At 37.7% G+C, this 288,358-nt stretch overlaps 11 protein-coding genes across 29 annotated transcripts; 6 read left to right on the top strand and 5 right to left on the bottom strand.

The window, feature by feature from the left end:
• The first annotated feature begins 1,509 nt into the window (after positions 1-1,509).
• On the top strand, positions 1,510-11,854 carry LOC127797602 (double-stranded RNA-binding protein 2-like). Of its 3 annotated transcripts, none has more exons than XR_008022253.1 (5): positions 1,510-1,970; positions 7,853-8,072; positions 8,904-9,665; positions 10,271-10,390; positions 11,020-11,854. XR_008022253.1 is itself a non-coding variant. In XM_052330641.1 (4 exons), the coding sequence occupies exons 1-3, from the start codon at positions 1,725-1,727 to the stop codon at positions 9,632-9,634; spliced, it is 1,197 nt and encodes a 398-aa protein (XP_052186601.1). In that variant the 5' UTR covers positions 1,510-1,724; the 3' UTR covers positions 9,635-9,665; positions 11,020-11,854. The 3 variants fall into 3 exon arrangements, 1 of the variants encoding a protein (XP_052186601.1); XR_008022252.1 differs by lacking the exon at positions 10,271-10,390 and adding an exon at positions 10,073-10,249; XM_052330641.1 differs by lacking the exon at positions 10,271-10,390.
• Positions 11,855-16,188: 4,334 nt separating this feature from the next.
• On the top strand, positions 16,189-24,811 carry LOC127797815 (homeobox-leucine zipper protein REVOLUTA-like). The gene is made up of 18 exons (XM_052330973.1): positions 16,189-17,248; positions 17,788-17,947; positions 18,478-18,563; positions 18,664-18,754; positions 18,890-18,985; positions 19,116-19,229; positions 19,313-19,396; positions 19,945-20,100; positions 20,170-20,244; positions 20,596-20,702; positions 20,853-21,036; positions 21,543-21,731; positions 21,973-22,053; positions 22,145-22,279; positions 23,015-23,349; positions 23,666-23,771; positions 24,178-24,327; positions 24,495-24,811. Exons 1-18 carry the CDS (start codon positions 17,016-17,018, stop codon positions 24,642-24,644), a joined length of 2,532 nt encoding a protein of 843 aa, XP_052186933.1. The 5' UTR covers positions 16,189-17,015; the 3' UTR covers positions 24,645-24,811.
• A 1,570-nt stretch (positions 24,812-26,381) lies between these two features.
• Positions 26,382-59,521, top strand: LOC127796751 (uncharacterized). Its single transcript, XM_052329113.1, has 19 exons — positions 26,382-26,728; positions 28,355-28,458; positions 28,592-28,678; positions 28,793-28,868; positions 28,972-29,046; positions 29,158-29,211; positions 49,776-49,835; positions 49,969-50,085; positions 50,738-50,832; positions 50,941-51,143; positions 55,183-55,280; positions 55,515-55,618; positions 55,763-55,931; positions 56,353-56,475; positions 56,859-56,941; positions 57,313-57,454; positions 57,539-57,568; positions 57,774-57,844; positions 58,460-59,521. The coding sequence occupies exons 1-19, from the start codon at positions 26,690-26,692 to the stop codon at positions 59,298-59,300; spliced, it is 2,571 nt and encodes an 856-aa protein (XP_052185073.1). The 5' UTR covers positions 26,382-26,689; the 3' UTR covers positions 59,301-59,521.
• Positions 59,522-61,394: 1,873 nt separating this feature from the next.
• Positions 61,395-64,049, top strand: LOC127796750 (uncharacterized). Of its 3 annotated transcripts, XR_008022076.1 has the most exons (5): positions 61,395-61,486; positions 61,857-62,179; positions 63,248-63,361; positions 63,438-63,667; positions 63,751-64,049. XR_008022076.1 is itself a non-coding variant. In XM_052329112.1 (3 exons), the coding sequence occupies exons 2-3, from the start codon at positions 61,859-61,861 to the stop codon at positions 63,572-63,574; spliced, it is 648 nt and encodes a 215-aa protein (XP_052185072.1). In that variant the 5' UTR covers positions 61,395-61,486; positions 61,857-61,858; the 3' UTR covers positions 63,575-64,049. The 3 variants fall into 3 exon arrangements, 1 of the variants encoding a protein (XP_052185072.1); XR_008022075.1 differs by having other exon boundaries at positions 63,248-63,667; XM_052329112.1 differs by having other exon boundaries at positions 63,248-64,049.
• Positions 64,050-70,823: 6,774 nt separating this feature from the next.
• Positions 70,824-72,512, bottom strand: LOC127797711 (probable protein phosphatase 2C 78). Of its 3 annotated transcripts, none has more exons than XR_008022268.1 (2): positions 71,362-72,512; positions 70,824-71,209 (listed from the first exon to the last, which is right to left on the bottom strand). XR_008022268.1 is itself a non-coding variant. In XM_052330831.1 (2 exons), the coding sequence occupies exons 1-2, from the start codon at positions 72,194-72,196 to the stop codon at positions 71,205-71,207; spliced, it is 273 nt and encodes a 90-aa protein (XP_052186791.1). In that variant the 5' UTR covers positions 72,197-72,512; the 3' UTR covers positions 70,824-71,204. The 3 variants fall into 3 exon arrangements, 2 of the variants coding, with proteins under 2 accessions (XP_052186791.1, XP_052186792.1); XM_052330831.1 differs by having other exon boundaries at positions 71,929-72,512; XM_052330832.1 differs by having other exon boundaries at positions 71,972-72,512.
• Positions 72,513-74,455: 1,943 nt separating this feature from the next.
• LOC127798362 (uncharacterized) lies at positions 74,456-83,779 on the bottom strand. Of its 4 annotated transcripts, none has more exons than XM_052331880.1 (17): positions 83,598-83,779; positions 83,240-83,323; positions 82,635-82,782; positions 82,406-82,517; positions 82,211-82,327; positions 81,427-81,531; positions 80,073-80,156; positions 79,868-79,983; positions 79,510-79,611; positions 79,307-79,420; positions 79,122-79,157; positions 78,627-78,683; positions 77,376-77,442; positions 77,140-77,193; positions 76,601-76,675; positions 75,017-75,052; positions 74,456-74,767 (listed from the first exon to the last, which is right to left on the bottom strand). In XM_052331880.1, the coding sequence occupies exons 3-17, from the start codon at positions 82,652-82,654 to the stop codon at positions 74,681-74,683; spliced, it is 1,182 nt and encodes a 393-aa protein (XP_052187840.1). In that variant the 5' UTR covers positions 82,655-82,782; positions 83,240-83,323; positions 83,598-83,779; the 3' UTR covers positions 74,456-74,680. The 4 variants fall into 4 exon arrangements, with proteins under 4 accessions (XP_052187840.1, XP_052187841.1, XP_052187842.1 ...); XM_052331881.1 differs by having other exon boundaries at positions 83,240-83,286; XM_052331882.1 differs by lacking the exon at positions 83,240-83,323.
• A 3,462-nt stretch (positions 83,780-87,241) lies between these two features.
• Positions 87,242-91,781, bottom strand: LOC127796278 (protein CNGC15b-like). The gene is made up of 7 exons (XM_052328345.1): positions 91,482-91,781; positions 90,807-91,353; positions 90,164-90,376; positions 89,642-89,937; positions 89,350-89,461; positions 88,550-88,786; positions 87,242-88,462 (listed from the first exon to the last, which is right to left on the bottom strand). The coding sequence occupies exons 1-7, from the start codon at positions 91,508-91,510 to the stop codon at positions 87,785-87,787; spliced, it is 2,112 nt and encodes a 703-aa protein (XP_052184305.1). The 5' UTR covers positions 91,511-91,781; the 3' UTR covers positions 87,242-87,784.
• Positions 91,782-94,340: 2,559 nt separating this feature from the next.
• Positions 94,341-102,446, bottom strand: LOC127797576 (E3 ubiquitin-protein ligase WAV3-like). 5 transcript variants are annotated; one of them, XM_052330596.1, is made up of 4 exons: positions 102,369-102,446; positions 101,826-102,074; positions 94,702-99,525; positions 94,341-94,602 (listed from the first exon to the last, which is right to left on the bottom strand). In XM_052330596.1, exons 1-3 carry the CDS (start codon positions 102,369-102,371, stop codon positions 97,597-97,599), a joined length of 2,181 nt encoding a protein of 726 aa, XP_052186556.1. In that variant the 5' UTR covers positions 102,372-102,446; the 3' UTR covers positions 94,341-94,602; positions 94,702-97,596. The 5 variants fall into 5 exon arrangements, with proteins under 5 accessions (XP_052186556.1, XP_052186557.1, XP_052186558.1 ...); XM_052330597.1 differs by having other exon boundaries at positions 102,306-102,438; XM_052330598.1 differs by lacking the exons at positions 101,826-102,074; positions 102,369-102,446 and adding an exon at positions 101,324-101,812.
• A 10,267-nt stretch (positions 102,447-112,713) lies between these two features.
• Positions 112,714-116,476, top strand: LOC127797946 (phenylalanine ammonia-lyase). The gene is made up of 2 exons (XM_052331184.1): positions 112,714-113,306; positions 114,518-116,476. Exons 1-2 carry the CDS (start codon positions 112,921-112,923, stop codon positions 116,271-116,273), a joined length of 2,142 nt encoding a protein of 713 aa, XP_052187144.1. The 5' UTR covers positions 112,714-112,920; the 3' UTR covers positions 116,274-116,476.
• Positions 116,477-124,868: 8,392 nt separating this feature from the next.
• Positions 124,869-246,468, bottom strand: LOC127797958 (helicase protein MOM1). 6 transcript variants are annotated; one of them, XM_052331201.1, is made up of 21 exons: positions 246,232-246,468; positions 244,925-245,475; positions 244,071-244,529; positions 243,893-243,998; positions 224,012-224,096; positions 215,141-215,283; positions 194,847-195,040; positions 194,526-194,656; positions 194,091-194,381; positions 179,482-179,580; positions 174,340-174,594; positions 173,937-174,077; positions 173,568-173,867; positions 173,006-173,173; positions 168,234-169,149; positions 167,384-167,541; positions 159,599-159,703; positions 142,266-143,522; positions 141,176-141,907; positions 140,865-141,087; positions 124,869-126,507 (listed from the first exon to the last, which is right to left on the bottom strand). In XM_052331201.1, the coding sequence occupies exons 1-21, from the start codon at positions 246,258-246,260 to the stop codon at positions 125,810-125,812; spliced, it is 7,041 nt and encodes a 2,346-aa protein (XP_052187161.1). In that variant the 5' UTR covers positions 246,261-246,468; the 3' UTR covers positions 124,869-125,809. The 6 variants fall into 6 exon arrangements, with proteins under 6 accessions (XP_052187161.1, XP_052187162.1, XP_052187156.1 ...); XM_052331202.1 differs by having other exon boundaries at positions 244,077-244,529; XM_052331196.1 differs by having other exon boundaries at positions 243,893-244,529.
• Positions 246,469-273,931: 27,463 nt separating this feature from the next.
• LOC127797824 (lysM domain receptor-like kinase 4) lies at positions 273,932-276,780 on the top strand. The gene is made up of 2 exons (XM_052330981.1): positions 273,932-274,521; positions 274,979-276,780. The coding sequence occupies exons 1-2, from the start codon at positions 274,214-274,216 to the stop codon at positions 276,543-276,545; spliced, it is 1,875 nt and encodes a 624-aa protein (XP_052186941.1). The 5' UTR covers positions 273,932-274,213; the 3' UTR covers positions 276,546-276,780.
• Positions 276,781-288,358: the final 11,578 nt, after the last annotated feature.

Raw genomic sequence — 288,358 nt, 5'->3', positions numbered from 1 at the left:
CTGAGCCGCCCCAATGCGCCATCACCGATCCTTCTTCCATATCCAGATCCGTCGCCCAGCACCTTCGACTCTCCATCGTTGTCGTCTTCTCCTCCCCAATCGACTACAGCAGGTGAGTGTATATATATTGTAGTAATATATTTTTTAATAAATATGTATAATTTATCTAACATTTAGAAATTAATTTATAAACATTTTTATAAAAAAAAATTATAAATTTTATTTATATTATTTAACATTATGTATATTTTAGTCTTTTTTTCAAGTTTTAATGACTTATCAATTTTTACAAACCAAATATATAACTATTAATTATTAATTTAAAAACACATTTTTTCAAACACATTCTCAATTTAAACATTAAATAACTTTTATACTAACAACTACCTGTTTAAAACTCTACTTAAAAAGGGGTAAGTCAAACAGCCCCTCAATGGATGCCCGTAGCCTGCTTATTCAAGTATACTGGAAGGACAGTTTTGTAATTTCATTCGGCGATGTTGGAGATTCCGCAAACCCCGATGCCGATTCCGATGCCGGCCAAACGAGGGTAACTCCGGCGTGCGGCCCCAGCGCACCCTCCACTATCCCGTTCTCCAACGAAGGATCTCCACGTGGCCGACTCTGGGACCAGATCCTTTAATGTCGTCATAATTGCCGTCACGTGATTGCTTCTAATGATCAACTTAATGGATGCACTCATTATACAAAGGACTACTTCACTCGCTCCTCTTCTCTTCTCTTCTCTTCTCTTCCGAAACATCATGTGGTTTCAGGGTTCAGGTTCACACTAACCATTGTTTTCGCTTTCTATTTTATTTTTATTTTTAATATTAACTAATTAAACAATTATTTTAAAATGTACTATATTTATTATTAATTAAATTATTTAAAATACGTAGTAAAATGAACTTATTAGTTAAGTATTATTTCAATTTAATGACAATGATTAACTTTACTCGTGTTTTAATTTTATGATGATTTTGTTGAAATTTGAATAACAATTTTAGACAAAAATCAAAGAATTCTCCTTTAACTCTACTTTTTCTGAAAATACAGAAAATAGAAACGTATAAATTGTGAAGGAAATAAAAGATAAAGCAAATTTTAAAACTAAACAAGTGAATGTGATATTAATTATTGTTTTATAATGAATGTATTTTATATTTAGGTAAGAATAATAATAATTAGTTTTTAAGTGTATTTATGGCACATAACTTATCATGTGAATAATAAATTATAAATTATAAAAAAAACAAAAAAAAAAAATCTCACGCGGCAGCATGCAGTGCACATTTCAAACCCATCGGAACTCATAATTATTGATATATTTATTGTATTTTATTTTTAATTGTAAAATATTTTATTAATTAATATAAATAATATATATCCTATCTAAAAAAATAAAGATATAGTTTGAATCAAGTACATAAATAGAGATGGATGCAGGCCAGGCCAGGAGGACGTTCGGTTGACTCCCTATAAAATTTAAATAAATAAATAAAAATTTAATAAACCCCCAACTTCGATTCCACCACCGCTACTGCCACCATTTTCCCTCTCTCTCTCTCTCTCTCTCTCTGCAAAACCCTAAAAACCCATACTCTCCCGGACTCCAATCTCCGGCAATAGGCTTGCGATCTTTCTCTCACAGCGTATTCATGGAAAATTAGGTAGAAATCATACATGCACTAAAAAGGGAGGAGAGAGGGGCAAGGGTGGAGATGTATAAGAACCAGCTGCAAGAGCTGGCGCAGAGGAGCTGCTTCAACCTCCCCTCCTACACCTGCGTCCGGGAAGGCCCCGACCACGCGCCCCGCTTCAAGGCCACCGTCAACTTCAACGGCGAGACCTTCGAGAGCCCCCACTACTTCTCCACGCTCCGCCTCGCAGAGCACGCCGCCGCCGAGGTCGCCCTCGCCGCCCTCTCCACCCGCGGCCCTTCTCACTCCCTCGCCGCCCGCATCCTCGTGAGTATCCTTCCCTTTCAATCTCTGTTTTCGGTGATTATTTTCTAGAAAAGACTGTCACTGTGAAATTAAGAGCTTCGAACTCTGCTAGTTTCCTTGTTTGATTGATTGATTGATTGCCGACGAAGGAGGACGCGCTGTTAGCCTGTTGCACTCCTGGTAGGATTCGCGGTTTCGACCTTTGAAATTTACGGTCATCTTGAGCTCCGTGTAAGGTTCATAACTTCGTTCTTGTCCTGGTTTTCTTTGCGGCGACCGACTGCCGGCGGTGGACAATGCGCTATTTTGCGCCGCTTTGGTGGAGTTTTTATCGTGCACCCACCGATGCGACGAGTCGGGTGGGCTAAGGAGGGAATGCGCTATCGTGCGCTACGCATGCCAACCGCTTATCATGTGCTGCGGTTAACTGCTTAGGTCGTCTTCTGTTTACTGCTTGTTTACAGTCACATGGAAGAAGCCGGAAAGTAGGTATCCTACTTTGGAGGCGATTAATTTCGGAGGATGGCTAACGTGCGCCACGAGTGGGCAACTTATCGTGCGCCCACGTGGTTAACGTTAATCGCCGGTTGGGATATCAGTCTTGAACTGTGGTTGGATATGAAATGACCCAAAATGCCCCCACACCTGAGTGTTTGGTCTCAAAGCAATGGGGTTATCTCAAAAGGCTGACAAAAGTACAACTTTAATTTAGGGCTTATAATAGGTGGGAAATTTCTGAGAGGGGCCGGAATTAAGAGTCAAGACCCATCTAGGCTTTGTCTTTATTGTCTCTGCAACTGGGTCTATTGTCACTATATCACAATTAATTCATTAAATGAGCGGTATTTCAGCCATAAATATTTGTGGATTTCAAATTCTTCTGGTTTGGACTATCCTGGACCTCTTCTTTTTGTTAGTGTCAGTTTTTTTTTTTTCTGTGCAACTATAAAACAAATCTGAATAACATTCAATTTTAGGTTAACCATTTTTAAATTTTATAAGAATATAAATATGATCTGAAGTCAATTTTGGTGTTTTGATTTGCATCTTATTTAGTTACAACTTGCTTAATATGTATAATGCATGGGGCCCATATGATATAAGATTGTGTGAAATTGCTGACTTTCAAAACTGAACCATGAAATAGAAGTGTGTGGAATAAGGATGAATATGGTGGAATACTAATCAAATGAAGTAAAAGGCTGAATGCGTTGAAATTGCTGACTTTCAATACTCCATAAAATAGAAGAGTGTGGAATGAGAATGAATATGGTGGAATACTAATGAAATAAAGAAAAAAGATGAATACCCCGAAATGTTGGTTATTGCTACTTTAAATAGTTAAATTACTGTTCTGTTTCAAAATGGGCCAAGTTCATTAGGGCACTTGGGTTAGCATGTATCATCTCGTCTGTCTGAGTTTAATATGCTTAAGCTACCTAGCTCCAGCATGCTTATGATTTTGTCTAACCAGTTAATCACCTTTTGATTTGCTGACTAATATAGATTGATTAGAAGGTCAATACTCACTTGTGATGACCAAATCATTGCAACATGAAGGTTGCCTTCTTTTGACATGCATAAACTTATATTCGACTGTCCAATCCTTGCAATCATGCTTACTGGTCCTCTGGTTTGATAACAATTAGGAGCTGATACTAGCATGACATTTCTGAAGTGAAGTTCATGTTAATATGCAATCCTCAAATGTGCAACCAGCGTAGCATAAAATTTGTGTGGATTGAAGAATACATTAAATTTTCAATAAAGATGAAAGAAAAATATAAATGAATAATTGCACAAACACCAGATTTACACGAGAAATTCTCTTGTAAGTAAGAGGAAAAAACTGTAGGGTAAATACAAACTCTCCACTACTAATAAAATAATGGGTATAAACTCTCTACATAGGGTGAATAAAAAAAAATCACTTCTATAATATACTTGAGGACTTGTGGAATACAAAAATATTATCACTCTCTTTCACACTAGAATAAAATGTACAAAAATACAAGAAGACTTTTTTTAGCATGAGGAATTCTTTTTCAATTGAGATATTTTACTCTCTTGTTTTAACTTCCTATTTATAGGTAAAAAAATTCATTTCATGGTAAATAAAAATTCATTTCAAGAGAATTTCCCGCAGATCTTTGAATTTCTTCAAAAAAAATGTTGGGAAGGTAAGAGGGTTGCCAACAAAAAAATTATCAGCACGTGTGCTTTACAGAAGAAGGTTACCTGTTTAATCAAAAAGCGTGGTGAATTTTATTAGCCCCTTGATGGAGACATTTATAGTTGTTTCCCATGCACCAAAAAACAAAGAAGCGTGGTGAATCTTATTAGCAAGAGAAATACAACACTGCCAGATCAGCATATGTGTAACCTTCCAAAACTAACCAAAACTTTCAAATCACAAGCACAAATTAGTAATCCCTTAAGCCCAGATGGTTCATCAACAACTTGAACGTGTGCCTGCCTTGCAACTGGACTTGAAGTTCTGCTGGATCTTTGTCATTTGTGAGCTTTCATAAGATATTACTTGAAAGATACAGTTGGATCATACTCTTATCTTCAGGCTCTTATATGTCTTGCCTACTTTCATTCATCATTTTGACTTTTTGGCCTCTTTTTCTGAGACTCTTCACCAGTCTTTTTCATGTCAATTTTGTTTTCACCTTTTTCTGCCATAAGGTGGAGTCATTGTTGCCACTCAAAGGTTCAATCACGAAACATTAACTCTTTCTGGTCCTCTTATGTGATAATTGTGCACTGTTTGAACTTTTGATCAAGGACCTGATCGCTTTTGATCACCATTAATCTAATTTGATTGCACTTGATCAATCTGAATCTCTCTTGCTCTATTCAATCTCATTAGTCCGTATGAAAAAATTGCACCTGCTTGAGAATCCGTAGTAATTGAAAACCTTTCTTATGTTCCAATTTACCAGAAAAGTCTTAAAACATCATTGCACCACACTAGAAAATTTCTCTTTTCAAGTTACTCTTGTGGAAAGGCTTCTCCAGACATTATTTTTTCGTTTCTTCATTCAAAGAGATGGCCGCCTTCTACCAGAGCACGTATTTTTTTGACAATTTTTTGTTGGCAACCCCCAAAATTTATTTTGAAGAAGTCTCTAAATCTGCATCGTGGAATCTTATGCGGCATTTTGGTGTGTAGGATTGGAATTGTGGTTTTTGTCATGTCTTGAACTTAATATGCTCATCTTGCTTGATGTTTGCTTTTTCATGAAGTGCCAATTTTTCCCTATAAATAGGGAGAATGAAGAGAATTTCCTTCATACTTTCAATATTTTTAAATTCCTATATCAGTTTGTAAGAGTGTGATAAATATATTTGGTATTTCTTTGGTCTTCAAACTTTATGGAAAGATTATTTGTCTATCCAACTTTATCGAAAGTTTCTGTACCCATTTTTTATCAATAATGGAGAATTTATATATATTATATGGTTTGCCCTCTTTAAGTACTGGGAGGTTTTCTTCATAAGTTTGATGTCTGTCTAATTATTCATTTTTGTTTCATCTTTATTAGCAATTTAACCTGTTCTTTAATCCACAGAATATTTGTGTACCAAAAAATGGTATCAAAGCCATGTAATTAGATCTAGTTGGTTGTACTAGCACAGACATACATCCACAAGCAAAGAGGAAAAATTTGTCATAATAATAATAATAATAAACGGCATTAATGGAATTTAAAGGCCATTGGATGGCATTAAAAAATTAGATCTAGTTGGGGATTGGAATCAATGATGTTACTAGAATTTAAACGCTGTTGGTTGGCATTAAGACAACATCTACTATAAGGGCTAATGTTGCCCCAAGTCTAAAAGTACGAGAGCTTATTCGGCTCTTTTTAAGTACATGGGTTAATTTGGCAGTTTTCTCCAAAAGAAAAAAGAAAAGAAAAGAACACTACTGGGCAAGGCCACCCATTATACGGCCAAACATGCCCAACTAATTTACAGCAGGGCCAAAGCAAGAAGTAGCTAAATATTAAGAATAATAATGGCCAAGGTCCTAGCTACTGGCTAGACATGACAAAAGGGTCATGCCAGGCTGCCTGCACTGTGCAGGCCAAACATGACATAGTACAATTGGAAGTCAAGCTGTTTTGGTGTCCAACCCAGCATGACCCATTTGGGACATGTCAGGTTGGCCTGATTTAGCCTTCTTTTTAAATTTTTAAAAAATTAAAAAGTAGGCTGCAGCCCTTTTTTGAGCCTTGCTGGCGGCTGTTTTGCAGCCCGCACTGCGGGCTGCATGTGTGCCAATAAGGCACTCAAGCTGTTCCAGGTGCAGCTCAGCACTGTTCACGCTGTGCCATGGTGCGACCGATTGGCCAGGTGTTGACTGAATTGATGGCCAGGCAAGGATTCGCCAATTTGTGGCTGAACAGGCCGCTTAGTAGCTAGATGAAGCAGAGAGTTCTAGAAAAATAAAAATAAAATGTCAGGCAAGTAAGGGTTAGGTGGAAATTTAATGGTCAGGCAGAGCTGAGTCATGCATAGTCTGGGGGAGGGTGAGGAGAATTAGAAAAAAAAGAAAAGAAAAGAAAAAAAGGAGAAGCAGAGAACCAAAAATAAAATGGACAGGAACAAATAGAAATATCTCATTAAGACTTAGTACCACCTAGTGTCCGCCTGAGAGGAAAGATAGGCCATCCTTACCCCTGGTACACACTGAAGGTCAAATGGGGAGGACTGTATGCTCCCAGCTTTGTTATCTGTTGTGCAATCATCAATGGAATGCTATCTGACTAACCAAGATGCTAAGGTGCAGAGGCTATGGAGTTGTTGGAGTCAGGAAATTATATATAAAAAAAGGAAAAAAAAAAAGCCATATTTTTGGCAGAATATTGATTAATTAATGGTAATTAGGAAGAGGTCTCTTCACCTCTTAATATGTTAATTTGGGAAGACAAAACAACCTGTCTTTCTTACTAAGTATGACTAGCAAATACATATCACAGACCACACAGCCAAGTGGTATTTTCTTGGGTTCCCAACTTAGTTGTGTGCTCAATTGCCATTGCATTCTTATCTATTCACTCAACCAAAGAAAATATAAATGATCTAGGGATGTTAAAAGTCTTCACGATCATCATTATTATGTTTGCAAGTGTGTGCATAATGGATTGTATGCCATGTGTCTACCAATACCATGAAATGAATGGATAGTTTTCTCTACTGTGGGTGCTAGTCTTTTTTTATTCTTTTGCTTTGGGGCCTTCTCGTAAGGGAGTGGGGAAGAATTCTTGACATATGATCTCCATTTTAAGATGTGAGGACCTTTCTGTTGTCATCTCGATTCCTTATGATCTTTCTCCTCTTTTTTTTTTCTCTTATCAAATTGTACAACAATGATTATATGCAAAGTAAAAGGATGAGTTTTTTTCTGCAAATGCATATGTGACAGGTAAGCCCTTGTGAAAACAGCTCTTACAGTATTTGGTAATAAAACAGCTAAGCAAGATCCTATTTTTAACTTAAAAGTATATGTCTTCAATACTATTCATTTGGTTGCGTTAATGTCATTTTAGAAATTGACTTGTTTGAAGATGCGTATATGCCTTACAGCATTCTCAGTTTTGTCAAGCTATGCATGTTGAGTAACCTCTTGATTGTCAGTAATTAACCTCAATAGAGAAAAAAATATGAATCCCTAAAAATTTTCACTTTTTGGAGATTACATTTTTATGTCTACATCTGGAATATGTCCTTAAAATCTAAATAATGCCTACCCCAGTACGTCCACATCCATTTGAGAAGTTATATTGTCCATTCTAGTAAATCATATTCGTTAATATAGAGGCTTAACAGCTATTAATAGATTATGATTAATTGATTCTGTGTTGATTAATTGGCTGTTATCGTGGCTGTAGGATGAGACAGGTGTTTACAAGAACCTGCTACAGGAGATTGCACAGAGAGTTGGAGCGCCGTTGCCGCGATACACAACTTTCAGGTCAGGGCTTGGGCACCAACCCATCTTCACTGGGATGGTAGAACTGGCTGGAATTACTTTCACAGGGGAACCTGCCAAGAACAAAAAACAAGCTGAAAAGAATGCCGCTCTGGCATCTTGGACATCTCTGAAACAATGTAAGTTTCCCTCCTTCGATTTTTGAGATGATTAATCTGTAGAATTTGGTGATGTTATTGTAAAATGCGTTCTGTGATTAAAATTTTGATTACTTGACTGACAAGCATAGTCTGTGCACTTGCAAGAGTATTGTGCTTAAACCTTGGGTATTATGTGTCAGTCTATTTGCATAGTACTCATATTCTTTACTGCATGACTAAATCACACATTTACATTGATTTAGAATTTCATAGATGCAAGGCTTCTCTAAAATGCAGAGGGGAATAAGGAAATAGATAAATTTCCAACTTTAATGTTTCAAGTTTAAGATAGTCGATCATGTTTGTTGAGCTTCTGTTGATTTAGATTTATTTCCATCTTGCTTGTGTAATTAATGTCTAGTTTGGGATTTTCCTACTGTGATCATAGAAACTATTCAGGATGCGACTTTACCCACTTTTTTTTGTTCTAATCAAAATTGAAAAACTGTTAAAAGTGTACAAAGCTGGATGCTGTGTGTTATGGCCAATGTTCTTACTCTCTATTTTTGTTGTATGGCCTTCAGTACTATGGGTGTGAAACATCTTATTCTGCAAAACAAATCTCAGCAGTTTTTTGTTTTTACTACTGTTCATGAACAATTTATCTGGATAAAATTTCTTTTGAAGTCAGTAATGTCATCTTCAAAAGTAGTGGGACAGTTGTACCTTAACCAAGATTCAACCTCCTTTGATGGAACCCCAAATGACATGGTACTGATAACAACATTTTTTACTTTTTACTAATGCATCTGTTTGAACTATGCAGCATCTATTTAATTGTTCTTATTGTTTCCTTTTTTTCCTGGCCAGTGGCACAACAAGATGCAACTTCATCATCTGAAACAGAGAACAATGATGAGCTAGAACAAATTAAAATTGCACGAGCATTATTAAATTACCGTTTGAAGGAAAAGATGAGAATTGCTAACTCCTCCAATGCTACAATTCCATTTGAAAAGAGATTTCCAATTCAGAACCTAAGACCATCAAGTCCACAGCCTCGTGCATCAACCACTTCAAAAATCCTTCCCTTAATCTGCCAAAAAGCATCCCCTCGTCACAGACCCACAACCATGCTTGTGAGTGATGGCCTCACACAATCACCAAAACTAGGACCACCATCACAGCCTCCAGCCCCAGAAGGCATGGTGATCCATCCTCAGAGGTTTCCTGCAGCAGGGGCAGCTCCTTATGTTCCCATAAGGCATTGCAGGTCGCCTTACAATGGGATTGCTCCTCCGGTTACAGTGAGGACTGCAATGCCTGTTTTCTCTGCACCACCACTCCCACCACCTTCTGTTCGCCCATCACCTTTGATGCAACCCAAACCTCTGCAAACTGCCCCTCCTGTCTCTATAAGACAGGCTGTGCCAGTATTTGCCTCTTCATCTGGTTATAAGGAAGAACCACTAATAACAGTTATAGCTCCTACTCCATCATACAAATCACCACCTCAAGTGGGAGAAACTGGGAACAGAAGTGGCAATGACAACCCTCAAGCACTAGAGGCAGCAAAGCTCTTTGAACAACTCAAAATCTGACGGTGGTGGGAAGGATTGCAAGAACCAATATGTATGGTTTCTATCGATTTTGTGTTTGCTTTTATCTTCTTTTTCTCATCTTATGCTACGAGTGTTCTTTTATCCTTTTGTTCATTAATGTATCATCTTTTGTTACAACAAGAGCTACATACTGCAGGCTATTTTAGCATTATCAATATTAAATCTTTGAAGCTGAAAAGTAGTTTGTGATCGGTTTATGGTCAATAGCTTATTATGAGTGATACAACTATCAATATTTTGATCCTATTTAGTAGGCGTGGTGCATGAGTTCTGCAAGTAGCAATATTCACTTGCAAAACTCAGAACATTTGACAACTTTATCATTAAGGTTGAAATACAGCGGGGGAATCTTGGGCCTGCAAATCTGTTTTATTTTGGTTTTGACATGACTTAAAATTGGAGTTGTCATCTTTTTAGGCGGACTGGACATAGTGGGAGACTAGTACAAGCACTTGATATATCAGTAGGTAAAATGGAAGGAAGAAATTTATGACAAAAGAGGCCAAGAAAACCGAAGTGAAGAGATTATGTTAGCTGCTCAAAAATGGTGAAAACTCAAACCAAGTGCATAGTGTTCCTAAATCCTGATGCAAGGTATGTATGTTCTGCATGCAGGGATGACACTTGATTCAATGATTTTGAAGCCAGTCACCATCCTGTGATCTATTTTAGATAATAGATTCATCTTGTGCTCTCTTCTGACATCATTGAATACTTGTGAGATTTTAGAGCAAGGTAAGTTGTGGTGTTAACGTAGCTTTGCAGAAATCTGTATGGACCAGCTCTTCCAAATGGAAAAGGCAAATGGTCTCCATCTCCATAACCATATATATGTATTAAGTATAAAAGGTGTAGCCAACATCAGATGGGATACCCATCAGATCTTACCAAATATTTGTTTCCACTTCTTTTCCATCTTTTGCAGGAGGGCCCACCCACCCCTCCTAAAGCAAAATGGTCCCCTAGCCTCATCACCTGCTTCTCCATTTCTCTTTTCTTTTCTGTTTTTTATTTTTGGCAAATTATATTTTATCTCTCATGTTTAGTGGTTTAGAATAAGTTAACAGATAACTTTATATAATTTAGATCTGTAATAGTAGTGCCAGTGCTTTGCCCTGGAGGTTATCTGAATCTTTTAAAAACTATAATTTTTTCATCAAATTTGTTTAAGAATAGTTTATTTACAATCATTCAAGTCAAGACTGTACAAGGGTTATGTGTCACTTTGAACCATAAGGGCTGGCATATTTGTAATGCAAATCATATGGAATTATATGCAACTTTTCCCTTTGCTTTTGATGTTGGAAATGGCCAAGACTTGAATGCATTTAATGATCCCATTTCCTTTCTTTCTGTGAATTCAGGAACAATAAAATGTGGGAGAATCCCATCATTGAGTCCTGAGAATGCTGAAAATGTGGAAATACTTGTCTCTTCAGTCAAGACCATTTAAACCAAGCCCGATGACCTTCATATTTTCCCTATTGATCATACCAGAGAAGTCAACTAAGCTTATATAAATAACTAGCTGGATGGAGAAACAGCATCTGAATCCGCTATGGATCACTGTTGTCACTTCCAACCAAACTCTCAATAACTTGAGCTTTGGGCTAATGATTCTGATCTTTTATGATGGATAGATGATGGGTTACATCAGGTAGTTAGTTATATATGCTACTAAGAAGAAGAGAATGAAGAACTCGAGAATATATAATGGATACGGCTGCACATGCTCCTCTCTTGTTGTGGGCTTGTTTTGGTCAGCAAAGGGGTGACCCCCCCCCCCCCCCCCCCCCCGCCCAACCCACACACACAGTGTGAAGAGTGGATTTTGCTTCAACCACACCCCTACTAGCCAGCCGGCCAAAGGCACAGGAGCAGCTCTGGCAGCGTGTTTTGTCCATTTGTGGGTTAAAAGCTTTTTGTGGTGAAAGTAACAAGAGCATGGAAATGGAGTGGAGGGGGCAGTGAAATGATGTCAAAAAAAAGAAAAGCAGGGTGGGTAATTCAAAGTGTGATCAACAAGCAAAGCCATTTTTTTTGGTTGTGCACAGTATACATTTCACAGCACAGATGTCACTTCCATGTGGGCATTTGGCTGAGGTGGTTGTTGGCAGGAATTATCCGAGTCTCTTCATCAAAATAGACAAATAAATATATTTTTTATATTCTATTTGCTTATATAATAATAATTTCCCTTTTGGTTGAGTCACAATTATTAAAACTACATCGAACTTTTGTATTGGATTGGTTAGGCCCTTAATGTCACCACCACCAAGCCAATTAGATTTTAAGAAAATATTAAAAGATATGTCTTAAGTCAAAATTAAGTAATTTTTGCAGTTCCTTTGGTTTTACTAATTCTACTGATTCACAACAAAAAGGTAAATCATATTAAATTTTATCTAAAATACTAAATGGTTCAGAATTTGTAAATATTTCTTTTTATGAACAAATTACTGTTTGTGGGAAAAAAAAATACAGAAAGGGAAGATTTGAACAGTTACTCCTTTCTTAAACTCTCCAATTTTAGTGAATTGTGTTTTTATGTTATTCTAATGAATTTTAATATTAATAAAATTATCTACTAATGGAATTGGGTCTGACAAGTATTCTGGGTGGTTCGATGATTAATTTAGTTTTAATATTTAAATAAATGGAAAATAAAAAGGAACTGCAGTGTTTCTGAGTTTGAAAACGACAAAAAGAAAAAAGAAGAGCAGAAGCAATACCACATTCCATATATATGTGTACTCTCTGTGTGTGTGTGTGTGGAGACTAGGGGCGAGAGCGAGAGGTATGATTAGGGATTTCTAAACCTGCAAGAATGGGATAATTTGACAGTGGGTGGGGCCGGGCTTCCACTTCAACGACACCAAGCCCAGCCAAGCCACCAAAGGAAGGAAGAAAGAAAGTAAGGAAGAAAATGTCCATGTCAGGAGTCTATTGATTTACGCAACAAATCTTTTAGAGTGATGTATGGAGCCACCCAGGCCCACACCAGACAGACCCTGGCCCACTCCCTGAACCACACTGGACTGGGCCCCAATGGCTTAAAAGAAAAGAAATAAAAAAATAAAAGAAAAGAAAGCCCACCCTCCCCCCTCTCTCTCTCTCTCTCTCTGCCATTTATTCCTTTCCTATGACAAAATACAACAACAATGCCTAAAAGCAGATGGCAACCCTCCACCCATTCCCATTCCAGAGCACCCCAACAAAGGAGAGAAACAGAGAGGGCGACAAAGTGGAAGGATGTTCATCCCCATCCCCATCCCCATCCCCCGGCTCTTATAACTCTTTTTAAGAGTGTAACTAATCTTTTCTTATTTTCATACATAAAATAAATAATATATATTTATATATATAATCTATCTATCTATCTATCTATGACCCATTTGACTTTGTTTTTCTTCCTCTCCTCATCATGCTCCATTCATTGTACTGCATTTTTTTTTTTTTGGGGGGGGGGGGCAACCTTGTTTCTTCTTCTTTAATATCTTCTCTTCTCTTTTACCATTACTAACTAACTAGCTTAAAATCATTAAAATGATAAGTCTGTACAAGTGATGGAAAGGAAGGCGTTTGATGTCCTTAGAGAAATCTCTTGAGTTTTATGGCTTCATTCTCTTTAAATTTTTTATTTTTTATTTTGATAGTCTATTTTTCAAAAATTAAAAATATGTTCTTTTTGTTATTTTAAAAAATTATTTTTTAAAATACAAAATTAGAAAATATGTTTATTTTATAATTTTGAGACAAATTATTTTATGATATTTTATTCAATAATTTTGATTATTAAATGATGAAATTAATTATTTTTAATTAAATTTTAATATTAAAATAAAACAATAAATCTAATTAATGAATTGTTGACATTTAATGATAATTTATATTAAATATTATTAACATAATATGTGTAATATTAATATACATATACTATATTTTTAAAAAATTAAATAAATATATAATTTTATTTTCAAAATTTAAGAATAGTTTTTTCTTCTTTTATTTTTTTCTCATTTCTTTTTCTATTATCTTCGACGCCTTGCATCTTCTCCGTCATTGGCAACCACCACCAACCGAAAATTCATATGATCAAAATCTACCATTGGAAATGCTAAGTCAAGGGGATTAACATACACAAAAATAGGCTAAATTTAATGATTAAATTTTCATAAATTTGATTTTTAATTTTTGATCAAAATTTAAAAATATACTGGTAGTTGCCACTAGCCATTATGACCGGTGGTTTTCAATAATTAAATGTGACCACTCGACACCTCTAACATAGCAAAAAACGAGTAACATCCAACAATCGAATCTCTATAAATTTAAGTTCAAACTTCCGACCATATACAAATCACGCATACATACATATATATCATGGATTGAAGGGGATAATGATTGTTGCAACAATGGTGGTAGTCGACGATGGTTGTGGCAATAATGGCCTTGAAGGGAGAAGAAATATAAGGTAGTGAATTTGGTATATTATTTGCTGGTTGTTGGTCGGAGGTGACGAATCTGAGAGATGATGGTCGTGGTGGTAATAGTGGTGGCGAGGTGATGGCTTTGAAGGGAAGGGAGAATGGATAAGTAAAAAATGGAAGAGAGTTGAAACATGTAAAATGGATTGTATTTTTCGTGTTTTGGACTTGTAGATTGTTTTGGCTTACAATAGTATTGGATTTTTTTTATTTTTATAAATGCATTTTTAAAAATAACAAAATAAACATATTTTTATTATTTAAAAAAATTAAAAATTTAAAAATAATCTGAAAATAACAAAAGAAACGTAACATATATATTTTTTATAAACTTTACTGTCTTTATTGTTTTTTTAACTATATAAATAACATGTTTAACAAAGATAAAACCCATAATGTCAATATTAAGATTTTACTTAATGAATGTATATTAAGAACTAATATAATAAGAGTTGAATTACCACTAAAATAAAAAAGAAAAAGGTTTGATTACTTGAATCATGCAAGCAAGCAAGCAAGAAAATGAAGGAGAGGATTAGGATAGCATCTACAACGTAGGATTGTAATGATCATGTGAAGGAGAGAGACCCACAATGTTTGCTTGTGTACCAAAGAATATACTCTTTGACAGAGGAAGGGGACAGATTGAAGAAAAAGGGAAAAGAGAGATAGATAATTGTCAAATCCGATTTACCCAATATTACCGACAAGCCCATATATGGAGCACCGAGGGCTTTTCAAGCTCGGAAAGTCAATTTCTTTTTTACTCGAAAGTAATTCCACGCGTTCCACCACTATTGGCCTCCCCCTTTTGAATTCTTCTCTTCCTTTCCTTCCTCCAAGCAAACCCATCCACGAAATATATATGCAATTTCAAGCATAGCCATATAATTTAAATTTCTCAAAAATTAAATAACAAAAAGATAGATCCCTTACAATTCAAACCACCCTATTCTATTTTTACCAAAAAGTCCTCTTGATTACAGCCAATTCAGCCCCTTAATTATTTTAATGGAACAGGATAGCACAATTCTCCATCGTAACCCCCCCATATTTTTAATGCACAATCATTGAACCAAAAAGATTAATTTTAACCCCACCCACAAAGGAAAAAAAAAAACATTTTTTTCCCTCTCCTCTCCTCTCCTCTTTGCTTGAAATGCAATATAACACCCAGCCCCCCCCCCCCCCCCCAAAAAAAAAAAAAAAAAAAAGATTCCCAAATTAAATAAACAAACAAAAAATAAACAACTACCCTTTCATTTTTAATTGAATCTAAATTTTGTACAGAGCTGCGGTGGTGGAAAGCACGTGAGGCCTCTTTTCACGCATGCGAAAAGCAGGTGAAAAAAATATAATCCCCATAAATAAATTGAATATGTGTGTTTGTGTGTACAGAGGGTCACCGACCGGCGCTAATGTGCGCCGACGGGGGGAAAGGAAGATGGAGGTGCACCATCCACCCAGTAGTAGTAAGGTCCACCTTCATGCGCATTTCGCTTTTTATAATGTTGTTTGGTCTGGAATTAAGAAACCGCCCGCCCCTTCAAATCATTCATATATGTATTTCAAAGGGACAGACAGGTCTTTCCACTTTCGCTCCGCAGCTTTATTCTCCGTTTTGCCATTCCGGCCGATCCCTCCTTTGTCGTTTTCTGTTTACTGTAATTCCAATAATTCTAATTCTAATTCTAATTCTATTAATTAATTTCTTAGATTAATTGCCTCCGTATGTATCCAAGGCGGAGGGCTGCTATTTGAGTAGGCCATAAAGGCTACTCCAACAGAAGAAGATTTTGTTCTTCGGATTTTGTTAGAACAAACAAACAGAGCCTATTTATTTATTTATTTAAAGGGGCTGGGCCTACGACGTCATTTCAAGCCACCAACAGGGGCCTCCACGTAAATGCGCCGAATACGTGATTAAATTAATTATTACTTTATTTTTTGTATTTTTTTAAAAATTTTTTTGACTATCGAGGCAGCACAGCGACAGTGAGTATCGGCAACAGCATATAACTGGCATTTTTGATTTGCGAGCAAATGAACATCAAAATACCAAACCCTCTCTCTCTCTCTCTCCACTTTCTTTCTTCTCTCCCTTAAGTTGCCTCCATAAGTCGACATTTTCGTCTTCTTCTTCTTCTCCTTCTTCTTCTTCCGCATGCCTAGGGTTTCTTCGGTCTCCATTGTCGCTCTGAGATCGTTCGCATCTCTCTAATGTCGCGGGGGAACCGGAGAGAGTTAGTGAGCTTTCGTGACCTTTGGATGTTCGGCGTAAATATGGTGAACTGCTTGTGCGATTTTCGTGTTCCGAAGTAGGTTCGGTTTCGGCTTAGAATCGGCAACGTATTTTGGTCGGGAGCAACACGTGATGCCTATGAACTTCGGGGTGTGATTTTCGGCTTTTGGAGGAGGTTCGCCGGTTTTGTTTCTTCAGCTTGTGAAATTCCTTTCTGCCGGTTCTAGAGGGATTCTGTTGGTTCCTGGAAGGTTGAAAGAGGAATTTCAGTGTTTTAGTTCAGAAAGGACAAAAAATATTTCGGCCTAGTAAATGAAGGTCTGGACCTTTGGGAATTAATGGAGCTTCTCTAGACAGTGTTTCTGCTAATAGGGACGGAGGTTTCGTAAAATACATAATTTTTGTTTGTCAGTATATTGCATAACTTTTTATTGTGCGATTTGGCTTTACCTTCGTAAGTCGTAAGAATAGGCCTCAAAAAGCAAAAGACCCCGGAATCTTCTTGTTCAATCAAAGTCATCCGTTTTGATCTTCTGATATCTCGAGGCTGCTCACGGATTCTACATCCCTAGGACTACCCTTTTCACTCTCTGGTTTTTCAATTGTGGTGGTTTGAGTTTGAGTGCCGGAAATGGCGATGGCAGTGGCGCAGCAGCACAGAGAGAGTAGCACTGGGAGTATCAACAAGCATCTCGATGCCGGAAAATATGTACGGTACACTACCGAGCAGGTCGAAGCTCTCGAACGTGTTTACGCGGAGTGTCCCAAACCCAGCTCGCTGCGGCGGCAGCAATTGATCCGCGAGTGTCCCATTTTATCTAACATCGAACCCAAGCAGATCAAAGTATGGTTTCAGAATCGCAGGTAAAGGAAATATAGATATCTTCATTTTTGGGGTTTATCTCTGCGAGAGTTGCCTGCCTTCTCATTGTCTTCAACTTGGAAATAACTGAATTTTTAATAGTATTTTCGGAATTGTCAATTTTTTGTAGAAGTTGTTTAACTCTAGGATTAGATGCAAGTTAGGTTCTTGGGCCAAGTCTCTGAATCCCCAAAACTAACCCTATCTCTGGAACTATTATGGCTTCTAGTGGAAAGGAAATTAGCAAAAAGAAGGTAGGAAAACTAATTTATGGGACTGAAGCTATATCTCTGCAAAATATGGATGGCTTAAGAAATGAGAAGAAAACAAATGGACGATTCTGAAAGAAAATCATCTTTTGGTTTGCGAAATTCGTTAGTAATTGATGTTCCTTTCATCTTCCTTTATTTTTTTTCTTATTGTTTATTCTCAAGATAGCCCCATTGTAAAGCTGCCATGAATGAACTAAGCTTGATTTATTTAGATTCGTGATTGAAGTTTCTCATCAGGGCAAAACTGAACTATATTTTTGCCTCTCTAGGTGTCGAGAGAAGCAACGAAAAGAGGCTTCCCGGCTTCAGGCCGTGAACAGGAAATTGACTGCCATGAACAAGCTTTTGATGGAGGAGAATGATCGGTTGCAGAAACAGGTCTCGCAGTTGGTATGCGAGAATGGCTATATGCGGCAACAATTGCAAAGTGTATGTTAATTTTTTGTTGCTTTTTTATTGCTGTTGCTTCATATGTGTGAACTTGTTTATTAGTATCTGTCTTAACCAGATGGTAAAGATCTTGGAACCTGTACCTTCTTTCTGATAGGGTCAAGGTGTTTTTGACATAAATGATATTTGCTGAATCATGATCAAATTACTCAGTTTTCTGAACCTTCATTAGGGACTCATCAGAAACCTTTGTACACTTAACTATTGACGTTTGAGAACTGGGACATTTGCTCGGGCATGTTTTGTTTGTTTTACAATATTATTCTCTGTGCTCCCGATTTGCCTCATTTGCCTGTTACATACATTCTGTCTTGAATAGGACATCTTAGTTTGGTGTAAAAATTGAATATGTTTGCTTGTGTATTTGTTTGTAGATATATTTGCCTAATGCTGCATAGAGTCAGCAAATATGCAATTTTCCAATTTGAGGGTGGACTATATGTGTTGTGGTTTCCTTGTGGCACTATGATGTTTTGGCATTCATATATATTCTAATGAATATGCTGCAGGCATCAGCAGCTGCTACTGATGCGAGCTGTGAGTCTGTGGTAACCACTCCTCAACATTCCCTGAGAGATGCTAATAACCCCGCTGGGTAATCTCCTAATAAATGTCATGTTCTCCTTCCCTCCATCTCCCTATCACATATTATGTCGTATTGCAATTTCTCACTTAATTTTTTATGCTTTTGGTAGACTCCTTTCAATTGCAGAGGAGACATTGACAGAGTTCCTTTCAAAGGCTACGGGAACTGCTGTCGATTGGGTCCCGATGCCTGGGATGAAGGTGTGACTTCTCTTGGATTATTTTGTTATTTTTTACAAAAGTTTTGTTGGTTCATTTGAAGCCTATAAAAGAATGATGATTTACTGATCTATGAGCTGAAATATTTCTGAATTGTTATTCCAAATTTATTGTCAGCCTGGTCCGGATTCGGTTGGGATCTTTGCCATTTCACATCGATGCAGTGGAGTGGCAGCTCGTGCCTGCGGTCTAGTAAGTTTGGAACCTACAAAGGTAAGCTTTGGCGAATTCATACAGTTTTGCTGGGAAGAAAAGGTGGGGGGGGGGGGGGGGTGGTGTTCCCATGTTGATTGTAATAAGTAGTTCCAAAGTCAAATATTTTTGTTTCACAACTTTTGGACAGATTGCTGAGATCCTTAAAGATCGTCCATCTTGGTTCCGTGAATGTCGGAGCCTTGAAGTTTTTACAATGTTTCCTGCTGGAAATGGAGGAACAATTGAATTGGTGTACACGCAGGTGGATGATAATGGTTGAAGATTTGTTTAGTTTATGAAAATCCATTTTATTGGTCAATTAACTAGATGTTGGAAATCTTTCAGATGTATGCTCCAACAACTCTGGCTCCTGCACGGGATTTCTGGACTCTACGATACACTACAACTCTAGAAAATGGCAGTCTTGTGGTACGTGTGTCTTGTAATCTTAGTAGTTCAATATATTTCTATGGTGGAATCATTACTTACATTGATGTGTTTATACACTTGAGTGCAGCATCCTGAATTAATTGCTTAAACTATCTTGTAATGAATCCTGCCTTGAGAACATTCCAAATGAATCAAGTTTAAACTAATGATTTGGATCATATGTGATTTAATGATGAATTCACACTTTAAATTGTGTATTTAGTGCTTCCATTTTTTCCATCACTCTTTAACTCTAATGAAGAAATGGAGCCCCCTCCCCGCACAGAAAGGGGGAAGAGGGGAAAAAATGAAGACCCACCCTTTTCAAGGAAATTAAGAGTTTGCCCTGTTGAGCAATTTGAATCAGCAAAGCTTTCTCAGCCAATTACTTCCATTTATCAATATTTGGTTCCTTTATTTTGTATTATTTAGTTGAGTAATTATCATTGAAGGAAGTAATGTAGGTATAAGCTTCCTATGAGCTCTACTGTATTTATTCACCGAGCTGTGGATTGATATTAACTCCTTTTCGTCATGAATCTGTCAAGGTGTGTGAGAGATCTTTGTCAGGTTCTGGTGCTGGTCCAAATCCAGCTGCTGCTTCTCAGTTTGTGAGAGCTGAAATGCTTCCAAGTGGCTATTTGATTCGGCCATGTGAGGGTGGAGGGTCAATTATCCATGTAGTTGATCATCTGAATCTCGAGGTTTGTATCTGTGACAGGCTTGTTTGTTCTTAGCTGCACGGCAGCAACTTACGTGTTCTAATCTTTCAGGCCTGGAGTGTGCCAGAGGTGCTGCGGCCCCTTTATGAATCATCAAAAGTTGTTGCTCAGAAAATGACTATTGCGGTAAGGATTTTTGAAATGTGTTAATGGAGTTAGGCATTTTTAAATTTGGCCTCACTAAGATTTTTCAAACATTTTTTTGAATCTTGTGTTCATCTTAATTACCTTTATGGTTGTTGCCTTCTCTTTTTGTTATTGTTCTCAGTATGAGGAAATCTAGCTTTTATAGCTTCATGATATTTATCAGATGAAAAAAAAAAAAGTGATCAATATTCTCATGTGTATCTATTGGAGTTCATTATTGAGCCAATACATATATTAGTGTAAAAACTTTGTGGCCTCATTTTCAAGCGAGCTTGTTAAAATGATGATGGTAAAAAGTACATGTGAAGTAACTCAGCATTGTTCTTGAAGGCTTTGCGCTATATAAGGCAAATAGCTCAAGAGACAAGTGGGGAGGTTGTGTATGGCCTGGGCAGACAACCAGCTGTTCTGCGAACTTTCAGCCAAAGATTGAGCAGGTAGCTTTTGTTATCATTTCCTAGTTCCTCTTGAGTTATGGGGAGAAAATTTATTGATTTCATATTGGATTGTAATCAGGATTGTGTGCATGTTATAATTGCATATATTATTTACCTTTTGTGTGTGATTCACCCCTCCCTCCCTGGCAGAGGCTTTAATGACGCCGTCAATGGATTTAATGATGATGGCTGGTCAATAATGAACTGCGATGGTGGGGAAGATGTCATAGTTTCATTTAATTCAACCAAAGGTTTGGGTTTCACTTCCACCCATTCAAACTCCTTTCCACCAACTGGAGGCATTCTCTGTGCAAAGGCATCCATGCTACTGCAAGTGAGTTCTGAAACTGTTGTTATATGCACAATTCTCTCTATGAATTTGACTGGTAAGATGTAACATTTTGTACCGTGCATTAGTAGTTGGCCTTGATTCTAGCAATATCTTTTTGCATTTTTCCCACCCTAAGTACCAGAGTATCATCCTTCAGATATTAATTAAATTAACTCTGCAATCAGAAAGTACCAATCCTCCTAACAATGGACTAATTTATTGTGAAATTGCAATGTGTTTTGCACAAAATTATTCATGCGTGCTCCCTTTGTTTGCAAATTTTTCAATATTTTTATAGGATTCCAATTTGACGGCTAGAGGTTTTTTTATTTCAAATATATCCAAGTTTTCTGTATCTATATTATAATCATTGAATTTATTGAGTATGAAATTGTTGGTTGCAACTTGCAAGTGTTGCATCATAAATCCTAAATAAATGCATGGTATCCTTGCTTGGATTTAGCTGTATAACTACTGAGGTCATGCATTGTTTTCCTTTACCCTGCCAGAACGTTCCTCCTGCAGTGCTGGTTCGCTTTCTTAGGGAACATCGCTCTGAGTGGGCCGACTTCAATGTTGATGCATATTCTGCTGCGGCACTGAAAGCTAGCTCATTTGCATATCCAGGCGTGAGGCCCACAAGGTTTACTGGCGGCCAAATCATAATGCCACTTGGCCACACAATTGAACATGAAGAGGTGTGTTTTTAATTCTAGGGTCTTGTACCCTGCTCTGTGTGCTACAATTTTCAAAGTAAAGAATGTTTTCTTTAATAATTTATTGCCTCTTCTTGAAGAAGAAAGCCAAAAATTGTCTCTTTTGTTGTTTATTTTAATATACAAATTTCCCAATTTGAGCAGTTCATTGGTAGTTCTGTTGCTTCTTTCTGTTGAGAACTTTTAGAAATGTCTTCCACTTACCTCTCTCTTTTTATCCCAGATGCTAGAAGTAATCCGGCTTGAAGGCCATTCTCTTGCTCAAGAAGATGCTTTTATGTCAAGGGACATCCATCTCCTGCAGGTGTTCTTTTCAGTATCTGAGTAAATTACACAATGAATGAGAACACAATTATATTTAAGATATTTAGTGAAATGTTCTCTTTTTATTGCAGATATGCAGTGGAATTGATGAGAATGCTGTGGGAACCTGCTCTGAACTTGTTTTTGCTCCAATTGATGAAATGTTTCCTGATGATGCCCCACTGTTACCTTCTGGCTTTCGCATTATCCCATTGGATTCAAAATCAGTTGAGTTAAATACTTCTCTTGAAACTCTCACCTTTTTAGTGGTGAGGATCTTCATAATTAGATATGCTGCATCTGAAAACAAATTCTGAAGTCTTATAAAGTGCAATTAAAGTGAGATAAAAGTCACACAGAAATCGTCTTCTGCACTCATTTAAGAGATTCCCAATCCACGGGCTGACAGTTTGAATGCCAAGATTAGTAGGGTCCCGCGACCTGTGTACCATCTCAGCTAAGAAGTGAGATGGCCTGTAAAAGCCCTGTTAGTGTGATCTTTTTTTTCTTGTCATGAGGTTGAACCTTGTGTTCAAGTTGTTTAAACAATCCTTTTGGACTGAGTTTTCAGTAAAAATTGTTAAAAGAAGTTTTCATTTATTTGTTGGATCAAAGTTTGGCATGTCCAAGTATATTGTTGGACAAATAAATCCTCTGCTTAAGAGGAACCCTACTGCCTAAGGATTAGATTACTGAATAACCCAGAACTACCAATGTGTTGCATGGGGGGGGTCACATATCTGTACTGTGAATCCAAGTATGATTCTTAATATGGGTTCTTCAAATGCTAGGGTGATGGCGGCTTTTGCCTAAATTGAAGATAGAATGAGTAGCATGAGCATAGAATGTGTTGAAACACCGAATTAAATCTAAATGCTTGAACTGCATTTGGCTTTTACAGTATGAAATTTTGTTGTTCAGTCCTTGTTTCAGCTGGATAATTTATGGGTTATATTGTTCAGGGTGATTCACAGGATAATTTGATTGCTCATCGGACCCTGGATCTGACATCCAGTCTTGAAGTGGGGGCAGCAGCAAACCATGGTTCTGGTGATTCATCCTCATCTTATAATGCACGATCTGTGTTAACTATTGCTTTTCAGTTCCCGTTTGAGAACAGTCTACAGGACAATATTGCTGCAATGGCTCGCCAATATGTCCGAAGTGTGATTTCCTCCGTGCAGCGAGTTGCAATGGCAATATCTCCTTCGGGGTTGAGCCCTGCCATGGGTCCAAAACTGTCAGCAGGCTCTCCAGAAGCTCTTACATTGGCTAACTGGATCTGCCAGAGCTATAGGTAACTGTTCATTTTTTTCATTCAATATGTTCCCTATGCGCTGAGGTTGTTGGGTGTCAAATGCCCTGGGAGCAGTAGATTGGGGGTCAGTCCAGCCTTGTGAACTTGTGCTTAAAGAACCTTGGATTTTCGATAGAGAAGTGAATGGGCTACTTTCAACTTCTATTATATTTAGTTTCTTGTGGACTGCAATAACATTAGGTCCTACTATTCTAGTAAAACCAACTTGCCCTTTTTGCTGGGCTGCCTAAGTTGCTGATCTGATTTTCTGTAGTATGGGTTCTAAATTGCTTTTTTTTTTTTTACCCTGCCTCAGTTTTCATTTGGGGACAGAATTGCTGAGATCCGATGCTGTGGGTGGTGACTCAGTGTTGAAGAATCTCTGGCATCATCCAGATGCAATACTGTGCTGCTCCGTGAAGGTAAATGATCCAGTTTGGGCTTTTGTTATGCAATCAGTTATATGATAAAAGTTGTGTGCTCGACAATTGTTGATGTTTCCTTCATATTTGTTTTGCTTTTGGTGTGTACAATATCGGAATTAAAGATTTATCTCAACAGTGTAGCACACGTTTAGATGAAAACCATAGTATATGTATGATAGCATAACATATTCAGTATGTAGTTCAATCCTCGTGCTTGGGTTGAGTAGATGCAGTCATTTTATATAGCTGTCTATGCCTTTGAGAATAAGGAGTATGGGCCTGGAAATTGTCTGTTTGTCCAACTTCTGATTTTGACCTGTTTTTTCTGCTGTAATTGTTAGATGGTGTGAGTTTTAGTAAATTAAAGTTCCGTATAATAATGGGGGCCTTTTTTGCATTTCAGTCGCTGCCGGTCTTTATCTTTGCAAACCAGGCCGGGCTTGACATGCTAGAAACTACTTTGGTAGCTTTACAAGACATTACATTGGACAAGATATTCGATGAATCTGGCAGGAAAATGCTGTTTTCTGACTTTGCCAAGATAATGCAGCAGGTACGTCCACCTGCCGGCGGGAAAATTTTCTTCTACGTATTTCTTTCATGTACCCGTCGTTCACGGAATAAAATGACACGAACCTATCAAGTGAAAAACCATAACTCACTCTTGAAATTTTGTGATTCTGGATGATGAAATCTTCCGTCGTTTGGTCAACATTGCAGGGGTTTGCATGCTTGCCAGCCGGAATCTGCTTGTCGACAATGGGGCGCCATGTCACATTTGAACAAGCCATCGCGTGGAAAGTCATTGCTGCCGAAGAGAATTCTGTCCATTGCCTTGCCTTCTCTTTTGTTAACTGGTCATTTGTGTGAATCTTATTATTTATTCATCAGCCACCTTCCTCTTCTCGGAGGGGATGAGAGGAAAAAAAAAAAAAAAAGGAAAGAATATTTTTGTAGTGTATAAATCACAGCAGGAGATTTGTGTCTTGGTAATTTAATTAATTAAATATGCCCATGTTTTGGTTGGTTAAAGCAAATTTCTGATGGCTCAACTTCACTTATTTAGGTTTTTGATTCTCTGCTGAATTCATGAAAATATAGATTATCATAATAATAATACAAAGAACTACATTAATTATAACTATAAATCTATGGATAAAAATCTAACGCACTATTGTGTTGATGGGGTTTCGCAATTTTGCAGCATCTTGACATTAACAACATAGATGTGGCAGTGTTTAGCTCAGTTGGAGCTGGGTTACCCCCCCTAGGCCCCGTCTATGGAGCCACCATAGAAAAACTTGCAGCAATGTCAGGATTGTATAGTGCTAAAGCCGAAAGCACTGGCGGAAAGCCAACGATGAAAAGGCTGACGGCGCGGATCGCACTGTTCTATCCACCTTGTTTATTCCGGATACAAGGAAACCACCAGTTGAGCACGTGAGCAGATGGGACTTGGGCCCGTTTAGCTTAGCGTACAAGGTGAGACAGCACAATGTTTGAAGTAGCGCGTGGTGCGATCGCAAGACCAAACGCACCTTGAAGTTTTAAGAACCTTTTCCCTACAAAACAGAAACGATACAAAACTGATCGTCTCTAATCTTTTAATTTTTTTAATAAAATGATGATAGAATTATTGAAGATTTCAGTTGACTAATTAAAATGAGCAGTCTGTCCCATATCGATTTCAATGCATTTTCCCTTGCAGTTTGCCCAAAATTCTATATTCATATTCTTATTCTTTTCAAAAACTATTGAAAAAAAAGAAAACTGAATTTATACTAAAATTTTAATTTTACTCCTAAAGCAAAAAAAAAAAAAAATATTTATTAACCTTTTTCTAGGTAAATTATTTTTTATGTTCTTATACATAATACTGACTCAAGCTTTAAAATATTTTACTTATTTTTTTATATTTAAGTACCTTCGCGGGGGGGGGGGGGGGGGGGGGGGGGGGCATTTTAGTAATCTATTACCCAACAATTCAAAAGTTTTGAAGGAGCATTATATGTCGCCTCCAAATTTTATTTTTTTTAAAAAAAATAAACACAATGCCAGATCAGGTAAGCAAATATTGACGAGACTTAAAAGAGATCCACATGCTTACAACAAATATTAATTAATTTTAGTAAGACCCGTTGATAGAAGTGAATCTTGTAAAGCCCTACCCCCCCCCTTTTTGAGTAATAACTTTTTAACAATATTTTATTTTTCCTGAAAAGAAAATGGGGGAACTGGAAGCCCCTCAAATCAAATCATCAACTTCAACTTCATCCAAAATTAAATGTGAATGTCACGCCACATACCTCATATTTTTAGTTTTATGAAAAAACTATTAAAACAAAGTGATAAAGCGAACAAGAAAATAAAATAAAAAAGGAAACAGGAAATGGGCAGAAAATAAATACCAAATATGAAATATCCATCCGCCAAATTGATTTTTTTTTTTTTTAAAATGCTAGGAAATGAGACAAAAAAATATCAGTCAAACCAAATTCATCATTCACCATCGAACAGTACCCACACATCATCACCGTTGACGTACAAGACGCGAAAGCACTAGCATGCGTACAGGCAACACCATGGTAGTACCTTTCATTGTGCTGTGAAATGTGAAATCCCCCCGACTTTCATTTTGTACTTTCTCGCTGCCCTTTTCCCAGTTGCCCGTTGCCATTTCCATTTCCATTATTCCACCCCTCCCCCCTTCCCCCTCTGTTCTTCTCTCGGCGTTCTCTTCTCGCCTTTGATCTATCCGGAAACTAGGGTTTCTGGTTCAAAAATCTCAACAACACTTCTAGCTGCTGAATCGCGTCTCCCCTATCCAGCTCTGTTCTTCTTCCATACTCATTCGACCTAGGGTTTACAGATCTGAAGAACTCTTCTCTCTTGCTCGAACCTCGCTCATAGTCGATATGTTCTGGAAACTCACAGCTCTGTCTGCCGCCTCACCTGTAAGTGATTCCCTAGTTCAGCACGCTGATCACGCAGCGGCTTTCTTTTGTACTGTTTTGTTAGACGTGAGATCGGAAACTTCAATTGGATTGACAACTTCGAGGTTTTTATTCATTTGAATGTATCATTGTTTCTCTTTGAATGACAATTGTGATCTAGTTTGGTATTTGTGTGGTTGTTGTTCGTGAACTACATTACTTTATTGGTGTTTGTCTGTAACGGATCGAGCTGAGCTAGTTGCCTCGTTGAGGAGAATTGCGATAATCGATTTACTGACGTAACGAGTTTACCTTTGTCACAATTATTACAAAAGAAATGCACCTTTTTAGCTTTCTCTCTTCTCTTTTTCTCCCCTGCTGGAGATGCGTGTTTTTTGCGATTGTGTTTATGAAAAATCTTGCTACTGTCCTTCCCTGTTATGCTTAAATACATAGGTGTAAGTTGATGAGAATTCACTTAATGAGGCGTTAACTTGAAATACTTTTTCAGATTGTGCTCCTTCGCTTGGTTGAGCCCAAACTTGTTTTATTTTGGAGCTTGTTATCCTTAATTTTCTTTTGTTTGAGTAAAACCTGAATGTTCATAGAAGAAGTTTTGAACTACTTGATATGACTACATGAAGCTATTTGTCAAATACCAAAACAAATATCTTTAAAGAACAACATCCCATGTTTACCATCACGGTATGGCAGCCTGAAACAAAACCAACAGAATTGTCTATTCGAAACAGAAGCTAACAAGAGAGATGAGGTGGTCATGGGGCTTGACCATTAAATTACTATGTGGTACGTGTCAATGAATTATTTCACCCAATATCTTGTTAAGGATTTAATACCTGAAAGATTTTTCCGAATTAATATCTCAACATAAAACGTCACAAAAATTTCCAGTGAAGTAAAAAAAAAAAAAAAAGAAAAACAAAAAAAAACTGAGCCCTAATTAAATTCAGAAGCCTATATTTTCTCAATAAGAAAACAGAGGTAGTAGAATATAGATGTGTTGAATCACCCTACTGTAGTCACATTTCTTTTTTCTCATCCCACTGCAGCAGCCCCAGGAGAATGTTGGTACTTTATCTTGGAGACCGCAGCTTGACCAAGTTGAATAATTTTCTAAGTACCTGTTTTCACAATTCTTAGATTTCAGATTTGAAGATTTGAAAGAGATTATATATCTGTGTACATCTTCATGCTTTTCTTGACAGACAACAAAGCTTTCAAATTCCTGGCTTTTATTTGCTATAGGTATTAAGCTTTTTACCTCTGACGTACAGCACATAATTACCAATTTTTGCTACATTGACATTTTTTCTAGAAAGAGTTCTGATTAGGTTTTTTAATTTAATTGGAATTTTTGCATCTGCTTGTTTTAGCCTTCAACCTGTCACATATTTACTTTATAGATGTATTTTTCACCATATGATTTGTGGGCAAGCTCTCTAATTGTCACTTTTGACCATGATATTTTATTTTATTTCTTCTCTTTTAGTTTTTAGCTACAGCATGATGCTTGCTATGTTCTAAGCTCACCTTCTTGATATGTTGACCTCCTTTTTTACTTTTTTTTTTTCCCTTTCATACCTGACTGCTTGTTTTTGTCATGTTTTCTTGCTGGTTTCTGTTCAGGTTGAATCAGTACTGGATAAGGAGAATTTTACATTGGAAGAGCTTCTGGATGAAGAAGAGATAATACAAGAATGCAAAGCCTTAAACAGCCGCCTCATTAATTTGTAATTATTTACTTTGTATTCAACTTACTAATTGTCATATTCCATCTCTGAAAAAGTCAGTATTCATGATTTAAAGTTAGATTTTCTCACTAATGATTCTTTGAGATACGTAAGAAGTGAATTTTTTTCTCAGTTTGCGTGTCAGGGACCAGGTGGAGCAATTATTGCGGTATATTGTTGAAGAGCCTCCAGAGGATGCTGAAAGCAAACGTACCTTCAAGTATGTTACTTTGATATGATGGAATAGTAGTGTTTCTCTGTTTCTCCTTTTTTTATCCTGTACTTTTTTCTACTTAAATAAATTATTGTTTTTGGGATTGATTCTGTTGTATAGGTTCCCATTCATAGCCTGTGAAATATTTACATGTGAGATTGATGTTATTCTGAAGACCTTGGTTGAGGAAGAGGAGGTTTGAGCTTACTTTATACAAACAAGTGAACTTCATAGCTTTTTCCAAAGTTTTTATCCCTACAAGTTTATTATTCTAATATCATATGTTGGTATACTTGCAGCTAATGAATTTGCTTTTCTCATTCTTGGAACCAAACCGTCCACATAGTCCCTTACTGGCTGGGTGTTTCAGCAAGGTATAACTTAGTCACCTGACAAGCTCCCACTTATCATGATTCTTGGTCAGTGTTTGTTCAATTTTTGAATTGGTTAAAGCCATTAATTTGATTTATTTTGTCTCATTATAGGTTGTCATATGCCTGATGTTGCGCAGGACAGTCCCACTTATGAATTATGTGCAAGTGAGTAAACCTTTCAAATTAGTTTTTGCACTATATTTTTTGGGTTGCAAATCTTCATATTGTATGTTAACATTATTCATTTTGTTGGTTTTTAGTGATTATCGCTCAATATTGTGATGCAATTTTTAATTTTGGCTTCATCATATTGCTGCTAAGTTAATATGTTTTTTTTTCCCCATTATTGGTTATCCATGTTCACCCCTGTCAGACCTCTAAATGTGACAAGGAATTATCATTGGTTCGGTGAGAATTGGGCAAGAAATTGGGGGAGAAATTGAGGAGAATTATAGGAGGGAGATAGAAGAAACAACGAAGATTGAGAGAGAGAGAGAGAGAGAGAGAGAAGGAAATATGGAATTCTTTGATAATATTCAATGCCTTGGATAAGGCTGAATCCAGCCGTATATACTAATTACAGCACAACTGTAACTAATTGATTCCCTTAGTACAATGACCTGGCATCTTCTAGAACAATTTTGTTATAACCACCAAGGTACAACCCCTCACTTCCCTAACAACCACAGTACAACCCTTCTTAGCCCTAGGTACATGACAATTCCTCCTCCCTTAAAAGCTTTCTTATCCTCAAGAAATGCTGAGAAGCTGGGCTGCCCGAGGAAACTATTTGAGAAGGTTTGGTAAGTACTCCCAAGTGTTGTTATCTCGGTAGAGGTGGGACCCTCTCACCAACACTTGAGTTAGGGGGGGCCCTTGCTTGTAGATAATCCTCTGGTTGACTATAGCCACTGGTTCCTCAATAAGATTGGTGTCTTTAATAAAGGAAGGTAAGGATGGGCTGGCTTGTTGTATGCCTACTGACATCTTGAGCATGGACACATGAAAAACTGGATGAATTTGGCAATCAACCGGTAATTGAAGTTGGTAGGCAATCGTCCCAAATCTGGCTGTAATGGGGAGTGGGCCATAAAACTTGGGCCTGACTTGCCCTTGGGAAAGGGCCTTTGATGAGCGTGCCTTAGCTTTAAATAGACTAGAACTCCCTTTTAGTCCTCCTCCTATCTGCAAATTGCTTCATGCGATTTTGGACAGTAGACAACTCCTCCTTCGGTGACTGTAAGACCTGTTGTCTCTGCTGCAGGTAAGTATCAACTGCTGCTATCGTGGTTGGGCCAATGATGTCTGGTAGGAGTGGGGGTTTGTATCCATATATTGCCTCGAAGGGTGACATTTTTATAGAACTATGGTGGCAGGAGTTGTACCACCATTGAGCCAATGAGAGCCACTTGTGCCTACCCTTGGGTTGTAGGAAACAGAGGCAGCGTAGATAGGTCTGAAGGCATTTGTTAACTCTCTCCATTTGTCCATCTATTTGGGGGTGATAAGCAGTGAACATGTGAAGCTTGACCCCCAAAGATCTCAACAGTTCTCTCCATAGCAGGCTAGTAAACAGCTTGTCCCTATCAGATATTATATTCTGCGATACCCCATGTAATTTTACCACTTGGTCTAGGAAAATTCGAGCCACCTCTTGAGTTGTGAAGGGGTGGGAGAGACCAAGGAAGTGGGCAAACTTTGTGAACTGATCAACTACCACCAGTATGCAGTCCTTCCCTTCACACCTAGGTAACCATTCGATAAAATCCATTGATATGCTACTCCATGCTTGGTCATGGGTGGCCAATGGTTGTTACCGTCTCATGCTTTCATCTCTTACGCACATCACAAGTCTTCACAAATTCCATCACAAATTGCTTTATCCTAGGCCAATAGAAAATTTGTTTTACCTTGTGGTAGGTGCTCTGCATGCCTGAATGTCCTCCCAAAGGGGATCCATGCAAGGATTACAAGATCCTGCTTTTTGAGTTGATCGCACCCTCCAATTACCAGCTTGCCACGGTACCTTAGTAGCCCATTAGTTAGTGTGAATCCTTGTCTGCTAGAAGGGTCAATAATCAATTGCTCTAACAGCCCCTTAGCCCACTCATCCGTTTCATAACTTGCTGATATTTCCTAATACCAATTAGGAATAACCGAAGTAATGGTGGTAGATTCTCTCTCTTCAAAACAACAGGACAAGGCATCAGCTGCAATATTCTCCTTCCCCGTCTTGTATTGTATGATATAATCTAACCCCATGAGCTTGGTCATCCCTTTCCTTGGCAATTGTGTGTGTAGCTTTTATTGTAGTAAAAATTTTAAGCTCTCGTGATCAATCTTTATTATAAACTGATTCCCCTCTAGGTAATACCTCCATTTCTCCACAGCAGTCAACACTGCCAGCAGCTCTTTATCATAAGTACTCAAACCTTGGTGCCTAGGGGCTGATGCTTGACTAATGAATGCCAATGGTCTGCCCTCTTGCATTAAGACAACCCCTATCCCCATGTCACTAGCATTAGTTTCCAGCACAAATGGTTTATTGAAGTTTGGCAGGGCCAATTTAGGAACCCCTTCCATTGCTCTTTTTAACTGTATAAAGGCTTCTTCGGCCTTGGGATTCCAATGAACACTCTCCTTTAACAGCTTAGTGAGTGGCTTACTAATTATCCCATAATCCTTCACAAATCTTTTATAGTAGCTTGTGAGTCCAAGGAATCCCCTTAGGGCTTTGATAGTGGTAGGTCCTGGCCAAGAAGTCATGGCAACCACCTTCTTTGGATCTGTGCTAACCCCTGAACTGGAGATGATGTGCCCTAGGTATTCAACTTGCCCTTGGGCAAGGAACACTATGACCTTCTAACATATAATCGGTTGAGTTTAAGGACTTCAAATGTAACTCTTAGGTGATCAATATATTTGGAAAAAGAAGGGCTATATACTAGGATATTGTAAAAAAAAAAAGACTAGGATGAATTCTCAAAGATAAGGAGCAAATATTTGGTTCATTAGGGCTTGGAACGTGGCTGGGCCATTAGTGAGGCCAAAGGGCATCACAGTGAATTCAAAATGCCCATGGTGTGTTCTAAATGCAGTTTTGGGTATATCTTTAGCCTTGGGTCTCATTCTAATCTAATGGTAACCCAATTGAAGGTCTAATTTGGTGATTATCTTGGCATTCCTTAATTCGTCCAATAGATCATCTATGTTGGGAATAGGGAAGTTGTTCTTGACTATCATGCGTTGAGTTGACGATTATCAACATAGAATCACTAGGAACCGTCCTTTTTAACAAGCAACATAGGTGATGCAAAAGGGCTGAGGCTAGGTCTGATGATGGATTTTTGGAGCATTTCCTTGACCATTTTCTCAATTTCAGTCTTTTTAATTGGGGGATATTGGTGGGATCTTATGTTGACAGGTTCATTGTTGGGTTTGAGTGGAATGGAATGGTCAAGAGATCTTTGAGGTGGTAGGGAATCGGGCTCTATAAATAAGTCCCCAAACTCAACTAACATCATGTTTAGAGAATCAAGCTCTTGTACCTTTAAGATGGGTTGAAGTGGGCTATTGACTGGCAGCATGAGTTCTCCTCCTTGTTCCTCGTTCTCCTTTGAATACTCCATGGCCTGAGGAGAGAACAGCTATGCCACTTGGGACAACTTGTTCTTGAGCATCTTTTGTAACCTCTTTCTCATGATCATCTTGCATGTACCCGTTTCCAAGCTGCTGGTAAGGGTCATCTTCTTGCCATCCTTCTCAAAAGTCACCTCCATCTTGTTGAAATCAAAGATTATGGGGCTCACATTTTTTATCCAGTCCACCCCCAATACGATGCCACATTCCTAACTTTAACATTCTCAAGTCAGCCTCAAACTCCTCTCCTTTTATCTCCCAATAAAACCCAACACATGCAGATTTGCTCATCACCTTGTTACCATTGGCCACGGTTATTGATAGGGGCTGAGTGCTGGTTAGTTAACAGCCTGCTCTCTTAGTTGTGGCCTCATCCAAAAAACTGTGGGTACTTCCACTATCAATTAAGACCATCAATTTGTAGTCACGTATCCTCCCTTTCACCTTGATTATCTTACTATTAGTCAGCCCCTTAAGTGCCTGAAGGGAGATTTCTCCATTATCCTCAGCTTCCAAGTCACTTTGAAACACTGGCACCTCCTACCTTACTTCCATTTCTTCTTCTTCCCCTTCCAACAAAAGTAGCTGTCTCTTGCATTGATGACCAGGGGAATATTTTTCCCCGAACCGGAAGCATAATTCGGTTTGCCTACTCTGTTCCATAAGTTTTCTTCCCTGTGACTGCATAGGAGTGATGGTGGTCAGAACTGTCAGGCCCCTAGAACCTTGGTTGAATTTAATGACCTCCTTGCCATACCCTTTTCCTCCTTGCTGTAGGGCACTAGAACTTATCCCCCTTGCCTACAGCCTCTGCTTTTTCATTAGGGCCTCCTTTATGTTGATGACATGCTGATTGCAAGTCAATCAGATGGAGAAATTCAAAGTTTAAAGCTGAAGCTAAAATCAGCCTTTGAAATGAAGGAGTTAGGAGAGGCTAAGAAGATTTTACGAATAGAAATATCAAGGAATAGACATCAAAGATTGGTCCAGCTATCTCAAAAGTCCTATCTTGAGAAGCTAATTAGGAAATTCCATATGCTTGATGCAAAGTAAATGTTTCTTTTGCTCAGCATTTCAAGTTATCTTGTTAGAAATTAGGAGCACAAAAGGATCGGTTCTTGCCAATTCTCACACCCTCACCCGAGAAAACATCCACAACAGAAAATGTAAACTGGAAATGCAAGAACAGTAAAAGAGATTAAGTAAGAAACATCAAACCAAACAACAGGTGCAAGAAGTTATCCTGGTTCGGACTGATTTACATCAGTCCTACATCCAGCCTTTAAAAGAGAGCAATCCACTATAATCTTGATGAAGAATAGTACAATCTATCACTTGCACATCCCCACAACCCTCACTGATACACTCGAGAACCCTCACTGCAGATTACAAAGCTTTCTCTCAAACTTTTCTCTAACAGTACAGTACTTGACTCAATGAGAATGATCCGATTTTCAGTCATTCGACAGTCTACCTATCGCCTTCTATTTATAGACATAGGAGGCGGTAGTTACAAGAGAGAGAGAGAACCCGGAATAAAATGGATCTACCCCTCACTTAAATACATGCAAATTAGACTTTTATTCCTAATTGGCTATTGCCGAAAAATAATCTAACATGACCGAGATCTTCTAGATTATTCAGCCACTCAAATGCAAAACTCAAATAACAATTCTCCACCATTTTGCTTTGAGTGTCTGCCTGTAATCTGCCTTCATCAAGCTGCTCATCATCTGGACTGCTACAACCTGATCACTTCAAAACAAACGACAAACATTAAGAATAAAACCCTGCTGTAAATTTCAACAATGGAACCCCTTGGATAATACTTCTAGTTGCATTACTACTCCTTGCAACTCTTATTAGGATTGATCCTCCTTCGCAAGGATTTCCCTAATGAATACATTCCTAACACCAATATGATTGGTCTCTCCATGGTGTCTACGAACACTCCACCATAAACCAAATTCATAGTTAGTGTTATTCATTTAATCCCAAAGTGTCCAAACTTTTCACACAGCATTTCAACACCAGTGAACCTCTCCTGGAATTGAACTTAACATTGCTAGACTTCCTCCTAGCTCCCAAAATCGGTCTTTAGGCTTTACCACTGTTCTTCTTCTAATGTTTGCTTTAAAAAAAAGCTCAAAGGACTGCTCGACCTCTTTTCTTAACTCTCCTCTATTTCCAGCTTAACAAAGGTATGCTTAAGATTTGGGTACTCCTAGGCTGCCATGAGCTGTCCTATTCCTATTCCAACCTCTATGCCTTATCTTTCCAGCTTCTCCTCTTTCCAACAATCTCAAACACTGAACTACCACCTCAGCTACACCTTGAGATTCCCATTGGATAACTATCAATGAAGCTGCCTTACTTTTCCTAGGTATATCATTGAAATTGACACAGCTTCCCCATGCGCTTAATTTACCCCTTGGACTATCACAATCTTATATCTTACCTAGGGGATTATAATCACACCTAGAGAGACCTTCTAAGCAACCAATCCTTGCTTACCTTTCCCTCTAGCCTATTATCCCTTGGCTACACTATAAGATTACTTTTCCCTTAGTTTCCTCATGGATAATTAGCTGGTTGAGGCACCTATTTGATCCAAAGTTAAGCCTTTATGAGATGATATACCTGATGGCCATTTTCCTAGCCTTTTTCCCTAGGCTTTCCCATCCCCAGCATTTCCTTAACTTACAAATAGACACTTACACAGCACTTCACCCATTTAACCTAAGGGATCTTCCACCTAAGTCCAAGACTCTCCCCAAATTTACATGGCTCCATGCCATTCATTTGGACATGAGTGCAACCCTCTTTCTTATACAAGGGGCTCTATATCCCAGCCTATCCTTAGCACTCAAGACAGTGCATAAGCATCTTATAAACCCAAATTTCCATACCTTACTGGAACCTAACTTAAGACCTATCACTACCCATCCTAGGCAGCACTCTAAACCTTTTGTTCCCTGCTCATTTCCTACAAGATGATTCTCCTTCCCTTTTCCTTGCTTAATCTGGACTTTTGATCAATAATGGCTACAACATACAAGGACACACTTGCACACACCATTTCCCCTTCACTGATCACAAGGACCCTCACTGCAAGAGCCAAGGCTATCTTAAACACTAACTTCCTCCCTCTCACAATCCAGCCCAAGCTTACACAATGAATATGACCAAAACATTTTCCAGATTTCCCTATTGCTATACTCTGGTTCATGGGTTAGTTTGGGACATTCCCAAAGGATTCTCCTTGCTGTTTTTCTTTACACAGCATTCCAGATTCCATCCCTTGCCCTTAGCATCGGCTAATTTTATGTCCTATTGGTAGAGTTTTTCTACATAGGTAAGAACCCTAGCTTTAGAAGACCTAGGCATACCTATTCCATAACTCTACTCCACCTAACTTTTCATACCAAAAGCAATTACCAGCAAGCTTATTTTTAATTTCAGCAAGCTCATATACACTTGGGGGAATTTCTTAGGGACACACCATCTCCACTAGGTTCACCTCACCTACATCCACCACGAGACAAGGCCTAGATAGGTCCCCCTAGATCCTAGAGACTGATCTCTAATGGGCTTTACTGATTTTGGAGACTTCTACATCTGGAGACCTGGTCAAACTACATGGTTTTTATTCCTATACACCTGCAAATTTTCCCCTCCCCTAATATCCCTAGCCTTAGATACCTTTCCTAGTCCTTGCTCACCATTGTGAGCCATCCTCAAGAAATGCCCTAACCTAACTTATCACAGGCTATCCTTAGTGGCTGCAGCTTATCCACAGAACCTGCAAGCATGCACCATATAACCTCTATTCTTGAGGGTTGCTACCATCTCTCTAAGAGATCCTTGCAACTTCTTAGGATTCCAATTCTCATTTATAGGAGAAACCCTTTCTATCTAATTCTTCCTAAGGACATTAGACTTTCTTTTTAAATAGGGACATATTTTTACAGCTTCTAATAATCTGGAACAGCTCCACCATGCTTCCTATTCTCTACCATGTCCAATTCCCTTGACCTTAATTGTTGCCTAGACAAACCATTTCCCCCTCCACCATGTCTATATGGGTAAATACCCATTTCCTATGAGAAGTACACCCTAAACCTAGGACCTATGCTACTTTACCTGCATACCTAGAAAAACTATAGGACATCCGCACTCTCATAGCCAAAGCCACGCATGGTGTTTGAACATTCGGGGTTGGTTTTCTCTTGGGTTTCTTTATTTCTATTTGGGCAATCCTTCTTCATATGCCCTTCTTCATGGCAATGAAAACATTTAAACTGTTTCTTATCATTCTTAGACTTGGATCTAAACTTCCCTTTTAATTTAAATTCTCTTTTCTCAGGTCTGCTCCTTGCTGTCAAAACATCACCATCAGCCTTTCCATCAATTTTCTGCTGTAACTCCTTAGAGTTTAGGGTTCCTATAACATCCTCTAAGGTTAATGTATCCCTACCATGTTTTAGGATATCCACAAAAGTTTCATATGACTTAAATAAGGAATGAAATAACACAAGGGCTTTATCCTCATCATCATAGTTTACTTATATATTTTCTAAGTCAGGGCACAACTTATTAAACTCATCTATGTGATGTGACTATGCAAATTCTGCCCTTCTTGCATCTAAAAGGTAAAGAATTTTGCCTTCAAGAACAACCTACTTGATAGGTTTTTTGTCATATACAAACTCTCTAACCTAAGCCATATCTCAGTTGCAGATTTCAATTTTGACACTTCCCTAAGGACCTTGTCTCCTAGGCTTAAAATCAGTGTATTGTAAGCCCTCTTCAAGATATCCTTTTTCTTGTCATCCGGGTATTCCTTAGGCATTTTAGACTCCCCATCAAGAGCCTCTTCTAACCCTAAGTTACCCAACAAGGCTCACATTTTTAACCTCCAAAGCCCAAAGTCATTTGTGCTATCAAATCTTTCAACCTCATACCTAGCGGCACTAAATGTGGAAGCCATGGCAGGAAAGATTCCTAAAGAAAACTAGGTTCTTGACAGTTTCTTGAACTGTCCTTGGCTCTGATACCAATATGTTAGAAATTAGGAGCACAAAAGGATCGGTTCTTGTCAATTCTCACACCCTCCCTTGAGAAAACATCCACAACAGAAAATGTAAACTAGAAATGTAAGAACATCAAAAGAGATTAAGAAACATCAAACCAAACAACAGGTGCAAAAAGTTATCCTGGTTCGGACTGATTTACATCAGTCCTACAACCAGCCTTTAAAAGAGAGCAATCCACTATAATCTTGATGAAGAATAGTACAATCTATCACTTGCACATCCCCACAACCCTCACTGATACATTCGAGAACCCTCACTGCAGATTACAAAGCTTTCTCTCAAACTTTTCTCTATGTTGTACATTACTCGACTCAATGAGAATGATCAGATTTTCAATCATTTGACAGTCTACCTATCGCCTTCTATTTATAGACATAAGAGGCAGTAGTTACAAGAGAGAGAGAACCCGAAATAAAATACCCTATCTACCCCTCACTTAAATACATGCAAATTAGACTTTTATTCCCAATTGGCTATTGCCGAAAAATAATCTAACATGACCGAGATCTTCTAGATTATTTAGCCACTTAAATGCAAAACTCAAATAACATATCTCATATGCAATCCCCAAGTGATGAAGATAGCATTAGAGAAATGAACCAGATCCTTTATTCAAGTGCTGTAGGAAGTCTTATGTATTGTATGGTATGCAGTATGCCAGATTTAGCTCATGCTATGAGTGTAACAAGTACTTTCATGGCTAATCTGGGAAAGGATCATTGGGTTGTTGTTAACTGGATTTTTAGATATGTTAAAGAATCAATCAATATGACTTTAGTTTATGGTGGAGCTAGTGTAGAAGAAGAGTCACATTCTAGGGGTTTATTGATGCTGATTATGTAGCAAATTTGGACAAAAGAAGATCATCTACAAGGTATGTTTTAAAGCTATGGAACTCAACCATTAGCTGGAAATCTAATCTACAATCTATGGTGACTTTTTCAACCACCGAGGTTGAGTGTATAGCTGTTACTGAAGCTATAAAAGAGGCCTTATGGTTGAAATGATTAGTGAGTGAATTACTAGGGAAAAATGTTAAGGCTACCCTAAAGTGTGATAGCCAAAGTGCTATACACTTAGCTAAGAATCAAGCTCACCATGAGAGAACAAAACATATTGATGTAAGGTACCATTTTATCAAATAAGTACCTAAGAGAGGAAATAAATCTGATTAAGGTTGCATGGGAAGAAAATGCAGCTGATATGTTCACTAAGGCAGTCCCTATATCTAAATTGCACCATTGTTAAGGCTTTTGCAGGTTCTTGTTTGTGAATGATTAGTTTTCTTATGCAAATCCTAAAGAAGAGCAGGTTGATGGAATCGGTTTCAAGCATCACTCATGCAAAATGGTGGAGAATTGTTATGCTTTGCATCTAGTCGCCTTGGAGTAGTTGAAGAAATCAGGAGAATTAAAGAATAATCCTAGCGGCAGACATAAACTAAGTTAGATAGAGTCTAACTTATGTTGTATGTATGAGGGGTATATTAAACTTTGTGTAGTCTAGTTTAAACCTTGTAATACCCGCCCTGGTTGTCTATAAATAAGAGGCATAGTGGGGGGCAGTCACGATCGATCATTCATGTTCTTCTATGCGAGCGGGTGTTGTAAAGTGAGAGAAAAGCTAGATTTCAAGATAGTCTTTGTAATCTCATAAAGCGATTGTACTCGTGTGAGGGTTCTCGTACTGGTTCTTAAAAGACTTTTGGTGGATTTGCTCTCGGGACTAAGACTGGATGTAGGATCGCGATTGTGATCTGAACTAGGATAAAAATGCTGTGTTCATCGTGTGATTTGTATGTTCGTACTCTATCTTTCATTTCTGTTCCTATTAATTTTTTGTTGTGGGATAAACTCTATGTGCGTGTGGCTATGTATTGGCAAGATTGAGTATTTCCAGTGCTCCCAATTCAACACAACTAATTTCAGTGTGCATCTGGTTGATCGCACCATCCACCTTCCTCTCCAATCCTTCCATCTAGTTCTCCATCCTGTCTAAGGAAATGATCACTTCATGATTTCGATTGGACCCAACCCCTAACTGTTCCACTCTACTTTGTAGGTCGTAAATAGTAGAGCTAAACTACTGTAGTTGGGCCTCAAAGTTCTTCATCCTTGTTCTGTCTGCCACTGGGGTCCTGGAAGCTTTGTCGGCCAAGGAGGAGCTTTGATACCAAATTGTCAGACCTCTAAATCTAAAGAGGAATTCTCATTGGTTTGGTGAGAATTGGGCAAGAAATTGAGGAGAATTATAGGGGGGAGAGAGAGAGAGAGAGAGAGAGAGAGAGAGAGAGATATGGAATTCTTTGATAATATTCTATCTTGGATAAGGCTGAATCCAGCCTTGTATATTGATTACAACACAGCAGAAACTAATTGATTCCCTTAGTACAATGACCTGGCATCTTCTAGAGCAATTTTGTTATAACTGTTGAATTGGGAGCACTAGAATTCTCAATCCTTACCAATACACAACCACGCACACTTGATTTGATCCCCAATAGCAAGAACATAAAATAAGAACATACACAAAATTCAAATAATAAAGAAAGTACATGCAAACCACAAAGAAGGCAACCAATTTTATTTTGGTTTAGACCACCAATAGCGATCCTACATCCAACCTCTTGTCCCAAGAGTAATTCACAATCGATGAATTGATGAAATCAGTACAAGAACCTTTCCTCACGAGTATAGTACACAACCGAGATTACAAACTCTTATCTTGTCTAGATTTTTCTCTCAATTTCACTACACTCGTACACATAGAATGAATGATAATTAACGACTACCCTCTATGCCTCTTATTTATAGACAAATGGGGCGGACATTCAAGGTTTAATTTAAAGAGTACACGACCTCTAAAATGCCCCTTATAATTCAATTACTGTTAGATGGAAAAAAACCAACTAATCATTGCTGCTTGATCGACTTGCTTGTACTAATTTCTTCTAAGTCTTGTAAGCTATACTCGGTGCAAAACCATAACAATTCTCCACCATTTTGCATGAGTAATGTCTGAAACTGATTCCATCAACCCGCTCTTCCTTAGGACCTACATAGAAACTGATCATTCACAAATAAGGACCTGTAAAAGCCTTAAACAATGGTGCAAATATAGGGATTGCCTTGGTGAATATATCAACTGCATTTTCTTCACCTGCAACCTTAATCAGATCTATTTCCTTTCTCTCAAGTACTTCTCTGATAAAATGGTACCTTACATCACTATGTTTTGTTTTCTCATGGTGGGCTTGATTCTTGGCCAAGTGTATAGCATTTTGGCTATCGTATATTAAGGCAACCTTAACATTTTTTTTCTAGTAATTCATTTACTAATAATTTCAACCATAAGGACTCTTTTATAACTTCAGTAACAACTATAGACTCGGCCTCAGTGGTTGAAAGAGCCACCACAAATTGTAGATTAGTTTTCCTGCTAATGGTTGAGTTCCATAGTTTGAAAACATATCTTGTAGATGGCCTTCTTTTGTCTAAATTTGCTGCATAATCAGCATTAGTGAACCCTAGAATGTTAGGCTCTTCTTCTACACTAACTCCACCATAAACTAAAGCCATATTAATTGATCCTTTAAGGTATCTGAAAATTCATTTAACAGTAGCCCAATGATCATTTCCCGGATTAGCCATGAGCCTACTTATAACACTCATGACATGGGCTAAATTCGGCCTAATGCACACTATATAATACATAAGACTTCCTATAACACTTGAATTATGGTATCTTGTTCATTTATTTAAAACTCTCTTCATCACTTGGGGATTGCATATGAGATAACTTGAAATGCTGAGCAAAAGGAACATTTATTTCCTTTGCATCAAGCATATGGAATTTCCTAATTAGCTTCTCAAGATAGGACTTTTGAGATAGCTGGAGCAATATTTGCTGTCCATTCCTTGATATTTCTATCCCTAAAATCTTCTCAGCGGCTCCTAACTCATTCATTTCAAAGGCTAATTTTAGCTTCAACTTTAAACTTTGAATTTCTCCATCTGATTGACTTGCAATTAGCATGTCATCAACATGAAGGAGGAGATAGAAATATGTTTTACGTAGACACAACAATCAAAATCACTTCTCTTGAACCCTTGGTTAATCATGAATGTGTGAAATTTTTTATACCTGCCTATGGGACTGTTTAAGCCCATATAAGGACTTTTTTAGCAAGCACACATGCTCTCTCTTACCCATAATTTCAAATCCTTTAGCCTGCTCCATTAGAATATCCTCTTCTAATTCACCATGAAGGAATGTAGTGGCCACATCCATCTGCTCTAGACTTAAGTTTAAATGGGCAGTCATAGCAAGCAAAACTCTAATTGAAGTGTGTCTCACAACTGGTGAGAAGACTTGGGTAAAACCTTTTGCTACTAACATAGTTTTATACCTAGGTTTTTGATCACTTCATGCCTCTTCTTTGATTTTAAACACCCACTTATAGCCTACCACCCTTTTATCTAAGGGTCTATCTATGAAGATCCAAGTATTATTTTTTCTAAGAGATTCCATAGCAACAAGCCATTTCTTGGAATCTTTTGATCTAACAGCTTCTTCATAAGAAAGAGGCTCTTCTCCAGCTACTTCCATAGCACTTAACCGTGCATAGGAACACTAAATCAGAAAATTCATGCCTCACAGGAGGTCTAGTCACACTTCTTTGCCAATCTTTAGCTACATTATATCTCCCTAGGGCTAGGTCACTGTCTAAACTAGATGAACCAGTACTAACATCTTACTGGTCTGCTGCTTGGTCAATTTGACTGTCAATATCAGCCTCAGGAATTTCATCTTGCTGTTCTACCTCAACAGCCTTGGATTTTCCCTTTGCATCATCTATCTTATCATCTCTTATGAAGGAATTTTCATCAAATGTTACATTCCTACTCACTATAGTTCTTGGCTATCCTTCTTCCAAATTCCATATTTTGTATCCCTTAACCCCTGCTGGATAACCAATAAATAAGCATCTTTTGGCTCTAGGCTCTAATTTGCCTTGCTTTACATGGGTATATGCTATACACCCAAATACCCTTAGGTGATCCAGGCTTGGCTTATGGCCATTCCACATTTCATAGGGTGTTTTAAACCCTATAGCTGCTGATGGAGACCTATTTATTACATATGCAACTGTAGATACAGGTTCACCTCAAAAGGACTTAGGCAACCTAGCATGGAACAACATGCATCTCACCCTCTCAAGTAGAGTCCTATTCATTCTCTCAGCTAGGCCATTTTGTTCAGGGTTTCCAGGGGCTGTTAGGTGCCTAAGGATGCCATTCTCACTACACATTTGAGTAAAATCTTTATTACAAAATTCCAGACCATTATCAGTCTTAATGATCTTAATTTTCATACCCTTTTGATTCTCTATCTTGATTTTCCAGATTCTAAATGCCTCAAAAGCGTGGTCTTTTAATTTCAAAACATAAACCCAAACCATCCTAGAGTAATCATCTATAATAGATAGAAAATACCTTGCCCCTCCATGAGTTAAAGACTGATTAGGGCCCCACAGATCTGAATGAATGTATTCTAAGGAGGCTTTTGAGTGGATGGCATTCTTAGTGAATTTTACTTTTGTAGACTTACCAAAAATGCAAGATTCACATTTGTCTAACTCAGAAATGTTTCCAACACCTAGAATTCCTTGATTGGACAGTTCTCTAAGGCCTTGCTCACCGATATGGGCCATCCTAAAATGCCACAACTTAGTATGCTCATAGGTCTTGTTTTCACCTATAGCTGCATCACCACATATGTGGATGCCTGCAGCATATATATTCCATTTTGAAGGATAGCTTTCATTCAAATAAGTGAGCCCCTAGTTACCTTTAGTACTACACCCCCCCACCCAAATAGGAATAGCCATTTTTATCCAAATCCCCAAGGGAAATCTTGTACCTTCTTAAATCTGGAACATACCTCACTGCTGTTAGAGTTCTAACTTTTCCATCATGCATCTTAAGTTTTATGTCTCCAATTCCGCTAATGTTACACTTATGGTTGTTTCCCCAAATTACCTTACCACCACCTATATCTCTATTGTTCAAGAACCACTCTCTATGGGGTGTCATATGGAATGAGCAACCTGAGTCAAGCACGCACCCAAACCTCCCTATCTTCCTTGCTAGATACAATTAATGCATCAGCACTATCATAGTCAAATTCACAATTGGAGGATGAAATTTCAGGATTTAATTTTTCTTGGAATTCCTTCTTTCTTTTAGGGCAATGCTTCTTAATATGCCCTTCTTCTTGGCAATGATAACACTTAAATCACTTTTCTGCCATTTCTAGATTTAGATCGTGACCTGCCCCTACTCCTAGGGTCTCTTCTTTCTGCCCCAATCTTGACTGCAAGAACATCCCCTGTTGTGTTCTTGCCCTCAACTTTCTGTTGTAATTCTTTGGAGTTCAAGGCTCCAATTACATCATCCAAAGTCTAGCGTGTCTCTACCATGTTTTAGAATATCTACAAAGGTTTCATAGGATTTCAGCAATGAATGCAATAAAACTAGGGCTTTGTCTTTGTCATCATATTTCACCTCCATGTTTTCTAAGTCAAGACATAGCTTATTAAAATCATCAACATGATCCTGAGGTTTCTGCCCTTCTAGTATCTTAAAAGTGAAAAACTTTACTTTCAAATACGGCCTACTAGAAAGAGATTTTGTCATATATAAACTTTCTAATTTTAACCAAATTTTTGCAGTAGTTTTCATTTTTGAAACCTCTCGCAAAACTTTGTCTCCAAGACTCAAAATCAATGTATTGAAAGCCTTCTTTCCTATCTCCTTTTTCTTCTCTATGGTATAAGTTGCTGACATTTTAGACTCTCCTTCGAGAGCCTCTTCCAATCCTAGGTTTTCTAACATGGCCCTCATCTTCATCTTCCAAAGACCAAAATCATTTTGACCATCAAACTTTTCAATATCATATCAGGTAGCAGAGGCTGTAGAAGCCATTCCTACGACTATTTCTATCGATTTCTAATGGTTTTTGGCTTTCTTGATGAGTTAACCTTGCTTTGATACTAATTTGTTGAATTGAGAGCACTGGAATTCTCAATCTTTGCCAATATACAACCACACACACACACAATTTGATCCCTAATAGCATAAATAGAAAATAAGAACATACACAAAATTCAAAGAATAAAGAAAGAACATGCAAACCAGAAAGAAGGCAACCAATTATCCTGGTTCAGACTGCCAATAGTGATCCTATATCCAGTCTCTTGTCCCGTGAGCAATTCACTAAGAAACTTGATGAAATCAGTACAAGAACTTTCCCTCATGAGTACAATACACAACCTAGATTACAAACTCTTGTCTAGACTTTTCTCTCAATTTTACTGCACTCGTACGCATAGAATGAATGATAATCAACGGCTTCCCTCTATGCCTTTTATTTATAGACAAATGGGGTGAACATTACAAGGTCTAATTTAAAGAGTACACAATCTCTAAAATGCTCCTTATAATTCAATTACTGTTAGACGGGAAAAACCTAACTAATCACTGCCGCTTGATCGACTTGCTTGTACTGATTTCTTCCAAGTCTTCTAGGCTATACTCAGTGCAAAACTATAACAATTCTACAAAAATAAGTTCCCCATCACATTTGATAGATTTGAATGATAGGGATTATGCAAATAGAAGTATAGGGTACTAAAAATCATGTCTTTAGAGCAAATCAAGGAACACAAGTGGTTCATCCATGTGTTGGTGGCCATCTATGCTTCTGTCCCAGATAGAGTTATGGTATTGTTTTGACTCTTTGGATGAGAGGTCTACTTAGTGGAGGAGAATGATGTAGATCAAGAGTTCTAATTTTGTGAGAACTTTATAATTCTAGTTATGCTAAGATTTTATACATTTAGAAACTTAATAAGTGAACAAATTTAGAGAATTTGGGAATTAATACCCTCTAAGTAATAGGGTTGTAAAATACCAACTACTACACTCCTATTCTTGGTGATGAGATTGCTTTATATACACAACAATTCTACTTATCTTCTATCTAAATTTTAGGAGATTTAAAATACAAAAACAACAGATAAGGAGAGAATTTTTCTCGTGATTTTTCTCCTAATTATTAGCTGTGATCTTTATCTTCTTTCATTTAGCATCTTCTTCTTCCTTCTTTTTCGGATATCTTCAAGCTGATATGCGTCCTCTTCTTCGGTTTTATCTCCTTCCCACCGAGACTTCTTCCTTGACACTCCCCCTAAAGCTGGAGAATAAATATCTTTCATTCCCAGTTTACCTCTAATTAGCTCAAAACCTTGTTTGTTCATTGCCTTGGTGAGAATATTGATGCTTCTTGTAAACATGTAGAGATATACACCAGATTCTACCATCTTCAATCTCTTGCTTAATGAATTGTCTATCAATTCTCTCATGCTTTAGCCGATTATGTTGGACTAGATTGTTTACTATACTAATGGTAGATTTGCTATCATAGTATAGTCTTATAGGGTTAGTATTAGGCACCTTCAAGTCTTCCATGAGCTTCCCTAGCCAAACATGGCCTTACATGGGAAGGATCTTGAAACAAGATATTCTAGAAGATGGTGGGCTTTTGTGTAAATATTTGTATGGAGGATTCTAGGGAAAGCTAGATTAGATTAAAGAATTGCTTATTGTAAATATTTTACTGGCAAGTTGTAGGAATTCTCTAGAACCATGAGGTGGACCGTTGGATCAAAATGACCATAGCCATCCATTGTACTAGGCAACCACTATAAATAGGTGGTGCTTTCATTTGTATTCTTAGTGAACACCTAAGCTTTCTCCCAATATCTCTCTTGTGTTCTTATTTCCTTTTTGCCTAGGTGTGATCCTTCTTGTGCCGAAGTCCTATCTTCAAGGCCAAGTTGAAGGCTAACTTAGTGTGAAGACAACTGCAAGGGGCGGAAGTTTAGAGATGCTAAGGCTGCACGGTGCTTGTGAATCTCCAAGTCCGTGACATATAACTTGGTATTTTGCCTCAACACTATTTCTAGCTACTACACTTTGTTTCTTGCTCCTTCATATCACAAGGTTACCCCATAATTTTGTGCAATAACCAGAGGTTGATTTGCTGTTTTCTAAGGAACCTGCCCAATCAACATCCACATACTCTTGAATTCTTCGGTCTTCATTCTTTTCGAATAAAATACCCTTACTAGGAGTTCCTTTAAGGTATCATAGAATATGATAAGCAGCATTAAAATGTTTGCTAGTGGGTGAATGCATATATTGACTCACTTTACTCACTGCATATGTAATATCTAGCCGTGTAAGAGACAAATAAATCAGCCTTCCCACTAGCCTTTGGTATCTACCTTTATCAACTGCCTTTTCTATCCCATTTTCATTAGCTTTCTGGTTGGGTTCCAATAGTGTGCTGGCTAGTCTACAACTAAGCTTACCTATCTCCTTTAGTAGATCCAATGTATACTTTCTTTGAAAGATAAAAATTCCCTCTTTACTTCTTGCTACCTCCATCCCTAGAAAATACCTCAGTTGTCCAAGGTCTTTAACTTCAAATGCTTCCTGCCCCTTTAGTGCCTTAATTTCCTGCTGATTGTCAACTATAACAATAATATTGTCTACATAGACAATTAAGATAGTTTTCAGACTATTAGCAGCATGTTTGGTGAACAAAGTGTGATCATACTGTCCTTGTTGATACCCTAGCTGATGTAATGTGGTGCTAAACCTTTTAAACCAAGCCCTAGGGGATTGTTTCAGCCCATACAAAGATTTCTTTAGTCTGCAAACTTTCCCTTTTTCTTCAAAACCAGGAGGGATTCTCATATATATCTCCTCTTCTAGATCCCCATTAAGAAATGCATTCTTTATATCAAGTCTTTAGTAATTTTGCTAATGGACAAAAGATTACATCTCAATGTAGGCACGTATAGGACAGATTTCAACCACAAATCATCTAAATATACCGAGCCTTCCCCTTTAGCATAGGATATTGTATCATTTGCCATAGTTACATTTATATTTTTCTTACACTGTTTGTAATCAGCCATTCCATGTAAGGATCCAGTCATATGGTCGGACGCCCCAGTTTCCACAATCCAATAATTCATATTCAACAATTTAGAAAGGTAGCATTTATGAAAATTACCTTGTTTCACATGGGAAGCTGTTGGATTGGGTACTTCTACAGAATCTGATGGTTTTGTAACCCTTGTTTGGTTCAAAACCTATTGCAAAACCTTCAATTGTTCTGGGGTTCAGGTAAAATTAGTACCTTTACCTTCTTCCGCATCAATTGCATAGGCTGTTTGTTGCTTCCTCTGATTTCTCCCTTTCCAGTTTGCTGGCTTCCCATGTATTTTCCAGCAGGTTTCTTTAGTGTGGTAGGGTTTGTGGCAATGGTCACACCATTGTTTGTCTTTTGGAGGGTCTCCATGAGTTGGTGCTGCCCTTTGTTTAGAAGCAGCAAGAGCTGTTCCGTTTTGATTGTTAACTCCAGTTGATGTATTCAACCTTACCTTCTTGCGACTTTCTTCCCTCCTAACTTAAGCAAAAGTCTCCTTGATAGATGGAAAGGGTTTGATTCCTAATAGCCTTCCTCTGACTTCATCTAAGTCAGAATTCAGTCCATGTAGGAAGTCAAATACCCTCTATTTCTTTATCATTTTAGAATGCTTCACCCCATCCTTTCTACACTCTCAATTGATATCATAAAACAAATCCATCTTCTGCCATAATTCACATAATATATCATAGTAATCAGTCACCGAATAGTTACCTTGGTGAGTGGTTCGTAGGACTGATCGAACTTCAAAACACTGTATTGCATTTTCCATGTCTGAGTAAAGACTTTGGACGTCATCCCATACTTCTTTTGTTGTTTTACAAAACAGATAGGTCCTTTCTATCTTTGGCTTCATGGAATCCCACTTTCCCTTTGCCTTTCATAACCAACATGACCAATTGGGACCATTCTTGAAAATTGGTTCCATTGAGTTTATGTTGAGTGATTCGAAGGGTGTGGTGATCTAACGAAATAGGGGCAGAAGTTGGGAGTATAGATCGAGAGGTTGTAGGGCAAATAGTTGAGGATGCACTAGTTGGTGAAGAACTAGCCATCTTGAAGCAGTTTGGTGTGTGAAAAAGAGTATGCAGATTACCGAAAACTGGGCTCTGATACTAACAACAACAACAACAACAACAACAACAACATATCCAGCCTTTATCCCACTATGTGGGGTCGGCTACATAAATTCTAGACTTCCATGATACTATGAGCGAATTTAGAGAATTTGGGCATTAATACCCTCTAAGTAATAGGGTTGTAAAATACCAACTGCTACACTCCTATTCTCAGTTACAAGGTTGCTTTATATACAGCAATTCTACTTATCTTTTATCTAAATTTTAGGAGATTTAAAATACAAAAACAACAGATAAGGAGAGAATTTTTCTCCTACTTATTAGGCTTAGCTGTTATCTTTATCTTCTTTCATTTAGCCTCATCTTCTTCCTTCTTTTTCGGATATCTTCAACCTGATCTGCTTCCTCTTCTTCGGTTTTATCTCCTTCCCACTGAGACTTCTTCCTCAACAATAAGAATTAGGATTCTGATGTAGAATAGAGGAAGGAAAAGAAGTTGAAGTAAAAGGAGATGAGGAGGAGAAGAAAGAAGCACAAAGAATAAGGAAGTTCCAGCTGGATAAGAAAGATACATGGAATTAGAAGAATGAAGGAACAATGGAGAAAGAAAAAAAGGAAGAAGATGAAGGTAAGAGGAAGAGAGAACTAAAAACTCTTCAAAATTTTAACTTTTAGCTGTGAGGCTTTACAGGTAAAAACCTCTCTCACTTGCATTGAGTGCAACCGTTTTATGCCTACAACAGATATCTGGGTTACAGATACAGAAAGTACTGGCCTTTTTAACTGTTTGTGGTCATCGTTTCCTCTACTACTTGTAGTTCTTCTGATTCATATCTTTGTTGGTTTTCTGTAGGCACATCAGAATGTTTTCTGCCAATTGGTTGATTTGATTGGTATCACTTCCATCATGGAGGTTAGAAACAAAGAGTTCAAATTTTGTTTTACCTTGTTTCTCTAACATTTTGCATGAAATTTGTGTATTTAACATAAATATTGGATTTTGATTTGCTGTTGTGATCCTGGTTACTGATGAACGCTTTACACAGGTTCTGATTCGACTTCTAGGCCCTGACGATCATATTTATCCCAATTCGATGGATGTGATGCAGTGGTTGGCTGATAGCAATTTACTAGAAATGATTGTAGATAAACTCACTCCATCTGTAAGTGGAAAAATTGAAATAGAAGTTTTCATTTTTTGTTAATATTATTCTTTTTAGCTAATGGATTTTGTTAACCTGGAATGCATTGTTAAAATTAGTATTAGTTTCATGTTATGTTTCTGGCTAATTTAACATCTGTTTCCTACATCTATGTTTTGATGCCTCACTATTCATTGCCTTATCAGTGTCTTTATCAAGTAATAGATTTCTTGGCATTTTCTGGTTTGAATGTTCTTTGCCCCACCCTTGGGAAAGAACCTTTATGCATATATAGAAAATTGAGCCTTTGTAAAGCTTAATCCCCTTCAGATTGAGTCAAACAAGGAGATGCTGCTCTAGTAGTGTTGGTAAAATTGGCATGGCTCAATGAGGGTTCAGACACTTTGTGGTTTTTTCAAGTTGATTATTGTGCTACTTAGTTTACTCATTTTGTGATATCTCATAAGTCATTTATCCACAATTATGATTTTGACATTGCGGCCATGTTTTGGCATGAAGATGAAGTTTCAAGTACTGTCACCTTTATGGTTCACAATTGATGTTTATGTTTGAGTGGTTGCTCGGTATAGTTTGTCCATTAATGGTGTCTTTTGGTCCATTAGGTTTACATATTTTCGACAATTCATCTGATTACTTTCTTAAAATGGAACAGAATCCTTCGGAAGTCCATGCTAATGCATCAGAAACTTTGTGTGCTATAACTCGTAATGCATCGTCGCCTCTTGCTGCTAAACTTTCTAGCCCAAGGTTTGTAACCTCTTGGTTTTCTATCTCCTTTTATCTTGTTTCACATCTCTTGTTTGGCTTCTTTTAATAGAAACCTGCCAAATGATTTTGATATTTTTGTCTTTGCAGTTTCGTGGAAAGGATATTTGATAATGCACTTAAAGACTCCAATTCAAAATCAGGACTTGTACACTCATTATCATTGTGTATTTCGTTGCTGGATCCAAAGAGATCAAGTCTTCCTTTAATTCAAACCATCCAAGGTCAACACATCCATGAATCTCATACTCCTGCTAATCCTGATACTGTCAGTGCAATGCTGCCCAAACTCGGTATGTTTGTAATACGTGTATTACTTTATATGTCTCTTATAATGTTGATATTTGTGCAACCATATTCCCATAGATTTGTTTCCTCGACATACGTCCATGCCTAGAAAATGAAGGTCCCAGTTGTAGCTTGATCACAGATGGGATGCTTATTCCTTTGTCATAAATACCAATATTTTTTGTCTTTCTTTGTTCTTTTCTTTGGTCTTTTCTGACCTGAAACCAAGTCTTTTGAGATTGGCTTTTGCTTTTGTTCAATGTCGTCGTATCATGAGCTTGTATATTTTGATGGAACATCTGCTTTTTATTGATGTGAACTGGAAGTGAAAACTGCAGAATGTTATACTAAGTTGTTTCTATTTGCTTGCTATTCATTCTGATGTGACTACAACGATATGCTTGTTGGGGACATTGGTGGCATTCTCCTGTTCTGTTAATGGTTTTTGGATGTTGGATAAAACGTTGTTACCCAGCCATTTTTGTGAGAAGAAATTAGAATATATAAAAGACCCCTCAATAATGATTTCTGTACTTCTGTGTTGATTGTTTCTTTAGCTGTATTATGTGTTTCTTCTTGTACTTTACCCATATGTGATTCTTTTTACCTTGGCTTTATGGTTCATCGCACATTTTCACAATGCAATATTCTGTTTTCTTTGTATACACTTACCCTCTATTCTCATTCTATTCTCTTGGCCTCTCTTTGACTTATTTCCTGACTTATGCCCACTGTTAAAGAAAGGAAACCACGGGAGACTATACAACAACAATCACATGTACTAATCCCAGCCATATGAATTCTTAACCATGGGAAACTATATTTATGGTACTAGATCTTGGTGTAAGACATTTAAAGAGATCCTCTATTCCCCTCAAGTGTAGCATTTGACAACAAAAGGATCCTCATTGTGCAATATGTATCTTGGATGAAGATGTGTGTAGCTGATCGAGCGAGCACAACCATTCTTGTCATCAGTGAGATATGGCTCAGCTAGGGGTATGCGACATGCCATCATAGACCTCCCTGCATATCTCCTCCATCGATTGGTAAAGCATGTCAACAGTATTACTAAACAATCAGAACTTGCACACCACAAGAAAAACCTGCCCAGCCTGAGAGTTGATAACCTTCCCAAAGACGCTTGTATATGGCCTATGCCCTATGCTATGATTGATGGTCCTCCTGCTATAAACTATTCAATGATGATGCTGTTTTGCTGTATTTTCCTGTAACCTCTCTTTCTTGTTATTCAAATTCTATGATATATAAAGGAAAATGATCTATTCTTGCTGATGAATTGAGTTTGGGTAATTTACTGGTGGAATCATTAGTAAGGTAATTTATTACAGATTTGCTGGAGTGTGGGGGAACTGAGTCTCCTTCTTGGATGGGGCAGTTTCAGGAATGGACTGACTGCTGTGTTATTTTCTATTGAAATGACTTTGCTTGGCAAGCAATTTGGTTAAAGAATATGTCAATTACAAGCCCTAATCTCAGCTATATGTATTCCTAACCATGGTAGACTTGTATTTGTGGTATTAAGTTTTGGTATAAGACACATTTAAAGAGATCCTCTATTCTCTACAAGAGTAGCACTTGGCAACAAAGAGAGCCTCATTGTGTGTTGTGTATCTTGGACAGGGATGGGATGGTATGAACTCAGCAATCTGTAGCAATTATGAGATGGTGCTGAAAGCCCTTGCCTTATAGTTTTATTTAGTTTTTACATGAACCCTATTAGCTTTCATCTACATTAAGCAAGGAAAAAGACCACGTGCGCTCAAAGCTTTGACTTGAGTCCTTACTTCTCCAAATGATACCCAACACAAAATGCTACCCTTGTGGAAAAACCCATAAGATTTGGTTTCAGGAATTTGAAAACAAGGTAATAAGAACCCAGTACAGATATAGAAATGCATATGGCAATTGTCATGGATATGGACATGGTTTATGGAAATTTGGAAAAAAAAGAGTGGAAAATCCAATAAGATTTGGTTTCGAGAATATGAAAAGAAAGTAATAAGAGCTGATACAGATATAGAAATGCATGTGGCAATTGTCATGGATATGGACATGGTTTATGGAAATTTGGAAAAAATGAGGATACAGATATTGTTGAGACATGGTAAAAGGAGAATGTGTATGTATATATATTTGTATTTTTAAACACGTAATGTTTATGAAGAGGGTGAGCATTGGTAACAACGGGAAGTCTATTCTTTTGTGACTAGGTCACAATTTCAAGTTGTAGAAACAACCTCATTGCAAAACAAGTGTAAGACCATGTATAAAAATGACCTCAACACTCGTAAAGTAGGAAACCTGATGCATTGCAGTGTTATTAAAGGCTTGCTTAGGCACAAGGTGCACCTTTGGAGCCTGGAATGCTCCCAGGCAGGCGCAGACCAGCCAGGCCTGCCTAGGCCCACCAGTCCCTTAGGCGCAACCTTGGGCTTAGGCACGCTTGGCTTTTTTTTAAAACATTTTTTAGGGTTTATATTTACTGTTTATTACTTTATTTAATTTTTTATTGTTTAGAGTTTATATTTATTGCTGTAACTTTTTAAAAAATTAACCATATCTGACAGAATCTTAATGGGAAAATGAAACTTTTGAGATTCCAATTGAATTTGAACTTGATGAAGATGGAGAGGGATATGATGTGAAAGAAAAGGATCTAACGATGAAAATATGGAAATGTTTGATCTTGATGATGATGATGATTTTTATATTATTTAAAATGCATAATTAGTTAATCTTAAGTAGGATTTAAGACTTATAAATTGTTTAAGATTTAATTTAAGTTGAGTTAAAGACTTCTAAATTGTATCTTTTGGCCTTTTTTATTGTTCTTTTCATTATATGTATATATATGCCAACAATATATTTTAAAATTTCTTATTAAGTTAACTTTTGTGATGCTTATATGCGAGTCGCTGAAATATGATGAGATGTGCTTTGCTGAAATTTATAGATACATAACTTGTTTTAATATTTTTTTTAATCAGTATATGTTAAATTTTTTAATTTTCTTGATAACATGCTTGTGAATATGTTATTGGGAGTTAGGACTTATGTTATGCCTTATTCTTCAACTAGAAAATATATATATATATATATATATTTCCGTCAACATGCGGCTAGTATCCACCAGGTGTGCGTTTGCAGTCTTTAATATCACTGATGCATTGAGGATGCCTTTTTAATACCGAAAAACACTAAAAATAATGAAAATGACCATTAATAAGAAATGATTATCATTCAATCTATAATACTGGTGATATATAAAAAAATAAAAAAATAAAATTTATTAAGGTGAAATTATCATTAAATCTTTGATGGTGATATAATAAATATTATTTAATTCAACACTACCAAGTCTCAATTCCATTAGGTGGTCTCAGCTTCTAACTTTCGGATCATCTCTAACTACAACTTCTGCAAGGCTATTATATCTCTTGTCATGACTTGAGGGTTTTCCACCAAGTGTTTTTTCCCCAATATCTTTCCCCCTGAGCTTTTTTACAGATTCATCAATTAGTTTGTCTTGCATTAACTATCTTAAATTTATCTTGCCCAGGTGATTTTTAATGGATGTTATTTTAATTTCATTATGGATAATTTTATTTCTACCTTTGTTTTTTAGACAGTTGCACGACTGATATAACATTCTTAGTGTATTACTGTCATATTTTGTGCATATTGGTACTTAATTGCCAACTTTTTGTGTTGTAGAATAGAGGTACCCGCATAGCCATTTAATGTTACTTTTAGCATTAAATGTATTTTATAATTGCATAAAATATTAGAAACATTTATCCACTTTCACCATCATGCTTTAATTCTATAAGTAACATTCTTATTTTTCTTGTTACCTGTCAAGTTGTGAACCACTGATGAAAATTGATACCACTGTCTTATAAGTGATATGATTTTGAATCCCCAATGATGTATTCATTATCTGCTAGTTTGGCATTTTTGGGTAAATTATTTGTTTTGTTATGCCTCATTTGTCTCCATACGATTGCATCTCACATGCAGGTGACTTGCTGATGCTGCTGAGTGTCTCATCTGATGAGAAGATTTTGCCTACTACATATGGTGAACTAAGGCCTCCTCTTGGGAAGCACCGCCTCAAGGTTGGTGTCCCAATTCCAATTTTATGTCTATTTTCTTTCCTTATAGAAGTATGTCCATCCTGTATGCTAAACTTGATGAGAGTTGACTAGTTTACCTTACTATGGGTGTGATCCCTTCTTGTATGGCTGGCCTAAGTTATTGGACTTCTTGTCACCATGCTGAACCTTTTGTTTTTATTTTTACTTTTCTCTTTCCATGGACTTATTCTGAACTTTTGCATGGACTACATGTAGATTGTTGAATTCATCGCTGTGCTACTCAAAACTGGCAATGAACTTGCTGAGCAGGAATTAGTTAGCTCAGGGACAATTCAAAGAACTCTTGATCTATTCTTTGAGTAAGTTGTTATGGGTTTGCAATATGTACGGTTAAAGAATCAGAAATGGCTTGCTTTTTATCTTGGATCCCATATAATTTTTTTTAGCTTTTGCTAAACATGCATTTTATTTACATCATTGTTATTTATTTATTTTTTATGCAGGTACCCATTTAACAACATGTTGCATCATCATGTGGAGAGCATTATATTTTCATGCTTAGAGAGCAAGAATAATACAAAAATTGTCGATCATCTCTTCCAAGAATGTGATTTAATAGGAAAAATTCTACAAACAGATAAACACCCCATTCTTTCCAGGGACCTAAATCAGGTATTTGCTAATGCTATTTGTATACAGTTAGTACACAAGAAATTAGTAGTACATTTACAAGGGATTAGTGACATTTCTTCACAAAAATATGAACACTTATTCACAAGTGTTCATAATTTGAAAATTTTAGCTGATAATTTTGTGAAGACAATAACTTTGTAAAGAAATGCCACTAATCCCCTGCAAATGTACTACTAATTTCTTGAGTGTACAAAATGGCATTTCTGATGAAAGAATTCTTTGTATAGAATTTCCATGCCTTGTTAGTATATTCCTGGAGAGTTGCATGATTCTTGCATTCTCAATTTCCACTGGTGATTAGAGTTAACTTGATGCAAACTAGTACTAGATTCAGCTTAAATTGTCTATAATAATTTTTCTTGAGATTGCACGTGATCTTGTTTATGCCTCAATTATGCAGCCAACTTTACCTGCTGATGGGAAATGGACACCACGAGCAGGAAACCTGGGGCACATTACAAGAATTTCTAATAAGCTTGCTCAACTGGAGACCAGTGATAACTGCATTCAGGCATTTCTTCAGGTGGGTTATGGGCTAGACCAGTTTTGTTTTATGTACCTGTTATTTTGATTTTTGTTTGCATTTTACGTGTGATAGTACAATAAGTAACCATTTAATAATTGATTGTTATTAAGACAATTTTCCAGACAATCATTTTTGGTTAACAGATCGAGGAACAAAAGTTCTGCATATTCATAGCTCTTAGAAATGCAGTTTAAGAGTTAATGAAGCAATGTCATTTAATTTCTTCAAGACACATTCATGTCTTGGTGGTGCCTGATGGGGAAGGAAAGGAGCTGAATTTTCTTGTGTTGGCTGAACAATGCAATTAAACTTCAGTTTGGTTTGTTGAATGGATGACATTTCTTTTGACAAGGCATGCAATCTCACTGGTGCTTTTTCAGGAAAATAGCGAATGGTATAATTGGCAAACCACTGTTTTACAAGAGCGTAACATATTGGAAAATGTCTACCGATGGGTTTGTGGGTATGTTTCTTGCTAATATGCTTGTCTTTGTATCATTGTGCTTCAATACAGAGTGTGATTAGTATTATGTGCCAATGGTAAAAGATGATGCTTCTTGCTCTGGCAAAACTAAACTTGGTACTATTATTTTCTCCAAATTAGTTGGTGTTTATTACCCACTTGTATCATAAAATGGACCAAGAGGATGGGGAGGATATGGCAAGGTTCACTATTAAAATTCTGATATTCACATATAATTGATCCAGATAAATCCACGGGGACAACAGGAGTGCTTATTCTTGTTTTGCTGCCCCCAGGACTATTGGCTTGTTTGATAGTAATTATATTTCTTTCTTTTTCTGAGTTTTTTTTTTTTTTTTAAATATATGCAGACGCCCAACAACATTTCAAGACAGGACAAGGGATAGTGATGAGGATGATCTTCATGACAGGGATTACGATGTAGCAGCTTTAGCAAACAATCTAAGCCAAGCATTTAGATATAATATATATGATAACAACAATGCAGAAGTGGTATTAGTTGATGCACACTACATGTTAATTCTTAAAATGCCCCTTTTATTTATTTTTGCTGATGGGCTCTTTCATTTGTTACAGAGCAATGGGGGTCTTGGTAGAGATGATGAGGTAATAGTTCTAGAGTTGTCTGTCTGTTTTCACCCATTCAAACAAGTGATGATCTTCTTTCTGATTTGATGTAAAATGGAGTGTGGTAACATGAGTTGGAATTATTTAATTAGGGTCCAGACACTTCTCATGTGAACTATTTCCCTGCCCATCAGTATATTTGTTATTACCATTTTATTTGTTTTTTTAATATATGAAAATGCAGGACGTCTACTTTGATGATGAATCTGCCGAAGTTGTGATATCATCCCTCAGGCTGGGTGATGACCAAGTTAGGTTAGTTTTCTGGCATTTTCTTGTATGGTTGGGTCCAGGAATGGAGTCTTAATTGGCTGACAAGTAGCTTGTGTGCAACAATATTATTTGCATATGACTATCCCCTGGAAAGTAGTTTCCTTCACCAGACATCTTGATTTCTTAAGAGGATACACCACGTGCAATATTTGGTGGGAAATTTGTCATAGTTTAATCTGCAGTCCTTGTATGGATTTCTCATGTGTCCTTGTACTTTGGGCATAGACTGAATTTGAGCTGAAACCAAGTCCCATCAAGCCCATCCGTTTGTTTTAAGTGTCTAAGCTAATCAACATTCTGGGGATTTATCTTTTTGTTTCCTTTTCCCTCCATAATATCACAGTGGTTACTGAAATATGAAGTGAATATTTTTGGAATATTCGTGCTGCACAGTTTTGCAGGATTTTGCTTAACCTACATGTCAATATTGGGATAAAAACAGGTTTAGTTAATACAACATTTGGCATTTGTGCTATTTGAGAGACTACCACCTCTATATTATTGGCTTTGAATTAGATCTTGAAATTGGGCTTTGCTTGGTGTTATGTGCAATTATTCATACTTTTAGACTAAATTTTCTCTCCTATGTTGCTGCAGTTTATTCACAAATTCCAACTGGTTTGCTTTCCAAGAGGACAGAAATGGTAGTGATGCTCCTGTGAGCACATCCCCCACTGAGATGATGGATGAGATCAGCTTGAATGGAACCTCTGGCCGTGGTAATAGCAGTGATGATGAGGTGGTGGTTGGTGAAGATGAGGAGTTATCTGAAAGCAGGAGGTCTATGAATGGTACACTGGGATCCAATACAAGCGTCTTGAATGGATTTGGTGGAAACAATTCCTTGAGTGGTGGACAGATGGTCCCAGACAATGAGAGAGCAAGTGGTTCTGGTGATATGGGATTCTTCCAATTTGAGACACCATACGAGGACCCATTTGGAGATAGGCCTTTGCCTGAGTGGGTGGGATGGGGGGAGCCGTCAGATCTTCAAGTCAGTGGATCAACTGTGAATCCGTTTGAAGATCCTGTTGACTCCAGTGTTGATCTTGCAGATCCAGCTGAGGCGGAGGCAAAGGAAAAAGCAGAGGCTTCTACTGTCACTTCTCCAAGTGGAGAAGCCATGAAAAATGGGGCCCCAGTTGTGGCAGACTCGAGTAATGGATCATTAGGATCTGATCCTAGTCCGAGAACTGCTGCAGTTCCGTCTTTGTTCGAAGATGATGTTGAATTTGTTGGAGTGGAGATGGAAGGCACTGAAAAGGCAATGGAACAGGCTCTCAAGGAGGGCATTGTTGGGGAAGCAGGACCTTTGAAGAGGAACATTGCCTCCAAGATGGCTGAGAAGGAAAATGCAGAGGAGAGTGGATCAGGAGTAAAGGAGTTCAATGATGCTAACTATTGGAGGGTTGATCACGAGGTTACTGTTCTGGAGTAATGATCTGTATTTGCAGTATTTGGATGAAACGAGCAGGGAAGAATGCCATCTTTCTGTTGGCCGAGGTAGTCTTGCTGCAGTAGATATGTACAGGTATATTTTGGTTTCGAGTTGGGAATAGGTGGTAATGGCAGGTTATGTTCTCTTATTACTCTTTTACTCTTAATTGTTATGCTAGATTGTTTATTATTCAAGCTCATGGCTTCTTACTGTTGCTGATCTTTATGGACTTCTCAAATCCCTACCTCTTTCAAGTAGAGATGCGGGCGTTCAGTGCGCGCGGGAGCCATGATGGTCCTTCAGTTTTCTTTTTGACCTTACCAATTCTTTTTCGCCCTCTCTTACTCGTGCAATAAGTACATTAGAAGTTTACAACTTATATATGTAGAGTAAGAATGGCCAGAAAGTGTATGAACATGGAACTGCCCAGAAATTGTGCTGTATAACTTGGCAGACTGTATTTTTGTATGATATATTGCTAGGCAGGAGACGCGGGACACACTGGTGCAATGGAGGCCTGAAACAGGACCGGTGCACGATGTATTATCCCAGCCCCATAACATTGCCTCAAGCTGGGCTGACAATGTCCCCTACTATATATTCATTAGGCCCTACTCACCTGACAAGGCATACACAAGCCCAACACTGGCCCATTGTTGGCCTAACATCAGCCCATCAACTCAGTCGCCCAAGCCAACCCAAATTGTGAGACGAAATCCCAGGAATCTGATACGGGCTTCAAATCCCGTCAAGCAGCCCGGGCTGAATCAAGCCCACCACACGTCACCCCGTTATAGCCCAGTACAGTGCTTTGAGTTTCAAATCATGGCCAGCAGCCCATTGTCAGCCCAACTTGGGCCCAAAACCATGTCAAGATTCTAGTAGGCCAGACAAAGGGCTCCACATGTCGGCCCACTGTGGCACAGTGCAGGCATGTTAGAAGTCTGGGCTGCAGCCTAATTTTGGCCCAATGTCAAATAAACCTCGTTATAGGTGGGACACTGCAGCCTAGTATTGGGCCTCTGAACTTTGGCCCAATAACAAGTCGAACCCCTAATAGGCCAGACACTGCCCATCCGTAGCCGAGAGGAACCGTTCAAACAGTAATTCACGCCATGATTGAATGTATCAGTCATGTTTAGTGAGAGAATAGAGATTTAAGACAGTTGAGAGACAATGCGGCTCAACTATTCGCCCCACAGTTTCGTAAACAAAAAGCCCTAACATTGCGGCAAAATTCAGCATAGATTAACACTTATTTAAGATGTGACCAATCTTGCTTGCAACTTATTTTCTAAGAAAATGCAATATTAAGTCCCCGATCCGCAGACAAAGCAAGAAAAGCACCAAGAGGAAAGGAACTAAAACTCTAAAAGAAAGAAAAGGTAAATCACGCAGAAACCTTGCAAAGGGTAACTCCAACTGGAAATGCATCAGCGCCAGAACATAAATGGACAGCCATAATCCTTATATTTTCTGTCCCTTTCATGTAAATACCTGATTTTATCTCCCGCTTGGAGAAAACCGAAAGGTACAAGACGCTGCTAACGAGGAGTATATACGGGGGATGGTCCCTGCCTGTCCTGCAATCATGAATCATCACAAGAAGTCACCAAGAAAGTACATGCCATTTGTACAAGACAGCTTAAGTGTGGGCCAAAGAGTGGAAATTTTGACCTCCACAGACGCAGTGCAAGAGGAGTAACGTGAGGGTAGAAATTCGAATCTCATTGGCATCCTAAAAAGAATGTCAGAGAAAAACAACATGAAAACGCTGAAATGGTTGATGTTAAAATAAGGCTAATTCTATTTGCAACTACAGAATTTGCTTTTCGTAATCATTCTAATTAAAATATTTAATTTTACTATTTATAACCATATTTATTTCTTTTTACAGCCATTTACATGTCAAATATACTTTTCACACACTCAACTCTCAAAAATTACGCTCGCGTATCAAACCCTATTCTTCTTCTCCTCCTCCTCCTCCTTCTCCTTCTTCTTCTTCTTCTTCTTCTTCTTCTTCTGTGACAGCGCCGCCGACTTAGTCTCCTCTTCTTCTTTTGTGACAGCGTCGCCGACTTAGTCTCTTCTTCTTCTTCTTTTGTGACAGTGCCACCGACTTAGCCTTGCCCATTTTACCTGCCTCATCCAACCTGTTGGAGTCCCCCAAATCACATAAACAGGTAAACATTTTGCCTTTTACTTTGAATTCATACTGTTCGGCCGACAGGGTTACCGTCCGAACTTGAGCGTTCAGGGATTGGGTTCCCCCGAACCTTGAGATTCGGGGGAACCTGCACCCCCGAATCTCAGTGTTCGGGGGAAGCCCCACCCCCCGAACAACGAGTTTCGGGGGGTTGGGGCTCCCCCGAACCCCGTTGTTCGGGGGGGGGGGGGGAACTGAGATTCGGGGGGTTGGGGGTTCCCCGAACCTCGTTGTTTGGGGAACCCCAACCCCCCGAAACTTGCCTAATTAATTTTTTAATTAATGTTAATTTTTAATTAATCTTGTATTTTAGAAAATATTAATAATTTGTCTGTTATATTGTATAGATATGGTACGCGGCAAAAGAAATGAAGCAGAACGAGCTCTTCCTTCTTTCTCTCGACAGCATCCCACTGCATCAAGGAGAAGGAGAAGAGTGGAGGGTACTAGTGAGCCACTAGATGTATCAAAGGCAGTAGATCCATCTCTTTCAGAGCCATATGCCTCACCATCTGTTGCCGTTGTTGCTGATGCTACTGAGGCTAGTCAGCAAGAGCAACCATCCGATCATGATGATATTTCTGTTGGACCATTACCTGGAGGCCTTGAGGATCCATCCATTCTGAAAAGCTTTAAAAATCACGTTGCGTTTGCAATATGGTTAGGAGAGGTAAGTTATATTTATTTTTTTGTTACATCAATGTTATTATTATAATTGAAATAATTAAATATTTTATTATTTTAATAGGAAAGAGGTGTATTAAAATGTAGAAGTCATGGATTAAAAATTCCCGAATGCCCATTAAATAATCAACGTGTTCGTGATATCGTTATGGCCTCTAGTTTATCACCTTTGATAGATTGCACGTATCGTTTTATAAATCCTACGATTGTGTCAGCATTTATAGAAAGATGGCAGCCAGAGACGAATACATTTCATTTACCATTTGGAGAGCTGAGTATAACATTATATGATGTGTCGTCTATTTTGAAGATTCCAGTCACTGAAAGGCCTGTATCTATCCCTTATCATTTGAGTGGTAATGAAGCTCGTGATTTATTATCTAGTTTACTTGGGATTTCAATAGATATAGCAGCCCAACAGATAGCAGAAAATAGAGGACCATTTCTAAAGTTAGATTGGTTGAGAAAAACATTCATGCATGTACCAGATTCAGTTTCCAACGAAGAAATCCAATATGTCAGTAGAGCATATTTGTTATTTTTATTAGGCTATAGCTTATTTGTAGATAAGAGCGGTACATTAATTTCAGTGGTCTATTTGACATTGTTGGATGATTTGAGTATGATTGGTAGTTATGCATGGAGAGCTGCATGCCTAACATATTTATATAGACAGCTCGGCATTGCGAGTAGACGAGAGGTGAAGAGCATCAGTAGATATCTTACGTTATTTGAGGTAATTATTTTAATTTCATAACTCTATGTTCTGTATGTACATATATTTAACATATATTAATAATTATTTATATGAAATTTACAGGCATTGGTATATGAACATTTTCAATTTAGTAGAAATAAATACAATTTGTTATATAATAAGGAACAACCACGGGCTCTTCGTTGGTTACCTGTTTGTGATAATGATACTTTACAATCTGTGAAGGAGCAGATTGATGATTTATCATCAGACGAGATATTTTATTTTCGTGTTATGATTTTATAAATTAATTAATATATTTTAAAATTAATGTTTACATTAAAAAAACACTTGTAGGTAATTTGGATGCCGTATTGGAGGGCTCGTGCACATCACCCATTACCAGAGATTACATTTTTCTCGGGTTGTTTGAAATGTGAAAGTATTATCGAACCATATCATCCTGAGAAGGTATTACGACAGTTTGGATATGTACAAACTATTCCTCCACCTCCATTATCACCTATTGAAGCTAAGCAGGGTGCAGGTACGGCATCATATCGAGTAATATATGAATTTATTGACGATAGTTGGAATCGGTGGGAAATTCATTTATTACCACCATATCGACGCGGTAGACCTTGTGAATTTCCATGGCACTTTACATATGAATACTTACCGTAGTATGGATCTATTACTCATGCATTGATACAAAATCCTGAACGTAGATCAGGGTTCGATAGAGGTGGCAAAGATCTAATTAGTCTTGTTGAAGCAGTAAGATTTTAAGTTTATGTTTAAGTTATTATTGAATATAGTTTATTTAAATCAAAAAAAATAATATATATATTTTTTTTCAGCGTAATCGTGTTGCATTACGTGCTCTCCATCTTACCATGTCAAGTGTAGAACCCGTATCCTCAGATGCATGGAGAGAGACGTGTATCCACGTAAACCGTATTCTATCATCTTCTACAAGCTTCAATCCATCGCCCTCGTGTGATGCTGCCGAACCCTCCACATCTCGTACTTCTCAACCCCCAATCAAGATGAACAAGACTAATTCAAGCACGATGAGTAAGTCTAATTCAAGCAGGAGCAGGATGTAACATTGAATCAATTAATTATTTTTATTAGTACTTTTATTGGCTGTATTTTTAAAATGGATCAAGTTATTTAAGTGATTTGTAATAATATTTTATTGTTAGTTTTAATTTAATGTAATTTTATTTAATTTTTCTTTCTCTTTTATATTTAACTAAAAAAGTTAAATTTTAAGCAATTGAAGACAAAAAACAAAAGAAAATATGAATTTTGATGTAACTTTTAAAAAAATTTAAGAAAACTAAAATTAAAACAACTCAAAAAAATTATAAATATAAATGTTGATTTAACTTTTAAAATTACTAAAATTAAAGCAACTAAACAAATTAAAAGTAAAGAAATATAAATTTAATATAATGTAACTTAAAAAATATAAATTTAATATACTTAAAAATGCTGGCAAAGAGGTACCGAAGCGCAGAGTTCGGGAATCACTCAAATTTCAGAATCTCTGGGTTCGGTGATTGGGGATGGCCCCGAATCCTTAACTTCGAGATTTTCAAATACTTTCAAATTTATGAGTTCGGTGATTGAGAATTTTCTCGAACCCTCAAGTTCGGAATTTACAAATTCTCCCGAATCTCTAGATTCGATGATTGAGGATGACCCCGAACCTCTAAGTTCGGGAATGCTGGGGGTTCCCGAATCACAAGATTCGGATATATTGACTCCCCCGAATATTGAGGTTCGGGAGAGTTTTAATTTAATTTTATGTTGAAATTAAAGCAATTGAAAAGAAATTAAAACAAAAGGAATATAAATTTTGATGTAATTTCAAAAAAATTAAATAAACTAAATTAAAGCAACTGAAAAAAAAATTATAACTAAACAAATATTAATTTTGATATAACTTTAAAAAAAACTTAACAAACTAAAATTAAAATATTAAAATTAAAGAAATATAAATAAAATATGAATTTTGATGTAACTTAAAACAACTCATGTTACATTATTTTGTTAAAGAAAATAATGTATTTTTATTTTTTACTATTAAAAAATAAAAAGATATTTACATGACGGACTCAGATTAGGGATGGCCTCTCCCGAATCTCTGGATTCGGTCATTTGAGATGTTCCCGAATCCTCAAGTTCGGAAAATATAAATCTTCTCGAATTTCTGGGTTCGGTGATTTGGAATTTTCCCGAACCCCTAAGTTCAGAAAATATAAATCTCCCCGAATCTCTAGATTCGGTGATTGGGGATGTCCCTGAACCCCCAAGTTCAGGATATATAAATCATCCCGAATCTCTAGCTTCGGTGATTAGAGATAGCCCCGAACTCTGAGTTTAGAAAATCCTCCCGAATTTCTGCCTTCGGTGATTGGAGATATCCCCGAACCCCTAAGTTCGGAGATTCTGAGCGTCCCCGAATCCCAGGGTTCGGACGTCACAAATCTCCCAATTTTTTGTACTAAAAAAACTAAAATTTAAATAATTGGAGAATAATTAAAACAAAATAAATATAAATTTTGCTGTAACTTTAAATAATATTTAAAAAACCTAAATTAAAGTAACTGAAAACATATCAATGGTGCTTGCATACAAATCACATTTTATAAAAACATCACATATTTAATACACAATAACAACTATAACTAATACAATTATAATTTTATAAAAATAAAACTTGATAAAAAAATTACCACACAATTTTCTTATCCATCACTTAAATCAATAACATTACATTCATATTTTTATCATCTATCACTTAAATCAATAATATCTTTAATTGCCACATTTTTGTCAATCATAGACAAAAATGCTTCAATTCTAGCTATATATGGTGTTTCCCATTCTCGTGCACTATCAGCTCGATATGTATGCCACTTGAGTGCAACTGGAGGTATTGACGAGTTTGGTTTAAGAAACATCTGAAAAATAATAATAACATGTATTGTTAATAACAATCTAATAACTATATAATAATCCAAATACATAACATAATAACAAATAAGAATATCTAAACAAAATGACAATCATTCACAAAACCAATACTAATAATTCTGTGTTGTAGTGATGGAGGAGGTACTGATCTCAACGGAAGATGGGTAGGACATTGAAGTCTAGACAAATGGATCAAGACCACATTATACTTTGAAGCGATCAAATGTCCCATGTCAGGTAATGTCATCGCTAGGAGGTGCAACAGACTCAAAGCAAGAGGGTGCATGCATTAACTCATCTACACGCATATTAGTTCCATATAATTGTGAATACTCAGCACGAAAAACATATAACTCTTCAATCAGGTTAAGACGAATATCTCCCTAATTTTGCTCACTCATGCCAAGTAATGCCGCAATGGCACGAAACCCACAATGTCCATCAGAATCTACATTTACAATATTGTGTATGAAATATTATACGTTTGGTGGGAAAGAATCATCATAACCTCGCAATCTATATTTCACATTCACACGAGATTTTGAAAGTTTACATTCCTTCCCTATCTTACTTGAACTCTATATTACTGGGGTTGTATTATCATGAGAAGACTGTACTATTTCAAAATAAGATGGATCACGCCTAGTAGAACTATCAAAATGATATTTTTTCTTTGAGGATGACTTATCTTTTGTTTTAACTTTAACACTTGGCGCCATCAATGAAGTTGTAGCAGGATCAAGTAATTCTTTCAACTTTTGTTTCAATACCAATTTACCTGCCTTTGATTTTAACTGAAACTTCTTATATATGGTCTTTATCTCTGGCTCAATCATCAATAGAGATGAGATATCTTCATCACAAGTAGTCTGCATCAAATGTAACTTTCTCCAATGAGAATGCACAACTGATAAAGGAATTGGTCGTCCTTGAATGATGAACTCTGCAATTTCATGTGCACAAGGCAAACCATGTGTACTTCTTATCACACATCCACATGAAATCTTATCCACCCCAATTTTCTGAGTTACCTGTGTTTCCTTTAACACCATATTCATTGCATTTCTAGAGATAATACCTCATAATTCTCTGAAAATTTCTAGTTTGAAATTATGTTGCACCAATGTTAAGTTCTTCTCAAACGATCCTTTGATCTCAGTATGCTGTAACTCAATAAGAGAGTTGATGATTGTCCATGATGACTCAAAATCACCTTGAGATGATTCGAGATGTCTTTTCAGCTTCGCATGCGCACTCTCAGCTCTTGAACAAAATCATATTGATATATTAGATATTGTAATTTTTGAGTATATTATAATATAAATAATAAGAAAAGATATATAAGATCTGAGTTTTATAAATAGTACCTGTTAGTAGTAACATTCCCAAAATGCATTATCTTATTTGTTCACGTTGCAACAAATTTTTCCTTATAATTATTCAACCATACATTTCTCACATAATTAAGTGCATTGTCATATACATGATACTCAACTGTTAAGTCATGAAACCGACGTTCATATTCATTCTCAGTTGAGGCAAACATAACAAGCTGTCAACCTAATATAAACTTCTCCCATGTCTCTTTTCTATCGAAGAGCTTCTTACAATTAGCGAGTACATTTTTTGATATATGCCACCTACATAATAAGGTGGTAGCATTTGGAAACACTTTATGTATTGCATTTATCAATACTAATTCTCTGTCCGTAACAACTACTCTCGGAAATATATTAGATCCCATCAAACTCTGTAATCTTTCCATTGTCCATGTGTAGTTATCATCGTATTCATGATCCATGAATGCAAATGCAACAGGAAAAGTCAATTCAGTGGATGTTACACCAACAATCTGAAGCAGTGGATATCTGTATCTATTAGTTTTGTATGTACAATCCATTATTAAAACATGGGGGAATACCTTTAATAACTCTATAGCCATCGGATGAGCCCAAAATAAATCTGTAATATAATCTGTTGATCTCTCACATCTATGCCACTCCACATAATTACATTCTCCTAATTTCTTCATCAACTGTTGCATTTGTGATCGATCACCTTTCTCTATAAGTCTATATCTTTAACGTGCATTATATATAGTTTTGATAGTAGTTACGTTTCTATCGTCCTGTGCCTTTATAGCCATCAAAATATTTCTAGGCTTAACAAGATTATTAGACATTGTATTCAATATTTTTTTCTCTTCTTCTGTAAGCCGCCTTACATATGAATGACCCTCAAGTTGAGTTGATGGTGCATGATTGTGAAATCCACATGTAATCTTCAACTTCCATTTTTCGTCTAAAACTTTGAGGCCAACTAATTGAAATGGACAATCACATTTCTTTGAATCTGTACACTTATGTTTTAATTCTTCCCCTGATTCTTCTCTCTTTTTTGATGGTTTATATTTTCCACCTCTTTCGCAAGCAAAACGAACTCTAAATGGCCATCCAGGACCTCCACATTCAGAACCCTTTATCACGATAACAATTTCATTTTCTTTTCCAACTTGTCTAACCCATCCAATAAGTTTTTCTTTATTGCTAAACAACTGATAAAAAAAATAGAATTCAAATATTGTTCAAATAATAATGAAATAAAAGTTTAATAAAAATGTATGATACCTCATTGGTAGTAAATGGTTCAATAGCATCAAATGATTGTTCAAATGAAAAAAAATTATGTAAATAGAAAACATAAATAATTTAAAAACATTGTTCACATAATAATTAAATGAAAGTTTAATAATGTATGATACCTGATTGTTAGTAAACGGTTCAACAGCTGATTGATGAAATGAACAAAAAATAAAAATTATGTAAATAAAAAATATAAATAATTTAAAGTAATGAAATATCCCGAATCATTGGATTCGGGGTTACTTGACTCCTCCAAATCGAAGGATTCGGGGCACATTGATTCCCCCGAATTCGAGGATTTGGGGTATCCTTCAGAGTTTCCCAACTCTTGCTTATAAATAAATTTAGAAATACAACAAATTTTCAAATACCTCATGTATTTCATCATCTTCTTTCTCGCCAGAACATGAATAGTTATTATCTTCTTTGTAAAACTCCGTAAACATTTGTTTATGATAATCTTCTATGCTTAACTTGCCTATCACGAGCAAAACTGTGCTTAGCAATCTTTCGTGTTGAGTGAGTAATAGTTGTTCTGTAATGCTTGTTGTATGTTGAATAATAATGGCTGCGCGGCGTGGGTGAGTAAAAGTGTTCAGATATGGTGAATAAAGTGGTTGTAGCGATGGTGGGTGAAAAATTGCGTACACGCACACTTGAAAGAGTAAATGTTGAATGGTTGAGCATACATCATTTATTAAGGGTAAATATGAGATTTTATTTGAGGATTTTTTAAGAATATTAAAAATAGGTTGTGGAGAGTAAAATTGATGGTTGTAAATAGAATTTCCCTTAAAATAATCTATATTACATATATATCCTTATCCTAAATTACAGATTTATCCTTAATTTTTCAAATCAAATTGAATACCCCACCCGCCCAAAAGCATCATCTTCCTCACCTACTCTCTCTCTCTCTCCCCACTACCTGCCCAGCTTCCTTACCTACTCTCTCTTTCTCCCCACTGCATCCATCTCCGGCCGCCCAACTTTTTCCTCTCTCTCTCTCTCCTTCCCTCACTCTCTCTCGTCTGCTATGCTCTTTCTGGTCACCGTTTGCCGTCGTTGCATCCGCCTCCAACGCAGTCGCCTCCATCGCTGTTCAACACCCTTAAAGTCGTCGCCATCAACGTTTCTGGTTGTCGTTCGCCTCTGTTGCCTCCATCGTCGTTCGCCTCTGCCGTTCTCGCCGACGTCTCCATCTCCCCTCTCTCTCTCTGGGTCTTCTCTATCTCACCCGCGGCTTCTCCTCTCCTATGGCCGTTCGTCGCTGTCGAGCTGTCGCCGACGCCTCAATCGCTTTTCCCCATTCCAGTGTCGCCACTGCCATCAAATAATCTATATTACACACACATATATATACATACTACATATATATATATAAAATGCTGTGAAGAAATATTATTTTTGCTTGTATATATTTTAGTGTTAATATTTTATTTATGAAAGCTGCAAATTTGAGAATTGATTGAATTTCATTTGTGCCTATTGTTGCTTTAATTGTGAAAATTAGGAAGCCTGAGGCATTATTTGGTTAATCAGAGTTTTGTGTTTCAGGTTGGCACAATTACGTATCTTCCTACAATGGATGATCTGGTTTTGGATTTTTGTTATTTATGGTGTTCTTTAATTTGTTCTCAACAGGATGCCATCATTATAATTTTGATTTGCTATGTTATCATTTGTTCTCAACGTTTAACATAGCAAATCATTATAATTTTGATTTGCCATGTTATCACCACAATGGATGATCTGGTTTGTCCACTACATTACCTCCATGTTCACTTCCCCAATCTTCTACTCTTCTGCCTTTCAAATTGAATTTGAATCCTAAATCATACCATTGACTGGTGATTCTTAGTTCTATTATTTTCATATTATAAAAATAAGATCAATTAATGATTATATACAAATTAAAAATTATAATAGATTACCTATCAATAATAAAGTACATTTAATATTTTCTCAAACTAGACGGGTGATTCCAAGGAAGGAGAGGCAAGGAATATGCATGGCAACTAATGAACTAAACCACTTACATTGCTTTCAAAATATCACAAAGTTTCTCCAAGCTTATTAGACAGCAACGGATTTGCTCTAAATTGATTTATGTGTTAAACATGTTTGAAGTGCCATGAAAATCTTGTGGGTAAAATCCAATACCATGCAGTTGACAGTATGAGGATTTTGTATCCCTTATAAATATTTTTTTTGCATGCCAATGAATCAACATGCATGCATATAAGGAAGAACATTCAAGTGGGAGATTCAACAGAAAATTTCAGCACAATGGATTTGGACGCATAAGACATTAACACCAAAAAAGCAAGACTGTATCAAGGTATATAATCCTGTGTACACAATCCAAAACCATTGCACCAAACTTTTAGTTTCCACAGGGAAGGACAACATAACTATATGGTTTTAACAAAGAAAACACAGCTAGAAAGGTTCCCATTAGCATCAATAAGAACAATTAACTTTGCCTCACATAGCCTCACCACCTACACGCTACTAAGCCCACCCCCCCTCCCCCCTAATTCTCCTTGCAAGCTGAACGTCTTTAGGCATAATGGTGATGCTTTGCATGAATTGTATAGAGATTGGTATCTTCAAACAACCCAACAAGGTATGTCTCTGTTGCCTCCTGCAATGCCAAGACTGCATGGCTCTAGAACCTCAGGTCAATCTGCATCCAAACAACATTATTTTATGATGAGATCTATAAATACATTATTTAAAAAAAGAATAAAGCAAACAAAAATCTATCAAGAGATGCACATATTTTATTCCACCAAAGAGAAATTTGATAACCCCCACAATCATCCACGATTCACATACCAAGGGTATTATCAATGGTCCATGGTCCTCCAGGTTGCTCACACTTGTTTTCAATCCATAAAATGTGAAAACTGGAGTCAAGGCTGTAGTATATTGCAGTTGCAACAATAAAAGAATACTCTATACAATGGAAAATTAAAAGCATCCAAAGGATGTTTGTGGCCGAGCCATCCATGACCGCTTCACCAAGCGAATAAACTCATCTTCAGTGGCATCAAATGCCCTCTTTATCACCTCCGCAGACAATCCCTCCTCCTTCCAAAGCAAATTATGGGAAGCAAATTAGGGATTTAGATTGTCTAATTTTGATTAGGAATTACCATTAATTATCCCCATAAGTAGCTGCCCTTGTTTCTTCTAACAAAGTTCATAAATTCAATTTCTTCTTATCTTCCAACCTAACTGAAAATGAATGAACAATTAACCAATTTTGCAACAATCATACTGAAGAGAGCAGCAATGTGTTTCGCTACCGAGAAAGTATAGAACGAACAAGCACCGAAACACAAATCCACACAAAAATGTAACGGAAAAGAGGAATCTGAAACTAGGGATGTGGAACAGTACTGTGGACGACAGGAAAGAGGTGATGGGTGATGAAGCGAGAGACTTCGGGGCTTCCGTGGCCGTCGTAGACGCCAACGAAGGTGGCGGAAGGCGACTTAAAAACCTGGCCTTGGTCTTCCAACGCAGAATTCGCTTGAACCACCGCAATCGAGTAGTCTCCGGAAGCGTGGGGCTTCAAGCCCATGTCCCACAGAAGCCTGCCGCCTCTGCCGCCGCCGCCATCACAACCGAAGCACCGCTCCAGTGGCCTGTAACAGGACTCCAACATCTTCCTCTCCCTCTCTCAGTCTCTCTCTAGAAATGGTAGTTTCTTGCCCGCTCTCTCCCCTAAAAAAATCAACTTTAGTTGTTGGATTCTGGTGAAGCGATTTGCTGATTTGCAAAACCAGACGATGAATCCCAGTCGTGGGAGAAAGAGAGCGGCGGAGGCGAGACGGATCCGACGGTTGCTGGAGGTGCGACGGCGAAGGTGAAGAGACAGAGAGAGAGGGAGGTTGAGAGAGAGAGAAGGGAAGGTTGACGGCGAAGGTGAAGAGACAGAGAGAAGGGGAGGTCGGGAGAGAGAAACAGAGGGGGAGGGAATATGTGGGTCTCCCAATTTGGGCGGGAATTTAAAAAAAATTGGGCAAATAATTGGGCCTTCAATTTATCGCGATAATTTGGTTAAAATCTCGTGATTATATGAGATTGTCAAGTAAGTTGTCGGCCAAATTGGCCGCGTAGCATTATCCATCCGTGGGAGTATTATAAACTGTATCTGTTGTTGAAGTGATGAATAAAAATAGGAATACCAAAACACTCAACAGCCAACATAAGACATGAGAAAGCAGCAAGAAATAAATAAATAGTTGCTCATTGGCAAAATACCATATAGTACGGTCAGCAAACTGTTAAAAAAGAATATATAATAATGACAAAGAGCAAGGAATCTTTTGGTGGTTGGCTGCTCTGCTTTAGCGCTTGGCTAAAGCTAAACATCCTCGTTTAGTTTTTTCAGGGACAAAATTAGGCACGTCTTACAATAACAAATACCAGGACTCTTCAAAAAGATAATCAATTAATATACCAAGAGATCTTCTCTCTTATATTAAATAAGAACCAAAAAATTGAGGACAGTTACCCTATGCGTAGACTCACTCTGTTGCTCTTCAAAAATATTGATACAGAATGGGATGAAGGGTGAAAGAAAATATAATTAGAAGCAAGTCTTGAGGGAGTGTTACCGATTGTCCTCCTTTTATGGATTGAACTACCGTTTAAGTCCACTCAACCAACACAGTCAATTCTATATTCAAAGTTGAGTTATTGTATAAACTCAATATCTACATGAAAGAGAACTCCACAAATAGTTCTTGTGACGGCAGTGAAAGCAGGTTCTAGATAATTCATTCAATCTTATTTTGAATTTTTCCGACATCTGAGCCCCCCCCCCCCACTGTTGAACAAGGCTAGAAGGAATTGGCAGAATTTTAGAGATGATGAGTTCAACCTTTAACGTGAGGTTCATGGTGTTAATTAATATATAGTGGTATCAATGAAAAAAATAATTATTTTAAAATAAGATTAAAATTAAATATTATTATTGTTAAAATTAGAACTTCAATTTAAAATTAAAAAGATTAAAAGTTCAATTTTTTTTAACGTTTATCCCATGATCTTCACATTTTTAATATAATATATGTTAAATAATATTCAAAAAAATAAAAATAAAAATAAAATGTGTACATAAAGCAAATATATAAATACAAACTTTTTATCATAATTGTTGTTCTTAATAATAATAATAATAATAATGACGACGAAGACGACCATGATTTAGAAACCCACCTTGCTAAAGCCAACTGATAAGTAAAAAGTTAAATATTCTGTCTTTGTATTGATTTTCATAATTATTGTATTTATAAAAATCAATTTAAGGGCAAATTTGACTTTTTAAGAGCCGGCTTCTCACTTCGCTCTACCATGTCTATCATTGTCCAAAAATATATTTGCACGAAATCTAGTTTGTATAAATATTTTAAAATTAGACACTAATAAACATCAAATTTTCAAATTGAATTCTAATTTAATTTTGATGTTCTAAAATAAAATTATGATTATATAGCCAGCTTGATGATCGTTTAAGTTTTCAAAATGCAAATGTTTGTTTTTTTATTTAAATTTATTATAATATCTAATAAATAACTGATAAGAATATTTTTATAATAAAAAAATTAAAAATTAAAAATGTTATTTTATCATTATTTTTTTTTAAATTTTTCCACGAGTATCTGTAATATTTAGCTAAACACAAAAAATAATCCTTAATTATGACCAAACACTTAAAACATTTTGTCTTGACAAAATTCTCATAAATGACTCGCCATTTCGAAGACTTAATCAGACCCAGCCCTGGGAATCCTCACATGCCTCTAAGAAATATCAAACACAGCAGACAACACGAGAACCTTCCAAAACTGAACATTTGATTTGGGAAAGTGAAAACCAGATTAGACAAAAGAAAGGGAGAAAAATGTTTACTCTACTCTTCTGATTGAAAATGTCAGGCTATATATATTAAGGGTTAGTTATTAGAATGCCTATAATTACAAAACACCATGTAAAAGAAACTGGGGCTCAGGCCTGATATTGATACATGAGAGAGAGAGAGAGAGAGAGAGAGAGAGAGAAGAGAACAAACGCAATGTACAAGAAAGACGGGGGCACGGCCCCCATGGGGACCTCATCTCTCAGGCCATTTTCAAAGTTTATCCTAGGCGATATGCGCAAAATATGCCTTGTCCGCATTGGCAAGCCGTTCCTGGAACTCAGCCCACTCATTTCTCTCCCTTCGCCGCACCTGCACTCGAATTAGAAATAAATCAAACTCAATCCTGACAATCTTGTTGATTATACTCTTTCTTCTTTAAAATGCAACAAGATGTTACAGATTAATCACTTTAGCACTATTATATCTAAAAGAAAAAAAAAAAAATAGAGCTTAAAGAACAGAACCAACAGGTGATAGCTGAGAGACAATAATAAGGAAAAGACAGCAAATTGCTGCAAACAGACACGGTATATCCGAGTATGGGGCATGTATGCGTACCACTTGCCATGGAGCTTTATCCTTCTCAGGCTTGACCTAAATTCCAGTTAAAAAAAAAAAAATATATTACTATGAGAGTGGTAATCAGAAAACAGTTTCGCCAGACAACAGTGTAATTATCTTCAACATAATGTAACAAAACAAGCCCTGATGCTATGTTTGGGACCAGGACTTGTGAAATGAAAAGAAAATGGAAGGAAATAGATCTACTTATGTGCATGTGCATAAATAAGTTTACCATAATGCTGTGTTTGGGGCTAGGATTTGTGAAAGGAAAAGAAAATGGAAACAGTAAATATGTTTAAAAGGTAAAGATGAGTGTATATAAACAATTTTATTTTCCTTTCTGCTGAAAAATCTTAGATCAATATAGCCAAAAATTAATAATCTTCAGATGTAAAAAGAAATGAAAAAGAGTTTAGTCAAAAAAAGAAAAAAAGAGATAAAGAAAGAAGATCAGAAAAAACATATGTTTCTACAGGGAGAGTTCCATCTGTATCTTCTCTCTTCAAATAATGTAATGATACAGCAATGTGTGTGTGTGTGTGTGTAGATATAAACACAGAAACAGCAGAAGATGATTATTACCTAGGAAGAAAAAGGAATGTATAATTCTCTTGAACTGGAAAATTTTGGAAACTGTTCTGAGAAGATAACTAAAGAACTTGGAGTCAAAATCTTCAAAATTATATCCACACTCATAAAAAACATCCCAAAGATGTTTTCCAAAAATTTAAAAAATGGAAAAATTGGGAAAACAGATTTATTTTTCTATTTGGAAAATTCTCATTTGAACATGATTTCCTGTTTTCCATTTTCCTTGGAATTTTTTTTTTAGGAAAGAAGGGCTATTTTTCACAACTGAATAGGCCCATAATGTTTAATCTCAATGCATGGAGAGGCCAGCCATGGCAATGCGGAAAGTGAAAGAAAAGGAAGTGGATCAAACATATTCTACAAGGATGGAGATCTACAGCTAATAAACATGACAACTGGGTTGTAATGTTTAATAGCAATGATTTTATTCATGTGAAGGTAAAATGTAGATATGCGTGCTTACCATTTCCTTGGAGATAAAAAAGAGCTAAATTAGCGTAGAACTATTGACATATTCACTATAACATCAGGAACAGAGAGATGCTCATCTGAGCTTCAAACAACTAAGGCATATTAGCTGCCATGTGAAACTCAAGTTGAGCAGGAGAAGTTAAAAGCCCGTCCCTAGTGCACAAGGCTCCCCACTTTGCAAGGGTTAGGAGAGGGTTTGTTTTTATACATAGCCTTACCCTTCCTTTGAGAAGTAACATTAGAAAAGGGTAACAGCACTATGGTATTAACTTTTATAATTAGTAATGACTTAACAGCAAAATTCATACTATTGGTCTAGCTCTTTCTTCACCTACCATGATTTATAGTCTTCTCTTTCTATCCTCTCTTTTCAGGTGTCAGCAGTTTGTGAAACAGCATGCATTCACAAAAAGGAAAATTTTCTATTCTTCTACATGCTATTTTATATGTCAGGTAGCTCAGGGCACAATCACTAGAAGGCTTTTCTTGAAAAATCCAGCAAAGATGATGACTCACCTGTTTTGCCAATGATGGAATCAATTGATGAATGAGCCACTGTGAATCAACTACACCAATTTTTTCATGTGGATGCTGCAAGGTTAAAACAGAAGTGATTATGAAATGTTGCTTAACACATGTAGATTTCTTCATGTTCATGAGGATGTGTCAACAGAAGCTACCACATCATATAGCATTCAAGGAGGTCCCCACAGAGAGAGAGAGAGAGAGAGAGAGAGAGAGAGAGAGAGAGGGTCCACTTTTTTATGACATGCACAAATTGTTAAAAAAACATACACAGGAGCCCCCAAAAATGATTGTGATCTCAATTAGATGACAATTGCCAACTAAGAAGCAGCAGTTTTGTTTTTTTGGATGGACCCAAGTTACAAGCCAATGATGTTAGTTTTTTGCTTGACAGTAATATGACATGATATCTTTTGCTGTGTAGAAGAATATCCTTTTTAACATTACCAAACAAATCCAAGAAAGTACGAAGTTCCAAAGAATTTAGAGAAACAATAGCAATTATTAGCAACAGAAAGTGGAAAAGTTACCTCCACACATCTCCTAAGGGCAAAGTCCAATCCCCAGCCATGCACCAAATCATTCTATAAAGTTATTACACAAAAAGGTCAGTGTAGCTAAAATTTGCGAGGGAAAACCATTCCGGAAACTCTCAGAATGGCACTACCAATAGATACCCCTATATATATATATATATATACACACACACACATATGTAGACATAAACACATAATCACATTTGCAATCCCAAGTACTAAAAGACAACCTGAATCATGTGCCAAACACAACGCCATGCCTTCCGAGAAAAAACAGGAGCCATTATCTCCACAAATCTGGACAAATTCAGAAAATAGAAACAAATTATACAGTGACACAAAGTGCAGTTGTACAATTTAGGTATTAAGAAATTACAGTTTGGTTGCAGAAATCAACGTCTTGCTATGTCATCTAGCTAGCTAATTAACAATTCTTCAGTCTAATTGACTTGCAGTATTTTGTAAAAAAAAAAAAAGGGGGGGGAGAAAAGGAAGCTGGTTAATCTATCACTAGTCTTATATAGATACTGCCTGGGTGGTGCAGTCCCTACCCTTTCCTTGCTTTCTTTCTTTTTGGTTCTAAACTTCCACATTCAACTAATTAGCATAAAAGTAATTTACAGTTTCAACCCTAACTTTTAATGAACTACAATAAAATTCCCAACAATTATGGGGTTTTATATAAGCAACTCTGGAAAAAGTTCTCCACTTCCACATCCTTTAGATGCACACAGTTGATGGATATTGACATTTATGAAGTCCAACAAAACAGTCAAGAAAAAATGGATTTGAAATCAGAGCATGCACACTAATTATGTGATACCTGTGAATACAGTAGAAAATTCAAAAACAGAAAAAGAACAAAAAAATAATAAATAAGAAGCAATATCAATATTATAATAGAGTTGAACATAATTCAAAGTGAACCAGCAATCCACCAAAATTTTTCATTAACTTCTACTAGGCAATATTCATCAGAAAAAGGAAGGAAAAAAAAAAAACCAAAGGCACAAAGGAGAAACTTATGAAGAAAACAAAAACCAATTAAGAGCACAGGGCTATATATGACTCAAGCTTTGCTCCATGTCCATGGCTTGCCTAACTGTAACCTTTAACATATCAGCAACTGCTAAGCTACTCAGTGTTAAATCGAATATACTGCAAATACAACAGAAAAATTAACTTGAATCCACATCTCTGAGTCTCATACGAATGGATGATTTGAGAACAAGTTAGACATTAAACTTATCCTAGTTATCATTTTCTCAAAGAAGCTAGAAAAAATCAGAGCATAAACATATATTCTTAGATGGATATCATGGAAAGTTGCACAAGTAGATACGATAACCAAATTTTTCTAGAGATAGCAGGGCAAAAATTAATTTACCAAAACCAATTCAGAAAACCATCAGCATTTGGATTTGTATGTGTGTGTGAGAGAGAGAGAGAGAGAAAGAGAGAGAGAGAGAGAGAGAGGCTACGCAGCACAAGGAGGTGAATTTGGGCTACTGCACCAGCTTGATTTCTCTTCTGTACTCCTGTTGACAAATCCAGATAAAAAGTAAGAATTTCAGCCACATTCAGTATACAAGAAGTGCCACAATGGTACATGTGTAACATCATCTGTTACAAGGATTCGAGCATAGATATGTGTTAGATGTTCAATGCATTCTTATCTAATTCCCAAATTAAAAAAAGAAAAGAAAAGAAAAGAAAATTGCAACAGTACAAATGTTAAAAGTTGAACATTGAGTTAACAGATGGGAATGCAACTAATTAATGTTAATGAATACGTGGTGAAGTCTTCAGTGACTCTTAGCTTCATCCATTTCCCATTAAGTACCTATTTTTCCCCTAAGCTATTCCATGAACATCATTCACTCAGGCAACCATGCCACTTAAAAAGTAACATAAGAAGGGAACTTTATGTGCAATTGTACATGACATTAATCACCAAAGATGATAGCAGGGTTCACCTTATGCCTGTAGGATGCATATCCATCCAAACACATCTGGATTAATACATATTTCATGCTTTCAGAAGGGTCAAAGTAACATAAAAAATTCCCAATTTTTGTTATCTATTTTTTTTTTTTTTTTTTTGTGGGGGGGGGGAGGGGGGGGGGGGAGTGTGTCTCAGAGTGAAAACAGCAAGGCCTACTTGTGAACTTCTCTGTCACCTCTCCTTTCTGTCAACTGCCATTGTAGTCTGTCATTGGGCTCGATACCCGGTTGAGAAATCTCCAAACCATATTTCTTAACCAGTTTCATATACCTGGTAGATTGCATAGAGGAAAGAACATGTAATCGTTCCAGTATGTTTGCTTAAATGAGAAAAGAATGAATGAAGGAAAGAAAACTTACTTATCACCATTGAAGTGTTCAACACCAAGATCTTCATCCCAGATGAAAATGTAGTCATAAACTGCCACAATATCAGGATGCAAAAACCTCTTTGCATACCACCTGCAAAAAATAAAAAATTTAGATGCAGAAACAGGTCAAAGAAGTAAACATCAGTAACCACAATTGATAGCTAATGTTATAGCACAATCATTTTAATCCACAAAAAGAAGCAACATTCAGAGAGAGCGAGAGAGAAGAAACTGTGACTCTCCATTTCTTTGCCTATTAAAAAGGTAATCATCATATCTCTGTCTAGAAGTAGAACGTGTAATAGTGTTCAAATGCTGAAGCAACATAAAATGCTAAAGAATCTTACCATTTTCCCTGTTTCCTTACGCTGACATGAACTGCCTTCTTTGACCACTCAAATTGATCCCACTCACTTGTCCAGCCATCATAATGAAAAAGCATTATTTGGAAATCCTCAGAAAACTAATAAAAATTACAATAGGATTACAAACTGTTGTATAAATTTCAACATCAAAAACCAATAGACGTAAAGGAATGGTCAATTTCCCAACCTTTTTCACTGATGCATCAATGTTATTCATCTGATCCAAACCAACTATGAATGTTACCAAGTATTTTGGCTTCTTTTTCAAATCCTGAAAGCACCACAATGGTCGCAGTAAGACAACTTAAGTTAGGAGGTGCTAATGCACAAAAAGAACAATGAAAATATGGCAGTAAGAGACAACTTTTAAGACCGCATGCATATGACCTTGGATACAAATGCGACAACATACGCAATGCTATGCTTTAATTCTACCAGAAATTAAGATATGACATACTAGAAATAGTAAAGCATAAAATAAGTCATGACATAGATATATGTACACACATAAAATAAGTATGCATAAAAAATTACTCATATTCTGAATTTCAGAAAACACCATGGATGAAATAGCTAAAAGTTCTATAATCTAAAATTCTTGAAATTAAAATAGTTAAGGAGTACCAGTAAAAAGTTACATTGTCATTATCTTATAATTGAATTTCAACCTTTCAAATCTCATTTGTTTAAGTGATAGAGACAAAGGTTCAAGAGAGGTCACAAAATGTGCATGAAGAGTCAGTTTTGAGAAAAATGAAAAATAAAATGACATATTTAGACTTGTTCTGATATGCATTTGCAAGTGTCCAATGACATTGATGCCTGACACAATATTTGATATGACACAATATTTGATATGACACAACATCTTCCTAAAGGCGTCTGCATCTTAACATTGTGAATTTATTTAATTTTCCTTCATGGTGAGAGATTTATGTTATGCTCATCATTTTCAATGTGAAAAAAATCCAGCAAGAACATATTTCAAAGTGGAAAAGATTAAGACAATTATATCTATGAAAAGACAACTCAATCCCTACCAAGTACCAGTAACAAACAACATATCAAGCCTCAATCCAATTAGGTGGGGTCAATTACATGGATTCTTAGCTTCACAATCATCTCCCTATCTATGGCCATATCTTCTGCAAGACAACACAATCCCAACCAATCTTAACAAACCTGGCATTGTACATGGAGAACAAAAACCTGACTACAGTTTTGATGCTAATAGACACCAGACAACTAAAGACCACAATTGAATTGAAAATCTGTAGACCTTTCACAGATACATCTCAAGGCGTGAAAAATATATCAGCAAATATAGTAAATATAAAATGCATAGTACAAGATATTTTATGACAACAGTATTTATGAATTAACAGTAGGGTCTGCCCCATTGGGACTTCTAAAATGACATGCAATCATGATCAATTTGAGAGTTAACAATTTTAAAAAGAGTAAAAACAATTCCAGCCATCTAAACTGGAAACAACACCAAGATTCATTACATCAACAGTTATTCTTTTTAAGCAACATACCTCGCTGGGTTCACCCCATAATCGTCGCAGATAAAAATCTGACTCTGATACTATAATTTCTGGCGGTAGTGACTCCGCACCAGGAGGATTTGTTGTAACATATATCTGGGATGAAACAAAACACAAGCAAGTTATCACTTGAAGTGAAAATTGAGCATGAAACTCTAAGTTTGCTGGAAAATAATTTGTAAATATATGGGAAAAACATGTTGATATAGTGTTTTCAAACAATCTGTAGCACAAGGTTGCAGAGAATTGAGTTAATTAAAGCCAAATCATTAGGCTAAACAAGCACAGAAATTTCTATGAAGTTGTGAAGTCTCTAGTCAAACACCTTAATCCCACTAGGTGGACATAAATCCTTCAATACATGGGAAAATCTAAGCTATGCTAATCACAATAAGGGAAGACAATATCACATATTAATATACCTCTACTGGTTAAAGAACCATTAAGAAGAAGAAGAAGAAATCCTCCCATCTAAAAAGACCAACATGATGCTAGGAACAAGTCTAAGAACCAGATCTATATTCACTATTTAAGTGAATCAATCTTTCACCAATTTCCCAAAAAGCTTATTATATATAAAAATAGGGAAAGTGATCTATATCAATCAATTTGACAAAGTTATTAAAAGCAGTCCAACGAATCTTTCACCAAATTTCCCAAAAGCTTATTGTACATAAAAATACACTCAGCAATCTATATCAATCAATTTGATAAATTCATCCACTAAATGCAGTCCAATGAAATGAAAAGAATTAAAGGGCCAACAGAAAGGTACCTTAGGTGGTTCAGGATCAGTTGAAACACGCATTTCAGGTATGTGGCGGCTTTTATGTCTATGACGATAGATGAAGGGTACATTGAGATTTTTCACAAGACTTGAAGGCCAGTTAATCTGCAAGATTTCACAGTATATAAAATGGATGATAGGCATCTTCCACAACAGAGTTTTCCATAGAATGTGATATTGTACCTCAGACAGAGAAACCAGGGGAAAACAAATTCCAATAAAATATCCAAAGACCATCCCCATTGTGGCTGCAATTATAAATCTGCCCCTGTGATTTGGTTTTCTAAAGGCTCCACTGCAAACAAACCAGAAAAGTAGTCAAGTGGGTTCCATAGTAAAGGTACTGCCTTTGGACTTTCAAGTCAAGTCATCATACAAGTAAGATGCAGTTCAGGAGAGCATCAGTGCAAACCTGCGGAATGTCATCCCCATCTTGGTAAAGTCATTCAACTCAAAGGGCCATTCCCTGGGCAAAAACCTATTCCTCGAGCAACTCTTCAAATGTGAACAGCACTATCCAGTTTCAAGAAAGAAACTGTAATTTCTCCCAACACAAGTTCCTGATCACCCCAGTCAAACACGTCAAGTGAGTAACAGATACAGACATGTAGAATCTGAAATAGCCATGAATACTACCGCAAATTTTTCTGACCTGGACCTAATTTTACAATAACAAAATAATAATTAATAAAAGCGTAAACGGTATCGATTGGATGAGTTTTGCACAACAATTGAGGCAACATACCACGTAAAAAGTTGAGGAAAGAAAGACAGTAACACAGCTGGCGAGCATGAAAAGAGAAAAAACCCTATAAACCCAGTTCAAGTAGTTTTGTTTTTAAGCGTACATCTAAAGTCCAGCAAGATTGTGCAATCTCAAACTAAGGTTTACGCAGAAATTTTTATACCTAATACCATTTCAATTTTATTTAGTAAACGAATATATAATTCGAAAACTACTCAGACCTACATCAACATCATCATCGTATGAAAATTCGGGAAAAAAATATCACACACCTTGACGATTGGGTTTTCTCCTCCGGGAAGAAATGTTCATCAAGACACTGCAGCGGTGATGAACGACAAGATATAGTATTTATACTGTTTAAAGAAACCAAATGATGATAGTTCAGAATTTTATCAAATGCATTCACGATTTTAAGCCGTACATGCATTTGAATTTAAGAATTCCAACTATATGCAACCCTAAATGGCGGAAAAATGTCAAAAGAAGGAAGCGTTGGACAAAAGCCAATTAATGAGTATATTGCATATGGATCGCATTTCATATAAAGATCATCGAATTCAATTCTTGAATATATATATATATACATATATATATAAACGCATAAGGGAATATGCAGAGCAAGCCAACCTTCAATGATCAATGCTTTTATCGCAGAATTGGTCAAAAAAGTCTAATACCCGATAGGGTTTGAAGCTCGCAGATTTTGCAAAGCAGGTGCGGAGGGAGGGAGAGAGGAGGTGATTGCGAAACATTGGTTTTGGAGGGGGGCGGAAACTGAAATTTGTTCTTTTGCAGTTGCAGGTGACCAAACTGCCCTCCTTTCATTCAATTTACAGCGATGAATGCATGATGCATCGCTATTTCAATAACATTAATTAATTAATTAATTAATTAATATCGTTCTAGCTAGTATATAACAAAGTTGGCATAAAAATATTGTTCTATTTGTCACTATTTTTAACATTAATTAATGCTTAAAAAATCATCAACAAACTGCACAATCACAAATACTTTATTTGTTTGACAATTAGTATTTTATTATCATAAATAGTAGAGTTTATTAACCCTAATTCTTATCATTGATCGATGCTAATAAGGTAATAATATCATTTTCAATATTAGAGTTATCCATCCATTGTTTTAGTTTTAGTATAATGAATGGATGGTAATTAATGTTACTCTTCTGTTGGAGTTAATGCTAATATCCAATGATATCGATACACAAAAATATATACTCTAAAGTTATTTATAAATTAAATTTCTAAACATTATATTTTAGTTGTGTTTGTGCTAATAGCTATCCATTTATGTTATTATTAAGAAAACACTCATTTGGTATGTGAATTTTTTTTAAATACCCTTTTATGTTATATAATTTTTGTTTTTTTTAAAAAAATTATGTTAACAAAATTTGAACTTATGACATCTAATTATAATTAATTTATGAACACACCAATTAATCTTTAATGGAAATATTTTATTTTTTGATATGTACACAAAGAGTAGTGATTTGTTGCCCGCGACGCATGCATGTAGGGGGTGGGACTCACTTTTTTAATATAATTATATTTTCACATTATCTTTGATCTCAAAATAATATTTGTTATGTTCTATTCTTATTGGACAGATAAATAATCTATAAAATAATAAAATATGATGGTAGAATATGATCAAATATGTTCATATGCTCTTATGAATATACCATTATTGTTTTCTTAAATAAAAAATAGACGATACAAAATAATTGAGTTATCATTTAATCTATTTTTTTTCTTGATAAATTGTATTTATTTAATTGCATATATATATATATATATTACTTAAATGTCATCAACATCAGCAAATAAAAAATGTGAAGAAGTCACAAATTCCAAAACCCTTGTCTTATTTGTAAATTTGAATGATAAAGGATGTTTTTTCATTAAATTGAACCACGAAGATGAAGATGAAAACCCAAACATAATGCTAATTTCTATTGCATTTCACCATGAAATCAATGTAGACCAATTCCATACAAGAATATTTTGCTCCCTTCCATTTGATAGGGACTAAACAAAACAACTGGAGAATTGCTGCTTCTCCAAAGCCTGATGAAGCCTGTTAATGGAACTAAATTTTTTTTATCAACAGATACCACAGAAGAAACAAAGAAATAACGAGCATTAACATAAGTTGAACCAATATTAATTCATCAGAATCTACAGTGCAAAGGCAGCCCAGTTCATGATCAACCATTACGATCTGAGTCTCAGAGGGGCTGCTGCGCGCATTGAAACACATCTTGCCCCAACTTGGCTCCGGCGGCCTTCTTGAACCCCTTGAGAGAAACACATTTTGTACATATTTTTATCTAATTTTCATTTTAATTTTGTGCCATTTTTTCTACATATATATAAATTTTGAGTTTACATGAACGGAAGGAATTAGCCGCAATTGGAGGCAGTGGCGGAGAAGGATGATGTTGATAACAAAGAAACAGCCCAGGGGACTCTTTTCTCCTTCAGCTATAGCAAATCAGGCTAAAGCCATTCTCGTCGAGCTTGTAATGCATGCGGTTCATGAATCACAATATATAGAGAGCTGTACAGAAGGGAAATCCCAGCTGAAGAAGCATGAGCCTACGAAAGATTTATGTACAAAAATATTAGTTATGATAGGTAGAGGGACATGTATATATGTAGGGATCAGCAATTAATCTGGGTGAATGGCTGGCTTCTTGACCAAGTTTGACAGGTTGAAGTTAAGGCAGGACCAAGGTTCTTAAAATCATAAAATCGTAAAAGGGTATTTGATATGTAAAATCGAGTGTGATTTAATTTTAAAATCGTAAAATTACAAAGATTTTTGGTGTAAAAAATTGTAAAATCCTATCCGTAAAATCAAGAGTTTTAACAATCAATAGGCTGGAGGGAGATTTCAAATAGGTCTCCACCGGTTTGGTCACTTTTACTTTCTGAAAGAAGTCAAATTGAAAAAGAAAATTAAAGAAGAAGATCAAAGCATATATCTAAATCTAATTAGTTAATAGTTGTTCATTGATCCTTCATAACATTAAATAATGGTACATGCCTGGCTGGGGCCGGGTTTGGGTTTATATATTGTAATAGTATATATAAGAAATTTAATTTCTTTTATAGATAAATAAATAGTCGGCCATTTTTAATTTAAGCTTGGATTTCTTTATGTTTATATACCTGCACCTTGGTGCCGATCTGGATGCACTTGGACCATGATGGCCTTAGTCCTTAATTAGACTACATGCTCAATAAAAGCCAATCCAAAATTAAGAAAAAATATATAGGGTTAACCAACCACGTACTCAAGATTCTATAATAATTTTTTTAAAAATAACAATAAATACGTTATAAATAAAAAAAATTAATTTGATTTTTATATAGTTCTTATTTTCATATGAGAACCATTTTTATTTTCAATTATATATGTAAGAAAAATATATTTTTTTTAATTTATAAAAGAGGGTCCGAGACAAAAAATCAGGCGACCTTCCATTTCAAATTCAAGGTCAGAAGCCCGAAGCCAAGCAAATTTAAGTCAACTGTTTACATCAAATCCAGTAGCATGCCAGTTGGGCTCATGCCACGTGGCAACCTCGAGTGGTGTGCATTTTCCTGCGAATATCATCATCTATTGGCGGCCATGTAAGCATATATTGTGCTAATTGAGGACAAAGTCTGTTTCCTAACTTAATTGAGAAATATATTATAATTATTATTGTCGAATTAAAATGGGCTAAGGCCAGTCTTGATTCGGTTCATTCTCAATGTGTATCTGGATTTGAACTTAAAATGTTTATTACTGAAACTTATATATTATTCTTCAAGTTTTGTATTAAAACTAACTTAATCTCTCATATAAATCTCTTGAGATTGAGCTTCACCCCTTTTATTTAATAGACTCTTATATAATTCATGCTTCTAACTATTAAAACATTTTTAATTTATTCAAGGGATAGCTTAATAAATTCTTGAGGGGGTGAACATACTACTCGTTTGAAAGGAGAATTGAAATTTTATTGATGAATTGTGTATAAAAATATTACTAAAATCATATTTGATAATATTTTTGTAATTATCAATCACTATAATATTTTTTTCTTTTTTCAATATAAACATAAATAGTTACACCATATAAAAAAAATTCTATATAAAAAATTTGTTTAATGACTATCTCTCATTCATGAAATCCAAATGTTCAAAAGATGTTTCTTGGCCACAATGTTTGAAGAAGTTTGGCTCTTTAAATCTTGGTATATGGAATTAAATGAATAAACAATCAACTAAGATCTCTTAGACATAATTAAATGTGCACAAAAAATAAACAAATATACATAAATTTATTTTGTTGTCTAAATAAGATTTACCCAACGTGAGCTAGGAAGGAGAGGGAGGGCGGGGCCATACACATTCTCTCACATTTATTCACGTCGAACAAATGTTATGTTACTCAACATAAATAATATTATATTTTCTCAAACTACTAAAATCATATATACTATCCTAGTCTCATGGGATAAAAAAACACTTCTAAATTTAAGAGACTTGTAAATTTTAGTTATTCTGCTTTTAAATTCTAAAATAATGTTTTTCTTTTACGTTGATCTGGATTTTGAAGATGAAATATACTGGACATTGATGAACCTGTAGACCCTTAAAAATGCCAGGGGTGCTTGCGAACTCACCAAGCAGTCATCTTCAGTGTCTAACCTTACCCTCTTGGGGATGAAAGAAACGACTGAAGCCATATAAATAGTTGATGACCAACTGGGTCGAGACTTGAGAGTCGGCCTGGTCCATTCAGTCCTCGTCCACTGAAAAATCAGGCTCTGTTGGCTTCTGCAAGGAGCTGACCCTCCCGGAATCCGACCCACAAAGTTCATTCACACCCCCTCTAGTGCTTCCGTTCAACCCCCGCCTGGCACTAACAGCAAATCCCGAACCGGACAGAGGCGACTCAGACTCGGCATCCATCGGGTACTCCTTAGCCTTGAGCTCCGCCGCCGCCTTCCGCTTCTTGTAGCGGCGCCAGGCCGCTTGTATAAAACACACCGCCCACGTCCGCCACTGGTGCGAGTAGAACCTGAACTTGTGCCGAAGCTGCTTGCTATGGAGCCTCCGGAACTGCGACGCCACGAACTTCAAGTCCTCGGCGCTGAGAGCGAACGCCTCCACTTCAGAAATGGCCTTCACCGTGCGGGTGGAAGACGGCAGAATGACGCTTGGACGGGGATCAAGCGCCCACGTTAAGAGCTCCTCACCGCAGAAGTCACCGGGGCCTATCCGGCACGAATTGAAGAACCCCGTCCGGCCGCCGTTGGTGGTATAGGAATCGAGATGGCCCCGGATTATGAAGAGCATCTCGTTGACGGGATCGCCCTCCCGGACCAGCGACGTGCCTTCCGTGCACAACGCCGGTTTAAGCCTCTCGCATATGGCATCCAGCATTCGCTCATCCATTTGATCAAACAGTGGAACCTGTTTGATTAATTGTTTCGTTACCAAATTGCCTTTTATATTATAGCGCAATGATCAAGAGGGTATTGGTATTAATTTGTTACTTACTCGACGAACAAGATCGAGGCAGAGATGGCGCTTGATGTCTCGCCGGAGATCCAACGGCAGGCCACTGAGAATAGCTTCTTCGTCGACTCCGTGAGTGGTGACCCACTTGTACTGATCGTACTTCCTCACGGATTGCTTTAGTTCAGGAGGCAGCTGCCGGTGGCGCATCCACTGCTCTGTATCCATTCTCTTGACCCTCCATTCTTCCAACCGAGCTGTTGTGGATTGCAGATACGTCTGCCAGTGCAAGTTAATTATCAGTGCCATGTAAATGGAAAATTTAAAGCCTTCAAGGTCTTCTTTGTAACACTTCAACTTTCGTCTTTATAGTTGATTGTGACCCCTCACTTCTTCACAACTTTCACCATTGACCCAATTCTATAATAAAACAAGAAATTTGATATAATTACTTAATTTTTATGCAGAAAAACTTAACCATGAATTATGGATAGGCTTTCCACTTTTTAACAAATGAATGTACCAAAGTGATATATTTGAACAAGAATTTTGTAATTTTGTTTCTTCGCATCATATTTTTTAATAAACAAATATAATAAAGTTAAGAAAAATGATATATAACAGACAGACAACATTTAGGAGGTCTCACCCCCTCTCCCAACAGGCCCATGTCCCACATTGGGTAAACGTGGGCAACATAACAAAATTAATAAAGTTAGAACAATGTTATAAGTAAAGTTATTATCATATTATTCTAATGATATTTTTTTTTTTTTGTGTAGAAAAGTCATGAAATTATAATTTTTCCTTGAAGGCAAGTCTAATATTATTGTAGAACTTACTTGCATGTTACCAATGAGCAATGCAAAGAGAACTAATCCCAGAGTGGCAACTATTATAGCGAAGATTATTTCTCCAACTTGAGTGCTTGTGGAAAGATTTTGTCCCAGGGAGCTGCATGTATATATTCACAAAAATTTATGAGCGTTAGATCAAAATGCAAAGGAAAATAAATATTCTCATAGATCGTTTTCTAAAAGAAATGTTACTAAAACAATTAAAGGTAATTTCTTAACTTATGATTACTGACTGTTTTGAAAAAGAGAGTAGAAGAAGAAAGCATGTGCATGTTACCTCAGGTTCTTCAAGCCCCACCAAAGACAATAGAAGTACTTGTTGAAGAACCTTGAGGATGTAACGTTAGATGTCATTGCATCACTGTATATGCCAAATGGGTAGGAGCTGCCATTGGGATCACATTGGCTTGTGATATTGCTTGATTGGAACCATGCATTTCTAGCAGCATCCTTCACCATTTTGCAGTCAAAGAACCCAGGTTGACATGATTCCTGCTTCTCAAGGCCGCAGGCGTTTCTCCAGCAATCTTCTTGTCTCTCTATTGATAGAAGGTACCAGCAAGCCCCTAAAACCTACAATTCAAAAACATTAACTTATAAATGTTGTTTTTGGGTGACCCTGTATGCTCGATAAATTTAACCAACATATATTTAAAAGGTAGTGATTACAAATTCTTATCAATAACTAAAAAAAAAAAAAAATTAAGAAACACCATGGACTAGAGCAATGACAAATTGACAACCCACCTTCATAAATGTCATTTTTTTTGCAAAAATTAAGGATTTTTCTTTTACTTACATGACTTGCTAGCATGTAGAGCATCAAGTTATAAGCAGCCCCTGCCCCTGCTGTTTCAGTCACTACACCGGTAGCTTTCACAATTTGCGACGAGAGCGGAAATATGAGAAAAAGCCTGGGTATATACTGAACTATTATGATGAACCGAAGCACATTCTTGGTGTTTGCCATTGTTGAACCCCTTAGATTTGGGATCACCACCCATATCAATACCTGATTATGAAAAATTACAAACCACAAAGTCTTCTCAATTTAGCATATGGAAAAATGATCTATATCCCTTTCATAAATTTTGTACAAATATTTTCACCAAAATAATGCGACACTGCTTTACCCTTAACGCATAAATAGAAAAAGTAAAGTGTTATTCTGATTTCTACTGTTGTTATGGTAACATTAATTCTAATAGGGTCGTAATAGCATATAAATGCAAATTTTATAAGTACGTTTTGTATTGAATTATGTAATTTATTACAAATGATTTTGTAGTAAAAACCGAAATGCTTACGAAAGTAACTCCTAATCATAAAATTATTATTACTATTCTAATTTAGTGGTATTTTTCTGCAAATGAAAACATCACTCTACGAAGAACAATTAAGAGAGGTGAAAAGAAGATGAAGAGAATGCGGCTGAGAGATACCTGAGGAAGGGGCAGGGCAGCAATGGCATCAATCCAGAAGCTCTTCCTCAAGTACCTTGAGCCAATTTTGGCAGAGTCTATGACAAGCTCTCCTCTCCCAAATACACGAGAAGAAGGCGCAATATAAGCCGTGCGAAACTTGACAAAAATCTGAAGCACGTAAAACACATCCGCCATTGATCTGACAACTGTGAGGGCAGCTTCGAGGGCGATTCCAATCTCTATACAAACATCGTCTTTAACCTCTGGCAAGAAGAAGAAGAGAGGGTCTACAAACAGCGAAATCAAACACGCCACTAAGAAAATCTTGTTCCATCTCCGAATGCCCGGGCCGCGAGGATCCAGAATCTTCTTCTTCACTTTCTCGTAGTCCTCGGAGAAGACTCTGGATAGCACTCTCGCTTTCAGTAGTGATTTTCCTGTTACGCTCATCTCCCTCTTACTGCTCGGCTCTGATATTTGCATTCCGTTGATCTTGTACTTGATCTTAAACACGCTGTCTCCGTTGAATTTTGGCAGTTTTTTAGTCTCGACATCATCTTGAAATCTGTAGATCGATTTTTTCAGGCGAAGCTAATTTAACTAATGTTACATAAAACTGAAATATCGAAACAAGTTACGAAAACAGAATTGAGAATTCAGAGGCAAAAGCAGGAAGCAGAGGAAGGGACGAACCTGACAGATCTTGAATTTCCGTACGCCATTGGGGTTTAATCTGGCTTCGGCTTCAACAAGAGGATTTGATTTTGATCTGCAGAGCCACAAGAAGCAAGCGGGAGATGGAGAAGGCAGAGCCACAAGAGCGAATGAGGCCTTCTTCTTCTCTGGCTTCTCTTCCGGCACGAATCATGTGAAGGAACCAGAAGAAAGACAAAGTAGTTGTGTATGGACTACTAGTGGTGAAATTAAACTCTTTCTCTCTCTCTCTCTCTCTCTCTCTCTGTCTGTCTCTCTCTTTCTCCCCCTCCCTGGCTGTGATCCAAAGTTGAAGTGATCGAACATGTGACCAATTCCTTGAAAGAAAAGGTCCACGACTTGCATTAATTTTCAACACCATGAACAGTTTTTATATTCCCTTAATACACCCGTCATAATCGAAATCCTGTTGTCTTCCCTACTACTGAAGAATGGATTAAACTAGACTTTCCATACCAGTAGGAAAACAAAAAAAAAAAAAAACAAAACTAATAGAGTCAGCCAGTTTATAACCAAAAGAGAAGATTGTACAAATCAAATAACTAACAAAAACACAAGCAGAACTGGTATTTTGTTTCTTCTGGAATCAATCAATTATATTATTATATATACATCAAACCCAATAATAATAATAATAATATTAATAGAAGATCTCAACAGCAATCCATTATATCTCCTGTTTGCATTTTTGTCTGAATTTCTTTCTTTTTTTGAGTGTGAATGAGCTGCTCAGAACCAAAGACTTGACACCCAGCAGCAAAGTCCCACACACACACACACTGAAAAGGATCATGCTACATGTACATCATTTTTGTACATTTTGGGCTACACAAGGGGTATTATGACCAAAATACCCTGCGCCTCTCCATGAGCCTCACGCGCCTCTATGCGCCTCATGAGGGATTTTTTGTCATAATACCCCATTTTGTAGTCCAATGTGTACAAAATGGGTGTACCAATAGCATTTTTCCACTAAAAATGGGGGCGTCAGATACGTTACGTAGAATTAAACAAAGAAATGATATGATATTATAATTTTTATTTATATATATGACATCTGCATGTGAGATGGACCCTCGCGCGCGGGGGCGGGAGATAAAGAGGGATTGAATCCCAGTGTGGGTTCCTTCCGGACAAAGGGAAGTTGTTTCTTTCTGTATTTATTCATTCATTTAAAATGCAAGCGTGATTGTATATATATAATTGTGTTCTCTCCTTCCTTCGTAAACATAACATCCGAGGACTGGAGGAGTTGACTCACTCATATGACTCTGCTCTGCTAACCTTGGCCTTGGGTACTATGAGATCCCTACGCTTCACATCACATGCTCTTTTATTTATCCTCTTTTGCCCCCCCCCCCCAAAAAAGTATTAAATGTACGTAATTGTTGTTGCACCATGTAATGTAATTCTTTAAATTTATGAAGATATATAATCCATGTTTGTTTGCGACGGCATTTTCGTAAATATCTCGGAATGACAAGCCTTCTAGCTAATTGAGTTGCTGGCATTTGGCAAATGTTCTAATTTTTTACCATTGCGGTCAGTTATTCCCAAATCCCATAATCTCAATATCCCCTAAAATTCATTTTCCCATCTCAATTTTTTTCTCTTCGCATAAAACATTATCTATTGAACATGATTTATTAGATAAATTTAATTATGGAGATTTAATCAATAATTTTGCATCTCAAAAAATAAGAAAAATTAATTTTACATAAAAGTGAACATAGTTCAACATATATTTGTAAAATAAAAAGTTATTCATTATTGATAAATTTTATCTTTTTAATGCTATCAGTTTACTATTTTATTTTATTTTATTTCTTTCTATAAGAGAATCAAGAATGTATAGTTTTTGACCTTCTTAAAGTTGAAAAATTAGTTTTGTTTTTCTTTATTTATCGTAGTAAGTTGTTTGATTTTTTTTTTTCTCTGAGATATTATATTTTGTAGTTGATTGAATTTTAATTTTTTTATTTAATAAAATGATGAAATGTTTATATAAAAAAATATATTATTTATTTTTTTATAGATAAAATTAATACTTTAAAAAAGCCCTCAATAAATCGTTTTGCTTAAGCCCCAACTTCATTTGACCGGCTCTGATTGTTGACAAAAAGTGTTACCAAATTAGAAAGTAATTATTAATGTATATTATTTAAAGAAAATTACTTTAATGCTTACGCCGACAAAGCTCCAAGGGCCCGTGCCAGCGAGATCTCGGGCCAGCAGGCAACAGCTAGCTTCATTGCATTTAAATTTTAAAAATAGGATAATTCACACTTTCCACCCCAAATAAATAACTACTGTTAGATTACACCCATTCATTTTATTTGACTATTTTTTGGGGCTGCAACCAATAGGATTGCTCACCCGTATATATCCGGTAAAATTTTTTTACTAAAAGTGGTAGTAATTTTTCATACCTTAGGGCTGTTTTTCTATTTTTAAGATAAATTACAGTCAAAATTCTTGAGGGTTTGCTAAATTAAATGTGTGCCTTGATGTTTTAAAAATTACACTAATATCCTCTCGTTTAAATAAATGTTAAAAAATTAAATTGGTGTAAACATACAACTCGTCAAGAACACCACGTGGAATATAAATTTAACAGAGAAAATAATCTACTACAACTGTTGAGTAATAGACATAAAAACTATTTTCTATATTTAAATCAAATTTCAGGAACATTAGACGATGTATTTCACTCTAAATATAAAAAATATATATGGGGGGCACCGGGATGGGCACGCGAGGGGCCCAAATATGAGTCCCGGGCCAGCCTCAGCCCTCCGGCCCCATCATGCTTTCTTTACTTTACAGTCGAGACCATCATTCAGCCCAAATTAGGAGAATTGGGCACAAAATCTGGAACCATTAGTTATTTTGTCAATGGAATGTCAAAACAAAAGAAAAATGAAAAGCAGAAATTGTGACTTTAACATCCACTCCTACTAATCTTCCTGAAAGAAAAAGGATCACAAACAGGCTCAGTAGAGTACGTGTCCGGCGGCCGCGCTAGGGAGGTGGAGGGCCTGGCTCAAACAGTGGAGGGCAGCAGCTTGTGAAAAGCCCACAGCAACACAAGAACCACAGGCTGCAAAAATATACAGACAGAAGGGGAAGGTCCCAGCTTCACTTGCTAATTCTCTTGTGGGAAAATAATTCCAAAAAAGAGGAGAAAAAAGAATGCTACCAAGAATCCAGAAATCCACCACCGGGCGGTGAGACCAGCGGCGGCGACAGCAGCGGCGCTTCTGGCGGCGGCGGGGGAGGTGCATCCATGGCGGACAAAAGAGGGAAGAAGCTAGGCTGGCTAGCACGTACCACACTATGGTCCTCCTCTCTCCAAAGAGAGCAAATTTTTGCCTCATATATGCACATTAAGGGTGAAACGGTTCACCAAACATTCCCCAAGTCACATTTCATCTACCATTCAATCCAATTCCCAAAAGGGGGGGGGGGGGGGGGGGGTAGCCCCAACTAACACTTGATCCTGTCTTTCCTTCTGACATGTTTTTGTGATGTCCTCCTCAAGCCGCAAAACTATAAGAACCAAGCTGCTCCTTTTCTAGATCAAGTTAGGCTCCAACACATTTGAAGACAAGCTTGAATAAACCCCCCCCCACCGTAGTTGTTCAATCTTTAGTACATTATATGAAGAAGAACAAGAATTCTAGACAAACATATCGGACTCAAATCAGCCGCAGTAGATCCAACATAATTTTATAAATATATTATTTAAATAAAGTTATTAAATTTTAAATTATTATAATAATATAATTAAATGGAATATGTTTAATATATTATTTAAATTTTTTTGGATCATTGTTTCAAGTCTCATTGTCAAAAGTTAAATAATAAAAATAATATGAATTTAATAATAATTATAAATACCACTAATAAATTATTTACCTTTAAGAATTTATTATGTATATCAGAAATTATTATTAAATATTATTGTTCATTTCTGACCAAAAAGGGGAGGGGGTGATCGGAGGCGAGGTCGCAAACAACAGGCTCCGACGAGGGGTCCATCCTGGGGGCGGCTGACACCTGTAAGCACTCTGACACTCCAATGAGTAAGGGGTAAGAGAAAAGGCAGTGTATCAATAGCTCAGAGGAAAAAATATACATTTACTTTAAAAAGAGCTTACTGATATAGAAGGATGAGACGTCATCTTGCATGTATGCGTCGTGTGTTTACAAGTGATGCGACTGACTATCTGGTGTCGATGGAGGTTCCCATGTGATAGCATGGTGGCGATGAAACCCTTATTAATGTAGATGGGATCCGCCATTAATGAGGATGGAATCTGAGACAGCTGCGCAGATACCCAGCAGGGGTTGCAATGATGCCGTGGTAAACTGATGCTAGGCCAAGATCGAGCCCAAAGAGAGGGCCAAAATTGGGCCCAGAGGGAAGGCCGAGATTGGGCCCGAACGGTCCAATTACAAAATAGAGTTGAATTTGTATTCGAGAGGATCGAAAAAAGATAGAAAATAAGATAGATTTTTAATCCTAAAAACATTATCTTTAAACTTTTTGAGCTTAGAAAATTAATTAAGAATTTTGGAGTGACAATCAAAGATTGGGTAATTCCTCTCTCCTTTAATTAGAAAACCCTAACAACCACCTTTATTAGTTCCTCTTTCCCTCTCTCACTTGTGTCTCTGTCTTCTCTTTTTCTCCATCTAGTAGTTGTTGTTTGTCAACTCGCCATCTCTTCCTCTCTTTTGGCAATCCATTCTTTCTTATCTGGTTGGTCAATTGACTCTCGTTCCAATCATTGTTGCAAGCCTCCATTTGAGGCTCAACCACCACCAGTTGCCACCTTCGATCACCATCACACGTCGTCTTTCGCTACATTGCTATCACCTGTTGTGCGCTATGTTCGCATGTCATCGCCACACGCACCCTGTTGTGTTGTCGCCTCCCACTATTGTCATCGCTTGCTGCCGCACATCTCGTCTTCACTTGGTATTGCTCGCTGCTACTCGCCAACAAGTGCTTAAACTTTAGATCGAGCCTAAAAACTAGCTTGCTAAGTCGAGCACGAACTCATCAAAGTTTGATTTGGCTCGATTTGATTACAATCCTACCTCATATTATGGAAGGGCTCAAATTTATGAAATGAAAGACTTTGGTGTCATACTCATTTTGGATTTTCCAAGAGAAAATAAAATGAGAGGAGGATGAACAATTTGTACCTGTTGCCTAAATGCATGGTTAGGTTGTAAATTTAAAAAAAAAAAAGAAAAGAAAAAGAAAGTTTACTTAAACAAATTTCATTCATTTTTTTCTAAGTTTGTTTGATAAATTACTACTTCCCTATTTATCTATGTGATGTTTGGAAATTTGAAGATATCACTTCATATCCACTATTATATGATGATAAAATGTCACGGTTGGAAGTACAGTATAGTTCACGAATAATGCGCTAAGCGTCATGACAGATGATGGTCATGACACTTAGCTGGCAGCACACCATTGGGTGTGCTGCCAGCTAGGCGTCATGACTGATGACAGTCTTGACGCCTAGCGTTACTCATAGTTCACATATCCAATGCCAGCACACCAAAGGAACAAATGAATTACAGAAGTACAACTAACATTGCAGTGAAAGAAACTTTTGTCAAAAGAATTAATAGCATATATATCATAAAATGAAGAATTTCTTCTTCAAAGTATTTCCACAATTACAAAGCTATACCACCCTCCAATATCTTCTTCGAGAGAATAAGAACACCTCCACTTATTTACAAAACCATGAAGTGCAAGCGGAACCTCCAAAGGCCTAACCCCCGCCCACCTTTTCCTTTCTTAATGTTTTTCCAAATCCAAATCCAAATCCATTTCCCACCTTTCCCAATGATAATATGAATGTACATTGCCAAAAAACGAAATATACCCAACTCAGAGACATCCGAATCCTCCCCCCCCCCCCCCTTGCCACTTTCTCTCTTCAAATTGTTGCCCACTTCCCGTGAACCCACTAAAAGGGAAAAAGAGAAAATAACAATAATAGACAAAACAAGGCACCGAGACAGATCCATTGAACACAATGTGAGAGCTTCAAAAATAATAAGCCTACCTGGGCTGAGGTCGGGCAGTAAATGATCGAGCCTGCCTCAAGGATGGTCGAGAGGATGGACTACCAAAGAACATGGTCTGTGATCGGGTAACCATGTCGGCCATGAATGGAGTCTGATAAGAAAAGCTAGTAGTCTCTGCGGAATTACCTCGTGAGGTTGCTCTCTGCGATGAATGCGAGCTCAGTCCAGATAGAACATAAGCCCTTCCAGATGACTCATAAACACGACGATTTGACATCCTTTCTTGCATTTCCTTCAATTCAGCATCCAAAGCTATGCATAATTGATCACCAGTTTGTGCCGATATGGTTTCTGATAATGCTTTACGACAACACTCAAGGACAGACACTGCACCAGCTAGATCTCCCCGCTCCGCAGCTGCTCTTGCTTCTGCCATTGCCTCCGCTGCTCGGAGCCTGTTTCGCTGCCTGTGCACCTCCATTGACACCACAAAATCTCCAGTTTTTTCGGGCCTCTGAATTTTTAGCACATCAGCTTCTTCAAAGTTCACTGATTCTTTTGTAATGGGGTCTCTATAAAAACATCTAACCTTCAATAATGGCATCTCATTGCAGGATTCATCAACTGGAATATCAATTGTTACCAGAAAATTTCTTTCCTCTTCAGCATACAAGTCTCCAACATCAATAAACCCGAGTCTCGCATAAGGACTCACACTGGTTTTGTAACTTCCTGCTTTTATTGAACCAAGATGCAGCGCTTGGTGAACACACTCAACTCTAACCTGCAGCTCCTGCACCACCACACTCAAAAGCCCTCCAATGCACTGTGCAAAAGCATCCTGAATCACACTCTCAGCTTCTATGAAAGAAAATGTTCCGCCAGACCTTTCAGATATTGAATGCATTAAAGCAGAATCATGGTCTGCACCAAACCCAAAAGCATGTACTGGAACTTGAAGGCCAGTACCATCACTACGATTAATAGAGTCTGGGAGAAGTGACGGGTAATTGCTTTGGCTACGGTCCTGACCAATGCTGCTGACATTGTATGTATCCTGTCCATCAGATAACAGTATGATACTTCCAACCGGATTCTTCCACTTGCGGTCAGTCATCACCCTAACACCCTTCTTTAAGCCCTCAGCAATGTTTGTTCCACCATTTGAAATCAGGCTGTTAACAGCTTGCAATGCTTCCAGCCGTCCTGTATCAGTCATTCGGCGAAGGGGAAACAGACGGCGAGCAATGGAGGAGAAGGCAATAACTGAAAGCCTGTCAGAAGGACCAAGATGTTGTATCACAAATCCCATCGCTCGTTTTAGCAAAGCAAGCTTGGTACCTGACATGCTGCCACTGGCATCAAGCACTGTGACAAGATCAACTGGAGCACGAGAACTTTGAGATACAGGGGGCAAGTTAGGATCATTTCCCCCAGAATCGTATCTTTGGCCCGTTGGAGCTTTGAGGTGAATAAGAATGGTGAAATTGTTATGAGAGGCTGATCTGGGAACAGCAGAAACTTCTGGGTGTGTTTTCACCTCTATTGCTCCAAGGGAGTGGCTATCAGTAACGTGCTCATTTAATGATTCCTTTTCAGTAATCTCATGTTGGTGATCAACAAGTTCATCGTCATCAAAAACGTCTGGCTCAGGAGCATGAAAAAATGATGGGAGACGCCTACTGCCATCCGCACGAGCGGTAGATTGCCTTCTTAAAACAGTCATCAAGTCATCATCTGCCCCCCAAGTGACAGCGTTCATTCTTGCCCTTCCATGCAAAAGATCAGAAGGGCCCTGGAAGGGCAATTCCTTCCATTTTGCTCTGCAAATGGGGCAAATTTGATTTCCATGTTTTACATTGGAAGTAATGCAATGAAAGTGGAAGGAGTGTGAGCATTCTGCAGTGAAAATGGCATGGCCATTGCCCGGTTTCATGGTGTTCAGACATATTGTACATGTGCTCTGCGATAAAAAGGAAATGCAACTTGAAATCATACTCAATGACATAAAATCAGGATTATGAACTCTCTGAAATAAAGAGACTGAAAACAAAATTTGCACAAGATAGACTCACGAAACCCCAAAATCAGATTTGCATAAAAGATTAAACACAAGTGTGCATTACTTAGATTTTCATAGAGCCCATATTGAAGGGCACATATCTTTATTAACATGATAATATTAATCACCATTTTTCGAGGCGAGACATCCCAATTTCGATTTGATCTCCTTTTATGTGTGGAGATGTGAAAGTGACCCCAAAGATGTCAAGAAACAAGAATTTAAGAGCTTTTTTCCTTTGCTAGATAACAAACTTGCTATTATGAATTTATAATCTATCTACATGCTCTAACCAGAAAAAAAAAAAAAAAAAAGAACAAAAAAATTCTTGACAGTATTATTTCAACCTGGAGGTAATTTCTAGATCCTTCATATATTTCAGAATTCAAAGCACGTAGGGCTCTTCAGTCAATAATGATAAACTGCTGAGCATATTTCAAAATTAATGATTAGTGTAGCATGCATCAGGAACTAATAAATACACCAGATGCCCCCAAATCCCCTTGAACTCAGCAGGTCTGAACTATTGAATCTTTTTCACATAAACAAAACGAATTATTAAGAAAAGGATTGAAACAAAGCTTCCTTACGATCGCCTTTGATTGAATAGCCATCAAAATCATAAAGCATACAGTGGTGCGAAAGACTGGCCCTCATGCATGCATCTTAGCCACATTATTGAGCCAGTTGCATAAAAAGAAGAATTCTATTCAACCCTCCATGAAAAGAATAAATTCAATGCAATCCATGTATATGCAATTCTAAATCAAAGAAGATTCACTTAAAGGTACAATTGCGGGTTGGATCAGTTTAGAGCTAGTAGGAGGCAGTCAAACCCCAAGGAGAAGACCCTAATAAAAATTACAAGAAAATAAAGGGAGCATCTCATAAAAAAGGGTGCGGTGCACAAGCTACTGTCAGACAATGATAAAGCTTTATTAAGACAATAGAAATGTCCAAAAAATAAAAAATTCAAAGCCCCTCTATCGAAAGGAGGAGAAATCATTGGTCCCTTGTATAAGATAAGATATTGTTCTTTTTCTTCTCCCTTACCTCTTTGACAAACTACAGGCTTTCCAGGATTATCATCCATATATATATATATATATATATCTAGAGAGAGAGAGAGAGAAAGACTGCTGACGAGACAAAGCACTTTCCTTTCAAGGTGACAGTAAACTGTAGTTTTCCATTTATAATGAGGCTAGAAGGTAATAGCCTTGAAAGAACTTATCTACTTTATCAGTTTGCCACCAATAAGCCAATCCGAAAAATACATGGCAGCCAATAGTTCAACTTAATGAATCAACGTTGTTATACAGAGAGAGCCCCAGCACTATCCCGGTTGAAAGAACCCAAAAACCAATCAAATCAAAGAAGAAATATAAAGCAAATCAATGAAGGGCTCCCTGAATCATTCACAGTTCTATTGAAACACAAAACGTATTCAGGATCCATCAGTCAATATTCAAAACAAAACAAATAAACACTCAGATAACCTGAAAAATAACGGAAAATACCTTGCATATTGCAAGAAAAGGAAAAAGGGTTCCAAAAATTTTTTAAGTTCACAACACAAGAATGGATATGCAAGAAAATCAGTCCATAGAAAAAGGTATACAGGATATTCTCAAATCTCGGTAAATGGTGAAAATCTAGAGAGAGAGAGAGAGAGAGAGAGAGAGCGAGAGATGCTGACCAGATAAAGCACTCGCCTTTCAAGGAGGGGAAGAAAATTTTGAGGATACATTGTAGTTCTTATGCACTGAGGGTAGAAGATGATGGCCCTTAAAAGGGACTTATCTACTTTATCAACAAGACCACTGAGAACTGAAAACTACGTCACAACCAATAGCCATCCGTTTCAGAGATCACCATTATTTTACATCCATAGTTCAGATCCCCGAGCTAGTCTAGCATTGTCCAAGAAAATAAAGCCAAAAACCCAAAAGAAAAGAAGGGGAAAACCAAAGAACCATTGATGAAAAAGAAAAAAATGGCTACACGATTATTTGTTTCCAGTTTTACGGAGCCAAACCATAAGTCCAGATCCAGCAAGAGAACAAAGAAACGTTTCAAATGGCAAAAAGAAAACAGGAACAACATTAAAATCTTCCATGAAATTAATTGCAAAAAAAAAAAAAGCATAAAAGAAAATCAGAACACAGCATCTTCCGATAAATGTAAACAGAAACACAAACTTTGGATGATTTGGAGCTTTGTTTGGGCAATAGGAGACCAGAGGACGACGGTGTAGGCGTCTTGGACATTGAATAACCGCTACTTCCGGCCGCCGGAGAAAGCAATACGGAACCAGAGAGCCGCCCAGCGGACAGACTCGACTGCCCTGGCGAGTCGTCTTCTAGTTCGCCCGGAAGCTGAAGGCACGACAAAGCATTCTTCGCTTTCCTCCATTTGCTCCCCATTCTTGACGTTCGATCTGATCTCAACTTCACGGATAAAGAAAGAAAGAAACAAAATTTAAGTACTCAAATGCTGTGAAGGCTATCCCTTGAACACAGAAAGCAATAGCTTTGGACCAGGAAAACATATGCGGAACGAACCGTACGAGGGAGGGAGAGAGAGAGAGAGAAGATTTGACTAGCAAGATTTTTAAAGAAAGAGACGATAAGAACGGACAGTGGTGAAGAAGAATAAGACGAAGAAGAAGAAGGGCCTACACTGGAAAGGAAAGGGTAAACATGAAATTAGCCTGGGATTTGTTAGGAATTGGCTGCCATTACCATTAGAGCTCTGGTTTTGACCTTCCGGATGGAGCAGGGAATCGTCTTGGATTGAAAGGGCCAAATCTGGGTTTTAAAGCTGACTTTTCTTTATCTCCAAATATTTACCATTTTCCCCTCTCCTCTCCTTATTGGTTGCTTGCTTCCATTCAAGCCTTCAACGCCGTAATCATTTTATTTATTTTTATTTTTTATAAAATTATATAATTCGTCAATGTTAACAAAAGTAAAAACCCCTCAAAACACCTAAGTCAGTCAATTTTATATAATTATAAAATTATATAATTCCACAGCGTCCGTCACTATGGGAATAGTTTGGTTGGAGAGGGGAGGGTTCTTTTTTCCTTCTTTTTTTTTTTTAAATCATAAAATCAAATTTTAAATATAAAAACCATTGATAGAAAATAAGGATAAAATAATAAATTTATCTTTATATATAGTTTAAATTAGTCCTCACCTTTCCGATCATATTCAACAATTATTATTCGAGATTTTAGGGCCTCGTTTAGTTTAAAAAATAAAAATTAAAAAAAAAAAGTTCTTGGATACTTAATTTTTTATTTTTGAACATAATATATTTGGATGCCAATCATCTATAATTTCATATTTCAAATTTCTTTATTTGGCTACATTCTATTCCAAAATACATAGATTTTGATATTTGAAAATAATGATTTTCCTTGAGTATAGTCAAATTGAATCCCCATTTTCCCAAGAATTCTATCTTTATGTTTATATAATTTAAAATTTAAAACCAATATTAAAATATTTTTAGTATATATTTTACAGTATATAAAAAATGGGAATCATAAAATATATAACAAAAAAGGTTTAGATAAAATTAAAACTATTTTATAGATTTTAATATAAATTTCTATTTTTAAAAAAGCAAACACACATGAGAAAAAAAAATATTTTTCTATTATCCTATGAGTATTTCCTGCACCACTTCTTATGGGTTGAACTCGACCTAGCGGGTCAGCCCAATCTCCTAAAGCCCAAAAAGCCTAAGACCAATCTCGTTAAAATAAGGTCATACGTTGCTAAAACTCGAACTCATGCCACAAAACCAATCGAACTCTTAGCAATACTTCTAGTTCGTTAGCCTAATCGTTTAGCTCACATAACAACAAAATCGTGGAACAATCGGAAGCAGAGACCCACTTACTTTATCTAAGACAAATCAAATATCTGGTAATGCGGAATCCACTTCTAATTTTATGGAATTGATAATGACATATTATCTCTATAATATTATCCTATTATTTTAGATTTTATATAAATTATAAACATCTCATTCTATAAATAAGGGTAAAAAAAATCATTAAAGAAGACGACGAGAATAATGATATATTGTTACTCTATTGAAATAATCAAAGAACAGTTGTGGAATAGGTATTATTTTGGTCGAACCACGTAAAAAATTTATTGCGTATTAATTGTTATTCATTCCATTTGTTCCTCCTTTTTGCTATTGTGCTCATTTTTCTTATTATAAACCTACGAATCACGATCTACCAACTCTGAACATTGACACCCCATTACGCCATGGTTGAATTGAGAAAATATTAAGAATCATGTAAATATATTTAAATATTATGGAAATTTATAACGAATTGAGAAAGTAATTTTCAAAGGTAATATTAATTATTGTTTGTATTTTATTTTTAAATAATGTACATTCATTATATTATTTAATAATTTTATTAATTAATAATAAATATATTATAGTGTAAAAAATTCAATCAAGTAATAGATCATTATTTAAAATTTAAAAATAAAATACACTTATTAAAACATTAACAAGTAAAGTCAAAGATTATCATTACCCTGTTACAAAATGCAAAACAAGGGGTAAAACCCAAAAAAAAAAAAAAGATCAAAAAGTATTTGGTGGACTGTAATTATGTCACAAAGTGACTTTTGGGAATGGGAGTGGGGTTGAATAATGCCAGCTATGTCATGCCATCCTGTTTCGACGTCAAGTCAAGTGGGCCCAAATGATGATCCAATGGTGGGGATTGCCACATGATGATGTGCCTCCTAATGCATCTTGTCACACGTGCATGCCAACGTCATCATATCATACTTCCTTTCTTTAAAATTCTGACCATTCATGTAAAGTTGAAAATAAATTCCCACAATTCATCATCATCATGCTTGCTTGCTTGCTTGCTTGTTTCTCCTATCCTATCCTATGCTATGGATTGGAGATGGCTTATAAATTTCTTTTTCTCAATATTAGAGTTTAGCAGAGAGAGAGAGAGAGGGAGTGAAAAATGAAAAAGCCAGTATTTGTGTACATTTGTGTTGACCTGCACCCAAAAAGTGGAGCAAATTTAAGAATTTCGAAAAGAAAGCACTACCCATTATGGCATACAACCCCACGTACACAAAAAGCTTTGATCCTCCTCCTCCTAACCACCCACCCCTATCCATCTCTCTCTCTATATATTGCTACAAAAATACGAAATACATACGTACATCTACTACATGATGTAGTAATTATTTCAAGTAACACGAGCTGTTACTGTTAGTTAATAATAATTATATAACATGCAAAATTCTTAATAGCAACAAAATTAAAATTAAGTACCACATATATATATAGTTGGTTTTTAATTTTATAATAATATAGAAATTAAAATGCTCTTTGGAAATCAATCATCTGTGGTGGTCTCAAAAGAAGATAAAAATGAAAGGGAGCCACACTGCCTTTAATTTGGCCCCCAATTCATGTTAATTGTCTCTTGTCTGTGGGGAAGGAATAAATTTTTCACGACTAGAAAAAATCACATAACGTAGTAGTAGCCAGTCTACAACAAGAGGGTGAGGGTGAGGGTTCAAGAATATCATATTGACTAGGGTGTTTGAAAATGAGGTATCAATTAAGGAACATCATTCATTATATATAAAAATCATATCATATCATGTGCTAAAATAATAGTATATATTTTTTTTATATAAACTGTCTGTAAGGTATTTGGATGGATTGAATTAGCTAGTAGTCATCAGTCAGGGTCACACACATCGTTCCTTCCTATATATATTATGTTAAAAATATACGTGAATTTCAATTAGGAGACGAAGCAACTTCTACAAGTTTCAATGGTCGGATTCTCCATTTTCAATTAATTTGTTTTTGCCGAGAAGTTTGACGTATGAAATGGGTTTGGCGAAAGGAATGGTCCTTATCAGTTTGGTTTGAAACGTAAACATATTACGAAGGGATGAATCTTGTCATTCATTAATATATAGTATAATAATAATAATAATAATAATAATAATAATAATATATCTTTGTATTTATTAATTCTGCCACTCAAATTAGAAAAATGGTTGGTTGGTTGCTTGTCGACTTTCGTCATTTATGCTCTGAACTGAACTGGGAAGGAAGAATCATCAGCTGCCTGCTGGTTCTGCTGGTTGTATATTTATTGCCATCTTTTCCATTCCATTTAAGAGAAGTAGACTTCATCATCAATTTATCTCTCAAAATATTTGCGAAGCTGACGTCTAAACTTGGCTCTCTTCTCTCGTGTCGTGTGGCAGTGAACAACAGTACCATTATTTACACTGAATTCAATTGGCTGGTTGGATTAATTCCTCCGTCGGATCACAAGTCCTTAATTACTAAATCCGTCTTATTTTCAAAAATTTTAAATGTGTCTTCAAAAAATATTTAATTTTACATGTTTATTTGATTTTACTAATTTATAAAATAATTAATCAATTTTAATTTTATCTAAATTTATATTGAATGATGTGATCCCACTTTTTAAAGATTTTTTCTTTTCTTTTTTTTGTTTTTTTTGGTAGATGAGCAAAATAAGATTTGAATAACTTAGTTAATATTTTTAATTAGCTCGTAATTATGAAATGTTGAACATATATGAATTAGCGATTCATATATACTTTGTGTTATTTTAATGTTTTCTTTCTGAATATTATACAAATGATCACATAATCTAAACAATATATCATTATTATTATATGGGTAAAATTATATATAACTTTCTGAACCAACAGTCACTGAACTAATACTATGATTAGTTGGATGATCTGTCCGATTCTAATTAATAACAAGATCATTATTAGCTGAAATTTGCAATAATAGAAAAAATTATCTAAAAAAAGATTTATAACACACTATTCTGGGTTGTTTTTTTTTTTTTTTTACAAATGGTTAACAGCTGGATGGATCCAGACCAAGCCCGATAGAATTACTTGTCAAATGAAGCCCAAACCCAATTTAATGAACCCAGAACCAAACATCATCCCCTTCTTGGGCCATGGATCTTGGGGTCCAGCATGGTTCCTTTTATAAGAAGATCTTTAAATCAAACTCAACGTGGTCCGTAGGCATTTTGGAGGATGGATCAGGTCGCTGCTAGCTGTAAATCACATCATCCTTGTGGAATATCACAAGAAGAGTTAGGAGTGAATTGATGTATGCACCATCAAGCCCCGGTCGGTCACGGGTGGGACCGAGTGATTGAGGGTCTCTTATACATGGTGTTAGGTAGGTGAATTGGGCAGTTGATGAGAGTCCACGCTTCTTGGAGAGGGCGGCGTGTGACGTGTCTCCAATCCATGGATGGCTCCGAAACATGGACCTGATGGTGCGCGCATCCACTTGGTCGGTTTTGGAAGCCACTTTCGTCTCATTTATGTTATGGTATGGGTACCCATCCACCCGTCTTTGAAATATTCTCACTCACAAATTATTACTTTTAATTACAATTTTATGATAATACAACAGTAATAATATTCTTATAAATAAATAAATATCAGTTTAATATATATATATATATATATACATAAAGTTAATTGCTGTCTATATCTAAGTCATTAAATGACAGTTGGCATTGCCAGAACTTGTAGGTGATTGTCTTAAATGGAAGCCCCACCCTATTTCAGGCTTTACCCTTGCCCACATCTTGCTTGCTCTCTAGATCTATAATAATACATTAATTTAATGCAAGATTGTCTGTTTTTATACCACTTCTCAATTAATAATGAATGAATTAATCTTTATTTTATATAAATAAGGAATTATATATATATATATAAATAATAGGTAGACGTATTCTTTTATAAAAAAGATGTAATTTATTATATAAAATATAGGTAATTAAGTAACATTTTTCATATTATAATTTGAATAAAATATACAAGGAGGTAGGCAGGCAAGCAAGCAAGCAAAATGTAATAATAATAATAATAATAATAGTAAAATGATAAAGGGCTGTTTGGGGGGGGGGGGGGTTAGGTTTATGAGGGTGGTTGGTGGAACGTGTGGCACAGAATTTCTTACCCAACCCAACAACACGTGGGTTGGTTCGTTCGTTCAAATCATCGTCTTGTTCGTAGCTCTGTCCGCCGCGCGATCTTCAATTCTTCTTCTTCTTCTTCTTCTTGCGCATGCACTCTCTCCACACGTTTCTTTCTATCTCACATATATATATATATATATACATGTTGTAGTGCGTAATACAGGAATAATAATATATAATAAGTTGAGAAAAGACAAAATTCAAAATAAGGAAATAAACGTGTTAGTCAAGGCGTTTTTTAAAAAACTTTTTTTTTTTTAGAATAGTAATTTTCTCACCAGATGCAATGGCTTTGTAGAAATTCTAATCACATGATACAATACCTAACTTAATAAATCAAAATTGTACTTTTTGATTCTTCCTACCACTAAGAACTCAAACCCAACAATTTAGAGTAATAGAGAGTAAATATAGAGATGACTAATAGCAAAAGAACAAAAAAATGTTAATTTTTCATACACATTGTACCTCAAATGTCCAAAATTATTTATAGACAATGAAATTATGCTTATCAATAGGCACATATAAACTAAAGAACACAACATATAGAAAGATCATGTCTTTTGAAAATAGACTTGTCCTTTAAAAATGTTACTACACTTCAAATTAAAGACATGACTTTAAAATTTAAAAATTATATTAAACCATTTACATATTTAGAACATTATAATTCAAACGTTCGGATTGAGAGTCGACTTTCTATAGCTAAAGTCAACTCTCAAAAATTAAGAGTTAACTCTCAGTGCTCTATAGTCAACTATAACAAAGTTTTAATAGACCTATCCGAGAGCTTATTATGTAGAGTCGATCTAATTAAGAACTACTCTCAAACAATTGACTCCTATACATTTATTGACAATTGATTTCTATTACCTAAAAGTCGACTTTTATAACAACCACTTAAAAAAACATAAAAAAAATTACCAATGTTATTATTATTAGATAATATTAATATATATTTATATATAACAATACACATGCATGTACATTACATATATATGATCATATTTAATTAAATTATTATATTACACGGCTAAACTATGTATTATTATTATTATTCTTAAATTTAATTACTATTCATTGTTTCTTCTTTGTTGTCTGATCATCGTTTTCTTTTGCAGGCAAAGCCCAATTATGTTGCCTGACGCGACCGACTTGAGAGAGCGCGCGCACCAAGAGGGGGATGGTGTGTAGGTCCCACACCCTTGGGGCCAATGCCCCCCTTTAATTTTATTTGCGTTGGACAACATAAGAAATGCCTATGTTGCCGGTTGACGCGGCAACACAGAAAAAGCCTTTGCGGACAATATTAGTTTATATAGACGTTAAAGAATTGAAGTTGATAGATATTAGTAATCGAGTAGAATATATGGATTAATTACACCAATAATAACCCAACCTTGCACTTTATTATTATTTGATCATTGAATTTTAAAATGTTACTTGTTAGTCACTGATATTTCAAAACGGTTACTGCTTAGTCACTGAACTTTGAAATGTTACCTGTTAGTCAATGATATTTCAAAACTGTTATTGCTTAGTTACTGAACTTTAAAATGTTATCTATTAATCACTGATATTTCAAAACTGTTACACTGAATTTTAAAATATTACCTGTTAGTCACTAATATTTCAAAACTATTCCTCATTTGTCACTCGTGAACTTAAAGTTCAGTGACTATCGAGTAATGGGTGAAAAATGATTTTAAAATATCAATGACTAGCAGGTAATATTTTAAAGTTCAGTGACTAAGTAGTAACCATTTTGAAATATTAGTGACTAATAGGTAACATTTTAAAGGTCAGTGATTAAGTAGTAACAATTTTAAAATATCAGCGACTAACATGTAACATTTCAAAGTTCAGTGACTAAACAGTAATCGTTTTAAAATATTAGTGACTAACATTTAATATTTCAAAGTTCAATGACCAAACAGTAATAGAATATAAAGTTGAGTTATTATTGATGTAATTAATCCTAGAACATATATATATATATGTTAATTGGGAATACTACAAGAGTAACAATTATTTAAAATAAGTACAAAACTTAAAATGAAATAACAATAATAACAAATAAGAAAATTTGTAGAAAATTTTTAAGTTGTAAAAGACTTGAAACACAATATAATCACTTTCCTAAAAATGAAATTTGCTATCTCTTCACTTTGAGTTTGTTGCGAGGATTTATCAAACTTGGTCCGAAAGGTAAAATTGCTCACCCCGGACACCCCCCACACCCGACCTGACAGGACGTGGGGGGAGGTTAATCATGGTGACCTAGCCGGACGCAGTGACTAGACCCGAGCTCACCGCGCACAAGGAGCCCTCCTCACTTTGAAGAGAGGTACCCCACACTGTCGTTTGCGAGACTCGATCCTCGATCTTGGTCTAAGATTCACCACGGGAGCCACTTCTTGACCAATCGGGCTACTTATGCGGGCAAGAGGATTTATCAAACTTGTTTAGTGGATATAAAAATCACTTTTTGATCACTGTACTTAGCAAAAAGTGAAGAAATCAAGTTTGAAATAATAAACAAAATTTTGATCTTCTTCAATAGTAACAAAAACTTGTGTTTTAAACGTTGCATACTTGTCTCAAAACTTTAAAATTGTCTGAATATATATAGGCAAATTTTGAAAGGAAATAACACTTTGTTTGAAAGAAACAACCTTTAAAAATCTTTATTTGAAAGAAAATAATCATTCTAAATTTTGAAAGGGTACAACCTTTAGTATTTGACAATTTAAGAGATGTTTAATTTATTTTGAACAAATTAAATTTCTAACAATATACACATCTCTTCTTTTATAATTAACATATATGTTTATCCTAGTTTGGGGCAAAGAGAAGATCAGTTCTGGAAAATAAATATCACGCAATATATATATATATATATATAGAGAGAGAGAGAGAGAGAGAGAGAGAGCAGAGATTGCAGAATCCAGAACAAATCCAGCAGCAGCAAGAAGAGAGATGGAGCCTGGACCTGGAGGCTCCATTATTAATGGCCTCACTGTCACTGGTGACGGATATATATGCTGGCACATGGATTGGCATGGCCGTGCTTAAAAGCTGGGAATTAAGTTTCCTCTCTTGCATGTGTTTGGCATTCGAGAAAGCTGTTTTGCATGCAGAAGGAAGGAATGAAGGAAGGAAAAAGCCGGAAAACATGAACCCAAGTCTTTGGCTGGTCTGAGTTAACTATTAATAATGATCTTACTTAGCAGAAAAAGAAGGAAGGAAGTTCAGCAAATTGATTGCAAGGCAAAATCCACTTTAATTTACAGCCTGCAATTTCCTAAAATAAATCTTGACTTTGGCTTTGTTTTCATCCAAGCAAACAAGTTCCAACACCAGCAAATGTGGATCACAAACATGTTAAGTTTTCGGGTTTACTAATTAATTTGGTCATATGACTACTGAAAGATATTTTTTAATTAATTCTAAAGTTAAGAGCACTCAATATATATACATCACACACACACACACACACACACACACACAAGCACGGTGAATTCATATATACTGTGACTCAAAACATTTTGGTTTAAGGAAATGACAGAAATTAAGGTTTTAAAATTTTCTTTATTTCCCAACGAAATATAATTAAAGGAAACAAATGGCAGGTAATTAATTATTTCATACTTGAGATTAATTAATTCTCTTCTATAAAATTAGGCTGAAAACTAGAACTAAATTGATGAGTCGATCCGTTTGTTCATTTTCTTAAAAGTTTAATACAACTGCAAAAGTAATTAAAATATCAAGAAAGAAAGAACGACAAAATTAACCAAGCTTTAATTTCTGGGTTTGACCAATATTATTAATAGATAAACAACAAAGTAAATTATATATTATATATTGTCACATATATTTATATATATATATACTTCATCAAAATTAATTACGGGCAAAGAAAGCTGTAATGATGCATGTAACCATATCTCCTGATATATATATATATATATATATTTCCCTTAATTTCAATCTAATTAAATTCTAGATTGAAACACTGAAATCAAACAACCACCTCAAATATATAGGGTCTTATTAGGATGGAGACGACAAGAAATCGATCCATTTTAATTCGAGTATAAAATTTTATATTTTAGGCATCATATTTGTATATAATAAATAAATATGGAGGCAAATATATATATAAACCCAACTAATTAGTAGATGCATGGCAAATATAATTAAACAAATTAATTATTTCCCATTTTTCATCAACAAATATATATATATATATATATTAAATAATAATTTTTCCAACATTCCACTTTTCTCCAATGAATCTATATGTATATATAGTGATGTTTATTATGCAGAGATGCCAGAAGACATTCCACCAACCCCTAATTCCAGTACGTTCCCACCCCATGTTAGCGTATACTACTTACTATACTTCCCATTTTGATACGCTTAACGCTGTTGCCTAATGATGACTGGATCGGATCGGATCGAATTCAACCATCTCTCTCATTGCATCTTCAAAAAAGTAAATAAAATTAAAAATAATAAATTATTAATTAGTAGCAACCGATCATAATATATATCAACTACGTACTCTAGTTTAAAAACTAAACATCGCATGGGCTTAGGCTAAATAATTATTTATTTATATTAGCCATGAGAGAGAGAGAGAGAGAGAGAGAGAGAGAAGTAGTAGTAATTTTTGAAGAAGACTTGACTGGGAATAGAGAAGGCATTAGCATTATCCAGCATGAAAATGGAAGCGCTGGCTGGAATGTGGATAAACAAGGAAGGGAAGGTGGGTGAAGTATCGCGTCACGTGTTGAGTATAAAGCGTTAAGCGTATCAACTTTCATGCATATGTGGTTGCCTACCCCTCAATGCTTGAGACCCACGTGTCGCCCTCCTACGGCTTGGATGCATCAGATCCGACGGTCAAGAAATGATTTCAACCAACACCCACTCTGTTTCCCACCCAACACTCTTCACACATACTTCCCTCTCTATTTAAGCCTGCAAAAATCTGGTGAACCAATCTCACCAACAAATCTTAATCTCTCTCTCTCTCTCTCTGTGTGTTTCTTGTTCCCATCATTCCCTCTCATGTGCCAAAGATCATTTCTTTAATCTCCTTCCTTCCTTCCAGCCTCTTCTTTTTCACTTCGTCCTATAAAGGGATTTGCTTCCCTTTTTTTTCCATTTGCTAAGGTTTTTGCTTTCTGGCACCTTAAACAATAATGGAGTTGTCGCATGAGAACGGCAATGGCAAGATCTCCACAGAGAGTTTATGCGTTAAACTAGATCCGCTGAACTGGGGTTTGGCGGCGGAGTCACTGAAGGGGAGCCATTTGGAGGAAGTGAAGCGCATGGTGAGGGAGTTCCGGCAGCCGGCGGTCCGGCTCGGCGGCGACACTCTCTCCATAGCCCAGGTGGCTGCGGTGGCCGGCGGCGAGGTGACGGTGGAGCTCTGCGAGTCGGCCAAGGCGGGCGTGAAGGCCAGCAGTGATTGGGTGATGGATAGCATGAACAAGGGAACGGACAGTTACGGCGTCACGACAGGGTTTGGTGCAACTTCACATAGGCGAACCAAACAAGGCGCTGCTCTTCAAAAGGAGCTTATCAGGTCAGATTGATTTTCACAAGCTAATTAATTAACTAATTAATTGATATTGTTCTGATTACTTGACGTTGATACTCGTGGTGAGAATTATCGATTTTTATAAATTTGTTCATTGAAGATGATATCTTGCTAGCTATTTCTAAGGGTAGGTGAGTTTGGATTGGATATTCCAAAATTAAACTCCATGTCGACCTTGCCTTGTGGTAATTACATTTTTTTATTTTTTTTTTTTTTTTTCAATCAATAAATTACGAGTATCTTTTTCTTTTTCTTTTTTGTTTTTTTTTTTTAATTTCATTGTCATGTAATAATAATAATATTATTATATTTGAATAATGATATTCAATTCTAACTCAGGCAGACAAATTCATTGGGCGATAGGGCAAATGACAAAAATGTCCTGTTGATTTTACTTTTTACCCATGATTAACAAGCGCAAGAACAATTTCGATCTTCTTGATTTGGGCGTTGCTAGGGTTCATATTACAGCTAGATATAGCTAACCAAAGAATGAATAACATGTACTAGCATGACAGCATAAGAATCAAATAGCAATATTGGGTATTGCTTCGATAAGGATTGTTAAACAAAACCCTATATAAGAGGACAATACTCTTTTAAATAGTATAAGAAGACAATACTCTTTTAAATAATATTTTTAAGAGTCTCTATATAAGTTTAATCAAGATATAAATAAAAAAATATAAAATATAAAAATATTTAAGACTTTTATATTTTTCATTTTGTTCGCTAAACTTATTTAAAAACCCTTGAAAAAGAAGTCACATGACTTCTTATATGGTATTTTTCGGATATACTTATCCCTCTCCCTACATATAAGCATATTTTGAAGATAAAAAAAAAACGATACATATATATTATTTAGGCATTTCAAAAAATTTAACAAATAGATAGATAAAAATTTTGAAATACTTCTCAATTTTATATTAGTCATTTCATATCTTGATCTAAAAAATATACCAATCTTATATTACTCATTCTAACAAACTCTACCTTAATAGAAATACTTGTCTCTGTAAATGAGAAGTTGTCGGGGCTGACCATATAAAATTTCACCCAAATATATGGAAGAAACATAAGCTTTTCAAAGTTAATCAATTCTGCTTTTCCAAGATCCAATATCTAATTCCTTACGGAAGTTGCTATCGCAACCAAATTAAATGTTAAAAGGAGATGTTCTTCATTTGCAACAGATTCTTGAATGCTGGAATTTTCGGCATTGGAACGCAAGAAACAAGCCACACACTGCCTCACTCTGCTACAAGGGCTGCGATGTTGGTAAGGATCAACACCCTGCTTCAGGGATACTCTGGCATTCGATTCGAGATATTGGAAGCCATCACAAAGCTCCTCAACCACAGCATCACTCCATGCTTGCCTCTCCGGGGCACCATCACTGCCTCGGGCGATCTAGTCCCCTTATCGTACATCGCAGGGGTCTTGACCGGGAGGCCTAATGCCAAATGTGTAGGGCCTAACGGGCAGGCCCTTGATGCCGGGGAGGCGTTCAAACTTGCTGGGATTGGCTCCGGGGGGTTCTTTGAGTTGCAGCCTAAAGAGGGCCTTGCTCTTGTTAATGGCACGGCAGTTGGGTCTGGTTTAGCATCCATGGTGCTTTTTGATGCCAATCTACTGGCTGTTCTATCTGAGGTTTTGTCGGCAATTTTTGCTGAAGTAATGCAGGGGAAACCCGAGTTCACCGACCATCTAACACACAAGCTGAAGCATCATCCCGGCCAGATTGAAGCTGCAGCCATAATGGAACATATTTTGGATGGCAGTTCTTATGTCAAGGAAGCGCAGAAACTACACGAGATGGACCCTCTTCAAAAGCCTAAGCAAGATCGATATGCTCTACGCACATCCCCACAATGGTTGGGCCCCCTGATTGAGGTGATCCGAGCATCGACCAAGTCCATTGAGCGCGAGATCAACTCGGTGAACGACAACCCCCTGATCGACGTGTCAAGGAACAAGGCCCTACACGGTGGGAATTTCCAGGGTACCCCAATTGGTGTCTCCATGGACAACACCAGGTTGGCTTTGGCATCCATTGGAAAACTCATGTTTGCTCAATTCTCCGAGCTGGTTAATGACTTCTACAACAATGGCTTGCCTTCCAATCTCTCTGGCGGAAGGAATCCAAGCTTGGATTACGGGTTCAAAGGCGCCGAGATAGCCATGGCTGCCTACTGCTCGGAGCTCCAATTCCTGGCCAACCCTGTCACGAATCATGTCCAAAGCGCCGAGCAGCACAACCAAGATGTGAACTCTCTGGGATTGATATCTTCCAGAAAAACAGCCGAAGCCATAGACATCTTGAAGCTCATGTCCTCAACCTACTTGGTGGCACTTTGCCAAGCTATTGATTTGAGGCATTTGGAGGAGAATATGAAGAGCACGGTTAAGAACACAGTGAGCCAAGCGGCTAAGAAGGTCCTTACCATGGGATTCAATGGCGAACTTCACCCCTCAAGGTTTTGCGAGAAGGACTTGCTTAAGGTAGTTGATCGCGAGCACGTCTTCGCATACATCGATGACCCCTGCAGCGCGACCTACCCGCTAATGCAGAAGCTGAGGCAAGTCCTCGTTGATCATGCATTGACCAACAGGGATGATACGAAGAATGCCAGCGCCTCAATCTTCCTCAAGATTGGAGCTTTTGAGGAGGAATTGAAGACCCTCTTGCCGAAAGAAGTTGAGAGCACACGAAGTGCCGTTGAGGGTGGAACTCCAGCAATTCCAAACCGGATTGAGGAGTGCAGGTCTTATCCATTGTACAAGTTTGTGAGGGCAGAACTGGGGACCCAGTTGTTGACAGGAGAGAGAACTCGATCCCCCGGTGAGGATTTCGATGAGGTCTTCTCCGCAATTTGCCAAGGAAAGATGATTGACCCGCTGCTGGAATGTCTCAAGGATTGGAATGGTGCCCCCCTTCCAATCAGTTAAGAAACATACTACTCTTCCAGAACTGCCTCTTTTCTTTTCCCCCGTCCTTGTCCTTCTATTTAATTACATGAATCTGCTGGATCGGTTTGTTTCCTTTTCTTGTATTGCTATGGACTTGTGTACAGCAAGGGACTGTAGTTCAATTATACGTCAACTTTTTTGCTCAGAGATGAATAATAAGCTTCTTCTTCTTCTTCTTCTTCTTTGTGGCGCCAATTCGAAATGGAGCTCGTGCTTTATTGTTCAAAATTGCACATCATCAATAATGGCCTTTTATATATCACTCTTGTTCCACACACAGTAATGTTGGATATTTGCACATTCGAGTCTTTTAGCGACCATAAGCGCAATGCATGTAAGTGCTATATATATGCCTGAATGGTAACATGCGTTAGTTAGTGTGATCTTAGCGAAAATATATCTTAATCAAAATATTAAAGAATATGTGCATGATGAATCTCAAGGTGCATGTGTGCGCTGCATCCTGCATGAAGTTGATGAGAACTAAACTTTTAATTGTACATTAATTGGTTAAATACAACCCACCACATTTATAATTTTAATAACGACACCGAGTTATGTAAATATTTAACAATCTACGTACATTTATAATTTTATATTATAACGAGACAAGTCACGTAAATATTTATATCCATGCAAGGAAGACAGTTGATCACTTTTTCCATTCAACTCAACTTTCTTTGTTTCATTTCATTGACTAAAACAAAGAATGAGGGAGAAGATTAAACACTTATCAAATTAGTGATCATTCATTCTTCAAGCAAAAGAAATGATTAAAGATCAACAAAGAAGGTTCATATTCTTGAACACCCACCGCATATATATTCTCAATGGCCCAAAGTATTCCCCCCCTTCATAGCCCAATTGTTTGTTCGAGTGTTAGTGTTGGTGTCATGATATTAAATTTAGATGGTATTTGACAATTATGATTATGGGCCTGCTGATATAATTCTTGCACAAATATAACAAAATATGTTTTCATATTTTGAGGTCACATTTTTATTCATATCTCTCTAATCATTATTGTTGAGCCAATTTGCTTATATTAATTAAGTTTTGATGATTAACAAAAATATTTTTATGATATAAATATATTTATTTCTCATATAAAAAAATAAATTTATTTTGAATTAAAAGTGAGTACAAAGAGTACATTTATTTTGAATTAAAGGAGAATTGTCTTTAAACATGTTTCATTCTTTTGATCATTTACGTCTCAAAAATTTATATTTAAATTTTCATTTATTGATAAATACTTTTATTACTTATGCAAAAAGTATATTTATTTTGAATTAAAGAAGAATTACTTGTAGACATGTTTTCTCTTTCTCATACAAAAAGTAAATTTATTTTGAATTAAAGAGAATTGGTTTTAGACATGTTTTTTCTTACTCATGCAAAAAGTAAATTTATTTTGAATTAAAGGAGATTGTTTTTATACATGTTTTCTTATTTTAATCATTTATGTCTCAAAAACTTATATTTGAATTTTCAAATCTTGATTTCTCATATAAAAAATAAATTTATTTTGAATTAAAGGTGAAACATGTTTTCTTATTGTTTGAGAAACTCTAAACATTTTTTGAATTTTAAATTTTATATTAACTCTTTTTTTAGTGGTTAAAATGCTTATAAATACCCACAAACTCATTTTTTGAGTATCTATTGCACATATTGCACATCCAAAACTCCCAAAAGCTCTCAAGCTAATTTCCAAACATTTCAAGGCCATCTAAGATTCATTGTTCATCCATCGAAGAGCCACAAGGCAAGAGCAGAAAAAGAGATCGCAAATCCGAATTCGATCTTCTCTATTCAAACTGAGGTCACCGTTTATTTTATTTATTTATTTAAATATTATTGCCTTGTATATTTTGTGCTTAATTGTTTATTTGTGTCCAAGTGTGGACAATTATTTGTGAACAATTAAATTATTATTGTGGATTGTATAGGTTTCCTAGAACCGTTAAAATTTAGATGAATTTAATTTCCAAGGTAAGCTAAAGAGAAAACCTTAGCGTTGGTGGTTTTCCTAGAACCCGTTGTAATTTAGGTGTGTATCTAGTTTACAAGATAAGATAGTGTGAAAACCTTGGTAAAATTATTTTAGTGGAACCTTAAGAGTAGTTAGACATTAGAAGAATGGACTAGGTGTATGTGAAGACACCGAACCACTATAAATTGTCTTGTGCCTTATTGTATTTATTTTTGTTATATCTTGTGGTTTATATTTATTATTAATCTCAAATATAATTTATTATATTTATCAAATATATATTTTTCAATAAAATCATTTATCGAGAATATTTATTAAAATTGAGAAAATTTTAATCACTCAATTTACCTCTCTCGAGTGGCCATACCCTAAGGGACCAACAATTATATATGAATGAGTTCTTAGATTTTCTGTTAAATGTTTTATTCTTAAGTATTAAGAACATGTGGCTAAGGAACTTTGAAATAAGGATATCTTAAGGTTTATTTCTAGTCCCTAGGGTTTGCAATGGTTCGGTTTGATTTTAATTTTTTCCAAAACCACAACCAAACGAAACTTAAACTACTAAAACCAAAATCAAACAATTACCCATCAGTTTTAAAAATTAAAAACCATAACCAAACCATTCGATTTCGATTTTAACCATGATTTTTTTAGTTTGATCCATAATCTCCTGCCATGTTTTATTTTTTTAATATTTAATTAGTTATTTTTATTTATAATTATTTGATTAATAAAAATAAAATAATTTAGGATTAGAATTTATTTTTATTTGTTAATTACTTTATAAATGTTAAATATTTTATATATTTGTAATGCATTAGTTAAAATACTTGTAAAAAAATGCATTAGTCAATATATATATTATGTGTATATATAATATATTAAATAAATATATATTATATATATGTATATTTGGTTCGGTTACCCACACATTCAGTTCGGATTTTGGTTTGAATTTAGTGAAAACCATAATCAAACCATATCCATTGAAACAATGTTCGATTTTTCCCAAACCAAACCATTACCTAGTCAAACAATTTTTAACCGGGTTGACCAGTTTGATTTCGATTGCAATTGCCATCCCTACCAGTCCCTATATGTATCAGAAATGGACTATGATTAGTCAATTGCAGACTGACACATGAGATACTACATTTGATTAGTATAAGATACTAATGATAAAGGATGGTGAGTCACATGTCATAATCCATGGGATGGATATAGTATACAAGTGGGTAGGTGTTAGTGAAACACTTATTGAATGTGACGCACATGATATATCATATGACTGAGAGGATTTATGATTTATCACAAACTTCGATTGTGTTACTAGTCTTTAGACCGAAGGCAGCACAGTTACCTTATGTGTCAATACTAGGGATTTGCCGTTGCTAAGAACCATCTGGTTACCAGGTAAGATATGCACTATGTGGTCCTTTTGTAGTGGCATATGAAGGTAGGTGATTGTTAATGAGATCCATCGACCTCCAGAGTGAGGTAAACATCCGATGCAATGAGTAGTGGTCTTGATTGTAGAAATTCCTGACTAGGGTACACTTGATTGGAAATTATTCCAATATCAGAAATAGTTCTGATGTGTCATCTCAATCTCACCACATTGATTTTGGCATAGTCATCGAGTTAGTAAATTTGATAAGTCCATGACTCTCACTCGAACGGGATGATAATAGATGGATGGATTATAGTACATAGTACATAGGAATTGAAAGCCCAAATATGTTTTATTCTGAAGTAAGAGTTTATCATCGATAGGATTGCTCTGATATAATGTTAGTTGTCACTCATGATTTTTCGGGATACTTTGAAAAGATGAACAGATTCTCGTTGTAGATCAAAATATTTGGTCAACGTTAAAGAGTTTGACGTTTTCTGATTGTCACTTAGTAACGAACCTAGAAAGTCACATGCATATCCGGATGTGATGGTTGACTAAGTGATTAAGGCTAAAACTGTCATTAAGAATTAATGATGTTTACTATTAAGAGTTAACAGAACGAGTTTAAATGATTAATTAATAAGGAGCAATTGTCAAGAGTTGACAGGCATGTCGTTAAGAGTTAACGAAGACCTCGGTTTCATCATGAGATGGTGAAAGTGTCATTAAGTGTTTATGGTGGGGCTGTAATACCCAAGAACTTTGGATTATTTTTTTAAGGAAAAATATAAATTTGGAGAAAAATGGTATCTGAAAAGTCTGAAAAATTTATCGAATCAGTTGAAAGGAAGATCCGGAAGTTTAAATGTCTAAAGAAAAAGGAACACCTTTAACAAGCATATCGAGATAGGATTTTTAAGACCAAAATAAATCAAATCGGGAACGATTTTCAGTACAGCAAAAATGCAGCTGCCATTTAGGCTGTAAAAACTGAATCTCTAAAGGAGACTTCTGGGAAGTCAACAGAAGCTTGAGGAGGCTTTGGTTTTTTATATAGAACAACCATTCAGTGGTTTCAGGAAGAAACGATTAGGGTTAGGGTCAAAACGAAGAAACATGCCTAAGTGTAATTTTTCGAAGTTGCCCGAGGGGGTCCAAATGTCATTTTTTTCAAAATGTTTTAAAAGGAAAATTGAAAGATTTGAACTTGAGGGTCTCAAATGCAATATTGGAAAGTTCAGGGGTCAAGTAAAAATGGCCAAAAAGGTAAAGGCCAAAAGTTGAGGGGCCAAAATGCAAAAACTCAAAATTAGCAACAATGGGAAACTGACCAGGCCACGAGGGGCACTGAAATTTTCTGGGATGGCATGGGCAATGGCCAGGGAGGGCCAAGGGATGATGATGAGCCGATAACGGCCACCGGAATGGCCGAAATTTCGAGAAAATCGGCCAAGAAAGATGGTAAAAAATGGGAGACCTGCAACTCACTTTTGCAGGCGAATATCAATGCTTTTAGGTCGATCTAGGGGCGGTAAGGCAATGGGCAAAGAATCCAAGGCCATTTGAAGCTTCAAAATCGCCTATAAAGAGAGCTCAAAGATGGCCAAAATTTTCAAGAAATGAAGCTTCAAAATGTAAGGATAATTTGGACGAATTAGAGGCAAGGATAAGGGGCTTTTGTTGCCCATAAGATAAGGATAATTTTTGTGCATTTTGAAGCATTTTGGTTGAGATTTGAAGGCTGTTTGAAGCCTCGCCGGAATCTGGAACGGACCGCCTGGCCGAGCCTTCAAGTGGCCGGTTGGACGGTCTTTGATGCTTCTTTCGGGTTGAAACCTATGCCATCGTGATCGACTTGGCATAGATTTCCTGGTCGTGCAAAAATCCCACTTTTCCGGCAAGACCATGGCTGGAGAAGACGACCGGCGCGTGGGCCTCACGTGCTAGTCTCACACGCCCTACCACGCGCTAGGAGTGTGTGGGCGCGTGCGGGCTTAGAAATTTTTGCAATTTTTTTTAAAAATCTTGAAAAATTATTTTATGATTTTTCATGAAAAATGATTTGCAAAATATGTTATGTAGGTATTTATTTTGGAATATTAGTAAGGAAAAATTTAAGAAAAATAGAGAATAAGGTAAGAAAATAGAGAAGAAATAGTGTTTATTGATTATTTGTATAAATATCTTGCCTAGGGTGTGTTTGGACTTGAAGCGAAACATTTGGTGCAAATTTCAAAGTTGACACGCAAATCAAGGCAATTTGTACGCTTTTCGGGGTATCTCGATAATTGTGAAAGGTGAGTGATTTTATCTCTATAACCCATATTCGATATAATTACCTTTCTATGCATGATAATTACATATGTTATGATCGATCTCGTTATATTGGTTCATATACTGTTGCATGGAAAGTTGTGATACTCATATGGCATGATATTATCATCATATTGAAACTCGTGCATGTGGTTGGGATGTCACCCGAAGAGTGTAACCGTAATTCCTGAGGGCAGTTGATGGGACAACGTTAGGGTTATCCTGCAGAGATTTGAAATTTTGCCTAGGGTTCCGTGCCAGGCTGATAGGTCAGAGAAGTTACACTAAGGGTATCTGTCTATAATTGTCCATGCATCACTCATTCATCATGTTTATCTAACCCTCACTTAGAAGATTTCATCTTTTAATATTGGATTATATTCCTAGAATATTCCACATTCCAGGCGAGGCAAGCGGCCGGAAGGGCAAGGAGGTGATCGAGGCTTGATCACGATAGAAATTTTGTGGGCCTCATGTGGGGTTAGACCATATGTTTCATTCGACTGTATTACTTAGATTTTAAATAAATGTGCTGGGCATATGATGTTGAAAAACCCAAGTTATGTTTTCAAAGTTTCATGCAGATTCTGATTTTGTTTCCGCTTATGTTTAAATTGTATCATTCTTGTACTATGTTTGCGAGTGTTATTAAATGAAAGTTATGTTGAGGATTTATTGCAAGTTTATGAAAAAAAAAATAAAATCCTAGCATATATTAATGCCCTGGAAGGCGGGGTGTTACAGGGGCCTAGATGTAATTTCTAAAAGTTTATATAAAGGGACAAAATTGGTCGACAATTTTTTTGAAATTGTCGACAGGTCCTTGTGAACTGTCAACAATTTATGTCAATGGCACTGGCAGATTACATAACTATTTGTCGTCTTCTGTAATGGAAAAGCTAGGACACATGGCGAGGGCGGACGGAGTGCATCCTTGTGGTCTCCTCCATGTTTCTCAGCCCTATTTCCATGTCTCTTGTACGTTATGAGGGTTTTGGGCGGCTAGGGTTTTGTGTTTTATATACAAGCCAAAATTAAAGAATAAAAAGAGAGTGTGAGTACCTTGCAACTATTGCATTGAACTCCCTCGACCTTGGCTCGTTTTCTTCTCCATATTTTAGAGCTCAAAACACTCACCACTTGCCTATCTTCCTAAGCTCTTTGTTCATCCATTGCTATAGTAGCAACCCAAGCAAAATAGTGAGACTACTTTGGTCCTTAGGTCTTTTCATTTGAACCCATTTCATTTATAGCCTTGATCTCTCTTACTTTTTCTGTCTAACACAAAGAGAGAGTAGTGGGATTCACCATTTCGCTGAAACGTGGACTAGATAGGCTTCTCGTAGTTTTGAGGACGGTTCGGGATATTCTCAAGAAGTTCTGGGAGTTGTTTTGTAGCAAGGAGTTGCTTTTATCAGGAGTATTTTACCCCCTATATCGACCTTCAAGAGTTGAAGGTATACCTATTAAACTCCATATGGCATGGTTTAGTTTCGATTTGTTTATGGACATTGAAAACCACTCTTGCAAGGTGATTTTGGTTTATGTTTTCGCTGCCTTCTTATGTGTTTTCAAATTTTTTTTTGAAAATCAATTAAACCCTTGCATTGATACACCTAATATTGACGTTCCTCATCATCGAGCTTCGCCCAAATAATCTTAGGAAGAGCGACCTTTCCTCCTAGTTCGTCCTCTCGATAAATTCGAATGTGGTTAAAGCTTATACACACTTAGAGTGGATTTTTGAGAAACGACTACTATTCCCGTGGACCCCACCTTTATGTTGTGCGGATGAGACCCCAGGAAAGTGACAAGGCACACCATGACCCTGCCTCCACGCCAGTGACTTACCTTTTTGCCTTATTGGCACTTTCTAGCTAATGCTACCTTCCAAGACGCCATAAAGATTCGAGCCTTCGATACTTCTATTATCCTCTTTTTGCTTTACCACTGCACAACCCAAAGTATGCTTTCTTATATGTTTGATCTTTTTGCTTTACCAGTGCATGACCCAAAGTATGCTTTCTTATATATTTGATTATGCTTGTTCATTGTTCATAACAAAAGTATGATCTATAATTTGTATTATTTAAGATCCTTATATATTTAAATTTTAGCTGATGTCATTTAAAAATTATAATTTAAAATACCTGCATTTCTATTCTTAAATTTAAAATTCTTACCTTTCAAATTCATGCGTTTGAATAAATATAATAAGTAAGAATTTAAATATTCAATCATTATAATTTTTTTAATTAGAAAACATTGTAAGAAAATTATTAATATGCAAATAATATCAAAATTTTCTTACAAATTGAAATCCAATACATGGTTAAAAAAGTAAATTCAAAAAATCATTACTTAGCCTAGATCAATCTAAATTCGTTAACATCCAAGTCCAACAAGTAATTATCTATCTTAACTCTATTTTTATTTGAAACATATTTGATGAATCCAAGACAATTGAATGCTGATCTCTTAAATTAGAATACGGTCTTACGAATCCAGATCAATCGAATATATATATATATATTGGTTCTTGTACAAGATATATACATACGTACACTATATGTGCACACATATATGCATGTAAATATTCTTTATAAATTTCACGAGTTCAAATTTAAATGCTTCTTACAAAGTCTTTATAAATTTAAAATTTAATATTCCAAATAACAAATGAAAAGAGTTAAATGACTTTAACCGCACAGACGCTAATTGTTTTTCATAAATTGAATTCGGCTTTTTAATTTTACGGGTGCATAATCTTAAAGTAACTAAATTGTTTTTAATAAATTGGTTAGGCATGGGCCATGAAGACACGAGTACTCACCATACCATACAATAGAGAAGATTACCTTGTGGAAACGAGGGGAAAAGGCAAGAGTACTTGGAAATGCAAAGGACCACAGGCCACAGCCAGCGTTCATAATTACTAGTTTGAACAATGTCAGCTCCCCGTCTCTCAACTTCCATGTCATCCAAGCTTTCAAGGAGCTTCTTCTACCCCCTACATACCATATAATGTACTTGCTGCATATCATATGATTTGTGTTTCTTCTTCATTCATGATGAAAGAGAATTAGTATTGAACTTGGGTCCTCCAATCCTCCTGATCCAAAGTTCAACCCGAAATGGTTTCTTTCTGTTAATTAGAACAGGATATATTATACTATCCTGTGGCCAGTTCAAATTCTCCATAATAATAGAGAAAATCAGAAAGGATCGGTAGAAACATTAAAAACAGGAATGGGCGGGGAATTGGAATAAGAATTGAAGCTTCATGTGATATCTAGTAGGCAAACAACGAAGTTCAAGGGAGGGGGGGCTGGATGAACTTTGCATAGTAAACCTACTAGACAGTTGTGCTGCGGCTGCTCTTGCTCCTCCTCCTCCTACTAGAGTCAAAACAGATCTATTTTTAAAACCTTAACCTCCCTCCCTCCCTCCCTCCAGTCACCCACCAGCAAAGCAATTCTATTAAGAGAAAAGGAATAAATGAACTTGCAGACGATCGTGTATTAGGACAGGAGCAGCAGGAAGCATTGACCATGTAGAGCAGCAATAACTTTTTTTGGAAGGGGGGGGGGGAGCTATCACATTCTCTTAACCGTGGTCTGGTTTCCCAGCAAGTCGCTTCCAAACCCATCTCTTGATCCTGGCGGGGGGAGCCCCAATCCACCCACCCTATACCCCGCAAAAGATAAGAAGGAAAAAAGAAAAAAAATCCCAAAACATACAAAGAAAAAGACACCAAAAGTGACCTGAAGTTTGACTATATGCACAACTTTACAACATCGTCACGTGTCAGTCGTCATCTGATAAGCAAACAATGTCAACTGCTACACCTGAAGGGCCCAAGTTACCCCTGTTACCTCCTTCACTACCTGACGGTACAACACGGGATAGATCCAGCGAGGTATTAATTAAACTCATATCAGACACAGACGGTAAAATGTTTTGTTCGCGTCCACCGGGCTGATTATCACCATTGATGAGTGATCCTGACACAGGTAGAGATGAGTTCTGAAGGCTTGGCAAGCCTCCTCCCATTACTTCAGGCTGGAGGCCCCTATCATGATTCCCTGAGTGATTTGTTGCTGGAGGCGGCGGCAGCGGCGGCGGCAGCGGCGGAGATCGGGATGCAACTCGGGAAACTGAGAGAGAAGCTGTAGAAAGATTTCTTTGGGATTGCTGACTTGGCAACCATTGCTGGAGAGAAATTTCATTTATTGCAGGCGCAGATGATGATGATGCTGACGATCTAAATGGTTGAAGATGTGGAGCGGGGGCTCGTATTTCCCCAGACACTGGGAAGGATGGACAACTGGGGATAATGTGAGGCGGCCTGCAGGACATGCCTGACAATAAAGCTGATGAAGGATGGACAACCTGCACAGGTGGTGCTGCAGTCGGCTGACTTGCAGCTGGGCTAACAGAAGCCGGAACCATACCAGGGGAAGTCCTAGCCGCAGTCTGTGATGATAGCAAATTTAGCTGCACTGCTGCAACCAAATAAAAAATTAGATGTTCCATTGACGAATTATGTAGGACCAGCATAATTTCAACGGCAAGCAGAATCAATATTTAAGATGCCACACTGGCATATTAAATAAATTAAGATCATCAGATGACAGCTAAAGGTATTACTTGGCTCAACCTGTAAACATAAAAGCCAAAACAGGTTCACGAATTTTCTTATAGATAAGGCAACTGCAGATTGCGAGGATAAACACAAGGTGGCCATCTAATTTGCGAAACGTCAAGAAAATTGATATATAGCAAAAGCAGAAAACTAACTTTATCAACATAACCCGACAAATGGCCATAAGAAATGGATGATTTCTGATTGGCAAATCTAAAAATTGTGGACAATGGGCAAATAGTATTTCATCAGTACAAGCGTTTTTTTTACACTTGAAGTTTAGCTGCAGGAAACAACAATGGGAACAAAATAACAATGCTTAGAGTAACTAATGGAAGGTAAAGTTTCTGCATGGTAAGAACTTACCTATCTATCTATATATATATATATATTATCTAAAGCATAGTTACCAGGAATGTGAACACGGTACAGTAACAGCTAGGGGTAACTTAATATGCTAATTTTGTGGTACACAGAGGCAGGCCTAATTGATTCATTACTTTCTGTCATAGTACATTTTATAGTTGTATTTGGGTTTGATGCTTTGATATGGATTGTGTTGTTTTGTATTAAATTCTTTTCTATGTTTTTGTACAATTTATGGATGAAGAATTCAATGCAATAGAACATACAAGTCAGTCAGGTAGGTAAGCTTTCTTTTCTCTAATTTTCCATTTTTACTTTTAAGTTTCTTCCCTAGTTTTTAACTAGACTTATGCCCCACTAGGGATCACCATTTTTGGGGATTCAGATCATGTTCCTCACGATCCCATGATGCAAAAAGCAACACGATCAACATATCTGGATAGTAGTTCCAGAGGGTAGGAGGGAACCCAGCAACTATGATCTAAAGCAAGAGAGAAGAATAGAGTGTTTGAACCAAGTGAAATGCATGAAAAATGAAAACAAAAATGTACAAGTAAATGAGGGTGCAATCAAGGAGAGATGGAACTCGAGTATTTTTCAAAGTTATTCAAAGGTGAAAAAACAAGTGTTGTGTAAGGGACATCTTAGTAATTCTAATGAAGATAGAAATTACATGTTCTATAAACATATATGTCCAAAGAAAACTCACATAACCATGGATATGTCTTTCATGGAGAATCAACCCTATTTCACCAAAAATCACCAGGGAGAATAATGTAGAAAAAAATAATTTTTTAAAGATTTCTGAATCTCTTCCAAACATGATTGATATGATTGACACTTCACTCCATTTTGATAGACAATCTAAGGAAACTGGTGCTCAAAATAATAAACAACAAGATGAGTCTAGTTTATAGGTGCCAAGCATAATGGAGTCGGAACTAGGAGAAGAATTACTACAAACGGATCAAAGCAAATCTGAAACCTGAGCTTAAATTTTATATCAGAAAAAAATCTCAAAAAAATGCTATTGATCCGAATGTCCCGCCCGCAACTAAACAATTGACATATTCAAATGATGGTCCTTTTTCCACTCAGGATAATTCTAAACTTACTCCTTCAAATTCTCCCTCATTTGATTTCTCTAATCTTGATGTCCCTATTGCCTCTAGAAAATGAGTAAAATCTTGTACTGAACATCCTATTGCCAAATACTTGTCATACCAAAAACTGTGTAATAACCACAAGGCATTCTTTCAAATATTTCTAACTTGCATGTTCCAAGAACTATTTAAGATGCCCTAGGTGATTCGGATTGGAAGTTGGCAGTAAAGGAGGAGATGAATGCTCTTGAAAAGAATGGGACTTGGGAGATTGTGGAGCTACCGAAAGGTAAAACAATTGTAGGTTGTAAATGAGTTTTCACTGTAAAATATAAGGTAGATGGGAGTATAGAGAGGTATAGGGGAAGAGTTGTTGCCAAGGGGTTCACCCAAACTTACGATATTGACTATCAAGAGACCTTCGCTCCGGTTGCAAAGATAAACTCAATTTGAGCACTCTATCTCTAGTAGTGAATTCCAATTGACCTTTACACCAACTTGATGTAAAGAATGCCTTTCTAAATGGAGATTTGGAGGAAGAAGTGTTCACGGATCTTCCACCTGGATTTGAGAAGAACCTTGGTGCCAACTCAAGGGTATTTTCAACATGAGAGTAGGCTTCTGTAGTAGCCTCCCAAATATCTTGTGCAGTGTCATATAACAAAAAAAATCCTCCTATTTCATTTACCATAGAATTAATGAGCCAAGACATTACCATATTATTCTTAGATTTCCAACTCTTGAACTTTAGATCCTCTTCCCCTGGTTTGATCGCTGCTCTGGTTAAGTAATCGTCCTTCCCCTTTCCACATATAACCATCATAACTGATTGAGACCATTGTAGGTAATTTTACGCATTCAACTTATGTCCGGTAATAGCAAACATATTGTTGTCAATGGCTCTCAGATTGTTGGCAAGTAAGGGAATGATCTCGGATGATTGACTGCTCTTGTCGGCCATGATGTTAGGTAGCAAATCAAAGGGTTGTATGAAGAAGGGATTTGGGAAAAATTGAGTCGTGTAGCGATTAATGTCTAGGATTTGTAGACGAGAAAATAACTTTGCTCTAATACCATGCATAAATTATTTTAAGAGAAGGGAATGGAATAATTATTCATTAGAGTGCATCCTATATATACACATATAGGAGTCCTACCTTATGTACAAGTCTATGCCATCTACAAGTACAAGATAGTTATCTGAGCTATTTAAATTTACAGAACAACTATCTTCAAGATAGGAATACAACTAATCTCCTAAGAGAATTATTCGGTCCCATCTCCATTTGATTTATCTTCAACTTTTAACACTCCTAATATTTAGGACCATTATCTCGAATGCATACTTTTGATAATGCTCTAGTCCTTCTCAATTCTCTACACTAAAGGTAATACCTGGAAAAGGATTGCTCTTCGAAAAATGAGGACACCTACACATAAAGGCCTATACCGACACAGATCGGGCAAACAACATTACAGATATAAGATCTATTTCAGGCTATTGCACCTTCGTGGGAGGTAATCTTGTCACTTGGAAGAGTAAGAAACAAAATGTGATAGCTAGAAGTAGTGTTGAAGCGGAATTCCGTTTAGTAGCCCACTGGATTTGTGAGGTTATGTGGATAAAAAGATTACTAGAGGACTTGAAGGTTCCTATTTCCTTACCGGCAAAGGTTTCCTGTGACTACAAAGCTGCGATCTCCATTGCTCACAATCTAATCCTCCATGATAGAACAAAACATATAGAGGTGGAAGATTATGGAGAGTTGCAACTCACTGTCAGCTGCCAACCAGGAGGTCCTGATTAGGTAAGCACACTGACCCTTATTGATGGAATTTAGGGACCTATTCGAGGAACCAAACACCCTACCTCTTAGCCGCACCTTAGACCATGCAATTAACCTCAAACCAAATGTTGAACCAATCAATATGAGATCATACCATCATGCACCTGTCCAAAAGACTGAAATTGAAAAAATGGTGAAGAAAATGTTGAACCAATCTTTCATTAGATCCAGCTAAAGCCCCTTTGCCTCACTAGTCCTTTTGGTAAAGAAAAAAGATGGCTCTTGGCACTTTTGTGTGGATTATCACCAACTAAACGACCATCAAAGATAAATTTCTCATACCCCTTGTGGAAGACCTAACGGATGAACTACACCAAGCCAATTTTTTTTCAAAACTGGACCTAAGGTCGGGCTATCACCAAATTAGAATGAAACCCGAGGATATACATAAAATAGCCTTCCGAACCCATCATGGCCATTTTGAATTCTTGGTGATGCCATTTGGGCTCACCAATGCCTAGGCTACCTTTCAATCTTTAATGAACCAAATATTTGAACCTTACCTAAAAAAATTCATACTCGTATTCTTTGATGATATCCTCGTTTATAGCCCTACCTTAGACCAACGCATTACCCACCTAAGAACCTGTCATGTCCCTAGGAACAATAGAGTGGCAATATTATAATAATGATATAATACTTGTTGGGATTATAGTTGCATTGCACATAAGTGCAATGACTGTGAGGCTATAAATAAGCCACTACTGTAGAAGGGTAATCATGTTTGAATTGTTGAATGAATCTCTCATTTCCCTCTCTTGAATTCTCTCAATTTCCCTCTCTTCCAGTTCTCCCTAATCTCCCTCTCTTTTCTATTCTTCCCTAATTTCCTCCCATTTCTTCCAATCTAACTTCCTCAATTCCTTTCAATTACCTTTTAAACCTGTCATGAACCCTAGGTTCATGACAGAACCACCTTCGAAGTCCTTAGATGCCATCAGTTATACATCAAAAGGTCTAAGTGTGCATTCGCCCAGACTCAAGTGGAGTACTTGGGACACTTGATCTCGAGGGATGGGGCCAGTACTGACCCAAAGAAGGTAGAGGTCATGCTGAATTGGCCCAAACTCACTACCTTAAGGGCACTTAGAGGATTCCTTGGACTTACAGGGTACTACCACAAGTTTGTGAGGGGTTATGGAGTCATCAGTGAGCCCTTCACGAAATTGTTGAAGAAAGGAAATTTCCATTGGAGACAGGAGGCTGAGGTGGCTTTTGATAAGTTAAGGTGGCAATGAGCAGAGTCCCAATTCTGGGACTGCTTGACTTCAACAAACCATTTATTTTAGAAAGAAATGCTTGCGGAGTAGGGATTAGGGTTGTGCTGATGCAGAGTGGTAAACTCACAACTTTCCTAAGTCAAGCTCTAAGTCCAAGGCACCTAAACCTAAGTATCTATGAGAAGGAATTCTTGGTTGTTCTCTTGGCAGTGGAGAAGTGGAGGTACTATCTGGAGATGGGCAAGTTTGTAATTAAGACTAATCATGAGTCTCTTAAATTCTTGTTGTAGCAGAAGCTGCAAACTCAATTGCAAAAGAGAGGTATGACCAAGCTAATAGGGCTTGACTACTCTATACAATATAAGAAAGGTAAGGAGAATTTGGCTACAGATGCCCTATCAAGGTGTTACGAAGAAGGGGAGATAGCTACCACTACTATGGTGATACCTGAGTGATGCAGTGAAGTGGTGAACAACTATGAGGGGGATGAATACATAAGGGGAATTTTGGAAAAATTAGCTGTGGGAGGCAGTGAAGCTGAAGGGTATGTTCTGAAGGATAGATTGTTGAGATATAAAGGTTGGGTGGTCGTGGGTAACAATGCTGAACTGAAGAGGAACATTTTGCAATCCTTGCATGAGTCCCCTTTAGGAGGGCACTCGAGTATCCAAAATACCTATTTGAGGGTGAAACAATTATTCCATTAGCCTCAACTTAAGGGTGCAGTGAAGGAACATGTTTTGAGGTGTGACATATGTAAGAAGTGCAAGCATGAAAATGTAGCCTACTCGGGATTGTTGCAACCCCTACCGATCCCAGAATAGCCATGGCTAAGTGTGTCCATGGACTTCATAGAAGGCCTACCGAGATCAAAAAGGAAGGATTGTGTGCTGGTGGTGGTGGACCAACTAACTAAATTTGCACACTTTGTAGGGTTGGCACATCTGTACACAACCCAAGAACTGGCCAGGGTGTTCATGGATTAGGTGGTGGCTTTACATAGGGTTCCCGAGACCATTATATCAGATAGTGATAAGGTGTTTACAAGTTATTTTTGGAGAGAATTGATGAAGAATGTGAGCACCGAGAGCTTAGCCTATCAATAGCCTACCACCCTCAATCTGATGGACAGACTGAAAAGGTAAACCAAAGCTTAAAAACCTATCTACGATGTATGTGCATGAGGCAACCCAGGAGTTGGCATCGGTGGCTGGCCATGGCGCAGTGGTGGTATAATTCCAGCCACCATGATTCTACCAGGATGACTCCATTTGAAGTTGTCTATGGGAATAAACCCCCTATTCTACTAGCCACGGGAGGTCAAACCACAACCACAGCCGTGGAAGAGTACCAACAACAAAGAAATGAGGTACTACAACAGTTGAAGTAGGAGTTGGCAACCGCCCAAAATAGAATGAAGCAAAACACTGATAAGAGGAGGAGTGACCGGAAATTTGAAGTAGGGGAAAGAGTTTATTTGAGACTAAGGTATCCTCACATGAAGGCCATCACCCAGGGGTAAGTATCTAAGCTTAGCCCTAAATACTTTGGTCCATTCCCCATCACAACTCGGGTAGGCAAGGTAGCCTACCAATTGCAGCTGCCTGAAGGGACCAAGATCCACCCAGTCTTTCACGTTCCTTGTTGAAAAAGTCTATTGGGAATGAGAGAGTCAGCCATGTGCTACCAGCCCTGCCTAAGGAAAAAGAAAGTCCTAAGGAACCTAAGGCTATAATGGAGAGAAGGGTAGTCTACCATCAAGGAGCCCCCCTCATTCAAGTCATGGTCCAGTGGCAAGGAAAATCGTCCGAGAACACTTGGGAATACCTACCCATGCTGTTACAGCAGTTTCCAAGGACAACTAGCCTTTTGAGTATTTCCTGAGGACAAGAAATAGTTGATGGGAGGGGTATTGTCATGAGACAAGGGGGAAATCTGAATTTTGCGACAAAATTTCGCGTTTAGATTCAGATACTACCTATTTTGTATTGCTTAAGTATTTTATTCCCTTGCTTGTATTTCTTTTCCAACGGGATAGTTTGTTAAGTCAATTCTGCCAAGTGTCCAGGTGCTAGAATAGGACAAATTAGTTGGTTAAAGGTAGTGTGATCTGCTATGGCAACACCCCACAGAACAAGCTATATATGCTTGTTCCTTCTATAACGACATCAAAAAATTCAATCAAAAACTCAGATATTCTCCCTTCTACTTCTCTTCCTCTCTTTCTCTTTCTTTCTCTACATTTCCCTCTTTGTTCTTCTTCTCTGTTCCAACACACTTTTCCAATTCTCGCTGAATTAGGAGAGCTGCTAATTGTCACGGTATTGTCATGACATTGTGCCGTTGTGCATTCCTCCTAAACCCTCTACCACCAGGGTTAGCTATTACACGAGCAAGATCATCTTCATCATTGCTATCCTCCATCATTGGTCTTCTAGGATTAATAGGGACAAGATTAATGGCTGATCTTCCTGGGTTAACTCCTCCGACGTGATTTATTCCATTATTTTGATTCCTGTTATTATCATCTCGTAATAAAATACCCAATTGGTTGTTGATTTGCTTCAATTGTTGTTGCATATTACGAGTTATTTCTCGCTGTTCTACGATTGCTCTCGAAACTACAGGCAACCCCTGATCATCGTCGTGAGGTTGGTTGCTACGGCCTTTAAGATTGGCCATTATCTGATTGGTTGATTTTACTGCTCTGATGCCACCTGACGCAGAGTATAGCATGTGTGTAGAGAAAACAAACAAAAGAAACCCTTGAAAACAAGCTTCAATGGCCAAAACTTGGCTTTCAAAGAGGCGCAAAGTTGAACTTGTTTTGCTGGAAAGAAACCCGAATAGGCTGCTGTAATTGAATTGATAAAAAGTTGATTACAAACCCTAGTTCCTAAGCATATATATATATAGTGTTCGACTAATCAATCTAATATTTGTAAATAAAATCCAACTAGAATCCTAATAGACGTAAAACCCTAACAAACATGAAATAAAATTAACATCCTAAAGCATATGAAGTAATAAAATCCTAAACACTTATGAAGTTTCAGCCCTATGGAATTTGGCCCTTCCCCCCCCCCCGGATTGTTTCGCTACTGTTTGGGCCGTTATGGACTGCCCAATTTAGGTCAGGTCGGCCTTGGGCCAGGTCGTCAGCCTTGGGCCAGGTCTTCAAACAGGAACAGTGATCGTATCGACAACTAATTTCACGCAAATTCTTAATATCGTTTTTGTTTTCTTGCTATTTGAAGTTTTTCTTTGTTCTTTTGCTGGATTTGGATCGATAGATTTTTGAGTATCGTTTGGCTCAGTGAAAGTGCAAACAAGTAATTACATAATCATTTTCTTTTTTTGATGAATGGTTCCTTTGTTTTTCCCTTGTATTCTTTTGGGTTTTTCTGGCTCTGGATTCAAATTCAACATTCATGATGTTATAATTTTTCTAAACAAGATTGAGAAAATATAATTCTCTATTTCTTGGAATTATACAATGATTTCCCTTTTCTCTTTATAGAGGAAGAGAATAATACAAAAGGAAAATAGCAAAAAAGGAAATAGGAATATACATAAAATCTAAGATATACAAAGAATATTCTATATTCAAAAAATACTTCTATTTCTACACTCCCCCTCAAGCTGGCTTGGAGAAATCTTCCATGGCAAGCTTGCTCACAAGTTTCTCAAACTAAGTTCTATGTACTCCTTTTGTAAGAATGTCAACCACTTGATCAATTGTTGGAATGTAGGGCATACAAATTACTCCATTATCAATTTTTTCCTTAATATAGTGTTTATCCACCTCTACATGTTTTGTCCTGTCATGGAGAACTGGATTATGAGCAATAGAGATTGCAGCTTTATTATCACAATAAACTTTAGCTGGAAGGGAAGTGGAGACCCTCAAGTCTGATAGAAGCCTCTTTATCCACATAACCTCACAAATACCATGGGCAACTAAATGAAATTCAGCTTCGGCACTGCTTTTGGCCACCACATTTTGTTTCTTACTCCTCCAAGTAACAAGATTGCCTCCCACAAAAGTGCAGTACCCTGATGTAGATCTTCGGTCAGTTATATAGCCTGCCCAGTCCGCATCTATATAAGCCTCTACATGAAGATGTCCACGTTTTCTAAAAAGTAGACCTTTCCCAGGGGTTCCCTTTAGGTACTGCATAATTCTGTAGGTAGCTTCAAAATATTGTGAACCAAGTGAGTGCATAAATTGACTTACAACACTTACAACAAAGGCTATGTCTGGTCGAGTATGGGATAAATAGATAAGTTTACCTACAAGTCTGTGATATTTCTCCCTTTCTACCACATTCTTGGCCTCGGCAGGTTGAAGTTTTAAGTTGGGTTCAATGGGAGTTTCAGCAACCTTACACCCAAGCATTCCTGTTTTATTGAGTAAATCCAGAATATACTTATGTTGGTTGACAAAGATCCCCTCCTTAGATCTTGCAAATTCCATCCCAAGAAAGTACTTCAAGGACCCAAGGCCTTGATCTCGAACTCGGGAGCTAATCTCCTCTTAAGCTCTTCAATCTCTCCCTTATCATCATTAGTCATTATTATATCATCCACATAGACAATTAAGATTGCTTTCTCACCGTCGTTGGCGTGCTTGAAGAATAGTGTGTGGTCTGCTTGGCTTTGAATGTAACCATAGCTTTTTACTACCTTTCCAAATCTTTCAAACCACGCTCTCGGAGACTATTTTAGACTATACAATGATTTTTTTAACCGACATACCTTGTTTGTACTGAGGCTCTTTTCAAACCTTGGTGAAAGATCCATAAACACTTCTTCTTCTAAATCACCATTTAGGAATACATTCTTAACATCAAATTGGTGGAGTGGCCAATCAAGATTCATTGCAAGGGAGAGGAGAACTCGAATGGAATTTATTTTAGCTACTTGAGCAAATGTTTCTTGATAGTCGATGTCGTATGTTTGGGTGAAACCCTTAGCAACTAAACTTGCTTTGTATCTTTCAATGCTCCCATCTGCCTTACATTTTATAGTAAATACCCACTTACAACCTACTGTTGTCTTACCTTCTGGTTTGTTCACAATCTCCCAAGTTTTAATCTTTCTAAGAGCACTCATTTCCTCCTGGACTGCTAACTTTCAATCTAGGTTACCAAGGGCATCCTGAATTGTTCTTGGGACATGCAGGTTAGAAATATTTGAAAGAAAGGCTTTATAATGATTGGACAATTTTTGGTATGACAGGTATTTAAAAAATTGGGTGTTTGGTACAATATCTCACTCCTTTCCTAGTAGCAATAGGGACATCAAGATCAGACAAATTAAATGAAGAATAATCTGGAGGAGTGAGTTTAGAGTTACCATGAGAAGAAGAACTATCGAAAAGCCCATCACTCGAAGACGTCGATTGTTCAATTGTTAAGAGGAATATTCGAATTGATAGTATTCTTCAGGGTTTGTCTTTTAGTATAAAACTCAAGCTCTGGTTTTGGAATATTTTAAACTATTTGTGGTAATTCTCCCCCTGGTTCCAATCCCATCACGTTAGGCACTTGTGAACCAGACACACCTTGTTCCACAATATTTGGAACATTTATATCCTCGAGTTGTTCATCAGAGTAGAGGGGATGACCAATCATGGTAGGACGAGGATCATAGAGTTTTAAATAATTATCCTCCTCAACATTAGAATTCAAAAAATTATCTTATTTCTCAATATGCTCCCCCTGAAGATGATTTTTGGGAACGTAGGATTGAGTTTCGAGGAAAGACACATCCATACTAATATAAGTTTTTTTGGTAACAGGGTTAAAGCATTTGTACCCTTTTTTATTTGGTGCATAGCCCAGAAAGACACATTTTTCAGCTATGGGATCCAATTTGGAACGAAATATTTGAGGAACATAAACAAAGCAAGTGCATCCAAAAACTTTTAAGGGTAACTCAAAATATATACGACAGAGAGGGAAGAGTTGTTTTAAAGAGTGTAAGGGGATTTGAAACTGTAGAACACGAGTGGGCATACGATTGATGAGATAGGAAGTTGTTAAAATTGCATCACCCCAGAGGTATTTAGGGACATTCATGGAAAACATGATGGCCCTGGCAACCTCGAGTAGATGTCGATTTTTCCGTTCAGCAATACCATTTTGTTGGGGAGTTTCACGGCAAGTGGATTGATGTAAAATTCCTTTTTCTTTTAAAAAAACCCCCAAAGATTCATTAAAATATTCTGTGCTATTATTAGATCGAAGAATACATATTTTTGTGTTAAATTGAGCTTCAATCAGATGGAAAAAATCCTTGAAAGTTCTAGGCACATCGGATTTCTTTGCAAGTAAGTAAACCCAACAAACTCGAGTATGATCATCAATAAAAGTAACGAACTACTTTTTGCCAGACAAAGTGGAGACTTTGGATAAATGACAACTCTCGCATTGAAACATAGAAGTATCCACTCCTTTAAACAACGTAGGAAATAAATGTTTCAAGTAAGGAAAACTAGGATGGCCTAGCCTAAGATGCCATTGCATTATTTGATTAGAAACAGAAGTAGAACTAATACCACTCAGCCCGTGAGCTTTTTTATTACGCAAGACATTCCCATCCAAATAGTAGAGCCCGTTTATTTCTCTAGCACTGCCAATCGTCTTTCCCGAGTTCTAGGCCTGCAATAGGTGAAAGATTACTGTCGGCTATTCTTATTTTTTCACTACCAGAACAAGGAATATACAAGTTGAACAGATGCGATAAACCATTCATATGATCATATGCTCCTGAATCAATGATCCATGGAACATATTGAAAAAAGCTAGATAGGGCAAAAGAGTTTCTACCTGAATAGGCCAAAGAACAATTGGGTGTACCCAGGGACAGATTAGGCTTTAGCAGTCGCAGAAATTGATCAAGTTGCTCTTTGTTGAATGGTCCTGCATCAGCTTCATGAGCAGTAGGTTGAGATCGCTTCGATCTAGACTTTCAATTGGCTGGCTTGCCATGAAGCACCCAACAGGTCTCCCGAGTATGGTGTGGTTTATTACAATGATCACACCAAACATGAGGTTTTTCTTCCGCCTTTCGTTGACTCGCAATATGCCGTCCACCAGCATTAGCATCAACAGTCATGAGCGCCATATTTTCAGATAGCCCACTTTCTCCACTCTTTTTCTTGCCCAACATAACCAAGTCTTCGGCTTTCTTCACGCCGAACTTCAGAGAAGGCTTCACTAAGAGACGAGAGTGGATTTCTACCAACGATCCTCCCTCGGACTTCATCATACTCAACATTGAGTTCAGCGAGAAACTTAAATACTTGGTTAGCATCGACCATTTTCTGATAATATTTGCAGTCTTCTATATTTTTCCACTCATGTATTGAAGAGATCCAAGTCCTGCCAAATGCGCTTTAAAGAATTAAAATATATGGTGACAGTATCACTACCTTGTCGAATCTCACCAAGTTTAAAGTTGAGCTTGTAGATTTGGGATTGATTCCCCAAATTGGACTACATGGTAGTGACTTCATCCCATAGTTCTTTTGCTGTAGAGAAGCACATATAGTTCGAACTTATCTCTTCCTCCATGGAGTTAACAAGCCACGTCATCACCATTGAATTCTCGGCATCCTAAATGTCATACAGCGGGTCTTTGGCTAATGTGGCGCCAGTCAAATAGCCAATCTTTCCTCAACCTCGAATGTACATACGAACAGATTGCGACCAACGCAGGAAGTTGGTACCATTGAGACAAATGGTCGTAATCTATATCGGATGTGAGTCGGAGGAGTTTCGGGGAATGCAAAACTGGTCTTGAGAAGACTGCGATTGGTGGGTCGAAGTGACTAAAGATGCAGAGTCAGTCATGATGGTTGAATAAACAGATCAGGGCAGCAGAAGCAAGGACCCACTAGCAGCTAGATCTGGATCTAAATCTGTACAAATCTGGACACCCTAGCAGAGACCCATGGATCTGGATACTTGGATCTGGGTACCCAGTTGCCCAATCTGAACAATAAAGGTCCAGCATGAACAACAGCACAAACGGCACGAACGAAGCAACAAGAACGAAGGATAGGGGCGGCTCTGGTGTGCGATGCAGAGTCGTCCTTCGCGACAGCAACAGGTGCTAACGTCCGATGCGTGATGGAGAAGCAGCACAAACGACGGATAGGGGCGGCTCTAGAGTGTGATGCAACGCCAACCTTCGCAACCAAGGACAGCGACAGGTGCAACTGATGAAAGCCGACCTTCGCGAGAGGCTAGGAGATTGCGACCGTTCTAGAGGTGGGAACCCACTGGAGAACAATGACGACTGAAGATGCAGCAGCGGTCGGGATGGCCGGATCTCAGAGGCGGTGGCTGATGTAAGGGTGGCGGCAGCCGGAGGATGGCCAGTGAAGGACGGCGGCGCTTTTAGGGTATAACAGAGGAATGGAGGAAATTAGGGTTTCTTGGAATTATACAATGATTACCCTTTTCTCTTTATAGAGGAAGAGAATAATACAAAAGGAAAATAACAAAAAAGGAAATAAGAATATACATAGAATATACATAGAATCTAAGATATACAAAGAATATTCTATATTAAAAAAATACTTCTATTTCTACAATTTTTATTCTGTTTCTTCTTGTTAGCTTTGACATCTTCCCTTTTTCCTTTTCAACTGTCTTTGGGATTGAATGGGAGTTGCATTCATAATAACCTATAGAACCAAAAAGGTTTTCCTTGGATTTTAGGACTATCTCTCCTGCTCTTTGGATTTTAGTTGTAATGCACATGCAGTGTGCAAAATGGCAGGAATAGTTATCCCCATGAAAAACATACATCATATTCATTGATTGCACAAGGTACGCAATTTGGTCATTTCAGCCAAAATGGTTAAATCAGTGTTCTTACATTTTGGTTCAGTTTGGTTTTTCCAATAGCATAATTCAGTTTAATCACCAATTTCCACCAAAACTGACCAAATTAACTGAATGCTCAACCCTAGACTTTGAATTTAAAATTAATAAATCAATATACTAACTTTCTTTAAGATCATCAATCTCTTCCCCCCCACTATCAAGACAAAAGTGAAATGCAAATAAAAATGTCACAGAATTTTTTTCTAAAGTAATTTTTCTTCAAAATTTAAATAAATTAAATATTTTGCTTCTTAACAGTTTTAATTAAAGGTTAATGAAAAATGTATACTTACCAAAATGAGGAGAACAGGAGGTGAGGTGGGGGGCTGGGCTAAAGGGGACATGTGCACCTCTTGGCTCCATTTCAGCATGGTGCTCATGCTCTGATGTTACATGGTACGCAACATTAAACTTCTAAGAAACAACATTACATAGTTGTGTAACACTGGGGCAGAAAAAGGTGCAAGAAGACATACATGGGTAGGAAGAAAGACTGATCCACTTAACCAACCCCATTCAGACACAGATTAAGATTAATACGGTTCAAGTTGCTCATTTACAGAAATAACTAAATATCAATTGTGAGATATGGGAACTGAGCCTCATGTCAAAGAAAGAGAGCAACTTCAGCTTATCAACTCCTCATTTCCAGAATAAAAAAGGCAAGTAGAGATAATCAGAATAACTAAACAATGTATATCATAAGAACGAAAACAATCACAAGCTTTAATGCCACCAGGTGGTAAATAAGGTATATCAACAAAAAAAAAAAAAAAAGTACCTTGTAATCCTGAGGGCCCAGAAGATCTGACATCCAGGCACTTTGACCGAAAAGCCTCAGCTAAGCTTTTATGCTTGAAAACTTTGTTTTGATTCGTATCAAATTCCTTCTTTTTCTGCAAGAATTCTGTTTCAGCATCCTGTAGTTTAGCATCATACTTCCTACGAATTCCAGCAATAATTTCCTCTATCTCCCTCTCGCAATCAGATTTCAGCCGCAGCTTCTGCTCAGAGATAAACATGACTCGGGGTTCAAATCTAAGCAAAATCCCTTGAAATAATTGACCGAGATTAAACAATCTGCAGACTAACCGTTTCTTCATGGACAATGGTTGCTTGTTCTATTTCCATACGTAGCCTTTCCAATTCGTTTTGAAGTGGATCAGTGAGTGAAAGCTGAGGCGGCATTCTAGAAGTCATTTGGCGAGCAGTATGTAGTGGCAGATGTGCTCCGAATCCTCCAAGAGCAGTCTCATCTAGTGGATGCAATCCCAACCACAACTGTGCAGCAGGACCAACTTGATTTGGTAGCCCTGTCATGTTTTCAATCGGTTGTGATGAAGGCTCAACATTTTGGAAAGAGTTACACCCTTCGCTATTTGGTGGATGGCCAATTCCATCAGCTAACTGCAGATCAGAGTATGACTGGCCATGAACTACATCTATAACTTCAGTTGGAGTAGGTGGCGCTGAAGTTGCTCCAGATTGCAAAACTGCTTGACCCAAAGGTTCTGTTGGACCCAACTGATGTGGAGCCTCAACACTTTGGGACACATTGTGCCCTAGATTAGGATGAAGTCCAATTCCAGAAGCTGCATCTGAATCAGGTTGATTGTGATCAATGGCTGAACCAGTAGATGGCAACAGCTCCAGTTGCTCGGAATGCTCAATGATCCCTGATCCAGTGCTAATTTGCTCGATTGATCCAACATGATTGGGATGCAACAGCGGAGCTTCAACTTGCTGCAGAACATTTCGACTTCCATCAGCTGGTGCATCTCCTTCATGTACCCCAGTGGGTAATGATGATTGAAAACATTCTTCCTGGAGTAAGAAAACATAAAATATTATTGCAAACATGGAAATTATAAAATTTTTCACAGTATTCATTAGCTGACGTCTTGGAGAAAATAAAGTTATTGTCACAAAATAAAATTAGACAAAGTAAGCAAATGAGGATCCACAGCATAGGAGTTTTCTTTTGATTCTTCAAAATAGTCTGGACTCAACAACAGCAAACTGTAGATAAGACCAATGATGTCAAAAGAGTACACTGTTGGAGAAATACGTTGAGATAGAGTTCAGGAGAAGCAAAATACTATACTAACCAACATTTTGTATAGAACCACCAAAAGACCATAAAATTTGCATAAAAAATACTGAAAACAAAAGAATTATATACCAAATTCTGTGGCATTGTGTCATCTTGAGCTGGAGCAACAACAGGCTGCACCAAAGGTGATTTTGTCAAAGATGGCTCAATTGAGACTGAATGACCACTGGAGTTCCCAGATGGAACATTTTGGTTTGCTAAAGGATCCTTAACAGACATATCTAAACCATCCCCTTCATTATCCCTTCCATTGGCTCCATCATCACAATTAAAAATTTCTAAACCAGCAGCACCATCCATCGATTCATCCTGTGCACTTTCAAACGCTTCTTGTGTGCTTGAAAGATTTCTAGCAGGGATCTGTTCCGCAGAATGTGACTGGTTCATAAAACCATTGTTTTTGGGAGCATCAGCAGAACTTCTCAAGTTAGAGAGCTGCTCAAATCCAACACGTGACATAGCGTGCGCTGGTATGGAATTTACTGGCTCAGATTCCAGATTTTGACACAATGGAGTGGTTGGATTTTCAGCAGTCACATTACAAGCCACAGTTTCAGTGCCAGATGTTCTAGGCATGTCAGATGGTGCCACCTCTCTAGCTTGCTGCTCTCTGTTGCCCCCAGTATCAGATATGTACAAAGGCTGCTCAATTAATAACCCAGCTTGTACTCGGCACTGGACTTCTTCAAACCAATTATCTACCTCTTTACTTTCAGCTAACTGCTTCACCCTAAGTTCTTCACGGTAAGTATTGTGTTCTTCCAGTTTTTTGGCTAATTCATCTTTTAATCTCTTGAGCTTATCTAATCTCACTGGATTGTTATTGTGTATAGAGCGAACAAGAGCTGACTCTAACCTATATTCTTCCTCAAGTTGTTCTTTCCTCCTGTCCAACTCTCGACTTTCCTCCTGGTGCTTCCGTGAGAGCTTTTTCTTAATTCTTCTGACACTTTCTGATAATTTAGCCTCCTCTACTTTGTGTCTCAGTAACTGATCTTGCTCTGAAATGAGCCAATTCTCAACAAAACCTTGATTATCTGATCTCTCTTCAACCTCAACTTTTACTCGATTGAATGCTAAAGATTGTGACCCTCTTGCTTCTGGCGGCTGTTTCACCATATCCTCAGCTGCTAATACGGAATCCTTAAAAGACTCTGATGCCTTAAGATTCTCCACCTGTAAAAACAATTTCTTCAGGGTCCGCAACTTTAAATGAACACCATTGGCCTCATCCTCTGTGCAATTAAAATTCAAATGTTTCTTTGCCAATGCGAGTGATTCCTTCTTATCAATTTTGATTTTCAGCAATGAAGCCGCAATCCAACACTGAAATTTAACAATTTAACAGTTAGAAAGCAAGTCATAAACATTAATTTAAATGCAGGCAAGAGAACACTTCCTCTTGAGGATTATGCAGAGTTCTACCAGTAAGAGGGTAAAAAAAAAAGGAATTTCTAGCAAAGGTTGATTTACAAAAATTCTCCTTTCAATCACATTATTTTATATCCTCGAAAAATGTCCTTGACAATAAATATTTTCCGAAAGTTGTCAATATATTAATTACCATAAGTACACTCTTGGAACTTCCACTTCAAATCTTTCAGAGCTTGTTCTCACAGGGAGACACTGCTTTCAGTGTTTAGTCTTCTTTTTATGTTATTTTGTTTATGTGTCACTTTTATGTCTTCCAAAACCCCCTAATCATCCTCCTCAACTTTGCCACTCCATCCGATCTTGTATTGAATAATCAAAACAACAGTTACAGTAACAGCAACAATACATTAATGATAATACCCAGTAATACGAATACAGTATCTCTAAAAACTACAGCTACTGACTCAAATCTGCAGTGCCAAGTGTCACGACCCTAAAGGGCGGGCCAAGGCATGAATGTAATTAGTAGTTAGGGGGCAAGGCTGTAGTTAGCCTGGTATTGTAATAAGCTATAGCTGTACTAAACGGTTGCAGCTCTAACAACTTGTACCCTTGCGGTTACAACCATAAGGCTGCCTATAAAAAAAGATAAGAGGTGTCGAGGATGGGATTTATGCAATTGAATAGAATATAAATCTTTCCCTCCAAAATTCTCTGTTTTTTTTCCTCTCAATTCTCCCTCCTTTCAAATTCTCTCTCTCTCTCTCCAATTTGAATTCTACGGCTACTTAATTTTCCCAAACTGCATAAGTCTCAGATCCAAGACTTATCACCAAGGAAACGTCAAGACGGAAACCCATTATCCTTCACAAGCCCACATGGCATAAAATCTAGACACAGTAAGCGTTTGCAAAGAATCTTGCCTATCTCTGTCAGTGAACAGTGAAATATCCATAATGAAACAAGATATTACACCAGCTAGAAATTTACCCCACTAAGAAAAGAGCATTAATTTAAAGTAGTCCAGTTTAATTTAGAACTTGATAAGGAACTTAAAATATGGAGCTGATTCCTAATTCCCCAGAACTTAGAGCACAAATTCTAAAAGCATGCAACATGGCAGTAGGAAACCAAATCTAGATCCAACCTTCCAATCAAAGCTAAACATTTCCAGTACCTTCTAAAACCTCATTGCAAAAATCTTCCCCAACTTCCCCATTTATAAAAAGAAATCTAGGTCAAACAATTCTAGGTCTAAAATTACCTCCTCTGAGCATTTGACTGCACAACAAATTCAATTTGCTCATTGTCCTTGCTAATTCTATATGAAAATGAGGCAACTTCCTCTTTTCAAATACAACTTTTCATTCATCTCTACATAAACCATGTGGACCCATATACACCACAAGAAAACTAACCATTTACCCATCAAAACAAGCCGTCTTTAATGTGAAATGACAATTCCTTGTTGCTTGATAAGACCTTCCCATCAAAACAAGCTGATAAAAGATGGAACAATAAATAAATAGAACAAAGCTCATTGTTCGAGTTATGGAACCAATCTCTTTGTGTGGAAAAATTGTGTATAGCTAGCCATTTTAGGAAGGATTCTATATTAGTTATTTTAGGAAGGATTTTTTATGATCAATTAGGCTGATTTAGTTGGTTTCCTATTCTATTAGGAGATTCCACAAATTATGGGATCTGATATAGCTTTCTTTTATTGTTAGAAATTTATGTATATATAGGTAATCTCTGTGTATCATTTGAAGACAGAAAAAATACAACTATTCCTTTAATTTCTTACATGGTATCAAAGCAGGTTTCCTAGGATTTCTTGGCCTTCATCACCTAGGGTTTTCACCATTACCTCTAGTGTGATTTCTTTCTGCCCTGGCCTTCATCGCTAGTTCATAAACTACCCAGATCGAGAAGTCCGCCACCATCTCTACCCAAATTGAGAGATCCGCCTTCACCGTCGCGGTCAATGCCTGTGCTGCCATCCTCGTCATCATTGTCTGTCGCTTCCGATGGCTACCTTCCAGATTGCGGCCGCCTCTGCTCATCGGATCTAGCCAGATCCGACCGTCGTCCTCTTCCCATCAAGTTTGCCATTGTCGAATCTAGGGCATTCAGATTGTGGAGGTGCTGCTATTGCGGCCAACGATCATTCTTGACATTGCCACTAACTCTAGTTTCTTTGTGAAACAACCTTAGTCGCATTGGAGACTAGTTGAGGAAGATGTTAGAAGTTGAGGAAACTATACTTGGGACAGTAACTGTTACAACCCAATTGGAAAAGGAAGTCCGATCTCAACAACTTGGAGAATTGCAAAGTATTCACGCCGCCTACAGGTTAGATGGAAAGAACTATCTTAAGTGGTCTCAACTCATCTGGACTGTGCTGAAAGGAAAGGGAAAAATTGCTCATCTTACGAGTACAGGCCCTAAACCCACAGATCCCAAGTTTGAAGCATGGGATGAAGAGGACTCCATGATCATGGCATGGTCATGGAATTCTATGATACCTGAAATCAGTGATACATGTATGTTCTTGGCCATTGCCAAGGATATATGGAATGCAATGTAGCAAACCTACTCCAAGGCTAGGGATGCAACTCAAGTATATGAAGTCAAGGTGAAAACTATGGCTGCAAAACAAGGAAACAAAATAGTCACAGAATATGCAAATCAACTGAAAGCCTGGTGGCAAGAATTGGACCACTACCGAGTGATAAAAACCGAGTGTTCTCAAGATGTAGTGGTCCTAAGAACTTCATTGAACAAGATAGGGTTTATGATTTTCTGGTTGGACTTAATCCAAAATTTAACTAGGTAAGGATACAAATCCTTCGAAAGCCGGAGGTCCCATGTTTTAATGAGGTTGTAGCTCTAGTCCGAGGCGAAGAAAGTAGAAGAGGGGTCATGCTTGAACCACAAGCCACCGACTGTTCAGCTATGGTGGCTAGTAGTAAAGGATCAGCCATAAACACGGAGAAAGGAATAGCCTTTGAAGGAAGAAAAAATGATCAATTGAAAGTCCAAAACCGTGATGGATTGTAGTGCACTTACTGCAAGAAGCCTCGGCATACATGTGAAAGGTGCTGGAAACTTCATGATAACCCTTCAAGTCGTGAATGTGGACTAAAAGGAGGGGATCAGCCTCGGAACAATGGACAAGCTCACATGGCTGTAGTACCACAAGGTGAATCAGCATCACAGGAGCCGAGTAGTCTCAACCAAGAAGAGATTGAGAGGGTGAGATCTCTTATAAGAAATCCTAAAAAGCCTTTAGGTACTTGCTCCAGGTGAGTTTCCATTTTCCTCTGGATTAAATGCCTCAAAGTGTAGTCTTTACCAACTCCTCGGTTATGGGCTTAGGAGCTATTGACCATATAACCCATTCATCCTAGTGTTTCTCCACCTATACTCCTTGTCCAAGCAGTCAGAAAATAGCCACAACCAATGGATCCTTAGCCACTATAGTCGGAGTAGGGGATGTCAAAATAAGCCCATGAGTAACCTTGAGAAACGTCCTACATGTTCCTAAATTGTCCACTAATCTTGTCTCTATACAAAAACTCACTCAAGATTTATGTTGTAATGTTATTTTTCACAACAGTTGTGTATTTTAGGATAAGGATTTGGGGAGGATGATTGGACGTGCTAGGGAACGTAATGGCCTCTACTATCTTGAGACACCTAGTCAATTGAACATGACCAAGGGCAGATTATCCCATTCCTTCATATCAGAGTGTGTTCCCTCTAATAGAGAAAGAATTCAACTTCTCCATTCTCGCCTAGGACATCCATCATTTAGGATTATTGCTCTTATGTTTCCTTCCTTGTTTTCCAATTTAGCTGCTGAAAATTTTCGTTGTGAGGTGTGTTAACTTGCCAAACACATACGTGTTCCTTTTCCAATTAGAAATAAAAGAAGTCATATTCCTTTCTAACTTATTCATAGTGATATTTGGGGTCCATCTACTGTTTCTAATGTGTCTGGGGCACGATGGTTTGTTTCTTTCATTGATGATTGTACTCGGGTCACCTGGATTTTTCTGTTCAAACATAAGTTTGATGTTAGTACAGTTCTTCCAAATTTTTGTTCCATGATTCAAACTCAATTTGGGGTTACTATTTACTATCAAAAGGTTCTGGTCAGATAATGCTAGGGATAATTTCACCCACATTCTTACTCTCTATTTTCATAAAGAAGGAATCATTCACGAATCATCTTGTGCAAATATCCCACAACAAAATAGGGTTGCAGAGAGGAAGAATGGTCTCCTTGAAAAAACCTGAGCTCTATTGTTTCAGACAAATATGCCTAAGGTTTTTTAGGGGGAAGCAGTTCTTGCAGCCACTCATCTCATCAATAGGTTGCCTTCTCGGGTCTTGGGTTTCAAAAGTCCTATGGATGTCCTTTCCACATTTTATCCAACCCTCACCACTACCAATAACCTTGGTCCTCGCGTTTTTTGGTGTGTGTCCTTTATCCATGTGCATGATCCAAACGGGGGGAAATTAGATCCTAGGGCTCTCAAATGTGTCTTTATGGGGCTATTTTTCGACTTAGAAAGGGTATAAGTGTTATCACCCTCCATCCAAACGGTTCTATGTCTCGATGGATGTCACATTCAATGAACATGCATTGCATTTCTCCCATCCTTCTCTTCCGGGGGAGAATTCAATTAGGGAAGATAAGGAAAGTTTTTTGCTCGATCAGATTCCTTCTTGTTCATCATCTCCCCACCATATGCCCAGGAACTCATCTGACTATATGCTTGAACAACCTATTCTTGAACTTATGCCGGAAATACCACATGAACCACAAGAACAACTTGATTCTGCTCCTAGAGATGTGAGATTTGGCAAGGTGTTTGTGAGAAAGAAGGCGGTTGTTCTTGAACCTATGCAGGTCCGAGAGTCCAACTCAGGTTCCTTGAATGAGGTAACAATTTCTGACTTTGCATTACAACTTGAAACTAAAGTTGAGGAGGATACTAATGACCAAGACCTTCTAATTGCTATTAGAAAAGAAACCAGAGAATGTACAAAACGGCCTCTATACCCCCTTGAACACTTCTTATCATTTAAAAATTTCTCGCCACATCACCGAGCCTTCCTTGTAAGTCTTAATACCATCACCATTCCTACTACCTTATCCGAGGCATTGCCTAATGAAAAATGGAAACAAGCTATGAATGTGGAGATGGGAGGCATTGGAAAAGAACAAAACTTGCGAATTGGTGAGATTACTGGCGGGAAAGAAACCGGTGGGTTGCAAGTGGATGTATACAGTGAAATACAGGGTAGATGGATCAATTGAAAAATACAAGGTACAGTTTGTAACCAAAGAATACACTCAAACTTATAGAATTGATTATCTAGAAACTTTTTCCCCGATCGCAAAAATGAACACTGATAGGGTATTGCTATCACTAGCCACTAATTATGGCTGGAAATTGCAACAATTTGATGTCAATAATGCATTCCTACATGGAGAGCTAGAATAAGAGATTTATGATTTATATGGAAGTTCCACCAGGTTATGAGAAGAACTTGGTTGATCATATGGTGTGCAAATTGAAAAAGGCTTTGTATGGCCTTAAGCAATCACTTCGGGCATGGTTTGGAAGATTTGCAAGAGTTATGTTGGTCATGGTATACAAACAAAGCCAAGGAGATCACACACTGTTCATTGAACACTCTCCATCAAGGGGAGTGTCACGGGAATGAATGTCAGTATTCCTAATCCAATGAGAATTAGGAAATACAATGAGTTCATAGAAGAACGAGAGAAGGGAGATAATTTAGAAGAAATTAGAGAAGGAGAGACAGAGAGATGTAGAAAAGGACTCAGAAAATCTCATATCATTCAGATGCCCTTCCAAGTGAGACTTGAGAGGTAATATACTCAGTAAGGTAGGCGCTACCACAAGAGATTCCTTCCTGCCCAACGGTTGTAACAACATATTTTGTCCTATTTAGGCCCCTTTACACATGGTTAGCTATGTCTAACAAACAACTAACAACATCTCTAGAAACTACAGCAATAGCTAGAAAATGCCACAATAAATAGCTACAAATTACAACAAAAATTAAAAATGATCGCTAATATGGAATGGCTACCATGACATTTCCCCCTCCCTTAGCAAATTTCTTGTCCTCAAGAAATGTTGAGGAGATTGGCAGCCCTCGGAAACTACTTTAGGAGGTCCGACAGGTACTCCTAAGTGCTGCAATCAGACGAACTATCCTGCCATTTTACCAGCACTTGAATCAATGGAGCCTCATGCTTGTAAATCACCCTTCTTTCAATAATTGCCTCCGGTTCCACCTAGTTGTTAGTCTCTTCAGAAGTAAGGGTAGGGTAGTGCTCACCAGTTATGCTCCCACTGAACTCTTTAGAAGAGACACATGAAATACCGGATGGATTTGGGACCCGGTTGGTAGCCTTAAACAATATGCCACCCTTCCTACCTTGGGCTCTATGGGAAAAGGCCCAAAATACTTGGGACTAAGTTTGGTTATTCTCCCCTGAGTGATTGACTTTAAATGTGGGTACCTCAGTCTCAAGTAAACCTCATCCCCTACAACAAACTCCCTCTCACTTCTTCTCCTATCAGTTGTCTGCTTCATTCAGTTTTGAGTAGCAGCTAGTTCCTGCTTCAGTTGTTGTGATACCCTTTTTCGTTGCTGAAGATAGTCATCCATTGTTGCTACCTTAGTGCCTCCTTCCACGGCTGGTAGGATAAGGGGTTTGTATCCAAATAGAGCCTCAAAGGGGGACATGTTGAGGGAGGAATGGTGACTGGTGTTATACCACCATTGAGCCAAAGATAACCACCTATGCCACTCCTTAGGCTGTAAGAGGCAATTGCACCTTAGGTAGGTCTCCAAGCTTTGATTCACTCGCTCAATCTGCCCATCTGATTGAGGATGGTATGCTGTTGACATGCTCAGTTTTACTCCTAAGGCCTTCATAAGTTCCTGCCACATCGAGCTAGTGAAAATCTTGTCCTGGTCGGACACAATGTACTTAGGAGTCCCATGCAACTTAACTACTCGGTCTAAGAAGGCCCTCGCTACATCTTGAGCCGTGTAAGGGTGAGTCAACCCTATGAAATGAGCAAATTTTGTAAAGTGGTCCACTACCACGAAAATGTTGTCTTTTCCTTCAGATTTGGGTAACTCCTCCACAAAATTCATGGACACATCTGACCAAGCTTGGCTAAGAATCGGCAGTGGCTGTAATAGCCCTGGGTAGGCAATCGTTTCTGACTTACATCTCTTGCAGGTGTCACATGCTATCACAAACCTCTTCACTTCCATTCTCATTCTTGGCTAGTGGAAGCACTGCCTCACTCTCAAGTAGGTGTTCTGCACTCCCGAGTGCCCACCCAAGGGAGACTCATGCAAGGCTTGCATGATTTTACCCTTGGCTCTACCTTATCTTCGATCACCACTTTCCTTTGATACCTTAGCATTCCTTCCACTAGGGTGTACTCGTCTACCTTGGGGAATCCCATTGACAACTTTTCCAACAGCCCTTTTACCTTCTCATCTCCTTTATAACTGTCAACCGCCTCTTGGTACCACTCCGAAACCACCAAAGTTATGGCTGTTGTGCTCCCTTCCTCGTGGCGCTGGACATTTTCCCTTCCCTTCCTATACTATATGGTATAATCAAGGCCCATCAGTTTAGACATGCCCTTCTTCTGTAGCTAAGTATGTAGTTTCTGTTATAACAGAAACTTTAGGCTTTCATGATCGGTCCTAATCAGTGTTCTAAAAATCGGGCTAGGCGCCCGCCTAGGCGCTAGGCGGCCACTGGCCGCCCCGAAATTGCCCTAGTCTGGCCTCCTAGGCGCCGGCCCGAGTAATCGGCCGACTTGGGTGCCTAGGCGGCCCAGGCGGCGCCTAGTCGGCCAGCGCGCCTAGGGCTTTTTTCGGTTTAAATATCAATTTTTAGGGCTTTTTTTTGCTAAATCATAAATCAAACGATTCAAACCTGTTAGCGTCTCCCCCTCCACTCTCTTCTCACCTCAACGCTGCTACCTCAACGCCGCCAAGCTTCATCGGCCCGCCAGTAGCTCACTGCCGTCGCTGCATCCAGCTCCATCCTCGCCGCCAAGTTTCATCATCACCGCCTCTTCCCCGTCGCGTCCTCCTCTTCCTCGTTGCCTCAGCATCGTCACCTCCGCCCTCGTCCTCATCGTCGAGCTCCATCTCTGCCGCGGCAAGGTCCATCTCCGTCCACTCGTAACCCCTCTCTCTCTCTCTCTCTGTTTTGCGTTTGCTGCGTTGCTGCGTTTCTGACTTCGTTTTTATGTTTTTTATTTTTTATTTTATTTCATTTTTCTTTTTTATTAGATTTATATTTAGTTTTTATTATTAATTATATATATTCTTTAATATTTCCAAAAAATTTGCTGCTTGCTTATAGACTTATAGTATATTGATGTTTTTATTATTGATTATATTTCTGTTTTTATTATATTGTAAAACATAAATTATTTTGCTATTTTATTATCTTAATTTGAATCATTTGATTATTTTACAGCCATGAATCATGATATGTTATTGTTATTTTGAATACTAAGTGAGGTTATTCGTTATATATAGGTTTCTATTGCAAGTTTCTTCAATTAAATTAAAAATGTCGAATGGGACTCGAAGTACAGGAGCATCGTCTGATGCAGCTTCGGTTTTTAAAAGGAAATCCAATGATATTGGATGGGAGTATGGAATGTTAATTGATCCGAAGAATATGGATAAAGTTAAATGTAAGTTGTGTGGTAAAATTATATCTGGCGGAGTTTACAGAATAAAAGAACACATAGGTCATATTTCTGGAAATGTTTCTGCATGTCCAAAATCTTCTCCGGATGATCAAGCTAAATGCAAGAATGCTATTGCCGAGGCAAAGAGTAAGAAGAAGAATAAGAAGAAGGAGGAAGATTTGATGAGATCTTCTGTTAATATTTCTGAAGGGGGGGATGATGAAGATGAATTGAAAGAGTTAGGTAGCAAAAAAACGCCCCATACTCTTAGCCCTATGGATAAGTTTGCAACCTCCATCAGTCCTGAAACTTATTTGACGAAAAGGCAACAAAATATCAATGAAGCACTCTTCAAAGAAAGAACACAGACTGTTCGTGAGTATTGTGCTAGATGGGTGTATGAAGTTGGTATTCCTTTCAATGCGATAGATCATGATAGCTTCAAATTGTTTGTTGAGGCGGTTGGTCAATTTGGCCCGCGCTTCAAACCTCCTAGTCAATACTAGTTGAGAGAACCGTTGTTAAAGGGAGAAGTGGATAGAACTAAAGAATTACTAATGAAGCATGAAGAAGAGTGGGCACAAAATGGGTGCTCCATTATGACAGATGCTTGGACAGACAGAAAAATGAGGAGCATCATGAACCTATGTGTTAATTCTAATGCAGGTACTGTTTTTTTGTCTTCCAAAAAGTCTTCAGACGAAGCACATACAAGTGAACTCATTTTTGAATATGTGGACAAGTGCATTGAGCAAGTTGGCTCACAAAATGTCATCCAAGTAGTAACAGACAATGCTGCCAACAATATGGGAGCAGCAAAATTATTGAAATTGAAGAGGCCAAATATCTTTTGGACATCATGTGCTACTCACACTATCAATTTGATGCTTGAAAGTATTGGAAAACTACCGAAGTTTAAAAAAGTCATTGATCAGGCCAAGAGTTTGACGATCTTCATTTATGCACACCATAAGACATTGTCCTTAATGAGATCATTTACAAAGAAGAGGGATATTGTGAGACCGGGAGTTACTAGATTCGCTTCTTCTTTCCTTACTTTGCAAAGTTTGATGGAGAAAAAAGCTCAAATGAGGACAATGTTTACTAGCTCTGAATGGGATGAGTGCAAATGGTCAAAGACTGTTAAAGGGAAAGCAACATATGCTACTGTGATGAGCATTACTTTTTGGAATGGTGTGAATTTATGCCTCAAGGTTTTTGCTCCTTTGGTGAAGGTACTTCGAATTGTTAATGCAGATAAAAAGCCTTCTATGGGCTTTTTATATGGAGAGCTTAAGCATGCAAAGGAAGCTATTAAGGAGGCCCTAAATAATATTGAGAAGAACTATCAGCCTATTATTGAGATTATTGAAGCAAGGGTAAAAGATAGGCTAGATAGTCCACTACATTTTGCGGCTTACCTTTTGAATCCCTATTACTTTTTTAAGGATATGGGTATAAAACTTGATCATGAAGTCATGGATGGATTTTTTAACTGTGTGGAGATGTTTTATGATGCCAATGGTGAATTGCAAGGTCATGTTGTAAATATTGAGTTGCCAAAATATACTCATAAAGAAGGAACTTTTGGAAAATTGTGGGCAACTCAAGAGTGTGCAGAAAATGATGACAATTATAATCCAAGTATAAAATTTATTTAATCATTTTCTTAACTTCTATTGTGTATAAGTTTATTTACTTTATACTTGTTTGACCTATGCAGTTAAATGGTGGATAACTTATAGAAATCACACTCCAAACTTGCAACGAATGGCGATAAGGATCCTTTCATTAACTAGTAGTTCGTCTGGTTGTGAAAAAAATTGGAGCACTTTTGAAGGGTTAGTGTATACTTTAAAACGTTTTTAATACTTTAATTTCATTATTCCTATCATTTAAAGACTTAAAGTGATATTACTTTTATTTTATTTATGTAGATACATACGAAGAAAAGAAATAGACTGGATGTGCATCGATTGAACAATCTTGTCTACGTCCAATTTAATGCAAAACTGATGAACAAGCAAAAGAGAGAGAAGGAAAGGAATGTTGATATGTTACTTGCTAGTGATGCCAGCAATGCACAAGGATGGATTGTTGAAGGAGGAGATGATGAAGAAATTGATCCTGGTACGGGGCTTACTTGGGAAGTGGTTGGTGAAGCATCTGGAGCAGACGAGATGCTTCAACCTCGAAGAAGTTCTAGGATGAGAGAGCTTCATGAAAATGATTTCCAATCAGAAGAAGAAGAAGATGAGCAAGAGCTCAATGAATTTGATTTTGAATCTGATGAAGATCATGTATTAGAAGAATATGGAGAGGAAGAAGTCTAATTAGATAGTTAGATACTTAAATTCTTCAAGTATGGTTTATGTTGCATTATTGTTGCTTTTATCTTATTGAACCTAGAATTGATCTACAACAATTTGTTTTCTCATGTTTAATTCTATATTTCACTTGTCATTCCATTATTGTTGTATTTTTGGTTTATGTTGCATTATTAATGCTTTTTAACTTTGATTAAATTGAAAATAACATCAAATTACATCACAAAATTTAAAAAACAAAAAAAAAAATAGCAATTTTTCTAGGCCCCGCCTAGGCACTAGGCCCCAGCCTAGCGCCCAACTAGCGCTTAGCGCCTTTTAGAACACTGGTCCTAATTATGAATCTTCCCCTTTCCAGATAATGCCTCCACTCGTCAACAGCCATCAACACTGCTATGAATTCCTTTTCATAGGTACTAAGTCCCGCATGCTTAGAGCTCAAGAGCTAGCTCAAAAATGCTAATGGCCGACCTTCTTGTACCAACACCGCCCCAAAAGGTTTCCAGAACAAAAGGTTTTGTGAAGTCGAGCAGTCCTAGGACTGAAACCCTGCTCATAGCCCCCTTTAGCTTTTTGAAGGCCTCTTCAACCAAGGGACCCCAATTGAATCCCCCCTTCTTCAAAAAGTCTATTAGGGGCTTGCTAATGACCCCATAGTCTTTCACAAACCGGTAGTAATACCCGGTTAGTCCAAAAAATCCTCTTAGCCCCCTCACCATTGTAGGCCTTGGCCAAGTCACCATAGCTTCTACCTTCTTTGGGTCCGTGCTAACACCTTCTCAGGATATGATATGCCCCAAATATTCAACCTGTCATTGCCCAACAGTACACTTAGATTTCTTAATAAAGAGATGGTTAAACCTAAGGATTTCAAGGGTAATCTTTAGGTGGGACATGTGTTGATCAAAAGTAGGGCTATAGATGAGGATATCATCAAAGAAGACCAATATAAATTTTCAAAGGTGGGGTTAAAAAATTTTGTTCATAACGATTGAAAAGTAACCGGGGCATTAGTGAGCTCAAATGGCATCACCAAGAATTCAAAGTGCCTATGATGGGTTCTAAAGGTTATTTGGTGATGTCTCATCCTAATTTGGTGATAGTCCAAGCGTAGATCAAGCTTAGAAAAGAATCAGGCATTGTGTAATTCATCTAGAAGGTCCTCAACAAGGGGAATTGGAGACTTATCCTTGATGGTCATGGCATTGAGTTGGTGATAATCCACACAAAATCACCATGATCCATCTTTTTTTTTAACTAGCAAAATAGGGGAGACAAAAGGGCTTTGGCTAAGGCAGATAATAGACTGTTGAAGCATGTCCCTAACTATTTTCTCAATCTCATTCTTTTGAATTAGAGAGTATCGATAAGACCTAATGTTAATAAGTTCCATGTTTGGCTTTAGGTTTATGGTGTGGTCAAAAACTCAAGTTGGAGGAAGGGATGTGGGTTCAACAAACAAATCCTCATAATCTGCCAACAGTGTATTAAGAGAGTCTAAGTGATGTACCTGGTTGGACATGCCTTGAGGTGTGCTAACTATCAAGAACAGGTCTCCTTGCCCCCTTGGTTCGGTCTGGCCATCCTCTAGGGCCACAATTGAGAATAGATGTGCCAATTGACTCCACTTCCCTTTGATCACCTTTTGCAATCTTTTTCCAGAAATCATTTTGCACACCCCCATTTCTTTTCCTCCCAATGACGTCATCTTCCTCCCTTCTCTCTCAAAGGAGACCTCCATCCAGTTGAAGTCAAAGCTAATGGGGCTAACCCCTATTATCCAATCAATGCCAAGTACTACATCACAACCCCCTAACTGTAGCAACCTTAGGTCTGCCTCAAACCTTTCTCCTTGCATCTCCCACCCAAAGCCACTACAAGCTGAATTACTCATCACCCGACTCCCGTTGGCCACTATCACGCTCAAGGGTGGGGTTCCCGTGAGCTGACACTCAAGTCTTTTGGCTGTGCTTTCATTAAGAAAGTTGTGGGTACTCCCACTATCGATTAGAATCATTAAATTGCACCTGTTAGCTTTCCCTTCTACCTTGATGATTTTATTGTTAGCTACCTCCTTCAGGGTGTGAATTGAGATCTCTCCATTATCTTCCTCTCCATCCTCCCCCGTTTCCTCTTCCTCTACTCTCTCGGGATCCTCCTCCTAATCCCCTTCAAGAAGCAGAATTTGCCTCTTACATTGATGCCCAATGTGGTACTTGTCACCACATCGAAAACAAAGACCTACCAATCTTCTCTGCTCCCTCAACTACTCCCCATATGGAACCGGGCCTGAGCCTCCAGCAGCCCTCACACCTTAGCAACCTTTTTCCATATCCCGGTGATAGCTCCTTCCCCCAACAGGGGTCATTCCTAGCACTACTCCTTTCTGTTGCTGCCTTTGCCTTTTCATTAATGCTTCCACTAACATTTCTTGTAGTCGAGCACTCTCAAAGGCTTGCTCTACCATCCTTGGTCTCATCATCTAAACCATTGGGCGTAGCTTCTCACTCAGGCCACTCATGAAGCTTAACACAAAGTAAGCTTCTGATAAGTGGGGATTGTGACAAATCATGAATGATCTTAATTCCTCAAACCTTTGCAAATAAACCCCTACATTCCTTGTTTGCTTGAGCTTATTAAACTCTTATAATGAATCCGCCATACTCGTCTCCCCGAATCACTCACACAATTTTTCAGAAAAATCCTCCCATGTATTGTCTTCCCTTACGCTAAGGCACCCTTGAAACCAAGCATCAACTGCTTCATTGAAGTAAGCAGTGGCTAACGTTACCCTCTGGCCCCTAAGGACGTGCCAATTGAACATCCTCTCGCATTTCCGCAACCACCACTGGGGGTTAACCCTTTCAAATGTCGGTATCTCCATCCGGGGCATGGGAAACCCTGGGGGATGGGCTCGAGGCTGCATGTTCCTTTCTCTACCCATAGCTCCTTCCAGTCCTTCCTCTGGGTATACCTCAATCTCCGAGGTCCCTTCCATCCTATTAGTCCCATTCCTCGATAAAATGGGCTCATCTCTTTCTCGGGGAGGAAAATCAGGAGCCATTCTCACCGTGTTTTGGCGAGTGAAGATGATCATGAATTGATGCATCTGCGCCCCCATGTCTTCTCGCAGCCACGCCATGGACCCTTCTAGTCTCCGTTCCATTCCCTCCAACGAACCTTCCAGCTTGCGATCCATCGCCATGATTGCCTCATGGTTCCTTTCTCCGCCAATCTCCAGTTAGTCAATCCTACTTTGGACATCTGACACAGTTGAGCTCATTTGTTGCAACTATGTCTCGAAGTTTTTCATGCGGATTCCTTCTGCCATGCGGTCACCCAACAGCTTCGGCCAAGAACTGATGCTAGAACTGATGCTATGGTACCAATTTGTCACGGGAATGAATGTCGGTATTCCTAATCCAATGAGAATTAGGAAATGTAGCGAGTTCACAGAAGAACGAGAGAAGGAAAGGAGATAATTTAGAAGAAATTAGAGAGGGAGGGAGTGAGACAGAGAGATGTAGGGAAGGACTAAGAGTGAGACAGAGAGATGCAGGGAAGGACTAAGAAAATCCCATATCTCATTCAGATGCCCTTCCAAGGTAATATACTCGGTAGGGTAGGCGTCGCCACAGAAGATTCCTTCCTGCCCAACGATTGTAACAACATATTTTGTCCTGTTCAGCCCCCTTTACACGTGGCCAGCTATGTCTAACAAACAACTAAGAACCTCTCTAAAAACTACAACAATAGCTAGAAAATGCCACAGTAAATAGCTACAAATTACAGCAAAAATTAAAAATGATCGCTAATATGGAATGGTTGTCGTGACACTCTTACCTCTCTTTCCTCCCCATTTTCAAGTTGCTGAAGGCTGGCAAGGGGTTACCCATCGCTAACTTTCAGCAATAGATCTTCCCATTGTTGGCCAACACCAACAATGGGGAAGAGACCCCGTCTTCTCAATATATATTTATATACACACATCTGGCTCACCCTTCACCAACGATCTCTCTATCTTCCTCTGTGTCAATTGATTGTTAATGGTCTGTCTCTCTCTCTACACACACACACACACACACACACGTTTGAACACAGATGCAATCTAGGTCCACTAGAAACCAAATTTGGCTTCCTCCATGAAACCCAAATGGCGTGGGCTCTAATCAAAGCCCATGTTGGTTGTTCTAAATCTGTTTTTTTATTTTTTGTTATTTTTTAATAAAGAGAAAGAGAGTAGAAAGGGGATGGCATTTTTGGATTTTTAAAAAAATTAACCATTGTTATTTGATAGCAATGGGATATGTGTGCGGTAATTAACCTAGAGGGAAGTCGAAGCCATTATTGAAACATGAGAACAATCGAGGCAATTTAGGCAAACCTTAGGGGTGATATGTGAAATTTACCCTTCTATCAAGATCAAAACCTATCCTAACTAGCATTCTAAAATATAACCTTTTGAAAACTAAGTAGGAAAGAAACAAACAAAAAAAAAAAAATCCAAAACAAAATAACAAAATATAATCTAAAATATCTTTCCTATCTTGTTCCCCATCAAATTCGCAATAACATTCACAAAATTGTCCAACCACCTAATTTCAAGTGAAATATCCTCCACTTTATTTTCTTCTAGTAGGATGTCGGATTTCCATATGTAGAAGATACATTACCTTATAATTTAACAGCACCAAAGTCATTACTAAAATTTGGATATTTAGAAAACAGTAAAGAAGAGTGAGTTTTCATTGACAGAAGAATAAATTGACAGTCAACAATAACACACTAAGCCTTAACCCACTAGGTGGATTGGCTACATGGATTCCACCTAGCTAATCATCTCTATCCATGGTCATATCAATAAATAAATATGGAAGAATCGTGCAGAATGATGATGTGCATGGATACTTACTAGAGATATCTGGAAAGCTTGTAATATAGTTGTTGGTTCTGCACTGACAAGATGATTTTCAACAATGTATTCAAGAAACTTTTCACCTTTGACCTTGACATTATCCTGTAATTTCAACCAAATGAAAATATTATTTATTAAAAACGCAATACATAAGTACAACACATCATTGTTTCTTACATACCTCAAAATGAAATTGTGCAAGGAAACCAACGATATATTCTTTAATACAAATAATAAGGCCTTTCAAGCCCAACTGTACTATTCCTTTTCATCAATTTGTGATGGACCCAAGGCTATCTTTATTTGCTAGAAAAGATTTTTGGGGATGAGAAGTTATGCCATGGGATGAAATGGCAGGATCATATGTACCTTGTAATTACATGGGATAATAAGTACAATGATTGCTTAGGATCGAATATGGTTAGTAAAATTAAATCGAGCGTTGATTAATTTGCTTCTTCATTATATAGAGACTCATAATATTTGAGGCCTCTTGTTTTCTGTGTTTCAATGTGCATTATGTCACAAGCTTAATCTTTAAGTACCCATGTGACACCTAAGCTTCTTGATTCCTTCACTGAGAAAACCTAAGTTCAGCCTTACTCTCTCAAATTGTAGTGTAGATCAAAAGAAGAAAGAAGAAAATGGCAAAGGAGACACTCGAGAGAACCCTAGTAATCTCTAATTTCTAGATTCTTCTAGTATCATCTAGAATATCGCAGAACATATAGGAATCTCTAGAAATTTTTACGGTCAAGGTAGGACCTTTATTATAAGTAGTCGAGATTTAAGTTATCTGAGCAACTCATAATAATAGGTGATGTGAGCTTTTGTGATTGATTTTTGGGATTATGGACTTATGCTTATCCAAACCAAAGGGACAAAAAACTGTTCAAAAAACTACTCCTCCTTGAACAATATAAAATATTGGGTGCAAGAGGAATATGAACACTTTTGAGAGTGCAAAGTCAAATTTTCTTACAGAACCATTATTAGTTTCTCTATCCCTGTGGTTAATGGAGGATTTCTCCCTCTTTCCTCGATTTTTTTTTTTTCTTTTGCATTTTCTTGACAACCTTTCCTTGTAAATGATGTTTTGCGCTTTGTATTTTTGCCACCTTTTGCTGATTTCTTCATACATTTTGTTACTGAATATTTACTAAAAATAAATAATATTATTTTAAAAAATAATTACCAACATAGCATATAACTTGCCATCTCAACTGCCATGTGGACTATTCTTCGCAGGTGGTAAGGTGAAGCACAAAACTGCTAGTTGAACCAGTTGTTCTCTGCTTGACATAGAACATCTGGTTCAACCAGTAGTTCTGTCCAACAAGCACAGAATTTTTTCCAAGTGTTCAACAATTAAGGACTAGTTAAAAATTATTATTAGTTCAACCAACTGTTTTTCTTTTTAAAAAAGATACAAAACAATGAAAGCCCTTTTTAGCAACATTATCCCTTCTCATTTTCATGGTGGCGGAAGCCACGTGATCCTTCCAAAAGCAAAAATTGTACGAATCCCAAAGAAAACATCAACAGATAACAGTCTCCACAATGGCTGCAAACGCAACGCTCTGTCCGGTGGCTTTCACAGCCAAAAATGTTAACCTATTGTTGTTTTTTTATTTTTACTCTCAGAGCATTTCTAGCTTTCTTCTATACTTTGACAGTGTGTGTGTGTGTGTGTGTTTTCATTTTGCCTTCATTTGTAAGCCACAAAGAGAGTTTTCTATCCAATTGGGTATCAAACACACTCAATAGGAGTCAACAACAACAACAATAACATATCCAGCCTTTATCCCACTATGTAGGGTCGGCTACATGAATTCTAAACTTCCATGTATTTCTATCTTTTGTCATATCTTCATTGAGATCCATACACTTCATATCAAACTTTAATGTCTCCCTCAAAGTTTTCTTAGGTCTGCCTCTACCTCTTTTTTTGATTAATTGTTCCATTTCATCAACTCTCCTCACAAGAGCGTCTCTTGGTCTCCTTCTCACATGACCAAACCATCTTAGTCTAGTCTCTCTCATCTTCTCCTCTATTGGCACTACTCCTATCTTATTACGAATAACTTCATTTTTAATTTTATCTTTTCTTGTATGGCCGCACATCCATCTTAACATCCTCATCTCCGCTACATTCGTCTTTTGCTCATGTTGGTATTTGACTGTCCAACATTCTGAGCCATACAACAAAACTGGTCTTATAGCTGTCCTATAGAATTTTTCTTTCAATTTTAATAGGATTTTACCATCATATAATACCCCCGATGCATTTCTCCATTTTAGCCAACCTGCCTTAATTCTATGTGTGACATCCTCGTGAATTTCTCCATCTTTTTCAATCACTGATCCCAAATATCGAAAATGGTCTTTTCTTTGTAAGATTTGGTCTTCCAATTTTATTATAACATCCTCCACTCTTGCATTCTTACTAAATTTATATTCCATATATTCTGTTTTCTTTCTGCTTAATTTAAATTCCTTAGATTCTAAATTGTTTCTCCATAACTCAAGCTTAGTGTTCACTCCTTCTTTTGTTTCATCCACCAACACTATGTCGTCTGCAAATAGCATACACCATGGCACCTATGTCTGAATATCTTTAGTGAGTTCATCCATTACTAAAGCAAATAAGTATGGACTTAGTGCAGAACCTTGGTGCAATCCTATTGTAATTTTAAACGGTTCAGTATCCCCTTCGCATGTTCTGACCCTTGTCTCTGCATCATGATACATGTCCTTAACGGCTTGTATATAGGCTATTCGGACTCCTTTCTTTTCTAAAATCCTCCATAATACTTCTCTAGGGACCCTATCATAGGCCTTTCTAGATCTATAAACACCATATATAGGTCCTTCTGATGATCCCGATACCTTTCCATTAGGCGCCTCAGTAGGTATATAGCTTCCATTGTTGACCTACCGGGCATGAAACCAAACTGATTTTCTGAGACCTCTGTTTCTTTTCTGAGCCTCTGCTCTATTACTCTCTCCCAGAGTTTCATGGTATGGCTCATTAACTTAATTCCTCTGTAATTTTCACAGTTTTGAACATCTCCTTTGTTCTTATATATAGAGACCAAAGTACTCTTCCTCCACTCATCTGGCATCTTTTTTGATTTAAGAATCGCGTTAAATAATTTTGTTAGCCAAGAGATACCCTATTCTCCCATGCATTTCCATGCTTCTATTGGTATATTATCCGGTCCCACCGCCTTATGATTTTTCATCTTTTTTAATGCTTGCCTTATTTCATTTGGACTTATGCATCAATAAAATGTATAGCTCACGTTCTCTTCGGAGTTACTAAGATGTCCCAACCTAACTCTTGTGTAGCCATCATCATTGAATAATTTTGTGAAATACTCCTTCCATCTCTCCTTAATCGCTCCCTCATTCACTAATACATTTTGATTTTCATCTTTTATGCATTTCACTTGATTTAAATCCTTTGTTTTTCTTTCTCTTGCTTTAGCTAATTTATATATATCCCTTTCTCCATCTTTTGTATCAAGTCGTTTATATAGATTCTCGTATGCTTTTGATCTTGCTTCACTAACAGCTTTTTTTGCTGCCTTTTTGATTCTTTATAATTTTTTTGATTTTCTTCATTGTTGCACTGATATACAACCTTATAGCAATTTTTCTTATTTTTAATTTTCAATTGCACTTCTTCATTCCACCACCAAGACTCCTTAAGGTTAGGGGCTCTACCATTTGTCTCTCCAAGCACTACCTTTGCTATGTTTCTAAGGGCATTAGCCATTTCTCTCCACATTTGGTTTGTCTGTCCTTCTCCACTCCATTCTCTTCTACCCTTTAATTTTTCTTTGAAGATTAGTTGTTTCTCCCCCTTTAAATCCCACCACCTAATTTTTGGATTTTGTTTTATGTGATTTTTTCTCTTCCAATTTCTTACTTGGACGTCAAGTACTAGAAGTCTATGTTAAGTAGTCAAACACTCTCCCGGTATCACCTTACAATCCCTACAACATATCCGGTCCTCTTGTCTCACGAGGAAATAATCTATTTGGGTGCTTAATGTGATATTTTTATATGTGATTAAATGTTCGTCCCGTTTTTTGAACCTAGTATTGGTTATGGTGAGCCCATATGCCATTACAAAATCTAGAATAGACTTACCCTCATTATTAATTTCCCCGAATCCATACCCTCCATGAACCTTTCTATAGCCGTTTCCGTCTCTACCTACGTGGCCATTTAAGTCATCTCCTATAATTACTTTCTCTCCTCTTGGTATCATTTGTATGAGTCTTTCTAGGTCCTCCCAGAATTTTGTTTTTATCTCCTCACCTAACCCCGCTTCTGGTGCATATGTACTAAAGATATTCATAGTCATTCTTCCTAGAATAACCTTCACCATAATAATCTTATCCCCTATTCTCTTTACATCCACTACCTCATCTACTAAGCTTTTATCCCTAATGATCCCCACTCCATTTTTTGCTCGATCATTTCCTGTGTACCATATTTTATATCCATTTTCTGACAAAGTTTTTGCTTTTTTCCCTACCCACCTCGTCTCTTGAAGGCACATAATATTAATCTTTCTCCTAATCATCACATCTACCACTTCCATAGCTTTGTCTGTTAATGTTCCTATGTTCCATGACCCAATCCTTAATCTATGATTTTGATTTTGGCTTTGACTTTGAATTTGATTTTGTTTTTTATTTTGTTTTTGGTTTTGGTTTTGATTTTGATTTTGTTTCTGGTTTTGATTTTGATTTTGGACTAACTTCTTTACCCACATCCGTCCAAGCAAATGCGGGAACCCTTGCTCATTTGTCACTACATCCGGGCGCCGATGCAGTGGCCCTAGCTCACTTGACACTACACGCAGGCAGTGTAGCGCGTCGCTATGAAGGGTTACGCCCACGCTCAAACGTTTTTTCATAATTTGTCTAGAATTCATGTTTTGGATCCGACTAGGTTTTATGTTGGCTGTCGGCTACCTAACACAACCCTCCTCCTTTGTCCGGGGGGCTTGGGACCGGCAGGAGTCACAAGATAGCAATTTCACCATATTGAGTGCCTTGACCGACTCATTCCAAGCCCAAATTGGGTTTCAACTATTGTTTGCTATCAAAGATTTGGGTGGTGTTGATCTTTTATATCTCTTTTAACCATCTTCTTCTTCTTCTTCTTCTTCTAGATAAAAAGTAGTAGTTCTAGATAAAAGTTGCTGGTCCAACCAGCAGTATTTATTGCCCCTTAATTTGTTCAACAATTACAAATCTTTCTAAAGTGTTGGGCAGAACCCTTAGTTTAACAAGTGATTCTATCACATGCAAAACCAACAGTTTTGTGCGGTGCCATGCTACATGTCAATTTTCCCAACGTGGTAGCTGAGGTGGTTGGTTGGATGCTAGATTGGTATACCTTGTATTGGAAGATACGTTGGTAATTATTTTTTAAAAATAATATTATTTTAGTAAAATTCTTTGTTACTTATCCAAAAATTAAAAAAAAAATAAAGGATTAGAATTTCACAGCACCACCAACACCAAGCCTTAATTTCACCAGGTGGGTCAACTAGAAAGATTACAGCTTGCCAATCCTCCTTATTTATGACCCTATTTTCTGCAAGACTGCTATATCTCATGTCATGCATAAAAGTTTCTCACCAAATTCTGTTTGGTCCAAACTTTTTTCATTCTTAGAATGGAACAAGTATTTAACAAAAGAGATAGAAGAAAGCCAAGAAAAATTTAGTGGGAGACAATTAGATTTAATTGTAGTTGACCCTACACAGTGTGATAAAGGTTTAATTTGTTGTTGTAGATTGTGAACGTTTTTCTTTCCATCCACTCATTCACAATTGCATCTTAATAGTGTCTTGCATATTGCATATTTATCTTTAATAGACTGCACTCCATTCTTATAACTTAACAACATGAAAAACAATTCCAAGCCTTTATCCCAGGTTCTACCACTGCAGGGCCCAATCATAGTCAAAAGAAGAGTTTTAGACGTCCATGAGCTCTAGACGTCCATGTGCCTTTGTTCATGGCCATATCTTCTATGAGGTATATCCTATGTTATGTCTAAGAGTTTCCAACCAAGTTTTCTTTGGTCTTCTCTTTCTTTTGCTACAAGTTTCCTTCATTTCATTCACTCGCCTCACAAGAGCTTCTAACAATCTTTTTTTAACATGTTCAGGCCATTTTAATTATGAGTCCACATCTTATTTTCAATAAGCGCCACTCTTAACTTTATTTTATTTGTTCTTGTATGTTTGCACATCAGACGTAAGATTTTCATCTCAATTACACTCATTCATGTACATATTGACACTAAACTACCCAAGATTTTGAGCCACATAACAAAGATGATCTTATAACCACTTGATAACAATTTCCTTTTATGGCCTGTTTGGTGCACAGATTAAAAGGGGCTATTACCTCCTAGCATGATAATCCCATGTTTGGGATACCATATAAGGTGGGATTAAAAGTGATGACATGTTGAACCATTTTCCCCTTGACATAGAACCTCAAACACCTCTCTCTCTCTCTCTGGTTGTCGATGACTCCTATTAGCCTTTCTTCTACAATTGTTGCCCCCCCCCCCCCCCCTCCCTCTCTCTATTTGCCAAAAAACTAATGGGATTTCAACAACTCCAACCACAGTAGTTGGAGCCTTTTTTCTTTCTTTTCGGTTATCTTATTATAATTATAATATATACAAGGGTAATGCTAACCATTGCCCTTAAGGTAATGATTAGTAAATGCACTTTGTTTTCAGACAAGATTTATTTATTATACCTTATTTTCACTTAAAAAACAATTTTATGGTTGATAAAATGTTGCAAAACACAATACCATCAACCAATTCGAGTGTTTTGAGATTGAAAACAAGATGCAATAAATACACCTTGTATGAAAACAAGATATATTTACAACTTAACCATTGTCCTCCGGTCAATGGTGAGCATTACCCTATATATAAACGATTATATATATATAATTATATGAAAATATAATCTAAAAATGTAATTATATACATGTAAATATATGAAAATATAATTATATAAAATGTATACAGATATATACTTAAACATAATTAAAGGGTAAATGGGTAATTTAGTCATTTTCCATTTAATACCAAGTAATACATCATTCATATTTTCACATGCCAGAATGGTATGATCATAACTTCATGTAATACCTGATGTACCAAACGTGAGGACAGTATTATTTAGTCTCATTACTATTTTATTTCATCTTTAACTTTATCCCAACACTATTTAGTCCAAATACCAAATGGAGCATTAGTCTTAAGAGTAATTTCACGATCAAATAAAATGTTGGATGCATTTCTCCACATTAATTATCCTACCTTGATCGTATCCGTAACATCTTTCCAAAATCTCCCATTCTTTTTTAACAAATGATCTAAGATATCAAAATTGATACTTGTTTGGAATACCCCAATCCTATTACTTAAAAACAATTACTATTTTACAGGATAAATAAATGCATAAGGTATTTATTTACTAATCAAGATATATACACACAAACTATATAAATATAAAAAAAACATATTACAATATATAATTATTAGATAATAAGGTGAGATTTTATATTTATTAGATATTATAATTAGCAATATGAAGAATTCATTTCATAAACTTTCCTAGGGTCTCTGTAAGTTTCAGAGCATTTCAGTTCATCTCCACAGAATTCATTTTTTCACCAAGAGAAAACAAGAGAACCATTAGAAGTAAAAATACAAGCTACATACCGAAAGTTGAAGAACTTCACATAGTTTCAATATCTCAGGTTTCAGAAGAGCAAGAAGATTTTTCTGTGGGGAAGCATGGCTGGTATTTAGAGTCTGGTTTACAAAAGCATCTGACACAGGTATATGAGAACCATTATTGGCTGGAACTCCAGAACCCCCTGCAGAATTAACAGAAGTAGTCAGAAAACATAAAATATGGAATATTCTATCTACAAAAATGTAAAACTTACTCCACTCAGAACAATGTTATTGGAGGAAAATGAATTATTTTTCATACAAAAATGCAAACTTATTCTCCTCTCAAAAGAAAGTTTTAGGAGGAAAATGAAGTAAGGGCATCTCCAGTGCAAGAGATTCTCCACTTTGCAAGGGTTGGGGAAAGTTTGTCACGGTACACAACCTCACCATTGCTTTACAAAGAGACTGTTTCCATTTAAATCCATGATCTTCAAGCCAAAAAAGAGCAACCTTAACATTACTACCATGGCTCACCTTCTTAGAGGAAAATGAATTCATCATCTACTCCTTATCCTAACCAAGTTACGGAAGATAGCATAACATCCATTATGTCAATTGATTTCTAAAAGTCACATTCACAATACAAATCCACGCAAAAGAACAATGTGCCATAATTTTATGCTAGATGCCCTTCCAAATGCAACCCCTTTCAAATGCAACCTTCTAGTGAGGGAATAATAAGATAAAGTTTCAACACCATCTTCATATGTTAAAGTTTCATGGGATAGAAATGAAAGAACATGATTGATATGAAGATAAAATACCAACACCTTTTTGGAGGAAAATGAATTATTTGAACAAATTTGCAACATAAATAATTTCTGACATTTACCTCCCGTGTGTCCCGGAGGTTCTTCTCTAGGTGTGGGCCTCGAATCAGGTCTACTGTTCACCAACTTCTTGCGTTTCTTTGCAACTTCATCAGTTTGAAACCCTGGTTTCTTTTGTAACTCATCAAAATACTGGATTCTTTTCCTGTTTCTCTGTCCTGTCCCAGACAAATATCTCCAACGAGGATATCTTTTCTCCAACAGCTTTGACCAAAATTGATGAGGTTCTTCCTCATCAGTCAACTGAAATTGTAGCTCTCCAAACAATGGGGCATCCTTTCTATAATTAGCCCCAACTTGTTGAACTTTTATAACAAGAGAGTTTCTCGTTTGTGTATCTTCAGCATCCTGACAGAGTAAAGCCAAAAACTCCCTTGCCACATCTTTGATGTGTGAAGTTTCAAAAGAAATGCTTTTACTGGAAGTTATGGTATGACCACCATGAAGCTCATCCAGCTTGTTAAACAAATATGAGGCCCCCCACATGAGCAGTGTGTGACTAATACTGCTGCTCACATTCTGTAAATTGCTATCAAGAGTCAGATCGTGGGTGGCAAGGTCTAGGACTTTCTCCTCCACTGTATAAGATGAATAGAGGCGGAATACTTTAATTTGTTCCACAGATGAATCAATTGATAATTTGTTTAGAGCTCTTAAATCATTTGAGGGAGTCCAGTCACTATCAAATATGACTATGGCATCCACAGACGACAGCTTGATGCTTGGAACGCAAGCACGCTTTTCTAACAAAAACACAAATTTTCCACTACCCATGTCATTGAACTTGTTCAGAGCAGCTTGCCTCTTTGAAAGGATCATACCACGATCAACACGTTCAAAAGAATCTGGACCAAATCTGTATGCCAGAAGCTGCTCCAATATATTTCCAATCATATCCTTTTCAGAACCACCAGTGGACTAGCACAAAACAATGCATTCAGTGAGATCAAGATCACAATTCTGTTTAGAGAGGTGCGTGCACCAGGAGGGTGGCTGAGACAGAGAGAGAGAGAGAGAGAGAGAGAAGGGGGGGGGGGAGGTGGAAGGCAAAGAAAATCTTGAAATTTATATATACAGATATGTACATACCAGTTCATTGCAGTTACTTTATATTCAGACAATGAATCGAGTTAAGCTAAGAATTAGTGCACTGTATATTTTCATATCATCTAAAACTTCATCACTTTTATAGCAGGTAATCATAAAAGTTATATTACAAAATATTATCGCCAACCTTATTGATTTGAGGACACTTTATATTAGAAATGATGCCAAAAGTTTGTTTCATCTTCCAAAAAAAGAAAATTGAATAACAAAGTCACCCTTGAAATTGTCACAACCCTGGGGTAATCTTGTAATTACTTACCTCTTATAAACTTTGGGGGGGGGGGGGGGGGGGGGTTGTAGAAGGTGAGAAGAACAGTTGTAACAGCTAGAGTAGGCTATTAGATGGTTAGAGGAGTTCATTGTACGGCTAGAGGTCCTCTTAATAAGAGACCTACGGCACATAGGAGGATTTTACCGGTTGATTGAATGAATGACTTCCTCCCTCTTGATCTCTCTCTCTCTTCTCTCTATTCTCTCCCTTTCTTTCTCTCGTTCTTACAATCAGTATTACCAAATTGCCAAACCTAATTCAAGGGCCTGACAGAAATGACATTAACAGGTTTAAGGTACCAATATCATGCATCAAATTAAGATTGGATGCCCCCAAATGATACATGAAGATGTTGAAGATCATCCATTGGGGAAGCATCTACTTAAGCATGGCCAAACAAAATGTTAACCAATTAATGACCACATAAAAAGCTTCATTGATTACCTAGTAAATTAGAAACCAAGATTTTAGACAAGAAAGGAGTCCGAATTGCTTATGTACAAGTTACTGAAGATGTGTATCACAAATCAAAAACCTGTGGACAAGATACTGAGGCTTTTCAAATTACAAAGGGATTACATTAAGCATCTGCATTAAGCCTTTACTAATTTTCCCTAGCAATGAATTAGCTCAATAACATATCCAAGCATAGGTGTCATAGAGTATGCTATTTGTAGATAACATTTTGTTGGTGGATGAGACAAAAGAAGGCATGAATACTTAGCTCATGATATGGTAGAGCATTTTAGAATCTAGAGGTTCTAGGTAGCAATGTTATTAGTATCGCACAATACACAATACATATAGTATGATTCAGTTCCTTATAATACTCAACCCCACTGATAAGAAACAGAAAGTAAATTGCATTTTGCTTTGAATCACATGTAACATATGATATCATAAGATACAATTCACAATTAAAAAATTAGGCCATGTTAAATGACAAAGATGATTGTAGTGGTGCTAGTAATAGAAATTTTGAAGGGGAGGTTAATTAGATATAAATTTAGTCATCTTTTCTAATTTATGGACTCATGAATTATGTCAGACTTATGGTCAATATTAGAATCACTAATAGCTTATTTTAGTGTCATACATGATATCAATATTGTTAAACTTAGGTTAAAATTACTATAAGTATTGTCTTCATGCTATAGGTATAAACATCTTTTAGATTATATTTTTATGGTATTTATCAAATTGTTACTATATCTTACGGTATAATATGATTTACGATTTACCAATTCACTATATGTATCTCAATTTGACAACTAGGTTAAGTAGAGTGAAAACCAAATATATGAAATGTAAGTCTGGTAAAAATATAAGTGTGGATGATGTAATGGTAAAAATAGAAATCAAGTTACACCAAGAAAAGGTCCAATTCAAATACCTTTAATCAATCATCCAAAAAGACAGAGAGATTAATGAAGATATTGCCCATAGAATTAAGACATGATGGTTAAAATCGAAAAGAGTGTCAGGTTTTTTAAGTGATGTTAAGATTCCATTAAAGCTAAAAAAAAAATACAAGATAGCTATAAGACCAACTTTCTTGTATGACACAAAGTTGGGTAGTAAAGCACTAAGATGAGAATGTCAACATGGAAGTGCAACCATATGAATAAAGATAAAATTAGAAATAACATTGTTTTTAATAAGGTTCGAGTGGTTGCTATTAAAGATAAGATGTGTGAGGCAAGATTGCAATGATTTAATCATGTGAGAAGAAGACCAATAGAAACTCTTGTGAGAAGAGTTGGTGGAACTAAACAAGAATCTACTAAAAGAGGTAACAAGAAAACCAAGAAAATTTGGTGGGAAACACTTAGGAATGAAATTAGATATAAGGGCGATTCATGTAGTTGACCCACAGGGCAGGATAAAGGGTTTACAGCAGCAAGAATTTTATGGATGTTTTAAAAGGGGGTACACACATGCATTACATAAGCATACCAGAATTTCATGTCATAAGCATTTCATTTGAGACAAAATACCACTACTAGCAGGCTGTACCTTCATCATCATCATCTTCATCTTCCTCTTAAGTGGGATTAGTTAGGGTCTTAAAACAATTTTTTAAAGCTTCTAGAGTGAATTTCATTTACTAATATGGACAATTTAATTAAAAAGGGAACAAAAGGGCATAAAGAAATATCAATTCCATCCCCCAACAAGAGACGGGGGAGGGAGGGAGATAGTTGTTTATCAAGGAAACAACAAGTATTCATTCTCACACACACACCTAATTCTTGTTTGGGCAAATGCCATTTCAAAAGCCATCTTATGATGTCATACACTAAAAAAGAAAAAATCCAACTTTCTATAATAACCAATACCAATTTATTGATAATTTAAGCGAAGGGAAACTATGCACTATACATTGTAAACTTTACACCAAGAAGTTAGAGAGGAAATTTGTTTGTATTAAATCTATAACTCCATATATTGTGATTCTAAAATGCAAATATGCAATTCCATGGATGCCATTGTAAACTTTATTCAGATGCATCGTAATAAGAGACCTTAATTTAAGAATTGATGGAACAAACTTTTCCTAATGCTTGATGGTTTGTTTTAATTTTTTTGATATAAGACTATTAATCAAAACATGTATCTTGTTAACCTTATTATTATCTAGCATGTTTTTGCTATTTAACAAAAACTACTATACACAGACATTGAAAATTATATTTTTGTATGTCCCCACCATGCCCACCAAGCAATGCCCTAAATTTTGCAGAACCTCCATTTCAGCATGGTCTATGTGGCGTATTGTGCACCTTGTGTTCCCATATCCATGCTTAGTGTAATCTTATTACGTGTTTTGTTTAATTTGTTGACTCATTTTAATGAGTTCGCGCAACAGCTTCAAGGTTTTCAAAATGTGAATACATTGGGAAGTTTGATCGATGATATACAAGTAAATCTAGTTGCAAAATCTTTTCATTTCTTTGCACACCACCTCTTTAATATTTGGCTTAAACTAAGAGCAGGGCAGGGTAGGTTTTCTACATTGTGGGATGCAATTGAGTTACAGAAAGGGTCAGGATGTGGTTGGGATTGCACATAGGGTTGACATAGGGACAAGAGTCCCTGATCCATGCCTGCCTGTTGTGATCCCTAACCACAACTAATCATTGCTGAACCTTATAGAGTTTGTCCATTTGGGAACATAGGTAAATGCTTGATCAACTAATCATTTTCACAGTAAAATAAGATATCAGGTGAATATCTGAACAAATACTAAAAAGAAAAGAACATGGAAACATGCAGAATTCATAGCCAATTAAAATAAAATAAGAACCAAAACAGCTAATTCATCACAGTACAGGTGAGCAAGAAACATGCAGAATTCATAGCCAATTAAAATAAAAAAATAACCAAATCAGGTACCTGAAAAAGGATTACTACCCTTAGCCCTTTAATCTCAGAAAGTACTGCATCAAGAAGTTGTAACTTGCCACTTGCTTTTATTCCCACATCCATAAACTCAGCCTCAGGACGACCATTAGTTAAGAAGTTTAGAAGAGATAGATCCACAATGTAGGGGTGATCACAGCACTATCAAGAAGAATCACAAAAGCAATGCCTCAAAAGGTTGATAACAAAAGGCAGTCCTTGTGCAACTACAGTAAACCACAAGCCTCTATTTTTAATAGAAATGTGATTACAAACAGGACAAGATAATATACAACAGAAGTTCAATTATTTCAGCAGTAGCTACTACATGTCTTTTTCTAGCCAGTGAACAAAGAGCAAGGAAGCAATGGTGAAGGCAGGGGACAAAAATTAGTTATACTGGAGCAAAGTTTCTGCAACAGAGTCAGCTTTCTGAATCTGATTGATGGAGCATAACCATAGAATATGTACATACAAAGAAAAAAGGTGCAACAATGTACAACAGTTGAAAGAATGCCATGCTCGTATGCAATAATGTAGGGATATCAAATCAAACCTTCCGTGTAAAAATAAGAATGTCACGAAGAGCCCCAACAGGATCATTTCTCAAATTTGACCAAAGAGATGTAGAATTCGAAAGAAGAGCATGACAATATTGCTCAAGTTGCACATCGGATATCAGAACTGGAACCCAATATTCTACAAACTTAGAAGAGTCAGGTTTGCAGTCATACGCAATAAACCGTGATAATCTCTTCCTTAAATAATTTAAGTCAGTTTTAGTGCCATTCCCAGAGTCCACATCACCAACTGAATCGAGCAATGACAGCAGACTTAAATGTTCAGCCACAGAATCCTGTAAATTCAATATGGTTGTTATCAGTCACATCCATAAACTAGTATAAAAAGGAAAGGACTGCCTCACCTTTAATTGATTGTTGAAAAGGAGTATTCTAACTTCAGCAGTCAACCATTTAATTTGATCAAAATGTTTTGATACCCCTCTGTCCTGGCATTCATCAACTATGATAGTTTCCCATCTAAGGCCTTTTATCGCATCCAGATCCTGCAAAACAATAGCAAGCGTCATGTAGATGCTTTGGCAATTGAACACATAAATCACTAAAGAAGTTTCTCCCAGACAAAATAAAACTGAAAGAAACTAGCAACAATAAATGTCAAAGATCTCATTTCCATGAGAATCAGAAGAATCTAAGCACAAAAATCAAAATAAAATCTTTTAACTCAACTTAACACTGACAACTAATGCATGTAATGTGTTTAAGAAACCTCAAAAGCAATAAATCTTTCAATATCCAAAGATGTACCTCAACAACAGCTTCAACTGAGGATAAAAGCACTTGGAACATGATGCAACCCCCTTCCTCATAAAACTCAAATCTCCTGATAGTTCTCCTATTATCTTTATTTCCACTGTAAACTATAACATCAGTGGATGGCGCCAAGCGTGAGAACTCAGCTTCCCACAGGGAAAGAGCAAGGGAACTTGAGATGATGAGGAATGGCAGATTACCACTGGATGGCAAGGATAGAATAAACAAGACCACATTGGTTACTCGCTCCTGGAGATAAAAGGACAGTTAGATCCATTTCTAAAGTATGTGAAATGCTTAAATTTCCAGCAAAAGAAAAATAACTATAAGAAAGAATAAAGACAAGTGGGGGGCAGAAAAGAAATCCGCAAGTGATTTATGAGAGAAACCACATTACACTTATGAGAGAGAAATGAGTAAAATGGCTTATGAAAGAACCCCTAACCACGTACACTTATTACGATTGTGTATAGAAGTACCCTACAAATAAAGCTTAAATGACAAACAACAGAAATATAAGCCATTACCCACAATGAACACATTAAAGTAGACAAGGCCACCAACTTGCATAACTAACACCAACCAAAATTCACAACCCAGCACAGCAGTAAGGGGATTCATTTTTCACAATGTTACAAGGGTAAATGCAGCCATAAAAACTAACAAAAACAGGTGAACTTCCAAACAGAACAAAATAACACAAAACAAATTAAAGAAGTGATAAGGGAACCGTTGGAGTTATTCTGCATTATGGAATAAAATAAACGTCACACTGCGAAAGGTCTGAAATTTTTTCATTTCCCACCAAATTGACATGAAAAGCCAATGGGAATGCTGAATTTCAACTTTCCAACAGCTATATAACAGAAATCACTCAAACTCACCATATCAACACAAAGATACACCAAAACACTCAACAAATTCTGACATGACAAGGTGAACCAATCCCTTCTAGAAATATCTAACATTACTCCAGTTTCCTTTTTGCTTAAAAGAAATATTTGAGAACAAAAAAAGGCTTAAATTTTGAGGAAAAAAATAAAAATAAAAAAGTACTTCTAACTTTTTTATTATTATATGTACCATACTATTAATGTTGATCGCATTATGTATATCTTTATCTTTAATAGCAAAAGATGTTTCCATCAATAATTGGGCAGATAAAAGCATGCTTGAAAATGTATACACTACCACCACACAAGGGTTAATCCCACCAGGAGGGGTAAGCGTATTGGGAAGGGTAAACAAAGTAAATATGCACACAAACATACATGTGAACACTTGGATAATGATTGTAACACCTGAATTTTTAAAAATAATAATAAATAAAAAACAAAATCCAAAACAAGATAGGATTTGTGAACCTAACTCAGATGGGAATTACTAATTGTTCATTAATGTCACTGGGATTAGAATTGAGTGCTAGAGAAAAAATTGTAGGGCAAATCAGGAAATTATATGGATACATCATAATAAGATTTGAGAAGGGTACGGGTTAATTAAAGAAATGGAAACAAATCCATTTCTAAGGAAGAGGCACTGTTCATCCAAAATTGGAAACAAACCAATTCTTTGTTGAAAAGGGATTAGGATTTAAGATGTAATATTTCGGGATAAATCATAAGGAAAACATATGTATTATTTGATTAGGCTTTGATAAGGATTATGATTAATTGCAGAATTAGAACAAAAGGAGAAATTGAATCCAACACTAAAGAGGATTTAAATAAACCTTAAAAGGGTTATAAATACCAGGTTAGAGAAGGAATTAAACCAGGAAACAAGAAATTGTGAGAAAGCAAAAAAGGAAGAAGACTTACCAAGACTCGTCAAGACCAATAAGAGTTCTGATATATAAAGGATATCAGATTATATTGTCTGGATTTCTTAGCAAATGGAATAAAGTGACTATTTCTGCAATCGCATATATTTTGAAAATTATTCCCATGCATGATTGAAAATATTTTTTGACATGATATATGTTCTCAATTTTGTTACTTGATACATATAAATGAACTGGTGATTTGGAAACAAATTGAGAACGTGGATTTGTGGAACATGAAAAGATTTTTGTGATAATATCAACATATGGTTACATAACGTCGTAACTTTGTACATGGGTGTCAGATCCTAGATTTGACAGAGAATTCTCAACCGAATTGGGTGAGAACTAGGTGGGAGAGTGAGGGTTTTGTAGAAAGAGAGGGAAGAGTAGAGAATTAGAGGAAAGATCGAGAGAGAGAGTGTTGGAGGCGGGAAAACCAGAGAATTCTCATTTGTATTCAATGATTTGAAAAATGATTGGGTCAGTTCTTGTATACTGAATCACAGCGAGAGATTGACACCAAAAACGATTACCCATTCTCCTAGTACAACCTGTAATTCTTACAACTAGGTACAACTCCCTTGCAGCTATAACTACCCATCAATGTACAAGTCTTAAGGTCTAGGTACATGACAACTTTTTCCCCCCATTCAAAATATTTCTTGTCCTCAAGAAATGCCAAGTAAATTAGCAATACTGGGAAATTGCTTGAGAAGATTGGGCAAATACTCCCATGTATTGTTATCAGGGTATAGGGAAGACCATTTAACCAACACCTGGGTTAGAGGGCTCCTTGCTTGTAGATAGCTCGTTTGTCCAAGATAGCCATAGGTTCCAGTTCCACTCATAGTTCTAAAAGGCGATAGGCACATCGACGCGCAAAGGGTCCTGGAGCCTGAGGCGTGAGGTGCACGAGGCGAGGCGCGTTTTTGCGAAGCGAGACACACATTTTAGAAAAAAAACTCAAAATCTTGTAAAATCATAAACAACTATCAAATTATCAATAATAACCCATGCATATCATTCATGATTCATCATCTTCAAATTCTAAACTAACAACATCAAAGTTGATTCATTCATCACGCAAATTCTAAACTATAAACATCATCAAAGTTCAAACTCAAAGTCTCAAACATTGTAAAAATACTATATATAATATACAAACATAAACATATAATGCCTATATAAATTTTTTTTAAAATAAAGCTTCAATGATGGCTTCGAAGACTGGGTGTGTTGGGGATGATTCAACACTCCACCGATTTGCTGGGGTGTTAAATCACCTGTGTGATGAACCCAGCAGATCATTGGGTTCATTTCATCCAAATGATCTGGTGGGTCCATCTAATTTCATTTCCACTAGAAAAATTAGAAGCAGAAGATAAAATCCAGATCTGATTTCATTCCCAAAAGCCAGATCTTCTGGGTTCAAATCAGAAGAAGAAGTGGTGGTGGTGGTGGCAGCAAGTCACAATGAAGGTGAATGACAGCAGCGGCGTCACAATGAAGGTGAATGACAGCAGCGGCAGTAGACGTCAAATCATCCTTAGTTTAGAAGTTAATCTTATCTTTAGTTTCTTGGAAACTGCTAAAATTATCCTCTAATCAGTTTTAGGATACTTTCCTCTTCTTGTATAGTCAACCTTTCCTATGTTTGTACAGCCACATCTTTCCTAGTTTTTAGCAAGTGTAAATCTTTCCTATGATGTAATCTTAGACCCCAGAAATGGGGCTGTATCACTTATGTAAAATATAAGAACAGTTTATTTTTCACATATTCAATTATTTGAAAAATGGCTGGGTCAGTTCTCATATACTGATCCACAGCAAGAGATTGGCACCAAAAGCGGTTACCCATTCTCCAAGTACAACCTGTAATGCTTACAGCTAGGTACAACTTCTTTGCAGCTATAACTACCCCTCAATGTACAAGTCTTAAGGTCTAGGTACATGACAATTGGTAGACTCCAGGAAAAAAGGGCTATTGGCTATATCCAAGAAGAGTACTAGGTTACCTTTTGTATTGGTGAAAATCAAAAATCAAGGGTAATACCTAGACCCATAAAGAGTACTACGTTACTACGTACGTTGATCTATCCCAAGAATTAGGGATATTGGCTAGATACGAGATGAGTATTGGGTCCTCTTACATTAAATAATCCAAGCTATACCACCCATTGAAATATTTGTTGTCATAATAATTATTTAATGTTCTACATGCTACAAAAATTTGATAACTATCCCGTGTGACATGATTTTTATTGTTGATACATGTTGTGGCATTGAGAATACAAACGAACATTTCAAATTGAAATCTATTTTTATTGTATATGCATGAAATTCTTTATTTTGGATATTAATCTATTATGTGGGGTAAGCCCCATTGGGCTTTAAGCTCACCCCTCTCCCTAACATTTTTCAGTTGAGCAAGTATTAGCAAGATTAGAGTGGGACTTAAATTGGGGGGATGTTAGCGGACTTAGCTTAGGATATTTTATTTCCAGTTAATTCTATTAGTATTATGTAAACCTTAAGGATGGTAGTGGTTATTGTTTTAGTTATTTCTTTTATAAACATTGGATATTTTTCATGGTAATAAGATGGATGGATAGTAGGCTTCATGAAATGTTAAGTCTTGGCTTAGGGCTCATGGTCAGTCACACTAGAAGGGGTATGACAAGGATCCACAATGGTATGGACATGAAGTTAAGAACAGCTACAATAGAGTCCCCTCTATAAAGGAAAATGAAAACTATGTAAAACACTCACCAAAACTTTTGCAACAATAACTAAAAATTCTAAAAAAGAAGTTACATTGAGACGAAAAAGCTTTTACAACTTGGATGGAAGGATTTCTTTGTGATATACTATGGTTATGATACAAGGATTTCCTTAATTGACAGGGATACTACTTCAAATAAGATTTTTCACAATGTTACATGGATTTCTTCAATATAGATGGATGGTTAAACTTGTAGGATATCTTTGTGATCAACGGCCACGATTTATTATAGCCTTCTAAGATACTTTATAGGCAGCCATTTCACTCTAAATTTTTTAGCTTATCTTAAACCCTAATTATCAGATCTTTGTTCAAGATTTGATCTTATGCTGTTTTAGCCCAAATCTTGCACTTGCTTTTGCTGATTCTTCATCTCACTCTGCACCAGAACTACTACCAAATGCTTTATGAGATGTGATGCTTCATTTATCCAATCAACAAATAATTGCTTACCAATATGTTTAGCAGAAACAAAATCATCAACTAAACAAATGAAACAAGGATATGAAAACTGGTTATATTACATCACCTGATCATTGATAACAATAGCATTCTGGCCTTTGTGCCAATATTCTCGCAACTTGTTAAGTGAGCTTCCTGTACTCAACTTTGGAAGTTTCTTCTTAATCTGCAGTGTACACATAACATGTCATAAACCAGTATCATGGAAATAAATGCCAGAAGTTAATAATCATGAAAACAACAAAAATTGCTCATATAAACGATAAAACTGCTGCATTTAACATGAAAACTATTTAGTGATCATTGAACTGCATCCAAAGACTTCTAGAAGATAGACTTGATTTCCTAATTTTCAGTATTATACTAGGGGACAAAAATCAGATTTCTACACCTTCTGACCACAAGCCAATCCTGCTCAAAAGAAATCCAGGATCTTTTAAAGTCAGATAAGGAGTCTGACTCATGTCTTAGTTATGCGCCATGGGTTTTCAAGTAGTATCCCTGTCAGTTGATTGAAGGTGAAACACCTTCAACGTTGGGGACAGCTTAGACAAACTGGAAATGGGTCAAAATATAAACAGGAAAAATTAGACCAACAAAAATCCAAACAAGCATGCCATGAAAGAACATTTCTGATGGAACTTCAGCTCTCAGATACCTCCACAAGCTCCAGAAAGCCCAAACCAAGTTTAGGACAAAATAAGCACAACAGAGATGTCACAGCCTAAGCCTGACAATGGATTCCTCCTAATTCGGTGTGAATTAGGAAGATGCAAGAAGCAGAACAGAGGAGTAGGACGAAGAATTAGAGAGAGAGAGAGATTAGAGGAGGAGAAGATGGAAATTCTCATTAGTTCCTCGATGCCCCAATTCGAGAGGATCAATGGGGTTTTATACAAGTTGCTGGAAGGGAGGATCTCCCACCAAGGCATCTTCTTTATCCTTCTATGGTTCTAACAACCAGCTTCTACACTCTTCTATGGTTGTAACCACTTGCATGTGGTTACCCTTTAGATGTAATAGACTCATAGCAGCAAAAATTAAATCACATGGCAATTCACATGACAACTCCCCTCCCCCCCGGGAAAACAAATTTATTGTCCTCACCAAATGCTGAGAAGGCTCACAGATCGGGGTCAAGTAACTATTCCCAGGTGGTGTTATCTGCATGGTTATTCTGTCATTTCACCAAAACTTGTATGAGGGGTGCCCCTTGTTTGAACACCACACATCAGTCTAATATGACCTCAGGGTCCATAACTTTGTTAGCCTATTTAGGGAGTAGGGGTAATGTAAGACTCACCAAGTGTCCCCACAGATTTCTTCAAAAGAGAAATGTGAAACATAGGGTGGATTTATGAACTCTCAGGCAACTGCAGACGATAAGCCACCCTCCCAATCTTAGCCATGATTTGAAATGGCACATAATATTGTGGGCTCAATTTGGACATTGGTTCCTATGTGATTGGACCATAGATGAGGATACCTCAGCCTTAAGTGCACTTCCTCCCCTATTGAAAACTCCCTTTCACTCCTCTTTCGATCAGCAAATTGTTTCATTTTGTTTTGAGCTTAAGCTAATTCCTCCTTCAGTTGCTGCAACACCTCTTTCTCTGCAGCCAATACTCCTCAATTGTTGCCACAGTAGTGTACTCCCCCACAACTGGTAAGATAGGTGGTTTGTATCCAAATAACGCCTCAAATGGTGACATTTTGAGGGAAGTATGATGGTTGAAGTTATACCACCATTGAGCCAGGGATAACCACCTATGCCACCCCTTGGGTTGCAAGAAACAAATGCACCTTAAATAAGCTTCCAAGCTTTGGTTCACCCTTTCTGTTTGTCCATCCAATTGGGGGCGATAGGTTGTGGACATGTTCAACTTGGTGCCTAAAGCCTTCATTAGCTCCTGCCACAATAGGCTAGTGAAGATCTTGTCACGATCTGACACTATAGATTGAGGAGCCCCGTGTGATTTAACCACTTGATCCAAAACGATCCTACCCACCTCCTAGGTTGTATAGGAATATGAGTAAGTCCTATGAAATGGGCAAACTTTGTAAACCTATCAACAACCACTAGTATATTGTCCTTCCCTTCTGACTTAGGCAATCCCTCAATGAAGTCCATAGATATATTGACCAATGCTTGGGTAGGAATGGGAAAAGGCTGTAAGAGTTTTGGGTAAGCCACAGTCTCATACTTACACCTTTTACAGGTGTCACACAAGCCAATACAAACTCCTTCACCTCGGTTTTGAGCCTGGACCAATAGAATAGTTGCCTTACCCGATGGTAGGTATTTTGAATTCAAGAATGTCACCCTAAGGCCGATTCATGTAGAGCCTGCAGGATCTTTCTCTTGACTGCCTCCTTGTTCCCAGTCACAAGTCTACCTAGGTACCTCGACATTCCTTCCACCAAGGCATACCCATCCCTATCATTAGTACCCACTGCAAACTTCTCCAACAACACCTTTACCTTCTCATCCCCCTCATAGCTGGCCATTACTTCTTGGCACCACTTAGGAACTAAGTGGTTATAACTGTTGAGCTTCCTTCCATATGGCACCTTGAAAGGGCATCTACTGCCACATTTTCCCTACTCTTCCTGTATTGTATAATATAGTCTAGCCCCATTAGTTTGGCCATTCCTTTCTTCTGCAATTGATTATGCAGTTCCTGTTGCAACAGAAATTTCAAACTTTCATGATCAGTTTTAATTATAAACCGGTTCCCTTCCAAGTAATGCCTCATCTTCTCAATAGCAATCAGTACAGGTAGGAACTCTTTCTCATAAATACTTAGCCCCACGTGTCTAGGGCCCAAGACTTGGCTTAGAAATGCCAATGGCTTTCCATCTTGTATCAAGACTGCTCCAATACCTGTCCCATATGCGTTTGTCCCCAAAATAAAAGGTTTGCTAAAATTTGACAACCCAAGGACAAGAACCTTACTCATAGCCTCCTTTAGCCTCTTAAGGCATCCTCAACTTCTTGTCCCCAACTAAACCCTCCCTTCTTTAAAAGCTTAGATAGGAGTCTACTGATAACCCCATAATTCTTTACAAACCGGCAATAGTATCTAGTTAACCCCAGGAACCACCTCAATGCCTTCACCATGGTAGGTTTGGGCCAAGCCAACATGACTTCCACCTTTCTTGGATCCATACTAACCTCTTTTCCCAATATTATGTGCCCCAAATATTCCACCTGGCTGTCACGTCCCTAGGGTTTACTAGGGTTTAGAGTGAGATTTTGGAAGAAATTGAAGAAGAAATGATAGAATAGAGGAAGTAGACAGAACAAAAAGAGGGATAAATTGAGAAGATAAGGGATGGTTTGGACAGAGAGAGAAGGAAAACAGAATGTTTCATTCAATTCATTGATAGCCCTTACTCTCCATTCAACAACCTATTTATAGGTTGTTTACATCCTTGCAATTATTACCAACTAATCAACTAACACACTAACAAACTCAAGTAACTACAAATTAACAAACTCCGGTACAATTACAACTACTGTCCTTGGGTCATGACAATTCCCCCCTTCTTAAGAGAGTTCTTGTCCCCAAGAACTTGCAGCTGTCCCCTGTTCTTCATCCAATTCTAGCCTTCACAATTTAATTTCTTCTTCGCATTTTCTTGTTCTTTTCCCTTACTCACTTTGGCCTCCTTTTCTTTCTCCTTCTTGGCTTTATCCAATGAATGAAAGAGAAAACAACATCTCTTTATTCAGTAGGTATTTCAAGCTCTCTTGAAGTACCTCCTTTATTTTTCTATACTAAAATCAACACCAACTCCTCTGCATCTTCAGCGGCTAAGAAATATCCAACAATATCATCTACTGTGATTGCAGTGCCCTAAAGACCAACAAAATCTTTTGCCACACGTTGACATTTCTAACTACTTTTTCTTCCTCCTCTTTGGCTCTACTCTGTAGATCATCAAAAATTAGCTTCGTATTGTCATCAAATATTGGAGGAGTACCTATTTCTTTAAGAGAAGCAGACTTGAAGTCTTCAAAATCCAAAGTTGTTGTGACCATATCCCTTCTTGATTTCACAACATCTTTGACTTCCTCATCTTCCCTACAGATCTCCTCAATCAAATTATCTTTTACTTCCTGAATTTCCTGATCCATTGCGGGAAATTCATCAGCTTTTTGCTGCAAACTGGGGATAGCTGTAAAAATACCTTTGTTCTGCTGGTTGTTCTTAAGATAGATTTTAGGCGGCAACCCATGCTTTCTAGAAATGGCTTCCAGTGCCAATTCTTGCAGCCTCACCTTCTTTGCCGCTTGTTCCACCATAGTAGAATAGAACATTTTCACCATAGACCTGAGCGTATCATTAAGACCATTAATGAATCTTGATACAAAATAAGACTCATTCAAGGTCAGATGGGAATTGAGCATCAGCGCTTTCAACTCCTTAAATATGGCCTTATAATCCATTACAAAGTCTTCTTGCTTTAGATTATTGAATTCTTCATTGCACCTCTCATCTTCGACCTGATGTAATGCTACTTCATCCTCTATAAGCAAATTGGAAGCATTAGGTATGTTAAAAGCTGAATCCAGGGATCTAGAGCTTCCAATGCTTGCTCAAAATGGTCCTATAGTGGATATAGAGCTTTCCTTTATTTCTGAAAGCGGAAATTTTGGTGAAACTAGAATCAACTAGTCATTCAGCTTCCATTTGAGGATAGCGAAGTGATTTCTTGTTTCAGCCCATTCCTCCTTGAGTGATTTCTCCCATGACGGTGCTCTTCCAAGAAGTCCTTTGGCTATCTCCACAATTCAATTCTTGAGAATTCACCCCTATAACAACTTATCGATTAGCTTCTAAGGATCCCCTCAGAAATCGAAATTGGTTCGAGTAAACCTAATCCACCTCTTTACTGGCTTCAAGTTCTGCCTATCTAATTCTGCTTCAAATGGAATCCGCCGAAATCTAGGTAAAAAACGGATTGCTCAATTCAATCGTAATACTACTCAGCCCCAGATGCCCCACTGATAAGAATTGTTGCCAGCCAGCAGCCTCTCGACTTCTGCCTTCAAGTCGCACCCACGCGTTCGTCGTCACCCTCTACTCAGCCAGGGATTGTTTTATGTCGCAATCTTGGAAATTCACCGCAAATCAGCAAAAATTAACACTCGAACCAAAGAAGTCAAAACCTCAAGACTTCTCATTAACCTTTTATCACTAATTGGTCTTGGGTCGGTCTCGTTCAGTCACATGCCTTCAAATCCAAGCCGAGAATTAACGAATTCATCGCCACGAGACTTATCTCCTGCTTCACCTTCACGATTTCACCTAGAGTTGCTTGCTCGTGCTCGTTGTTGAACAAGATAGAAAAGAGAGAAAACCCTTCTTTTAGGAGTAGAACTCTTTTTTTGGTCCACCCTCTAATGAAATTTATAGTAAGTTGCATAATAATTAAGGCCAAAATTATAGCTAATTACATCTAATCACATGTTTAATTGACTGCTAATTACATAGAGATTGACAGCTAATCTTTGACTACTAATTCCATGATAATTGATAGTTATTCCTTGGTTTGTGACAAATCTTCTTGATTTTTTTGCCTTGATTCACTAACCAATCTTCTTGATTCACTACCTTGATTCACAACACTCCCTCTTAAGCTAGTGAATAGTCTTGTCCATTCCTAGCTTGGCTATAATCTTATGGAAGACAGGACTAGAGAGTCCCTTGATTAAAACACCAACAAGCTGGGATTCACTTGGTATAAAAAGAGTACAAATAAGCCATTTGCCCAGTTTCTCTTTAATAAAATATTAGTTAACCTCAATGTGTTTTGTTCAATCATGTTGTGTAGGATTGTGTGCAATGTTGATAGCAGACTTATTATCACAATAGAGTTTCATAAGGTTGTCCCAGTTGAGTCTCAAGTCTTCAACAATAATTTTGAACCATAGCAACTCACATATACCTTGTGCCATTGCTCGAAATTCCAATTCTACGCTCGACCTAGCCACAATAGTCTGCTTTTTACTCCTCCAAGTACCTAGATTTCCTCCCAAGAAAGTGCAATACCCTATGGTAGACCTCCTATCAACCTTTGAACTTGCATAATCTGCATCGATATAGGCCTCTAGGGTAAGTTTAGCTCCCTTTTTGAACAAACTTCCCTTTCCTAGGGTGCCTTTAAGGTAGTGCAGAGTTCTAAATATTGCTTGCAGGTGCAGCTCCTTGGGTTTATGCATAAACTGACTTACTATGCTCACTGCATAGGCTATGTCTGGCCTTCTGTGAGGTAAATAAATCAACCTACTAACTAATCTTTGATAGACTTCTTTGTCGATATCTTTGTCTCCTTCAACTTTCTCCCAGTTTGTAATTAGGATCAATCAAGTTCCTGGCTAGTTTGCAAGCCAATTTCCCTGTGTCCCTCAAAAGGTCAAGAACATACTTGTGTTGAAATATGAATATCCCATGCCTAGATTGTGCCACTTCAATACTTAGGAAATATTTTAAGTTCCCTAATTCCTTGATTTCAAATTCCATAACCAATCATCTCCCCAAGTTTTGTCACTCCTTTTCATCGTTCCATGTCACTATAATATCATCAACATAAACGATAAGGGATGTAACTGAACCTGAACTTGAACCTGAGTGTTTTATGAACAAAGTGTGGTCCCCTTGGCCTGGTTTATACCCCATGGTTTGCATCACTTTGAAAAATCTCTCAAACCAAACTCTAGGTGACTGTTTCAGGCCATATAGTGCCTTTCTGAGCTAGCAAACTTTAGTTCCAAGTCTGTTTTCACTAAATCCTAGAGGTATATCCATATAGATCTCCTCCTCAAGGTCTTTGTATAAGAAAGCATTCTTCACATCGAATTGCTGTAAAGGCCAGTCAAAAATAACTACTATGGACAAAAGAATTCTTACCATATTCATTTTGACTATCGGAGCAAAAGTTTCCAAATAGTGAATTCCATATGTTTGGGTGTATCTCTTAGCTACCAACCGAACTTTGTACCTTTCAAGTGACCCATCTGCTTTATATTTGACTATAAAAACCCATTTGTAGCCCACCAGTTTCTTTTCTTTTGGCAAATCCACAATTTCCCAAGTACTATTCTTCTCTAGGGCCCGCATTTCAACACTTGTAGCATTCTTCCACTTTTTACACTTTAAATCCTCTGATAATGTGGTAGGAATGGATACTGTATGAATTTTTGCAAGAAAGCTTTTATGAGTTGGAGAGCACCTTTGAAAGGAGAAAAAAAGAGATAATGGATATAAGGAATATTTCGTACACTCTCGGGTTCTTTTCCTTAGGGCTATGGACAGGTCTATTCTGTCCCAGAATCAGTCTTAGAATGTGAGTTGAGATACCTTACCTCATTTCCAGAATCTGGTTCTAATGATAGCTATAGCCTTGGTTCAGGTTTTGGATTAGTCCTTGCGTAAATCTGTGAGAAATGGTTGTTGGTAATGGTTTGTCCCTTTCTAGCGTCATGGGGTTCGGGAAGGTTTGATATAGGAAATTCTAGTTCAGTGTAAGCAGGCTGAGGCTGGGTTTCTGGTGTAAGGGTAAGGGCAAGTTTTGTAACTGTATGGCTGGTTCTGTAATTGTATGTTCAGGAGCAGGGTGTTCAGGATTTGTGCCTTTAGGTAAAGCTTCTAGCATGGGATTGGCTGCAACTTTAGGTTTCTGCACTTCAAGTGGAAAGGAGGTAAAGAGTGGCATAGGCTCATCCTTATCTTCCATAACTGAAGTCTCCCTCTAAAGATAAGGTCGAGAAAAATAGGATTCATGCTCAACATAGGTAACATCAGCAGTGATTAAAAACCTTTTAGTGGGAGGGTGATAGCATCTGTATCCTTTTTGGTTAGAAGGATAGCCAACAAAGACGTATTTAGTTGCTCGAGGATCCAATTTCCCCTACTATGGCTGTGAACATGAACAAAAGAAACACACTCAAAGACTCTAGGGCTGAGGGGAGATGTGGAAGAAGGGATAGAAGTGAGATAACATGGCCATTGGAGTTTGAAAATTTAACATGCGGGATGGCAGGCAATTGATGGTGTAAGTTGCTGTAAAAACTGCTTCCCCCAAAAAGTGTTTAGGCACATTATACTGAAACAAAAAGGCCCTAGAGGTATCTAGAAGGTGACCATTCTTTCTTTCTGCAAGGCCATTTTGTTATGGGGTAGAAACAAAAGAAGACTCATGAATAATACCCCTTTGATGGAAATAAGTGGAAAGAGTCTAGTTAAAATAATCCCAAACATTATCAGATCTAAATCGTTTGATTTCAATCCCAAATTGAGTTTGGATCATAGAGAAAAAAAAGTTGGAGGATGTCACTCACATTAGATTTAGATTTAAGGAGAAAGATCTATGCACCAGAAATATTTGGAATAGTTGGACCCCAAATATCACTATGAATTAAATCAAAAGGAAAAGAGCTTAAGTTATTACTAGGAGGAAAAGCAACACGCTTGTTCTTGACAAGTTCACAAACATCACAATAAAATTTGCTAATATCCAGATTTGTAAACAAAGAAGGGAACATAATCTTGAGTGTGGAGAAAGCATGATGTCATAGCCTATAGTGATGCAACCAAATAGTGTCCTTGTGGGGCTAACATTGTTCAGAGAGGTAGGTTAGGGTTGGTTTCATTTGGGAGCAATTTGTTTCTCAGATTTGTCAAGGTAGTATAATCCATCATGTTCCTTAGCAGACCCAATCTTCAATCCCAAGACCTGGTCCTGAAATAAGCAACAAGAAAGTAGAAAAATAACTTTGCAATTGACTTTAGAAACTGAAAGGAGATTGGTGGACAATTTAGGCACATGAAGGACATTTTTAAGAGTGAGAGTAGGGCTAATTGTAATTTCTCCTATGCCAGCTATTGTGATCAATGAACCATCAACAGGGGGTATTTTTTTATGGCTAGAACAGGGAGCATATGAGTGAAATGACTGGGAGAAACGTGTCATATGATCAATGGTGCCAAAATCAATGATCCAGGAATCTGGATAATAAGTAAGAGGCATTTAAAGCATAAAAAATAGGAGGTTTACCTAAATGTATCAAGGAGCAGTTACCTGAGATAGATGGTTTGTCCAAGGTACTTAGGAATTGCCTCAACCTTTTAATCTCCTTCTAGTAGAATTCTTTATGTTCTTTTGGTTCATGGATCTGTTCTTCCTCGTGTGAAGTGGTCATATTGGCTTGCCCTTGACTTCGATGCAGTTGTCCACCCTCCTTATTTCCCCATTCTTTACTTGGTGGCTTTCCATTTAACTTCCAGTGCATCTCCCTAGTATGCTTGGATTTCTTGCAAAAAGTACACCATAGGCTATCACGATTGTCACTCCCTGTGTGCGTAGGAACTGTCTTACCATTGTCTCCATTCAATTGGTCTCTCTTGAATCCACGACCTCCTCCATTAGCCACCAATGCCAAAGCCTCTATTGGTTTAAGGTGCAAAATTACACCCCTTCAGCTTTCTTCGGCCAATATTATTGAAATAACTTCATTAAATGAAGGTAAATAAGTTATACCAAGGATTTGGATTCTTACCTGATCACACTCCCCATTAAGTCCTGCTAGAAAATAATAAGTTATGTCTTTCACTATGAAGGTTTTCAATGCGGTTGCATCATCACTGTTCTTCATCTCAATAACCTAGTAGTGATCTATTTCTTGCCAAAGTCCTTGTAGGAGATTGGCATATTCTGTGACAGACTTGTTCTTTTGTTTTGCAGCAGTGATTTTGGTCTTCAATTCATAACTTCAGGCTACATCATTAACTTTCAAATATGTTTGTTGAATAGACTCCCAAACTTCCTTGGTTGTGGGTAGAAACATAGAGGTGTCACTTATTTCAGGTGCCATAGAACTCCACAACCATGCAATGATCATGGAATCATCTTCATCCCATGCTACATGGGCAGGATTTTCCTTCGTTGGTCTGGTCTCAATAATGTGACTTATCTTTCCTTTCCTTTTCAAAATGGTTCGGATAAGTTGAGACCGTTTGAGGTAATTTCTTCCGTACAATATGTAGGTTGCATGAATCTATTGCAATTCTCCAGAAGGGATGGTTCAGATAAGTTGAGACCGTTTGAGGTAATTTCTTCCATACAATATGTAAGCTACATGAATCTACTACAATTCTCCAGAAGGTAGGATCCCTAGAGGTGTTGTTGTTTCTCTTGTATCAAAAGAGCTAATCTCACTAATTTGAGTAGACATCTTGATTGAACGGCAAAACAAGGGTAAAGAAAGACTAAGAAATAGCTACGGATTAGAAGGTGCGGTTGCAACAATGAAGGCTGCCAAAAAACTTAACAGCAATGAAGGCTGGAGGTTAGGAGGATAATCGGCAATGAAGGCCGAAGAAGGGTTACCCACGAAGAGTTCCCTAAAGCTTTGATACCATGTTGAACAAGATAGAAAAGAGAGACCCTTCTTCAAGAGTATAACTCTTTTTTAGGTCTAGTCTCCCTCTATTAAAATTTATAGTAAACTGTACAATAATTAAGGCCAAAATTATAGTTAATTACATTTAATCACATGCTTAATTCACTGCTAATTACATAGAGATTGACAACTAATCTTGGACTGCTAATTACATGCTAACTAACAACTATTCCTTGATTTGTGGCAAATCTTTCTTCCTTGATTTGTGGCAAATCTATCTTCCTTGATTTATGGCAACTCTTCTTGATTTTTCTACCTTGATTCACAACACTCGCCTACCCAATTCGTGACCCATTTGAAATCGTTAGAATCTTGAATCTGCTAGTCACCTAAATCACTGCTTCTTGAATCGCCTCCTACAACTCGTTCAATTTTGCACCCAATTGCCAATCATGTCATCATCCGTTGTGGACTGGCAATCCACAATTCCAAGCTGATCGTTGTGGGTCGCTACAATTTGCTAGGTTCCACGCTCTCAACTTCAATCAAGATTGCCTCTTGAACCTGCACCCATTTCATGTTCACTTCCAAACCAAGATTTCCGGAATTCGATTGAGTTCTTCGGAATCGTGACTAGAATTAGTCGGAACCACAGCCAAGAACCATTGGCTCTGATACCAATTGTCACGACTCTAGGGTTTAGAATGGGATTTTGGAAGAAATTGAAGAAGAAATGACAAAATAGAGGAAGGGAACATAACAGAATGAGGGAGAAACGGAGAAGAGAAAGGAATGGTTGGAACAAAAAGAGAGGGGGAAAACATAATGTTTCATTTGATTCATCGATAGCCCTTACTCTCCATTCAACAGCCTATTTATATGTTGTTTACATCCTTGCGGTTATTACCAACTAATCAACTGACACACTAACAAGCTCAAGTAACTACAAACTAACAAACTCCAGTACAATTACAACTACTGCCCTTGGGTCATGACAGTGTCCTTGGCCAAAAGCACACTTAGTCCTCTTGACAAAGAGTTGGTTAGATCTAAGGACCTTGAAGGTAATTCTTAGGTGAGTCAGGTGTTGATCAAATGTAGGATTGTAGACAAGCATGTCATCAAATAACACTAGTATAAATTTTCATAGGTAAGGCTCAAAGATATGATTAATAAGGGCCTAAAATATGGTTGGTGCATTGGTAAGCCCAAATGGCATCACCAAGAATTCATAGTGTTCGTGGTGTGTTCTAAAAGCGGACTTAAGTATATCCCCAGGTTTCATTTTGATTTGGTGATAACCCGAGTGTAGGTCAAGTTTAAAGAAAAAACTGACATGATGTAATTCATCGAAAAGGTGTTCAACAAAAGGTATGGGGAATTTGTATTTAACAGTCATGGCATTAAGCTGGCGATAGTTCACACAAAAACGTCATATTCAGTCTTTTTTCTTGACAAGTAAAATGGGTGAAGCAAAAGGACTTTAGCTAGGTCTAATAATGGATTGGTGTAACATTTCCCTAACCATTTTTTCAATCTTTGTCTTTTGGTTTGGGGGATAACGAAGGATCTAATGTTGATGGGTTCAATATTAGGTTTAAGATTGATGGCATGGTTAAACATTCGAGTAAGGGGTAGGGTTGCAGGTTCAATAAAAAGATCCTCAAACTCTACCAACAATTTATCAAGTAGGTCTAGTTGGTGTACGTTATCATGCCTTCCCATAGGTGTACTTACAGTTAGGAAGAATTCTCCTTGCAATGCACTCTTGTCAGTGCCTTCCTCCATTGCTTCAATAGAAAACAACTGTGTAATCTAGGCCCACTTGCTCCACTTGCTCCTAAATACCTTCAGTAATCTTCTTCATGTGATCATTTTACAAGCCTCGGCCTCTTTTCCTCTTGTAAGTCATTTTCCTCCCTTCTTTCACAAAGGAAACCTCCATTCTATTAAAAACAAAACTTATGGGGCTTACCCCTTTCATCCAACACTATATCACAACCCGCTAGCTATAGGAATCTCAAATCAACTTCGAATTCTCCACCCCCACCCCCACCACCCCACATTTCCCAACAAAAGCCCATACACGTTGATTTGCTCACCACCCTATTTCCATTAGCTACTATCACACTCAGGGGGTGTGTATTTGTGAGCTAACATTTCAATCTCTTGGTTGTTCCTTCATCTAGGAAACTGTGGGTACTCCCACGCTGTCTATTAAGATCATGAGGCTACAATCCTTCACCCTTCCTTCCACCTTAAAAATCTTGTTATTTGCTAATCCCTTCAAAGCGTGTATAGAAATCTCCCCATTGTCTTCATCTCCATACTCACCCGATTCACTGGTTTCCCCTTCCTCGAGTTGCTCTCCATCCTCCTCGTATAGTAATAGCAACTTTCATTTACATTGGTGTCCAGGATAATACTTATCCCCACACCTGAAGCACAACTCCACTTGTCTTCTCTATTCAATCAGCCTCACTCCTTGCAGTGGCATATTGTGGCTAGAGCTTGGACCACTCAAACTCTTTACCCCTAAACTTCTCATCACCAACTCTGTTATCCCCGGGATGTTGTTCCCATAATCACTCCCCTCTGTTGTTGCCTTTGCTCCCTCATTAGAGCCTCCACCACCATCTCCTGCAACCAGGCACTCTCAATTGCCTATTCCACCATTCGGGACTGCAGCATTTTAACCATCAGTCTAAGCTCAATGCTAAGACCACTCATAAAACTGGACACAAAATAGGCCTCTCATAGGTGAGGATTGTGGTTAATCATTAGTGATCTCAATTCCTCAAACCTAAGCTAACAAGCCCTCACTTCCCCCACTCACTCTATCTAAGTTTGTTGAATTCCTCTATCACATCCATCATACTTCTTTCACCGAATCGTTCACAAAGTTTTTCAGCAAACTCCTCCCAAGTATAGTCTCCTCTTACTCTAGACCACCCTTGAAACCAGGCATCCCCTATATCGTTGAAGTATGTCGTGGCCAAGGCTACCCTCTACCCTTTGGGTATGTTATATTAATTAAAAAACCATTCACATTTTCTCAACCACCATATAGGATTGATCCCTTCAAACACTGGGATCCCCATTCGAGGCATAGTAAACCCTAGTTGATTATGGGTGGCATGGCCCTCCCGTCTCCTATCCATCATTGCCTCTCCTCCTTCCCTCAGATCCACCTCAATTTCAAAGGTCCCAATCATATGGGTGTTCATTCTATGTCCAGGTAAGATAGGCTCTAATCTCTCCCTAGGAGGAAAATCAGGAGAAATTCTTATCAAGTTCTAGCGAGTGAACATCACCATAAACTGTTGTAGTTGTACTCCCATCTCCTCTTGAATCTATGTGATAGCACCATCCAACCTCTATTCCAATCCTTCTATGGAACTATCAAGTTTGTGATCCACCACCATGATCGCCTCATGATTCCGAGTAGATCCAATCTCCAACTAATCGATTCTGTTTTGGAATTCTATCATAGTCAAGCTAAATTGTTGCAGCTACAACAAGAGAATTTTCATACGAGTCCCTTCTGCCATTGATCTTAATCTTCAAGAATTATGGCCGAGAATCGAGCTCTAATACCAAAAATTGTCACAGCACAAGCCTGACAATGGATTCCTCCTAATTCACTGTGAATTAGGAAGATGCAAGAAGCAGAACAGAGGAGTAGGACAAAGAATTAGAGAGAGAGAGAGATTAGAGGAGGAGAAGATAGAAATTCTCATTAATTCCTCGATGCCCCAATCCAAGAGGATCAATGGGGTTTTATAAAAGTTGTCGGGAGGGAGGATCCCCCGCCAAGGCATCTTCTCTATCCTTCTATGGTTACAATAACCAGCTTCTACACTCTTCTATGGTTGTAACCACTTGCTCGTGGTTACCCTTTAGATGTAACAAACTCATAACAGCAACAATTAAAGCAAAAACTAAAAATCACACGACAATTCACACGACAAGAGATTTCTCAATTAAATCAGAAAAGCAAACGAACTTTAGGATAAAGTAAGCATATTAGAACCAGCATATAAGATTTTACAGTTATAAAAGACAGAATTTCACAATGCACAGGTAAAAATATAAAATCACAAAACAATAAAAAGTCATTCTCTTCAATTTCACCAGTCCTGACAGTTCAAGGATGGAAACAGTCATCAAATCAGTTGCAAAATAGCCATCTTATCATTACTAGGAAAGCAATGCTATGAAGGAAATTAAAAGCACAACTAGAAGAGAGAAGATATTTCATGTGTCACCAGATGCACATTCTCTGTTGCAGAAGAAGCTCTCTTTGCCCTCTGCCGGCGATTTTCGTACTCCCTTACTAGACTCTGAGCTTCAGGTAAATGAAGAAAAGAAGCATTCTCCAACTCCCATGTAACTTGCTGATAATCAAGGCCACGCCATTTAACAAGCCACTCATGGTAGCCACCAGAAGTATCAGCAGTAGGCTCACTATGACGGTCATCTAACTGCTTGGGAGACCTTGAAAACCTTTTGTCTAGCAAACGATGTGGACATCTCCACTCTTCCCTCCACGTCATCACCTAAAGAGAAAGCTGACTTGCTTCAGGAAGGATTCTGAATTTGTGATGCAAAAGAATAGAATGCATAGCTTATTTTCAATAATTATGCAACAGATTAAAAAGAAAAGGAGGCCTAGTAGGAATAACAACTATCAGCCATAACACCTGATTCTTTTGATTAAATTCTGACACAAGCACCGGAGCTTCAAGAAGCAAATGAGTTTCCGGAATCCAATGATTGTGAACATGGGCAAGACCTCTATATTTAACAAGATACTGCTTCTGCTTTCGAGATCCTATAAAAGAAAACATCAAAATACAAAGAAAGATCAGAAAAAGAGGAAACCACTTGTGCCAAAAATAGGATCAAAGGGCACAATGTAAGCATTGAACTCATATTAATAATAGAATAATATAATATTTTTAAAAAATAAGAAGACAAATTTATTAATTTTTGTTCAAGAAAGAGACAATTTATGTCCTTACCTTCAGAATCTTGAACCTCTACTTCTCTAGCATCCCAAATTGACTCTATTCCTTCAGACACTGAGTGTACACCTGATTCTATCTTCTTCTGCACGCACAAGAAACAGTACCAAGCACCAGGTGGGACATCATCCAGAGATGGATCTAAGCATGAGAGATGATAGTTTTTCTTGCAACCTTTTCCACAACAGCGCCTGAAATTAAGTATACAGAAATTATTAAATAAGAAAATTAACAAACACATAAAAAGGTCAAAAAATGGAATATGAGAAGAACAAGTTATAAATCAACTATCTGCAACAACTTCTGTGCAAAAGCCGATATCAAGAAAAAAGAAAGATCACACAACAATCTGGGGAAGGCATCCCAAACACACAAGGCTCCTTGCTTTGCGAGGGTAGGGGGAAGATCATTTACACATGCAACCTTGCTCTTGGTCTTTTTTTCTCAACTCAAACCCGTGACCTTCAAGACAGCCAGTGTCTAAATTGATACCCAGATTCTATGGACCATACCCAGTACTTGCAAGGGTTGGGCCAGTGGCCTATCATTTGCAGCTACCGGAGGAGTCCCAAATACATCAAGTCTTCCACGTCTCCCAGCTCAAGAAGGGAGTTGGATCATAGGTGGCCAGCCCATCACTTCCTCCTAACATCAAGGAGGAAGTAGGACATACAGTTCCTATTCTCAAGGGGCACTGATCCCACAGGTATTGGTCAAGTGGTCCTCCCTTCATTCAGACAACAACACTTGAGAATATCTGTTAGACTTGCTAAGGCAGTTTCCTAACTCAGCAAGCCTATTGCACATTTCTTGAGGACAAGAAATGATTGGTGGAGGGGGGGAAACTGTCGCATACCTAGGCTACTGACCTTTACTTTGTAGCTGTGTTTGTAATTCGTAGCTATGTTTGTAATTTTAGAGGGAATTAGCTTGTTGGCCAATGTTCCAGCAATGCAAGTTGTATGCAAGTGGTTAGGCAAGTTGTATTGATTCTAGAAGGGACTTGGGAACCATTATGGCACCAATACCAAGCCGGGGCAATATAAAAGAACTGGCCCAGCTCATTTGAAGACACGAATTGAAAACAGAATCAATCATTTTCCTTCTCAATTCTCTCTCTCTCTCTCTAATTTCTCTCCCTCAATTCTCTAATTCCTACCCTCCCTCCCTCAAAATTCTCACATAATTCTCTCTTAACCAGAGAGAATTCCCCTTATCAAATCTCAAATCTGACATCTTGGTATCAGAGAAAGCTCCTGGCCAATGATTAGCAAAGGGTTCAAATGATGGCTAATAGAACAAGGATGAGGCAGATGGAGATACAACTCCAACAAGTATCGGCATCAGTGGTAGAAATCCAAAACCGTGTGGAGACAATGAAGGAGAAGATTGGATCGGTGGTGGATCGGAAGTTGGAAGTGGTTGCGAAGAAGTTTCGCGGGGACATTCGTGAACAGATTAGGGAAGACATGCAAGAGATGCAAGATCAAGGCAATGTGTTGCATGATCAATTGCAGCAGTTTATGCTTGTTACAGTTAGTGCTGTACATATATTATATATATATATGATAGATAGCGTTGTACATATATATTAGGCAAATATGTTGTCCCATGGTTGTACCTAGTACATTGGTGTATATATATATACCACATTGCGAATAAAATAATAGAATATTTTTCCTCTCAAAACATAACATGGTATCAGAGCCACAAACCCTAACCCAACCCTAGAACCAGCTGTCGCCGCCGCCGGTCACTTCGCCCGTCACCAGTTCCTCAGATCTCACGATCGCTCCTCAAATCTCGTGGCCTCTTCTCAAGATCTCATGCATCGCGCAAATCTCACGTCGCCACTACTTCACAATCCTCGCTATTGTTCAACCAATCACCCATCGTCGTTGCTGCTCGCTGCTCCTTCCATTGCAGTCTTCTTCCTGCAACGCCTTCGTCCAACCGCCACCACCGCGAGTGATTCCGACCACCTCTACGCCGATCATTGCGTCCTCCTGTGATGACAACCCCAAATTCGCTTATGGTCGGTCTCCTTAGCTTTGGTGATTGTCTATCAAACTGTCGGCCTCAGATTTGGGCTTCATAGTTTCAGATCTGGTTTGCAGCAACTCTCTGATTTCAAATCTAGTTTTCTTTGCAATCTCAAATCTAGTTAATAGTAGCTTCTGATCTATCTAGCTGGTATTTGGTTGGGCTTGGGTCTTTTTGCTATGGCCTCTTCAAATCCTAGAGAGGTGAGTTCCTCTTCACCTGTGACTGTTCCTTTCCTTGTACCGTCTTTATCCGGTATTACAGTCATTACCACTGACAAATTGAATGGTAAGAACTATATGTCTTGGTCAACGTCTGTTCGAATGTGGTGTAGTGGGCATGGTGTTAGCGACCATTTGATTAAGAGGCTTTCTAACATTGCTGAATCAAATAGGACAGTATGGGTTCATATAGATGCACAGTTGGTTACATTGTTGTGGCAGCCAATAGATATTGATTTAATCCCCTTATTTCGTGTCTACGAGAGCTATTTCGATATTTGGTATCATAGTCAGCAACTATATACTAATGATATTGTATTTTTATACACTATCTTTAGTAATTGGTTTTGTATTCAAAAGAGGGACTCTGTTGGAATAATTCCCAGCTCCGAATCACTCAATCACACTCTAATTCACAACCGAAACACTCCCTGAATCACTCACTTGAAACACACACAAGATTTTTGGTAAATCAGAAAACAGATCAACAACCAAACAATCAAGAACACCAAGAATTTTATCCTAGTTCAGTCTTTCGCAAGACCTACATCCAGACTGCCCTAGGCGCTTTTATCTTCACTATCTTGAATGAACTTGAAAGGATTACATGCACTAATCTATCTCTCCAGCCTTATACACAGAACTGCTGAGAGTTTTCCCTACCAAACTACAAAGATATACCCTCTAAGTATTCCAGTAGAAACTAGCGCATACTCCTCTCTCTTTCTCTCTCTTCCCAAGACAAAATAAAAGCATACTCCAAAAGCTAACACCCAACCTCTATTTATACAACATAGAGGCGGTAACAGAATGCTATCAAAAACAATCTATCGGCAGTAACAACTAACTAACCGATTAACACAATTGCTAACTAACCATTCTAGAAACAAACCTTCTAGAATAAAACAAGTGATATACAAATGCTTAACAGCAGAAAGAAAAAACAATTCTCTCAAGATATACAATCTAATCTAATTCAAGTGATTTACAACAGACTCAGATGTGCCAACTTACTTGGGTTGTATTCAATTTGCTATGATAGATTTTAGTGTTATGCTCCTGGTTACAGCCGACCTCAATGACCAAAAGAAGTTGAGAGACAAGTTGTTCATGGTGCTTACCCTTTGCAGGCCTTGGACCTGATATGGAGGGTGTTCGCACTCAAATCTTGAGTACTCCCACTATACCTACCATGGAAGAGGTATTTGCCCAGATCCTTCGTAGCACACAAACATTTTCTAAGGCTTCAATTGTGGAGCGATCTATCCTGGCCTCTCAGACTCATGGATCTTCCTCTGAGATTGGACCTGGAGGTGGTCGTGGAAGAGGTGTTGGGCGTGGTCACAATGGTAAGCACCCTAATTGTAATTATTATCGTCACCCAAACCATTATAAGCATACATGTTATGCACTCCATGGTCAACCTCCCAAGGCCAATGTTGCAATTACTGAGGGTGCAGACACACAATCCATGGTACCTGATACCTCTCATACTGAGCACCCAGCTTGTACATATACAATCTCTGTTGAGGAGTTGGCTGAGTATCGTCAATTTCAGACAGCTCGGTAGGCCTCATCTCCCGCAGCTTCTATTACCCAATGATCTCTTTCTTCTGCACAGTCAACCAATGGTACTTCTCATATTTGTCTTACTCATGCTCAACTTAGTCCTTGGATTCTTGATTTTGCTGCTTCAGAGCATATTTCTAGTAATAAATCCTTATTCTCTCATTTTGATTCCTCTACGTCCCTTCTTCTATCATTGTGGCTGATGGTGATAAAACCCTTCCCACTGATATCGATAGGGCTGATCCACTTCCATTTATTTCTCTTAATTATGTCTTTACATCTCCCTAGTTACCCATATAGGCTCATTTCTATTAATCGTCTCACTCGTTCTTAGAATTATCGTGTTATCTTTGATTCTAATTCTATTCTTGTGCAAAATCAGGGCACGGGACGGATGATTAGCACTAGACGTGAGTTTGAGAGACTAGCATCTTGCCCTGCCATCATCTACGGCATTTGCTTGTGCTACAAAAGGGGCATCTCCTCTTGAATTTCATTCTCGGCTTGGTCATCCTCACTTATCTATTCTTCGATAGATGATTCCTTCATTGTGTTCATGGCCTGTTCTAGAATATGAGTCTTGTCAGCTAGGAAAACATGTTCGTTCTTATCCCAGTCATCTTAATAAACGAGCTGATGCTTTTTTTTATCTTGTACATTCAGACATTTGGGCTCCTAGTAAAGTCAAGTCTAAATAAGGTTTTTCCTATTTTGTTACATTTATTGATGATCTTCTCATTGTATTTGGCTTTACTTAATAAAAGATCGTACTGAATTGCAATCTTTATTTACTTCATTTTGTAATGAAATTTCTACCGAATTTGGTCGTACCATTCGAGTCCTTCGCAATGATAATGCCAAAGAATATTGTTCTCGTGTGTTTCGGACTTTTCTCTCATCTCGGAGTATTATTCATTAGTTCTCTTATCCTTATACTCCGTAACAAAATGAGGTGGCTAAACGTAAAAATTGCCATCTCATTGAGATTGCTCGAGTGCTTCTCCTTCACATGCATGTTCATGTTGTCTTCTGGAATGCTGCTCTTCTCACTTCTAAATGGGGCCATTCCACATACTTCACTTTTTCCTCGTGCTCCCGTCAATCCTATCCCCCCTCGTGTCTTTGGATCAACTTGTTTTGTCCATCTTCTTTCCCTTGGTCGTGATAAATTATCTCCTCGCTCAATCAAGTGTGTGTTCATAGGCTACTCTCGTCACCAAAAGGGATACAAGTGCTACTCCCTGTCACAGCCCAAGGATATAATTGTAATTAGGGCCAAGATATACTTGTAATTCACTGTTGTTCTTGTGAGATTCGACGATCAAAAAGAGAGAAATATTAAAAAGAATACCTCGATCAAGTTCTCATTAATCACAAATGATAAAACAGAAGATAACTGGTATTTATACCCAGCTATTAATATAAGGAGGCGAAGCTTTACTAACACATAATACAACCAGCTTAGCAAATCTATATAGTAACTAACCGTAATCAAACAAAGTAAACAAGCAGCAGCAATACAAATACTATCTGCTGCTATATTCTCCAACATTTCCCCTCAATTTAGATCTCCCAGTTACGATATTTGAGGCTTCCGCAAACTGTGACTTTATTGGAGAAATATGTAAACCAATCTTGTTACACAGAAATCGTAGACGATCCACAAGGCAAACCCTTGGTAAAAATATCAGCCACCTGATGCAAAGAAGGCACATACCTAATCTCAACCGCACCTCTTTCAACCTTTTTCCAAACAAAATGCACATCTATTTCTATGTGCTTGGTGAAGGAATGGAAAATAGGATTTTCTGCAATGCTTTTGGTTGCCACATTATCACACCACAAAACAAGAGTATGACATAGAGAATAACCCAATTCAGAAAACAATGATTGTAACCACAATATCTCAGTAACACCCTCAGTCATAGCTCAGTATTCTGCTTCTCCAACAAACCGAGCAACTACCGACTGCTTCCTAGAACTCGAGGCTATCAAATTTGGACCAAGAAATACACAAACACCACCGATAGATCATCGTATAACCTTACACCCAGCATGGTCAGCGTCTTTGAACACAGTTAAGAAGAGATCATTAGCCATAGGTCTAAACATCAGCCCCAAACAAATTGTTCCCTTAAGATATTTTAGTAGACGTTTACAAGCTAACCAATGTTGCACTTTAGGGTAAGATAAAAACTGACTTAGCCTATTCACCACAAAAGAAACATCAGGTCGAGTATGAGTTAAGTATTGAAGAGACCCAATGATGATCTGATACAAAGAGGTGTAACACACGGATTACAATCTTGCATAAAAGCCTTTTCTCAAAAGATCCAAAGTATACTTTGACAATGTAAGGTACATATCTTCAGCATCTCTATATGCTTCAAAATTTAGGAAATAATTGACTGAACCTAAGGTTTTGAGAGCAAAATGATCATCCAAATCCTGAATACAAGCTTGTAAAGCACTAGGGTCAGAACTCATGATAAGTATGTCATCAACATACACCAAAAGAAAGAGCACTACTGTACCAGTGTGTTTAATGAAGAGAGATGCATCAAAAATAGATTTGGAAAAACCCCAACCTTGTAATGCTGACCTCAATTTAGCGTACCAAGCTCTTGGAGCTTGTTTAAGGCCATACAGCGATTTCTTTAGCTTACACACATAAGACGGGAACGTAAAATACTAAAATCAACAAACCCAGCTGGTTGAGACATGTAAACATCCTCCATAAGCTCCCCGTTCAAAAAGGCATTATTAATGTCCACTTGCTGAATATCCCAACCAAAATGGACTGCCAAAGAAAACAACACCCTGATAGTAGGAGCCTTAACCACTGAACTAAATGTTTCAGTGTAATCTATTCTAGGTGTTTCAAGAAATCTTTTAGCAACCAAACGTGCCTTATGCTTAAGGATAGACCCATCAGCCCTATATTTGATTCGAAACACCCATTTACAACAAATTAAATTCATATCTTGAGAGAAAGGAATCAGTTCCCAGGTGTTATTGCGTTGAAGAGCAGAAAACTCTTCCTTCATGGCCTAAGTCCAATTAGGATCTAAGAGCACTTCATTGTCCATGGCTCTGCCTCAAACTAGCTTTAATAACGTCCAACCGCGATTCCATTTGTTTCATGCAGATTCCTTCCGCCGTGTTTTTCGGCCAATAATCGGTTGCTTTGATACCAATTGTCAATATCGAAGAAATTGACAAGGCTACTAGACAGAATTCTGGGAGGAATTCTTTGGTTATCGAAGAAAGAAGAGAAAGATGCAGAGAGAGAATAGAGGAAAAGAGAGAATAACAGAAAGGAGAGAAAAATTAGAATATTCTCATGCATGATTTCTTTGGGCGTCGCCCTTACATATATATAAGCGGTTGGGGTCATTCTAGAAGGTGGCCCCACCACAATACAACCTTATAAAGGCTGAGGACACCTAATTGGTTGATAAAAAAATACAGATAAAATATAGAAATCAAGGGCAGGGACCTAACTGCCCCTAGGAGCGTCATAGAGGAGTGAAAGGGAATTTTCAGACGGTGAAGAGGTGTACTTGAAGCTAAGCCCCCAACACCTCATAGCCCTTTCCAGACAGCCAGTGTCTAAATTGAGCCCCAGATTCTATGGACCATACCCAATGCTTGCAAGGGTTGGGCCAGTAGCCTGTCGTTTGTACCTACTAGAAGGGTCCCAAACACACATGATCTTCCATGTCTCCCTGCTCAAGAAGGGAGTTGGATCATAAGTGGCCAACCCATCACTTCCTCCTAACATCAGGGAGGAAGCAGGACTTACAATTCTTATGGCTATCTTAAACATAAGAATCATCTACAGAAAAGGGGCATCGATCCCAGACATTGGTCAAATGGTCCTCGCTTCATTCAAACAACACCACCTGAGAATATCTATCAAACTTACTAAGGCAATTTCCAAACTCAGCAAGCCTACTGCACATTTCTAGAGGACAAGAAATGATTGATGGAAGGGGGAAAACTATCACGTACCTAGGCTATTGACCTTTATTTCGTAGTTGTGTTTGTAATTCGTACCTATGTCTGTAATTTTGGAAGGAATTAGCTAGTTGGAGGAATGTTTCAGCAATGCAAGTTGTATGCAAGTGGTTAGGCAAGTTGTACTGATTCTAGAAGGGACTTGGCAACCGTTTTGCCGCCAATCCCAAGCTGAGGCAATATAAAAGAACTGACCCAGCTCATTTGAAGACACGAATTCATAATTGAATCAATTATTTTCCTTCTCAATTCTCTCTCTCTCTCTCTCTCTCTCTGATTTCTCTCCCTCAATTCTCTAATTCCTACCCTCCCTCACTCAAAATTCACGCGTAATTCTCTCTTAACCGAAGAGAATTCCCCTTATCAAATCTCGAATCTGACATGATCATTTGAGTTAACAAAAGTAGTAGCCATATCTCTTAAAAATTTCTTTTACCTAACAAACTAGCCGTCAATTTCTGTGTTTGGTTCTCTAATGAAAGACTAGATTACACGCAATGTATAAGGCTGCCTAATTACCACATACAAACTGCATAGGGCTTGTTTCACCGAATTTCAATTCCATAAGGAGTTGCTTTAGCCATATATGATCACAGGCTCCTAAAGCAATAGCTTGACATTCACCTTTTTCACTTGACCTTGCAACTACACTCTACTTCTTACCTTTCAAAGAGATCAGATTGCCACCATTTTAAAACCGCTTAGTGCGCTTAAGCGCAAAAGACCTACGGAGCTTAAGCACAAAGTGAAGCATACGCTTAAGCAAAGTGAAGCACATATAAATAAAATAGAGTATAAACTTTTATAAGTATAAAAAACATAAACTACTAAAAAACAATCATTAAAAAATCTAAATAAGAACGAAGCTTGGAAATTTAACAAAAGACGAGATACCATTTTTCATTTATATTTTATATTAGTTACAAGTTCATGCAACCATAGCAAAAACAAATAGGGGACATATAAAGGGATACAATCTGGCCAATTGTTAGTCTTCATGGAACTTGGAAGACAAACTAGTCTGGACTCTCAGTAGAAAGGAACTAAATATGCTAAGGCATCTCTTTTTATTTTTTTTATTTTGGTGAGTATTCTTTTGTTTTCCGTAAAAGTTTAGAACAAAAACTCATTCTATTTCATTAACATGATTTATATAGAGGATCGAATAGAAGAATAAACAAAAAAAAATCATTCTACATTTACAACAATCCCCAATCAATCAATCCCTAATTTGCAATCAATCAACAATTCATAATTCACAACAATTAGGAATCAATCATCACTCCTTAATTTACAGCAAACCAAAACCAATCTAATTTAAAGCAATTAGGAACAAAATAAGCAACCCCTAATTTACACATAATTAAATGTTTCCTTTAATATTTTTCGCTTGGTAAATGGTAAATACAACCAAGTATTCTTTTTTTTAAAACAAATGCAAATATGACTTTATTTAGATCTTTCTATGATATGGTGATAGCTTTTTTTGGGTAAGGATTCTGTACAAGCAGCCAAACTATTGCAAAAATTTTTAAAAATCCAACCATTCATATTGTTTTGTAAAAAAAAAAAAAAACAAGTGTATTTTTGAAGCATGTTTTTTTTCCACTTCCAAGCTCAGGTAAAAGAGTAACTTAAGAGCGCTTTAATCACGCTTACCTAAAGTCATTGAGCTTCACACAAAAAAGGCCTAAGCATGCTACGCTGTGTGCTTTGCGCTTAAAGTGTGCTTAAGTGTGCTTTTTTAAACACTTACCACCAATGAGGAGATAATATCTAGAAGTTGAGCACCTATCCGGAGAAGGGCCTGATCAATTTGCATTTGTATAGCCAACATTTTTTGAGAGTGTCCTCTATTCGTATATGGCATTGCCTTTATATATCTGAGAATCCTGACCACAACAGCCCAATAACTATCACGTAGTAAATCTAGAAACTGGCCGGCAAGAGTCACAACAAAGGAAATATCAAGGTCAAGTTATCGTGAGGTAGTTCAATTTACCAATAAGTCTCTATATCCGCGTTAGACCTCTAAATCTGACAAGCAATTCTCACTGCTTCAGTGAGAATTGGGAAGGAAAATGGAGGAGAAATTGAGAAGAATTATAGGAGGGAGATGGAAGAAATGGAGAAGATCGAGAGAGAGAAGGAAATCTGGAATTCTTTGATAATATAAGTTGCCTTGGATAAGGCTGGATCCAGCCTTATATACTGATTATAGCACAACAGTAACTAATTGATTCCCTTACTACAATGAACTGGCATCTTTTAGAACAATTATGTTATAACCACCAAGGTATGACCCCTCACTGCCCTAACAACCACTATACAACCCTTCTTAGCCCCAGGTACATGACAATTCCCCCTCCCTTAAAAACTTTCTTGTCCTCAATAAACGTTGAGAAGCTGAGCATCCCAAGAAAACTGCTTGAGGAGGTCTGGTAAGTACTCCCAAGTGTTGTTATTAGGGTGGAGGTGGGACCATCTCACCAACACTTGAGTCAGGGGAGCCCCTTTCTTGTAGATAATCCTCTGGTTGACTATAGTTGTCTGTTCCTCAATAGGATTTGTGTCTTTAATAAAGGAAGGTAAGAAGGGTCTAGCTTGTTGTATACCTACTGACCTCTTGTGCATGGACGCGTGAAAAACTAGATGAATTTGGCAATCAGTAGGTAATTGGAGTTGGTAGGCAACCTTCCCAATCTGATTGTAACGGGGAATGGGCAATAAAACTTGGGGCTGAGTTTCGCACCTGCCCTTGGGAAAGGGCCTTCTGATGATTGTGCCTTAGCTTTAAATAGACCAGATCCCCCACATTGAACTCCCTTTCACTCCTCCTCCTATCTGCAAACTGCTTCGTGCGATTTTGGATAGTAGACAACTCCTTCTTTAGTGACTGTAAAATTTGTTGTCTCTGTTGCAAGTAAGTATCAACTAATGCTACTGTGGTTAGGCCAACGATGGCTGGTAGGAGTGGAGGTTTGTATCCATGCATTACCTCGACAAGTGAGATTTTTATAAAACTGTGGTGGCAAGAATTGTACCACTACTGGGCCAATGAGAGCCACTTGTGCCAACCCTTGGGTTTTGGGAAATAAAGGCAACGTGGGTCGATCTCAAGGCATTGGTTAACTCTCTCCGTGTGTCCATCTATTTGGGGGTGATAAGCAGTGAACATTCGTGAAGCTTAACCCCTAAAGATTTCAATAGTTTTCTCCATACCAGGCTAGTAAGCAGCTTGTCCTTGTTAGATATTATATTTTGCAGTACCCCATGTAATTTTACCACCTAGTTTAGGAAATCTTGAGCCACCTGCTATGAAAGGGTGGGAGAGACCAAGGAAGTGAGCAAACTTTGTGAACCGATCAACTACAACTAGTATGCAGTCCTTCCCTTCAAACTTGGGTAACCCTTTGATAAAATCCATTGATATGCTACTGCACGCTTGGTCAGCAGTGGCCAATGGCTGCAACAGCCTCGAGGCCGCTACCGTCTCAAGCTTGCATCTCTTACACACATCACAAGTCATCACAATTTGCTTCATCCTAGGCCAATAGAAAGTTTGTTTTACCTTGTGGTAGGTGTTGAGCATGTCTGAATGTCCTCCCAAAGGGCATCCATGCAAGGATTGCAGGATCCTGCTTTTGAGTTGATCACAACCCCCCAATTACCAGCCTGCCTCAAGACCTTATAGCCCATTAGTTAGTGTGAATCCTTGTCTGCTGGAAGGTTTAATAATCAATTGCTCTAACAACCCTTAGTCCACTCATCCCTTTCATAACTTGCTGATATATCCTGATAACAATCAGGAATAACTGAAGTAATGGCGGCTGATTCTCCCTATTCAAAATAGCAAGATAAGGCATCAGCTACAATATTCTCCTTCCCCTTCTTGTATTGTATGTTATAATCTAGCTCCATGGGCTAGGTCATCTGTTTCCTTTGCAATTGCATGTGTAGCTTGTGTTGCAATAAAAATTTTAAGCTCTCGCAGTCAGTCTTTATTATAAACCGATTCCCCTCCAGGTAATAGCGTCGTTTCTCCACAACAGTCAACACTATCAACAACTCTTTATCATAAGTACTCAAACCTTAGTGCCTAGTGTGGAAGATATGAGTTGTGGTAGCAGGCTGCAATTGTGCTCTTAGTTGCAGCTAATTATATTTGTTATAATTGTTACAATGTTTAGTTAGGTGGTTAGGCAGTCCATAACTTGATGTATATATATATAAGGATCAGTTAGTTCTCTCGGCATATCGATTGTTATTTTCTTCATTCATATTTAATAATATTTATGGAGTATTTTTCATCTCCGATTGTTACTTCTTTCCCGACTGTAAAGCTCTCGCTTCATGGTATCAAAGCCAATCGACTAGCGTCAATGGCTTCCAATAGTGAATTCAATCCTTCCTCATCCTCTTTACCTAACTCCGCTTCTACGTTATCGTCGGCCTCTCAGCTAGACTTTACAACAGTAGCAAAATCGTTCAATTTCATTTCGATCAAACTTGATTCCGACAATTATCTGTTTTGGAAAGCTCATATATTGGCCACAACCAGATCGATTGACTTGCTGCCATACATCAACAAGTCTCCAACACCTTCGAAGTATATCAATGATCCAGGAAATTCCGATTGTGAGGCTTAGGTTGTAAATCCCGAATACCTCAATTGGATAAGGTCAGATCAATTACTTTTAGGCTAGTTGTTTTCTACTATTGAGAAAGAAGTTTTGGCACAAGTGATTCATTGCGAATCATCTACTAAAGTTTGGAATGTTATTGAGAATCTTTACACACAACAAACGGTTGCAAAATCTTTTCAATTGAAACAACAGCTTAGATCTATAAGAAAGAATGATTTGTCTATAAATGATTACATTCTAAAAATCAAGACTATAGGACATGCCCTAGTTGCAATTGGAGAACCTTTAAATGACAAAGAATTACTGATGGCAATCTTACACGAATTGAACAATGATTATGAAATAGTTGTGAGTCTTGTTACGTATCAAATGGATGAAATCAACATAGAAAAGGTTCAATACTTGTTATTGATGCATGAACAAAGGCTTGCTGCCAAGGATATATCTCACTCCTCTAATTCTGGTCCTAAATATGTAAATCTAAATTTAGCCTCTCAATGATCTAGAAATAAGAATGGATTGAATAGAGGTGGTTCTTCAAATAGAGGAGGTTCCTTTAAAGGAGGTAATTCTAGAGGAGGAAGAGGACGTTGCAAATTCTCAGGCAAGAGAATATATTGCCAATTGTGTGGGAAGCCTAGTCATTTTGCATACAGGTGCTATCATAGATTTGATCTGAATTTTCAAAGGAGTTTCACTCCAAATTTTCGTCATAGTTTGGTAGAAGAGGAGGTATGCTACAATCTGGTTCACAATCGTTTATAGCTCATCCCATAGGTTCTAATGAAGCCTACTTAACTGAGTTAGGGTCTAATCTTGGAACTTACTATGGTTGTTTGCCTCAACCTTCAAAAACACAATCTCAATTTTCTTCTACCTCATCCTATCCCAATGAACCTTCTTGGATTGTAGACTCCAGAGCCACCAACCACATAACCTCCAACCTTAGCAATCTTTCTCTCCACTCTCCTTACAATGGCAGTGACAAGGTTACAGTTGGCAACGATAAGAAGCTTTTTATTTCTAATATCGGCCTTAGTCAGTTGTATACTCAAACTACTCCTAAATCTTTCATTTCTTTACCTAATGTTCGTCATGTTCCTAACATGAAAAAGAACCTTATTAGTGTTTCTCAACTTGCTAAAGATCACAATTTAATTGTTGAGTTTCACTCTGATTCTTGTTTTCTGAAAAGACAAGGAATCAAGACTAGTGCTACTTCGAGGCATTCTAAAAGACGGTCTTTATTAGCTCACTCCAGCATTTGGTTGTGTTGATTCCAAAGTTGTTTTCTCTATTAAGTCCAGAACACCAACTGCTACTTCTAGTTCTACCAATGTCATTTCTTCAAAAAAATATAAAGGACAAGATTTGTCCTCTTTGTCTTGTTTGTCTTCTTTCCGTTTATCTTCAAATATTCACGACATTTGTAAATAGTGACATGCCAAGCTAGGGCATCCTTCACCTCGTGTACTTCAATTGATATTAAATAAAGTTGGTGTTCCTTGTTCCAGTTTGAACCTGTCATTCTGTAATTCTTGTAAAATAGGAAAAATGCATCAACTTCCCTTTGCAAACTGTCAAATTATTGCAAAGGCTCCCTTAGAATTAGTCTATTCAAATTTATGGGGCCCTGCTCCAGTTCTTTCTACTAAAGGGTATAGGTATTACATAGTCTTTGTTGATGCCTGCACTAGATATACATGGTTATATCCATTGAAATAAAAATTTGATGCCTTAGCTGTTTTCAAAACTTTTCATGCATTTGTTGAACTGCAATACCAATCTAAACTCAAGGCTCTTCAAACTAACAATGGTGGTGAATTTAAGGCCTTTTTACCCTATCTTCCCTCCTGTGGCATTCAACCACAGTTCACTTACCCTCATACACACCAATAGAATGGTGTAGCAGAACGAAAACACAGACATATAGCCGAATTGGATCTTACTCTGTTAACCCATGCTCACATGCCCTTGAAGTTTTGGGTAGAAGCATTTAAAACTGATATCTACACCATAAATCTTTTACCAACATTAACCCTAAAATTTAATCTCCATTTGAAACTCGCTACAACAAACAACCCAATTACATGCAATTGCAACCCTTTGGATATGCTTGTTTTCCTTTTCTTCAACCCTATAACAAGCATAAGTTTCAATTTCATTCTACCAAATGTGTGTTTCTTGGTTATAGCCATGTTCAAGCTGGATATCAGTTCTTGCATCCTTCGAGAAGGGTATATGTGTCAAGACATGTTCAATTTAATTTAGACAAATTTTCCTTTCCTTCTTTGTGTTCTAACTCATCCACTCATTCCCCTCAGTTAAGCTTCTACTTCTGTTCTTCATGCTATTCATTCCTTTCCTAGTAGTTCTTCCAACTCTCGAGTAACACAATCCCCTATCTCAACTCCTAATGATCTTCCACCTACTGAACCTTCTTTACATGCAGTTGCAGATTGCTCATTACCTAATTGTACTAATCCTTTATCTCCTTTGCCAAAATCATCAAGACCCAAAGTTGTTCTTGCCCCTTCAATTCTTCCTATGATTACCCGATCTAAAAGTCTAAACATCTTGTTGTTTCCTCACCTCATGCCCTAGTAAGTTCTTCTGAACCCAATTCTATTCAAGAGGCTTTCTTAGACTCTAAGTGGGTTAGTGCTATGAATGATGAGTACTCAGCTCTTCTAAGAAATAAAACATGGGAACTGGTTCCATTTTCTTCTGAAATGAATTTGATTGACTGCAAGTGAGTATTCCGGGTTAAACACAATCATGATGGGTCTATTCTTAAGCATAAGACTCGATTAGCAACTAAAGGTTTTCTTCAAAATCCTGGAATCGATTATGCTGAGACTTTTAGTCCTGTTATAAAGGCTCCCACCATCAAGATTTTGTTCTCCTTAGCTGTCTCTTTTGGTTGGGACCTTCAACAAGTCAACGTCAATAATGCTTTATTGAATGGTGATCTAAATGAAGCAAATTTTATGACTCAACCAGAAGGATTTGTTAATCCAGAATTTCCTACACATGTATGTAGATTGAAAAAGTTCCTTTATGGGCTTAAATAGGCCCCTAGAGCTTGGTACACAAAGTTGGAGTTTGTCTTACAAGATTGGGGTTTCAAGAAAGCAGTTTCTGATGCTTCACTTTTCATTAAGAGAACATCTAAGTATGTGTTGTTTGTTTTGGTGTATGTTGATGACATCCTTGTAACTGGTGTTCAAATTTTTTAGCTCTTCAAAGGTGTATACATGATTTGGACACACACTTTGCTCTCAAAACTCTAGAGTCAGTTAATTATTTCCTAGGGTTTGAAGCATATCGAAATTCCACTGGTATATATGTTGAAGTTTGCCTAGAGTTTGTGCGGTAGAAGATCAGTAAAGTATGGAAGATTATTGGCTGGAAGTTATTAAACAGTTAGGGTTTTTTAAGCCAAAGTATAATTAATGTAAACTTTGGGGGTCTAACTGTAATTTCCCTATAGTCATTAGTTATATGGGGGTTCTGCCTCCTCTATAAATAAGAGGGCAAGGCGGCAGTCTAACATCTTCCTCTCTCTTGCCAAGTTCTCTTCTTCTATTGTGAGTATTCTTTGTTCTAGAGAAAGTGAGGCATATGTATTGTGTTCTTGAGTTTTCTTGGAGTGAACAAGGGCTGTACTTGAGCGATAGGATTGAGAGAGAGGTTGGGTTTTGTACTGATCAGTTTCATCCTAATAAAAGGCTGCTCTTGGTGGGTGTTTGAAGGCTGGATGTAGGATTGCCAAAGGCATTCCGAACCAGGATAAAATCTGCGCCTAATGTTGTTTGGTTTGATCTTTTTATTCTGTTATTTCCTTTTCTGTTGTCCATATATTCTGTTTCTATTCTTTCATTGCATCCGAGAGTGTTTGAGAGGGTTTATGTGAGGGTTTTCTCGCCTAAGGTTGTAACCTAAGAGTCCTAAGGTTAACAATATATCTTACACAATCTAAATACACACTAGACTTATTGAAAAAGGCAACAATGCAAGATTGTAAACCATGTGGCACACCAATGACCTCGGGCATGTCCTTGCCTAATGAGGGTGAGATGTTTTCGGATCCATCTTTCTATAGAACTATTGTCAGTTCCCCTCAATACTTGACTTACACCCAGCACGATATAGCCTTTGTAGTCAACAAGTTAAGTCAATTTATATTTTCTCCTAAGCAACAACATTGGCAGGCATGTAAAAGGTTGTTGCAGTATCTTAAACGGACTATTAATCTTGGTCTAGGGTTTACTCCATCACCTAAGGATCTGTCATTAACTATCTACATAGATGCTGATCATGCGGGATGCAAGGTGACCAGAAGACCAACCAGTGGGTTGTGTGTATTCTTTGGCTGTAATTTGTTGATTTGGGGCTTCAGGAAGCAATCAGTAGTTGCCAAATCAATAGGTGAAGCAGAACATAGGGTTGTTGCCCAATGAGTGACCGAGATTTTGTGGCTCAAATCATTGTTATTAGAGTTAGGCTATCCCTATATTCAAACTCCTGTTCTTTGGTGTGATAATCTAGCAACTAAAAGTATGGCTGAGAACCCTGTATTTCATTCTAGAACAAAGCACATTGAGATTGATGTGCATTTTGTGAGAGAAAATATTGAAAGTGGAGATGTTGATATTCAGTATGTGCCTACACTTCATCAAGTGGCTGACATTTTTACAAAAGGGTTATCACAGGATAGATTTGTGTTGTTATGTACCAAGCTGGGGCTCAAGAGGTCACCTATGTCTAACACTAATACTGATCCTTCTGCAGCTATTACAGAAAATCTGCTGCCTACAAAAACTACAAAATCTATTTCTTCATCATCTATGGAGCTTGATTTGAGGGTGAATGTGGAAGATATTAGTTGTCGGTAGCAGACTGCAATTGTGCTCTTAGTTGCAGCTGATTATATTTGTTATAATTGTTGAAATGTTTAGTTAGACGACTAGGCAGTTCATAACTTGATGTATATATATAAGGATCAATTAGTTCTCTGGGCATATTGATTGTTATTTTCTTCATTCATATTCAATAATATTTCTGAGGTATTTTTCATCTCTGATTGTTATTTATTTCCGATTGTGAAGCTCTCGCTTCAGGGGCTACTGCTTGGCAGTTCTGTACTGTCCCCTCAAGTCTTAGCTTATTAAATTCCTTGACTATGTCCATCATGCTCCAATCACCAAGGCTTTTGCACAAATCTTCCACGAATTCAACCCGTTGGCAGCCTTCTTTGACCCTCAACCATCCCTGGAACCAAGCATCCCCTATATCATTGAGGTAGGCGGCAACCATGGTAACCTTGTGTTGGTCTGGTATATTATACAAACTAAACATCCTTTCACATCTTCTTACCCACCACCTTGGGTTAAGACCGTCAAATAGGGGAATCTCCATTTTTGGTAGAGGAAAACAGAGCTCATTTTGGGCAGCCTGCACTTCCTGCCTCTTCTCTAATGTGTTCTCCCCATTTACTGCCAGTTCTTCCTCGAATTCAGAGGTTTCAGCAGCTTGGTGGACCTCCCCAAACCCTGGTAACATCAGTCCGGCCTCTGCCTAAGTTTTGACCAACAAACATCAGCATGAAACTCTGTAGTTGCTCCCTAATCTGGCTCCCAACTTCTCTTATAGGCCTTCTATTCGGCAACTGATTTCAGTGCGCATCCGGCCAATTGAACCATCCAGCTTCCTCTCCAATCCTTCCATCGAGTTCTCCATCTTCCTGTCTAAGGAAACGATCGCTTCTTTATTCCAATTGGACCCAACCTCTAACCATTCCACTCTAGTTTGTAGGTCGGAAACAGTATAGCCGAACTGCTGCAATTGGGCCTCAAAGTTCTTCATCATTGTTCCGTCCGCCATAGGAGTCGAAATCACCAGAAGCTTTGTCGGCCAAGGATGAGCTCTAATACCAAATTGTCAGACCTCTATATCTGAGGTAGGCTATAGTTTCCTCCTAAAATACAGGGATAGGATACAAAATACGAGTTCAAATATGTTACAAAACAGATAAAGTAGGAATTAAACTCAAGTGACAGTTTTATCCTATTTTTATGGAACCACTTTATCTTTATCTTCTCATCTCCTCAAACCACTTTATCTCTATCTTCTCATCTTTCTTACTCTTTAGTTTCAAATACTCCTTATCATCTCACCTCCTTCCGGCTTTTATTCAAACACACACAGCCACATATCATTTCCGTATCTTCATTTTATCTTCCTTCAACAGATAGAATGGGCACAAATGGAATGCGAACAAAATCAAGTAAACATGAATTTGGTTGCAACTTGGAAATAAAATTGTCTATTCCGCATTCCCTCCAATAACCGATGAAATCTTTGATCCCATTCCTTAATAAATATTGGACGTGAATTTTTTACCTTCAAATTCTATCAAAAAAAATTTTTAAAAAAAATTATAAAGAAAAAAAGCAAATTCTGCCCTAACTTTAAAACACCATTCCTTCTCGCATTGAAAATTGTTGAGGAAAATGACCACCACCATGAGAGCTATACCTTTGTCGTCATGACAGGTAAACATTATCACCTTGCTTTTGCTTCTACCTTCTGCTTTGATTCACTGAAACATTGTTGTGCTTTGATTCATTCAACAGTTGTCACCATCATCACGCCCCATCTCCTCCCATGCTTCTAACTCGATCCATTGAACCTTTTTCACCGCCATCATCGAGTCATGTCGTCCTCCTCCTCCTCCAATTCCCCTACTACTTCTCCATTCCTCCTCCTTTATTAACCAACAACAATAAACGCATAGTCATGTTACCATGTTTGCATAGTTATCTTATTTGATTCCCTTCCCATGTCAACTGATGTCAACCGCTACACTATCATGTCACTACTGAGTCACAATTTCCCCTATGTTAGCCATTTGAATCAAAACTTCCCAATCCCCCCCATATATATGAAATTATAATTTCAATCAAAGGAAATTAGAAGTCATACTTTCAATTACATGAAATTTACTTTTTTAGCCTAAAAACAACTAGAATTTTTAATAAAATTACAAGCTTAAATTAAGTGAATTTTTTGAATTACATACAAATAAAAAATATTATTTTATTAACACCCAACAAATAACATATATTTTTTTTAGTCCGAGGGCATCTTCATCATAGAGTTATTTTTTCCATTCTAATCCATCAAAATTCTTGCATACCAATCATAATAACGCAATGGAATGCTCATTCCATTGCTAACTATACCAAAGATGACCATAGAACAAAATAATCACCCTATTCCCATTTGCATTCCCTCCAACCCTATTTCAACTAGAACTTCTATGTGAGGGCCCGTTGTATTGCAAGATGTAGCAAGTGATTGAAGGAAAGAGCAATTGGTGATTGTCAGCATTGTATGCAGTAATCATGAGTCTAGCCATCAACATAAGCTTAGTGGAAAGAATGGTTTGATTGTTATCTAAAGTTGTAACCATATGCAATTAATTACACAAGGAAAAGGTATGAGGCATCTTGAAAAATAGTATAAACATCACAAGCCCAACCACCACAACCCCCAACAAAAAAAAAAAAAAAAAGACGAAGAAGAGAGAGAGAGAGAGAGAGCACAAAAGAATAGATAACACTAATTAAGTGTGTAAAAATGGTAAGATATTTGAAACAACAAAAGCACATAAAAATTGGTCACCAACAACAGGTGATTGGTAGGGTTGGCTATACAAATTCTCCTCCATGAAGTAAATATAGAAAGACATTGTAAACAATAAGTGCACAAAAATTAGGTTACCCACAAGAGCTCTCCACCATGATTGCAGATGACGCATATAATATCGTGACTGCCAATTCCAACATCTGAAAGAGACTCCTCGCGCTGTGCAGGTCCATCATTTTTGCTAACCAATTCTGAAATGCTCGCTTCAGGTTTGCCTCTACCCTAATGCAGGGAATTACAATAATGGCAATATTATTTTTAGAGCCAAGAACTTTTCTAGGATAAATCTAACTACTTATCTAGTATAAATATAAGGCATCCTAAAATTTTGCAAAATGCATAGACTGACACTAAAAACAGCTCTAAAACATGGTAGATAGCATCTCTAGTACAATCATGGTGAGGGAGAGGTTGAGGGAGTTGGAAGGAGCAAAACAACTTAGAAATTATTCCCATTGTTATTATTATTAGTTGAATTCCCATTAATAATTATTATTGAAGATCTTTTAGGACCCTTTATCACATGTACCTCTCAAATAGTGTACCATTTTTTGCCGCTAAGTATCAAATAGTGCATCGCTCCCTCCAAATTGAATTGTCCAACAATTAACTTCCTTTTTGTGAAATATCCTAATAATATGAAGAACATATAATTGGTACTTCCCAAATATGTAACCATATCCTTTTCTTTCTGTTTGGATGAGTAAGTATCAAAATGCTAAAAGGGTATAGAGGGGATATAAAATGCCATAAAATAAGCAAACAAAAGTAAAACATTTTATATACCTCCATGGTCTCCACAGACTGTAAAAATTAACTTTAAGTTAGGTTGAACACATCAGAAATCCATCCACACAAAATATCAAATCAACAAGGGATGAAATACACCCATGCAAAATAGAAAACGGTTGCTTTTAAGCTTGAGGAAAAAAATTGCTTAATACTGAAAGTCCTCCTATCAACTCTCTCCAAATCAATCACACTAACAGAAGGCACATAAATGCCAAGGTTGTTGTCACATTCCTAGGGGTAGATTGGTCCATTCCCTAATTTTGGTATGCTAAATTGGGTGTACGTCAGTCGTAACAGGTTGTGCTACAACAGGGGTACCTTCTAGAAGGAACCCTTAACTGCCTATATATATGTAAGAGAGTCACGCTCCCAAGGCAATCAATGAGAATATTCAGATTTACTCTCCTTTCTGTTATTCTTTCTCTCTCTCCCTTCTCTTTCTCCAGCAACTGCAGAATTCCTTCTCGAAATTCTGCTATTACCCTTGCCAGTCCCTCCAGCACTGACAATTGGTATCAGAGGTGACGGTCGCCGGCCAGAAAACATGGCAAAAGGCACCCATATGAAGCAGATGGAATCGCAATTAGACGTCATAGAAGTCAAGTTAAGACAAAGCAATGAACAAGTTGACGAGAGGTTGGAAACCGTAGAAGTGGGGGTCAGAAACACTCAAGAAGATGTAAGTCATATCTGGGCAGACGTATTGGACGTGGAAAGGAACTTAAGGGAGGATTTCTCACACCTAGGGGAGGAATTCTCAAGGCTAAGCCAGCAATTGAGTGTTGTGTTGGCCATATTTTCTAGGCAACCCAATGCTAGCTTGCCAGTGGATTTCCCACCACGAGCAGCTATGGGATAGGAGAGGGAAGAATAGATGGAATTTGCAACAAAAGCCACGCTAAGGGGAAATGTGGCAAAGCAAACTAATACCCCCATGCCTAAGCTAGAGATTCCAATGCTCGAAGGGGAGAAACCCAGGTGGTGGATCAGAAGATGCAAACGCTTCTTCTATCACTATAGGGTGGCAGAGGAGAACAAGGTGAACATGGCAGCTCCATACTTGAATGATGTAGCAAACTCCTGGTTCTAGAGTTGGAGTGGACAGAGGAATGAGTGAAGATGGCCATAATTTGTAGAAGAGTGTTGTGCTCGTTTTGGAGAGAGTAGTTTGATGGATGTAGTGGAGGATGTAGTGGAGCAATTCAACAAGTTAAAGTAGGAAGGAATTGTGGAAGAATATCAAGCCAATTCGAGGAGCTCAAGTCTACACTCAGCCATGCCCATCCAACACTAGATGAGCATTACTTTGTATCTAGATTCCTCAATGGGTTGAACAATGAACTCAGACCGATGGTGAAGATGTTGCAACCCACCACGGTGAGGCAAGCAGCAGAGAAGGCCCGTTTACACGAGTTGTACCTTGAAGCCTTTGTGAGGAAGCATAAGATTTCCTCAAAAGGATCGGGATGGGGATTGCAGAGTTCGATGGGAGGAGGATACAAGGGTAGCAGCTCCTAGGTGAACAAGGGAAGTTACTCACCTCGAGCACCAATCCATGCTTCCCCAGTGGGATTAAACACTGGATGAACAAAAAGAAACAAAAAAAAAAATGGCCTTTTGAGAGGGCCTCATCTCCCAAAACTTCTTCCAAATTCTCTAGCTACTTCCCTCTCCTATTTCCTGCCTTTTATATGTATTCCCTAGTCTATTGAGTTTGTTATTCTCCCCCAACTGAATGTGACTCTTCTACCCATGTGGTTTTTTCCTTAATTGCCCCTGCTTCTCCTCCCCTTTTACGTCACTTGTATGTGTGACGAACAAGGGCTCTATCACACAAGAACGACCCTGAAGGGCCATAGCCCAATCATGGACAAGGAAGTGACAAAGAGGGTCATAGTCCACACAGGATATTAATCCCTTTGACATACTTCTCCAATAACCATGCAGCAAGACCTCCAAAGAGGACTTGCACCACAAATAAGAGCTCAAAGCACAAAGAAAGAACCCAGGACACATTCTAAAGAGAAAAGAAAAAAAAAAACCTAAAACTAGAAAGTAGAGCTCAACCTCCTGCAATGGGAGCTTTGAGTAAAAGCAAGAACACGAACCCGACTTCATCGTCACCATCAGCAAAGCAGGGGTCATACACAAGGGGGCCTCATCACCCACCAACATATGATGCTGAGGAAAGCAACCAAAACTTCAAAGCTTCTTTCCAAGGTCCCATGGCTAGAGAGTAACAATTGCTTATCCATGAAGATAATCAAAATTACAAGTTTCAAAGACCGGCTTAAGAATAGGGGAGATTGCAATCTAACCTCCTCAAGCAGAAAAGTTGCAACAAGGAGAAAGCAGCTGCGAGTAGAGAAGTGGAGGCAGATCAAGGCAGAAATAGAGGAGATCTGGCTGGATTTAGGTGAATAGAGAAAGGGCTTTAGAGATTGAGGGTGTTTCCTTGTTGGGGGATGGGTGAGAGGGACATTGGGAAGAGAAGATCAATCAATTAAGGGTTGGATCAAGCTAGGTCGAGAGATGAACGGCAACAAGAGGGAAGATTGGACTACTAGTGGTGCGGTTCGATCTAGTGTTTTAGCAACCTACTCCAAGCAACATTTTCAAATCAAGTAAGGTCTTTTAAAGGGATTGTTTGTGAGCAGAAATATAAGGGCAAGACAACTCAGTTTAAATTCGTTTACTCATTACCCTTTCAAAAATATTAATCATGTTGGAGAAGTTTAAATATCAAGATTGTTATTGTGTTGTTTTTATATATATGTCTTTCTTTATATTTTCAGTTAGTGGTGGTTTTTATTTTGTTTTGTTATGAGCTATCTATTTAAAGCAGCTCATCTTCAGAATCAGTGCGCTCGTTATTCATTTGCTGGAAATTTCGTTCTTCTCTTTCTCTACTCCAATTAGTGTTCTATTTCCTTTTCACGCCCTAGGGTTTTCATTTCATGGTACCAGAGCCATAGCTCTAACCTGATGGCCTCCAATCGAACTCTTGATTCTTTCTCGTCTTCTTCTCCTCGTTCTTCCTCCTCTTTATCAACTGCATCTCAGTCTGATTTTTCAACGGTTGCTAAGGCGTTCAATTTTATTCCAATTAAACTCAATTCTAGCAACTATATCTTTTGGAAGGAACAAGTCCTCGCTACGATGGGAGCCTTCGATCTGGTGTCGTTTCTCAATAAAACGACGCCTCCGACAAAGTTTTTGACTGCGTCCAATGGTGAAGAAACAGAAGTCAATCCAGCGTATTTGAGCTGGATTCGATCTAATCAGCTTCTATTGGGATAGTTGTTCTCAACTATCAACCAAGAGGTACTTGCACAGGTGATCCATAGTGAGTCATCAGCTGAGGTATGGAGTATTTTAGAAAATTTATACTCTCACCAGACTATAGCAAAATCTTTTCAATTAAAACAGCAGCTACAATCTATGAAAAAGGACTCTCTGTTGATAAATGATTACATCCTTAAGATTAAAACAGTAGGACATGCCTTGGCAGCTATAGGTGAACCACTGAATGACAAAGAATTGTTATTTGCAATTCTTAATGGACTAGATCAGGAGTATGAGACAATTGTCAGTCTTATTACGTATCAAATGGATGAAATAGATTTGGAAAAGGTGTAATACTTATTGTTGATGCATGAACAATGGCTGTCAGTCAAAAACTCTACTATAAATCTTGACTTGGTTTCTATTATGCATGTCAATGTGGCGTCAGTGCCTTCTATCCAGAATTATAATTTTGGTAATAATCGAGGAGGATCTTCTCAGCGAGAGAATGGATATGGTACTAGAGAATGAGGGAAAGGCCGAAAAAGGACTTCTAATAGGAGAGTCTACTATCAGCTATGTGGAAAGCCAGGGCATTTTGTGGATCAGTGTTATCACCGTTTTGATAAAAATTTCCAACAAGCATCCAATTCAAGTTTTGGCAGGTCTGATGTTGTTAATCAGCCTCAATTTGTTAATCAGCCCCACTCTAGAGCTTCCTTGGCGTCCTTTAGTGATTCTAACGTGGTCTACACTAATGACATGGTGTCAATGCAAGGCTCTCACTATGGTAGTCCTTCTAACTCTTTCACACCTGATAATTTTGCAACCTTTCCTTCTCCTTCAGATCCAACCTGGTTTGTTGACTCTGGGGCAACTAATCACATCACCTCAAACCTAAATAACCTTTCTTTGCATGCTCCTTATACTAGTGGAGACAAAGTTGTTGTTGGTAATGGTAAGCAACTTCCTATTACTCATGTTGGCACCAGTTATTTGCAAGCTAAATCTAAACCAAATCTAGTTCTTTCCTTACCTAATGTCCTTCACGTTCCTTGTATGAAGAAAAATCTAATTAGTGTGTCACAGCTTACTCATGACCATAATGTTGCGGTTGAGTTTGATTCGAATGTTTGTTTGATTAAGGACAAAGCTTCCGGACTGGTGCTGCTTCGGGGACACCTTAAGGATGGACTCTATCGGTTGATTCTAGCACTCTTGCTCCATCCCGAGAAACTTCTTTTGTTTCTTCTGCATTTCCTTCAACTACATGTAATTAGCTAGGCACATGTAAACAGCCAAACTCATTCTATCATGAGTTGCCACATAATGTAAATGTTGTTCAGCATACTAAAGTTTGCCAACAGTGGCATGATAGATTGGACATCCTTCTATGAATGTACTCAAATCTCTATTGAATGAAATGGGAATTTATTGTTCAATTTCAAACTTGTCATTTTGTGAGTCTTGTAAGATTGGAAAATTAAGTCAGCTTCCTTTTGCTAATAATGATATTATTACTGTTAAAACCCTTGGAATTGGTCTATTCTGATCTTTGGGGACCCGCCCCTGTTTTGTTTGTGGAAGGTTATAAATACTACATTATCTTTGCGGATACATGCACTCAGTATACTTGGCTCTACCCCCTAAAGCTTATGCATTGTCAATCTTTGCTATCTTTCATAAGTTTGTTGAACTTCAATACAACACTAAGCTTAAAGCTTTGCAAATTGATATTGGGGGGGGGGGGGGGAATTTAGAGCTTTCGTACCTTATCTTCAAGCCCATGGGATTCAATCTCGGTTTACTTGTCCACACACTCATCAACAAAATGGTGTAGTTGAGCGCAAACATAGACATATAGCTGAAATGGGTTTAATCTTAATGTCCCATGCTTGTATGCCTCTTCAGTTTTGGGTAAAAGCTTTTCAAACAGCAATTCACCTTATTAATTTGCTTCCTTCTTCATCTCTAAAGTCTCTGACACCTTTTGAATTGTTGTATAATAAGCAACCTAATTACTTCATTCTTCAACCATTTGGTTGCGCTTGTTTTCCCTTTCTTCGTCCATATAATAGACATAAATTTGATTTTCATTTTGCCAAGTGTGTCTTTCTTGGCTATAGTCATACTCAAGCTGGATACAAGTGCTTGCATCCATCCGAAAGAGTGTATGTGTCTCGGCATGTTCAATTTAATCCCAGTGATTTTTGTTATTCTTCTTTGTTTTCTCCTTCCTTTTCTTCTTTACCTAAGTCATCAGGGCCCCAAGGGTATTCTACCACCTATTTGGAACCTATTTTCTTTCACTCTAATTCTTCATGGTGTCCCTCGGTTGCTCTAGTTCCGGTTACCACACGGTCTGGTGGTCAAAGTAATGTTTCAACTCCATCTATGGAGCATTTACTGGAGCTGCAATCTACTACAGCTTTCTCATCTACATCTCTACCTCACACTACCTCTGTTCCAGCTCCTCAATCTAAACCTAAGCCACCTAAACCTGTTCCTATCCCTTCTCTTCATCCTATGATCACAAGATCCAAATCTAAACAATTAGTTGCCCCTTCTCCTAATGCCTTAGTGAGTTCCATTGAGCCTAGTTCAGTTAGTGAGGCCCTTTTAGACTCACGATGGGTTAAGGCCATGAATGAGGAGTATACAGCCTTGCAGAAAAATCACACTTGGGATTTGGTTCCTTTGTCTAAGGATATGAATTTGATTGGCTGTAAGTTGGTTTTTTGGGTGAAATACAATGCTGATGGTTTTGTTCTTAAGTATAAAGCCAGGTTGGTCACTAAGGGCTTTCTTCAAATTCTGGGTGTAGATTATGCTGAAACCTTTAGCCCGGTTGTTAAGACACCAATCATTCGAGTTTTATTTTCTTTGGCAGCTACCTATGGTTGGAACATTCAACAAGTTGATGTCAATAATGTCTTTCTTAATGAAGACCTAACTGAAACAGTTTATATGGCTCAACCCGAGGGATTTGTAAGTTCTCAGTTTCCTACACGTCTGCCAATTAAAAAAGTCTTTGTATGGGTTAAAGCAGGCTCCTAGAGCCTGGTATATGAAGCTGAAAACAGCATTACAATCTTAGGGTTTGTCTTAGTTGTATAGGTCCGTCTTTGTTTATTAAGAAGACTGTTGGCTGTGTGCTTTATGTCTTGATCTATGTTGATGATATCCTAATTACTGGTTCTGATAATGCTGCTCTTAAATCATGTATTCGTGACTTGGACACTCATTTTTCCCTTAAAACTCTTGGTTCTGTGAACTACTCTTTAGGGTTTGAAACTTATAGAGATAGCAATGGTATATATCTAACTCAATCTAAGTATGTGATTGATTTGCTGAAAAAAGTTGCTATGCAAGATAGCAAGCCTTGTGACACTCCTATGGTTGCTGGGGTTTCATTAACAGATGAAGGCGAATTGTTTTTCAATCCCTCTTTGTATAGAACTCTTATTGGCTCATTGCAGTATTTGACATATACACGCCCGGACATAGCGTTTACAGTTAATAAATTAAGTCAATTTATGTCTAGTCCTAAGGTTCAGCATTGGTTAGCTTGTAAGCATTTACTTCGATATCTAAAGGGCACTATTGGCTTGGGATTGATCTTCTCTCCTTCACGAGATGATTTGTCTTTGCAAGTATACACTGATACAGACCATGCTGGCTACAAAGTGACTCGGCGTTCTACCAGTGGATTTTGTATCTATTTTGGCAAGAATCTTATTGTTTGGGGATCCAAGAAACAAACTGTTGTTGCTAGGTTTGTGGGAAAGGCTGAATATTGTACTATTGCTTTGGGTGTGACTGAATTAATGTGGCTGAAATCATTATTTCAGGAGCTAGGCTATCCATGTGTTGATATCCCTATTGTGTGGAGTGATAATTTAGCTACCAAAAGCATGTTCGAGAATCCAATTTTTCATTCTCGAACCAAACATATTGAGATTGATGTTCATTTTGTTCGAGAGAAAGTGGAGAGTGGTGAAGTGGAGATCCGGTATGTTCCTATAGCTAATCAGATGGCTGATGTTCTTACAAAAGGGTTGCCTAGAGACCGGTTTCAGTTTCTGTGAGCAAGGCTTGGTTTGATGTTGTCTCCTGTGCATGCTGGTTCTACAGTTGCTGGAAGATTATTCAAGCATGAACACTGAACACTCAACTTCTATGGTGTCTGATTTGAGGGGGAGTGTTGGAGTAGTCTAAATATCAAGATTGTTATTGTGTTGTTATATATAAGAAAACAACACAATAACAATCTTGATATTTAGACTACTCCAACACTCCCCCTCAAATCAGACACCATAGAAGTTGAGTGTTTATGCTTGAATAATCTTCCTTTATATATATATATCTCTTTCTTTATATTTTCAGTTAGTGGTTGTTGTTATTTTGTTTTGATATGAGCTGTCTATTTAAAGCAGCTCATCTTCATAATCATGTGTGCTCGTTATTCATTTGCTGGAAATTTTGTTCTTCTCTTTCTCTACTCCAGTTAATGTTCTGTTTCCTTTTCGCGCGCTAGGGTTTTCATTTCAAAGCAAGGGCACAAATCAGAAAAAATAATATTGCACAAGGGCATCTTGGTCTTTTACAATTGTTGTCTTTTGCATTAAAATATATTTATTCAGCTAATGGATAAAAAGGTACGTGTCAGGTAATGGATGATTAGGGTCATTCCAAAAAACATAAGGATTTGAATGTCCTTGTCAAATACCTCAAGGCAGGTAACTGTAACTTTATTTTTAAAGTACAATCTCAAAATTGTAACTTACTAAACAAATAAACAATTTTGTAAAGATATACAACCGCGAAGCAAATCAAACGACAAGAACAAACTGACAGGAAAACAAACCAAAACCTTAGGAATAGAAGTGCCCAAAGAGTCCTTGTTTAGGACAGCACTGCAAACACAAAGCTCCAGTCTTGGCGAATTATAATCCAACCTGAAAGATATGAATAAAAACTTACCATACATTTGATTTAAGCAGGATGTAACAAAGTGAAAATAGTAACACACCATGCATTTCAGTTAAGCAGCATGTAACAGAGTGCAAGTATTCACACAAAATTCCCTTAAGCAACTGCCTCTTTTTTTTTGAGTTAACCAACTGCCTTTCTTTAAGATGTATATAAAACCATGGAATCAAGACTTCCATGAAAAAAAAAAAAATTGTGTACAAAACCAATTTAGATATTTCACATGTTCTATGAGCACAAAAGAAAGAAGTTACGATATTTAAGGCACAGACAAGACCTGGTTAACTGCAAATTTGGAAGGGGCATTGACACCATTTTCAGAAACCTGTATCTTTTCATAAGGAACACTTAACTTATGATATTAAATATTAAGTTGAATATTGTTATTACCAAAAAGATTAACATAAGAAGATTTCACCAAACTTGGTAGAAGAAGATTCTAATGTGGAGTTGTAGTGTCACAACCTAGGGTTGGGCCAGGGTTTAAAAAGGACATTGAGAAGATTTTTTTTTTTTTTTTTTTTTTTTTTTGGGGGGGGGGGGGGGTGATTTAAATTTAGAATTGAAGGAAGAGACTGAGCAAAAATAAGAGAACAGAGGGAAAACAAGGGAGAATAAAACAAAGAATGTAAGGAGAGAAATCTGAATTCAATATATCATTTCATCATACCTTCTTTACATACTATAGCCTATTTATAGACTGTCTAACTGAACCTAGATTCTAGAAACAGCACCCATGTGCACTCAACAGAATTAAAAATATCTCCTAACAAACAGTTGTAGTTCAATTACATTATTGCCCCCCTATATTGCCCTTGGGAATGTGACAAGTAGTTAATGCTTCAAATTGTCTGCCACCATCAATTACAATAACAATCACAAGCCTGAATGTCACAGTAGGTGGGGAAGCTCTCCAGCACTATACTGGGGAAAAAAATTATTTGATGCATACTCCTATTTGCATATAAATATCAGTTCGGTTTTATAATGTCACGGCACGTCCGTGAATTTAGAACACTCCTAGCCCGGTGTGGATTAGGAGATGATTTCTACCAAACAGAGCAAGGGAGGGAGAGAACGAGAGTGAAGAGAGAGAGAGAATGAGAGAGAAATTAGAGCAATAGCAGAAAGAATCAGTTCAGATATTCAATTCAATGATAATCTTCCCAGCAAGCTTGGGAATATTTATACAACCAATCGGTGGGAGGCTGCCACAGCTGATCCCTTCTCCATGCAGTTATAACTGCCCCTTTTGTCCTATTCTACCCTCCCTCCACATGGGGAATCTGCCAGCCTGGCTAACTAATATCTCTAGTGGACTTATAGCAGTAAATAGCAAAATTACAGCAGTAAGGAAATTACATTAGTAAGCAAAAAACAAACTAATACTTATAGCTACTTGAGTTATAAGTTCTGTGTCCTTTCCGTGACAATTCCCCCTCCCTTACACCTTTCTTGTCCTCAAGAAATATTGAGGCTGGCAGCTCTGGGGAATCATTTGAGTAAATCAGGCAAGTACTTCCAAGTGTCGCTCCTTGTTGCCCCATCCTGCTATTTCACCAGTACTTGGATGAGTGGAACCCCTTGATTGTGCATTACCCGCCTATCCAAAACGGCCTCCGGTTCTTCCATACTATCATTCTCTTCGGGAATGGCGGGCATTGCGGGGTTCACTAGCTCAGACCCTACTATTTCCTTTAATAGGGAGACATGGAAAACTGGGTGGTGTCAACTTCCCTCAGGAAGCTATTGTCGGTAAGCCACCTTCCCTGCCCTTTCCAATATGAGAAATGGACCAAAATATTTAGGAGCAAGCTTTGAAACCAGCCTTTGAGTAATAGCCTTCAAGTAGGGTTTCCTCAATCTTAGGTATACCTTCTCCCCTACCTCAAATTCCCTCTCACTTCTTTTCTTATTTGCAGCCTGTTTCATCCTATTTCGAGTTGTAGCCAATTCTTGTTTGAGTTGTTGCAATACCACCCTTCTCTACCGCAAGTATTCCTCTACTAAGGCTGCAATAGGTTGTTCTCCTATAGCCGGTAATAGAGGAGGCTTGTATCCGAAGAGGGCCTCAAAAGGAGACATTTTTAAGGAAGAGTGGTGGTTGGAGTTGTACCACCATTGGGCTAGGGATAGCCATCTATGCCAGCTCTTGGGTTGCAAGATGCAAATACACCTCAAATAACTTTCTAAGCCCTAGTTTACCCACTCAGTATTACCATCTGTTTGGAAATAATAGGCTAAAGACATATTCAACTTAGTGCCCAACGCCTTCATAAGCTCCTTCCAGAGGGTGCTTGTAAAAATCTTGTCACGATCGAAAATAATTGTCTTGGGAATCCCATGCAAAGTTGCCACCTGATCTAGGAAGATTCTAGCCACTTCTTGAGCAGTATACGGATGGGTCAATCCTATGAAATGAGCATATTTTGTGAACTAATCTACCACAACCATTATACTGTCCTTTCCTTCTGACTTGGGCAGCCCTTCAACGAAATCCATAGAGACACTAAACCAAGCTTGCTCAGGCACTAGCAGGGCTATAGAAGCCCCAGGTAGGTCACATTCTCAGTCTTGCATCTTCTGCAAATGTCACAGCCCAACAAAAACTTTCTTACCTCTGCTCTTAGTCCTAGCCAATGGGAAAGCTATTTCACCCAAAGGTAAGTATTTTGGATCCCGAAGAATCCCCCCAATGGAGATTCATGCAGTGATTACAGGATTCTCTTCTTGAAATCTTCATTATTTCCAATTACAATCTTGTCCTGATGTCTCAACATCCTGTCCACTAATGTATACCCTTCGACCCCTTCAGATCCCACGACCACCCTTTCCAGTAACTCCCTCACTGTATCATCTCCTTCATAGCTTTCTATCACCTACTGGCACCATTCTGGAATGACAGTAGTAATGGTTGTCACACTCCCCTCCTCATGACACCTTGAAAGTGCATCGGCAACCAGATTTTATTTTCCCTTCTTGTATTGTATCAAGTAGTCTAAACCCATCAACTTGGCCATCCCCTTCCTTTGCAACTGTGTTTGTAATTTCTGCTATAACAGAAACTTCAAGCTTTTGTGGTCTGTTTTCAGTGAACTAAAACTCCGCCTAGGCGACACCGAGGCGCTAGGCAGACACTGGCCACCGCGATTGTGGCCTAATTGACCCCTTTAGGTGCCGACCCGGCTAATCGGTACTAGGCGATGCCTAAGCAGCCAAGGCGGCCGCCTAGCTGCGTGAACCACCTGGCCGATTATGACCTAATCAACCACCTAATCCATTTTATATAAATTGATTATTAGGGTCTTTGTTTCCCCTTACCCGTTACACTTTCTCTCTCTCATCGATTTCCCCTTCTCTCTCGCGCGCACCGCCACTGTCAAGCTCCATCTCAACCCAAGGCCGTCGTTGCCTCCAGCTCCATCGCGACCTCCTCACCGCCTCTACGCCGTCAAGCTCCATCCTCGCTGCCGCGTCCTCGCTGCGTCAACGACGCAGCATCCGCTGTCAAGCTCCATCTCCGCCTTCGCTTCCACTTCCGACCTCTCTCTCTCTCTCTCTCTCTCTCTCACTCAACTCTCGCGTTAACTCATTGTTGGGTGTTAGGTTTATTATGTTATTTAATTTTATTTTCTATTTATATGTTAGATATATATATATTTTCTTTTCTATTAATATGTTAAATATATTAGATAATAGATATATATATTTTTCTATTTCTATTTATATGTTAGATATATATCTAATATATTTTCTATTTCTATTTCTATTTTCTATTTATATGTTAGATATATATCTATTTCTATTTCTATTTTCTATTTATATGTTAGATATATATCTAATATATTTTCTATTTCTATTTATATGTTAGATATATATCTAATATATATTATATGTTAGATATATATATATTTTCATGCCACTTTCAACTTTGATTTAATTGAAAATAACATCAAGTTACATCACAAAGTTAAAAAATACTAACAGTTTTCCTAAGTCGCCTAGGCGCCCGACTAGCGCCTAGCGCGTTTTAGAACACTGTCTGTTTTAATTATAAACCTCCCAACTTCCAAGTAATGTCTCCATTTATCTACAGTCATTAGCACCGCGAGAAACTCCTTCTCATATATGCTAAGCCCCACATGTTTTGGGCCCAAGGCTTGGCTTCAGAATGCCAATGGCCTCTCTTCTTGCACTAGGACTACTCTTACACCTGTCCCACGTGCGTCTATCTCCAGGACAAAGGGCTTACTAAAATCGGGCAGCCCCAATATCGGCACTCCACTCATGGCTTCTTTTAACTTCTTAAAGGCCCCTTTAGCTTCGGGGCCCCAACTCTAATTTCCCTTCTTTAATAATTCTGTTAGTGGTTTGCTAAGGATCCCATAATTTCTTACGAACGACAATAGCACCTGGCTAGTCCTAGGAATCCCCTCAAAGATCTCACTGAATTAGGCCTCAGCCAGGTCACCATAGCCTCCACTTTCTTTGGTTCAGTGCTAACCCCTCCCTTGGATATAATATGCCCCAAATATTCCACTTACCCTTGACCAAATCCACACTTAGATTTCTTAATGAAAAGCTGGTTAGATTTGAGAATGTCCAAAGTGGTCTTAAAGTGAATTAGGTGCTAGCTAAGGACGGGTTGTAGACTAATATGTCATCAAAGAACACAAGGATAAATTTTCGAAGATAGGGTTAGAATATTCGGTTCATTAAGGATTGAAAGGTGGACGAGGCATTGGTAAGCTCAAATGGCATTATCAAGAATTCAAAGTGCCCATGATGGGTTCTAAAGGCTGTCTTATGTATGTCTTTTGGCCTCATCCTAATTTGATGATACTTCGAACACAAATCAAGCTTTGAAAAGATTTGGGCATGATGAAGTTCATCTAAGAGGTCTTCCACCAAAGGTATAGGAAATTTGTCGTTAATGGTTATGGCATTAAGTTGGCGGCAATCCACACAAAATCGTCATGTTCCATCTTTCTTTTTGACTAATAGGACGGGGGAAGCAAAGGGGCTTTGGCTAGACCTGATAATGGACTGTTGAAACATTTCCCTAACCATTCTCTCTATTTCATTCTTTTGAAGTGGGGGGTTAACGATAGGATCTCACATTAATGGGTTTGGTATTTGGCTTTAGGTGAATGGTGTGATCAAATTGTTAATGTTTTGCCTGAGTTATTGTGCTGGAATTCTGGAAGAAATCAAGAAGGAATAGAGATGATCGATGGCAGTTAGTTTGCAGGATCTAAATGTAATTAATAAGGGTAGTTTAGACTTTATGTAAGTCGGTTATTTCCCTTAGGAAGTTCCGCCTCTCTAGTTTATAAATAGAAGGGTGCGGAGGCCAAAGATGATCATTAATCAATTTTCATTCCATTCCCTTGTGTTCGAGTGCAGTGAGACGCGAGAGACAGAGCTGTGATAAGATAGTTCTTGTAGTCTTCATTTAGAGGATTGTATTGGAGAGGCAAGAAGAGGCGAGTGAGGGATATTCCTATACTGATTTTCTACAAGCATAGTGGATTGTTCTCTTCTTGGAGTGCTAGATGTAGTGCCATATTTATGGCATGAACCAGGGTAAAACCGGTGTACTGCATTGTGGTTTGCATTTTGTTCTCTTTTCGACTCTATCTCTTATTTGTTTGATGCATTATACTTGTTTTGTATCTGTTTTCAGTGTGAGTATTGAGTGATTCTTGAGACATATTAGTGCTCAATTTTAACACACAAGATCTGGTGGGAGGTAGGGAATTGAGTTCCATGCAAAGGTCCTCATATTCTGCCAGCAATTCATTAATACAATCTACGTGATTTACCTAATCAGGGAGTTCCCCAGTCGAGCTGACAGTCAGGTAGGCCTTATCGTGCCCTCCTGGGAGCTCCCCCAATGCTACGATGGAGAAGAGATTGGCCAGCTGACTCCATTTTCCCTTGAGCACCTTCTGCAACCTCTTTCCTGTTATCATTTTGCATGTTCCAGCCTCCTTCCCTCCTGTCAAAATCATCCTTCCTCCCTCCTTTTCAAATGACACCTCCATACAGTTAAAGTCAAAGCAAATTGGGATTACTCCTTTCATCCAATCCACCCCCAATACCACACCACATCCCCCCAATTGTAACAATCTTAAGTCTACTTCAAATTTTTGACCCTGCATCTCCTAGCAGAGCCCGTTGCAAGCTAAGGTACTCATCACTCGTTGGCCGTTAGCCACAGTCACACTCAAGGATGGGGTACCCGTGAGTTGCCATTTTAGCCTCTTGGTCGTGCCTTCATCTAGAAAACTGTGGGTACTCCCACTGTCAATTAAGACCATCAGGCCTTTTCCTTTAATCTGCCCCTATACCTTTATTATTTTGTTGTTGGTTACCCCCTTCAAGACATGGATTGATATTTCTCCATTGTCCTATGTGGCCCCTTCCTCATCTTCTTCTTCTGTTACCTCTTGGTCAAGCTCCTCATCCCCTTCCAACAGTAGTATCTGCCTCATACACTGATGCCCCATATGATACTTCTCTCCATACCAGAAGCACAATCCCGCCAGTCTTCTCTGCTCCCTCAGTTGCTCTCCAAAAGGAGCTGGGTTAGGGCCTGCCACCCCTCTCACCCCGCTACTTCCTTTTATCTGATCCCGATTGGGATGTCTTCCAACAGCATTAGATGAGCCTACTACCACTCCCCTCGTTTGCTGCCTCTCTGCTTCCTCATTAAGGCTTCTACCACCAACTCTTACAACCTGGCATTCTCTAAGTCTTGCTCCACTGATTGAGGCCTTAACACCTTTAACATTGGCCTGAGCTCGTCATTAAGGCCACTTAGATAACTCGACACAAAGTAGGTCTCTGATAGGTGAGGATTATGTTGGATCATGAGAGATCTCAGCTCCTCAAAGCGTTTTTGGTAGCTCTCCACACTACCGATTTGCCTCAATTTGTTAGATTCCTCTACAATGTCCACCATACTCCTTTCCCCAAACCTTTCACACACCCTCTTGGAGAATTCCTCCCAAGTGTAAATCCTCCCCTGTCTAAGGCTTCCTTGGTACCATGAGTCAACCACCTCATTGAAATAGGCTGTAGCCAGGGGTACTCTCTACCCTTCAGGAACACCATACCACTCAAACATCATCTCGCATTTCCTTAGCCACCATCGAGGATTGACTCCCTCAAAGGTGCGAATCTCCATCCGGGGAATCGGAAACCCCAGGTGCTAATGATTTACAGGACCTTCCCAGCCCCTATCCATTAATCCAGCCAACTCTTCCTCCGGTCCACCTCAATCTCCGAAGTTCCTCGTCCCCTATTAGTCCTATTCCTCTGTAGGATTGGTTCTACATGCTCTCTAGGTGGAAAATCAGGAGACAACCTTACCGGGTTCCGGCAAGCAAACATAACCATGAACTGTTGCATTTGCACACCCAATTCATCTCGCACCCTCGCGATGGACCCTTCCAGACTATGCTCCAATCCATCCATGGTGCTCTCCACTTGGCGATCCAACGCCATGATCGCTTCATGGCTCCAAGTAGCTCCTAACTCCAGCTGGTTGATCCAACTTTGGCATTTGGCCATGGCCGAGCTGGCCTATTGTAGTTGAGATTCCAAATTCTTCATGCAAGTCCCTTATGGCATCTCCGTTTCCTTCCTTAACCGGTCGAGGACAGGTAGCTCTGATACCAAAATGTCACGGCATGTCCGTGAATTTAGAACACTCCTAGCCTAGTGTGGATTAGGAGATGATTTCTACCAAACAGAACAGAACAAAGCGAGGGAGGGAGAGAATGAGAGAGAAATTAGAGCAATAGGAGGAAGAATTGGTCCAAATATTCAATTCAATGATAATCTTCCCAGCAAGCTTGGGAATATTTATACAACCGATCGGTGGGAGGCTGCCACAGCTGATCCCTTGTCCATGCAGTTATAACCGCCCCTTTTGTCCTATTCTACCCCCCTCCACGTGGAGAATCTACCATCCTAGCTAACTAATATCTCTAGTGGACTTACAACAGTAAATAGCAAAATTACAGCAATAAGGAAATTACATTAGTAAGCAAAAAACAAACTAATACTTATCCGCAGGCAGTGATTTCAATTGAAGTCTGGGCTATGAGTAAAGGGGAAAACATTCCAGCTTGAAATTTGGTTAACCTTGTTCGAATTGAAGGGGTAAAGAAGAATGGGGGGCTTTTTGTGGCGAGTATAGGAGACTGTTACAGCAAGCGAGCCCAGAGGTGGAATTGGATCTATTACTAGCAGGCGGCTCATTTTGTTGGAAAATCGAAGATTGCTGCCTATGTTGAGGCGATTCTAATTTAGAGTAATAGCTTACGAAAGGGGGAATTCATCATGTATAGAACTCTTGCAACTTGGACTTTGAAGTATAATGTTTGTGAAAAATTGGCCATGGAAAGTAGTGCACGCATGAGGCAATTGGAGCCTTAATGGCAGCAAAAGAATGCTACATTTTCAATTGGAAACAACAGGAACTATGAGCAAAAGTTGGATAATGAGTTAAGCAGAATTGACAAGGTAACCAGCAATGGGATACATGGAACGTGCAAGGAATTTAGCCGTATGTTACAAGAACATTTGCAGAAGTTTGCGATGATACTAACTAAGATGTATCACTACAACTTTCTCGCTAAATTCTTCGATGATTATCGCGGGAGTTTTAACAATGAGGAATTCTTAAAAATGAAGCAGCCGGAGGAGAAGTGCAACATCAAAGATGATATTAATGGTGAATGGCATTATCCAAAGGGAATCTGTAATGAACAGATTGATAGGGCAGCAAAGGCAAAGGGATAATCTGATATTGTTGAAAGAGAAGTTCATATAGAGGGAAATTCCAGCAAACACAAGGAAAAAAGAGTTGATAGATTATTTGCATGTAATCAGGAGATTCCGACTGAAACTTCAGCCAAAATTAAGGAAGTTGGCGCTGTAAATGAAGTGAAAGAATATCGAAAATGAAAGAAGATTGGACGAGGAGATTGGGGTAGACCACACTTTACAAGAATAAGAAGCTGATGATCCCGGTGATAAACAGCCTCGGTCTAAGTATCCAAGAGCCTTAGAAGAGTTGGACAATTCAATTTTTCAAGGAAGGTTATTTCATATTATGACAGCAAAGCAAAAAACTGCTTTGGAGAAGCAAGGGAGCATTGCTTCTGCAAATGAATCTGTAAAGAGATTTAAGCAAAGAAGGGAGGATGAGAAAAAGGCATCTAAAGCCAGTGGAAATACACGAGCATGGAACATTTTGTTCATGCAACCTGATATTGTCGTTGAAAACATTGCTAGAAAATTTGGTACAAGTAAAAGTGATTTACTTGACCGGGTAGCTGATGATCTTGCTATCCACATTGCTTTGGGAGAAACTCAAGTGATCGTCGAGACAAAAACGACGCTTGTAAATGCAGGGGTTAATATAGCCTCATTAGAAGAATTTGCCAGTGGGAAAACTATTGGTGCACAGAGAAGCAACCATGTAATATTAGTCAAAAACCTGCCTTACAGCTCTTTGGAGGTGAACTTGCTAAGATGTTTGGGAAATTTGGCAGCTTGGACAAAATTTTTCTCCCTCCAACAAAAACTTTGGCTTTAGTTGTTTTCCTTAAACCAGCTGAGACACGTGCAGCTTTCAAAGGTTTAGCTTACAAGCGTTACAAGGATGCTCCACTATATGTGGAATGGGCACTTGAACATGTCCATAGATTGGAGACCAAGCTTGATTGGATATGTTGAGTTATATGGTTATAATCTAGGGTTAATCTTATATTAGAGCCCATGACCCATTGTATTTGTATATATAGGTATATAGTCTATTGAGTTTAATTAAGTGGTATATACATATTAAAAGCTAGGGTTTTCTTCCTAAGCTTCACATGATATCAGAGCCAAAATACAAACCCTAGCAGCCATCATACAAGCTATCACCGTCTCTCGTCTCTTTTTTATGCTTTTGTGTCTTCCTTATCCTCTGTTTCACTACCTAAGACTGTTAGTGAGGCACTTTCTGATCCGGGGTGACGACAAGCAATGGTTGATGAGATGATTGCTTTGCATTCCAATGGTACTTGGGATTTGGTCCCTTTACCCCCAGGGAAATCTCTTGCTGGTTGTCCATGGATCTATACTTTCAAGGTGGGTCCTGATGGGCAGGTTGATCGCCTTAAGGCCCGTTTGGTTGCCAAGGGATATACTCAAGTTTATGGTCTTGACTATGGTGACACTTTTTCCCCTATTGCTAAGATATCCTCTGTGCGTTTGTTTCTCTCTATGGCAGTTATGCACCACTGGCCGTTGTATCAGCTAGACATTAAGAATGCCTTCTTACATGGTGAGTTTCAAGAGGAGATTTATATGGAGCAACCTCCTGGGTTTGTTGCTCAAGGGGAGTCTAGGCAGGTTTGTAAACTCCATCACTCACTATATGGGTTGAAGCAATCTCCTCGAGGCTGGTTTGGTCATTTTAGTACTGTCATTCAAGACTTTGGTATGACTCGTAGTGAGTCTGATCATTCGATTTTTTATAAATACACATCACATGGGAGGTGTATATACTTGGTTGTCTATGTGGACGATATTGTTATTATAGGTGATGATCAGGATGGTATTGTTCAGTTGAAGAAACATCTTTTACATCATTTTCAAACTAAGGACTTGGGGTTACTTAAATATTTTCTTGGCATAGAAGTTACTCAATCCAGTTCTGGTATTGTTATCTCTCAACGAAAGTATGTGTTTGACATTCTAGAAAAAATTGTGATGCTTGATTGTAAACCTATAAATTCTTCTATGGACCCTAATGTAAAGCTCTTACCAGGACAGGGGGAGCCTCTTACTGATCCTAGAAGATACCGCATGCTAGTTGAAAAACTTAATTATCTCACTATCACTCGCCCAGATATTTCTTTCTTAATTAGTGTTGTCAATCAGTTTTTACAATCTCCTTGCGATAGCCACTGGGATGCGGTAGTCTGAATTCTCAGGAATATTAAGGGAGCTCTAGGTAGAGGACTATTGTATAAAGACAGGGGTCATACTCAAATAGTCGGATATTCTGATGCTGATTGGGCAAGTTCTCCCTCTAATAGACGATCTACTTCAGGATATTGTGTTCAGGTTGAAGAAAACCTAGTATCTTGGAAAAGTACGAAACAGGAGGTTGTTGCTAGGTCGAGTGCAGAAGCAGGATATCGTGATATGGCCTTGGCAACATGTGAATTTATCTGGTTAAAACAATTGCTTCAGGAGCTCGAGTTTGGAGAGATATCACATATGAGATTAATTTGCGACAATCAAACTGCATTACATATTGCTTCCAATCCAGCCTTTCATGAGAGGACCAAACATATCAAGATAAACTGTCACTTCATCCGAGAGAAGATTTTATCTGACTGTATTACCACAGATTTTGTCAATTCCAATGACCAGTTAGCAGATGTCTTCACTAAGTCTCTCAGGGGCAGTGTTCTAAAAGGCGCTAGGTGCTAGTCGGGCGCCGGGCTGGGGCCTAGCACCTATTTTTTTTTATTTTTTAACTTTGTGATGTAATTTGATGTTATTTTTAATTAAATCAAAGTTGAAAAGCATCAATAATGCAACATAAACCAATAATATAACAATAATGGAATGACAAGTGAAATAAAGAATTAAGCATGAGAAAACAATCGTTGTAGATCAGTTCTAGGTTCAAACTTCAATAAGACAAAAGCAACAAATATTAATTTTTTTAAAACATTAATAATAATAATTAATAAATATTTGAATAACAAATAAACAAATATTAAATACTAAATTAAATAACAAAAAAACAAAAAAAAAACAAATGAGGCGGAGGGTGAGTTGTTGCTACTGCTGTTGTTTGCTTAATGCTTGCTTAATACTAAATTAATAAGCAAGAGTTGTTACTGCTTGCTTACTACTTACCGAATAAGGCGGAGGGTGAGTGACGAAGATGAAGTTGCAAGAGACAGCCAGAATGTGGCGGTGTGCGAGCATGAGACGGTGGCGACGGCGACTCTGCAACTGCAAGAGACGGTGGCGACAGCAACTCTGCAACTATAAGAGACCGAGACAGTGGTGGCGTGCGAGCACGAGAGAGGTGGCGGCGACACTGCAATAGAATGTCGGTGGTAGTGCGCGCAAGAGAGAAGGGGAAATCGACGAGAGAGAAGAGGTAACGGGTAAGGGAAAACAAAACCCTAATAAATTTATACTAAATCGATTCACGCGGCTCAGGCGACCGATTAGGCCATAATCGGCCAGGTGGTTCACGCGGCTATGCGTCCGCCTAGGCGCCACCCGGTACCGATTAGCCGAGCCGGCGCCTAAGGTGGCCGATTTGGCCATAATCGCGATTGCCAGCGGCCGCCTAGGCCGCGTTTTAGTTCACTGCTCAAGGGTCCTCAAATTGAGAATATTTGTAACAAGCTCAGTGCATATGATATATATACTCCAGCTTGAGGGGAAGTGTTGAGTTATATGGTTATAATCTAGGGTTAATCTTATATTAAAGCCCATGGCCCATTGTATTTGTATATATAGGTGTATAGTCTATGAATTTAATTAAGTGGTATATACATATTAAAAACTAGTGTTTTCTTCCTAAACTTCACAGGATAGCTATTACCAAGGTTGGTTGTATTGGGCTTGAACTAGATGAAGTTTTGCCTATGGAAGCTTTGGGTTAACTTAGGCCTGGAATTGATCTTGGAGACCTAAGAATGAAGACGAAGAGGCTTAGAAGGAGAAAGAAGGAAAAGGGAATGAAACAGATTGAGAGAGCTGGTATTGGGTAAGAGCAGTGATTAATTGCTAAAGTTCTTGGGGACAAGAACTCTCTCAAGAAGGGGAGAATTGTCATGACCCCGAGGATCCCCAAGAATAGAGTAGGAAATATAATAGTATTTAGCTTACCATATTTTGTAATTTCCTTTCCTTTTTTTGCTATAGCTATTTGTTTTACCTATAGGCAATTATAGTCACTGTTGTAACTGCACATGGGTGCATGGGCAATGTCGTGAGGGTATATAAGCCACAGCTAGAAAGGATGGAAGGGCATGTTGTTGAATGGAAATTGAATATTCTCTTCTCTCTCTACATTCCTCTCCAATCTCCCTCTCGTTTCTCTTTGCTACTCTCCCTCTTTCTACTGATTTCTTCCCCCCTCCTTCAATTCTGATCTCCTCCTCAATTCCTATTACAACCCTAACTAACCCTAGGGTTGTGACAAACAAGGAAATTCTGGAATTGGAGAGGAATTCTGTTGCTATGATTGAGAAGCTAGAAGAAGAATTAACACCTCAAGAGGCAACTACCAAAAGGCTGTAAGAGAAAAAAGGGGACGTATTTGATGAAGTGACCAACAAAGCCAAGGCCAACGCGTTACCCTTGGTGACTAGTGTATGGACTGAAGGATTGGGTGGTGTCCTAGGTTAGAATTATGTAAGAAATGGAATTGATAATGGAGTTCCTAAGGACATTGTTCCATTGCCTTTGGTTTCAGACAATGCTAAGGATTCCTTAGCTAACAATAAGGTGAAGACAGCACCAGCAGGAGGAAGTCTTGTTGATCCTAAACGGTGTCACTATGTTGCTGTCATTTTTGAAGAAGAGAACATATGTGGTAACCGATTGGATGGGTGAACTTTATAATGATCATCATTTGAAGGCTTTAGGGTTGCAAGTTTCAGTTGCTACCTACGACAAAGAGCGGCTAAATTCATTAAAGGCAATTGATGCGAACATATTGACAGGTTTTGGCATCATCTTGGACCCTCAGACTACAGGTACCAGCAATCTCAATTGGGTAGCTATTGGAAACCCAAGGGAAATGGCCTGTTACACCTTGGAGGTAGATGCAGCCTTGACTGTAATTGTCCAAGCTATGATAACAACCCAGGTTTTGTCCCAGTTGCTGACAACATAAGGGCAAAGAGGAATAGGCCTAGATGGAGAAAGAAAGAAAGAGGAATAAACCAGATAAAGAGAGTTCGTATTGGATGAAGATACAGTGACGCAATCATTGCTCATGGAGACAAGAACTCTCTGAAGAAAGGGAGATTTGTCATAACCCCAAGGTTCTCCAACGCTATCGTGGTCATTGCTATATTGTACTCTAGGTTGCTGATAATAATTGTACTTCTTAATTAGATAGGTTGGAACAGCCTATAAATAGACTAAGGTAGTTGGATATTGTATGCTTTTGAAAAGGTAATTGAATCCAGCTTTCCCTCTCATCAATTTTGCTTTGAATTCCCTCTCATTCCTTTTGCTTTCTCCCTAATCTCTCCCCTTCTCTGTTCTACTACAACTCTCCCTCATTTCTATCCAATTCTCCCTCCAATCCTTCTGTTCTGGATCTTAATTCTATCGGATCCTTCTGAATTCCAATCCAAACCCTAGACTGTCATGACCCTAGGAATTACCCAAGAATATATATATTAGTAAATATAATAGTAGGAGTTGGCATACAATATACAATAATTGTAATTTCTTTTCTTTCTTTCTGTTATAGTGTTTTGTCTTATTCTATAGGCAATTAGACTAGTTGTTATATTTCACATGGGTGTATGTGGGAGGCTGTTATGCGATATATAAGCCTCAGTTGTGGTTGGATGGATAGGCTTGATTTGAATGAATTCTTAATTCTCATTTCTCTCTAAAACTCTCTCCAATCTCCCTAAGTTCTCCCCCTTTCTCTCAATATATCTCTCTCTTTCTACTGATTTTCCCCCTCCTACAATTCTGATTTCTTCTCCCAATTCCTATCACAACCCTAACTAACCCTAGAGTTGTGACAAATGGTATCAGAGCATCGTTCCTCAGCGGTTTTCTTAGTTGACTAAATTCCAACAGATGCTGTCCGATGTAGTTGAATCTCGGAATTTGATTCCGACGTACGGAATAGTGACTCTCGGCTAAGAGTGGTGGTAACTCTATTCGGAATTGAAGACGAACGGTTCCAAAGTCGCTACATGTCGAAGCTCTGCTGTGTTGCGTGAATTTCAAACGCGAAGCAAGAGGATTGGCTTCCAACTTGAGAATTCTGAGAAGTGTTAACCGAGCAAGGAAGGCGAGCAGCCCCAACGATTCCCCTGGTGAATTCCGATCGATTATTTGCTGTCATTTTTGTTTGGAATTTGAAGGCGACTGGGCCAGGCGATTCCAACAAAGCTTCCAGCGACTCCTAGAGCAGTTTAGATTGATCGGAAATTACAGTTGAAGCGGATTTAGAGTGTTGGACGGTGATTGGGTGAAGCGGACGATGATTAGTGTTAGTTCTTGGCTGAGATTTCGACGAAAACAATTCATTGGATCACTGTAAATTGGTCACACGAAACAAATTCCGACAGTGCTTCTTGGCTGTTGAGAGGTTGTTCCGATCTGATTCAAAGCTGACATTTCAGTAAGGAATTAGTCCAAAAGCGATTGTTGCATCTTAACAATCGCTGTTAGAACTTGGAGCGATTTTTAGAGTTGCAACCGGCCAGCGATTGTCGGAAGGGATTTTCTAGAAGAAAGGCAATTCCAGACGAGATAGTGCGACTCAAGAAGGTGACCTCAAAAGCAGAGTTGCGCAGCAGGTTTCCAAAATCCACGACGAGCAGCAATTCCAATCGAAGCTACTAGAACCAAGGTGATTTAGCGCATCTAACTCCGATGAGCCAGGTGATTGTCGATGCTTCGGGCGATTTAGGAACAGGACCCAGATCTGAGGTGCTGAAATTCAGATCTAGGAGCGTTGTTGTGGCTGCTGCGTTGATCGGGAGGCGGCTCTCGGTTAGGTTCCGACGCTCCTTGACGATTAATTTCTGATTAGTCATAAGTTGTTACTTCTCAATGGTTCTCAATTCGAATTGGTGGAAAGGAAAAACAGATTTGGTAAATTTCGTGGTTGGTCAATCAGCACAACAATTGGATTCAAGCAGCCAATTGCTAAGCTAGAAAAAGGAAGTGTGAGGAATTATGATGGAAAGGGCTGCATTTTCTTGGCCTATTGCTTTTCCAATCAGTGAGATTTCGGCCAGGAGGAGTAGTGCACACACGAGGACATTGGAGTCTCAGTCAAAACAAAAGGGTGCTGCATTTTCAGGGGGACGACCTGCTCGTGAGGCCATTGGGAGCATTGCATACATGGAGCAGATAAGCCCTCAATTGCAGCAGAAGAATGTTTCATTTTCAGCTGAAATGGAGCCTCAATGGCAGTCAAAGAAGACTGCATTTTCAGTTGGCAGCAACAAGGACAAAGGAACAAGTAATGGGATACAGGATACGAGCAAGGAATTTGGCCTTATAATACGCAAGAAGCTGCAAGAGTTTGCGATGATACCTATTAAGAAGTATCATTACACCTTTCCGGTAGAATACTTTGATGATTATCGCGGAAGTTTTAACAAGGAGGAATTCCTTAGAGTGGAAGAAGGATACTGGTTTCGGTGGAATTGACAAGGATGGTGGCTGTCAAGACAGTGCTGGCAGCAACAACAGAAAGTCCAAGAGCTTGGCTCAAAGTGTTTGGATAAAAAAAGAATTAAAGGAGTACTCTGATTCCTTTGGAAAGGAAGTTGTTGATGAGGATGATCCAGATGATAATAGCGGAAGTCCAAAACAAGAGATGCTTGAGGCATTCAATCAGTTGTCAGGAATGACAGGAGACACCAAGGAATCTCTAGAATCGGAGAGTGATTCAGCTGCAGTGATTGAGTTAGAAGAAGAAATAATACCTCAGGAAGTACCTACCGAAAGGCTGGAAGAGGAAAGTGGAGAAGATAAGTATGGTGTGTACGACAATGATCAGAAAATAGCTCTGGGAAAGGAGTTTCTTGCTGTTGCAATTGTTCAAATTCCGATTGGTGAGCTACAATATCAGGGTTGGTTTTGGTTAGCAAGGAAGATTGAGTCCCTTACTATCACTGGAAATGGCATGATTGAGCATGTATCTCCGGTGGAAACATCTTGTAACATTGTGAAGATGTATGGATGGGTAAGGAATTTCAGGGACAGTTGATAATTGGTGGGAAGCTGAGAGAGATAACTGAAGAAGTCAAAAGTTTGGTAGTAAGGGACGGAACTACAACTGCCCTAGTGGTTCTTACTCCAGCGGTAAAATTCATGTTTCTATCTACTGTATTGATAGAGGAACCGACTGCTGGAATTGGGGTTGTGGCAGCACCTAGTTCTGAAGCTCACAAGCAAGCCTCGTCTAAGTATCTAAGGCAAGTCAGCAATTTCCCATTGCTTTATTTCCAATATATTGCTGGTAACTTTGCAATAGAACATGGCAGTGGGTTGGATGGGAATGCAATAACTGCAGCTAGGGATACTTGCTTAACTTACTTGCATCGGAGAAGGATGGACTATCCAAGGAAGCCATGGGTACATTTAACTCTTCCTTTAGACTCCAAGTTCCAACTACCAACCATATCAGGCCAGGTGTGGCTGATCATGTTTTTCAATGGAATACCGAAATTGATTGGACAGCTATAAGGGGAGGTGGTTGTATGGGGCTTGCATCCGATAAAGTTTCTCCTATGGAAGTGGGGTAACTTAGGCTTGGAGTTGATCTTAGACACTTCAGAACGAGGAAGAAGAAGAGGCCTCGAAGGAGAAAGAAAGATAGATTAGACAACAAAGGCGAGAATTGGATGAAGCAATGGCTACTTGCTGCAAGTTCTTGAGAACAAGAACTCTCTCAAGGAGGGGGAAATTGTCATGACCCTAGAAATTATCCAAGAATATATTAGTAAATATAATAGTAGGAGTTGGCATACAATATATAATAATTGTAATTTTTTTTCTTTCTTTCTGTTATAGTGTTTTGTCTTATTCTATAGGCAGTTAGACTAGTTGTTATATTGCACATGGGAGGTTGTTAGGCTATATATAAGCCTCAGTTGTGGTTGGATGGATAGGCTTGATTTGAATGAATTCTTAATTCTCATTTCTCTCTAAAACTCTCTCCAATCTCCCTCAAGTTCTCCCCCTTTCTCTCAATATCTCTCCCTCTTTCTACTGATTTTCCCCCTCCTACAATTCTGATTTCTTCTCCCAATTCCTATCACAATCCTAACTAACCCTAGAGTTGTAACATAGGCTAACCCTAGGCACACGACACCAATCTACTCCCAAAACAATATCACAACCTCCCAACTTCAAAATTTGTAAATCTGCTGTGAATTCCTGCCCTTGCATCATCCATTTGAAATCAATACACTTGTACATATTGAACATTTTGATGCCATTAGCAATAGTCACATATAAAGGAAAAGTGGTTGTCACTTTATGGTTAAAAGCTTTGGCAGTTGCTTCATCCAAGAAGCTATGAGTCAATTAACACCATCAACCTCTTTTTTCCTGCCATTCCCCTCACCTTAATTATTTTACCCATAGAACCACCTTTTAAGGCATGGAAGGAGATTTCTCCTGCTCCATCTCCTTTTACTTCTTCCTAGTGAATCTTTGTCTCTTCAAAAACATCTTCTTCTTCATCCAATCCCTCCATCTTCAACAATTTCCTATTCAAGCTAACTTTGGCACAGCTGTTCTCTATTCAAGCCATGGAGTATTCAGAGGAAAATAAGGAACAAGGAGGAGAACTCATGTTGACAGTCAACAACCCACTTCAATCCAACTTAAAGGTACAAGAACTTTATTCTCTTAACATATAGTTAGTTGAGTTTGAGGACTTATTTGTAGAGCCCAATTCCCTACCACCTAAAAGATCCCTTAACTATTCCATTCCACTCAAACCCAGCTCCAAACCTGTCAACATACGATCTTACCGGTACCCCCCAATCCAAAAGACTGAGATTGAGAAAATGGTCAAGGAAATGCTTCAAAAATCCATCATCAGACCTAGCCTCAACGCCATGACAGTCAAGTGCGTACAATATACGCATATGTGTCAAGTCTCATACTGAATTTAGCATCAAAAGATGCTAGGTACATAAGGCCAGTAGTGTAGTAAAAATGGCATCCCCTTGTCTAGACAGTTGGCTTAGCTCTCCTGATATTTCTCTAGTTTAGGCAATCTCAATCCACATTAGATTCTACTAGGTCTCCTTTTGGAACTTGCATGAAAAGACTTGCGAACGTAAGTAGCAGTAATAAACATAAATAAAACTCCTTGACTAGCCTATTTTATCAAGTTTATGTTCACTGAACTCATAAATTCAGTGAGACATTAAGGAAGTGGTTGTTTCCCTTGCTATAAAACATATGCTGAGCATTTTTTACCCTACCAAACCACCCAAATCCAGTTTGAGCAAACATATGCCTTTTGACATACTCTTAAAATGAACAAACATGTGTTCTATGAAAGCCTAAAATTACAGTTTCTATTTTGGCAAGTAAAACAGATGTTTATACTGTCATGCACATGACAATTTGTAAGCTTATGTTTATACAAAGTACAATTGCTTTCTTTATATATGGCTTGTTTATAGAAGTTGCACCTTAAAATCTTCTCAATCTAATTAAGGAAGATGATTGTAACATAACAATTTGAGAATAAATCATCACTGCAAGTAGATGACAGTGACTAGAAGTCCAGGATCGCACTTAATTTGTGCACCTCTTAGACCACCATTCAATCTAACACCAACATGCTCTTGTAATGTTCAGTAAACATCCAGTTTAACATTTTGCAAAGAATGGAAGAGTGCAGTTTCTTGACTCCACAATAAGCATAACAAACTAGTGCAAAAAATAAAGGCAACGAAAAAATGTCGGTACAAAGTGCAAGTACCTTCGCATTTTTGAACATGTAGCACAAGGTCCTGCAAACCCATCCCTTCTGTGCACAGATGATGGAGATGAAAAGACATCTACAATAGAGGTGCAGACATCTTCACCTGCAGAAGGTGCAGAAACATTATGATCCATTTCCTGTATACACCTCTTTCTTTTAGATGCCACTTTCTCACCCGTACCCTCAGCAATATTGCCACAAACGGATCTTCTCAAGCAATCAGAAGCTAACATTTCTTGCATTTTCGACTTCTTCACTGCAGAGCAATCCATCTGCATGATCATGTCAGCATCATCAAGAGTTTCTTTAACATCTTGACCATTCTTGGAGACACTTAAACCATCTTGCACTGAAGTCTTAGAAGATTCCTCACTAGAGCAATGCTTCCGGCTTGAGCATGATGAACCTAATTCATCCTGATTTCTTAATGCTTTTGCATTAGCATCATTTGACTGAGAATCCAACCTCTCCATTCCTCCTTCACTAACTCTCTCAATGCTTCGCACTGGCAGTTCTTCAATGTTCTCACTGCATTTGTCACCATTATCTTCTTGATCTTCCATTTGTTTCATAAAACCACCTTCACAATAACTGCTGTCAACATGAGATGACTTGTCTGGCCTTTCCACCTCCCCTGTGACAAGAGTAGAGGAGAATAGTTCATATAAAATGAGATAATAACAACTGCAAGATAGACAAACTTGGTAATGTGAACATTTTACAATTAAACAACAGGCATAGCCAACATAACAACAAAGAATCTGCCAGACATTCTACCAAACATGGATTATTAGCAACTCGCATAGTGTTTCAACTTTCCCTTCACCTCTAAAATTTTAAACAGATCAATCAAATATAAAAACTTCTAGTTCAAAAAGAATGACCACGGATTGTTAATTTAAAAAAAAAAAAAAAAGGATTAAAGAGTGTACCTGCAGCACCATAGAGAGTGTGAATACTTGCAACAAATCTACTTACAAAAATACAGTGTCCATCAAATATGCAAAAATAAAAGAAAATTGTGGCTACCTGCTACAACATTTTTTCTCCATTGTTGCTTAAGTAAAGACTTATATGTGCGGGCATTCATTCTCTTCTTTTCCACAGCACTGGGCGTTGAATCTTGCTTCTCTCTTCTGCTAGTCTCCTTAGCTTCTATAACTAACTGTTTTACAGTCTTCTCATTTTCAAGCTTTTTCTTCTGAATGTCTGATGAACCAGATGCCTTCTCAGATTTCCTTGAACATGAACGGCTCAATGATTGATGTTTTTTACTCCTATCAGATCTCTTGAAAGGAGTAGAAATGCTCTGTTGCTGAACTACATTAAGTTTCCTCTTAGCTGGTATTGCCCCTAGGTTCAATTTCTCAAGGCGCTTAGACTTCCTTGTTGCTGAAGGGGGGCTTAAGCTTGTACATTCCCGTGATGGTGTCTCCCTGGCTGACCGCCTTGAACCAGAGGCATCTGATGTTGCATCGCCCTTCAAAGTAGTAGACCCTTTGCCCAAAACAGGCTTCTTTCTCACACTATTACTCTCATCAACCTTAGCCCTGCGACTAGAGCGTGTCTCATTCGCCATCCTTTAGGATAAAACAGGCATTAAAACCGTTCTTAAACATAAGCATGAAACAGTTATCTCATTGCAACAAAAAGTTGCATTTAAAACTACAAGATAGCTATTGCAGAAAACAAAATATGGAACCCCTAATTCTGGATAGAAGTAACAAGCATCTAATCAGCCAAATACGTGTTTTTGCCATCTGAATTATACCAGCAACCATAACATAATAAATATAAAACTGAAGGCCAAATGATGAACTTATATCATGACATTGTCCTCGTTATCATTCAATGTCTCTCGCCATTCGTGCATGCCAGGGCAGTGGGCAATTGGGAGTCCCACGCAAGGATTTCTCTGTGCTTACATAGCACGTGTTGTGGGCTATTGCTAAAGGGGAGCGGCGGCGCACAAAACCAACAATCTAATTTGGAGTAATGTAGGTTAACAATCATGACGAACTCAGTTGCTACCATCACAAACGACACAAAACTCAACGATACTCAACCAAAAACCCTAGGGCCTTGCGAACAATGCCAAAGCCATGGACGCACGCAAACAGATCGAAACCCCTTCTGGAACCCTAATTTACATTTAATCGTTGTTGTACATAACCAAATTCCTAAACATATTTTTGAAAACGATCGTACAAAGGCGCCCTAGAAACAAAATTTGGAAAAAAAAAACTGGGGCTTGGGAAACTACCGATCGATGGGCGACATGGAGATTTTCCTTCACGGAGAGAGAGAGAGAGAGAGAGAGAGACGATTAGACGAACCGTTTTAGCCTTTTGGGGTAACGGGTCATTTACCGCGCTGAAGATCTGCAATATTCTAGCACGTACGGCTGATATTTTACGACGCGTCACAAGAATGCGGTCCAACGGCGTAGACGAACCGAGCTGAAAATTGGCTGCCGGAGATGGGTTTATGAAGAACCGCTTGTTCGTCGAACAAGTTCACTGTTCACCGTCTCCACTACAGTACACACCTACACCGCAATGTGAAAGCATCGGCCAAACCGCCACATTAAGTCTACCCCTGTAATGAAGATCAAATATATTTCTTTTTGTTTATCTTTTTTCTCTTTTAGCAATTAATATATATGTTTGTATTAACTTTATATATAACAAAAATTTAAATGACTGTTTGGTAGTGAGTTTTATTTAGTTAAATTTGATCTTAATCTAATAAATTATGTGTTCAGTAATAATATAAGTGTCTAAACTTAATTTAATTGAGTTAAGTTTAGGAGATGAAACTCAAATTTATGAATATTATAAGGTGAAATTGAGTTTATTGAAATGTCATAATTCAATTTTATTTTTTTATAAGCTATGTATTTACTTATGTCTAATTATATAATTATGTGCATTTTTTGTCACTTAATATTATAACTCAACTCAACTCAACTTGTTAAATATGTCCAAAAAAAAAAATTAATTTAACCCATCTCAACTTAAATCAGTTGCCTCACCTCAATCCGAAAAGTGATATAATCTATAATGTGATTTGTAATTACTTACAATTACCTTTTTTTAAAAGTTAATTTATGTATTTAAATAATTATTTTTTATCTCATTTCAATTTATGATTGTGATAGAAGTTGCGAAGTAGGCAACTAGCTACAATTTTTTAGGGAGTGTTTGTTAACCAAGATAAGAGGGAGAAAATGTTAGATACGAAAAGCATTCTGGATGTTTGGTATTTCCAACGTGTTTGTTAATCTTATCTGATCATTTTCGAAAAAGGCCTCACGTAACCTCTTATCTCTCCCTTTCAAGATAAATTTATCCGACCTCCCCCTCGGATAAATTTATCTTGCTCTTTCAAGATAAGGCTAAATTACTTATCTGCCCCTTGTAAGATAATTAATGTCATTTAGTGCATTTTAAAGATTTAAATTATTAAAAAATCTTATTTATTTAACTCTTATAATTAATATTTTTAATATATTTTTAAATTATTATATGTTTTGACAATTTTTAAAATTTAAATGACATTATTCATTTCATTGATTTTTAAAATTTAAATTTCTCTCTCTATATATATTTTATTTAACTCTTTTCAACTCCTTTTAAATTTATTTTTGAACATGAATTTGAAAAATAAAATATTATTTTTAATTTTAATCTTAATTTTTTTTGACAATTCATATTAATCATAAAATACTATTTTTAATCATAAATTTGATAATAGGGATATTTTGGTAAAAAAAATCTTATCTTAGTGCTTATCATATATATTAACAAACACATGGAAAGAAAAAATACAATTATCAGTAGATTCTAAAAAATTTAACAACAGTCTGATAAAAATTTTAGAATGTTTCCCAGCCTTATTTTGATCATTCCATATCTTGATTCGGAAAGCATCACAATCTTATCTTAATACCACCTTATTTTACTCATTTTAACAAATGCCCCTTAGGATAAAAGAACATGATTCCCCTTACATCAAAATCTGGATCAAATTCTGAACCAAATTTGGTTCAAATTTCAATACTTACCCATTACAGCTGATTCTTGTACTAAATTTGGCTTAGATTTCGATACCCAACCATTATAGTCAATTGTTGTACCAAATTTGGTTTGAATAATATACTCACAATTGTAACCAATTGTTAGTTTGGTTAAGCCTTCAATACACAATAATTATAGCTAATTATTATGTTCAAAACTCATTAAAAGGAATCACTAATATAACAATATGAATAAAAATAAAAAATTTATCATATATTAAATACATATAATGAAATATTAACAATATGAATAAAAATAAAAAATTTATCATATATTAAATACATATAATGAAATATAATATATACGTTATATAGAGTTTGAGTATTTAAACAATACGTATATTTATCAAATGAATACATAAATAAATGTATATATTCTATCTGATATAAGATTAGGGCACAGAAATAATTTTTGTACTGAGATCGTATTCATCTTATACTATGGTGATCCTAGTTTGTCCACACCTAGTATATTGAATGATATTGTTCTGATCACTTCTTTCCGTGTTAAACACATAAATTTTGCGTATCATCAATGTTCGAATCTCAAATTTTTACACGTAAAAATTTATATGGCAACAAAATATTTTTAGAGGAAGAAAAAAAAAAGAATATGAGAAAATAAAGCTGAGTAGGGAAAGCGGGAAAGAAGGCAAATGCCCTACTTCTGCTATTAAATAATTCCCCCTCCCTCTTTTCGTCTTCCTCAATTTTAATTGAAATTCATTGCTTTTTACTGTGTAATTAATAATTGATTTTACTATACATTATATATTATGCACTATATACTATGCATTTTAACTATTTGAAATTCGTTACTTCTTATTGTGCAATCAACTGTATAATCAATAATTGATTTTATTATGCACTATGCATTATAACCATGCACTATATATTAGTGGAAAAAGTCAAGAGTCAACTTTTGATCAATCACTTTCAGAGACATTTTGGGCACACTATATCGATACCAGACACAACATTATATGGTATGTAATTTTCCAAGTTTACTACCTGCTAATAATCAGATAACATTGAAATTCTTTTTGGCATCAATCAACCGTTTGACCGATCACCGGAACTTCTCCAAATCCTGATGTCATTCAAAGAGTTTCTAAATCACGTCTAGTAGCGGTCCAGGATAGTATAAATGACAATAAAGTCTCAATTCAAGTAAACCTATTACAGTTGATGATTATTGTATGCTATAATTCTTATATCACATAACATCTTGACTGAGCGAGAGTCATGGAGTAACAAACTCACAAACTCAATAATTGTGTATCAAACCTCATTAATGTGACTAGATGACACCTCAAGAAATACATTTTCTAACTTTTAATCTGCATTACACATGAACTATTATGTCACATTAACAGTAGATCACATAGAATATTCACCCCATCAAATACCGACGAGGGCAATGGATCATATTTTCAATACCCGTCTCTATATACCAGTAATATGGAACCACATAAATGAACGTTCTCACCTCTAAATTAGATGGTTCGGCTCATTAGCAATTTATGCACATCAATACACAAAACAACCGTGCCAATTCAAATCTAATTATCAACACACCATTGCAATCTGATGGCTTGACCATTATCCATCAAGTTATGTGGTCAGTTATCGGCATCACATTCAGTTAATCGTTTCCCAACGATTACCCACAAGTCTACTAACGATATCTCATGTCATGTGACACATGACACACCATATGTAATGCCCCACTTTTTTCAGGTGTTAAATGACTTAGGATTTCGAGATATTTTTTTCCAACATAAACATTAATATAAACAATTCCCCAACAATCCCGTTAAACCTTCTTAGCATATCAAACATAGAATCCGTAAGCTAAGATATGTAATATCATCATAAATGCGAAAGTTAGATTGAAATCTCAAACGGTACATAATCAAAACCACTTTATTAATAACATGAAAATCGTACCATCGTTTAACATTATATCAACAAAATAATATACATCATAATCCAAAAAATATGCTACGAACACCTACTAGTTGTCGTCACTCCTCAACAATTCATTTCCTTTTAACACCGCTATTTTCATCTAGAACGTTTGAATATTTCAGGGACAAAGTCCAAATAAAATGTCGAATCATCTAACAGAGAGTTCAAAATAATTTCATGAATGTATGCAAGACATGAACAAAATTGATATATCCTTTGCCATGTCCAAACCCAAGAGAATCCCACACAACACTTAACCTGTTGAGTCAATTTGTTCATATTAATTAAGTTTTGATGATTAACAAAAATATTTTTATAATATAAATATATTTCTTTCTCATATAAAATAAATAAATTTATTTTGAATTAAAAGTGGGTATAAAGAGTAAATTTATTTTGAATTAAAAATGGATTGTCTTTAAATATGTTTCCTTCTTTTGATCATTTATGTTTCAAAAGTTTATATTTGAATTTTCATTTATTGATAAATATTTTTATTATTTATGCCAAAAGTATATTTTTTTTTGAATTAAAAGAGAATTACTTTTAAACATGTTTTCTCTTTCTCATACAAAAAGTAAATTTGCTTTGAATTAAAGAGAATTGATTTTAGACATGTTTTCTCTTACTCATGCAAAAAGTAAATTTATTTTGAATTAAAGAATATTATTTTTAGATATATTTTTTTTTGTTTTAATCATTTATGTCTCAAAAGCATATATTTGAATTTTCAAATATTGATTTCTCATGCAAAAAGTAAATTTATTTTGAATTAAATGTGAGATATATTTTCTTATTGTTTGAGAAAGCCTAAACATTTTTTGAATTTTAAACTTTATATTAATCATTTTTTTAGTGGTTAAAATGCTTATAAATACCCCCAAACTCATTTTTTAAGTATACAAGTACTTTCATTGCATATCCAAAGCACCCGAAAGCTCTCAAACATTCTCAATCAAAACATCCAAACAATCTGAGACTCTCGAAAAATTATTTCACATCCATCGAAGAGCTACAAGGCAAGAGGAGAAAAGTTTTTCAAGTCTTTTACGACAAATTTGAACTTCTCCATTTGAGATTACAAATTTATTTATTTATTTAAATATTATTATCTTGTATAATTTATTTTTAATTATTTATTTGTGTCCAAGTGTGGACAAATTATTTATAACATTTAAATTATTATTGAGGATGTATAGGTTTCCTATATCCGTTAAAATCTAGGTGAATCTAGTTTCCAATGTGAGGTAGGGAGAAAACCTTAGTGTAATGGTTGCCTAGAAACTATTATAATCTAGGTGTGTATCTAGTTTCCAATGTGAGGTAGTGTGAAAATCTTGGTGATTTTGATTTAGTGGAATCCCAATGGTGGTTAGACATTGGGAGAGTGGACCATGTGTGTGTGAAGATACCGAACAACTATAAATTATGTTGTGTCTCATTGTATTTATTTTTATTATATCTTGTGGTTTATATTTATTATTAATCTCAAATATAATTTATTATATTTATCAAATATATATTTTTAATAAAATCATTAATCAAGAATATTTATTAAAATTGAAAAAAAAATTAATCACTCAATTCATCTCCTCTCTTGAGTGGCCATACCCTAAGGGACCAATAATTGATATCAGATGGAGTGTTAAAATATTTGTGATTATCAATCTCAAATCTTATGATAAGATCTTATAATGGCCTCTTATTTTAACCAGTCCCTAAGTGATGTCTCAATCCCCTCTAGTCCTCCAATACTCATTAGAAATGATTATGCTTTTTAGAAAATTAGGATAAAATCCTATATCATTTCCATAAGCTATATTTTATGGAGACTTGTTTGGGATAGAAGCACTCATAATAAATCAAATTTTTAATAAGAACACTTATCTTGAATGGAACTCAGAACACCTCGATTCTCGTGCCCAACCTCGATTTTCGTGCAAATTCTCAAGTCTTTTGACTAAACCACCTCCTCACGCGATGCCCAAGTGCTCTGTGTGTGTGATGCCTCGCGTGTGCTTTACATGCTTCTTTTTCTCTAGGAACAAAAGCCCTTCATCTACTAAGCTTGAATCACTCTCGTCCAGTACGAATTTATCACAACTTTGAATGAGTATCCATTAGCCATGAACACACTATTTATAGTGCTAGGATCTTGCAATAATCATATCAAATCTTATCCAAATTAAATCTTATCCAATCAAATCTTATTATTAAAGTCATTATGTAGTTTTATTCTTATCTCTAAAGTCATTATGACTTCATCCTTATCTCTAAAGTCATCATGTATGTTAAACCAACTTGCTCATATTAATTAAGTTTTGATGATTAAAAAAAATATTTTTATGATATAAATGTTTTCTCTTACTCATGCAAAAAGTAAATTTATTTTGAATTAAAAGATAATTACTTTTAGACATGTTTTCTTGTTTTAATCATTTATGTCTCAAAAACTTATATTTGAATTTTTCAAATTTTGAATTAAAAGAGAATTATTTTTAGACATATTTTCTCTTACTCATACAAAAAGTAAATTTATTTTGAATTAAAGGAGATTGCTTTTAGACATGTTTTATTGTTTTAATCATTTATGTCTCAAAAGATTGTATTTGAATTTTCAAATCTTGATTTCTCATGCAAAAAATAAATTTATTTTGAATTAAAGGTGAGACATATTTTCTTATTGTTTGAGAAAACCTAAATATTTTTTGAATTTCAAACTTCATATTAACATTTTTTTTAATGGCTAGTGTGCTTGAAAAATGTATATATATAAGGTAAGTATGGAGACTCAAGATAGAACAAACTTGATAAAGCATGCAAACAAGAGTAAGAAGATTCGAAGTGCTGGAAATGTGTTGACCGGTGGAATTCTCAACCGTTTGTAACTTATTTGTAATTATCTCTTGTTGTAAGTTTGTTATTTTTACTCACTTGTTGTGTGAGGGGATTGTATTTGCTAATAGTGTGCTAGTGGTTCTTGCTTAGACAATGGATTATATGTTGGTTTTATCTCCAATTAAAAGCTAGTGTTGATTTTTCTTGGTGGAACCTCTAGCTAAGTTTTGAGAGTCTCAAGCTAAATCTTGAGAGAAAGGACAAGAATATTCACCTGTCGTCTATCGACTACGCCTTTCGGCCTGATCTTAGGCCCTAACTCATCCTCCGTGGATGAACCTTGCAGAGGAACCCTTAGGTTTTCTAGCTGAACCTTTATAAATTTATCTTGTTTTGTGTAGTTGTGTGATTTTATTGATTTCAATACTACTACAATCACTACATATTAAGATCACAAATTTAAGAGTTTCCAAAAGATGTAAAATTATTAATTTTTGAAAACCCAATTCACCCTCCCCTTATGTATTTTTCTGGGCAACAATTGGTATCAGAGCAAATTCTAAAATATTTGTGTTTCAAATCTCAAATATTAGGAAAATATCATAAAATTACCTCATATTTATCTCATGGTATAGTTGAGGAAACTTCTCCTTCTCGTCCCCCCATTATTTGATGAAACCAATTATTACTATTGGAAAATGAGGATGGAATCCTACATCTTTTCAATTAACTATATATTGTGGAAACTTGTTAGGGATGATTTTACCTTATATAAGGAAGAAGAAAAAGATTGGAGTGAAGAATATATAAATAATCATGAAATGGACCATAGGGTTAAATATATCTTGTTTTGTTCTATATTACCTAGTGAGTATATAAAATCTCGGGTATTACACTATCCTCCCATCAGTGTTCCCATACTGAACGAGATAGTAATCCATATGTTAGTCGATACTCAATTAATCGGAGTCATCATCCAACTCAATTAATCGGAGTCCTCATCCAATAAATATAAGTACTAGGAATGGTCTAAGAAGTCCTGTTATCAAATAATCTTGTCACATAGTCTCAACATTTTGAGAATAAAATTCTCACATAAAAAATCTAAAAACTTATTCATATAATTGATTGAAGAAAATATGAATGAAAAAAAATCTTACATTTTATAAATTTAAACAAAAATACAATTAATGCATTATAAATAAACTCGTTAGATGTCATTCAAATCAAGTATTAAGGCACGCAATACTAACACTCATATCATTATTATTTACAATTAGCCTTTCAAAATAAAAATTAAATGTTGTTGGTGTTGTTTTTAGTTCTAAGTTTTAATTGTTGTGTTTGATTTTTGTTTTTCAAGACAAATGCAATTATGCGAAAGGTAAATAATAAAAATTAACTTTTAAATTTGTTATAATTTTATAACTAGTTTCTAATTTTTGGACTTAACTAATCTGACATTTAGGTTTCTTATAATTTTATAAGGAATTTTTAATTTTTATAATATACTAATTTGAACTTACAAATTTGTTATAATCAAAAAATGTCAATAGAAAACTTTAATTTTATCATAAAAATAAGCAAATAAACTATGACATGCATAGTAATATAAGGCATGCATGGTAATTTTATTTGTTTGTTCACTTCTATTAGCTTTTTTTGAGGTAAAAAATAATTTCTTCTAATAAATTTTATGAATTGTAAAATTTAAAATTTCATTATAAAATTGTAACAAAATTCATCTTTAGTTATCAAATTATAAATTTAAAAATTCATTCTAAAATTATAACAAACTTAAGAGTTGAATATAGATATATATATTTGTATAATATATAAGAAACCATTCTTTTTTGTAAATTTGAACTTATTATTTTGATAAAATTAACTATTTATGTTGTATGGTTATTAAAAGGAAAGAGCAAGAAATATTATGTTGAAAATAAAAAGGCAAAAATACTATTTGACTTTAAACTATTTTTCAAAGAGCCAATTAATTTATATTTTTTCAAGTAAGTCAAAGAGCTTATTAAGTCTTCATTCTTAACTAGGGTCCTACGTATAGTCTTTTTAAATCAATCTCAGCCATCCATTTTATACTTATCAAATGGTTTATATTTAAATAAATAATATTTTATTTATTTTATCTTATAATTAAATTACCTTTCACAAATTACTTAAATTTAAAATTTATGTCACATCCTTTTAGTTTTTTTCAAATCACCTGGCTTGATATCATATTACCAAGCTTTTAATACACATAATAAATAAATAAATAAATTTAGCACTCTTGTTATTTGATATAAAAATAAACAATATCTATGAACTTATTAAAATATCGTAATTTTTTTAATTTTATAAAATTTACACCACCACTCTTTTGTCATTACATAATAACTATTAAAACTTTTTAAAATATTTAATGATATTTTCTTAAATACCCATCTCATTATATCATCTAATACACAGTTAAACCTTGCAATCCCAATTAAGCCTGTGTTACTTTACACTAGGAATAATAATAATAAATAACTATCTTATAAAAAATTTAAATATTTATTATCCTAATAGAATTGATCATTATCTCAATATAATAGTCATCTTCTAAATCTCATCTCATAAATTCCTAATCAAATATGATATTCTTAAAAAATCAAGGATCATTATCAATCATCCCATATTAATAAAACAAATCATATCAAATCAAGACGTATTAATAAAACAAATCATATCAAATCAAGAGCTTATCACAATCCAAAATTTTAGTAAATTACTCTTGACCTTATCACAATTTCTAAATTGATACTGATAATGTTGGATTGATTAAAATAAAATCTCTATTCTTTCTCTTATGATTGAGAATTAGTGGATAAAGTTGTTAGGAGATAAGAAAAGTTTTCAAGATTAAAAGGATGAAGTGATAAGGTTGTTTGGAGATAAGAGAAGATTTTGAAATTAAAGAGATGAAGCAATTTAAAAAAAAAAGGATAACTTCAACAATTTAAATTCAATTGATATGTTTTATCTTTTCAACCTAATTCAAATTTGTTCCTAATTTTTAAAAGATAGTTTATGAAACGATCCAAAAAAAAAAATTCATATTTTTTTCTCACATATACATATATATATATATAAACATTAATAAATTCAAATAAAACTCATCACATCTTTTTATTAAGCAATAGAAGCCAATATAAATGTTTACATCACCATTCATTACAACTCAATTTTAAGAGATAATAAAAACCAAAATACAACTTAAGTTCTTTCCTTCTTACTGCCCTCAAAAACACCCCCACAAATTTTGGGGTTGGGAGAGCCCTATACACATTCTAACCCACAAGGATTCTACCCATTAGACACGCCCACATTCATGACTTTTCCCTTATTTGAAATGATTTGAAACAAATATAAGCCACAAGGCCCATCAAATGTATATATATCCAATAAACGACATAAGATTCATAAAACTGACAATATAAAAAACGATAAGGCAAAAACAAATAACTCATTTAACATAAGAAAAGTAACAAGAAGATAAATAATATACTTTACCAATATTTTGACTCATCCACGACATATTATACCCCATCATAAACCCATACCGGTTTATATCACATCATGCAATGACCCTCTCATTATGCTCCCGTACCATGTCTCATATTACATGCAATCATACCATATTATACTACACGTACTCACTTATTGTGTGAGAGGATTATATTTGCTAATAATATGCTAGTGGTTCTTGTTTAAGCAATGATTGTATGTTGGTTCTAGCTCTAATTAAAAGTTAGTGTTGATTCTCCCTAGTGAAATTTCAAACTAAGTCTTAAGAGCCTCAAGCTAAGTCTTGAGGGAGAGAATTAGGTTCTTTAAAGCCGAACCTCTATAAATTTCTCCTGTTCCTTATAGTTGTATGATTTTATTTTTATTAATTCTACTGCAATCACCAAATATTAAAATTACAAATTTAGGAGTTTTTAAAAGAGTTAAAAATTATTAATTAATTCTTAAAAATCAATTCACCCCCTCTTGGGTATTTTTCTGGGCAAGATATATATACATGTACTAGTGTGCGTGGTGGCCAAGCTTTTGCGAAGTTTCATGGCCAAGTTTGTTGCAAGTGGCCAAGACAGTGAAGTTGGTGGAGAGGCTATAAATAGATGGAGAAGTTGAGAGATTTTGGGAAGAGATTGAGAGAATCGTGGAAGAAAATGCAACTGCCATAACTGGGCAGCAAGCTGCGCAAGGCGGCAGGAGGCAATGTACTACCGGCGACAGCTGCGAAGGTGGTCGCAGTGTCTTATGCAGGAGGTGGTCGACAAAGAGAGTGGTTGTTGTAGTAGTTGGGCACAACCATGGTAGCAGTTGGACGACGAGCAAGGGGTGGCAGTGGAGTTGAGGCAGTGCGCGAATGAGACTGGAACGCGTTGGAGGTGGCTGGCGGCTAGAGTGGCAGTGCGGGGAAAAAGAAGGAGGAAGAAGAAAGGAAAGAAAAAAAGAAAAGGGAAAATGGAAAAAAATAGAGAAATTGAGGGAAAGAATGAAGGAAAATAGAAAAGCTTTCGAAAAATTCTAAAAAATTATAGCAATTAATTTGGGGCTAGAAGATCATTTGCAGATCGAGAAAGTCTGAGAAGCTAAATCAAGGTACGTTGAATTCCAAATTGAGTACATTAGAAGCCTGACACGAGAATTAATATATTCTGAGATACATTTGAGGTAAGTGATTCGATTCAAAACTCAATTTTATGTAAATGGTTTTATTATGTTGTCATGCCTCGTCATGCTATGCATCATGTAGATTGTATACACATGTTATGTTGAAGAGAAATGCATATATTCATTGGTGAAGTTTATTTGTCATGCATTGTATGTTTATTTGGTGACACGGGAAATCAACAGTCTATCATGGATGTTATATTTCATCCTAACCTCAAAAGGGAAGTTGGAAGCTGGTGATAACAAAGGGATTTCTAGTGGTCACTAAAGGAAGGTGAAGAGACAATGTTATTATTGCATTTTGCATTCATGCTTAAATTATGTTTATTATGAATTCTTTATTTAAATGATTCAGCATCTAACTTGGGTTATGCCCCTAAAACATTCAAACATTCCAATTGGGGTTGCAACAATGACAGGGAAATGGTTGAGATGTAACGGCACGATATGTCGTGTCTGGTGGGTTTGGCAAGTTGTCTATGTATTTTACTTATTTATGAAGATTCGGTTATGTTTTAGTCATGTTGAGAAACTTATGTTCTATTGATGAGTAGTCTTGTAAAATAAAAGAATGTTATTTACTACGAATTATGTTTGAGGAACGATTATATAATACTGTTATGGTTCAATGTTATTTTTGAGGTACGATTCTTAGCTTCCGTATTTTATGTTTATGATGATTCTCATTCGAGATAGATGAATGAAAAATTTGGGATTGATATAAAGAATGATATGGTTTAGTATTAGTTTTAAAAATAAAAAATTTACTATCCCATAATTATCCTAAGTTATAATATGCTCAAAAAATGGGATGTTACAGATTCCACCTCAAGTTGTGGTGATCATAGTCTGTCCACACCTAGTATGTAGTATGATACTGTTCCAATTACCTCTTCCCATGCTAGACACAAAGGTTCCTTGTATTACTAACACTTGCATCTCAAAATTATACATGCGACCTTCACACGTATAATTTATGGTAGTAGCAGAAATTTACAAAGGAAGCAGAAAAAGAAGAAGATTGTTGTGTAATGAAGCAGGAGGCCATATGCTTCTTTTATTTAATCCTTTCATCCTTCAATTCCAATTTCAATTTCTAATTTGTCGCCCATCAAGGTAGTTAAAATCAGGATTTTAAGTGAGATTGAAAAATGGTTCATAAAATCAAATCGTAAGATTTTAGAGACAATTAAAAATACCCTTTAATGTTTATAAATATATGTTTATAATAACATAATTTTATAAAAAAAATAAATTAATATCATTTAATAACCTGATTATTCCTTGTTATAACTCAAAAGATGATACTTCCAAAATATAACTCAAAACTAACATGTTGGTATAGTTAATTTAGAGGCAAAATATAGTTTAAAATTCTTTAGAGGATGATTATAATATTCTCCATTAGATTTAAGTTTCAATTTATACTTGAAGCGTAAAATCGTTCGGGAGTCTCTGATGCGTAAAATAGTAAAATTGTACACTTAAAATCGAGATTTGATAGGATTTTACCCCAAATAAGATTTTACATGGGATTTGAATCATTTAAGGGTCTCCGAAGAGTAAAATCGTAAAATCATACGAGTAAAATCGGGATTTTAACGACAATGCCGCCCACCCCCACCAACCTCTCCAATTTTGCTCCATGTGGCAGCCTAATTATTTTCAGCTGATGGGTTAATAGTCAACCCTTGAAACTGGAAGAGTTGACCCTTACGGCCTCCAAGAGTTTACCTTTCAGCAAGGAAGGGTCGACTTTCGGAGCCCATGGAAGTCGACGCTCCTGAAGCCAAGAGTCGACTTTTAAGGCTTGCTGTTTAACTTTTAACCAACTAATCCCTGAGATATTTTGGGTACACGATGTCGATACCAAACGTAACACTATATGGTGTGTGACTTTCTAGATTTACTAATCACTAGCAATTAGATAATACCGATATCACTTTCGGTACTAGTCAACTCCTTGACCCATTACCGGAACTTATCCAAATCCCGACGATAATCCAAGAGTTTCTGAATAGCGCCAAGCAGCAGTATATGACAGTATATGTGATAGTGAAGTCTCATTTCAAGTGAACCTATTACAGTTGATGATTACTATGTGCTATAATCCTTCCATCACCTAACGTTTAGGCTGAGCGAGAGCCATGAAGTGACAAACTCATAAACTTAGTAACTATGTGTCAGACCTCATTACTGTGACTAGATGACACCTTAAGAAACACATTTCCTGACTTTCAATTTGCCCTGACTAGGGATTGCCCCGTCACACTAATAGTAGATCACATAGGATGTTTACTCCATCAAAAACTGACGAAGGTGGTGGATTCTATTTTCAGCACTTGTCTCCATATACCAACAAACTTATTTGTTTCACTTTTTTAATCACACTGAAAATGACAGTCTATTCCTTGCTTCTAAGTTTTCCTTTTATCTATTGGGATTATATAGATCTTATCATATGTACAGCGGAATACAAAATTTAGTTTGCAGGTATCCCATTTTCAGAAAATATAATTTAAGAAATTGAAAGCAAAAACGAAAGGTTACCTCTTTGATGAAATACAATTTCATTGTTAGGTTTCCCACCGTATAATCTTCCAAGTGTAGGATGTCGAATTGGTCCACCCGAAACCACTTTTATCAAAAAATATCAAGAGATATGGAAGTAGAAGAAAATTTTCTCAAAAATTTATAACTCACTTTCCTGGATTCACACACAATTCCTCAAAACTCTTTTAACACTCAAAATCTTTCAAATTATATAAATGAAGAGTTAAAAGAGCTTTTATATAAGGTTTCATTAACTCTACTCATTAAATGGGTTGGGCTTCTCAAGCCCATTTCATTTAATGCTATTGGGTCAAATCCAATCCAATGGTGTGTATTTGAATATAATCCAATAGTGTCATTGTGCCAAGCGCAATGTGCTAGCAAAAGGCCCAACTCAATTAATAATTAAATAATTATATTTATAATATAATTATTTAATTATTCTTATTTATCTAATAAATAAATGCACTATTATTAGTAATTATAAAATTACTAATTTATCAATATTCTATTTGAAAGTGATTTCTTTTGAATAGGACTTTATGGGTTCACAAATAAATTAGCAACGAAAATAATCAGCGATTAATTCTCGTAAATCATGAGTGACATCTAGCAATATGTCATGATTATCCAATTTATTGTGAAGCGGGTATTGTGAATCTTTTACTACGTTACCATACAATACAGTTATTCTATCATCTTATATCTTGACAACATATGAGATAATGGTTAGCAGGTCGAATCTCTTAATCTCGTCATATGACCAAATTCAAAATCAATCTTGATTAATTATGACATGACCCTTATGGAACAAATTCCATCGTCATATTACCTCGATCAAGGATTTATCGTCAAGTGATTTGGATCACATAGGATATCTTTTTCATAAATCTCGAGGTGATAGATTTCATGTTTGATGCACACATACCTCATGTATCACTGAATTAGACACAAATACATATAATTATCCTTGATTAGAATAACCATATAATATCGTTGATATCGTAATCCACCAATACATAAATATCCATGTCATCTTAGGTCTAAGAACTAGTTGCACATCCGCAACCAACATTTAATCATTGACCTATGAGAAATAACCCATGTTAATAGTCTTGTTCAGTGAACTCATTCTTGTAGCGAGCACCCACTCATCTTCCTTCTATATCTCATATAGAATGGCATGAGACTCATCAACCTTATATTTCAGTATCTCATACCGAACAAGAAAGAAGACGATGTACTAGCCTTTACGAGTTGCTATTATCTAGATTATGAACTCTACGGCCATGAACTTATTTATAGTGTAATAAATTATGGATTATTCATAATTCATATTCTTAACTCTTAAAAATAGTATCGTCATTTAAATAATTAAAGATCGAGTCATTTTGTGTCATTAAAATCGGCCTTTAAGGCTCATATCTAACATTATCTTAATCTCAACTTAGCATCAAAAGGAAGACTTAGCAAAACTTGTGCAACCACCAGCTTGTAGGCCTCCTTATTTAAATATACGTAAAGATTGACGTTATACTAAGCGCAAGACTAACTCGCTAAACTCAGTAAACTTAGATCGAGTTTACCGATTTTAGATGTTTGACTTGCGAGTTGGGTCCGATTCTACCAAAACTCGATCCTATGAGTGAGTTAACTTATTTTATCCTTGATGTCTCGTAAACTCGTAAAATCGCACGAGTCAATTCGCGATTTTAACAACAATGCATATATGAGTCGAGTCGGGTTAGTAGCTGTCGACGTTTGATTTCGGCCGACCGTGATTCGTTTTGGGCCGCGGTGAGTCAATCCAAAAATACCGAGAAGGAAGGAAGAAAACCCCTCCCCCCAAAGTTCCAAGCGTGTACACCAGAATCTTTTACGTGGTTCGGCCAGAACGATGCCTAGTCCACGGTCGCCATCTGATTATTCTCCCAGAGTGGCGGTATCTGATTATTATTTTTCTTGTCCTCCTTGCCCCTCATGGTCTCTTTGATTCTTATTTATCTTGAGGGGCTTTTACAATCTAGATAATATATAAAAATACAGTGTTTGTATAATGGGGGACAAACAGTTCTTACCGCCTTCGCAAGACCGGGAGTGGGATCCTCATTACAAGGGGCATGGGCTGTTACAGATAAAGTGATCGGACCCTACCTCTGACTTCTCAGCAGCTTTGCCGCTCATGCGAGCTGGAGGTTTTAGGCCAGCGACCTGGATGGGCCAGCGATCTGGAGGATATTTCAGGAGCTCGTTAGTCGATTGCTCCGAGCTCGTTGGGGGATTATCGGGAGCTCGCCATATGCTCGCTTTACGAGTTCCGGATCTTTGGTGGAGGCTGGACCTTCCTTGACGAGGTCGTCCGGGCCTTCTTGGCCTTGGGTGATTGGGCCGGTCTATCGGACCGAGTCTGGCCCATGCGGGGTGATGCGGGAAATACATATAACATAAGCCCCCTAGTTCGCGGCACGATCTTCGTGCTGGGAACTGACGCGTGCCAGCTGTTCTTCCATCCCTCCGACTTCTGCCCAATCACCTTAAGTCTCGTCGTTCCACGCAACATGCTTTGTCGGCAGCGCATTTAATGCGCGCCCCCTCCCCATTTCTGCGCATGATTACACTCGTGGGACCCACAAGCTGTTGTGCGGCCGCTGGATGCGGAGCATGTGATAAGTCATCATTTGATCCGACGGTTGGGATGGACCAGGCCGTCAGTATAAATAGTGGGGAGTGTCCACCCGCTTCTTCTTTCACGCTATTTTGAAACTCCCTCAAACCTTTGCCTCGCTGCTAGTTTGTCATGACTTTCTTTTTCTTCTTGTGAGGCCGTCCACCGTTGGTTAGCCGTCGGTGGTTTCTCTGGCTTCGTCGATCGATGTCGTTCTCATTTTTGGAGAAACGACACGATTCGGTTTGTCGTTTGCTGGGCCTTTGGGTCCAATGACCTTAGGATTAGCTTTTCATGGAACACCGGGCTTGCGGCTGCAGCCCCTCCGCCCTAGGCGGTACCCCTTTTGCGAAGCGCTCGGCCTGGAAGACCTAGGGGACGTTTTAGGGTTTTTCTTTTAGTTTCTTGAGGTTTGGTTCGCGACTTGCGACCTGACTGTTGTCTCTTTTCCTTTGTAGATGTCCGACCAACACCGTGGAAATTCAGGTCAAAAGCGCTGCAATTATATCGTAGGAGAAAACGACACTTCGAGCTCCGAAGATTGTCTCATTATGGAGGGCCAAAATCTTGGGGGTGCGAGCTCGGGGTGCAGGGAGGTCGCCGTCCCGACCTCTCGGGAAACCGAGCTGAAGGTTCAAGATCAGATCGCTGGTGGGAGTGCTGATCTTGCGGTTTTAAAGAGATTCTCGTCCAAGGCCAAGCTTCACGAGGTGATGACTTGTGCTCAGGAGTTTCATCTCCCCAGGACCTGCCGAATATACATCCCCGCTTCGAGCTCCCATGCAGCCTACCCGCCAGCCAATTTCATAGCTATTAGCCCCCAACACCTCGAGTCTGGCTTTAGGTTCCCAATAGCCCCGTACCTTATCGCCCTCTTGAACGAGTCAAGCTCGCCCCCTTCCAACTAACACCGAATTCGTATGCCCAACTTACTTCTTTGGCCGTTTTGTTCCTTATAAACAAACTTTCTCTCCCTTCGCCAAAACTGATAAGATTTTTATTTTCTTTCAAAAATGCCAAGGACGGGCTGTATTACCTGGCGGCTCGTCCTTCTCCGTACAAGGCCGCCCTTCCTCAGGGTAAAGCAAAGGGGAAGTCCAACGTGGGCGATTACAAGTCCAGTTGGTTCTTCGTGTCTTGCCCTTCTCTTTCTCTACTTAGGAATTGTAGCTTCGCACTGACCCCTGGTAAGAGAATATGAGCTCTCATAAATCTTTCCTTTGTTCCGAGAGTGCTTGTTTTAACTTGCTCATGCTTTGATGCAGATTTTGAGGGGAAGAAACCGATTTTATCGGCCGAGGAGACTGATATCCTTGGCAAACTTGTGGCTGCGGAGTCGAGCTCGGAAATTCTTGAACTTTCGGACGAGCTACTTCGCGAATACGAGCTTGCCCCTCCTCTTGGCATCGAGACTATCGAGGGAGATCATTTCAAGGACTTGGGTGCGGAGATTCTCCCTTCCGGCTTACAGCTCGCTGAGACGAACAGTTCAAGAGGGGAAGCCGACCAAGACGATAATATGGTTGATCTCGAGCTCCTCCAACCGAAGCGTCATAGGGCGAGGTCGAGCACTACGTCCTCCATAACCCCGAGCTATAGCTCGCGGGATGGCAGGTCGGAGCGGCCGCAGCCGCAATCACGCCCTCAGCAGCAGCAAACCCAACAGTCGCCGGGGGGGGGCAGCAGGAGCAGCGGCAAAGAACACTGCCCCGTCAGCCCCAACAGTCAAAGCAAGCTCATCTACAGCTGGGGCATCGGCCCCCTGCCTCCCGAGACCATGGTTCGAGTGGAGCCCATGGGAAGGAGGTCGCAGTGGAGGTTCGAGACGCTCTTGCCGCCAGCTCGAAACGGAGATCGGACCAGCTGCAACAGGGGGAGGATATCAGGGCCAAACGGGTCAGGGTCTGTGAGAAGGAGCTGGCCGTGGAGGCCCTGCCAGGAGGGGTCTTTGTTGGTCCCCTCCTGGATTCCGTGCCCGACTTCCTGGGTCCGAACTCGAAGCCCCTCGACGACCCGAAGTTAAAGGGAATCCCCCTTTGTGATTTTGTCGCCCGTCACAGCCTGGTGGTAAGTAGGAATTCTTCGTACCTCGGTTTCTTAGCCTACTTTTTTAATGAGCTAACATTTCTTCTTTTGCAGACTTCTCTTGCTGCCGTGAAGCTCCGAGCTCAGTACCAAGATTTTGAGGAGCAGCTTCAGTCGGTGAGCATGTCCCGTCAGGCCGAAATAGCGAAGCTTGAGGACGAGAAGAACGCCCAAAAGGCCGAAATAACGAAGCTCTCGGACGAGAAGAAAGATCTCCAGGTCGAACTCCTTGCCACTCAAAATGAGGTGGAGGGTTGCTTGACACGTCTGAGGATGGAGATCCAGAAGAATAAAGATCTCGACGAGGAGCTTCGCAGGTCGAAGAACATGTGGGAGCAAGCCAACTCCGGGCTCACCGGCGAGCTAAATGGAGCGAAGACGGAGTTGCGGAGGGCTGAGAAGCGACTCAAATCAACCGAGGCAGAGCTTAGGGCGGCGAAGGAGGAGCGGACACGGGCGGATGATTGTGCCGTCCGATGCGAGGAGCTTGCCAAGAGGACCATTGACGATATAAGGGCGGAGGTTGGAGAGCGGATGGACACGGCGTGTAGGGAGACCAGATCCGACACCTGCTCGGCATTTCTGTACACCCTTTGGGTGAACCATCCTGAGATGGATTTCTCCTTCTTTGGTGCGTAGGCTGTCGAGGAGGTGGCTCGGTATGCTGCCGAGGCCGCGGAGGATGCTGATGATGCCAGTCCCTTTGACTCGTTTTTGGTCGCAACGCAAGCTCCTCAGGTCGGGGCCGAGCTATCCGGGGTCGCCGCGGCTCAGCCTGGTGAGACTGCCAAGGAGCCTCCTGTGGAGGTTGCCGAGGTTTGCCCAGCCGAGACTGTCGAGGTCGATCTCCAGCCGACCCTACCTACTGAAGCTCGCCCTGTCGAGGTTGATCCTGCAGAACCGAACACCCCTCTTAGCTAGGATTCCCACATGTATTTTTTTTTTTTTTTTGTAACGTGAGCTTCATCTAATAATAAAAATTGGCATTTTGTGCACGTTGCCTCAGATTTCTTCGCGAATTCAAGTTAACTCTGACGAGGTTTTGGCATGACGATTCTTGAATCATGACTTGAAAGTAACTTCTTCATGGTATAACTTGAAAATCTCTTCAACAAAGCTCCCGTATTTTTGAAAGGTTCACTGATAAGAGACTTTTGAGTATGTAACTTGATAATGAACTGTTCGAACATAGGTCCAGGTAGATCTGGAGTTTTATCAGCTCGTAGACTAACGCTCTTTAACTAGCTCGTTGATGATAGTTGTAATAATCAGCGCGAACACTCATACTTAGGCAATTTCCAGGAAACCCCGTTCGGCATATTTTGACGAAATAACGAGAGCCTTCCCGAGATATATGTAAAGTCGGATGGCCTTGTGATCTTGTCTAACATGTAGTGGCTGAGAAGCTCGTTATAGGGCGTGTGCCTGGTAGGTCGTGAATGCTTTATTTTTAGCCAAGTTAAGACGGACCTCAGCTGATAGGGTCCAATACGCAAAGTTTGCTAGGGTATGAGATTATGCCATGGCCTCGGCCGGCATGTTGAGGCTTTAATAAGTTTTCAATAAATTGGAAGCGAACACTCAGGTAGGTCGCAGACCATGGCTTTAAGCCAAGATAGGAGGACCCCAGCTAGTGAAAGCGCAGCCTGTACCACCAAGTTATATGTTCAGGCGGGTCATAGAGTGACCCCAGCTAACACACCATGGCTTGTTATCTCGTTTGACTTGTACGGCCGGGATATGTGTCCAGGTAGGTCACGTTACGGCCTCAGCTAACACCCAGTGGCTTCTACAAGTTTTATTTGAACTGAGAGGGAACACCCAGGTAGGTTGCAGACCAAGGCTTTAAGCCAAGATAAAAGGACCTTGGCTAGCGAACCCAAGCTCGGGGTTACTTGTGGAAGCGGTTGTTCAGTAGGTTCCAAACCATGACATAAAGTCAAGATGATTGGTTCTCAGCTCGCAAACCACGACCCGAGGGAGGGACCAAGGTGAATGCTCGGTTAAGCCGTTGACCGTAGCGCTGCGGCTAGGTTATTTAGGCCTCAGCTCGCAAACCATGGCTTCTCGACCCCTCGTTACGGGGGCATTCAATCGAATACCAATAAGAATAAAGTGCAATGAAAGTTCATAAATTCTGACCAGAATCATGAAAGTCATTCGTAATGAAAAAGATGGAGCATAGGCAAGAACGATTACATTTATCTGAAATAAGGACGAAGGTGTTCTGCGTTCCAAGCTCGCGGGAGAGGGAGACCGTCCATGTTTGCCAGATGATATGCTCCGTTATTCAAATTTTCTTTGATGATAAATGGACCTTCCCAGTTAGGACCTAAGGTGCCATCGCTTGCCGCCCGTGCTCCTGGCAGTACTAGGCGTAGTACCGGATCTCCGACGTTGTAACGTCGGATTCGGACCTTCCTGTTATAGTATCATGCCACCCTTTGTTGATAAATGGCGATCCTCACGCGAGCTATATCTCTTGATTCCTCGAGCAGGTCCAGATTAGCCGCCAGTAACTCGTTATTGCGATCTGAGCTGAAGGTGGCCTTTCGGTGGCTGGCCACTTTATTCTCAGCGGGGATCATAGCCTCCGACCCATACGCCATCGAGAATGGGGTTTCTCCAGTGCTGCTTCGGGCTGTTGTCCGATAGGTCCATAGCACTGTTTGCAGTTCATCCACCTAGGCCCCCTTTCTAGCCTCAAGCTTTGTCTTCAGGGTCTGCTTGATTATTTTGTTGACTGCTTCGACCTGCCCATTGGCCTGGGGGTGATCAACGGTGGTGAAACTCTTTTGAATCCCCATTGACTCGCAGAATTGGATGAATTGCTCGCTGGTGAATTGGGTTCCGTTGTCCGTTACTATTTGCTGTGGCACTCCGAATCTGCAGATTATGTTATCCCATGTAAAAGCTTGTGTCTTCGCGCTGGTGATCTGTGCGAGCTCTTTGGCCTCTGCCCATTTGGTGAAGTAGTCAACTGCCACTATGGCATGTTTGCATCCTCCGCGAGCCGTGGGCAGCGGCCCGATTAGATCCATGCCCTAAATGGCAAAGGGCCAAGGGCTGCTCATCTGCTGCAGGTAAGCTGGCGGAGCTCGCGGAACCTTGGCGAACCTTTGGCACTTCTCGCATTTCTTGACCGTCTCTATGGCATCTTGCTTCACGGTGGGCCAATAAAACCCTTGTCGGAGGGCCTTTTGTGCCAGAGAGAATGCCCCTGCATAATTACCGCAGTGGCATGCATGAATTTCTTCTAGCACAGACTGGCAATCGGTGCCGTCAATGCACCTCAGGAGTGGGGCTGAGAATCCCCTCTTGTACAGTCTTTCATCGTAGATGCAATATCGGGCGGCTTGAGCTCGCAGGCGACGTGCTTCCAGCTTGTCTTCCGGTAGTTTCCCGTCTTGCAGATACTCCAAGATGGGGGTCATCCATGAGTTTTGGGGCACCGTGATCAGTAGCGTTTCATCTCGTTGTTTCATGCTCGGGGTGGCCAAAAAATCGACAGGTATGTCCCCCAAGAATTCTGCGTCCCGGGCAGTTGCTAGGCGAGCCAGAGCGTCCGCATGAGAGTTCTGGGAACGGGGGATTTGATGTATTTCATATTTTTTGAAAGTGGCTAAAAGTTCGCGTGCCTTCTGTAAGTATGCTGCCATCTTCGTGTCTCTGGCCTGGTATTCTCCCCGCACCTGGTTGACAACTAGTTGAGAGTCGCTGAAGATCTCCAAGAATTCAGCTCGTATTTCCTTTGCCAGGCGGAGTCCTGCTAATAAGGCTTCATACTCGGATTCATTATTGGTGGCTAAAAAACCGAACCTCATGGCGCAGAGGATTTTGTGACCTTCGGAGCTTATTAGCATAACCCCGGCTCCCGCTCCTTGTTCGTTCGATGATCCATCGACGTATAGTTCCCAGAACGGTCCTTTCAGGTTTTCCGGCTCCTCGTCAATTGGCCCAGTAAACTCGGCAATGAAGTCTGCCAACGCTTAACCCTTTATCGCCGTCCTTGGTTTGTACTTTATGTCGAACTGAGCGAGCTCAATAGACCATTTTAGTAAACGGCCTGAGGTATCCGGTTTTTGGAGGATTTGTTTCAATGTGTATTTGGTCAGGACTTCGATCTCATGAGCTTGAAAATAGGGTCGCAGCTTCCTTGATGCCACTATTAGACAGTAAGCCAATTTTTCGATTGGTGCGTACTTTGTTTCTGCATCGATTAGGCTTTTGGAGACGTAATAAATGGGGTGCTGCACCCCTTCTTCCCCCCGAACGAGGGCCGCGCTGAGAGCTTGTTGGGATACTCCTAAGTACAAGGTCAACCTCTCTCCCTCCTTAGGTTTGGCGAGCAGTGGGGCCCGTCCCATGTACTCCTTTAGTTGTTGGAATGCGAACTCGCATTCTTCTGTCCATCTGAAGTCTTTCTCCTTTTTTAGAAGCTCGAAGAACGGGGCACACTTGTCAGTTGCCTTTGAAATGAAATGGCTCAGAGCCGCGACCTGACCATTGAGGCTTTGCACCTCCTTCTTTCTTATGGGCGACCTCATGTCGAGCAGAGCCTTAATTTTGTCTGGGTTGGCTTCAATGCCTCTGTTGTTTACCATAAACCCAAGAAATTTTCCAGAGGCTACACCGAAGGCGCACTTGAGCGGGTTGAGCTTCATCTGATATTTCCTGAGGACTCCAAACGTTTCTCTTAGATCGGAAACGTGGTCCGTCACTTGCTCGGATTTTACCAGCATGTCCTCAACGTATACTTCCATGGTTTTTCCGATCAGTGTTTCGAACATCGTATTGACCAGCCTCTGGTAGGTCGCGCCAGCATTCTTCAATCCAAAGGGCATGACCTTGTAACAATAGAGCCCCCGGTCGGTTATGAACGAGGTGTGCTCTTGGTCCGTGGGGTTCATGGGGATCTGGTTGTAGCCTGAATAGGCATCCATGAAACTGAGGAGGCGGTGACCAGCCGTTGCATCCACGAGCTGATCGATTCTGGGGAGGGGAAAGCTGTCTTTAGGACAGGCCTTGTTCAGGTCGGTGAAGTCGATGCAGGTCCTCCACTTCCCGTTTTTCTTTTTTACTAGGACCGGGTTGGCCACCCAGACCGGATAGTGGGCTTCCTTGATGAAATTATTCGCCAAGAGTTTGTCCACTTCTTCTTTAAGAGCGGTATAACGCTCCGGAGTCATTGGCCTCTTCTTCTGGCGCACTGGCCTATAGCTTGGATCTACGTTGAGCTTGTGTGACATGACTTCTGGGGCGATTCCCACCATATCTTCGTGGTTCCATGCGAATACATCAAGGTTAGCTTTAAGGAAATCTGTAAGTTGGGATTTTACCTCGGGGGCTAGACTCTTGCCTAGCTTGAGGTGCCTTTCCTTGTCTGTCTCGCCGACTGAGATATCTTCGAGCTCTTCCATGGGACCGGTGGGCTTTTCGCAGTCGACCTCGCATGGATCCAGGTCCTCCCATCGGCCGGTTGATCGCGGGCCGACTTTTGCGATGATATTTACTTTCTTTCCCTTTGCTCCCATTTTCAGGGCGTCCTCATAGCAACGTCTTGCGAGGTGCTGCTTGCCTCGTGCACACCTTACACCGTCGGGGGTCGGGAATTTCACCGTAAGCGACCTGGTTGAGGTGACTAGATCCAGGTCGTTCATCGCCGGCCTTCTGAGTACGACGTTGTATGCTGAGGGGCAGTCAATTATTAGGAATTCTGCCAAAGTAGTGGCCTGGCGGTTCGCATCCCCGATGGTAAGGGGAAGGCTGATCCGACCGACGGGAATCACTGCGTCTCCCGTGAACCCATAGAGTGGCTCTGGGGACGAACTCAATTGTTCCGGTCCCAAACCCATCTGATCGAAGCATGCTCTGTACATTATATTTACCGAGCTGCCCGTGTCCACCATTATCCTTCGCACTTCGGAGTTGCCGACCTGGGCTCGTATAACGAGTGCGTCGTTGTGCGGCCAATGGACGTCTCTGGCGTCTTCTTCCGAGAAAAACATCTTCTCTGGGATTGGGTTACCCCTAGGCCGCTTCGCGGGAATCGGCTGTTCGCCCGATTTCGCTAGCAAGACATGGTTGGCCTCTTGTATGTATTTGTCGCGGGATTTGTGGGAGGATCCAGCGAGGTGGGGCCCGCCATGGATCGTGTAGATGGTTCGTACAGCCGGTGATTGGTCATCATCGGTGGGAGGCTGCTGCTGTACCGGCGGCTGGCTTGGTTGATTAGTCGGCCGCACCATGTAATCTTTCAAGTGACCTCTTCTTATCAGATCTTCGATGGCGTCCCTTAGGGCCCAGCATTCCGAGGTGTTGTGACCCGCCTCGTTGTAGTACGCGCAAAATTTTTCTTTGTTTCGGAATTTTTTTGGGGTTTTAACGAGTTGGGCTTCCCGAATTCCTCTTTGTTCCTTTCGATGGCGAAGATCCTTTCTTGGGGGTCTGACAGGGCACAGTAGCTGTCAAAGCGCTGTGATCTATGAGGTCGCTCATCTCCCTCTGCCTTCTGAGCTCGCTTGAACACTTCGTTGCTCGAGCGCTCCCCCCGACCTTCTCTTCCGGCGTCTCCGTTGTGCCTTCTCTTATTCTGACTGGAGCCCCCAGCTTCTTCTCTCGACCCGATGGGCTTCTTCGTCCCGAAGGCGTCTTCCCATCAGATTTCCTTGGAAGCTCGTTCATAGAATTCCCCCAGGTCTTTGACCGGGGTTCGGTAGATGCTCTCGTAGAGCTTTCCGTCTTTTCGGAGGCCGGCGGAGATCGCCGTTAGGATACTTTCATCCGAGGGATCCTCGACGTTGCTCACCTCGCGCCTGAACCTGGCGATGTAATCCCTTAGTGGCTCGTTTGCTTTCTGGAATACGGTGGCGAGGTGGCAAGGTGGCGCGAGCTGCCTCCTTAGAGCCCTGTATTGGTTAAGGAACCTCTGTTGGCACTCTTCCCAGCTGTTGATACTACGAGGCGGAAGGCTCATGAACCAAGCTCGGGGAATGTCTCCTAAGATTGTTGGGAAGGCGCGACATTTAGCCAGCGAGCTGGTTGTCTGTAGATCCATTTGCACGTTGTACGCATCCAGGTAATCATAGGGGTCGCTGTCCCCATTATATTGTGGCATGCTCGGGACCTTAAACCTCCGGGGCAGGGGTTCGAGCTCAATCTCTCTAGCGAACGACGTCCTATCCCCACGGCCATTATTCTGGCTGCGGACTCCTTGTCGTTCTTCCAACTGTCGCACCCTTTGATACAGCTCTTCCACAGTTGAGTCCGGCCCTACTGATTGCTGGGCTTGCGATCGCCTGCTTCTTTCTCGGACTGGGGAGCGGTGAATTGGGGACGGATAGTTATCCCCGATATCTTCTTCCGCGGGTGGGTGTCTCTCCTCCCGCGGTTGGCGGACCCTGCGAGGCGACGCCGGTGAGTCGTGGACAGCCCGTGCTTGAGCTTGGGCCAGAATTCTGACCGCGTCAGCGAGTTGCATTACCGTATTCTCCAATGCTTCCTGGCGCTGCTGCCAGTCCCGGATCGTCCCTATCCCAGTGATTTGGACAGTAGGCTGGACAGGGACCCGTGGTGGTATGCCGGGAGCGTCTCCGGCGGGCGGTGGCAAAGGAGTATCGGCTGTCGGGGCAATAGGTCCTCCATTTGGTGGTAAGTCTCGTGGTCGGTCGTGGTGATTTTCAGGTGGGTCGACCGCCGCCTCGGAACTTCTAGTATTCCTTCCTCTAGCCATGGCTATTGATCAGAGCGGCCCTTTCCTCTAGCGCCAAAATGTCGACGTTTGATTTCGGCCGACCGTGATTCGTTTTGGGCCGCGGTGAGTCAATCCAAAAATACCGAGAAGGAAGGAAGAAAACCCCTCCCCCCAAAGTTCCAAGCGTGTACACCAGAATCTTTTACGTGGTTCGGCCAAAACGATGCCTAGTCCACGGCCGCCATCTGATTATTCTCCCAGAGTGGCGGTATCTGATTATTATTTTTCTTGTCCTCCTTGCCCCTCATGGTCTCTTTGATTCTCATTTATCTTGAGGGGCTTTTACAATCTAGATAATATATAAAAATACAGTGTTTGTATAATGGGGGACAAACAGTTCTTACCGCCTTCGCAAGACCGGGAGTGGGATCCTCATTACGAGGGGCATGGGCTGTTACAGATAAAGTGATCGGACCCTACCTCTGACTTCTCAGCAGCTTTGCCGCTCATGCGAGCTGGAGGTTTTAGGCCAGCGACCTGGATGCGCCAGCGATCTGAAGGATATTTCAGGAACTCGTTAGTCGATTGCTCCGAGCTCGTTGGGGGATTACCGGGAGCTCGCCATATGCTCGCTTTACGAGTTCCGGATCTTTGGTGGAGGCTGGACCTTTCTTGACGAGGTCGTCCGGGCCTTCTTGGCCTTGGGTGATTGGGCCGGTCTATCGGACCGAGTCTGGCCCATGCGAGGTGATGCGGGAAATACATATAACAGTAACATACAATAAATCTACCACTAGGTATTGCACGAAGATATGAGGGAATGTTGTGACATGGAGAAGCAAGAAATAGTCTGTCGTGAATAAAAGTAGTGTTGAAGTAGAATACCGGACAATTGCATAAAGAATATGTGAACTAATTTGGATTGAGAGGCTTATAAAGGATCTAAACATTTCTAAAACATACCTTATCAAGTTGTACAGTGATAATAAATTAACAATCACAATCTTGTTTAATATGATCAGATGAAGCACACAAATTGTTTTTATTTTATTTATTTTTTACTATTTAATAATACAAATTATCCAACACAAGAATTTTCATTGTAATTCCAAAAAAAAAGGTGATTCTATGAGGAGTTCTCACTTCACATCAATGGAGTGCAAATTTTTTTTATTAAAATATATTATATTTATTTTTTATTAAAAGACATTATTTAATGTCTCTAAGGTCTTGTTGGGAAGAGTCTCTCAACCTTTGGTTAGCTTTCTTAATTTACAAATCATTTCATGTAATAAAAGTTTACAATGATTTCGGGTACTTTATCATAAAAAATATTAGTTAATACGAAAAATGAGATCGGGTGGGGATATAAACGATTGACATGCGATGGGGTGGCATTGTTAAATATGAAAAATGAGAAGTAAAACACTGCTGCAAGGTTCTGTCTGCAAACTTACAAGCAAAAAGCATTTCAAGCTGTTGGACTATAGCGTGTCTGCCGGCCTCTCCCCTCCCGTTGCTATGCTAAGCATATTCTCCGCGAGTTGCACTGAAAGATCATCAAATCATCAGTCGATCATATCCTTTTTGATGCTTCATATTGCTTTACTTGTTGGTAGGAGAATTTTGAACCAAAAATTAGCTGAGACTCCCCGGTCTATTTTTCTCTTTGTCATCCGGCAAAATGCGAGAAATCTGATCTGAGAGACCATGATTTTTCCATGGTTTCTCATCTGGGTTGAACTCGTCAGTTTGAACGCCGCTTGGCAATTTTATGACGCGACGCTGTGCTCTTCGGATACTGATAATCCCGGCAGAAGATACGCCTGCAATTCCTTCCAGAAATCATGCCAAACCTTCGTCGTGTACAGAGCCGGCCAACAGTTTCAGACCATCTCAAACATCTCTGGCCTGTTCAGAATGGAACCCGATGTGTTGCTTCCATTGAACAACCTCACCTCGCCTTCCGAGATTCTGGAACCGGCCAGAGAGGTTCTTGTTCCCGTCAATTGTTCTTGCACGGTGTCACAATCGACAAGGTTATACACAACCCACTCACACAATTCAACACCGCAACCTCCAAAACTCAGCGGGAGTCTCTCTACCCAGCTGGTATACTGTATTGAAAATGCAGAAATTACAGCAAACAATAGAAGAACCCAGAAGAAGATGAGAGAAGAAGGAGAATTACAGAGACGCGAGGTGAGAACAGTCAGGTTCGACAACTATTCACGTGGTTTCTCCTTAGCTAACAGACTATTTATACCTTTTTCCTTAGAGCGCATCTGCAAAAAGAATATAAAATGTAATACAATAGATGTAATAAACGAATAAGACGGCACCGTTTAGTCCGAAGGCGTTCGAGACAAAAATTGATCAATTCCGCTGCTTCCGATTTCTACTCTTCCCTTTCCCCATCCAATCCTTGAGCAATCCAGCTGGGCCTTCCAGATTGGCTGGTGGACCCACGTGACACACGGGCCAGTTTTTTCAGGCCAGTGTCCGGTACTTGGTCGCCGAGAACACGACACGTACTGAAATTGCCTGCGGGGCGTTTGAAGGATTGCTTAAACCAATTACACTTGCGGAGGAAAATCCATCTCGAGAAAACAGCAGCAAGGTTGGTTCTGTTCTTGATGTGCCTTTGAAATGTGCTTGTCCTGATGAATTTACAAGTAGCAATGGCGTTAGTTACCTTGTCACATACCCTATTGTACTAGGAGACTTCGTAAATAAATTGGGAGAAAAATTTGGAATTTCCCCTCAGGATATATTGGAGGCTAACCATTTGGACCCTACATCTGCAATTTATCCGAACACAACTGTTCTGATTCCGATAAAAGGCAAAGTGGCAATCAATTTTGATCTTCCTGATTCTGATCCTCCAGCTCCGGGTTTTCTTCCTACTGTCCCTGTAGAAAAGATTAAAAAGAGGGCGAATTTGAAGATCTTGTACGTTACAGTGTCAATTGTAGGCTTCTCTGTTCTACTGATAGCTGTGCTTGGTTGTTGTTTTTACGTTAAGGCCTTTAACATATGGAGGGCTGATCGGATTCAGTCATCAGCTCGGAGAAGCGTTCTCACCCCTTGTTCAACACCCCGAACTAGCTCTCCGAGATCTGGCCAAACGACCAGAAGCTCCACAAATTCATGTCTATCGCCAGATCTTCTCGCTGGAATTAAATATTCTTTTTGCAGTTACAACATAGAGGAGCTCAGAAGTGCAACTAAAGATTTCAGCAAAGAGGCTAAGATAACTAGCTGTGTCTATAAAGGGTTGGTGGATAATGTTGAAGTGATGATCAAACGGGTGAGATTTGAAGATACCCGCTCGGTTATCGATGTGCATTCTAAGATCAACCACATCAACATTGTGAAATTGCTTGGGGTTTGCTATGGAGAGAATGACTTTTCCTGGTCATATATTGTCTTGGAATCCCCTGCAAATGGCTGCTTAAGAGATTGCTTATCAAATTCATCTAGTTCTCTCCGGTGGCACAGACGAACTCAAGTGGCATTTGATATTGCAACCGTGCTTCACTATTTGCACCGTTGTATGATTCCTCCTTGTACCCACATGAGCATCACTAGCAGAAACATCTTCATGACACAGAACTGGAGAGCAAAGCTGGCAGTTTTTGGAAACAGCCTGGCTGCTGGATCCTCAAAAGAAAACGAAAACAAGGGCAGTCCTGTTGGAGGGTGGGTTGCACCAGAGCATCTAGAGAATGGCCTGGCTTATGAGAAAGTAGACATTTTTGCATTTGGGGTAGTTCTGCTTGAGCTTATTTCAGGAATAGACACCATACAAGGGAAATTGTTGGAAGATTCCATTGGATTCTTGGGAGGGGGAGCTGGTGAAGGTGGTTGTTTTGAGCAGCTGAGGAATTTCATGGATCCAAGCCTTAAGGAGGGTTATCCTCTGGCGGAGGCCTTGTGTTTAGCTGTTTTAGCTAAGGCTTGTGTGGAAGATAATCCACTGCATAGGCCATCCATAGATGATATCATGAAAGTCCTTGCCAGAATGAATGAGCAACCATAATCAGATTTTCATAGTCATCAATGTTCATAGTATGATATTTCTTGCCGATAATATTGGATTACATGAACCCTGCATTGGAATGTTGCATGATTTGCGGATGTTAATTTGACTATGACTAGTCTCACTGCTCCTTTTTTTTTTTTTCCCTTCTGTTGGAACGTTGTATTTATCTGTAAATTCTTTGGTGGATTTATGATCTGTTGGAACATTGTATTTGCAAAAAAAATTAGGATAATCACAGCATTCATTTTAGATTGTTTCTCACAGGTTGAAATATAACTGATTGTTTTGATAACTCAAGAACCCACTTGATGAGTTCCCATTAACCTAATGATTGACTAGTTATCATTATTCTGAACTGAATCGATCTCTTCTTAGTTATTCACTTCACTTTTTTTTTTTTCTTTCATCTCTTAGTTCATCACTTGTTCAAATCAGAAAATTTAACCTCTTCACGAGATAAAGAAAAGACTAGTTTTCACTTGATTCCCAATTATGTTCCATGTCTGTAACAAAAGTGTAATTAGGAACCCGTAGCTAGACATTTTTGGGTCTAAACTCCATTCTACTGTTAGTAGAATCCTAAGTTGCTGACCAAAAACTATTCACAGTTTCTCACATCAGTATGATTCAGATTCCAGTATACCAGCGTAAAACACATAAATCCATATTTGCTTGAAGGAATGTCATGATGTGAAGCTTCAATTAAACTTATATAATTGTCGTAAATTCATGATTGTATGTTATGACAAGACTGGTCAGGTATCATCAACAAGGCAATGAAACAGAAGCTCCACTGCATTTGATTTGAACTTTGCATCAGCCAAATAACCCATTTACAGGGTAGGAGTACCTCCTATTTATGGTCATTGCGTTTGCGTGGACAAACTTCACTTTTAGTTGTCAAAAATCCATTTTGACTTGGTGCGATTCCCATTGCACGCAATCGATCTTGCCGCTTTTGGGGGAGAATCAATAACCAAAAAGATCGATACAGTTGATTTCTTGCAATATATTTGCTCCAAATTGGATAAGTCAATTGTATCATTGTCTGACAAAGACTTTCTCGGTGTTTATCAAAGTTATGGTCATGCATTTGTATTTAATATAAATATTTTACATTAAAAATAATTTTCATATAAATGGTTCTTTTGTAGAAAATTATTTCATGGAAAATCATAGATGGTGGAAGCCGCCGGCAAGGGTGCTTTGCCAGAGCTTTCCTTGGCTGTGATTGTTTGTAGTAGCCATAACAAAATAATCTCTTTCTTCGGGTTTAATCAAACTCATAACGATAGGCTATGCTCTAGTAAAATGTTGATGTAATTGATGTGCTAGCACATATTGTTAATGATATTTTATTATGTATATACAATTTTTATATTATATTATTATGTATACACAATTTTTATAATATATATAACAAAATATATATGATAGGTTTATGATACATATTGTAGTTATAACATTGAATATTTCTGTGTATGTTTGAATGTTTGGTGACTTTTATCGTTTATGTGAGTATTATAAAAGAATGAAAATATGATTTGATTTTTGAAAAATAAAATCACCGTGTAACCTTATTTATTTTACTTAAAATTTTAAAAAATTAGAAAAATAAATCTGGAAGGATTTCAAACTGGCCTTACTAGTTGTCCTTTTTTTAAAGCTTTCTCATTTTAGGAAAAGTACAAAATTATACATTTACATTTGTTATATAATAATTTAGTTTTTGTTTTTCCTTCGTCCTCACATATATCAAAAGGCCATAATAATTGGATACACACATAAACAGGACGGGCGCCGGCAAGTGAAAGAATAGAAGGGAACAAACATTTTTTTTGCTATAATGAATGTTAAAGAATAATTTTTTACTAATTTTTGTTAGAAAATTAAGTTTATTATCTAGAAATTCAATTTTATACAAAAAAAAAAAACTCCGTTAAAACCTAGTTGAGTTGTGTTTTGAATTGAAATAATTAGAAATCAAATATCTAGCATATATATGATTAATTAGCTAAGGATGTATATATAAATAGCATTAATTATATTCTTTAACCTCCGTGGGATACCCTCTACTTCAAGAGTTAAGAGATATTTAAGCAAGCATGCATGCATGCAGGAAAACTAAGTTAGCCGGATTCGCCATGTACTCTAAAACCAGTAACTTATTCACATACATACATGCGCACGCACACACATATATATAATATATATATATATATATGATTAAGCTGATCGATATTGCATTTAGTTTACATAGCAAATTAACCCCCGAACAGATAACTTATACTAGCTAGTACGTACAAATTAAAAACCGGTCTTAGAACCAAACCAAGTAGACCCAGCTTATATATTTAAGTACAAACTAGCTATAGCTTTAATTAATTAGCTTATTATATTTTTAAGTAAATGATGATCATCATCATGCACGCATCGTACTTTTAACTCCCCAGTTAATTAATTAACTAGGGATTGCCACCAGAGTGGTGATTGAAATCTCCAATGGGTATGTCATGGTGGTTGTTCACGGTACTTCCAGAGCTATGAAACTTATTGCCCTTCTCCTCATCATTCCCAGCTGCAGAATCATCACCAAACTCAAATACCAGCTGCCGCTTCTCAATCATCGCATTAGCTTTCCTATCAGTGGCCAAGCAAGAGCTCATCACCATCACCATCACCATCAGGAGCGGGGCCACTGCTATAGCTCTCATTCTGGAACTTATCACTGCGTTTAGATAATGCAGTAGTCGACAACCACTCGGATCAAACAAAGAGGAGCTGTAATCCAAAGGCAGAAGAAAACCAGTTAGTTCACAATTACATGTAATTAAGAACAGAATATTTAGATTCCGAAGATTATTTACCCGAGAGAGCCGGCCGGAGAATTGATGGAATCAAGGACTCGGAGGTGGGTTTATATAAATAGATGGGAATTAGCTGGCTAGGGTTTATAATGTAAATTGCAGTTTTTTTTTAATAATAATAACAATTTGGTGATGGATTGATCACCAAATGAGGCAAGATTAAGTGGGATGCCCACGTTACACCAATAAAAAGGCTTGGGTATAACCAGAATGATGAAGCTCAAGGAATTAAGTTTTTTCTTCTCACACAGACACACCATCCAAGCACTAGAAACAGAGATTCCACCTTGGGATTTGGAAACTAATGATGGATTGTGTTGGGTCACAAGTCAACCGACTGCAGTGGATCTCCTGTTTTGTTGCTTAATTCCATCAAGTTTTAACTCCTGAAGCTTATCAGTTTATAATGTGTGGTACAATTTTAGTTGAGTCATTTGGAAATGTTAAACAGTAGGCTTTAATGATTACACTTGGCTGGTTGGTTTCCATTTTAATTAGCATCATCTTGATCTTGAAACCGATATATAGATCTGACATTTGGACATCTATTTGTCATGTCCAAATCTCCCAATTCCCATTAGTTATTCTGAACTAATCCCTTCATTTCTGTCCGTGTGGCGGTGTAAGCTTTTTGAACTAATCCTTCCTGTTTACAGCAAATTAAGTCCAGCCCGTTAATGAATCGCTTTTTCTGTGTGGTGCTAATCCCAGTCCCATATGCTTTTGAGAGTGGGCTAATCATCAGGGATATATATATATATATATAGCTGTCCTATCACACGAGAAATTTTGGGAAAATTTTCTACGTTTCTATCTTTAGTTTTTATAATTTTTTTAGTTTTTATTAGTTGTAGAAAAATTTTAATTTTTTAATTTTACAATTTTATATTCATTATGTAAATAAATTCACAACAGTTTGAGAATAAAAGAACATAACGTTAACGGAAACAAAAAGATAAAAAATAAGAACTGTAATATTTTAGATTATTTGAATATAAATACTAAAAAATACAACCTTAATTTGTTTATCGCCAAAAAAATACAATAAGCTATAAATAGATTAAGTTTTAAATTTACAAGAATTTGTTTGATTTGTACTTTTTTAATCTATGAAGTATAATATAAAATTAAATAAATAAATACACACACTTATATGAAGAATAGTACATGGACCGCGCTTGTGTAGATAAGGGTTTACAAAACCCTTTATAGGTGCGAGATATCGCGATATTTTGATATATTGTGATATATCACGATTTTGTTCACCTATTTCTTTCTCTCTTCTTGCCCGCCTCGTCGTCGCCTCGCCTCTTCTTGTCGTTGCAATCTCACTACCTCGCCGCTGCAACCTCACTACCTTGCTTCTGTCGCCTCTCGCCCCTCACCTTTGTCGTCTTTTGCCCCTTTGCCTCTGTCGCCTCGCTTTCTCTCACCGCCTTGTCGCCTCGCTTTCGTCGCCTTACCACCTCGTCTCCTTACCGTTACATCCTCTAGTAACCAGCGACCACCTAAACCAACCGAGGATGTAATGAGTGGCGGTGAGGGCGAAGGCGAGGCGGGCAAGGATGTGGGCGAGCCACTAGGGAAAGGGTGAGAGCGAGAGAGAAAGAGAGAGAGTGCCAGGGAGAGACAAATGAGAGAGAGATTGTTGTTTTGGGTCATTTATGAAAAGGGCAAGTTGATCATTTTATTAAACTGCAAAGCAATCTCTACACTTCCTTATGTACAAATAACATTATCTGATAGTACATTGGCTTTGGCGGGATCATTGCCCTTCTGGTCAAGGTTGAAAACTTACATTTAGGATATGGATTTTATGAACTTTTCTACAAGCCCCTAATTGCCTCCCTCAAGCTTGAAAAACACACACTTAGAATATAGTATTTGCAATTTTTTTTCCAAAATTTTCCCACTTAATTACAAAATATGTTAGTCAAATTGAAAATAAAATATTTATTTTAAGATACTTCAAAATAAACCCTAGAAGGCAAGGCAAGCGTTTTTCTTTTATAAAATAAGGCAAATAAATCCTATTTTTTATTTTTATTATATTGATAAACTCTATATTAGTTTTTAAGATAAAAAAAAATTAATACTAACTATATTATTAATAAAATGATAGTTTCTCAATTATATTTAATTTTAAAGTAGCAAATTAACTTTTGATAGGTTATATTGAAGAGGAAGAAAGTAATATTGGATCAACAATCATATATTTAAGAATCTGATAGCCAAGATAAGAAAGCTTTCAAAAACTTGTTGAATTAGGATAAACTTAGAAGATCTTTTGTATAGATTCTTAATTGAGAATTAAAATTTTAAATTATCATCTAAATGAGATAGACAATATTCATAGAAAATACATGAAAGGAGATTTTGTCAACTTTGTAATTTTTGTTTAAAAAAAATGAACCTTTATTGAAAATTTTGTATAAACTTTTTAGTTTAATGATTTTAATAATATAGAGTATAATTTTTTTAGATTACTATACTACAATATTATATGAAAAAAATTGCCACTAGTGGAAGCAGGTTTTGGCTTCACCACTAGTAGGCTATGGGAAAGGACCCTTATCCCGTTTATCTTATTCGTGCTCTCCACTCTCCTTATTCGTATTCTCTATGGATATTTTTTGATATCCAAAATCATGATAGGTTTTGACAAATACCCAAGAGATTCTTTGCAATACTTAAAAGAAATATAGAGCCATGGAGCCAGAGGAAGCTCTTGGGATGGAATTCGAGGATAACATACAAAGTGTTTAGAAGTAAACTTCTTTTTGTCTATTATTAGCATATTTATTTATATGATTATGTTTGTTTAATTTTTTATGTACTTAGAAAAATGAATGGACATGAGCAAGGAATGTCAGAATTTTTTGCATGTTCTTGGTCAAAAAAATTGATTTCCAACAAGTTAGTATCAGAGTAAGCCTTACGATCCATCTGACTTTTGCTATTGCTCTTCTGCTACCCCTTACCTAATGATATCAGAGGACGGCCTCCGCGTCGACGTCATAAAAAACAGAGCACTATTCCAGAAGGAGAAAACAATGATGAACCAGAGGTATTCTCTCATTTCAATTTCCAAAACTCGCCAAAGAGAATTATGACAACTGATGTATTCATATGAAATCCTTGTTAGGGTCCCAAGATGCATGGGATGCAGTAGAACAAGGTGTTGAATAGCCTGTAGATGAGGCAGTTCTGACTCGAGAAGATACAGATGCTTTGCAAAAGGTTTGAAAGAGGGATTATCAAGCTCTTACTATTATTCATATGTGCCTTGATGAGAACATGTTTGAGAAAATTTCTGTTGCTTCGAGTGCTAAGCAAGCCTGAGAGATTCTTCAAAATTCTTTTAAGGGAAAAGATAAAGTGGTAAAGGTTCGTTTACAAACCTCGAGGGCTGAGTTTGAAGAATATTTCACCAAAGTATTGGTTGTAGTTAATCAGTTAATGGAGAAAACATGGAGGATATTCATGTGATTGAAAAAATTCTTTGATCGTTGGAATCAAAATTTGATTATTTGTGGCATCTATTGAGGAATCAAAAGATTTGGAGTCGATGAGTCTTGATCAGCTCATAGGATCCTTACAAGCCCAAGAGAAGAGATTCAAGAAAAGAGAAGAACTCGTTGCATAGGCTCTTCAAGTAAAGCTAAATTTACATGATAAAGGAGAAGAGAGTGAGAAATTTGTTGAATCCAGAGGAAGAAGTAGAGGTCATGGTTGAGGCTCACTGCGTGGTGGTCGGGGAAGAGGTATAAAAGGAAGGAATTTTTCAAGTAATGAAAAATAAAAATTTTGGCATCAAAATTCAAAGGTCGGGGAGGTAACTGGTTTAGAAGAAGTAATGGTAGGAAGTCTGGAGTTTGATGATATGTTGAAGATTCGAGCACTATGCAGCAGATTGTAGATTTAATTCAAGAAAAGAAGAAAGGGTAAATTGTGTTGAGAAACAAGAAGATGAAGAATCTACTTTACTATTGAATTGTAATGAAAATGAGTAAAGGAACCAGAAAGTATGGTATCTTGATACAAGAGTCAATAATCTTATGATTGGTAACAAAAGTTTTTTTTTTTATGAATCTTGATAATTCTGTGAAAGGGAGTGAAAAAACAAAAGTCTCGATCATGGGTAAAGGGGACATTTTTATTAGATTGAATAATGGAGATCATGAATTTATTTCTCATGTTTATTATTTTCCATCCTTATATATTGAGTATGGGGCAACTACTGGAGAAAAGTTATGAAGTCAATATGAAGAGTGGGATGATTATGAGGAAAGGAAGAGGGAAGCTGACCACAAAAGTGCCAATGTTACAAGACAAAATGTTTAAACTTGAAATCAATATAGATTGTGCAAGGTGCTTGAAGGCTTCTGCAAGTGATACTTCCTGGCTATGACATCTCATGTTGGGTCATATGAATTTTGGTGGTATTAGAATTGCGGTTACATTGTATAATTCCTAATAATAAGATAAATGCTATGAATTTAAATTTGTTTCAAATATATTAGTATTTGAATTTTAACAATGTAATGGGATAAGTAATAGGAATTTGAATTAAATTCAAATTTCTAAAGAGATATGTCTATCTATATCTATGTGATATCTATAAATAGGCATATAATCTAATGAAAAAAATACACAACAATCAGAATCAGTTTCTAATCGCTTATATACTATTTCTGGCATCACCATTTGAGTCTCGAACAGACAAAGAGTGAACGTATAAGAAAGTTTTTATAGTTTTATTCCACGGAGATTGTTAGAGAAATTAGATTCGATCATTTTGCTGCGATCCAGATATTTTACATATTGTTTACAATTTGTTCAAAAGTTTCACAGGTGGTTTGAAACTTTTATCAAATGACGAAGCATCCGGATCAACTTTGTGAAGGCTATATTTTCGGCGAGCAATTCAAGAAGTGTTTCCCAAAAAGAGTCTTTTAATAAACCATCTCAACCACCAATTCAATTGGGGTAATATTGCACCAATTTCTTTTTGGTAAGAAGATATATTTTTTGCTTTTTGTATATGATTATAGTTGCAAGACGTGGGTTTATTTCTTGAAAGAAAAACCAGAGGCATTTGAAGTTTTTAAGAAGTTCAATGCTATTGTAGAAAATGAGACTGGTTTGACAATCAAGGCAATGAGAATCGATGGAGGAGGTGAATTCATGTCAAGTAAGTTTAACAAGTTTTGTGAATTTCTTGACATTCAACATCCTTTGACTGTTCCAAGATCAACTCCGTAGAATGGTGTTAAAGAGCCAAAAACAAGATAATTTTAAACATTGTTCGTGGCATGTTAAAGAGCAAATGATAATATTTACAAAAAAAATATAATTTTAAAAATAAGATAGTAATGATAATATTAAAATAAAAAATATTACAATTGTCCCTTATAATTTTTTATACTATAAATTACAATTATTCAAGAAAGTTACCTTGATTATTTGAATATTCAGATTCATCATGACCATGACCACGAAAGGTTAGTTATTGTCGTAGAAGAAGTCGAACACAATCAATTAATGCATTCAGAAGAATTCGATAATCACATCGTGTTTGTTCTAACTGTCTGAAGAAAATTGTCTCAATATTTTATTTTTGATTCATTAAGATTTTACAATTGTTTCGAGTTTAATTATGTGCACTATTAACATCTTCAACATGAACTTAAAGTTATCTTTCTTTTTTTTTAGAAAAAAATTATTAAACCCTTCTTTCATAAAAAAATCACCATTTCCTTCTTCCCTATTATTTATTTTAAAAAGATAACAATATAAGCAAAATGCGACATCTTTATTTATACTATATTCCAATCAATTACCAAATTCGTTGAATCAAGCTGGAATAAATCGTTTTGATTTCGAGGTTGACACAGAATTCTTTGCAAATAGACTCTTTTAATTTGATTTCGAAAATTAACATTGTAATCCATTATTATAATTCTTAGTCTAGGATCGATAGAAAGTTGTACAACATTAATTTGCTTAATACTTATTTTGTTAATTTATTCATTTTCTTCGATATAAATTTTTTTCATACTTACTTTATTTACTTCATAATTTTCTTTAATACTTAGCTTTATATGCATCATCATTGTAAAAAAATAAAATTATGAGTAAATTGTAAAAAATGCTATAATGGTTACTATTGGGCAATTATATACTTATTTTTTTCAGTACTTATTTTTTTTATTTTTAATAGTATATTATTGTAAAAAATAAAATTAAAAAAAAATCTGGCCATGGGGGCAGTTGGCCCCACTGGGCCTCACGTGGCTCCGTCCGATGCTAAAGGAATTTTGGGCTAAAGTAGTGGCATCTGTTGTGTGTGCAATCATTGTCTCACAAAAGGTGTCCAGAAAATGACACCTCAAGAGGGTTGGAGTGAGACTAAATATTTCACATTTGTGAGTGTGAGACAGTCTTGCTTAATTATGTTCATATAGATGAGTCAAAAACCAACTTAGATGACAAAAGCTAAAAACTTGTGTTTGTTAAGTGTGATGCAAACTCTAAGGGGTACAACTTCTACAATCCGATAAGGGGAAAGATTGTTTTAAGCAGGGAGATGAGTTTGATGAAGATGGTTATTGGGATTGGAATGTTCCGAATGAGAATTATGATTTTCTCTTCCTGTTTGATGGTTATTCTAGAAGTTAGGATTAGATACCTTCATCAACACAAGAAGCTCCCCATCCACCACCACCAACTCAAGAATATTTGTCTCCCCTCTGAACAGCCACTTTGTATAAGGAATTTAACTAAAATTATGATGAAAGACAGGGAATTACTTATTTAACTCTTTGTATGTATGTAGACTCAGAATCATTACTGTTTGAAGAAGCTATGCAAGATAATAGGTGGATAATGGCCATGGATGATGAAATGAAAGCCATACAAAAAAAATGAAACATGGGAGTTAGTGACACCTTCAAAAGGGAAAAAGGTTGTTGGAGTAACATCGATTTATAAAGTCAAGAAAAATGCTAAGCGAGAAGTGAAAAAATACAAAGCTTGGCTTATTGCAAGAGGTTTTAGTCAATTGATTGGAATTGATTATGATGAAGTATTTGCTCCAGTGGCTCCTTTGGAAACCATTTGGCTAATCATTGCAATGGCAACTTAGAAAAATTGAAATTTTTTCCAAATGGATGTAAAACGACATTTTGGAATGATTATCTGGAGAAATATGTGTATGTGGAGCAAGCAATGGGTTACACAATTCAAGGTCAAGAAGATAAAGTGTTTTAAGTTTAAAAAATCTTTGTATAGTCTTAAGCAAGCACCAAAGGTTTGGTATATTCACATCGATGAGTATTTTTAGATGAATGGATTCTCAGTGTCAAGGAAGACAACAAAGAAGAGGTAATGTCTGTTATATATAAATGATTTGATATTTTCAGGAAGTAATCAGAAAATGTTTGAGGACTTTAAATAGAAGATGGCTGGAGAATTTAAGATGATAGAGTTGGGGTTTTTGACTTATTCTCTTGGAATTGAGGTGAATCAAACTGATGAAGCATTTTTGTTTCTCAAATGGGTTTTGTTGAGAGGATTTTGAAAGAATTTCAGATGGAGGATAACAAACCAGTAAGCACTCCGGGAATGTGGAAGAAATATTTGAAATTTGATGTTGGTGAGAAGGTAAATCCCACGTTATTTAGAAGGCAAATTAGAAGTTTTAGGTTTTTAACATGTACCAGGCCAGATATTTTATATGGGGTTGGAGTTATCAATCGCTATAAGGAGGCTCCAACTTTGGCACACATGAGAGCAGCCAAAGAGGACTCTTCAATATGTAATACTGTGTTCACCTAGAGTTCAAGAAAGCAACATATATATTGCGGCTCTTTCAACTTGTGAAGCTGAGTATATGGTTGCTCCTTCTTGTGTTTGTCATGCTATCTAGTTAAGAAGATTACTGAAAATGCTGAATTTTCGTCAAACTGGAGTAGTAGAAGTTTATGTGGACAACAAATTAGCTATTACATTGAGTAAGAATCCACTTTTTCATCAATGGAGCAAGCACTAGATACCATTTCATCAGAGAAGGCCTTGCCAAAAAGAAAGTTCAACTTAAACATGTGAAGTCCCAAGACTAGGTTATTGATATTTTTACTAAATCTTTGAAGGTTGAAGATTTCTGCAGATTGAGTGCTAATCTTGGAGTTTTTAAAGCAAAAGTTTAAGGAGAGGTGTTGAGAAGTAAACGTGTATTTGGCTATTATTAGCATATTTATTATGTGGTTATATTTGTTCAAATTTTTATGTACTAAATATATGAGTAGTCTGGTTTGTGTTCCTATATGAGTTGAAAAAAAGAATTGAGGGGGAAGGAACAACAAAATTTCTTGCATGTTCTTGAGCTATGTTCTTGGTATGAAAAACTAATTTCCAACACAAAGGAGAGTTTTTTTTTTTTTGAGTAAATTTTGTACACTCCATGTGGTTTGACCTATTTTTAAGGATATTCTATATTTTAAAGTTGGCATTGAAAGCCTCTATGATTTTATTTTTTTGTAAATACATACTTTTTCTCAACTTTAAAGCTAATATCGTCTACTTTATATTACAATAACATAATTTTGAGATAAAAATAATTAAAAATTATATGAAAAATTAGTTAAAATAGAAATTAACATATATATATATTTAAAAAAAAAGCTTGGGTTAGAATCATCATTCAGGACTTTACTCTCTTTTGCTAAATTGATCATTACTTACTGTCTTTGTCTTTGTCACTGTCTTCACCCCCTTTGTTTATCCTATTCTCCATCTCCAATTAACTTATTGGTCATAGACTTTTTAAAACTTATTGTTAATACTAACGTTCAATTATAGAGAATCAACACATAGAGAGAAAATGGATTGAAGAAAAGGAAAATGGATTGAAAAGGAAGAATAAATAAAGAAGATGGGATC

This window comes from Diospyros lotus, chromosome 3 (genome assembly GCF_014633365.1).
Source record: "Diospyros lotus cultivar Yz01 chromosome 3, ASM1463336v1, whole genome shotgun sequence".
NCBI lineage: Eukaryota > Viridiplantae > Streptophyta > Magnoliopsida > Ericales > Ebenaceae > Diospyros > Diospyros lotus.
The sequence above is the reverse complement of the archived record's forward strand: the minus strand, read 5'-3'. Positions and strand labels throughout refer to the sequence as shown.

Excerpts from the sequence above, each read along its gene's own strand:
- LOC127796278 (XM_052328345.1), bottom strand. The coding sequence starts at position 91,510 with ATGGCGTACGGAAATTCAAGATCTGTCAG. Across the intron at positions 90,377-90,806 it reads CTGCCCTGCCCCTTCCTCAG|GTATTGATATGGGTGGTGAT; the intron begins GTATCTCTCAGC and ends TTTCATAATCAG. Across the intron at positions 89,938-90,163 it reads TCTACATGCTAGCAAGTCAT|GTTTTAGGGGCTTGCTGGTA; the intron begins GTAAGTAAAAGA and ends TTTGAATTGTAG.
- LOC127797946 (XM_052331184.1), top strand. The coding sequence starts at position 112,921 with ATGGAGTTGTCGCATGAGAACGGCAATGGCAAGATCTCCACAGAGAGT. Across the intron at positions 113,307-114,517 it reads CTTCAAAAGGAGCTTATCAG|ATTCTTGAATGCTGGAATTT; the intron begins GTCAGATTGATT and ends CATTTGCAACAG.
- LOC127798362 (XM_052331880.1), bottom strand. The coding sequence starts at position 82,654 with ATGGGGATGACATTCCGCAG. Across the intron at positions 77,443-78,626 it reads AATTCACCTCCTTGTGCTGC|ATTTGTGGAGATAATGGCTC; the intron begins GTAGCCTCTCTC and ends GAATTTGTCCAG. Across the intron at positions 76,676-77,139 it reads CCCTTAGGAGATGTGTGGAG|CATCCACATGAAAAAATTGG; the intron begins GTAACTTTTCCA and ends TTAACCTTGCAG.
- LOC127797824 (XM_052330981.1), top strand. The coding sequence starts at position 274,214 with ATGATTTTTCCATGGTTTCTCATCTGGGTTGAACTCGTCAGTTTGAAC. Across the intron at positions 274,522-274,978 it reads GTTCCCGTCAATTGTTCTTG|CACGGGCCAGTTTTTTCAGG; the intron begins CACGGTGTCACA and ends ACCCACGTGACA.
- LOC127797602 (XM_052330641.1), top strand. The coding sequence starts at position 1,725 with ATGTATAAGAACCAGCTGCAAGAGCTGGCGCAGAGGAGCTGCTTCAAC. Across the intron at positions 1,971-7,852 it reads CCCTCGCCGCCCGCATCCTC|GATGAGACAGGTGTTTACAA; the intron begins GTGAGTATCCTT and ends TCGTGGCTGTAG. Across the intron at positions 8,073-8,903 it reads TTGGACATCTCTGAAACAAT|TGGCACAACAAGATGCAACT; the intron begins GTAAGTTTCCCT and ends TTTCCTGGCCAG.
- LOC127797815 (XM_052330973.1), top strand. The coding sequence starts at position 17,016 with ATGGCGATGGCAGTGGCGCAGCAGCACAGAGAGAGTAGCACTGGGAGT. Across the intron at positions 19,397-19,944 it reads TAGAAAATGGCAGTCTTGTG|GTGTGTGAGAGATCTTTGTC; the intron begins GTACGTGTGTCT and ends GAATCTGTCAAG. Across the intron at positions 22,054-22,144 it reads GGGACATCCATCTCCTGCAG|ATATGCAGTGGAATTGATGA; the intron begins GTGTTCTTTTCA and ends TTTTTATTGCAG.
- LOC127797711 (XM_052330831.1), bottom strand. The coding sequence starts at position 72,196 with ATGTTGGAGTCCTGTTACAGGCCACTGGAGCGGTGCTTCGGTTGTGAT.
- LOC127797576 (XM_052330596.1), bottom strand. Across the intron at positions 99,526-101,825 it reads AAAGCTCCAAATCATCCAAA|AGCACATGTACAATATGTCT; the intron begins GTTTGTGTTTCT and ends TTTTTATCGCAG.
- LOC127796750 (XM_052329112.1), top strand. The coding sequence starts at position 61,859 with ATGGTACGCGGCAAAAGAAATGAAGCAGAACGAGCTCTTCCTTCTTTC. Across the intron at positions 62,180-63,247 it reads TTGCAATATGGTTAGGAGAG|GTAATTTGGATGCCGTATTG; the intron begins GTAAGTTATATT and ends AAACACTTGTAG.
- LOC127797958 (XM_052331196.1), bottom strand. The coding sequence starts at position 246,260 with ATGACCCGTTACCCCAAAAGGCTAAAACG. Across the intron at positions 179,581-194,090 it reads CAACAGAGAATGTGCATCTG|ATTAAGAAGAAACTTCCAAA; the intron begins GTGACACATGAA and ends TGTACACTGCAG. Across the intron at positions 169,150-173,005 it reads GGGTAGTAATCCTTTTTCAG|TCCACTGGTGGTTCTGAAAA; the intron begins GTACCTGATTTG and ends GTTTTGTGCTAG.
- LOC127796751 (XM_052329113.1), top strand. The coding sequence starts at position 26,690 with ATGTTCTGGAAACTCACAGCTCTGTCTGCCGCCTCACCT. Across the intron at positions 55,619-55,762 it reads ACTCTTGATCTATTCTTTGA|GTACCCATTTAACAACATGT; the intron begins GTAAGTTGTTAT and ends TTTTTTATGCAG. Across the intron at positions 56,942-57,312 it reads GTCTACCGATGGGTTTGTGG|ACGCCCAACAACATTTCAAG; the intron begins GTATGTTTCTTG and ends AAATATATGCAG.